The sequence below is a fragment of the Neopsephotus bourkii genome, unplaced genomic scaffold (assembly GCF_033783945.1).
Source record: "Neopsephotus bourkii isolate Nb327-2 ecotype Australia unplaced genomic scaffold, CSIRO-AGI_Nbou_v1 NB_977, whole genome shotgun sequence".
Classification (NCBI taxonomy): Eukaryota; Metazoa; Chordata; class Aves; order Psittaciformes; family Psittacidae; genus Neopsephotus; species Neopsephotus bourkii.
Window position 1 is genome coordinate 522,686 of NW_026901471.1, and position 277,163 is coordinate 799,848.

A 277,163-nucleotide genomic window follows, 5' to 3' on the forward strand; every position below is an offset into this window, starting at 1 on the left:
GTCAGAACTTCCATGCACATTAGAAGAGTCAGTTTCGCCCTTCTTCAGTGTCTTTCCCAAGAAGAAAACACCCACACTTCTGTAACCAAAACAGACATCTTGTGAAGTGACCTGACTGGATACAGTCAGCATGCAAGTTCATTTAGTTGGTTGGTTGGTAGGTAAACTGTCAGTAAGTTATCTAAACAGGTTAAGATCATCTAGTTCCTCCACCCGCTCCATGCCAGCCTTGCTCTCATGGGTCCTGTCCCCATTGAGAGGTGCACCCATTTCACCAGTGTGAATGAGCGCTGCCAAACTTCTGCCCAGCCCAGCCGGGAGCTCTGCCTTGTTTGAACAGCTACACTCCTAACACAGCCTGCTCCGTATCAGCAGAAGGGAGAGGTTTCACCCTGCAAAGTAACTGCTTGCAAGCTCCACAGGAACAAAGCATAAGCCATGATTTCTTGCTGTAATGCTCAAAAAGCATTAGAAGCATAAGTAAGCAGAGAGGCAGGTCAGTAACAGGCAGTTAATAAACCAGTTCACAATTCTTAGCTGGAATTCAGTCTCTTAAAAAAGAGTAAAACTCCAGCTGAAGCCTTTCCAGAGGCAGGCAGTGTCTCCTTCGCTTACTAGCTCAAATTTACCTTTGGTAACCCGGGATTAAACAGTATCATTCCCCTTGATACGGGGTCCTACCCATTTTCTTGGGCCTCAAGACACTAACCTAGCTTAGATACAAACTCTTGCGCTCAGCTGCGTATTTACTTCCCAAATCTCTTAACTATTGCACTAACAAAATGGCCCTATCAGTGCTGTAGTCAAAAAACCAGACAATCATTAGCTGTAAGAGCATTTAATCACAGCCTGAAAACAGTTCAACGCAGGAGCAGACTCCTCCATACTTCACCAAACTCCTTTTCTGTTTCCACCAATAACACATGAGCCTTTTCCTTTCTCACGGGATAGTGAAGAGCCTTAATCACAGCCTCACATTCATTTCCCTGCCACCTCAAACCATAACACATGACACACCCCACATCACAGCTCATCTTGGGTTTTGCCTATGGAACACCTCCAGGCAAGGAGCCAGGGACATGGGCTTACAGACACCCTACTCTCTCCCAGGTCATTTTATCATACGTGGAGGAGCACAGGAATAACGTGGATAGTTATACCACAGGACACAGCAACAGAACCCAGAGCTCTCTGCTATTGATAACTGGATTATTTTTCCATTTAATGGGGTTTGTTGGTTTGTTGTTTTTAGAAGTCCCCTAATGAAAACAAGCAACCAACAACAAAGAAACCCAACTATCCCATCAGTTACCAGGTACCCTGTCACACAAAGTATTTTCACGCATTTCAGTGATTCCTTCCCTGGCAGGGCTGGTGGCAAGGAATTCAGCCCAAAGGGGGACACAAGCAGCCCCACAGGTGGCACTGCAAGATTTAACTGCTAACCAGGCCTGGAATTGGAACCTGGGACTGTGTTAACGCAACCACTGAGTTTACCCAAAGCCCAGGGGCAATCAGGGACCTCAAGAGGAGATGGACGGGCAGACAAGTGGCACAGCCCAGGATCCCTGGCAAAAGTTCCTACAGCCTGCCTGAGGCCTTTAGGGGTTTATGACAAAGCTGCATCACCGGTTCATGACGTGCATCCTCTGATTAGAAGTAAGCACCTCTAGTTGTACTCTCAGAGCAGGAGCTATTTCCTTCAGACCGCAACTACTTTGGCATTCAGCTGAGACGTGGCAGGTTAGGACTTAAACCCCCTCTGTTCTGGAGTGGATCCATATTTATAATTCTCAGTTCCCAAGAAAGCATCTTATCAGTTAAGCTAACAGTATGCCCGGCCTTTCTCTCTTCCAGGGGCTGTTCATGCATTTATCATTACACTGAGAAGAGCATGAGACACTAGAGCCTCCCTCTCGCTTCAGACACAGCTACTCGGACTAAAACTCTCTTGGGTTGCAAAATTAATTCAAAAGGATGGATGAAGGCTACTCCCACTGAAAAACAACCCGTTCCCACCTGACCACAGAGCTCCATTGCAAGGCACAAGTTGAGTAACCCCAAGCCCTGAGGCCCAAGGAAGAAGTTACAATTGCTGCACTCTCACAATTACCTACAGCTGTAGTCTCCTTTCTCTTTCTGTTGAACTTTGCATTTGTGCCCTGCTAGGAAGTACACAGGTACAGCTGCCATTTTATGATGGAAATTACACTTCCATTGTACAAGAGCAATGATATCTGAGACGGCTGCAAAGAGTAACAGTCCTGTTAAATCTTGTCCATCCAGTTGCACAAGGAAAAGCAACACGTACTCTGAGGTACAAACATATTGGGAATGATAAGAATCAACAAAAAGATGGCTGTTAATACCCTTCAATGTGCATTTGAACTCCTTTAAGGTTTAAGCTTAAAGGATTTCTTGCCAGTTAAGCTCCTCAACACTTCCCAGTTACACCAATAGTTCAGTCATGCTCTTTTTAAAGCAAGCCTTAACTTCAACCAGGCTGATTGGAGATCTCAGGAACAGAGCACTGTACTCAGAAAACACCAAAGCTTTGTGAAAACCAAATGTACTAAACTGAACTCACCTTAACTTGTTTCCCCCTACAGGCTGATGATCTATCCTGGAGAGTCCTCCCCTGCTTTGCTTTGCAACCTCACTGCCAGAGTCAGATAACCATGGCACCCTGGGAAGGGCAAACCCTACCTCCACCTGTGGAGAAGAGCTCCCACCCCAGTGCTGGATGAGCTCCACTCCCACCCATTCCACACAGCCGTGAGCACTCTCCATGAGCCCAGACCAACAGAAAGCAGGTGAACACAGCACTAAAAAAGCTGTACTATGGTGCCAAGGGCAGAGTGGTTTCACCTGGGCGATTTCTACACCTTAATTGAAACACTGCGCCCTTAAATGAGTCTGTCTGCCAGGCGTGCCAGTTGAGCTTAAAAAAAGTGGAAAAGACAGAACCTGCTTTTGCATTCCTCCCAGTTAATTGGATTTCACTGGGTGGGGAGGAAGGGAACTCTCTCTCTCTCTCTCTCTCTCTCTCTCTTATTGCTGGTTTGGTTACTTTCTGTGTAATGCTGTAATTCAGCTTCTCCCTGACATGACAGAACCCAGCCATCCCTTGCTCAAGAGCAAACTCCCATTCCTGCAGTGCAGACGGTTTCTGTGGCTCCACAGCAGACTGTCTGAGATTTCTGTCTAGGGCACAGAAACATAATTATACTAATTATGAGAGAGAAAAGACAATAGTTACAGAAGTTCTTTTCCCTAATCAGCTTTAGGTCAAAGCTTTACCTACAGCTAACAAGGAAATAATCTATTAATGAGCCCACATCAGGAACCAGCATAGTCACAACAGTGCAAACACAGAAAGCCATCATTTGCAACAAATGGGTTAGAACTACATTTTAAAAAATGGCCGAGTCCTGGGTTTATTTAACTAAAGACATTATTATCTTGAAACTACAGTTGCCTTGGTGCCTGGTCTTATCTTAGAAAGCAAGCTAAGACCATTGCAATGAATGCAGTATTGTGAAATTTCTGAGTTCAGGGCTACCTGAGTAAATGCTGACAGTCCGGAACAACCTTTGAAAATGCCTATACATTATACCAGCCATTTGGAAAGGTGCTCTCTTGTTATTTCTCCTGATAGCCATACTGCTCATTCAAGAGAAAGATGCCATCTATTCTTCAGTTATAGTAATGGGCAGATCACCAGGACTGTGGGTGTTAGACCACTGCCAGCAGCTTAGAGCTTTCTAGGCAAACTGGACTGTTTTCCTCTTGTACAACTACTATCTATTTTATACATAAGCGAGACATTGAGAACTTGTTCTCAGAGCACAGAAATATCAGTGCAGTTTTTGTATATGCTACAGTGGAATTTGTTGTAACTGCTGGTAGCTGGCCCCACCAGCAGCAGAGGTGCAATGAGATGCAAGGAACTGATTTTCAGTACTGTACCATCTACACTTCTAAGAGCAAAGCGGTGCAGGCGCTATAAGCTGTTCTCACTCTGCCTTGGCTGTTGCTCTGGCTGATAAGCTTTATCAGGGTGGAAGACTGGAAGGAAGCCTGCTTTTTGTTTTGCCTTTTTTTCAGGAAAGGAACCATCACAGATGCAGATGATGACTGACAGGTGCTCTGACAGCAGCTGGCAGGGCAGGGGGCACAGGGTCTGGCTTTATGTCAGCTCCTCTAGCTCTGTTTCAACTGTCATAATTGCATGGTTATTGGAGGGGGTTAATGTACATTTAATATGCAGACTGCTGGGAGGAGGGTTTAGGAAGAAGGTAGCACCAAATGCTACTTTTCTCTGTACAAGCACTTACTTCAAGAGTATTGTGGTGTTAATGCCCCCTAAGGAACAAATTACTAATCTGTTTGTGGACCTAGGCATTTGGCACAGCAGTGCTGCACAAAAAGCACTTAACTACTTCAGATTACATAGCAGAAGCAGTAGTTGTGACTTCTACAAGTAGGTTCTCCATCTGCAGGAAAGGGCTTGGTGCTTCAGAACATGATCCTCTCAGAACAGCTTACTGCATGATCAGCTGGTTCAACCAGCACCAGGGAGCAATAGGGAGAGAGAAGCATCTTAAACCCACTTCTTCCAGAGACTCAGGCTCTTCAAGCAGGGCAGTGGGAAGTCTTTCTGTTCATCTGCAGTTCAGCACACTGAGCTCTGCCCTCCCTACCCCTTTGCACTGGTGAGGAATGGCAACATCTTTACTACATGGCGTGGCCAGAGGAAGCAGCAGTTTCCGTGCCCTTCCTTAGCAGTTAGAGCACTCATTCAGGATGTGGGAATTGAATGTACTTCCCTGTCTACTTGCTGGAACTCAGATCCATCTGTTAAGTTTCGCAAGGGCTGAATTTCCTCAGAAATTGGAGAACTAAACACTAACCTCTGAGCTATCATGTAAAAAAGACTGCTCTGAAAGCTGCCTGCATTTATGGCTCAGGCAAGACAGACATGCCATGCCACTTAGCCCTGAAGAAAAGGGAGGTGTTTCAGGAAACAGCAATAGCAGGACTGTCCATGTCTGAATATTTACATGTGAAAAGCTGGGATCAAACAGTTTCCAAGTTTAGATGACCATGAGCTGGCTGTTATGGGACATACACTAGATCTTCCTGCAGAGCAGTGCCTGTGGCACCAATGCCACACATCAGAGGCATCAAAGAAGATGGCATCTCTTGTCCACAATAATGAGACCCACTGGAACAGAATCCAAGAACAATGCATCCTGACAACTGAGAAATAAATAAATCAAAGGACTATCTGCCCCTTCAGGAAATTAACCAATAATATCCAAGGCCATGCTTGTTGCTCTGTTACTTATTAAAATTTTCCAACAAAACCTGAGGCTGTAACTCTGCCTATTTTTATTTACCGATTTCCTCCCACTTTGTTACTTGCTGACATGTGTGACAGCACACACACACAGACCTGCAATCAGGACCGTAGCCTGAGAAATACGGATGTAATGAAGGCTTTTCAGACACCACCACCCTTTCTTTAAAAGATTTCATTTCCAAAGATAATGGGGAACAGATACCCAAAGCAAGGCAAGGCAAGGCAGTATTGTATTAACCCTTGTATTAAGAAAAGTCTGACAACCCTAAGTCAGAGGTCATAGGTGTTTTGGTCATGACCACCGTTGAGTTCAGAGACAAATAAGGAAAGCATTCACTGTAATGAAATTGTTGGATGCAGTTGTGGGAAGGATAGAACTAGCTTACACTCTAAACAGGATAAACCAGCTTACACTGGTTTACATAAAACGCCCTAAATAACAATGCCAACACACTGTGTCAAATCACTGAACCAACAGAGCACGAGATCAAATTGCTGTTGGATAATCAACAAGTCCTCTGAGACAGACTGTGCTTATCTTCAAAGAACTGGCATTCACCCACTGATTCTTTAACGTGTCTCATGATCTTACACCCTAATTTTCTTTATAAAACCTTAAAATGTCAAAATGAAGGTAAAAGGCAGGGACAAGCATGATGTGGAAAACACCTAATCTTCTCTGATAAAATGCACCCTTTTTGCCATGGCTATCACGGTACTCTCAATGTATACAGGATGGTGCAAAGCACTGTTGTCCCTCCAAGTCACTCCTCATGACTCTGCTATCTTCACTTCTCCTCACATTATCTTCTAGAGTCCCATCCCATGCAGTCAGCCAGCTGAAATGGCCTTGTCTGGCGTACACGTGAGAGAGTACAAACATCATCGAGAAACTACTGTTATTGCTACATAACCACCCAATTTAAGCATAGCTGCAGTGCATTCAGTTTCTGGTGTGGCTGGGTCTGGCAACTCTGCCTCAGTGTGACCTTGGGTTTTCATTTTTGTAATGCAGCAACAATTCAGTCACAGTACCAATCTCAAATATGATTCTAGAAATGACACAGCAAAGGTCCATTTCTATTTGTCCCAGCAATTACAAATCACTGCTGCCTTCTTCTCAGCTTTTTGGGTAGTTTGCATGTTCCTGAGCTTTTGGGGCTTTTCAGGGAAAGGGTTCTGTTTTGAAAGAAGGAGAAAGAGAAGGGAAATTAACTGCTAACCTTTAAAATCTGTTGAACATGAAAGTTGTGTGTTCTTTTTCAAGTAATGCATGTTATTTCCTGCCTTTTTATTTGTGATTGCAATTATTCTTGTGTTGATAATGGAGGAGTCAGAAGGCGCTCTGCTTGCTTTCAACTATGTTGACCATGCAAAGCAGATTTTAATCTAAACAATAAGCAGATTCAAGCCAGAAATAAACATGTTGATCTCCAAGTAAAGGAAGCCTACAGGACATTATCAGAGTAAGGTTTTCAGGGCTGGTTCCACTGATATTTGTCAAGTTAAATAAATTGGCAACACCTCCCTTCTTGACAATGGCAACACAAAACACACCGATTCCAATCACAATTTCCACATCTTAACATTTATACAGGCCACCAGTTTTGGGGGCTTTTTGGTGGTTTTGGGTTTTAAGTGATTACAGAGCATGCATGTAGTTAAACAGAGGATACAGAATATAAGGTACCCACCCTTGATATTGCTGCATTTCCCCTGACCCTGTAAAGAACAAATTACACTGCAGTTTCATGGGGTCTGAAAAAAGCTATTAGTGAGAATTTGATCTGCATAACTCAAGTATCACCACTGAAATGTAAACGTTATTTATTACCACAAAAAAAACCAACAGAATTGGTGTTATTAGGTGGTCACTTGCATTGCAATGGGGAAAAAGGTCAAAAACATTTAGCATTTTGTAAAAAGGAAGAATATCCTCAATATAGGTCACTTCCAAACACCTTACTCATTCCTAACAGCACTTTGCTACAGCTCCCATGATTTATGAATCCCAAGGATGCACTTAAACATCTGCAATTTCATCACTTTATTTTTTTATACTGTTAGCTTAAAATTTTGTTGAGCCATTGTGCAGTAACGAGTCGAGGAGCTGAGGATTACTACTGCAGGAGAAGCAATGAACCCAGCTGTTCACCATGATCAAGAAAGGATTATTTCCTGTGACAGGTTATAGCAGAGGATTTTCTTGCTGTTGTTTAATACCTGCAACAGCTGAAAAAACAGCTGCTTAGTTTGGACATTTCAAAATTCCCCAAAGAAAAAAATAACCTTTGTCTTCGGGGAGGGGGGTTTCAAGACAGAAGAATAAAACTACAGAGCTCACCTACTTGTTCAAGATCACTGAAATTCATATAATCTCATTCGTCTTTTACCAAAACGTAGCAGACTTTCATGAAAAATAGCAGAGAAGGCATGTCGTAACAGCCACATTAAATAACCAAGGCTCCTTTCATTCAGCATAAGGTACTGAATTCTTGGAGCATTTCTAGAATGGCAGAGAAACATTATGCAGCCACAAGTGAAGAGCCTCTCACTTATCCTGCCCTTCCACAAAAGCAGCCATGGCCATCCCTGACACAATAGGGCAGCATCATCCCTTTAGGATACTCTCTGCCTTGTAGAAGATGGACTCGCCTTTTGCCACCATCTGATCCCATATTCCAGTTTCCTCTTTCCTTGTAATTATGGAAAGTGAAGCTGATGGCTCAACAACTCCACAGCTTTCAGATTTATACTTTCTCCAGGAGTTGCTCCATCACCAAATCCAGCCACACATGCCTCCACCATCCTTTTCTGATGTGTTCTGTGAAGCCAAAGGATTACAGCAACAGAAATAAATTAGTCACCTCCCTGTCTGCTTTTCCCTCCTCCATCTGATTTTTATACTTACTGTTGGACTAAGTTTAGAGAATGCAAACAGTGGGTCTGGTCAGGTCAGTAGTTTCGCTAATAATCAGTAAGTAACCCCACTACTGGCTTGCTGCACCTTATTGGTAACACCTCCTTTTAGAAGCAGCATTTTCTTACTGCATTGTAGTTTCAAACAGGCTGATAGCAGTAATTCGTTGCCTTCCCTTCATCTAGATCAGGGCTTCCCAAACTGTGGTATGCATGATGTGCAAAGCTAGTCCAAAGAGATATGCGCTAAAACCAGACCCAGCCACAGTTGTTTCTCTGGAGGAAATGGGGACAGTAAATACTGGCCATGCAGCTGAATGCTTCTTCCTGTGCCTGCCAGCAGTCCCAGACCTGCCACAATGTCTCTTTGTATGAAAGAAGTCCATGCTGAAGATGGAAGTTGGCAACCTTGGAGCATTTACGCTTCTGCACAAGAATTCTTTGCACTGCTTTGCCCTCTAAGCCTGGGTTTTGACAGAATCAGGCTCCATGCACTGTTCACTATTTTCACATCCCAGCACAAAGCACGGCACCAGAAGCTCTCCAGTGCTGCATGACAGTGGGTCCCAGTAGTCTCCTCCCCTTCATTCCCTGCCTTGTACTTCCAAAATAAGCAACAAACTACATGGTGAGGATGTAAATAATGCGTAGCTGTGCTCAGCCATCTGACTGCCATGTCGCATGAACGTAAATCCAAAGCTAATCTGGATGAAGCTGTCATTTTTCCTCATCTTACCTTCTCCCTTCCCTCACCTCCCGTAAGTCTCCTAGAGATTCAGATGACATTTTTCCACTCAGGGTATTAAAAAATTTGTTACAAACTCATCAAGAAAGCAAACTTCAGGATATTCAGCCAGGAGTCTTGCGTTGGGGTGGGGGAAGAAAAAGCAAGGACAGTAACTCCCATCTCCATGCATACCTCCATAGGAAGCAGCACACTTCCAGGAAAGCAGCTCTCCAAGCTGACACACTGCACCACTTCCCCTTTCCTGTCCCCGTTTTGGAGCAGACAGCAGGGGGAAGAAGCTCTGTGGTTACTCTCTTGGCCCCTTCTGCCAGGCAAGCAAGAGAGAGGAAAGGGAAGGAAGAGAACTGCCAGAGAAGGCAGCAGCTTAGCTACCCCTGCTGCTGGTGGGCAGAAGCACAGGGTACCGGGTTTGCCACCCCTGCCCCTCTGAGTGGGTCCTGGCCAAACTCAAGGGCTGCTCAGGGAAGCCATTTCTCACTGCCCAAGATCAAACTCCGTATGTAGGTGTTTAACCAAGAGTCACCCAAAGGTCACCAAATGACTCAGTCTGCAATAAAACTTGGAAGTCCCTATGCCATATATCTGCCACTTGCCATAACCACTAAATCACATAAAGGAATCAACATCTGTAACAGGTCTTCAGTTCCAGAAAGCACGACTGCACTTTTAAATTTGGAATCTGGAATGCAAGAGGATTTTCCAACTACTTCAAGAGGAAAACTTAACTCAGACTTAAGCCCACTTTTTTGTTCTGGATAACATTTTTGTTTTGAATTAATCTTTACGCACCTCCCACACACAGACATATTTTCTTACGGTTTGGGCTTCTTTTGATTTCCCTGCACCATGACCTCTGCTTTCCAACCAAATTCCACATGTGATCACCTTAATGAAAAAAACACTGTCTGTTCTAACATGTTATGAGGAATTGGACAAAGTCACAAAGAATGGACAAAGAATAAAGGGTGGGGGAAAATATTAAAAAATGTTTTTGAAAACCATGGTAAATGCATGCCCAAATGTTTTTGCAAACACAGAAGTACTTCTTCCATTCCTCCTGACATTACCAACTACTCTTTTCCTTCTTGGGCCAGTGCCTGCATCATACAGGATCTTTTCTCAAGACGACACTATAACTAGGGAAATAACACAAGAGAGCTTGAGAAGTTAATGCCTTTAAGAAGCGAATGAATCAGCTGTTCACCCTAAGCTCATCCTCCTTTCAGAAGTGGCTGGGGCCTAAAATAACTGGGGAAGTTGAGGCTACCACCTGTACAGCCCCTTTCTAAGCACCACCAGAGTCTGACCATGTTCTCAGAATGAGAAAAAAGCTGCTGTAGTCAAAGTGTGCATCACAGGGGTTTGTGAGCGATACAGAAAAACAGATGAGCACTGAGAAACAAATAAAGGGAAGAGGGGTCTACTCTCATTTGCTCACAAGTATAAAATTAGAGCAGTAACACAACAGGTAGGAAAAAGATCCCTCAAAAAAATCCACTTCTTTCATCTCCAGTCATCTTGGAACCCTGATCTCTCATTTTCATCTATCCCACCACCACAGTGCTATCACCCTCTCTCACCTCAAGCACCCGGACAACTCCAGTTTCAAACCTCTCTTACAAATCTGTGCTCTCCAAAAACAAGTGCACAAGCCCCCACCTCACCTGACCACTCACCATCCTCAGCCTCAGAGACATCAGCTCAGCAAGGAGAAAACTGCCTACAGCTCTACTGCTGCCTAATCCCTTGTGGCAAATCAATTTTTTCTCTATGTGAGTCCCTCAGCTCTTCATTCTCCACTGTGTGCCCCTTCTGCTGCCTTCTTGTCTCAACAAAAAGGCAGAACTTCTCTGAGGGCAGCCATATTGCATACAAAATACACAGAGTGCCAAAGGTCCATCTTCTGCAGATATCACTTATGGCTGGATCATGCTATGATGCCAAGTCCCTGTCAGCTGTCTCCAAGATCATCTGGAATGAGCCTACCTAGAATTAACAACTTCGGAATGCAAAAGGGGAGGCAGGGGGGAAAAAAGAAGGGGAAGAAAATGGCCTAGTGTTTGCCAACAAACAAGCCATAGAAGTGTTGTTGCACTTCTCCTTTCTGTGCTCCTCAGATGGTTCTCTTTTTCAGATGGAAAAGGGAACTGCAAAAAGAAAGACTTCTCATCCTCTTTCCAAACTGGCATGATGAACATCCAGAGTTTGAGGTTGTTCTTAGGGGTTTGATTGGGGGATTTTTTGAAGGCTGAATGTTTATTCAAATTCTGAGCTTCATGGTCACATCATTCTACCACTAGCTGTAACTCCGCTAGGCAACAACTTGCTCTTTACTGTTTAAAACAAAGCGTAAGATTTTATTCCTGCATGGCAGTCCCAGTGCTGACACCGTCTACGAACATATCATTTCCCCTGGCTGCAGCAGAGCAGAAGAGATGTCCATCTCTTCACACACCATGCCTTGCTCAGAGTTACCACTTCCTCAAATCTGCTGACTTCTTTAGTCTGGTTATCCTTTGTCTCTAACAAAATGCCCTTGGTTCAGTAATACAGTCAAAACTGTAAATCTTTGCAAGCCTGATCTGAGAGATGGAAAACTCATGGGGCATTTGCTACAGTTAGGTATCGTGCATGCACAGTATTTTTGGCACAATCTACTCAACTGCCCCAGTCCTACCTGTAAAATCTTTCTTCCAGAGCTGCTGCTTAATTTAACATAGCTAAATTGTGCACTGTTAAAGCATATAACGTTTTCTTGTCCCCTGACACCATGGAGGAATTATGGAACAAAACCCTGGTTACGCTTACCTTCCTATCCCTCCCTCTCCAGGGTTTCAGATCCAAGCAGAATGCCCCTTGAACCCCTCTACTGTGCTGCACTAGGACTTAAGACAATAATTAGAGCACAACTTCCAAAAAGGGCAGATCTGCCTCAGCCTGTTCAGAAAATTAGAGGAAAAAAAGCAAGAGATCACTCAATTGATTATCACAGCTGGGTTTTGCTGATAATACTGCAATCCAATTAATAAATCTGCAATTGAGTTTAACTTGGCTCCATGTCCTTTAATGTAAATATTCTGCTGCTGGCATTAAACACATTAACATTTGAGCATATGGTAGAAACACTACACTTTTACTGAAACAAACATCATCAGCTTGAATAAAAAGTCAAATACACAGACTCCTACACCAGAATGTCTTACTAATGGAAAACTACTGGCAAATATAGTTAATTACTGGGACTCTATGAATAGTTCAACTGCAGTCCCATCACACAAATATTTTCAGTCACTCTGCTAAAGGACTTGCCCTTAGTTTACACTTTCAATAGCATGACAAGATTGAAAATAAAGATGAGATCTCAGTAGGTCTGCACTAAATGCAGAAGCTTTTTCATGCAATATAAGATTTTGATCTCCTCCACCTGGTGTGAAGTGACAGTTCTCTGCCAATGCTGTAGAAGTGTTTTACTGTAACACAGCATAGGTCAATAATCTCTAAATGCCAGCTCAAAGCATTTGTGAAAACCCTTTCAAGTGATTATTAGCTTAATAACTCTTTACAGTTTGGTTGCACATTAGAGAAACACCTGTTGGTTGGTGTCCAAGGAAGCTCTAGGATTCATCTGGCAAAAGGACACAATAGACAGGTTTCAGTCCAAGGAAAAGTACTTCTTCAAGGCAAGTCGCACTTCATTTACTTTTATCTCCTTTGTGAATACAAGGCTTTCTTTTCTGGGCCTCAGCAACATGTGGTACATAGGCCAGCAAGACACTGAGATACAACAGTGTGAATCTAAGGTCCCAACATCTTTACTATTTAGGGTATGCTAAATTTATCACCTAAACTTTAGTCCTGCTTACATGACTGTTTTTTGTTACAAGCAGCCACTATCACTCAATACCATATATAAATGTTAAATAACACCGTACTACAGAATAGAGGTTGAGGGGTCAGGATAAGTCTCTGCAGAGTTCACTCCCTTCACGTATACACTGCCCCTGACTATCCCCTAACATTCACAGCTCCACAAGTTCTCTCAAAAGCAGAACAGGAATAGCATTAAATCATTCTACCAGTTCTTTTACATATATATACACACACACAGACTCTTAAGAACATTAGCTCTTTGAAGTGCTACGTATATTTCAACATACCTGCTAAAATGCTCTTTGATTATGATTACAAATTCTAATAGATGCAGAAATAGTTATGGCTGAAAAATGATGGTTTTTTTCATTCACATTCTGTTAAATAGCATCTTTAAAATCAGAAAAAAATAGCTTCCTAGTTGTTATGCAGAATAAGCATTCCATTTTTGTGGATACTCTTTCATTTGATGGGTCAGAAGATTTCAATACAACATTGTTTCAAGATGAAGAATTTTAAAATAGGCATTTTTTAAATAAGAAAATTTACAATTTGAACATTCAGAAAACAAAACCCAATTATTACAGAAGAGAACTGGAAATGAGTCAGCTACCTCTATTCACTATGCAACTAATTAACATAAAGAAACCATTTCGCTAAACTTATTTTAATAATCCTATATTTAGAAAGGGATTAGGCTTTTAAGTTAAAAGGAATAAAATCTGCAAGTTTTAGGAGCTGGTACGCATATGGTCATTAACAGCTGTAGTTTGCCTTCTCCCTTCCTGGTAAAGGACACTTCCCCATACCCCTTTTTTTCCTCCTTTATCTTAAAAAATCCCAACTTTTGTTTTTACATGAAATCACCAGATCACACAATGAAAAATGATCACATGCTGTGCAACTGGCATACACTGCACTTTCAGGCAGCCCATAAGCACACTGGTATGATTCAGATTAGCTATACTGCCTATCTAACAAAGAGCTTGCATGTCACAGAAACATGACATTTTCAAGAATGGTGTCACTTCTTCCGAGAAGCGCGAGCTGAAGACACATGTTGGGCTTATCTGCATTTCAGCTGGAGGTCCCACAAACCATTCCAGCTCAAGATAGAGAGCTAAGTGAATCAGAGAGCTACTTTTACAAAGCAGATTACCATAATTGGGAGCAACACCATTACATGATCGGTAGGTAACAAAGATGTTCTGATGAAACTTAGGTTCACAGAAACATGCATCTCAAATCTCCTCTCATATTATGATAAGGCAATGCCATTTCCTTTCCCACACTTGTGTCCTCTTGTTCTCCCAGTTAATTTCACAACAAGCTACAATTTTCTTTCTTACATATGTGCTTCACAATGACCCTTGCTCAGCTGCCCTGCTCTTACCCGGACTCCTTTTCTCTTGCAGGATTTCCCTTCCACACACACACATAGCTATAGAACTTTGACAGGATTCCAAAACTCCTCATCTGAACACGCAGAAACTTTGTGCTGTCTCGAGAGATGTGTGTTAGTAATGATGTATAAAGTTTTTGATCAACTAATGCCCACAACATTACTGTGGGCATTACATTACATCATGACCCTATTTACAGACACAAAAGAGGCAAGAGAGAGGTTTACATGGTTTGTCCAAATCAGAAAACTGCCTAAGTAAAGGCCTATGAATACCTGATTCCCAAATCATCACATACAAGGAATAAATAATCTAGTTAAAGCAAAGCAATAACGAGACAAAAGTTTATTTCAGTGAACAGCTGTCAGGGGAATTCTGTCCTCACCTGACTGTGCCTTCCCTCTCATCCTAGCTCTCCAGGGGCAGCAGGCTGCCAAACACTGCTCAGCTAGACATGATTTTTTAGCACATAGTAGGCTTTCTAAATAGCAAGAACTAGCAGGGTATTTTCACTTTGACTCTTAAACCAGCTTTGTTCCCAAGCCTTCTATGATTTAGAGTTAGGATGCTCAGAACTCCCAGGTCATCATAAGTTATGCTTTGAAATTGGCTTTTCTGCACTCCAGAAACACCACACAAAGGCCATTAGGGGACCTAAAGACCTGCTTAAGAATTAAGTCTAGTCTCCTGCAGAACCCACAAGGATGAAGATGTCAGTTTACACCCTAAACTTTCACCGCTGATGCTCTTTTCACTCATAAGACAATTACACCACCAGACAACCCTCAGTCTGACTAGCAAGCCTGCATCTTCAGTCAAATCCTTCAGAAAGCCTGTCAGTATAGCTAACTTTCTTACTGTAAACAAAGCTGAATGTATCCTGCATTTTCCTAGACACTGAAAGGAGCTCCCTTCTCAGTGCTGGGAAAGTGTCAGGTCTCTGGAAGAAATCAGACCACTCACAGAAGAAACTTTTCTACCCATGTTACAGGCAGAATAAAGAGTACTTGGCCTAAGCCTGCAAGGTACACTATGGGAAAGCAGAATTTAAAGTTAATTCTTTGTATTCCAACCTAGGGCTTTTGCCACCAGGTAGATGTTTACTCTTCAGTATATTTGCAATGTTAAATACAAAATGTTTAAGGAACACTCCGAACATGTAAGAGCAGCAGTCAGATATACAGAGTAGACAAACCAGTTTCATAACATTCCAATATTGCTGTCCTGATATATCTAGCAATAAATGAGCATAAAGCTAATAACAGCTATAAAGTGCAGCCCTTTCAGTGACTACACTTCAGCCTCTTCAGCCCAAGAAAGATGCTTACAATTCCAACTGCTGTGTGGTAGGTAAGCGTTCTTCCTTGGCAAATGCACCCCATTGATCTCTCTGGACACGTGAAATCAGCACTGTTACATATTGCTGAAATATTTAGGCAACTTTGTTTTGATGTATTTAAGACACTCCTATTTCCTATTCTATTCATTACTTTTATTGGACTGGATCACCTAGATGTCTTCCATTCTTTCTTTTCTCTTCCAGCTAACTTTCCACTTTTTTGTTCTCTAAATCCCAGATCCCTTATCCTCAGGGGGTAGAAAGTACCCAGGTTACTAAACCTGGCTAAAAAATCACTTTCACAGCAAGGGCAGAAAAAATTGTGCACCCTACTGACTCAACATTAGTTTTGCCTTTTAATTTGTCTAAAATTGAACTACAACACATTAAAAAGATTCAATCCCAGTAAAAGCAAAGAGAAGCATGATGAAATAATACTTTGGTCAGTTTACAACTGCTTCATGCCATAGTTCTCAAGTGTTAATAGAAGTGTCAACCACAGGCAAGTTACCATAAGACACTCTCCTTTCATGACATCTATGAACAATTCTCTCAAATACACTTCACAATTACTTTATATTCTTTTGGGGGTTTTCAGAGGATGTCTGTTGTTACTAACAGCATGAAAATAACATCCTAACAGTGACAACAGCATACTATTTTCACAGTCCTTTTATTTCCACCCTTGAAAGAATAATGAACATTATTTCCACATAAGTAAAACTCAAACCCCAACTGGGGGACCGAAGTGAGGACTCCTTGTCAATAAAAGGTACTATTTTGAGCAGCAGCTAATGATTTATGCATGGAAAAATAGCCTTTACCATCACAATAGAGGGAGAAGGAAGAGGGAAGTAACCTCTCCTTTTACTCCAAAGCAGACAAAGAGGAAACAGAGATGCAAAGTTACCCCTGAAAGAAATTTGTATTACATATTCAACACAGCAAATACAATTAAGATGGAATTCTTTCCTTGGCAGGGAAATAAAAATATTTCTCTTCAAAATATCTTCCCAGGAAATATTGGTATCAGATATAAAAAATTTCTTTTCAGAAAACTATTGAGAAGTGGACACTGCTACACTAACCTTCCCACTAAAATGAAACCAATTTTAAAACCAATATAGGCATATAATACAAACAGAAGAGCTAGCCTGCAAAAAAAAAAAAAAGCCAGAATAAAATAAAAAGTGTTTATTGCACAGACTTGTTTTTCCTGAGGAGATCTGAAAAATATATTCTACTCTCTCTGTCCCATCCCCCTAATCCTCTTATTTGCAGACATTCTCTCCACAGATACTCTATTACGCTTCATTTCTGAAATCCACATCAGTCGCATTCAGTATATTTTAGCAGCACGGCTACACACAGCACTACATCTTTTTATTCCACGTGGGAGAAGTCTTTAGAAAATGTACATAAACAAATGTTGAAAGTAGCTCTTGCCTGTTAAAGACAAGAGTCATCTGCTTAAATACTCCATGAGGTGAGAAATATTTTCACAGTTTTCAACTTATGATAGTAGTAGGCATTTCCAATCACTTCAGTTTTCAGCTTTCCCAAGTACTATTTGTTATTTTCTTGCACAAAGTCTCATCTGATCCGACCTGCTCATCATAGTTCAGCATGGGTACATTTGTAGTCAATACTTTTTCAAATGCATACGGCTTTTCATTCTATGCCCCCCCCAAAAGAAAAAACAGGACAGCAGTGACCACTGTATAGGGAAGATAGTTTGATTTTACATAGTGCCCTTCATTGTGCAGCTGTCCCTAAGCACAGTACAAAAGAGTAAGCCTCCTAGATGTACCACCACAGGGGTAAATACAGCAGCTGTTCTGCACTCCACAAGAGCTCAGCCCTAACCAAAGTAATCTCTTAGAGAGGCTGCACATGAACCCAAGATGCCAGGGAAACATTTAGCCATTGTATCCGTACGCATAATGCTGCACGTACTCAGATTTCTAAAGCATGGGAAATCAGTACTGTAAATGTACGTTGGATGTAATGTATCTCTTGAGAAAAAAAATAAATAAGTAGCCCTAGACATCTGAGATTTATGTTGCATTTTTCATACCACGCCTAAACTCTGTGTATAAAAGAATGCAAAACTCTATGCAGAGAGGAGTACTCCATCTACTCCCAAGTGCTGAGACCTCTGAAGTGACCGGTGCTTCTACACTAGACAGTACACTAGAGGAAAGTCTCTAAAGCAGGAAAATCATTGCCTAAAAAATCAAAGAAACATTCCCAAAGACAAAAGCTTTCTTACTAATAACTTACTATTTGTAAGGAAAAGTTAGTCCTCTATTGTAAGCCACAGCCTAACTTTTTCAGTTCTTTATCCTCCATTTCCATCATGTGCCAGCAATATTAACCTTTTGTTTCAGTCACATACAAAGCAGATGATGCTCACCTCTGGTCTCAGTAACAAGCTGAGATAAAGCTGTCTATATTACCATTTCCTCTCTTTCTACTTAACAGCTGGCTTTTTTTGGTTTTGTTTTTCATGAGCACCCTGAGTATAGCCAGGCCAGATACAATCCTGCAGCAGAAAAACATGGCAGATTGTTTTTACTATGAAAGCACAAAGTTCAGTTCTATACACTTTATTAATCTTGTCTCACTGAATGAGGACCTCTCAAAAATCTTCATGCATACACAATTCTAAAAATGGAAGCTTTCCATAAGGAGAGTCTTTCCTGTGTGATGAAATACACAAGTTAACAAAACAGGATGTAGTACAGAAAGCACACGTGCATCCTTAGTTCAATTGTTATGGCATCAGCCCTTCCTAGTTGAACTAGTCTTTGGGGTGAGGTTGTACTTGTTTTTCTAAAGCGCATATGCTCTGCTTCTAACTCTATGAAGCATGCAGAGACAACTGGGTACAAAAGTGAATACAACTCAGGAAATGGCACACAGTTGTATATTAAAGAACATGGTAAACTGCTAAGCCTATTACATAAAGGTTATTGTCTACTTGAAATGGATTACAGTCAGGGTGGCCAAACAAGTTCTAAAATATAAATTAACAGGCTTCTATGCACCTCATACACAGATTAATCAAAAATCTAAAGAAGAAGGCTGAAGACCATTTCATTTGATACTACACGTGCTGAGTGGATAAGAGTCGTTCTGGAATTCTGAGATTCAGAAACAAGCAAGTAAGCCCTCCTCTTCCCTCTGCTCCACCCTGCACAAAGACAGACACAGAAAGGAAACATTAATTTATAATGTCAATGTTTATTTACATGAGAGAAAGTTTACACACGTCAGAAAGTTGTTTCAACAGGAACCCAGCAGTTAGTGCTTTTGCCAGTCTTCAAAAAAGGGACAACTTCAAGATTTGATGATGCAGCTTCAGAACACTTTGACAATCACTTGGGGAAAAAGTACCAGGAATCAACTAGGGAAAAAAAACCCAAAACACATCAAGAATGACATTAGTTCTATACAACTATCCATACCCAAGCACTTGAAAAAAGCAATATTCTGCCCTTTCAGCTATCTCCCCTCCCAGAACAACACTTCTGGGTAAGCTCCATCCCCAGCCCATGCAAAGCATGGCCTCAAAATAGTATCTGTTCAACAGTTTGGCTGAACAATCCTGCAACAAGTTAGAACACTGATGTGACCATCCCTGGAAAACATCAAAGATCAGGCAGATCAGTTCCCTGTCAGAGGTCTGAGATGTAATACTTCAGTAAATAAATGCTATTTATTGGCATGCCATATAAGGGCAAATGGAATGCAACTTGCTTTCCCATGACATGGATTACACAGATGTTACTTTGCAAACAATCTGGAACTTGACTCATGACTAAGTTTCTCTTAGTGTTTCTGTCACTCCCTCCGCCTCAAAAAGCACATATATCTTCTCTAGTGTTCCTGCCAGTAGAAAAATACCTTCTTTTAGAAGCAGTTAAAAAATGAAAATGTAGGATACATTCTTCTTGAAGAAAAACACATGTTCTATTCACATGAAAAACAGTCATAACAGTGAAAAGAGAATTCTGTCTTTAGAACTTACACTTGAAAAGTATAGTTATGTCAATTTTAGGAAAAGGAGCTGTTTATTTGATTAGTTACCTACTATGAGGAATGACAAAAACTTACGGCAAAGCAACATTTCTCCTTGAAAAAAGGATAAATGTCATGCATTTGCCTTCCATGATCAGTGACAGAAAAATTTAGTCTTCTCATCTTTTTATATGGTCTATGCTTTTGCTCCTACTCAAAAATAATCTTCTTCCACTAACCGTCTATGAATTTCTATTCATGTTCTATTTAACAGAGGACAGGCACTACAGTCTGACAGGATGTAACTTACCATTCTCACGTGCACAAAATACCTTTTTACAATGACAGGTTTTATGTCAACTTTTAAAGCAAATGATTAGAAAAACTGTATTGCATTTGGGGAAAAATACCTTCTGGGGAAACAGAATCTCCATTCACAGGCACTGGTGCCTAAAGAAGGAAAAAAAAAAGAAAACCAATAGAAATAACGTATTAGCATTCAGTTTCACAGAGAGCACCCAAACTCAAAGCTGTTTTACTGCTGAAGTCAAGAGATACTAAGAAAAACAAAACTTTCTGTTGCCCCTCAGGACAATATCCTACCTTACAGTTCCCCCTGACAGCTACTGTGCAAATTTCTTTGTTGCTCATAAATGACATAACACACTAATTATGAGTGACAGATTAACACCTTACCTAACATAAAGGGGATTTTCCTACTGTATTGTCTTTGAGGAAACAGGATCTGCTGTTTGCATATTAAAGAGTAAAAATGCCTTTACATTACTATACATGTTTCAGTATAAGGCATGCATGTGAATATATATGCCACAAACACACAATTTACATTACATATATGCATTTTTAAATCAATTACATTTTGACAGAGTAGGATTCAGTTCTGTAGAAAGTAACAAATTGTTTTAAAATGTAGGTCTGACACTTCAAAGCTGCATACACCATTATTCAATTCCAGTATTACACAGTATACCTTAAAGGACACGCTGTAACTTAAAGGACAAAAATTAAAGCCAGTTTTAACACTGGCAGGAAGCAACCTGCCTCACAATGAGGATGCTGGTTACTGCATAGCAACAATCCTCCACTGCCCTTCCAACAACACTTCCAACTGACATAACCAATGAAAAAGAAACAAAGATCATCTTGGCACAAGGAATCCTGCAACGCTCACCCCCCATGCGCAAATCAAGTGCAAAAAACAGGTGGATGTTGGCCTTTGTTACAAGACAAGCCCACACCAACTACGCTTACCCAGCAGATAAGCCCAGGAATAAATCACTTGGGTAACCCATGCAGACAAGAAACTGCCCCAACGGCAGGGTTTACAGCTGTTTGAAGCTTCAGGAGAACAGAACTGCACAGGGATCACATGAATGAAAACTCTGCAGTCCCCTGCAGGCAGGCAGGCTGAGCCAGAAGGTGCACAGCCAGGCTTAGCACAGCGCAGCACTCAGACTGAGCTGCATTGGTGTGAAATTCCCTTGCCAGTCTCCCTGTGTCCAAGCAGGCATGGAGCTCAATCCACTCAAGAGCCAGTTGAAGCCTAGAAGGAAGGAAGGGGAAAACAGTATCCTTTTTCCCCAGTTTACTCAGGATAACTACCTGTACAGGGGGGTTATGTGACTGGTCTGAAAGGACATGCCAGCATGACACATGTAACACAAGTCTTCCATGCTTTATCACCAGAGCATCCCCTCTCTTTTCAGCAAAACCAAAGCTTTACCACATAAGGCAGCGAGAACCAGTGGTCACTGCATACAAGCAGATACCTGCCACTTCTGGGATAATTGCTCCAAAAATTTGAGATAAGGACTCAGCACATTCCCACCAGGACCAGATCAAAACCTCATCCCACTGAACCAGGGGTATTTTCACTACTTCCTACTTCACTACTTCCACCTTGAACACTAGTTAAAAAAACAAACAAATAAATAAAATGTATAAAAACAACCCCCCAAAAACCAACCAAACAAAACCAACCAAAACAAACTCCAGGTTAAAACCCCATCAATCTTTTGTTTCACAACTAGCCATTGAAGAGAAAATTTTGTCTCTGCTAGTCCCAAATGGAAATGTCCTCACAGAAAACATGTGGGGAGAAAGGCAGTTAACTGACTTCTCTGCTTAGATCTAAATTATTTGATACACATTTGTAAATACACAGATTCAAATTTTGTTGGGGTTTTCTTTGAAATAGCAGGAAATGCCAAGTATTTTCCCTTGTAAGAAATTGTTCTGCATTTTATCAAAATGAATGTCATCGAGAAAAGCTTTCCTAGTTCACTTTCCAGTCTTTCCAGTATTATAAGGGAAGAATTATGTGGTAAGTCTGAGAAACGCTGCTCTACTAACTATATATAGATTGTCCTGGAGATTTTCCAACTTGCAAAGTCCTCAGCAGCTTCTTCACAGAGCAAGTGAGCAAGCAGTTCTTAGGATTAATGTTAAACAAAGGTCTGGCTGTCCTGGACAGTTTTACAGATGGCAACACTTAAAAGCCTGAAATACACAGTACATCTTAGCACTAACACATTGAGCTACAAAGCTCTATTCCTCCTGGGTTTAGTTTTCAACATACACTAACATTGAAGCCAAGAAAGAGATGAAACAGTGTTCAGATGCTATAGAGAACACTAGAAATTTTTCCCACCTAGTGTTAAAACTCGACCAGGTTTGTAGTTGCAGGGGGCTGATGTAATGCTGGCTGGTTCAGATAGTCAGTACACAGATTATGTTCTATCTCTTTGGGACTGACTGGACATGGCAACTTGACCAGCAAATGATTCCTAGTTTGCCACCAATACAGATGACAGTACACATGCCCACCATCTAGAAATTAACTCAGGGGAGTGGAAATTCCTCAACACAGCCAAGCCACTCTAATCCCACACCTTTAAAATAATGAAAGGTCAAATAATAGAACAATAAATCCTACTGAAATCAACAGGACTATCTTGGGAACCACCCAATCAAAATCTGTATGAAATTCTGATTAGTGCATTATTTGGTAAGCACTTGGTAAAGTATTTGTTTGGTTTCCATTTGGCTCTTACTTAAGTTCCCTTGCTCACCATAAAAATTGTTTCATAACAACACTGAGTGTTGCCTTTTGGATTTTTGTGGGGTTTTTGCTGCTTTGGTTTGTTGGGTATTTTTGAAAACTCAAGATACCTGATCTATGGCAATTATCACCCACTTAAAAATTCTGTAACTGGAGTCTGACCCAGCACACCAAATTGTGGGGAACCACCTCTCACTGCACAAGTAGCTCAGAAATTTTGCTGTAGCTGAAATATGTTTCTCACTGTACTTGCACACAAAATCTCTACCTCAGCCTTCACTATTCTGGTTTTAGCCAGAAGTTAATAAATGGACATAAATTAGAAGAAAATGTATCTGCATTTAGTTTAGAAACACAAAACACACAAACAAAACAAACTCCAAACAGACACAGGCAGCTTTCATTTAAAATTACCACAGCCATTAAAATTCTGTGGCCAACACTCACGTACTTTCACTTCAGTCTGAAAGACATGAATGCCTGACAACCAAAGTGAGCAGTGTAGTGTACTAGACAAAAAGATACCTGCCTTAACTATAAGCAGGGAGGTTGACTTGCACATTTAGAGCCTGACTGTCCACCATTCATATTTAAAGGACGTTATACTTTTTTTAGTTATTGTAGATCGGAAATTGCATGGAGTAGGAACAGTATTTAGAAGAGTAATGCATCTTTTCCCTGTCTGAAAGGTACCAAGAGACAGTACCCTACAAAGACAGTGTTAAAATACTTAGAATGAACTGGAACAGAATGAGAGAAATGAATACATGATGACAACTTCACAAAAAGAGTTATCATTTAAAAGAAAACCATGTGAGGCACAAAAAAAGACAGGAAGCAGCAATATTGTTATTAAAGTGCTCACGATAAAAATCGACATTAAAGTCTGATATAAGGTACCTATTTTATTAACTGTTTTTACTAACCTTTCTCTCAAATTGCAGGAAAAATATGTTTTGTTATTAAGAGACAAAACAACAGATACTGCTGATTTAAACAGATAACTACTCACCCTACATGCTTCAAAGTTCAAACAGCACATAACACAAAAGGAAATATTTCTTTGCAGTTTTGTCACCATCCAAATGCGTTTGACTTTAAATTTTAGTTGCATTCAAACACTCACTAAAAGTTCTTGTAAATTTCGAAGTAAGGAGGAAGTATTTGCTGACATACCTAAAACCATATCTGAATTTCAAAATGAGTTTTTCCTTCATTTAAATCTTACAGTCCCATTAATCAACATTCACAAGCGCAGTCATATAGGTACTTTTAAAGAAGCGCTGAAAGGGAGAGACCTGAGTAAGAAAACCAGTTAGGTTTGATACTTCTTTATGACTTAAACCAACTTTCCTTTGAAACTGACAGTCTTACTTGTTTGTGACAAAACACCACTCAGGACAACACATTCTTACTAGAAATGCTGTTGGAATGTTAACTTCACAGACAGTGGATGGTGTCTCCTTCGATATCTGAACTTGCATAATTACTGTGACTAGTGAAGCAAAACACTCACTGCCCAGGCAGCCATGCACCCATGCAAAGTACCTGCCATGCTCATGTGGACATGAGCCCAGGCTCAGTCATGGCATATGTTTAAAAAGAAAGAAAAGTAATACTTGCGGGTACTTCTCTCCATGTAATTTCTGGTAGCCTTGCTTAATTTCTGGCATCCAAACTAACATATTTTAAAATGAAAGAAATTCTCCTCCAGTAGTATTTGCACATGAAAGCATCAGACCTGCAGGACATTTTTCTTGCCTGAACAGGAAACCTACATGTTTTAATTTTATGTTAATTCTCACAATATGACAAGCATTCTCTAAGAAACATTCACAAAAATATCCCTCTCTCTTATAAGCAATGTATTTAATTATGCAAGTAGACAAACAAAGGATCCCTTTAGTGATTAGCGACTACAGTCAGCTAGTCAATGAGTTCTAACACTGGGTGGTAACTCATGGCAACAGGGGAGACAGAGAAGACAGCCGGCGAGATACAAATAGCAGTCCATCTTGCTATTCAGGATCAGAAGAAACAGCACTACAGAAGGGGAAAAAAGAAGAAAAAAGAAAACCCAAAAGAAAAAAAAAACAACAACAAAACAAAAAACCCCACCAGAACAGTAATGAACCTGCCAGAAAGCAACAATCGGACCACTGTAATGAAAGGTTTATATTGTAAGACTTACATCTCCCTCACAGGCTTTGTGCTCTTTATGCCTTAGATTTTTGTTTAAGGACCATTTCAGTTGAGCTACATGATTTCAGTTTTGGAGCTCTGAATCTTCTTTTCCTATTCATTATTTTTTTAAAAAGGGCGGGACAAAAATGTAAGTATCCTTACCGACTGCACAATTGATCGGGCATCCTCCTCGCTGCAACAAAATGGGCTGTCCCTCACCAAAACATTTGTGCTGAAAAACAGAGTTGGAAACATGTTCTATCAATCACTGGAACAGATAACACACACAGTTAAGCACCTATGGGGAAAAACACCTTCACATACAGCTCACGAATGTGTACTTGCAAGAAATGTGTATCTGCAAAAACACAAAGTAACCAATGATGCTCGAAGGGAAGGGGGTGTAGAGGAGCTTTTTCTTTATTTCTATGGGTTTGAGGCACTTCCTTAATATACATTCTGTATTAATGCAAGCAGTGATCACAGTGCTTCTGGCAGCTAACTCAGGTAAATTTCAGAGGACTACAGTTAAGAAACTAACCTCCCAAAAAAAAAGTTACCAAACTAGCACTTCCTGAGGTAGTTGAAGACCTATATGGATAGCTAGCACAGATGGTGTGAATATCCCTGTCTCTTGTGCCCTGCAGGATGGCCAGACTCTGTGGCAGATGCTGTGGTTTGTAGTAGCCTGCCTGCGGTGTCTAACAAGAAGGAAAAAACAGGTCAAAATTCTGCTCCTATATACGGCAGCAGATACCTGTGCTGCTTCCAGAGAGCAGACAAACTCTGGGACCAAGTATTTTGCAGAAATGTTTCCCCATTAATACATATTCTTTCATACCAAAAGTGAGCTTGGTCACGAGTTTTTAAGGTCCTAAAGAGTAAACAGCAAGAAGGTCAACTCCTCAAAGGAGTGGTGCAATTTTAATTATTTTTTAATTTCATCAACGTGAAGCTCAAAGTGCCTCTGAAATGATCAAGACTGACATTTGATGGCCTACATGCTAAAGTAGAATGACCAACCTGTCCAACTGGTAAGGTGTTGAATCAGCTCCAAGAAAGAGAAAGTCACATCTTCCCAATAAAGTAGAAAATGACAAGTGACTCTGAGCACAGCTTCCCCCACAGCCTTTTCTCTCTGGTTTAGCTAATGGCAACTTACAGCCCTTGGAAAGAACCAGGCAAAAAGATACCTGCCTGCTCTTCAGGGCCACTGGTGCCAGAACTGCCAAAGCAAACCAGTCCATAGAGCACAGTGAAGTCCATTTTAATTTGGATCAGGCAAAAAGAATAGTGAAGAACACCAATTCAGTTCTCTCATTTCAGAGAACAACTGAAAAATACGGAATGATAAGCTGCAAGAGAATTCTGCAACACAGCAATGCAGTACTGAAGCATGGAATAAACAGTAACAAGAAGATCTGCATCAGATACCAAGATTTTCCCAAAATGGTCCTGAGTGAACACTGTGGATCCATTTCTCAGAAGCAGAAGTAATCTGTATCACTTTATCAGCCTATTTTTGTAATCATTTACCAGTAAATCATTGCCATACAAAGTGCAATTAGCCAATTGGAGTCTATTATCAATTATCAATTAAAACCATGAATATTCCTGTCACCTCAAAGTGAAAAAAAAAAAAAACAACTAAGCAGTTAATGCACATCTGCCATATACTGACCACCACCAGTACTAGCACAACAGAAAAAGACTGGACACTTACCATTTAATATTACCTCCATCAGCTTTTTTATGAAGCAAAGCTTTCCAGTATTCATGGGTGGATTTGATAATTTCAATAGCAAAATCCTAGTTTGCATCAAGGAAAAGTTTCATGAATTAAAAAGTTAGTAAACAGAAAAAAAAAAAGCCATAGAACTAGTTTATTAAAACAGAACATTTCATGTGTCATTTTAAGGAGCCTCCTTTGAGGCCTCATTAAATTTCTGGAAACTATAACACCCTTTCTATGAGAAGAAACGAACTTCACTATCTGTCAAAGACACTGGTAACACATTCAGGACTTTCCCTCAAACTGCAGCCAGAAAACACAAAGGCTGCATATAAAAATAACCCCAAGAAATCAGTAGTAGATGCCACACAGACACCTACAGTTGGAGAAAACTGTCCTAAATGGGACAAAGTGTGTGAACTATGACTCCTTGTTACACATGCACATCAGGGTCAGAGTTTAGGTTTCCTCTCTAGTGGCAAAATCTGCATTTACTTCATTAATTGCCCAATCATAGACTTAAGCATTTAGACCAACGTAACATGTCAGCTGCCTGGCAGTTTGTGTTCGTTTAAAACAAAAATAATATTGGGAAGGGAGTGGTGATGAAAAAGCTTCAAAAAATACAGTAAAACAAGCCCTTGCTGTCCAGATGATATCTAGACTGGCTTGCAAAAAGCTGCCAAGAGAACATTCACATTTCCTAACAAGGAGTGAATTGGCAAAATGCCACTGGAACATTATGAACTTCACCAGAGCTGCTGGAGCACAGCCACAGCCGCCTCACCACATCCTGGGTCTCTAGAAATCCTTGAGAATCATTCAAGTGCTCCAAACTAGCTATCTCAGAGGGCATTTAGTGCCTCAAGCCTGAACTACAATGGCCTGACAGGGATATACCCATTAAACTGTCAGTACAGAGCAACACGCTGCTTTACAGAGCAGGAAAATCTCTTAAGAGCAGTTCCTGGGAGAACAGGGGAGTGATCAAGTTATCAAGCCTTACAACTCTACATTTGATTGATTTAAAAGCCAGGTTTAGTGCAGAGGGGAGTTCAGGACATCTCTTTAACCAGACAAAACATGTAAAGTTGCCTGTGCTGGTTAGAAGGCATTTTATAACTGATAGCATACTGCAAGGCCAAACTAGCTGACAAATGGACATCATTCATTGGGAACCTGTGATTCTTTGCCAAAAATAGTCTACAGAGAGTGTGCAATATACAGTTTTCAAAGCACTTCTACTCAAATCACGCCCAATTTGCACTGGAAAAATCCAGGTGCTTTCTTCAGCAAGGTCTATTCCCAGGTCCTGCCTGGGTCTCTCCTGAAGGTCAGCCTTCAAGACAAAACCAGTTCAAATGTTTTCACACAGAACTACCAGGGAAAAGTATACCTTGAGCAAATACCAAATATGAAAAAATCTGCAGCCTACTGTCTGTCTTAAACTGCACAGCCTTAAAAAAAGTCAGGATAAATTATCATTCAGGACTGAAAAAAATACCTGAAAAGACAATCTGTTCATTCCTCTGACAGGGAGAATGAAAATGCTGTGGGGAAAAAAAAACAACCTACGAACACACAGATGTGTGTGTAAGTCTTGTCAGGATTAGAACTCCCTTTAATAACCTATGCATTTTCTCCCAATAAAATGGAAGACAGAAAACATTATTTATTCCTAGCCTAATAAATTGTATTCAAAGATCCCTCATAAAAATTCTTTTCGCTAAACCTCTTTTTACAATTCCAAAAACTCTAGGATGCATTAAAGAGACCACAGGACAGAATGATGCATCTTTAATTTTAGATTATCTTCACCTTGTTTTTAAATTCTCCATTAAAAGCGAAGTGATTTTGTGGTTTACCATCAGGGACTTTATACGCTTGGAACCAGTCAACTGTAGCCTCGAGGTAACCTGGTTTGTGCTTCCTGACATCATCAATATCTGTAGGTTAAAAAGAAGGGGAAAACAAAAAAAAATAGGACTACTCATTTTTAGTCAGTTTTTTGTAACATTCATTGTAACATTCATTTTTTAAGGTCTCGTAAAGTATCTGAAAGCAATCTGATTTCATTGAGCACTTTCAAAGTCATTGGGGAACTTAATTTTATTACATTAGCAGCCCATAGTTGATACATTATGATTTCACAACCACACAAACAGGTAAACCAGTTACCTCCTGCCCTTCATTAATTAAGACCCAAAGGGACAATGAATAAAAGGACCATACTTGATGACAGGAGAGGAAGAAAATTCCGTATTTATAGGCTTTCATCTCAGTAGGTACCTCTTGCAATAACACTTAGATTATTCAGTGAGGTGGTTTTTTTCCCCAGCAACTGCAGGGACTACAAGCATTTGTTTGATAACGAAAGACTACCTAGTAAAAACAATTTCAACACATGGATTTTTAAACCAGCACCTCAAAACAAAATACAGGCTTGACTTCTCCAAGTTGCATTAAAGGCATCCCTTCCTCACATTACTTTCAAATTCAGTCCCTTAGATAGAAAACAGGTATGTGCCAGGAGCACTAAACACTAACTCTACTGATAACCTCATGATACCTGCACACTCACAATGATAAGCCAATTGTACCTTTACCTATATTATCTTACTATGCAAAGATGGAACAGGATACAAAAAGGAATGCAAGCCATCTGCAGGACACCCCTGGGAGGCAGAGATGAACGCTGCCACAGATCACTGCCACAGCAGGTACAGAGAGATTAAACAGCCACGCAGTAATTCTGCTTGAAGGCTATACTGCTTTAGCAAAGATGCAGTTCGGGATCTTAAACACTTACTTCTGTTATGCATATCCAATGTCACCTGCTTGCCCTGTGCCACTACCATCACTCCTTTTACCTGCAATGAGTTGGTCCCATCAGCCCCTTGCTAAATTAATTCCCCACAGCAGCATGTTGACAATTTCAGTTGATTTTGATACAACAAAAGGATTTTGTCCTTTCCAGAAACCAAGTACTTTTTGTAGTTGGTGTGATCCTTCTCTTTTGATCTCTGTCCCTCCTACAGTCACTTCTGATGAAAACAACATTGGACTTCCTATTGCTGTATTGCACATGCAGTCTTCCAGCTGTTTAACCTCACTCTGTCCAGGCCACCTTCCATGGTGCTACTCTCTTCCAGTGTTTTGCAAGCCATTTGCTCATTCTCCCTTCCCAATTCCCTCTTGCTCTCTCTCAATACTGCTTGGCTACTTCATTCTCTTCTCCCATAGATATGCTTGACATCTCCTTGTTAGCAGTGATTCCTGCTGAAACTCTTCTGTCTATCCAGTCCATAAAACAGATTTTCAGAACTGCTTAGTCCACAGAATGGACACATAGTCATGTGGTTTCTATCTTTAGGTGCCTAAATGTCTTTCAAAAATCTAGTCTGTGAACCTGAACAAAGACATTTGAATATCTTTAAAGAGAAATGTTAAGGGAAAGGAAAAAGTCTTGTGCTATAGACCATTCAAGTCTCTGTAGACCACCAAAACAGATGACAAGTGGACTGAACTGTGAAATCAAACCTATGTGAGAACACACGCTGAGCGTTCACAGACATCTGATAGATGCCACTCCCAAATTCCACTGGATCACACTCTACTCAAAGAATAAAACATAAAAGCTTTGAAGAAACCTATGTAAATTTTTGCTTCAGCACACATGTAATAGGGCTACGTGTTTATGGACTCGGAGTAACACACATTTTGAACTTGGCTGCTGGCCATCTGCCTGTAGAAGATTAGGGAGTTTCATTGGCAGGATCCCAGAAAAAAAGCAAGGGCACATAAGGCTGTGCTAGAGGCAGGTTTTCTAGCTGGAAAGGATGTTTAAGAGTATAAACCTTTCACTAGGGTAGGTAGGTGAGACCAAACAAGAAGGAATGATTTAGAAGAGGAAACAGTCCTGTTTGGAGGCAGGATGCTTCAACTGGGCACTAATAAAACTGCAGCTCCAATTCACATCAGTTTCAGGGTTCCAAGTGTATCATCCTGTTCTTTCAAGCAAGGGAACACCCCTCCTCCATCTTGAGCCCTTATCACCTCCTCCTCTTGTAAGGTTTGAACTCACAATTTCTACTACATGATGAAGACACAGTACCTCGCCAAGTCTGTAAAGCAAACTGGGCTGTGACAGCAATTTCCTTGGCTCCTAGTAGTGAATGAACTTCAAATCTCCATCTCCAGACACTCCTTAAATTCAAGCACACTTTCTCAGACTGCTGCTCCTTTCTTCTGGGTCCTGTTCCAGCAAACTTCTCCCCTAACTCTGCTTCTTCACTCTGCCTACTTGGCTATTTGCCTCCTTTCCCACAAAAACTGCTCATCAGAAGTTCTTTGCTGTTTGCTAACTGACACTTGGGCCCTTCCCCATCTGTTGTTTATAGACTTTCTTTGTATTTCTCTAAAGAACTCAAATATTAGAACAGGCTTTGGGGCAGGCTTTCATTACCTGGATGGGATGACCATCTTTATGGGCTTCATCTCCCTGAATTAATTCATCTCTCTGAATTTCACACTCTCTCTAGTGGAAAATACCTTGTCTAGCTAAAATGACTACACATAATCAGGCTACAGCTTTTTTACATGGCCCCTAAAGTCCTGGATGTTACATATTCTGGTTTTGAGGACTTAAGGGGGACAGTAGCTGCTTTATTTCCTTGGTTCCTTGCAAGTTATTCTTCTTCATCCCCATGCTTCACTTCATTATTCTTTATTATGAAGGACAGCTACTGAGCAGCAAATGAAGCTTAAATGGTTGAAGAAAAAAAGAACAAACCAACCAGAACACCTGCATTATGATGGGAGTTGGCAGCAAGCAGATAGAAAAAATACAACAGTGTAACAAAAAGGAAAAAAAAAAAAAAGAAAGAATAAAAATCAATCCTGTTGCTGTGGAGTCAGCACATAGCACAAAATATAAGCTCTCGCATCACTCAACAGCCACCTCTTCAGTTCATTAAAGGGCACCATGGAAAAGCTTCAAATACAGCTACCTTCTCCTCCTTTTTGAAACCCAAACAGCATCTTTGGGACATCAGGGAAAGAAAGAGAAATATACACTCAGAAAACAGAAGAATAAGCCAAGAAAGGTAAAAGAAAAGATCACAATAAGCAGCACAGTGATTTACTGCACTAGTATCTATACAGATTGGCTGCATATTATGATTTAAAAAAAACTATTTAGATGTCTTTTCTGAAGCAGACACTGTTAGGCACTTTTGTCTGACCCTTACCGCTTACCTTCCCTTATAGTTATGTACTCACACTGACACCAAAAGAGGCTAAGCAAGTATGGGAGTTGCAAGCATGTACCTGGCTTAATGTATTTTCTCATCTGCAAGTCCTGCTCAGAGTGACAGAGCAGAAAGGTCAGGCTCCTGCAGGTACATTATCAGCATGCACTCACTGGGCTCTAGGCAGCAATTTCTTTATACTGCCTACACATCACCACAGGTCCCATTTTTCTTGGGACAAAATTAAGCACCAAGGGTTAAAAAGAGATGGGTAATCACATTAAGGGATGCAGTTTAGTCTCAATGAGGAAAATCTCTTGAGGATGGTACAAACAACCGCTTCTAGGTCTCTGTGAAGGGCGTGCCCAATGCAAACGTGGATCCCAATTCTATCTGGCTTTCCAAAAGAGAGCAACAAAAGCATTTGTACAAAACTACCATTTTTAGTACAACAGATGCTTCTTGCAAGCAAAGCTAAAACAACATGCTTGCAGCAAGCTTTCTAAACAAGGTCTGTGGGAAGAGAGGACATATGTTTTTAATAACATCTTATAAACATTTACAGGAAGCAGCAGCTATATTCCATATAAAGGCATTTGGTATGTTTTGTGCAGCATGGTGTGAGGGAGTAGGAGAGGAGTCTCAGTACAGATAATTTCTCTATATTGAATGCTTACACTAATCCACAACAAAGGTTTTTCAGGGCCTCTGCTGCTTCTCTGCATGTAAATATACTCACATGCAAGGGTCTATAACAATATATGGTACAAAGTATGCAATATGCTTTGGTTTTGCCATTTAGGGTTTGATCACTTAACAAATAAAGGCCAATCTTGAGCTGCACATCAGAAAAGAAGCATGGCAACAGCACAGTTAACTACACCAGTACCAGCAAACAGCAGTGCAACAAAGCCAGCAGACACCACCAACTGCTGTTGAATATATCCAGGCATCTTTTCAGTCAGCAACAGCAAAAAATTAACGCTAAGTTTCCAGGCCAGTAAATCACCTCCATCCAGCATACATGAGTTGTCCAAGGTGCTCAAAGACAGTAAAGATGACCCTTCGAGAGTCAGAATTTTCTCTAGCTGCTTCAAACACTTCCTGCTTCAACTGCCAGTGATTTTCAAAACCTCTTGTCCAACATGAAGATGACCAAATTACAGCATGAAAATACCGCTCACCTTTTCTGAGTCCAACCTTGTAAAGCACGTCAGATATGTACAGGAATTACAACATATTAAATTCAAACCCAATTATGAGATAAGCAGACAAGCAGCCTTTCTACTCCAAGAATTTGCTGCTTCTTCTGGACGGGATTTTACGAAAAACAAACAGAAAGCAACAACAACAAAAGCAGCCAGGTCTATTATACCATCAAGATTTAATGTTTCTTGGTGCAGAGAGATTTTAGGCCCTTTCCGAGACTTGCTTGATCTGGAGTTGCTTTGCTGGTCTGCTAACGGCGATCTGCCTAACTGGCTGAGCAGAAAGACAACACAGTGGTTTTCAGGTAGCCACCAAGGTAGATTTTACTGAAATAGATAAATCTCAAGGTGTCCAGTTTTAGTCTAAAAGAAACTTGCGCATACAGATACACACATCTGAGGTACAGCTTGTGTTTGGAGTGAGACTGTCCCCATATCTACCAGCATAAGTGCTGTAATTTCAAACAAATTACCTTCCAAAGTCAGTCCAAAAAGACACTAAGTCCTTGCTATTCCCACTGATGAGTTCCTGCTTGAATGGGTGCAAAGGATTGCTTATCATTCCTGGGACTGTCGCTATAAATTAGTTTCTCATTTCTCTGTGTGAAAGAAAAGAGTTCTAGGCAGGGTTCCCAATTTAAACCAGTATTTATCAATAAATGCCTGCAGGACATAGTACAGTGGAGTGCTATGAATAAACAATGAGAACTGCTCAGAAGTTGGAACTGTTCACTTTTAAGTTCTGTGAAGTCTCAGAAAAATCAATTGCACTTATGAGAACAATCACAATCCCAGAAGGAGAATATACGGAGTACCTGGGGTATGCTTAAAGCAGCAAGAGGAGTTAACACACTGCGCGGGCTCAGGATGGGGTTTGCAAGTAATCACCACTCTGGTATCTTGGAATTATCTTTTCCAAATGCTCACTGGGGGCTGTGCACATACTGAGCTGAAAGCAAATGTGATGATTCTTAGTCCAACTCGAAATGTTCAACAAATGATATAAAAATGACTGGACAGACTTAGAAAGCAACACTTAGCCTCATCTCTTACTAGGAGGCCACCACTGTAACACAGCAGCATGTCAATTATTGAGGGAGATACTGGTTTTATCTGTAGCTGCAATCCCTTTATGCTGAAATAATTAGCATCCTTGGGAAGGGGGAAAAACAAGTATAAAAGGACATATTGTACTGCCTACTCCAACAGATTTGTTTGTTTTCAGACTGAAGAAGGATTGCTGCTAAGCACTGAAAGCTAGTCATGTTTTGTGAAAACAGATGGGGGCTTTCTTTTTCCCCCTTTTTCTTTCCTTTTGTAAATCCTGGACTGCACCCCTAATCCCCAAAGGGAAAGCATATTAAACTGGGTAAATATTTCTGCACTTCTCTGAACTTCAGGACAGTTTTCTTCTCGAAGGTTTGCACCTACTCACTGCTAAGAAAGGATACACACAGGAGCTACAAAGCAATAGTCTGCCCATTCCCCACCCAACCTTTTGGTTTTTGTTTAAACAAGACTAAAACTCTTACTTCCGTCCCAAACAAACTGAAGCTGTAACAGAGCTGACAGAAATCAGTCATTACCTGAAAAAATAAAACAGAAATTTCTAAATAGAGCTACTTAACCCAGTGGCATAAACTGTCCCAGTCTTGCCTTACTTAGTAGACTCCATTTAAATTCTCTCACCTGCTTTTCTGATTAAACTCTCATAGAAATTGTTAAGGACGAAAGGCAAAGAGTTAAACAGAACAGTGTATAGAAATAAAGCGCTAAATTACTTGTCTTTTAACTACTGGCACATACCATTTCACTGCACATTACAGAGATTACCAAGACCAACATTAACAGCAAACTATTACTTACTGTTTCCTTAAACTGAACTTCTTAATCTCTGTCAAAGTAGTTAGTCATAAATACTATTTAGTAATTCATCTGCCCAATGATTTTAATCAGCATCAACCCCAGTTTCCTTTTCCTCATTTCCTCTTCTCCCTTTCTTTCCTCACAAGCCAAGTATTCTTCATGTGAAAGCAACTTGCAAGAAAACTTAGAATGAAGGGCCAGACCAATGATATACTTACTTTACATTCAGAAACCAGGAAAAAGCCTCAATGGCTGAGAAACACAATTCCTCAAAAAGCTACTGGATAGCCCTATTCCTACAGAAAGACCACTCTGCCTTGGTGATCCTTGCTAACAAAGAACAGGCTCTGATGGCACATAACCTGATGGTATATATGTTTTCTTGTATCATAACCACCACTAACTTTCAGGCAAACCTGCTCACTTAATTCTCATGTAACACTGCATTTCAGGAAGTGAACCTCTATTTATCCAGGGAAAAGCTGTATTTCACCTGTGCTGCAAAAACCTAACTCCCTGCAGCTTTAACATATCTGTATCATCGAACTCTGTGCAAGCAGAATTACACCTCATGTGCTAGTCACATATCCAAATGGAATTCAGTTACTAAAATGTGTCTACCAGAAGCATGGTGACAAGGAGGACAAGTCCAGTCAAGCTATTTCCTCCTGCACAGCTGGTCATCATCAAAGCTGATATTAGGTAAGCTGCATTAGCAGTTTACTTTGCATATTTTCAAGTTAAAAGGTGAAACCTAATGAGGTTCATACTGGGCAACAAACCCTGGAAGCAAGCCCGTTACAAGTGACAAAGCATTAGAAATGTACAGCCCTTTTCAGAATGCAACACCACACCTGCAAATAAAAAAGGAACAAGCACTTTCAACAAGGAAAATAACAGTGTGCTACGTAATCTGAGTGGGTAAATATGCACTATTACACAGGAGATAAGCCTGTAATTTTAAAAGTTCACTTTCTAAGGCAGTTGTGTTTCAGAAGTCAGAAGATTTTCTGCATGAGGTCCTCTTGAAAATCTAAGTGAACCTTTTAAAAAGCTTAGTGTGAAAGCACATATGCCCTCCTTGAAAGCAGTATCTGTTTTAAACACAAAAACACCCAGAAAAGTCTTGGTCTTTCTGCTATCTGCCTCTTCCTGTCCTGGGTGGCCTAAACTCAGGTACCATTCTACTGTGCAAGTTGCTAACATAACTTATATTAAGAAAGACAAAAAATACTTGCCATGGATTTTGTGAGCATCTGGGTCATCCACACTGATAGCAATTATCTTCCAATCTGTCTCTCCTTCATCAACAAGAGCTAAAACACCCAAGACCTTCACCTGAACAATCTCACCAGAAGAACGAATCTGAAACAGAACAGTTCACAAAGATTTGGAAAATATGATATAGAATTTCTCTTTTACCTTACAGACAAAACAGTTTTACTTTATTTTTGACCAGGTGCTAACAGATTTGCAAGACAGATCTACAAAGCCAGTACACACCTAGTTAACATTACTAGCTTTTCTTCCACCACTGCTATTCTTCAACCCTCAATTCTTAGCATTTATTTAAGTAGACAAGCTAGAATTTTTTTCCTTCTCTTCTACCCTACTTCCTCCAAACCTTCATGATCTTCACCCAAAACTGCAAGTCAAAAGTATCTCATACTCATTTATTAACTCCTTCCTGCCTCTTGACTCTCTCCTTTCTTAACTCTTGGTCTTAATCCACCTGTCACTGTTTCTTCCTCTATACTCCAATATACACATATAAACACACACTCTGTCCCCAGGAATATCAGCACAACTTTCTTTTGCATTTTCTTGGGAACCTTCTCCCTGCCAGCTAATATTCCCTTTGTAATTGTTTCTGGAACCCCTGAAATTCAGCTTTATGTGCCTTTCTACAAATAGAGCCACCTTCACCAAGGTCACCAATTAAATTTCCCCTTACTTAAAATATCCCAAGAGATCCCCCTCTTCCAAACTCATCCATTTCATAGCCCCATCTTTGATACCACAGAGAACTGCTTCCTCCCTTGCTGCCTCCAGATATGTATAATTTTCTTTCAGTGAGCTAAACCTTTCCCCTTGCCCTGGGTTCAGCAGTAGCAGTCATTTTTAATCCTTAGTAAGGGGGGGAAGAAAAAAGGGGGAAGAGAAGGGGGGAGTGAGCGAGAGGGCTGCTGGCTGACTTATGGCCTGGGCTTAAACCACATCACCCCTATACCTACTAATGGTATTAGCTGCACCTCTTTATCATCCATCCTCTCCATGTATCATAACTTTGCAACAGTACAATAGGCTCCTGTCTTCTCCTCTAGAGAAATGGGATCTACTTCTGTTTGCACCCATGAGAAAACTCATCTACGCCCTTCATGGGCCTGACCTTGTAATTTTATGTGCATGATGCTGACACCTCCTCATCTTTCAGAAACTTACTTCTAGCTCCAGTACTGCTAAGAGGAAAAAAAAAAAAAAAGGAGGAATCTTTTTCTTCTCCAAAACTGTAACCCCTTTCTCCTTCACATAAAATTCACTGTCCAGCCATAGAACTTCAGGCCTCTTTACCAAAGAGACTTTACAGACTTTACTAAATCCTGTTTTCTCCTTTTTAAAAATTCACCATTTTCTTACCTATACCCTCTTCAGACTCTCTAATCCTACTTTTGTCATCCCTGAGTCTCTTACCATCTGTCCATCTCTTCCAAAAGTCGTTACCAGATTATTAACTTAACTTCGTAAGTTAAACTCATGGGGATAAAGACAAACCTTTGAACCTATTTCACAAACATCAATAGGATCATTATCCCCACAGCATCCTGTATTGTTGTCTGTATGGTTTGGATCTTCCCAGGTCTGTTAAGGGAAACAGAATTATCAGTTACCAGCTGATCTGCAAGTACAATTCATCTAACCACAAACTATTAAGACTAAAACAACAATAAGAACATCAGTTTTCTGAGAACAGGCTTGCTCAATGGGAAAAGCAAAAACAAACAGGCAATGGACTGATGTTGAGTAATTCATCTTCATACTCATGACAACGGGAACTACTGAGGACATGGTAACAAACATATTAACTGCATTCCTACTCAAGAGATGCACTTTTCCAAACTGCAGTGATTAAGGCATCAGAGAACCCTGAATATGTATTTTTCTGGTTACAAGTGGTTATGGGATTAAACTAAGACACCCTAGAATTACATTCTTCTTACGCTCTTTAAATATCATGGCACTAACATAAGTTGCTTTCAAAAAGCATCTAGACTTTGAGCTAAACAAGCTCCTGGGTATGGATTTGTCAGCACTTAATTAGCTTTTCCAAGTTTTTAGATTAGGTACAAAATATTTCTGATTATTTTGAGATGTACACATTCCCAAGAACAGCCAACGTCTTCAAACCAAAGCAGTTTCTCTAGGAGGCAAGTTCAAATCCCTGCTCCGAGCTCTGTACAACCAAGGAATCATAGCCAAGTTATACTAACTCAATTACTAGACTAGTACTTGCTTTGTCTCCTACTGGCTAGTAATGAGTAACTCATTCTCAAGTTGGGAATTTCTCCTGGAGTCCAATGAAATTTTGTTGAAAAGGTGTTAGAAAACTTTTTCCAAGGAGCTGTACTGTTGCTCCTGCTGTCCATGGTCACACCCCCACCTCAGACTTGCTCTTGAGAACATGACTGATACTAAAAGGCAAATCAGTGAAACCTAAACTCTCAGGTGTTTAAGTAACAGAATCATTACTAAAAAAAAAAAAATGTTGAAATGGAGTCAAGAGAGAATTTCAACTTAAAACCTATTTTTCCAATACTCTTCCAAAGTGTTTTTTATCTAAGGCTGCATTATACCAATAGTACTCTCCTGCCAACTGCATCCCTCTACCTGCAGGTTAGCAGGAAAGCTCGCTAGGAATGGTATGTTCTCTGGACAGTACAGCAACTCCTGCAATGAGAGTCCAACTGTCATTTTTTTTATTCTCTGTTCCACAGCATAAAAAAAGCAGCCACAAACACATGTCTTTAAGCCATATACCGGGGTTGAACTTCTACCAATTGCTGATCCTCGTGAAGAATCCTTTTGTGATAATGGAGACCCTAAATTGGATTTTGTTTGCTACAGTTGCTGGTCAGAATCTGGAGTATCATCTAGACTTCAGCAACTGGAGATGTAATGATCCAACTGGTATTTTTAAGTAATTACAGAAAATGAAAGTGACAACTATCTCCATCCCTCTCTGACTCAGAAGGTAACAAGTGAAGCTGAACATTTCTCCTGAGGAAATGGTCACCAGTTCAAAATGATGCACTTTGTGCAGGAAAATACTCAATGTTTAATTTTGGCTTTATACTAGGGCACACATGAATTTCAAAAATAGTAAATGGAATTTCAGGTTCCTGACTACACCTACTTGGAAACCTTGCCTACTGAGACTGCTGACTGGATAAGAACTTCATTGCTATACTCCAGCATCTGCCTGGTATCTCCTCTTCAGGGATCACACACATCAAAAGCACATTTTCAGGAGTAAACTCTCATTGCTTATGTAGTTAAGTGTGAAGAAAATAAATTAGTCTTTTCTAACTCCATCACATTCTTCAGTACTAATCTAAGTCCAATGTGTTATTCACAGAAATGAAAAAAAATTCAGAACTTTTCATTATGCTCAAAATTTCAGCCATTACTTGGGCTTTTTCATGGCTCAAAGTTTTAAATTTGTCATGATCAGTAAAGTCTCACAGTTCAGAGAAAAGTCAACTAAGGCAGTTAATGCTTAATCTAAAAAAGAACAGCCCTTGCATTCCTCTTTGTTAAAGATTTTGGGAAATCACAATTAAAATTTATGCTGCAGTTCCCAAAACTCCTAAATTTGGTTGTTGTTTTTTTTTAAATGCCCTGTGTGAGCAGAAAAGGGCTACCTGACAATGTATTCTTGAATGGCAGACCAAGACAGCTCAGTTCTGTCACTACAGTATAGGGATGCTAATTAATGATTTGAGATTTCTTGATCATTTAACTCCTTCCTGAAACACAGCACATATATGAACCCTCACCTAAATACTAATCCAAATTTATGGAAACAATAAAGCTCAACCTAAAAAATCCTAATTTGCAAATTTATCAAAGAGAAACATCCCTCTTGCAACTGATTTGCATTCAGGCAGTACTCAAGATTTACAAGGCAATTTACACAGAAGACAGAAAACTTTCACCATTATAACAAAAATGTTACCTGTGGGAGGGCACCATAATTCCATATATAACCCTTGTGAGGAAAGATATTTGCCACATATCGAAGCTTGCCTTTCTTTATATCTTGTTTAATGGGATTCAACGGCTCCTCTGTGGCAATCTAAGCAGATCGTGAAAAAGAGAGAGAGAGAAGGAGAATGGTAAAATGGAAAGCAATTCATTCTGTACACAACCAGTTGGAAAGATCCATCTGGGAGCATGTGCTTGTGGTTTAAAAAGTGTGATGGCTTCACCAAAATCTCAAGGGTCATGTTCAAAAAGCAGCTTATTAAAGTTTTAAATAACGTTGTGAAGTATGCAAGAAAAAAATGAATCTCAAAGAGAAAGTCCTAAATCTGTAAAGAGACTGTCATGGTCAAACATAAACATGGAAAGGAACTTAAGTTAGAAGCTCTTGCATTTTATAGTACAAATTCAACAGATGTGCAAATGATGGCACAAGTTCTTCTGACAATAGGGGCTTTGACAGCAACCTTTACCATAGTCTGTACTGCAGAACTGCCAGGACACAACAACAAGGCAACCTCCTTAATAAGTAGGACATTTCAAGAATATCAAAACTTACACATTAGAGAGCTACATCTGGTCTCTTCTATCATAGAATCATAGAATAGTTAGGGTTGGAAAGGACCTTAAGATCATCAAGTTCCGACCCCCCTGCCATGGGCAGGGACACCTCACACTATACCATATCACCCAAGGCCTCGTCCCACCTGGCCTTGAACACTGCCAGGGATGGAGCATTCACAACCTCCTTGGGCAACCTATTCCAGTGCCTCACCACCCTAACAGGAAGAATTTCCTCCTTATATCCAATCTAAACTTCCCCTGTTTAAGTTTTAACCTGTTACCCCTTGTCCTATCACTACAGTCCCTAATGAAGAGTCCCTCCCCAGCATCCCTATAGGCCCCCTTCAGATACTGGAAGGCTGCTATGAGGTCTCCACGCAGCCTTCTCTTCTCCAGGCTGAACAGCCCCAACTTTCTCAGCCTATCTTCGTATGTGAGGTGCTCCAGTCCCCTGATCATTCTCATGGCCCTCCTCTGGACGTGTTCCAACAGTTCCATGTCCTTTCGATGTTGAGGACACCAGAACTGCACACAATACTCCAAGTGAGGTCTCACAAGAGCAGAGTAAAGGGGCAGGATCACCTCCTTCGACCTGCTGGTCACACTCCTTTTGATGCAGCCCACAATACGTTTGGCTTTCTGGGCTGTGAACGCACACTGCTGGCTCATGTTCATTTTCTCATCGACCAGCACCCCCAAGTCCTTCTCTGCAGGGCTGCTCTGAATCTCTTCTCTGCCCAGCCTGTAGCTGTGCCTGGGATTGTTCCAAGCCACTGAAGTCTAAACCCTCCAATTTTTGAACCTAACAGGACAGCAAAGGTTCCTACCCTTGACGTAATGTGCTGAGAGAAGGGGCAGGAGAGCCATCTGAGCTTTACGCAGCATTAAAATAGTGTTGTCAAAGGGAAACGCTGCAAAAGAGAACTAAGCTTCCACAATTACAGTATCATCTTAAAATACATGGTAAATATCCAAGGTAACCCTGTTTCCAGTGTGGTAAACACAGTTCCAATTATTTTCCAGCATCTGGGAAAGGAGAAAACAAAATTCTGAAAGAAAAGGCTGGGGAGGTTCTTTGGTGTTATTTTTAATACTCAAAATAGTTAACGGCTCCAATACAAACTTCCTTGAAAGCATCCAGGAAGCATTCCTAAAATTAATACAAATGTTCAGGAAGACAGGACATATCTGGTGAGATCCCTTGTTTCACAAACACAACAGCTGAAGCATTATTACTCAGCTTCTGTACTGTAACTGCAGAGGAACAACTTGCTAGGTTCTTTTAAAATATGCCCCTGCGGGAGCAGATACTTTCAATCAGTGGGGTCCCCAAGTTGTTTGGGTTTTTTCAACACAAGGAAATGCTTTCTCATTTGCAGCCCCATTTGTCAGGACTTGGCCTAGCACACTATACTACAGCACACTGTACAGCAAAAATGAGAGAAGTTAAATTCTCTGAGTGGAACATTCTATGAGCAAGCAAAAGTAAGACTAAATGCTGGACAATGTTCTGCAAGGCACTACTTTAGACTCTGTTGCAGGTATGCTGCACTCTGCAGTCAGAAGACTCAAAATACAGTGCTCGCCTGTGGAATGGAAACTAAATTAGAACCTCTACATTTCTTATAATAGCAAGGAAATTGTCTGTATGCACAACTTCAAATTCATTTTTTAACAGAGAAAAATTTATGTGCAAAAAGTAATTCACACTCTGATCAAACTCTGATGACTGGAAGCCATTGCACTGCCATAGCTTTCATAAATACCTATCTAATCAAGGTGTTTTCTCAATTACCTCCATTTTTGCATTCGTCCAACGAGGCACTTCTACAATCATGTTAAACACGACCTGAAACAAAAAACGGTGTCAGACTGAAAATAAAATCCATTTTGCAATTAGTACTTTATAATTAGACAAATTCTCTTCTCTGTATTCAGCAGCAACATACATCACATCTCTCTGCTCCACCTGTTTTTATGTTAAGTACAATTTGCTTAGTTACACACAATGATGTTCAACCTCCTTGGTTCATTCTTTCCTCGCCCCTTTGAGAATATGAACAACTCTAAGCAGTGGAAATCTACATGACGTTATTTATTCCTCTATCAATATTACTCCTCACAAAACACTCAAAGTCCATGGAATGGTTTGCCACAAAGCAGCGGTTCAGTCTACCAGTCAAAGAGGATTGGACATTTCTACAGGATAGCATTAGCTTCCCTCAAGTACTGGAAAGGACAATATTTTGGGGCTTTTTTTTCCCCTGAGGATTTATTTCTTCAAGCCCTCCTCTTTTGCCTCATTCATTTTTTAAAACCCCATGCAAATATAACAACTGACACTTCTGATTCTCAGTCAAATCTGGTTGAAGTTAGACAAACTGAATCCAAAAGTGATGGCAGAGGAAGGACATGGACACAGACACCTCATGTTTGCATTAGCCTTCTTCCTAATAGAAATGAAGCAAAAGTTGTTTCAAGAAAGAGGGTGTGAGAGGAATAAACTTCCACGTATTTTTAGAAAAAGAAACTAAGTAATCTATGCCCTTCTTAATGGGAGGTTAAAGTGACATTTTCCAAAGAAAAAAAAAAAAACTGTGTAACTGCCATAAGGTTTCTTCTGAAGCTGCCAAGAGTTAAGCACTACCAAGGAGCATGTATTGAAATGAGTAACCAGACCAGACCATGCAGCAATGTCTACAACCTATCTTCTCCCAGATTACTAAAATAACCCCAAAATATCATGTTGTTTGGGACATCTCTTCACAGCCAAAGAAAACTTGCACTGGTATTAAAAATCACAACAGTTCAGGAAGGACAAAATATGATACATGTTTGCAGAGATTTGTAGGAGGGAAAAAGTTAAACCAACCGAAAACTCTTTAACTACAGTGCAATTAATGTTCCAGAGGACTCTTAAAATATTTGTATTTTTGCTCCTTGTATCCTGCAGCTGCAACAAACAAATAACATTTCCAGGTTCAACACCACGGTCTGATTAAAGTGATTCCAAAGGTTCTATGATCTTCTCCTCCCAAACAAACCTGGAATGTGAAAAGCAAGAAAGCGAAGGAAAAATCCCAACTGCCACTTAGCATTTCTCCCATGAGATCACAAACTGTGCAAAAATTCCCAGTAAATTTAAATTATATTCACCATTCACAAGTACTGTGCCCATACTGCAATCAGTGGCATGTCAGGTGGAATCACTTTTCCCAATCAGGTCATAACCAAATAAAATGGGGGATAGACGGAAGGGGAAGTAAAAAGACAAAACTGCTTCAGATCAGTTTCATAAAGTATACCTTACATACAGAAGAACAGCTGAAACAGACAAGTAACGAGAAAGAGAACTCAAAGCTGTCAGCAATAAGGAAGCAGTCAGAACAAAGCAACATACGTGCAGCAGCAGGTAACGGAAGGGTTGGAAGACAGCCAAATAAAGTCTGCACATCCATCTGGGAAACACTTAGGAAAAAAAAGTGCACAGCATGAAAGCCAGTGCTGACAAGAAACTCTTCAGGAACTGCCAACCAGGTTGAAAAGTTGTTCTGACTGGTAGCTACAGGCAGAAAACTTAGAAACTACTCTGGAGTTAGATACCCTCCACCACCATCCTGTAATTTTTTGTTTAGATGTCACTGTACCTTTTCCTGACCAAGTCTATTACAATGGCTTCCACAGCCTATAAATCTTGGGTTTGAGCTTTACCTGGTCAAGGGTTACTGCAGGTCTTCACCAAAACAACTCTCAGGGCTGGCCAACAACTGAACTGAAATAAATACAATGCTGCTCTCAAAACAAAAAACCCACCTGGATTTAACAGGGCTCTAAGCCCAGGCCTTCATAATTTGTGGTATCAATCAAACGTGAATTGTCAAGAGTCTTAAATGTGACAGCCTGACAGATTAATCCGTATGCAAAAAAATCCCCGAAAGTACTCTCTCTAATACTGAGCTGCCACAGGCACTTACAAGAGATTAATAACTTCATGCAGTGCTTACATTTTAAAATAAGAAGTTTTATTTATAGGGCAATCACATTTTCACAGCTGAGACCAGATTCACTGGTGTGGAAAGCAGAGCAAACACTAGATAGTTTGACAGAAAGAGAGAAGAAGTATACTTCTCTGGCTCTTATTTTTTTTTTCCTCCTCTTATCTCATTTCCTTCCTTACCTAAATGTCACCCTGGAATTTTTCCATCATTCTTATTTTCCCAGACTAAGCACCTACTCCTTCTGACCACCTGACTGTTCTCCCCCATCGCTTGCTGCAAAACCGTCCCTGCCTCAGCTGCAAACAGAAAAGCAAGTGTCAAGCACCACCTGTCTTCACAGATTACCATCTGCATAAGCTATTCAGTGGTTAGTTCTGGATGGTGAATGCATCTGGTAATTGATATTTTTATCTTTATATTAGATCAGTAAAACAAAAAATTCCACGTCACCAAACCCTTCAAGGAATGGCAAGACTTTCAACAGTCCATTTGACACACATTCCAGTGTTAGAAAAAAAAAAACATCTCTCATGAAACAAAAAGTATTGCTTTGGAGAGTTTGCCATTTAACTGCCTTAGTATGACAACAGTCAACTGGTCTGCCTGTGAGACTGCCGCTTGCTGCAGCCCAGATTTAATCCAGTTCTACAAGTGCCTAATGTAGAAGGAACTCCATGACAACAGACTGTACAAGAGGCCAGATGGAGCAGTTCCTACAGGCTAGCCTCATGCCAACACTGCTGGCTGACAGCTTCTTCAGAAGGACAGCCTCCAGGAGCATGCAAGAAAATAAAAGGAAAGAGTTTCATAGATTCAGGAAAAGGGACAGAACCCATCTGCTAGGGGAAATAACCTGACAGAGCACAAGGGACTTTCAGGGTATTACGTAGCTTGTTTGACTTTGGGTTAATGCGAACGCAAGTCAGACATTTGTACTTGTGATCTATTATACCTTCAGGAGGCAAAAGGGGAGAAAAAAATAATCCATTTGCTCAACACAGAGAAGTCAAAACTGCATTTCCTAACCCCTAAAACTGAATATGAAAATCAGCAGAAAATTACGTCAGAAAGACCAACCAGTACATCTTAGGAAATAAAGGTTGTAATTTAGAGCTACACACTAAGTACATTACATGGGAACTGACGGAGAATGTGTTTGCTTTATCAGGTGTTTTCTTTAACACTGCTTGGCAACTTATTACATGCCATTTCAGTTCAACGTCATTTGCAATGCATCATGACATTGGTTTTGATGAGACAAGCAAAACTCTCTTTCACACAGAGGACAGAAACAGTTTTTGGCTTTTTTAAATAGGAAAGCCATGGAACGATAAAAAGATACACAAATATACTTCAGCATATTCCTACAGTATGTATAGAGCAAAGCAAGGAAAACAGACTGCTATACCCAGCTAAACCGTGAGTCAGTGTTCTTTCCACTAAGACTGATGGCCAAAAACAACTGCTAGCTCTGCCTGTACAGATTCTTACAGAAGCTAACTCATTTTGATCAGAGTTTGCTATTACAAACCTGAGTATTACCAGAAGGAAAACAAAATTAAGCACATTTCTGACACTATTTCTGCAACCTGCCCTTCTGGACTCCCATACACCTTTCTCACAAGCAATCCTTCCTTACCTAACTTTCCCTTTCTTGTTCAACTATTTCTTTACCCAGTCTTCCCAAGTTCCTTAGCTGGTGCATTTGAGGGATGGGTTTTGAATAGTATGATTTTGCCCAGGGGCTGCAATACTTAACACTCAACCCTGGAGGTTCAGCTAATTTGAAGCAGAAGTGGAGCAACCTATGCAGTGAGGAAAGTGACAAAACAAGAGAGATAAAGAGAGGAACAGAAACTCAGTATAATTTCATAAAATGACAAACACCACCACTATTTATGGCTTGATTACCATTCACCATGACAGGAAGAAGAAAAATGCTAGCACTTACAATTACTTTAGTGGCTTTTATAGTAGACTGCTTAAAAATACAAATAAAAATCCAAAGGCATATGGGAGCTGCTGACCCTTCCTCACTGAGGAGCCCTGAGCTCACAAGACAGAGAGAAGAAAAAGCAGCTATAATTTCCATTTATTTTCTGTCTGTTCTTTTGCAGTCTTGCAGGGATTCTCATTAGCCATCAACCGAACAAGGCAGCATGCACCTGACAACTAACAAGAAAAGATGAGCTGCAATCCAGCAGCAGGGTGAACAAAGGGTGATGGCTAAAAGCTAAAAAGGAAGAAAAAAAAAAAAGGAAAATAAGGACTGCCATAAAATGTACCCAGAAATACTTGGAGAGTGGCTTACTTATAAAATGAATACCTATATTATAAGCATTCTGAATGTAGCACTTGCTATAAGGTATTTGCTAATGCAAACAAGAAACCAGATGCCAACATCTGGAGACCAAATATACTGTATCTAAATGAGAAGTCAATGGAACTCTTCCAATATAAATTAACATGCCACACAGCAGAAAAGGAATATGCTGTGCCCAGCATAAATACAATGTGCCTGCAGCCTCTTCATAGTGTACTTCCCTGATGTTACAGTGAAAAGGGAACCACAAACACTGTTTTTACCCACAGGTATCTCAAAAGTGGTGTCAGGGATGCTCTGATAAACCAGGCACCTGCAAAACTACTTAGTGCACAACCATGACGTGAATGAAAACAAAACACTGACCTTCTCAAGTTTAATGACTCATTTATTTGAAGTTAAGCTTGGCCAAATCACTGATGCAACTTTCTCAGTAAATTAACCCTACTCCCACAGATTTTAACTGGACCACCGAGTGAAAATTACCTCTATTCTCAGTATTTGTTTAACTACAGGAACACCAAGCAAGGCTTACAGCTATTGGACCCATTCACAGAAAAAGGCTGGGCAAATTCAAGTATCAGAACGAAAGCTTCACTGGTAATTGAAAATTCTGAACACACAAATCCCTGAACAGACATAACGAACACACTACAGCCCAGGTTAGATATATCGAAAAAAATACCTGACATGACCAAAGAAGGTTACAGAGGCTGTTGTTAAGACAGAATACAAAGCCAGTGCAAAGTCTGTACCTATATTGCATGGGAAATGATGACAGCTCTTCCTTTCTTATGAAACATACCGACTTTACCACAAGACAACTGACATCAGTTTTGAATACTGTTCTGAGCATGAGGCTCCCTACCAAATCATCCATTCATGACCCCTTTGATGACCCCTTGTATCTCACCTAACTGGTTAATTTACCAGAAGTCTCTGCCTGACAGCAATTCAGCTGAAATCTGCAGGGGTATTATAGCACTGTGCAACCCACAGGATGCAACAAAAGCGCTTCTTTGTTCAGGTTTTGAGATGGAGGGTTTTTTTTGTTTTGCTCTGGTTGAGGTTTACTAGTTTGGGGTTGTTTGGTTTTGGTTGGTGTTGTTTTTTTTTGTTTTTTTTTTTGGTTGGTTGGTTGTTTTTTTCCCCCAAAATGCTCTTGCGGACGTCTGCAAATCAGAGGACTACAACAAGGGAGATTCCTTACCAAGACCAACATCTGGAATAAAACTTTGTATTCAAGAACATCTGAGTCCTCTGAATGAGGCAATGTGAATACTCTACAAAAGCCACACAATGACAAGTAGATTAGAAACCCTTTCACTACAGCAGGAAAGCAACATGTCACATTTTTCTTGAAAAGAAAAAAAATGACTTCTTCAAACCTCCCTCCTGCTAGACATGGAAGACCATATTCAACAATCAGGCTTTGACAGTTTTGACTCTAATCACAGTGGGAACATCCACACTTCCAGACAGAGATGTGAAACTTTCGATACCTTTAAAGAGATTTACTTGGTCAGGAGTGGACTTCGAGTGCTTGCAATGCTTAAGACAAAGCAGAAGCTCAGATTGCAAGCTGGTAATAGTTTTGAGACTGAAGCTGAATATGATTCCTTTCAGCAGTTTCTCCTCCAAAATAACTTCTCACTAGCCTCCAAACAGCCAAAACATCTGTGAAAGCAAACGGTCAGCTGTCAACAGTGGCTGCAGGTTTAAACTTGACTGAGATTTGGGAAGGTCTAACATGTTGCAAGAAACGGCAGTACTTAGAACAGTTCATACACAAAAACCACAGCATTTCCCTTAGAACTACAAGCCAAGACTGCAAACAACACACAGAGACTTGTACAGTGAGCATTCCCCTATCCCATGAATGCTGAAAGCTGAAGCTCCTCTATTTTCAGACCTTCTTTTCTGGCATCAGGAATGCCAAGAACAATTTGAAGTAGATTAGACAGACTGAAGACACTCATGCAGAATTATCTTAATTTTCCATAGCTAAACTGCCATCTGATGAACACCAGCTCAGCATAATTTAATGCACACTCTTAAGAGGGCTTGCCCTTGTCAGGAGTAACATATAACTGCCACCCTAAAAGCACAAGTTTTAAATATTTCACTGTGCTTCCACAGCAAGAGGAAACTTTGAATTCTGGCCAAATTCAGAGCAAGGATCAACTGAACACCAGATATAAAAAGTAGCCTTTTCATCCCTACACAAGAGTATGGAGTGCAGTGCTTCAAAGGTCTTCAGAAATCAGTACATAGCATTAAATTCCTCATTTTCCTTATATCTTCTAATTAACCTATGATTTCCCTCCATACAAGCACACAGGGATGTATTTTTCACGAAGCCAGCGTGAGGAGAGCTGCTAAAGAGCCCAGGGTAAGAAGAAACTACTTTCCTGAACACAAAGATCTATTTTCTCGCTTCTTCCCAGCTCTCACAGATCACGTTGAAAAAGGGTTTTCTAAATGATTTGCACCCTTACATTTCACCATCTAAGTAAAGACCAAGCTTATTTGGGAAGCCTAGAGCTTACACATTTGTTTGCTTACATCAGAAGTCCATGAAGACTGGAATGTACATTTGCCTTTGCTCATTTTCTCTAGTTCTATTAAACCACAATCCAGAGCTCTCTCACAGCAGGAGTTATGTGAAGCAGTTCTGAAGTCTACAGTGCAAGAGCTGCTCAGCCTCACTGGCATTTCCCACACACACACTCAATAGGCTGATCCAGAGATCAGAAGAAAGGTACTAGAAACATGGTTTTCAACAAGCTATCATGCTTCCCACTACACAGAAAATGCAGTTTTGAACAGTTTTAGTCTGCATAAAACAATCTTTGCATTTTCACGACTTGCAGGCATTTTCACAGTATTCATAAGCAGGTAAGAAACAGAACATTTAGCTTCCAGAAAGAGCAGTAATTAAGAATTCATGTTTCACAACAATGATTTTTGAGAAAGTCTACTGGCACGTAGTCTTTCTCCTCAACAATTCATCTTTCAGGCACGATTCCACATCTACTAAATAGTACTTCAATGAGCACCAAGCAATAGAAAAATCTGAAAAGCGGCACCCAGGCATTGTAGCTTGAATGAATCACAGGGCAGAGCAAGAGGAAATATATAGAGCAGGATTGCTTGGGGACTGTTATAAAGTAGAACCACCAGTGTATCACAAACTAATTGCAAAACTATGAGAACCCAGACAGTTAGGGCAGTTCTTTCACATGGATATGTAGTTAAGAGTTTTGCACTATGACTGATCAGATACAAGATAAAGGGTGGGGGACACACACACCCACACATCATAGACTTAAAGCAGTTTGTTTCACTTTGACTTTCTTCTACTAAGTTTTAATTTTTAAAGTTTTCTTTTCCTATGCCAAGGAAAGTACTGCAAAAAATGCTAAGTTTTGGAAAAGATACTTGCATAAACAAATGCTGTTTCACAGAAAAAGCTTCAGCACATCTTCCATATTTTTCTGGGCTTCTGTTAGGCTTAACTTCAGTGTTGGTTAATGCTGAACCATTAGCATATGTGATTTTTCTCCTTGGGTTTTCCAAATGAGTATAGAAAAAAAATGTATCTTTAGATCTAAAAAGCAGATACTAAGCCTAATTCCTGCCCTAACATTCTTCAGATTTTTGAAGATTTGTAGATATACGAGTACTCAGAGCATAATGCAAATTTCATTAATAAAGGTTTTATTGCAAATGTTTCTGAATGCAACAGCAAAAAAGATAACCTGTCTATGCTGCAATAGTCGTAATGAACTTTCCAAAGACTGTTTCCCTTTGAGAATGTACTGATGAATAAAAGAATGCTGACGTTTCTGGTCCATGCAAAGACAATAATATTAAATCATGACCAAGCAGTGTGCACTTGCAGCCCAGAAAGCCAATCACATCCTGGGCTGCATCAAAAGAAACGTGACCAAGAGGCTGAGGGAGGTCATTCTCCTCCTCTACTCTGCTCTGGTGAAGCCCCACTTGGAGTGTTGTGTTCTGCCCTGTGGCCACCAACATAATAAGGATGTGAACCTGCTCAAGCAAGTCTAGAGGTGGGCATGAAGATGATCAGAGGGCTGCAGCACCTTTCCTGTGAAGACAGACTGAGAGAGTTGGGCTTATTTAGCCAGAAGAGAAACTTCAGGGAGACCTTGGAACATTCTTCCAGTACCTAAAGACAGCCTACAAAAATGCTGGAGAGGGACTTTTTACAAGGGCACGAGGTGATAGGACATGGGGTAACGGCTTTAAGCTGAAAGGGGGTAGATTTAGATTAGAAATTAGGAAGAAATTCTTCACTGTGAAGGTAGTGGGGCACTGGCATGGGTTGCCCAGAGGAACTGTGGCTGCTCATAGAATCATAGAATAGTTAGGGTTAGAAAGGACCTTAAGATCATCAAGTTCCGACCCCCCTGCCATGGGCAGGGACACCTCGCTCTAAACCATATCACCCAAGGCCTTGTCCAACCTGGCCTTGAACACTGACAGGGATGGAGCATTCACAACCTCCCTGGGCAACCTATTCCAGTGCCTCCCCACCCTAACAGGAAAGAATTTCCTCCTTATATCCAATCTAAACTTCCCCTGTTTAAGTTTTAACCCATTACCCCTTGTCCTATCACTACAGTCCCTAATGAAGAGTCCCCAGCATCCCTATAGGCCCCCTTCAGGTACTGGAAGGCTACTATGAGGTCATCCCTGGCAGTGTCCAAAGTCAGGTTGGATGGGGCCTGGAGGAACCTGGTCTAGTGGAAGATGTCCGTGTCCATGGAAGGGGGTTTAGAACTAGACAACTTTTAAGGTCCCTTCCAACTCAAACCATTCCGTATGGCTTCTTGTATGATTTTGTAATCATGGAAATAGAAGAATTTCTTAATAATGTACAATTTCTTAATAGTGGAAATAGAAGAATAGGGTTGGTTTGGGGGTTGTTTGGTTTTTTGTTGTTGTTTTTTAAACAGTAAAAATAAACAATTAGCAGTACCTCAGATCCAGTAGTTCTTGACCTCTTTGCAGGAATCTCTTTATCCTATACAGAAAGAATGAAGTAAAGAAGCATATAAAGAACATTAGAGCACAATTCTGTATTCCCATAAATACAGACAATGGTAGTTTTCAATGCAACTGAAACATCCCTTTGTGAGCGTAAAGACACAAACTGTAAATTTTAAAAGTACTCAGCTCTGTTTTATTGTGAAATTATAACCTTCCAGATGTTAACAGAGGAAGACGGAAGCGTACAAGGACACATCCATTTCTCCCAACTACTAAAAAAATTAAACGGCAATTTAGGCCTGTCCTCAACTGAACAAAAACACAGTCATACAGCTGGTTGAAAGGGATAAAGAAACTAAAGAAGCAAACAAGAAGTCCACAAACTCATAAAAGTCCACAAAGCTTAGACCAGGGTAGGGAGAAAACATAACAAACAACTCCGTAAGTGATCCTTTTGTGAAGAAGGCAAAATTAACACAGATCTTCATAATGACTCCCTTTCTTGCTCTCTGCTTGCTCACACACCTAAATGAAAGCCTCTCCACATTGACCAGACATTGCTGTACTGTAATTTAGTCTACAGAAAAATCACATATTATAATCCAAGCCTCCAAAGCTTAAACTCTAGATGAAGGGACAGTAAGGCACCCAGGGAACATGTGATGACAATGCAGATTACTTTTATAGCAACAGCGCCCACTTAACAGAGTATCTTAGTGATGACTCTGACTGAAATTTACCTCTTTGTTGACTAGCATGCTCAGGGGCTGCCAATGAAAAAGTTTAATGGCTATTTTTAATCTCTCGGTTTAAATAATTCAAGAGATTGGTTCACTAGTTCAGAAGTCTCAATCTGAACATGTTACAACTGCTGACCTTCCTCACCATTTGTATCATCCACAGAAATCCAGCAACAAATCAAGAAAACGGCCAAAACTCTCCCAACCTGTTTGTGTAACAAGCATACCATAATAAGCAAACCTAAGTCTAAACCAAAGACAGGCAGTTCCCACTGGTGACACACAAACCAGGCATTTCATTATTGGTATAATGAAACTCTAGGGAGTGTGGCTAACAAGACGTGAAAGTGCTCAGCTACACCTCAAGCCTTGTAATTCTCCAAAGGTGCGATTACCACCGTTCTCTTGGGCGTTACTGTTAGCTTCCAATTATAATGCTTCTTTTGGGAACTACAGAAATACACTGTAAGTTACGTAAGCACATGCTGTACATCTCCTCCTGGAAGGAAATGTACTTTCAATTGCAGATGTAGGAATATGCCACCCTGACATCTGTTGGAATGACTGTACAGCCCGACACAAGCAATCCAGGAGGTTCCTCGATTGTGTGGAAGACAACTTCCTTCTGCAAGTAATAGAGGAGCCGACAAGGAGAGGCGCCATGCTTGACCTCGTGCTCACCAACAGGGAAGGGCTCATCGGAAATGTGACGCTCCAAGGAGAGCCTTGGATGCAGCGACCACGAGATGGTTGAATTTGAGATCCTTAGGCCAGTGAGAAGAGAGTGCAGCAAGCTCACTGCCCTGGACTCCAAAAGAGCAGACTATGGCCACTTCAGGAACCTGCTTAGTAAGGTGCCATGGGATATAGCCCTAGAGGTCAGGGGGGCCCAAGACTCTTGGTTGATATTCAAGGCTCACCTGCTACAAGCTCAGGAGTGTTGCCTCCCAATTAGATGGAAGCGCAGCAGGAGGGCCAGGAGACCTCCTTGGATGGATAAGGAGCTGCTGAGGAAACTTTGAAGGAAAAAAAGAGGCTTATAAAAGGTGGAAGCAAGGACAGGCAACCTGGGAAGAGTACAGGGATGTTGTCTGGGAAGCTAGGGACCAGGTTAGAAAAGCTAAGGCCCAATTAGAATTAAACTTGGTTAGGGATGTGAAACATAACAGGAAGGGATTCTACAGATACATAGCAAAGAAATGACAGACTAGGCCCTCTCTGGAAGCTATCATGAAAACTGGCTACCCTGGATTTGGAGAACACTGAGGTTCTTAATGACTTCATTGGCAAATGCTCTGACCACACCACCCAAGTCTTGGAAGGCAGACGCAGGGACTGCGAGAACGAAGACCTTGGGCCCACTGTAAGAGAGGATCTGGTTCGAGACCATCTTAAGAACCTGAACATACACAAGTCCATGGGACCTGATGAAATCCATCTGCAGGTCCTGAAGGAGCTGGCGAATGAAGTTGCTAAGCCACTGGCCATCATATTTGAAAAATCATGGCAGTCAGCTGAAGTTCCCGACACCTGGAAAATGGGAAAATATAACCCCCATTTTCAAGAAGTGGAAAATGGATGACCCAGGGAATTACAGACCAGTCAGTCTCACCTCTGTGCCTGGCAAAATCTTGGAGCAGATTCTCCTGGAAGGCATGCTAAGGCACATGAAAAACAACAAGGTGCTTGGTGACAGCCAGCATGGCTTCACTAAAGGCAAATCCTGCCTCACCAATTTGGTGACCTTCTATGATGGGACTACAGAACTGATGGACAGGGGTAGAGCAGCTGATGTCATCTAACTGGACTTGTGTAAAACGTTCGACACTGTGCCACACAACATCCTTGTCTCTAGATTGGAGAGACATCAATTTGATGAATGGACCACTCGGTGGATAAAGAACTGGCTGGATGGCCATACACAAAGAGTTGCAGTCAGTGGCTCAATGTCCAGCTGGAGACCAGTAACGAGTGGTGTCCCTCAGGGATCAGTGTTGGGACCAGTCTTGTTTAACATCTTCGTCACTGACATGGACAGTGGGATTGAGCGCGCCCTCAGCAAGTTTGCCGATGACACCAAGCTGTGTGGTTCGGTTGATACACTGGAGGGAAGGAATGGGATCCAGAGGGGCCTTGACATGCTTGTGAGGTGGGCTTGATGCCAACCTCATAAAGTTTAACCATGCCAAGTGCAAGGTCCTACACCTGGGTCAGAGCAATCCCAGGCACAGTTACAGGTTGGGCAGAGAAGAGATTCAGAGCAGCCCAAGGAGAAGGACTTGGGGGTGCTGGTTAATGAGAAAATGAACATGAGCTGGCTTCAGTGTGCGCTTGCAGCCCAGAAAGCCAACCGTATCCTGGGCTGCATCAAAGGAGAGTGACCAGCAGTTCGAAGGAGGTGATCCTGCCCCTTTACTTTGCTTTTGTGTGACCTCACTTGGAGTATTGTGTGCAGTTCTGGTGTTCTCAACATAAAAAGGACATGGAACAAGTCCAGAGGAGGGCCACGAGAATGATCAGGGGACTGGAGCACCTTGCATACGAAGATCGCCTGAGAAAGTTGGGGCTGTTCAGCCTGGAGAAGAGAAGGCTGCGTGGAGACCTCATAGCAGCCTTCCAGTATCTGAAGGGGGCCTATAGGGATGCTGGAGAAGGACTCTTCATTAGGGACTGTAGTGATAGGACAAGGGGTAACAGGTTAAAACTTAACCAGGGGAAGTTTAGATTGGATATAAGAAGAAAATTCTTTCCTGTTAGGGTGGTAAGGCAATGGAATAGGTTGCCCAAGGAGGTTGTTAATGCTCCATCCCTGGCAATATTTAAGACCAGGTTGGACGAAGCCTTTAGGTGATATGGTATAGTGTGAGGTGTCCCTGCCCATGGCAGGGGGGTTGGAACTTGATGATCTTAAGGTCCTTTCCAACCCTAACTATTGTATGATTCCATAATAGTAGGAAATGAATTCAAGAGCACATAAACGTAAACCTTAAAACACAGAGGAGAATTAACACAAGAACAGTGAGGTTTTCCCCCAACCTGCAGTCACTAGGAGACTTCATCAGACACCCAGGCTTTTCTACACCTTTCTGTTTCACTGCAAGTTACTGAACTCAGCAGGAAAATTTGGTGTAGTTACTCTGCCTATATTACATAAGGAATCAGCCTCGGTTAAAGTTGTCATTTCTGGTGTTATACATTTGTCTGCTAACCGCTTAAAAAAAAGCTTCTACAAAACTGCATTTTTCCCTAAAGCACGCCAACAAAACCATTGTTATTTTTAAACTAATCGTGTTTCAAGGCATAAATACATACCTCTTTAGATTCAGCAAACAGTGGAATGTCATGAAATGGGGAAATGTATTTACCATCTGCATTCTCTGAAAAAAAAAAAAAAAAACAAAAACGAAAAAGTAGCATTACAAATCTAAAGATATGACATGTTAGTATTGCTAACTGTTCTGCATTACAGAAATATATGATATGCCACAATTATGCACCAGATGAACTTTTCCTGAAGTTTAATTCCAAGGACTAAAAAAAAACAACCTACATTCAGGACTAGGATTTTGACTGGTTAGAATTCATCAGAATCAAAATTATTGCTTTACTATACAACACTTCTCTTCTGACTACTTGGCAATACAAGCTATGTGAAGATGAGATGCTTTCATTCTCTTTCCTCCTTTCCCCCACAAATAAAAAAACATTAAAAGAAAAACAACAAAAAACCAACCAACCAAAACAAAACAAAACAAGTAAACAACACAACAACAACAAAAAAAAACACCACAGCAAGGGAACTTTATTTCCATAAGCAATTGGATAATTTATCTGGGTTTCTAGCAATGCTGCCCTTGTGACTTCTCATTTCTAATAAACTGAGTTTCACAACCACAAAGAGAATCATAGAATCGTAGAATAGTTTGGGTTGGAAAGAACCTTAAGATCATCTAATTCCAATCCCCCTGACATGGGCAGGAATGCCTCATACTAGACCATGTCGCCCAAGGCTCGGTGCAACCTGGGTTTGAACACTGACAGGGATGGAGCATTCACAGCCTCCCTGGGCAACCTGTTCCAGTGCCTCACCACCCTAACAGGAAAGAATTTCCTCCTTATATCCAATCTAAACTTTCCCTGTTTAAGTTTTAATCCGTTACCCCTTGTTCTATCACTACAGTCCCTAATGAAGAGTCCTTCTCCAGCATCCCTATAGGCCCCCTTCAGATACTGGAAGGCTGCTATGAGGTCTGTCTCCAAGCAGCCTTTTATTCTCCAGGCTGCACAGCTCTATCTTTCCCAACCTGTCTTCATACAGAAGGTGCTCCAGCCCCCAAAGACTGACCAAAAGAATTAAGTGAGGGATGGGATAATTGCTCAGGCCCTAGACATGAAACACCACACCTGAAAACCAGTTGTCATTAAACTCAATGGTGACCAAATCTGCACCTCAGCCTTGCTTACACTGTAGAAAAAAAGAAAATTCACTCGAGTGGATGCTCGAGCTTTTCCATCTACTCAGAATTTTTTCAACACACTAAAAACCTAAGCAGTGCATCAGAATAGAAATATCAACAACAATCCAAGGTGGTAACACAACTCCCAGGGAAGTTATCTGGTAGCACCCTTATTCACAGTAAAGGGAAAAGCAGAGGAAGGACTTCACTTAGCTTTGGACTGTACTTGGACCATTTCAGAAAAGGGGAGTAAATGGTAGTTGGTTTTGCAACTCCTGGAAGCCTCCCAGATGCTCCTCCCAAATAAAACAAAGTTTAGCGGTAGGCTACTTATTCCCACTAACTAAAGGAAGTTTCTCTAGAGGAGCTCCTGCACTGGCAGCCCCTGGGGACTGAGCACAAGGGAGCTCTGGCAGGGTACTGCTGACAGGGCACGCTACGCCTCCGCTTCTCTCACACCAGCAGACATTAGAATTAACTGCTTGTAACTCAATGGACCAAAACCATACAACACCACTGCTGGAGAAGCGGCAGACAAATATACAATACTGTTATGAAAACATGTAACACCAAGACTGCATACTGCCAGCTCTCACTGGGTTTTGCTGGAGCACTCTTGGGAGCACTGCCCACACCCTCCCACTGCCACTTAGTGTGCTGGCCCCACAGGCACCATGTCTGGATGACAGCCACCCCTCACTGTGAGGTTTGTGGCCGGAGGGCTGGCCTCGTCACTGGGGACAGCCAATGCTACCACCGGGCTGTCACACTGAAAAGGTGAGATAAGGCAAGGCCAGGCGACGCTCCGGTGGCCAAAGCCATCCTTAGGATACCAAAGCACGCCATGGCCTTCCTGCGCAGATTACTGCAACACTGCACCACGGCTGTGCTTCACCCCAGCCTTCTCAGCACCTCTACAGGGGCCTTCGCAGGGCTGGGAAGGGTACGGCTGTGCCATGCACACCAGCCCCACCACTGAGCAGGCCCCGCATCCACTCCAAATGCGGATCTGCCAGGAAACCCTCACCCCACTCTCCACGCGAACCTGCCTCCCGGGACTGGGAGAAGGGGGAGGCTCAGGGGCGGACGGCTCGAAAGGCCTCGGCAGTAGCGGGGAGCCGTCGTTCTCCTCGCCGTGCACCCTGGCAGGCGGGGAAGGAAGGGATTCATACAGCCCAGGGGCTGCTACTTACTAAAGTAGAGGCGGTAATCGGCAGAGTTGGACCGGCCCCGCTGCTCCGTAACGTACCGGGACATGGCGCCGAGGCAGCGGCGCGGCGCTCGCCCCCAACCCCGCGCCGCCAGCAGCCGCACCAGCCCCGGCGGCGCACGCATGATGGCGACGGCGGCCGCCTTCCCTCCCCTTCCTGCGGCTGCCGGGCCTGCGCTGCGCTGCTCCGCTCCACTCCGCGCCAGCCCCGCCTGGCCCCGCCGGGAAACCTCGCATGGCGGCGAGAGGTGCTGCCGGCTTCGGGGAGTGCTGCCCGTCGCGTCCTGCCTCACCGGTGCGGACAGCGAGCCGCGGCTGCCCCCTGAGCAAGGGCACGACCGCTATGCTCCAGAAGCCTAAAATGGCGGTATCGGCCTTGTTTATCCCTAGGGGTCCAGAGGTCACTGCTTCCACTCCTGAGGCCACGGTCAGCATCGTGGAGGAAGAGTTGCTGTAGGTTTCCCAGGCAGCCCCTGCCTTAAGAGAGGGGTCCACGGAGTTTAAAATAATAAAACAAGCATTTTTGAAGTGGTGTTCCCAAGCAGGAGCCAGGTGAGCCTGGGCAGCCAGTACCTCAGCTGTACCCACGCTGAGGTGCTTCCAGGCCACCAGCACTGCTAAAAGAGTGGTTGCAAGGTTCGGGGTGATGGTGGCAGGGTTGTTATGCACACCCAAGACACGTGTTGGTATGGAGACACCACCCTGCTGCATGGCTCCAGCCACCCTGTGGCTGCACAGCTTACAGGTGCACTATTTGAATGGGTTCCCAATGGTGGATGCATTTTTGTATTGAGCCCTGCTGATATTTCAGTTCAATTCTCACCTGTATTCAGGTGGTGCTGCTTTAAAGTTTACTACCCCTGTGTATGATCTGATTCCTTTGAATTTTCTTCATTGATTCTTGAGGAGTACTTCAGATTAATTTCATCTGTTGATACAGGTGGTAGTTTGGAGGAGTACTTCTTATTCATGGATCTTTCAAAACTACTGAAAAGGGGCACATACCACTATTTGCATTTTACTGACAGAAAAACTGAGGCAGAACAACTTTCGTTGCTGTCGTCACTCTTAAATCCCAACCCAATCATCCTGTGTATTCACCTCTAAGGTGGTAATATTAGCTTTGAATTTTAGCTCTGATTTGAATTACCCTGACCGACTTCTGCAGGGTAACTCCATGTTACCCTGATTATTTTATACAGTATTTTAAATGTTATTGGGAATGATTGTTTACAACAGAAAGGATAAGTCAATCTCTTCTGACAGATCAGAAAGAGTAGAGAAATTATTTATGTTATAAAAAAAAAATCTATTGTGTTCCACCCTTTCCTAGAGTAGGCCTGCTGCTGAAAGAGGCAAGGTTAAGAAAGATATAAGGAAGAAATTTTGGGTATAAGGAAAAAGTTCTTTACTGTAAGGGTGGGGAGGCACTGGAATGGGTTGCCCAAGGAGGTTGTGAATGCTCCATCCCTGGCAGTGTTCAAGGCCAGGTTGGACAGAGTCTTGGGTGACATGGTTTAGTGTGAGGTGTCCCTGCCCATGGCAGGGAGGGTTGGAACTTGATGATCTTAAGGTCCTTTCCAACCCTAACTCTTCTATGATTCTGTAAGAGCAAACATGTGCCATAAGCCTAGCCTTCCACCTGTGCTTAGTTTTGAGGAATCTGGATTTTATTTATGGAAGGTCAGAGCCTTTGGAAATCACTTACTGAGCACACACACAATGTTTTTACACTTTGCAAAGTTGGCAGTTAGGTTTAAGTTTATTCTAGAAGGAGTCCAATCTATATCTATTTCCCTGTGCAAGCTGGGAAGTGAAATACACTGCTGTGGCCAGGAGGACATGTAAGATGCACAAAGTGAGCACAGAGTTCTCCAATGCCTTGTGTTGTGAACATGGTCTGATCTAAAGCTTTCTCACCTGTAGTGAGAAATCAGCTGTGATACACTTGGAATTTATGAAATATAAACAAGTTTCTGTGCAGATTCCTTTTAGATGTGTAAATAGATGCCACTCTGTTACCTAGCAAGGGCAGATGATGTAGCAGAGAAAATGGGTTAATGCTACCATAGCAGAGAGCATGATGTTTTAGTACTCTAAGGTATCCAAAATCCTGTTAGTACTACAGAAATAATAATAAAGTTTTAAATAGATTTTACAATAATATGCATTATATTACACAGAATATGCAGAAGTATGCACAACAATCCTCAAGTGAGATTTGGGTAAAACGAGCTTCCTGGTTAGGATAAATTTACCTAGCATTCTTGAATCTTTGAAACAAATGGATGTTTTGGTCCCAGTATCTACTTTAGCAAATTCTCCAGAATTACCAAGGCTTTTACTACCAGGGTATTATTTCACCTCTTTTTATTCCCAAGCATTTACATCCAGCTCCTTGAGGCATCACTTTAATAGGGCCAACAAAAGGCATGTATAGGTCTGATCCCATTTATTGACCTTGAAACAGCTCCCACTGAAAGGCAATGAAAATATTGCTATTTATTTCAATGGAATTAGAACCAGGTCCTTAAGACTTAAGTAGGACTTACATGGTACTTAGGTTTTATGCTTGCCCTTTGCACAGAGGTCAATCTCATTCCAGCAGAATGCCACTGGAGTATAGCAAAAACTCAGCAGCAGTATAATCACCTAAGCCTGAAGGACATCTCTACTTTAAAAGTTTGTACTCTGCAGTGTACATTTACTTTTATTTTATATATATTTATACACACATATATATATTATTTTCCTATGAAAATGCTGTGAAAATTAAATGCAGAAAACATACTATAATTAAAAACAAATGAAAAAAAAGTATCCCTTCCTCCTGGATGAAAATCATTTTTATCTTTTCAGCTAATAAGGCTTTGAAGAATTTCATTAGTACCACTATGTGCTATTTTAGTGCATTTGCTCTTGACTGGTGATCACATCAGTATCATTAAATTTTGCTGTAATATAACTTTTATTTCCATGGTTTATAAGGCCATTAATCTGAAGGAATCAATTCTTGCCACCCTTCTGTTTTGCTGCTACCTGTGTGCAAAGTTCTAGTAGTCACAGGATGGCTGTCCTCCCTGTCCAGCCACCTCAGTGGAAAAGGTCACTGCCTGTGCTTGCTTAACCGTGCTCACTCGCTCAGCCATCACCATCTCATCAGCATGCCGATGGATCAGCTCCTGTCAGTGCTTCCTACTTCAGACCTAGCCAAGCAAGGCTAGCTGAGGCAGTTCAGGGGTGTTAGGCTGTTAGTCAGGCTGCTTATCAGCTGAAACAAGTTAAGGAGCATGGGCAAGTCCTTCTGCAGATCCTTGCACTGACAGTCTGCAGAGGAGGATGATGAGTCATTAGAGTCAATAACCTCTTTCATTGGCACAGCTGGGTTTGGGAGAGGATGTCTACACACAACATACTCACATGTATTTGCATTTTACGCACTGATGAATGCCTAATGGCAGTAAAAGGCTACATCATCTAACTAAAAGGAACAAATTATGTATTCCAGTAACTAGAACTAGGTTTATCAGGTTATGTTACTGTGAATAAAGACAGAGGCTCCTGTCCCAAAGTACGTTAGGTCAGACTGTAAAGCTTTTTTTGCATTGCTGAGCTCACTTCAGTAACTTTATTGCTTTAAAAAGACTGATCCTCTGTAGTTATGCAAAATTCAGTTTTAGTTGCAATATTCACTCTCACATATAGGACGATGTCAAGTTTACAGCCTGGTTGTTGGTTTTTTGTTTTCTGAATAAATTATTTATCTGAGCTGTTAGTTTCAGTTTTAACCATGCTTTTCATTAGGCTCCCTGTAATGTATGTTAGGATTCACTTGTCTGATGAACTTCTCTAGACCCTTGCCTAGAAAGTGATTTGCCTAGTAAGAAACACTGTGACTGAGTCAAGCTTTATAGGTTGTGCCCATTTCTTCCCTCCTATCTCTACGGAGTTCATTTTAAGCCCTGTGAACCAACCATAAGTCCCACCAAAACTTGGTTGTATGAGCTAAAACTTATTTTTTCTAGATTCTTATCTTTGTTACTCCAAAGCAACTTCCCATTACAAACCAGAACTTACCCAACAGTCGTCTTTCCTGTTCATTCATTCTTTTATTTATTCTTGCACATACATGACGTACACAAAAAGAGAGAAAAAAGGGTTCCAGTTCAGCTACAAAAAACACTGTCTGAAAGCATGAACTTTTAGTGCAAAGTTGCAAATATGTAATTGTTCTGAATAGGGATCTAGAAGGAAAATATTGCCTATTCCTCATGATGGTCTTTTTTAGGCTTCATTCCCCTCTTGATTTGTGAATTGCCAGACAAAAGGTTCCAAAGAATCCCACAGAAAACATTTCCTCTGGTAATTTCTACACCCCCCTATTTTACATTGAAACATAATAATAACGAAGATTCATCTCTCCCTCTTTTTTATCTGTGCCTCACTCGCTTGCTTGTCTTTTCTCATTAGCTTTGATATCACAGTGCCATCTACTTGATCAACAGAGTCAGGTTATTTTCCTTAGAAAATAACTGCTCTGCTGTAACCCTGAAGAAATCAAAGGGCTGCTCGCTTTCTTAGTGAGCTCCCCTCTCCTCTGCACCTCCAAGCTCTTTCAAGGCAGCACTGCACTTAGATGTGTGCCTTTGGCAGCTGGATGGGTTCTGAGGCTGTTTTCACAGTCCGACACAAAGCCATGGCTGGACAGTGGCAGATCCACTGGCACTGCAAGGCCAGTTCAGGCGCTGCTGACTCTCTCTCAGCATCCCCTCTCCTCTCCAGCGGGTGTTTCATTTGAGAGCCAGTCCCTCTCTGTAGGCAGAAAATATGTCAGCCTTTTGTATGTGTAAACTAGGGCAGGGGTTTTGTTCAGAGTAAGAAAGCAATACAGCAGCCAGACAAGATGTATTGCATAGCCTGACAGGTTGAACCATCCCTTCTTACAAAAATCCACAGCCTTGCCTGGGCCCCAGCAGTCATATGCTTTATTAATTTTGCCTACAAATATTTAGACAAGGAACACTATAGACACAGCTAAAAGAAATTATCACTCTACACTTACTTCTAAAGACCTGCTTCTCTACAGGAATCACCAGTCTGGCAAGATCAAGAGTAGGAGTGAAGGTGACACTGCCACACTAAGTAACTTTTCACCTGTAAGACAGGCTTTTTTCTTTTTTGCTATGGAAAGGTGTTTGAAGTTTTTTTTTCTATGTATATTTCAAAGTAGTTTTCATTCATTCATTGTAAAAAATCAACTTGTAGGCTCCAGTTTTACCTGTCCTTAAGTCTTCCCTTTTTATTGCTTTTATCCTCACCCATCACTTTGTTCTTATCTTACCAGTATAGCTGCAAACAGGTAGGGTGTACATACTAGCAGCTTTCCAGTGCTCAAAGTCCTTGGTGGGCCTTATGTATGATTGTTCTTATGAAAGCTTCAACTGTTTGTCCCTCAGAAGACATCTTTGCTGTGACTCATGCATACGGGCAGAGTGACAAGAGATACTGGCTTACTATTACACGTACCTGGTCTTCCTTGTATGGAGGTGGGGGGCTGTAGAGACATCTACATTTGCTGTCATGCTTCACCTGTGAATAGGGTAGGACAGCTTTCTGTAGGAGTACCATGGCACCTTTCTGCCTCTCCACTGCCTGTCAAGTGTAATTGCTTTACGTGGCCAAAATCAGCGCTGTCACTCTGCAGTGTGTTTTGAGACTCTCTTTTAGACGAGACAGAAGACCCCTGGCAGTGTTCAAGGCCAGGCCGGACAGGGCTTTGAGCAATCTGGTCTCATGGAAGGTGTCCCTGCCCATAGCAGAAGGGTTGGAATTGGGTGATACTCAAGGTTTCTTACAACCCAAACCATTCTGTGATTCTATGATTGTTTTCCCTCTGTGGTAGTGTTGACCATTGCAGTGAACAAACTCGAAAATGGCAGTGTGGTGTCATTGCCACAGGACTCCAGCCTTCACTCAAAAGGAGCACGCAGAGAAGTCAACCCACATCAGTATTTTTCATATATGCTCTGGGATACTAAGTTACAAAGAAATCTTCTGTAACAGCTGTGAGGTATTATAAGGAAGCAAATAACTGTTTGCTTACTTAATGGCCACCAGTCTTGATGGCGCTCCTGGTTCGTTTATGGCTGGGGACCGAGATAAAGGTTAGCATCGACTGTAAAACAATAAGCTCTTATATATGTCTAATACAGTTGCTTGGGAACACAATGCCAGTATTTTCCATGTTGACACCAGCACCTGTTCTGTCTCTTAAGCAGGGTGGCTTCCATGCAAATAACTCTTATGTCAGTGCTCACATCAACTGGATTCCAGTTAGCTTTGTAGAATTAAATGAGAACAACATAGAGTGGTTAAAGAGATTTTCACATTAATTGTAAAAAGAGCATTTTGTACACATAGATGCCAAATATTCCCTCTTGTCTTATGGATTAGTGACCTTGATACCACTTGACTGTCAGTTGTTACCGGGGTAGAAGGCAGCAGGAATAATTTGGAAATTGAAAGAAGGCTGCTGGTACAACAGCAAGGGGCAGCTGAACTCAAGTACTTTGCGTGCCGTTTTGACTGTGCTCTCTGTGACATTTGCTAGAGTCAAGGAGCCCATTAATAAGAGTTCATAGGGGTATGTCACTCAGATACTCATCTGATTGTTTTTACCTGCTTCTCCTACTGACTGCAGTGGCACAGCCCGCTAGTGTAAAATAATCACTGGATTTAACTTGATGGTGGATAAACCAGGATGTGGCTCAAACCTCCCTACCTCCAGAGGGGATAGGGAGGCTGCTGGTCCTACATGTGTCCCCCTCACTTGGAGTATTACAGAAGACGTGCTATTTTTAGCCTCTTCCATGCTGGGTGGCACAAAGGAGAAACTTTAAGGTTTCAGAAAGTACCCGTGTACATTTCCAAACTGCAGTGTCTCTGGGCTTCTGGCTGCCTCAGGAATAGTGCTGCCAGCTGAAGCCAGGTAAACCATAGCAAGTACAAAGGCAGCAGCAAACCGCAGTCAGCTTTGCCTGCAACTGTTCCCTTGCTGAACTAACACATACCTTTTCACACCCTGTGACCGAGCTGAGGAGGAAAAGGAAGACAAATTTTGCATGTGGGTAGATTGCTGTCGTAATAAACACCTGAGCAAACTCTACAACATCCTATCATGGCTGTAACTCTGCATATGTGGCTGAGTGCCTACAAAGCCAAGAGTTTCATGAAGTTTGTTCGTCCACCTCCAAAATATATTCTCCAGTTCTCCCCCAAACCAAAATATAATGAAATCTCGTACAAATGATGGGACCTGTGTCTTCTGAAAAGCACAACACAGTAAAATCCTAGTTGGTGTACACTTTCCCTGTGTTACACTTTTCCTGGCTTAAGCAACCACCAGCTTTACCCTCAGCTGCTTACATCTGCCCCTGCATCATAGAATCAGAATTAACTAGGTTGGAAAAGACCTTTAAGATCATCAAGTCCAAAAAGTCTATCATCCCCTGCCTCATGCTGCCACAACTGCTTGCGTAGCTGGAGGATGAACTAAATAGGAGCACAGATCCAGATGGAAAATAGCCCAGGGGGAAAGGGGGGAGGGAGGGATTTTCCAGCCAGATCAGTTCCTCCATCTCTTCTCAAATGCGGGTGTTTACACCCTGCAGCAATAGTGGGAACAAACTTATCTGGGGAAGGGGGGCAGTCAGGGCGGTGACTGTTTAAACCAGTTTTACCACGCTCACTGAATGCCAAGCCACTGCTTCGGAAAAATAAAAAAACAACGCCAAACCCCTCAGGAAGTCCCCAGTGTAAGGAAATGGTGTGGCTCATTTCCCTCAACTCCCACCTTCATCTGTGTCGTTGTTGCTGGGGCTTTGATGCTTGTCATAAGGCCATCACTGCGTCTGTCCCTGCCTCCGCCTCTCCCTGCTGTCACCACTGCTCTGTCTTTCAAAGAACTTCTGTGGTCTGACTTGCAAAAGAAAGGGTTTCTTAGGGAATATCAAAGAGGAGGCAAGACACAACACATGAATTGCCTACGTAATATGTGACTTCTCTGTGCGAGCACAAAGTCTTCCCAGTGTTCCCTTCTCCACTTTATTCCTCTGCCAGGCTGTGTTTGGGCTGGACACTTTGTGCAGCACTGGCATGGTGCTGCAGTTTGACCTCGTAAATTGCTAAACAGTTTCGTAACCTTTTCCTTTCACTGCTGGGTAGAAATGATGGGCTTTGATCAGGAGCTTGCATCACAGGGAAAATGAAAGTTGGAAACAAGTTTGTGCTACTACGTTGCATCCCCGTTTGTTGTTTTTTACTACACGTCCTTCAGGGACAGCGCGTGGGGACGCTGAAGCAATACGCTCCGCCAGCGTATGTCAGAGGAACATTAGCTGTGTCCCCTGGCAGATGCTGTGGCAATGAGCGTGCATGAGGCTGACACCGATTAGGCTGCGCCATGGGGCTCCCGCCAGGCGTTTCCTAAGGCAGGGAGGGCCACAGCGGGTGCGTATCACAGCCGTGGCAGTGATTGCTACTGATGGCTGCTGGGGCTCTTCCCAGGATAAGTCCTGTCCAAGCTTAGATGCCAGCAGCTCCTGCTGTTTTAACATGAGTTTGATTACACCGGCGCTACGGAGGATCACTAGACAGTGCCTGCGTGCCAGAGGCCCTTGCTAGCAGACAGGATAATGAGATCTCTTCCAGGGGCTGATCCAGAGGTATTATGAACAGGTGTTTTGGTGTCCACTTCCTCAGCCATCAGAGTGTGGTAATTTGTTCCAACAGCCTCCACAGGTTCTTGGCAGGCTTTCATGTTGCTTCTGTGTGTGTAGTGTAAAGCAGGACAGAGCCTGGCTTGAGACAAGCTGCAGCTCCACACTGCTTCCTGTCTCCTGGAGGGGCTTTCATCTCCTTCTCAGCCCTTTTCTTCATTGTCCTGGGGTTTCCCTTCAAACCTGTAGATCAGGAGTTAATCTACAAGTTGTAACCTAGAGGTGGGGTGGGAGTCTGGCAGGTGCAATTCCATATGTGAGGAGTTGGAGTCCTGACCAGGCTGCTGGTTAGGCACTAGCCTTTGGGAAGGACAGAGTGTCAGTCAAGGGGGTGGCTGGCCTCCCCTTCCCATTTGTTTTGCCGTCTGCTTCTCCACTGCCCCGACAGTGCAGAGAGAGGTGGTGTCCAAAAGGGAAGGCATCAGGTGATAGCAAGCATGGCATTGCCCTGCCGCACTCGGGCATCTCCCTCCCAGAGCACGGCCCAGGCAAAGCCGGGAGGATGCCTCTCCGCTTCAGGGTGCCGGTACGCACGGCCCCAGCGGCGGGGTGAGAAGCGTACCCTGGAGCAGGGAAAGGGGCCGTGAATGGCTGCGGTCTGGGGCTGGCTCTGAAACCGGCCCCGCCAGGCGTCCTTGCACACAAGGCAGGTGAATGCAAACACCGCCCGGGGCGTCAGCTTCCCGGAGGTGGAGCTGCTCTGCACAGGTGGCAGGGTTGAGCCCGGAGCCCTGCGGAGCCTGGGCAGCCCTGCTCTAAAACCAAGCCCAGAGCAGCCAGCCTTCAGCTGGGCAGCGCGTTCACCAGGTCAAGCTGTTGACCCCCTGCCACCACCACCACCCCCATCACCCCCAAGCAAGGCTGGCCATAGCGAGCATGAACTGTCCAGACAAGGAAGGTGCAGGGAGCCGGAAGAGGAATTTGGCCCTGCTGAGGAATAAGCTGTACATGTGGGAGAGGAGAAGGACGGAACCTGTGGTGGAGAGCACAGCCGGCACTGGGGACCATGGCACCTTGAGGAGGAGTCAGTCTGACAGGACAGAGTACAGCCAGAAATTACAAGGTACCAGGGAAGCATGCTTGGTGCCTGGTTACAAGGGATGCTCTGGGCTGGGGTGGTACCTCAGGGATGCTCTGGGCTGGGGTATCTTGATGATCTCCGGGCTACAGCCTCCAGTTAAAGAAGGGAACGGCAGTCTCTGCTCCCATACACTCACAGTGACAAATCGTCCCCTCTCACCCTTGCCCCCTATTTCCAGGGTGGAAATGTCTCCCCTATTTTTTCTAAATAATGTTGAGTAAACAGGATGTAAAATGCAATGGAAGGGTTCGGGGTCTTACTGCAAAATGTGCATGCAACCGGGGTCTTTCTCGTTCGTCATCAGAACGCATTTGCAACGCTAACAGTAACATGGAAATACGGTGGCTCTATCCTATCTGTCTTTTTTTGGCTGTCGTATCAAGTGGGGTATATGCAAAGTAATTAGAAGCACTGAGGGAAGTTTTTCTTTCAGTTAAAAATACCACGATCTATAATACGTTTATCATTGCTCAGATTGTGCAAGCCTAAACTGAACTGTGTCCAAATACATGTTTTGATGGATATGCTGATTGAAATTATACCACTATGGAGAGGGTTTCTTTCCAAATAATCAAATTGCATCTGGACCCCAAATTGGTAAAGTATGTCAGTACTGGGCCTGCCAGTCAAAATTTAAATGCAATGCCACAAATTGAGGAAAAACATGAGAAGTGTGTATGGCTATTTCTGGGAGTGCTCTGGAACACAAACTGACAAGTTTCTGTGGGCTCCCAAGGTCTGGAACAACAGGGCCCCATCACAAATGGGGGGTTTGAGTACTGCTGTATTATAAGTATTTACTAATAGTGATGTAACTGCCTCGTGACAATCACTCTTGTGGCAATAATCATTTATGGGGAGATAAAACAGGAAGATACTTTGGGTTTCTGTATTATGGTTTTGACACACTTAATTAGGAAGTAGCATTCCCTCAGAGAGACAATAAAAGCAGAAAATGAAATAATAAACCTGAAAGTAATGGGATTTCTGTGGGGGCTGAGAACAACAGAGTGGCCCATTGATTATGCTGTTCCCTCCTGTGATAGCTAATCAATGAGAAGGGAAAAAATTTTAGTTAAGTCAGGCACTCGCTGCAGGGATCGGCGGGGTGCTTCAGGGTACAAACACAGATTGCTATGGCTGGTCAGGCAAGCTCCTGGCACATGCCCCACCAAAACAGCAGTTCTTTACTTGTGAAGGTGGTTGCCCAGGTGAGGTCAAGGTTATCAGAGCTGTATCCAACAAAAAAGACAGGTTTTCTGTCCTGTGTCAGCTGTATTCATGCCATTAACATCTCCTGTTTAAAATCTGGAGCAAAGGAGGTGGGGAAGCCTAGGCAGTCATGGCAGAGCATGAGGTTATGTTTATGGCAGCAATCCAAGGAGACAGTAAATCCGGCTTTACAACTCCTGCCACCAGCTGAGGCTGCCGTGGCCACCTATTGCAAAACACGGGTCTGGTATCAGCTTGCTCTGCTTGCTCACGTTTGCTTAACACAAATGGTGATGGGTTAACAAGGTACCTGCAGGCTTTATATTGGATTAGAAGTTGCCTGTCCTCAGAGCGAAAAACAAAGTCAGTAGAAATTCCTGTGAAGTGTATTTACAGTCACAATGGAAAGAAATGTGGTTGTGTGCCAAGGCCTGATCTGAATCAAGTTTTGGATGATGGATCCCAGACCTAATGTAAGCAGTTTATGATGTACTATGGTTCTATGCCTTTATGTTCTTCGTTTTTTCAGTAGCACTTGGATGTGAAGCAGCTGACTCCAAGGTGAGGGAAGTGGTTTTGTTGGCACAAAGCTTTTGAGTTCTCCATTCTTGGTAAGAAAATCCCAACTGCTCTGTTGGTGACATAAACAGTCCTGCCAGGTTAGGACTCCCTGATTACCCTGGAATGGTAAATGCTTTGCAAAAAGATACACATGGTAATAATCTACACTTGCTTCCCATATGAATTGAAGGGAAAGCTCTGTGTTTAGTTTCCCCTCCATTCTTTAGGCCCCTGTTCATATGTTTTCTAACACACAGGCCACAGAGCTGTGGTAAGCATTAGCACAGGCATGGATATGTAAGCCAAGGAGGTGCAACAAGAGCAAACTCCACCAAGGGGAATCTCCCGTGTGTGGGGCAGGTTTCCACACCAAGAGTCAGAGGCTGCAGGACCTCTATCCCTGGTAATGGCAAGCAATCCAGGCTGAGCATGGGAAAGAAGGTGTCTTTATGCCCCAGTGCCTGTGTCAGCATTGCAGCATGTTTGTGCAAGGTGAAGCACGGTCCAAACATCTCTTGAGGGCCTTCCAGCCCTTTGTGTGCTTTAAAAGTTCCCTAAGTAGCAACCAGGCTATTTCTGCCCTGCCCCCCCAGCCTACAAACATGACCACAATAGCATTGTCAAAGGTGCAAACTTCTGTGACTGCTTTTCACTTTAAAATTAAGGATTCATTAAAAACACAAGAAAGCATTTTCATGGTTACTTACTATACCAGACACATCTATTCAATACCTTATCTGGTGTGAATGGTCATGCAACACCTCCTGGCTTTACTCTTTTGGAAAAGGAAATAAGATGTAAAGTAACCATTATATTCTCAGAGAGCTTGGCAAGCATTAGTTCATCTATTTCAACTCATCCTGTGAGATAACCAATTGCCTGCAGCCCCGTTTTAGGTAGGGGAAAAATAAGGTGATTGCTATCAACTGACAGGTTTGTGATACAACCACGCAGTCATCTACAGCTCAGGTTGTAATTGCAATCCTGGATGAGTCCAGGAATACCTTGATCAAACCATACATATATATTTTTCTTTCATAGTTCTCCCATCAACTGGACAGAAGCATCACTTTTCTAAAGAGGGAAGAATGGGGTTAAGGGAGATACATTGATTAGCATTTGTGGTGGGTGCAGAAAGAACATTAAGGGTCATTATAAGAGCTAAGACAGAGTTTCTGTGATATTTCTATGCAGTGCTCTGCTCTACATTTACTAGGAAATCCTGCACATACATCCTTTCAAGAAGAATGAATAACTTGCTACTATCCTTAAGCAATGGCATAAAATGGTATTTAGCAGGTCTGCTTTCTGAAGCTGTTTAGCTGGTAGGAATCGCTCTCTTTTCTACAGTGAAAATCCATCAGTAGCAGCTGTAAAAGTAACTATAGTAATATCTACATATTACATTAATGTTGGGATCAGTCTTTGAATTAACCTAAAGCTGCCATGCTGTGAATACCTATAAATTTTATTAAGAGTTGCTTGATGTCATTATTTGCACACAGATGTTTGCAAGATCAGGGCATATTAAGATACAATGTTTCATGGGGATAGGTGTTGTCAACCAAAAAGGGCAGATCATAGTTCACAGGGACAGGTTGTTGCTATTTTCCGATATAAGAAGGATGTGGACCTTTTGGAGCAAGTCCAGAGGATGCTGTGATGGCTGGAGCTCCTCTCCTATGAGGACAGGGTGAGAAGACAGCTTGGAGAAGAGAAAGCTCTGAGGAGACCTTAGAGCATCCTTGCAGGATGTAAAGAGGGCTCACAAGAATGTTGGAGAGGGACATTTTAGAAGGGCATGAAGTGATAGGACAAGGGGTAATGGCTTTAAATAGAAAGAGGGTAGATTTAGATTAGATATAAGGAAGAAGTTCTTCCCTGTGAGGGTGGTGAGGCACTGTCACAGGTTGATCAGAGAAGCTCTGGCTGCCCACTCCTGACAGTGTTCAAGGCCAGGTTGGATGGGGCTTTGAGCAACCCGGTCTAGGGGAAGGTGTTCCTGCCCATGGCAGGGGGATTGGAACTTGATGAGTTTTAAGGTCCTTTTGAAGCCAAACCATTCTGTAATGCTATAATTCTATGAGTTTTTAATAATCATATACCAAACTCGTGCTTGCTGTAAAAAATGAGCTACAGAAAATGGTGGGTTTCCAGAGGCATCAGAGATCCCATTTGCAGTGTTGAGACCATGCATACTTTGAAAATACTCCTTGTTTTACAAATCATATTGACTCCCTTATAACTTTAACTCTGAATGGGCCAACTGTGCTGTTAAATGACTTGCATATGCTTCAATTTAAAATACATCAGTGACATACCTGTAATAGACAGTGATTCATATCACACAGCTACCACAATATGTTGACTCAGAGCTTGTATCTGAACCTCAGATTTCACATTCTGCTTGTGTCTAATGTAGTTACAAGAAATAACCAACACCAAAAATGACACAAAACCCTGCAAGCTTATACAAATTCCTGGAAAGCTGCTATCCATTGGTATACTAAAGCCCAGTCAGAAGCAGCTCATCCCCCTTCAGTCCATCACAAGCAGGGCACCTTCCTTTATCCTCTCCTCCTCCCTGCCCGCAGAGTACACCGCTTTTCTTGCATGGACTGCCAATGCACACAGCTCCTTGGCATCTCCCATCAGAAGTAGAGATCCTCCACACCTCTTCCCAGTTCCTTATTTGCTTTGTGCTGTACTTACTGATTAACTTTCTATGGACCACAATGCAGAGAGTATCCTATTTCACTGCAAAATGTATTGATCTTTGGAGCAGTTGATTTGCTGAAGTACAGTGGAGAGCAAAAGTCCAGATTATTTCCTGAAGTGCAGGAGATGGCTTGATGAAAATAGCTGCGTGTCCTGTGATGAGAAATCACAACCTAACCAATACCTTTTTCTCCTGTGCAAATCTAATTCTGTTAACTTGCACAACACTAAAGCTGCAGTTACTCATTGAACTTACTGCAGTGGCAGCCAGTCTGGGAAGCAAGCTCATCTTTTCAGAGCAGAATCCATTTTGTGCTGCTGTATTTGCACAATGCTTAGCACAACCAAGTCCTTAGGTTTAGGGCTCTCAGGAGCTACTACAGCATAACTAATAATAGCAACTGAGTAAAAGAGTGAAGACTAGGACCCATGGAGCTTTACAGAGCCTTCTCTGATCGTATTAGCAAACATGTTATTAATTTGGATGCTTTGCGTTGTGCCAAATTCTGAGGTGCATGTGTCCCAGGGGAAGTGGTTCAGATGCAGCCGTTCCTCAGTTCTTCATTAACATAAGCTCAATGCCACAGGAGTGGTATAGTTATACCAGTATATAACACACTGGAAAGGTTTATTTGTAAGTACTGGCACTAACAATAAGGGCATTCTTCTGTCACCAGATGATAAGCTTTCTTCCTTTCCAGTGCGGTCACATGGGATCTCTCTGTAGTCCTGTCAGCACACATATAATTAAAGTGGTCTGCTGTCAAGGAATTGAAAACAGAACTTGTGCGTTGAATGTAAATATTTTCTGTACCTTATGGAACAGAGAAATGATCAAAGATTGAATGACCTAATTGCAAAGAAGTCTCTGATGCAGGTTTTACAAGCGAACCTGTGGCCTAGGAAGACTGGTGCAAGGTCAGTCTGGTCCTGCAGTGTTCTCCTCCTGTGATCAAAAAAGAGGTTTCTTGCATGTGGAACTCGCAGCCCCTGTGCAACAAACTCACTCCTGAACAATGCTGCTGTTACGTGCAGCTCTGAGTAAAAGGGAAAACTGTATTTTCCACAACCCTCTCACAATCCTTTTGTATTTCAGTGCCCAACTTGGAATACAGTAGATCTGATTTGCACCATGTTTGCACCATATTGTTGTACTCTAACAACTCTGGTGTAAAACCATAACAACACTCCTGTGAAGTGGTCCCTCACAAGGGGAGTGGGATCTGGAGTAAAATTCCTTGTGTATTAACTCATGTGATAAACTTCTCCCACACAGAGCGGGACACTCCATCCTTTCCCACTGCTTGTCCCATTTCCATGTCTCTTACTTCCAAGGATCGCAGTGTCCCTGTGCCCCGCTGCCTTCCTGAAAGCCACAGTGGAAGCAGGAGTGTTAAGGGGCAGAGCTGGGGACATGGTACAAGCAGACGTGCGGAAGGAGAGGGAAGCTGCCACAGCAGCAGCCTCTTAACTTGGCTGCCTGTGTTTCCCAAATGCAGCTGATAAAAGCCAGTGTATATTCCCATGTGTAATAGCTAGGTTATCTGAGGGTACAGGCTATCTGAGGACTTGCTTTCACAGAGGAGTAATTTTATCCAGGGCGGTATGAGGCTCAGGTTTCACACATGAAAACAGTAATGCTGTGATTTGTTTGTTATACCTTGATAACTTGTGCCTTCACGGCTCTCTCTTGTGTCAGGCAAAATCCCTGTGTCCACACAGCGCAAGTGTAGAACTTGGTGTTTCTTTGGTGTCCTCCAAATGCTGCCTCAGTCGCGAAAAGGCCTGTTATTCACTCCATGCACTGACATCACTGTACTTGTTGCTATATTCTGCACCAGTATCTTCACTTCCAGAGGGAAACCATTGGATGGGGAGAGACCTGGGTCCCATCCCCAGGGGTAAACGTAATGTCTAACCTGAACGTTTTACCTGGGAGGATGGATAGAGCAGACCTCTGAGAGCTGCTCACTCTCTAGGTGGGAAAGTCAGGTAAATATGCACACATTGATCTTGCACATCTGCTATGGCTGCTCATCTGGCCACTTGCAGTGGATCCCCCAAGAGCCTAGAAGAGAGCTGCTGCACTTGCACTGGGCAAGCTCTTTCTTATTTTGCATTGCTGGATGTCTCCATCTGGGGGATGTTTTTAGACTTCACACTTGCAAGAAACTGTTTTGTTAAGACATGTGGCTGCTTTGTCCATGTCATCACATAGTGAACCTCTTGTTGAATGCAACTAGAGCTGTGCACTTCAATACACAGCTAGAAAGCCAGTCATCACCTTCCTCTCCAAAGCAAAGTCCTCCAGAGAGGCAACTCCTGCAGGTAACTGACATTACGAAGCAACAATTGCAAACATTACCTTCTAAATGACATTTTTATACCCACTAAAAGTACCAATTAGTTTTCTGTAAACTGGCCTTAAGAAACAGCTATCTAATAAACCATTCAGCAGTTTTTCTTTTTCCTAGACCTGGTATCTCTGAGGATGAATGAGTCAAATTCTAACCATAACAGTTAATCCTCAGCAATGTCTCTTCCTGCTAATCCTCTCTCTGAAACCGTTCTGGAGCTGGTACATATTACCAGGTAGAAACGAATCTGCTTATATTCCAGATAAGCACTTGCTGTTTGTACATTCATTAAACTTTCACTTATTCCACAAGGATTTCTGCAGCTACTAATGTTCTCAAACTGGTCAAAAGCAATCAGCTGAACATGAAATCACAGATTTTGGCTGTAATCATCACTCCATGTTCTTGGTGTTGCATTCTATAGAGACAGACATGCCTGAAATGAAAAAGTGAACATATTGAGTGAAAATGGAAAATTATATTACTTTTAACAAAAGGATACATTTATTAAAAAACATGATTTCTAGAAGGAAACAGCATCTACCTGGTATTTCTCACAGTTATTTTTTCCTGTTGAGAATAGTTTTTCTTTCCTGGCATTATTATCTATCATACAATAAGGATAATAGATGAACCCTGACATAATTCAGGAATCAGATTTGATCAGGGTGATCTAATGACATAAACTGAAAGAACAGCCTCTCGAGGGATTGTGACTTCAAGCCTGAAGTGGGATAGAGTAGCTTTATTTTGCTCATATAATGCCCCCCCCCCCCTGCCAGCAGTATAAAACATTACAAAGTTCTTTTGCACATCATCTTGTGTTTACCTTAGAATTCCATCTGATATTGTAACAGTGCTGCATCTGAGATGAAATGACAGTTCTGAGGTCTTCCAGGATGTCTGGTCCTCTGCACTTTCTCAGGAGTCACCATGAACTCTCACAGTCACACACACACAAACATTTTCACACCCGATCTTGAGAAAAATGCTGATTTTGGCACAGAACTGGAATGGAAATGCATTGTTCATGTTGTTCTTTGTGAATTTATAAGTGTGGTTACATACTGTAAGTTTCTAGAGGAATAAGTACTTGCCATTTTAGCATGTAAGCAGCAGGCAAGTTGGTCTCATTCCTCAGCCCTAGCAAAAATTGCTCAGAAGGAGCTGTGGAATGATACTGGTACCAGTTTTGCTCCGCTTCTGACTAAAGGACAGAGTCTGATTTGTCTGGCACACTGCACCTTTGGTGCATGAGTTCTGCAGGAGTGAGCTCCTGTGCATTATGTGCACTCACACCAGCACAGACTCGCTAGGACAAGATTCAGTTTAAAATTCATTTGATAGCTCAAGCTTTGCAGAGGGGAGATGTTTTCATTTTATTGTCTGTGTACAAACTTGAGGACAAAATGTTCCCAGTGTTATACACAGACTTCAAGGCTAAAATGGTAAAAAGTACATCTAAATACAAAAAAGGCTGCAAAAACAGCCCCTCTCCCCCCCCTTTGTTTGGGCTTCTTGTCCTCGCTGTTTAAAACTATCAGTAAAGAGGCAGAGGTGCGGCTCCAAAAGCTGCTATTTAAAACAATAACTGCGGTCACATCAGTCTCACCAGAAAAACTGAAGGAGAAGCATTAATAACAAAACTGTCCTTTCTGAATATCAGCAGTCAGCACAGCTGTAGAAGGAATTGGGATGACAATACGCTGGATTTATAACATTTTACACCTCTTAGCTAAAGACGTCCCAGAGCTGTCTATCTCCTGAAAGGTGCTTGGTTTTCCCACAGGTCCAGCTCCAGGTTATCGTTTACAGCCTTGGCCGGTGTTTCTGGGTGAGCTGCACACTGTTCTATGCTCACTTGAGTGCTCCTGACTTCACCCTTGACAATCAGTTCAAACAACTACAGTATATTCAGTATTGGCTATCAGTGAGCAAAGCATCAGATACAACTTGCTATTGCCCCATTATACAGTGTGCTCCCTGCAAGAAGTTCACATGAAGGCATAGCTGTCTGATCCTCAGCAGAGATTCCCATCCTTTGCCGCTAAGTGCAATAAAACCCATGCTGTCAAAGCTCAACCTGGGTAATGCAGAGATGAGTACGGTAATGGTATGTCCATCTTTGTTGGTGCTCTGCACCATCTTGTGGCTAGCAGAAAAACACCAGAATAACCTCTGAATTCCTTCATTTGATGTTATTTGTGTGTGTGTGTGGGGGTGTTTCCTAATGAAAAATACAGATTGTCAGTGTACACATTAAAAATTCAGTGCCCTTTTAACAGCTGATGTGAATGTCTGCAGGCTGGCTTATGAACCAGCAAAAGGGAAGAGCATCATTACAGATAAGTAGGTTATGTGCAGGTCCTGTGTCATACATAAATTAGCTGTCTGTAGAAGTCTTGCTTGCATTTCCATGTATTTGGAATAAATCAGATGTTCTAGGTCTTAGGTATGGAAGTAATTTCTGTTATCCCAAGAGATGTTTTTATTGATTGTTGAAGGTTTTCCATATTCTCCTGTAATTCCTTTGCCTCTTTCAATTAAATCTTTTTAAACAAAATTACAGGTTTCATCATCGTTGTTATTAACATTGTCTTCGTTTGAAAAGTTGTCTTCCCATATCTGCAGCCCTCAGCTTCCCATGAACAGACTCAACATTACATTGTACAGAGCAAAGGTTGTTCCAGTGAAGCTTATTTACAGTAAACACAGCCTTTTTCTTCCACAGGAACATACTTTCTTCCGTCCTCCAAATCATAATAGATGTCTGACCCAGACTGTGTTTTTCCAAGGAGTAAAAGGGCATCAGCTATCTTTGAATTTCAGTATGACAAGAATCAGACTCTCCTGTGCTGGCAATGGAAATGGAAAATTTCTGCTAACATACATTTATGCTAACATCAAAGCCAAGAGAGCCAGTGGTGGGTTATCCCCTTATTGTCAAACCTGTGTTTGGCATGAGGAGGGAGATGGGACAACAATTGCTGTGATCCAGGATTGCAATTTCTTATGCTTCTTTTCCTGCTCCCCATGGTGATCGGGGACTTTCCAACAGGCACGACTTCCATTCCCCCACAGGTGTGCAGGTCAAACTGGGGGAGCACATGAGATTACAATGCTCCTCACAAACCTCCCTCTTTTAAACAGAAAAAATGGCCCCGCAGGTGGGGTCCGCAAACCCTGCTGCTTCGCTGCAGGAGGATGAAGAACAAGTCAGCAGACGCATGATGGCCAAGAGGGTGAAAATCATTGCAGAACTCATGCAGACAGAGAAGGACTATATCAGCGACCTGGATCTCTGCATCAAGGAAGTGATTCAGCCCCTGAGAAACAAGCAGGTGAGCTGGAGGCGGTGGATGAGTTGGTGATGTCAAGGTCTGAACTCACCCACATTCTGCTGGCAGGTAATGTTAATGCAAGCACAAGTGTCAGCGTGAGAGTGACGTGGTACTGGGAGTTGTCCGCTGGTAGCTTTCCAGAAAGGGACATGCCAGGGCTCTAGCTGGGAATTCATAGAACCTTTTCCTCAGCAGTATTTACATCTGTAGATAAACTGTGCAGCTGAAAGCTGGGAATAGAATGGGAAGTCCAGAGAAAGATTTGTGGGGCCTGCCACATAGCATTCACTGAGGCTGCACAAATTATATCTGCTGCTGATATGGAATAAAAATTATTTTAAACATACCTTAAATGAATTATTCTGTATGTAGGCTTTCTTACGAGATTGGTGACAAAATAGAGGTGCAGAGGCCAAAGTGTCTTTAGACGACATTGGGCACTGTCTCTTCAGGGAACACTGTGGCCAGCTGAAGCCTGTGATGTTTAAGCTCCTGCAAGACCTTTTTTCTTTCTTGAAACTCTGTCAGAGTTTGTTCCAACCCATTTTCAGAAGAGCTGACATCTGCTGATGGAACTTTAAGGAGTTGTTGACTTTTTTCTGCTTACTTGTTCATCCACTTAGAAGTAGTCACATCTTGACTCCCTCTCCACCCTGGCCAGCACCAAACCAGAGTATTCCCTGTTGAACTGGTTGTATTCCTTTGCACTTTTCCATCCAACTGAAAACGTACATTTCAAATCTGTCCTTTGTCACTGTATTAACATGTGGAAGTGTCCATGCACAGCATAGTTCCAAATACTATGTAGGCATTGTGCGGGAGTGGAGGTCAGAAGTCCTGTGTTAGATGTATACAGGAAAAGTAATTTAGAGATTATAACAGTCTTAATTTAATAACCTCTGCATTTTTTAAAGGCTTTCAAGAATGTTGTATGGTTTTAAGGCTAGTTCTCAGATAAACTACCATATTGAAAGTTTGCAATGTATTTAGAGAAGGATTGCATTTAGAAAATTGACCTAGCAATGAATCTGTTTCATATTTCCAAGTGGATAAAACCTATTTTTGCCCCTATAATACTATAAAGAAATTAACTGCATTAGTAGTGAAAGTACATTTCTGATTCTGTTACAATGGCATGCAATTTGATCCTCCTGGCATCTGGTAAGCTGCTATGTAAGTCAGCAATTCAGTTTCTAATGGTGAGATACATGCAAAGGCTATCAGTATAGATGGAAATCAGTCTTGCCTTTGTTCTCAGTATTAGCACATTACCACTGGCTATCTCCAGTTGTCCCTGAATATTAATTATTGCCCGGCCCTGCAAGATAATAACTGCTGCATGAAAAGTATGTGGCCTGGAAATTTTTTACTTGCTCTAAAATGAGTAGGGACATGGAACCCAGTTTTCTACTGGAGTAAATTGACGCAGTTCACTGAAGTCAGTGTTGTGTGCCCAGGCTCTGTAGGAAGCTCTTTAGGTTATACTAATAGTCAGAATTGTAAACGTGTTTTTTTAGGGGAAGTTATATGATCTTGATTGCATTTTTGGGTTTGTAGAACAACTAACTTAAAATGGTACCACCATCTGGAAGTCTTTGTACCTGGTAGCTGGCACCAAAGGGCCACGGTCTGAGTTTCTGTAGTGGCCTCTATTAGCAACTGGGAATCAAACCCATTGTCAACTATTCTGTTCCTCAGTGAGAAAGTAAACAAATGTTTGAAAGCCAGCTAAGGATCTTTTCTGTATTCAGATGATAATATTTATTTCCTTCCTAGGTAAACACTTTCAGATTAGGAATAGTTCAAAATAAGGTTAAAAGCACTTGATAACATGCCCTTTGTTAACTGCATCAACCATATTATACTAATCTGAAAACTGTGTATGTGTCCTTGAAGTCACAGGGAGGATGTTTATACGAGGTTTTGCAGAAGTGGTGCTTCCTGGAGTATTAAGCATTGAGGGCATAGCAAGAGTAAGTCTGTAATACACAACATCCTTCTTTATCCTTCATCAGTAGCTGCTTAATATTTGTATTCCACTAGATTGCTCGCTTTGACGTGGATGGCTTGTTTAGCAACATTGAATTGGTCCATCAATTATCAGCCAAACTGCTGTCATTGTTGGAAGAAGCCACGACAGATGTGGAACCACCCATGCAAATAATCGGTATGTTTACTGTCCTCCTGAGTTCTACAAAGCTACATGAAAGAATAAACATAACACTCTCCTGTCCTCTGTCCTCATCAAACTTAACTAGTACCACTCCCAGAGGTTAACATGCTATAAGATATCCAGAGTGACATAGGAAAAATGACATGGGAAACCTGTCCAGTTGTTCTATGATACTCCTATGACCATGATGCTCTTTTTCCATTCATCTGGATGTTGAGGAGGAATGAGTTTACCATGAGTAAAAACCTGCATCAGTGAGTTATGCCACCTACTGATAATGTAATAGAACCACAGAATCATAGAGTGCTTTTCATTGAAAGGGACCTTAAAGCTTATGTAATTCCACCCCCCCCTGCAATGGGCAGGGACACCTTACACTAGACCACGTTGCTCAAAGCCCCATCTAATCTGGCCTTGAACGCTTCCAGGGATGGGGCAGCCACAGCTTCTCTGGGGAACCTGTTCCAGTGCCTCACCACCCTCACTGTAAGGCATTTTGTCCTAATGCCTGATCTAAATCTCCCCTCTTTCAGTTTAAAGGCATTCTCCCTTGTATTACTACATGTCCTTGTAAAAAGTCCCTCTCCAGCTTTCTTGTAGGCCCCGTTTAGATTCTGGAAGGCTGCTCTAGGGTTTTCCCAGAGCCTTCTCTTCTTCAAGCTGAACAAGCATCCAACTCTCTCAGCCTGCCTCCATAGGAGAGGTGCCTCAGCTCTCTGATTATCATTGTGGCCACCTCTAAGCTTTCTCTTTCATCCAGGAAGGTCCACATCCTTCTTATGTTGGGGCCCCAGAGCTGAACACAGTATCCTTCTCATCTAGTTTGATACTGTCTAGTTAACTCTACTCACACTTAACACTGAATCTTAAATTGCATACTTGTAATTGTACTAGTCAAGAAAAGCATTAAAAATTATTTTGAATAATAAATATGGCACAACCCCACCCCAAATGTTGTAAACATTGTAAACATGCATCTACTGGCAATACAATTTGTGTAAGATGTGGTTAAATGTGCTTAACAGGACATGGTCAGTAAAGGCAAGAAAGCTATATGGTACGGTGTTTGTGGGAATCTGTGCAGGAATGTCTGCAGGAACTGTGGGTATTTTCAGCAAATGAATGCCTCATGACAGCCATACATTCTGCAGGCCAGGCCATGAATGTTAAGGCGGTGATCTGTTCACGTGACATTCTGGCACAGCTGGAGAGATTTAAGAAGTTACCACTCACGAGCTCCCCCATAACTACTTCTTCAGTGCAGAGGCAGTAGGTAACCCACCTTAAGGGATCAAGTGTGAATTCTTAGCTTGCTTCAGTGCAAAGTCATCCAGTCTAGTTTAAAAAACTTCCAGCCATGATTAAGAGGTCAGAGAGGTTCTTTCTTCCCTAAACTGATCACATACAACAGGCAACATATTATAGAAAGGACCCCTATTCTTGCAAATAATGGGGTAAAAAATTATTAGTTGCCATTTGACTAAGAAACATGGTATTAAAGCATATGAGTCTTGGGAAAAATATTAATCCTAGCACGTCTCAATCTGGTTTGCCAAGGCAACAGTTTAACGTAGTCTGATGCCACTGTGTTGTTTGGCGGTATTTCAGTAAAAATGCATCATGATGAGTCATACCCTTAATAAGCAATGTTCTATTCTAGCAGGAAGTGCCTTTCTCTCAGCCAAGAGAATCATCCTTTTAGCTCCCTGCCACGTCCAGAAGTAAAGACGACAATTTCATCCATCTATTGGGCTGTATTTCTCCAGAATCAGACAAAGAACTGTGAAAATGTATGGGATAATGGATCACAGAGTTGTCTAACTTATGGTAGGGAAAAAGGTGGCAAGTAAGGTGTGAGACGTTCTTCCAAAAGCTGAGACAAAAATGGGAAGAATAATTGCATCACTATAAGCAATAAGTTACTAAGTTTCTCATCCTCTAAAAGTACATCAAGGTGATAATTTTGTTCTCAGGATTTTCATAATCAGTGTAGAAGTTGTTAAAGCCAGTCTATAGCAAAAGTAGGCTGAGAATTAACACATCCATCATATTCTATCAAGTATATGTCATTTAAACAACTTGCATTGAAATATCTTAACTTTGGAAGGCAATCCAGTCATGGTGTGGTTGAAGAGATCTGCTAATTCACTGGTTTGAAATTAAAACAACGGGGTTGCTCATATTCCCATCTTATTTTAGTCTGTGTTCTCCATACCTTATACTATGTCCACATTGATGAGTAGTAATCTCCAATAGGAGCAGACTTGTAGAGTGAAACAGTTGCTGCTAAGGACCTGATATCCATAACTACCTGTTTCAAGATGTTGTACTTTACATTGCCTGTAGCCTGTTTCTGTGGCTCGAGAAATGCCCTTTATAATTGGACTGCATAAGATGTGCCCTTGGAGTGCATCTTATGGTAATTACCATCCTCAGAGGGATCCAGTTTGTGTGTCTGTGACTGCTCTGCCACTTGGCCAAGGATGGGAGATCAGGGGTCCTGAGAGACTGGCTTGAAAAGCCCTCTCCTACTCCGAGCTAAAATGCTAATGTAGATGGACCTTGTGAGGTGCTTGGTCTTCAGATGCTAAACACCGCTGAGTTAAAAGCCCTTTTTGGTTCTCTCCTATATTTTTTCTCCTCTCTGGTCTGGATACTGTATATGGAGGAGTATGAAGTCTTAGTAACCTTACCCTGACTTTAGCTAGTAGACCCCTTCTTCATCCACCTCCCAATGCTGTCCTCATAGCACCACTGAAAGCCACAGGGAGAAACTGTTTCTGTCACTCAAACCTTGCTTCTAGGATTTTCTTTTTGAGACCGATGATCATCACACTTAAGATGAGGCATCAGGCAGATCTGCATCTGTCATAGTCTGCAAAAAACTGGTTTTAAAGCTGTGCCCAAATACAATGTGGTTTTAGTCCATAAAGCAAGTTTCCACAGTGATATGCCCAAAGCTCATCTGATTTGGTCCATATGGCTCAGAACCAGGAAGAGCTTTAGGCTTAAAAAATCTGTCTGCTCTTAAAAATCCCTATCCGTGAAATCAGCACATTATTTTTCTCGTCATTGAGCATCAATGAAAATATCTGTCATTGTGGCAGAATACATCACTGAAAGATCTTGTTCATTCCTTTCATTGTGGAGAACAGAATGAATTTCTAGCCTCTAGTATATACTGAAATGAGCTCTAAGTCTACGGTTTGCATTTTTGCTACTGAAAACATAACCTCACTTCATGGCCAGGCATAGTACCGGCTGCACTAAGCACTTGGAGCTCTGCATAAAGTTAGTAAAAAATGTTGAGAGCTCAGCATCTCTGAGAATCAGGCACCAAGGGAGCAGGATCAAGAGAAAGCTTGTTAAGGTTTCCCCTTTTGCTATAACATTGCCTGTATAGAGAGTTCATGGGAAAGTCAGGATGCAATGTACGTTGGTATCCATGAGCATTAGCATTAAGCACAAGACAGAGAAGCCAGACAGCTAAAGAGCAATTAACTATAGGAGGCTGGTGCTTTTCTGACTGTGGCCTTACAGTAACTAAAATGAACTCGTATGGTCTTAGCTCCAACATTGTTCCCTTATTCGCACCTTGAAACCAACATGTATTAGACAGCCCAGTTAACCTTTGCTGGTAGGGGAAAAACCCAGAGCTGTGTTACTGTGGTAACTGAATCATTTTTCACTTTAAGAAGGAGCAGTTCAATGCAATGTATTATGAAACAGCCCACTCTGGTCAGGATGAAACATGCAGGATGCCTGAAAGCTTGGTGCTTACTCTGTGAATGAATAGAGAGCTCCCAATTAATGTGATGTTTGGCTTTTAACTTTAATAATCATTGCTGTAACTCAACATAAATGTTCATAAAACATTGGACAGGTTGCCACATAGATGTAATTTTCAGTAAATGCCCAAGACAGGAGTTTTCACTATTGCTGTTGTTTCTTATATGCATTTGTGAGGATGCTGATCAGGGCACTGCTACATAAGGGTATAAGAACTGAATGAATATCTCGGCAGAAGAGATGAAGCATAATATCTCTTACGTACACAGGAACTGACACAGGGGTTTTAGGCTGAAGAGAATGAGACACCAGAATTAAATGGGAAATGGGTGCAGGACTACTTTAGTGCCTCTAAAATTCCCAACTGTTCTTTGGGGGAAATGGTGGTGTGGAGGACTGGAAATGGAAATGTTTTCCCCCTTCAATTGTATATAAAATTAGATACTATATAAAAATGGCTGTAATCCACGGCTGTTTTATTCAATTAGGGGAGGGGTGAAGGTTGTTCCTCTGCCATGTGAAGAAAAAAAATCTCTATTCTGGGCAATAACAATTGTCATTTCAGGATTTTGCAAAACAGATAAAAGTGGAATGGCTAATGGGAGATAGAGTCATTATTCCTGTTATAACCCATTTAAGTTCATATTCAGTTGAAGAAAAAAAGTCAAAAGGAAAATTAACAGGCGTACATTCATCTCCTCTGCCAGCCCATGACACAAAAATGATCTCTCCTTTGCAGTCAAGCGCTCCTGTGTGGTTTCCACTGAAGGGGCAATAAGCTGGGGCAGTGACTTAAGGGGCTGTGTACAAAGGGTTCAAGGTATAGAGATTTCATGTCTTTTCCTGAGGGAATTTTTCTGCATTAACACTGATATAATGGTGCCTGGCTATGACAAAGATGAGCAGCTGAGAAATACATGTAATAAATAATGCACATAAACACACGAGATCGTTTCTAAGGGAAGTAAAGTGGAAGCCAGCCTTTTTAGCTCACGGCTAATGTGGTGGAATAATAAAACTCTCTCTAAGATGCTGTTGTCTGGCTTGACATGCTTTGTTTTTCTCCTTAACAGGGGAAGTGTTCTTGCAGATTAAAGGCCCACTAGAAGACACATATAAAATCTACTGCTATCGCCATGATGATGCACACACCATGCTGGAATCCTATGAAAAGGATGAAGAACTGAAGCAGTATTTGAGAGACTGTGTACAGTCCTTAAAGTAAGATCTTTTCAAATGATGATTTCCGTCCACAGTCAGTTGCCTGGCAGGGAACATTTTAAATGGATGTAGATGAAAGGTCCCCTGGAAATCCGGAGTTTTATGAGGCTTGCTGGGAGCTCTGGCTTACGCCGCTTTCATGAAAAGATGACAAGCCAGGGGCCATGATTAGATTTCTTTTTCTCTAACATGGCCAAAAATAGCTCAAGAAAGGCTGCTCTTCCTTTAGCTTCGGTGCCCCATACTGGCAAAAGAAATGCTGCATCATATCATGAGCTGTTTGTGACACCTTGCCCAGCTGCCAGGAAACTTGCTGCCTCTGTCTTCAGCAATTCTATTCCTTGAATTTAAGTACCCTGTAATGGAGCTATTCACATGCACTGGTATATCTGGGCCCCTGTGGCAAGGCCTAAGGGATCTGGAGCAGCTGTGTGGTGCTGGACCCTTCATGATAGGGGTATTTGAGAGCAATCAGTGTTTGACCAAGCTGCGAGGTCCCGCCAGTCGAAAGCACTTTGTGCCACCATCTTCAGTGCCAGCCCCTTGGGGAAATGTGTCAAGAACTGGGGATATTGCAGAATAACAGATCCATCCTCCTCCTGCAGCCAACCACAGGAACCAGCTCATCCCCTCCATGGAGGTTGCTTCTCTTCCCACCCATAAATCCCCTTGCCCCCTCACTTTCTCAAGCTGTCAGGAGGGAATGTGCCATGGTCTTTCAGATCAGAGGTCTAATTCTAGCCCCAGGAAAGTGTGCTTATAGGAGAGATGTAACACTACCACAGATAGAGTGTTCATTAGCAATAGATATTTCAATCACACCCCGGTCTGCAGAGATGTGTAAGGACCTAGGAGATGGGAAGTATGGCAAAGTGAAATCTAGGAAGACTGGTAAAGTATTAACAACATTAAAAAAGAAATGTACACTTTGAAGACAGGTTATATTGAAAACAAGGCTTATTCTGTGCAATATGTCCAGTTATTAATTACATAATAAAATGTATGTGCAGAGTACTTAGGTCTTAGCTACCCTGGAAGTTGAAGGAAACAGATTTTCATACAAACTCAGGCTTTCACCCTAATGGATGGTCAGATATCTCCCCTAAAGGGGTGTTTTACTTGCTAATGCCTACAGTATTCTTTTCTGGCTAATCAAGAGAAACTGCTACTGTCATTCATTCATCCCTGCTGCTGAGGCAAGGGGACATGGAAGGAAATAAAGATAAAAAATAGCATCCCCTATATCCTAGGGTAGATGGTGCTACCTGAATTCCAGAGCCAGTAAGAAGAGCTCCTGTTCCAATATCACAGCTGGGATTTGTGAAGAGAAAGGATATTTTGTGCTGAGCCATTATAGCCTTTGCTAGCAGGAAGTGCAAAGCCTTCTTTTCACAATGAAGCCTTGTTTTGTTTTGTTCTTTTGTGATTAACCTTTAAACAGCAACTAATGAAAAAAGCACTGGTGTGTGCATACTACGCTGTGTTCTTTTCCTAGTGCCTAGAGACTGCATATGAAGACTTGAAAGTGCATACTCAAATGCAGAGCTGTGGTCATCTAAACTTTTACTACAGATTGGAGAATTCTTGCCCTGGGAAGAAAGCTATGCAACATTTTTACCAAAGAAGTTGTAGGCTGTTTTCCACTGTGAGACGTAATATACGCAGAGGCTGGCAACAACTATTCTTGAACAATGTTTACTTAAACATTTCTTTTGTTCCTTGGAAAGAATATTGTTCCATTAAAAAAAAAAAATTCAAATGGGCTAACGTCAGCAGGGGCTTCTGTTTCTCAGATGAGTAATATCTGCCGTGTGAAAAACAACTTCTATATTGGGAGCAATTTGAGAGTGGCTCTCTGCACATCTGTACAGACAAATCAGATTCAATTAGCCATGCTGCGATGCCTATTCTTCCTGTTGACTGAAGAGGAGAAATTCCATCCCAAACTGTAGGTGTCTGCCTTGGAGTCATGTGCAAATCCCAGTTCTGTGGAGTCCTGTGTTTCAGCAGCGATTATGCAAACTGGGGATGTTGTTTGCTAGCTTAGCCAAAGAAATGCAGCTGGTAAAAATGAAAGGATGCTGGCAACTACCTGCTCTGCTTTCAGCCTGAAGTAGCTTGGTCAACTATTACAGGGGCAGAGGGATGTCATAAGCATGCAAAGTGCTGGCAGTGCAGAATCAATGAAAGCACCAGCTTCCCAGATGCTCAGTTAGGCACCGGTGGGCAAGGAGATAAGAGTGCAGGCAGTCAGAAGGCAGTGACTGACGATGTGATACCAAGTAAGCCTAAGGCACAGATGGAGTGACATTTTGGTTCCCCCACATTTGAGCATATTCATACAATAAGCAAAATATTCTATATGCGTGCTTGCATGTTTCCAAACTTCAATTAGAAACATTGCTTCTTCCAGTATACGTATCAGTATCATCCTACTCTGAAGAGGTTTCGGCCTACAAAATACTTAACAGATTGATTGAGTCCGTATCCTAAAAGTCTGAAATGTATTCTTTGACATTTAAAAATACATTTCTATTTAAAGAGAGTAGATGGGAATGTATGTAAAGTGTAAGAATTACTGTTTAATTTTACTTTTTATATTAAGGACTTGATGTTACTTACCTTTGCTGGCACAGTGACCCAAACTTCCTAACAGTGTTAGGACAAGGCTGGGTCTTATAGCCAAAGCCAGGTTTCTGACAATCCTTTCTTATTTGGGGCTGTCCTTTCAAAAAGATATAGGGCCAGATTCACCAGTACCCTCTGGCTGTTTTGTGCAGCTCTGCTGACACACAGCAGCCATAAATCTGAGTTAATGGGGCCAGTTACAGCTGCTCTGTGTCACTGAAGTGTATCTGAGAATCTGGCCCCTGATCAGTACAAATCCTTTTGGGAGGAATCTAATATATGTTTTGTCTTCTTCTTTTTTTTCAGAAAGATATATGAAGAAGAGTAAGTACCATGCCTTTTTTACATGTAAAATAATCTTTAAAATATCATTAATTTATCTTCAATATGCTTAAAACTGCACATGTAGAAATTTTAAGAAGACAAGCCTTTTGTATCAGTATAAACCATAGATTTTTCCAGGACAGATGTGATAAAGAATCTCAGTTTTAATTTCCCTAAGCCTGTCTAGTTTTCTAATTACTACTACACTAACTTACAGTATCTTTGAAAACTTATGGTTTATGAAGCTACTTAATTTGGTTGCCCTTTCTTATCACCCTGCTGTCTTATCCATGTGCTCAGAGAGCTCTGAGGTCCACAAGAGCTCTTGTCAAAACATACTATTTCTCTTTGAAATCCAAACACTCAAATCATTTTGCATAGGCCTCTGTAGACCTGCTACAATACACATTAGGTTCACAGGTAAAGCTATTTCTAAGGTGAAAATCTCTTCGGTAGCCCTGTATGAGATGTCCACCATAAGGTCTTCCCACTGACAGTGGCTGGAAGAGCATCGGAAAAGGAACAAGCTTATTGCAGCACTTTGCCAGAATACTCACCCAGCCACCGGTAACTTGTGGTTAAGAGACTTCTGTGCCAAATGCAACATCTTTGAAAAGCTTTGAAAAGGTTTATCACAGCTGCAGTTTCTGGATATCCAGCAGGTTGGGATCATTGAAATGCAGCATCTCCTGAAATTACCTGCAGGGATAGGTCAGAGGAGGGGTTAGCTGAACTGAAGAAGATGATTGCAATTCCAGATAGAAATGTTAAAAGAGAAAAGAGGAGCAAGTGTGCTCTGTATTGGTAGAGGAGGAACATCTGTCAAGTCAGTAAATTAGTTAGTCAATCACACATAATAAATAACATCAGTGTAAAATACACTTTGAAGGATTTGCATGTTGAAATTCTATATCAGGGGTTTTCAAAGTTTAGTCTGTGACAGAAAATAGCTTTTCTTCCTTTTGTTTTGAGAAGGGACACTCTTATATACTCCTGTGTTCCAAGGAGCAGGGCTCCAAGAGGAACACAGTATCCACAGTCACAATAAGGCCATGTGAGACAGCAATGCATATAGAACTGGCTGCTCTGCTTTGCATAATGAATGCCTAGTTTTCTCCTTCAAAAAGTTTCCAGTGGTGTGTAGGATACAACTCACTCTCTGAGTTTAAACTGGCCTTTATGAAGCAGTGCAGAATGCAATAAGACAGGTTTAAATGTGGTACCCACCTTTGGCTTGGCTGCCTCCAATGGTGTGGTGATGTTTGCCTTCCCTCCTGATGGCGGGGTGCTCAGAAACACTATCTGCAACTCAGCCTAGAAGTTGCAGAGCCTCAGAAGCCCCTGGGCAGGACTGAACCCAAAAATCTGGTTAATGTCGAACTGTAAAATACAGCGTTAACTCACCCCAAATGGTCTGTGATGTTGCTGTTCCCACATTGCTTTTCACTCAAGCATGATCAAGAAAACAATTACATAAATATCAGACAGTGCAGCAAGATAGGTTAAATTCTGCTTGGCTTAACAACTGTGCAGCCTCAGTGAATTCCCTGGGTTTGCATGGGAGTCTTACAGCACCGTGAATTATTTGCCCTACATGTCTTGGTACTAAAACGAACTCAAGCACAGTAAACCATGAAGCTTGAGACTTAAGTTGTGCTGCAGCCTATGATGCCTGCACACTGTTTCAAAAATGCCAAGCTGAATATGACACCAACCTCAGCTTTGCTGTACCATGCTGGCTATTGTGTTTGCACTGGACCTAGTTGGTGTTTAATGACAGCAAATGAAACTAAATCCTGAATCACCTGTCTTTGCAGAGCTCACCACCATGTGTGTTTTAAACAGGCAGGAATCTTTCTGCATTTGTGATTTTGTTTTGTTGGGAGGAGGGAGGAAGGGTATATGCTGTGAAGCTCACTGCAGCTAAGCCAGCTGCATGTACTGCAGAGCTACAGTAATAATTTACAATGAGATTAGTACAGCAATGTATGACCTAGAATACTTGCTAAATTCACAGTAACATGGGGGGACATCTGAAGGAGCATCACAAATGAATTATCAACTTAATTTTCTGCACAATAGAAGTCACAAGCCGTTACTCACCTGTTTCGCTCACCTGTTTCTGCTGCATGGCAAGGCCATGTCCTGCCTGCATCCGGGCGCGTCCTAATGAGGGGTATTGCAAATGGGGCCTGTCCAGGGACAGTGGCTATCATCAGCTAATCTTGCTAGGGAGAATTAGATGAGCTGAACTTTCTGGCACTGAGTGCCCTAGGGAGTCATTATCTTATAACAAACCTACTATCTCTCCAACCATATTGCAAGACTGTGTCATGCAGATATGCGAACAGAGGGCTGTTTATCACTTGGGCAGCTGTCCAAAGTGCAACTATAAAAAGAGAAGACACTTGAAGATTTTTCCATTCATGAGGCAGCTTTTATAGATTTGCATTCATGGGCCTTTTCAGAGAAAACAATAACAATTTAAGATTTTTTTTTTCATTATTGCTGCCAGAAGCTGAAAGAAGGGAAAATAGCTCTCTATTTAATATAGGATACAGGGGAAATGAGGGGGATTGAAATGATGAGAAGGTTTGAGGACATCAAGAAGCCTTAAAAGGCATCTACTGTTAATTTTTTTCATGCAGAACTTTTTTACAGATAATGCCTGTGCGAGAGAGATGGTTTAAATATGCAGATGTCTCTTCTCAAAGGCATTCAAATTGTTATTTAATTCGTCAGCAGTAAGGATTGGCTCTTGTAGTTTTTATACATATAAAAGTGGAAATGGAAGCTTTTTTTTTTCTGCTTTCTCTTACTCTTTCTACTGCACAAAACAATAGATGTCAGTCCACAAAACCAAGTGGCTGTTCCATGGGTTTTGTACTCTCCTACTACATTGTGTTATTCCGTCTTTCCACATGCAGAAATCCTTCTTTCCTAGCATTAACTCTTGCATAGTTAACACCAAACAACCTTTTCCCCTCCTAAGCAGCCCTTTTGGGCTTGCAAATGGAAAGCTTGCTCTGCTTTATTGCCCTTCACGCTGTTACCAACAGCTGACGCTCCATGCCAAGGGAGGTCTGTGAGTCACAGGTAGTCCATGCCAGCACTGGCGCTAAAGCATTGCCTGGTTATGAGGATAGACAATGAACATGTCAAGCAGGGTTTGAGCCTGGAGCTGCAGAGCTGAGCCTGTGCTGGAAGCTGTAACTTTCCTACCCTTATCCTCCTGACACCTATGGCAGCTGCCTGCTTTGCCTTTGTGTAAGTGGCTTCCAGCAGGTTGGATCAAGCCTGGGTGAACATCCTGTATGTTCAGTGTTTCCTGAGGCTAGATCTGGTACCTTTTGTAAGCCCAGGCATTATTAGACATAACCTACCAGCAGCCAAAGCACAGGTAAAAGACACTAAAGCTTAAGAGTCACTGTGGTGAGTCAAGAGATAATATAATCATAGAATAGTTTGGGTTGGAAGGGACCCTCAGAGGACATCTTGTCCAACCTCCCTGTGATAAGCAGGAACATCTTCAGCTAGATCAGGTTGCCCACAACCACATCCAGTCTGAATGTGTCCAGGGATGGCGCATCCACCACCTCTGTGGGCAACCTGCACCAATGTTTCACCACACTCATAAAAAATGTTCTCACCTCTAGCCTGAATCTCCCCTCTTTTAGTTTAAAACTACTACAGCTCATCCTATCACAACAGGACCTGCTAAAAAATCTTTCCCTGTATTTCTTATAGGCTCCTTTCAAGTAATGAAAGGCTGCAATAAAGATGTGAATGGGCATCCCAGTTACTCACAGCAGGGAGATGTTGCAATTTCAACCCTGAGGGACCAGGATGCAACAACCCCACTCAGATATGTTTCTCAAACTTCCTGCTATTTGTTCTTCCACCTACATCTCCCTTCCTGGGTGTTGTTCAGTGTAAGTTGTGCCACACACACCCTCATACTGAGTGGGACAGTTTCAGAGGTAATGTCTAAGCAATAGTCTGGTAGGTTGCTGAAAATACAGCAAACTCAGACCCAGTGTGTATTTCTTATTGAGGGGATAAGAGGAGGGTTTTGTTTACAACAGCCCCTGTTCCCGATAAATGTATCTTATTTTCAATTTAGGTGGTAATGAATATGACTTGGTGCAGAGCACTGCTCTGGTTTTGATAATTTCTGTGGTTGAAAGATCAGCTGAAGGATATAAAAAGCAGTGGCTTCAATGACTAGACAGAAATAATGGAACGTTTTTGTGTTCAAGGAGTTTCCATTATGTGTCAGTTTGGTTTTTTTTTAATAAATTGTAGAGGAAAGCCAAATCTAATGGACATGGGATCCCTGATGATCAAACCAGTGCAACGGGTGATGAAATACCCCTTGTTACTCCATGAACTCTTGAATTCTACTCCTGCTTCTCACCCTGACCACAAGGCGCTACAAGATGCCCTTTCTGCTATGAGAAACATAAATGTGAACATTAATGAACTTAAAAGGAGGAAAGACTTAGGTAAGAAAAAGGAACATCAAGTTTTTTTGTCTTTGTAAGTTTGGGCTGGCAATTATGAGAGAGGTTTTAGCTCCAGTCATATCACTACAAGAGTTTTGGCTGGTGCTACCCAACTTGTGTAGTACACTGCATTTCAAGAATGTAACAGATGCCTTAATGTTACTTGTCCTTAGCCAGCTATGTTATCCGACTGGTAACTTCAGAAGCATGAAAATGATTAAACAATTCATGTTAGATCCATGTTCATTGTCCAGAATACAATTGCAAACACTGGTAATAATTAAGATGCAGTAATAGCAGTATCTTACAGATTTGCCATGTCGAAGCCCTAACTTCACTCTTCCCAAGGCTAGCATTGATAACAGGGTTTTCATCATCTCAAGCGTTTTCACACAAGATTACAGCAAGTGACATCAAAGTGTCTGCTCTCAAATGGTTTCATATTTGTGTGCCTATCTCTGTGAGAAGACCTGCAAATACAGATTATTAGTGTCATGAAATTCTCTATCTGCAGTGCTGAAGTATAAGAGGAACGATGATGATGAAACCCTTAAAGAAAAGTTTTCCCGACTGAATATCCACTCTATTAGCAAGAAATCCAAGAGGGTCACCAGCCACCTGAAAATACTGACGGGGGGAGAACCTCAGGTACTCATCCAACTGCAAATTTGCATTGACAGCTTCAGTTCTGCTTTTGCACTGTTTTTTTTAAGAAACGTGTTGGAAATCGCGTTTGTGGTGTTACTTTTTTTTCTGCATCATTTATAAACTCATTTTCTGATTGTCACAGAAGACAGGAAAGATCTTTGTGATTGAAATAGAAAATAACGTAATGTGTTCTCCACCTTTTCCTTTTTTAACTCAGAGTTTCTCAGACTTCTGATCTTCAGCAGAGAGGAAGTGACTGGTAGTTTTGTGAAGCTCAGCCTGAGATCAGTGCTTTACAGGATAGACTAGCAATAGTTATTGTTGGTGCTGAGACTTCATTCAGTCCACCTTGCTCTACATTGTAACGTTCAGGTTCTGAACCCACCAAAGAAGATGAGCAATGCTTCTGATTAGGAAAGGCCCTGGGGTTTGCCTCTTTGTGTGTAAGGACATGGAACCACCAAAAAACACCGGAGGCAATGAACTCTGTGATAAGCCTGATGGGTCCTGGTTGCCAAAAGTAAAATGCTCGTTCATAATTTCGAGGTTGTAATTCAAAACCTAGCAGGATAAACATTTTCAGGAAAGCTTAAATCTAAGTCGCAAAGAAAATCAATTACAACTGACCTTGAAAATAATATCCAGTGCACTTCACTGCATGAGATGGATGATTATACAAGGTCACTTGCCTTTCTAGATGTGACTTTACAAGACGTGCTGGTTTTTCCTGTTTTGTTATCAGTTTTCCCCCTTTCTCTGATGCAAACTGCCCACATATATATTTTCTGTTCATTTATTTGTACGGAGGGAATTTTTGTATTCAGAATGGGACACCAGCAAGGCTACAAAATCAGAGAAAACCAGGGAATTAAATTTGGTTAAGAGGAGCTGTGACTTTTCTTTCTTTCTTTTTCATGAGAAGCTTCTGTTTTATGTTTTGGGTTTTGTTTTGTTTTTAATTAAGCTTAAAACATTTGAGAATAATTTGTGAATCAGGATACATCTGTTAAATGTTCAGCCCTCTGTCCTGCTTAATTAGACTGAGAAAGTTCCCAATTCACATCTCTGAAACATACTGTGACCCTTACAGCAAGACCACTGAAAACAAGACTTGAGATTTCTCAAATTCCCCAAATAAATGGTAGGCAGAAATAAACGTATTTTCAGGGTTTTTTCAGCTAGCATAAAAGAAGTAGTACAAGCCCATTTTCAGCTGCTGAGGTTTTGTTGCTCTAGAGGTAACAGCTCCATCTACAGTGTGCCGGGGGGAAATCTCCCCATCACCCACACATAAGCACCCAGAGAAGAAATGCCATGACAAAAACATCTGAAACAATTTTCACCGTTCTTTCCTCAAATTGAGTAATAACATACAGAAAATGAGGACTTTTATTAGTAAATGTAAGTGTGCTTTTAATAAAGCAACTCCCTGCTTCCACAGGGTTTAAAAATAAAACTCTCAATCATGTTGCCCTGTGCCTTTGGCTTTTCTTGGATTACAACTGGAGCTTGGAAGAATTAGGGGCTGATCATTCTGTTTTCAAAGGGAGGAGTTCACGAAGAGTTTGGGGTTTTTCCAGCAGTGCTCTGGATGTTTCTTTCAATAGCCAGACTCTTTTGGGCTGCCAAAATAACAGTGCAAATATCTATTTTAGGTGAAAGATCGAACTTTTAATAAGGAAGAAAAGTTGTTTCGAAGTTTAGAGAAGACCGTGAAACTGTGTGTGAAGAACATTGCACTCTTCTCACAACATTTACAGGTAGGTACAGGCCTTTTTGAAATCTGTGGCCACAAGCCATGTCCATGACCAGTTTAACACTGGTTAGGCACCACCAAATTACAGGCAGGGATACCTACATCACAATGTTAAATTAAATGTATTGTGCTGCTGCTGCATTACTGAGCCTGTGGCAAAGAAGTTTTGAAGCCCAAACTTCTCCATTCTTCCTCTTAGAAAAACAGGCTCTATAGAGACCCCTGGGTACAGTGCAGAAAAAAGGGCTCTGTCTGATGGCACAGTTACGGCTTTCAATCACTGTGAAGCTCTCATATCGGTCATGCACATCTGCTGCAGCGGTGCACCAACTGCTTCTCATTAAAAATGGAAGAACTGAGATGCAGCCACATGAATTAAAATGTCCTAAAATGCCAGTTTCACCTGTGAGAACTCCTTTTATCCTGTTGCTAAGTTGTGTTGAGGACTAGCATTAGATCTACAGAATGCTCAAGCCCAGTAAAAGTCTTTGCTTTTATCCTCTCCAAGAATGTGGGTTGGCTTGTAATTTAGCAACACTTCCCCTCTCATGGACAACTTACCAACTCTGTAGATAGCAGGAAGTCCTTCAAAGTGTAAGTGTGCCCAAACTGGACATGCAGGTTGCTTGAGAGGTAGGTAAGATCAATAGCCAGATACCAGAGCTTATAGCAAATGCATGTTGTTTTGGTTCAGCAAACAGGGAAAGGCCAGTGAGGTTAGCCAACAAAGGCTGTTGCCTTGAACAGTGTTAACAGTTCCTTATTCAAACAGATGCATACTCCATTAAGATTAAAATTCAGAGTAAGTGAAATAAATACACCACTGTAGTCCTACTTAGTCCCGCAAAAGAGGCCTTTGAAGGTGCATGGTCTTGACCTGGCTTCTTTCTGAGGAGTAGCTAAATTCCAGCAGGACATTTATGAGGTTGGGGCATATTTTTTTCTAATGAACATTAACTACTTGATTCTTAAATAGTTTACATGAAAACAGACAAAACACAGGAAAATGTTATCACAGTAAACAATTCCACAATGGCTGGGCACTGCACAGCAGCTGCATGGGTGCCAGAGGTGGAAAATATTTCTGATTCCATCAGTATTATTGCAGCATCAATATTACAGATCACAATAGTTTCATCTTCCTGCCACCTTCTTGATTAGGATTCTGTACATCTGGCTGCACAGAATATAACTGGTCTTCAGGAAATCTTGCAAGACAAAGATGATGAAGTCAATAGCTGTTTGAAAACAAGGAACAACAGTACAAATCTCTGCAAAGACCTGGTAAGTTTATGCAATGTCCAGCATTACCCAGCTATCTGTATGTATGAGAAAACAGGAGGTCTAGGTAAGGAAGCCTAGGACAGAAAAAAGCAAAAAAACCTTAGGAATCCTTTGGAAAAGATGAGTGATTTTTTTGGCTGAGTTTCTATAAGAAACAAGATAAAATTCAGTGCACTGGGTTTTCCCTTGAAGAAAACTTACCAAGCTAAATTCCTGAGTTTAAATGAAAATCTTTATGCTAAATTTGCATGTTTCACTTGAACTTCAGACAAGAGCAGCAGATCTTTAATTTGCTACTTTTGTTATCAACATTTGTAGTTTTAGATTGACTTTTGTGATCTTTGTTGTGCTCATGAACATGCTCCTGAAATCAGAGATCTGTGCAAATCTCAGCTTTATTACATTTTTAAGTAGGTTACTATCTTTCATGTAGGAAAACCATGGAAATTCTGAATATAGCCCATAAGAATTACATAAAAATTAAAAAAAAAAAGTAATAGTTTTTCCACTAGTCATTGCTTTCAAGGTCCAAATGAACTCTAATGCCTGGCTATACTAACATAGAGTCATAGAATAGTTAGGGCTGGAAAGGACCTTAAGATCATGAAGTTCGAACCCCCCCGCCATGGGCAGGGACACCTCACACTAAACCATGTCACCCAAGGCCTCGTCCAACCTGGCCTTGAACACTGCCAGGGATGGAGCATTCACAGCTTCCCTGGGCAACCCATTCCAGTGCCTCACCACCCTCACAGTAAAAAACTTCTTCCTTATATCCAGTTTAAACTTCCCCTGTTTAAGTTTTAACCTGTTACCCCTTGTGCTATCACTACAGTCCTTAATGAAGAGTCCCTCTTCAGCATCCTTATAAGCCCCCTTCAGATACTGAAAGGCTGCTGTGAGGTCTCCACGCAGCCTTCTCTTCTCCAGTCTGAACAGCCCCAATTTTCTCAGCCTGTCTTCATACCGGAGGTGCTGCAGTCCCCTGATCATCCTCGTAGGCCTCCTCTGGACTTGTTCCAACAGTTCCATGGCCTTCTGATGTTGAGGACACCAGAACTGCACACAATACTCCAAGTGAGGTCTCACAAGAGCAGAGTAAAGGGGCAGGATCACCTCCTTCGACCTGCTGGTCACACTCCTTTTGATGCAGCCCAGGATACGGTTGGCTTTCTGGGCTGCAAGCGCACACTGCTGGCTCATGTTCATTTTCTCATCGACCAGCACCCCCAAGTCCTTCTCTGCAGGGCTGCTCTGAATCTCTTCTCTGCCCAGCCTGTAGCTGTGCCTGGGATTGCTCCGACCCAGGTGTAGGACCTTGCACTTGGCATGGTTAAACTTCATGAGGTTGGCATCAGCCCACCTCACAAGCGTGTCAAGGTCCCTCTGGATGGCATTCCTTCCCTCCAGCGTATCAACCAAACCACACAGCTTGGTGTCATTAGCAAACTTGCTGAGGGCGCACTCAATCCCACTGTCCATGTCAGCGACGAAGACGTTAAACAAGACCGGTCCCAACACCGATCCCTGAGGGACACCACTCGTTACTGGTCTCCAGCTGGACATTGAGCCATTGACCACAACTCTTTGCGTGTGGCCATCCAGCCAGTTCTTTATCCACCGAGTGGTCCATCCATCAAATTGACGTCTCTCCAATTTAGAGACAAGGATGTCATGAAGGACAGTGTCGAACGCTTTTGCACAAGTCCAGGTAGATGACATCAACTGCTCTACCCTTGTCCATAAGTTCTGTAGCCCCATCATAGAAGGCCACCAAATTGGTCAGGCAGGATTTGCCCTTAGGGAAGCCATGCTGGCTGTCACCAAGCACCTTGTTGTTTTTCATGTGCCTTAGCATGCCTTCCAGGAGAATCTGCTCCAAGATTTTGCCAGGCACAGAGGTGAGACTGACTGGTCTGTAATTTCCCGGGTCATCCATTTTCCCATTCTTGAAAATGGGGGTTATATTTCCCTTTTTCCAGTCATTGGGAACTTCACCTGACTGCCGTGAGTTTTCAAATATGATGGACAGTGGCTTAGCAACTTTATTTGCCAGCTCCTTCAGTACTCATGGATGGATTTCATCAGGTCCCATGGACTTGTGTACGTTGAGGTTCTTAAGATTATCTCAAACCTGATCCTCTCCTACAGTAGGCCTAAGGTCTTCATTCTCACAGTCCCCACGTCTGCCTTCCAAGAGCTGGGTGGTGTGGTCAGTGAAGACTTTTTGTGTTTCCCAGTGAAGACTGAGGCAAAGAAATCATTACGAAATCCAGGGTAGCCAGTTCTCCTGATAGCTTCCAGAGAGGGCCCATGTTGTCCGTACTGTCCTTTATTTGCAATGTAACTATAGAATCCCTTCCTGTTATCTTTCACATCCCCAGCCAAGGTCAATTCTAACTGGGCCTTAGCTTTCCTAACCTGGTCCCTAGCTTCATGGACAGCATCCCTGTATTCTTCCCAGGCTGCCTGTCCTTGCTTCCACCATTTATAAGCCTCTTTTTTCTTTCAAAGTTTCCTCAGCAGCTCCTTCTCCATCCAAGGGGGTCTCCTGGCCCTCCTGCTGCACTTCCTTCTAGTTGGGACACAACACTCCTGAGCTTGTAGCAAGTGATCCTTGAATATCAACCAAGAGTCTTGGGCCCCCATCTTCTAGGGCTGTATCCCATGGAACCTTACTAAGCAGATTCCTGAAGAGGTCAAAGGCTGCTCTTCTGAAGTCCAGGGCAGTGAGCTTGCTGCACGCTCTTCTCACTGTCCTGAGGATCTTGCACTTGACCATCTCATGATCACTGCAACCAAGGCTTCCCTGGAGCATCACATTCCCAACCAGCCCTTCCCTGTTGGTGAGCACAAGGTCAAGCATGGCACCTCTCCTTGTCGGCTCCTCTATTACTTGCAGAAGGAAGTTGTCTTCCACACAATTGAGGAACCTCCTGGATTGCTTGTGCTGGGCCGTATCGTCATTCCAACAGATGTCAGGGCGGTTGAAGTCCCCTAAAATGTCTCTTCAATATGGGACAGCTGCTCAAGCTGGAAAAATTCAGAGATGAAGGTTTCCTTACCCTTTCCTAGTTCTTTTCAGAGTAAAAAGTAGCCATCCAGACCTTTCCAAAATACCGGAAACAGAGCCTTCCAAGAATTCCAAGGATCTTTGACAGGCCACATTCTCCCAGATAATGACAGGGAAATAAGATGTATTTCCTTTCCTTTGAAGTTTTCACATTTGAAAAGAATCTGAAAAAGTAATCACAATGATCAGAAAGATATTTTCAATGTCTTTACAATGAATGAGTGCATAAAGTGCAGAATAGTAGCCCTCTATCATTGCAGTGGTGAGTGTGTCCAGTATGGATGATGCCCCCATATTTAGAAACATCAAAGAAAAGCAGAGGCAATTCCATATGCTATTAACCATGTTAATTTCTACTTGTTATCTATTTATTTCTGTGTTTTAAGTTTACAAGATCACAAAGATTCTCTATCCTATGTATAAGGGTTTTTTAAAAGAAGTTTTGTCCTGGCATTGCGAATGAGTAGATGTTCTCACTGAATAACACACCCAGTGTTCTTCACATGTTTTCCTGAAAGGCTATTATCAATGGAGATCTCAGCAGTGAGCTTAGGTTATTATTCCTTTTTTCCCTTTGTGCATTTGTCAATAATGAATACCTTCCTCTCTCATTATATTTTAGTGAAAAGTTTAGGACAGAAATCCACAATAGCTTCTTCTCTTCCAGAAATCATCGGTGTGGAAAAACAGATTTCTTAATGCATCAATCAAAGATGTGCTAAACACAGTCCAGTTTTTCAGGTGGAAATAAAGGGACTCTCTATCCAGTATACATCATCTTGGCCTTGGGAGAGCATTTGTGGTGCCAAAATGTATCTGTCCTCAACAGTGCTGTGTTATGGAGGGTAGAGGGACAGATGCTCTTTTATTCTCACATTCAACCCAACAGCTTAATTCACATAGAATGTGGAAGAGCTTTAATATGATGATGAGTTTTACTCACTACAAGTCTGTGCCGTATTTGAACAAGTGACTTACAAAAATAAATTTTATTTCATGCAATATTAATCCCTTGAGACAATTAGAGACTAATGGAAAAGTCTGAGACTTCATTTTTTTTTTTTACCAGGTGTCTAATTTTGTTGATTACCAGAGATAAAACCAACAAGCATAACATAATTTAATCAAATCAACTGATTGTTTGTGTTTGCTTAAACAGGAATTGAGTTACAGCTGTCTCCAGGAAAAAAAAAAAGGGAAAAAAAAAAAAAAGCTGCTACATGACTGCCATTTAACAAGACTCCATTGCCTCTAGACTGCATACTGGCATGGGCCTTCCAGTTACGGAAATCCCACTTTTATTGCACCATTTCACTTATACTTGCCCAGTTTTTCCCCAATGGGAACACAATGAGGGCCACACCACAGGGTGCATACTCCAAGGGACCACTACTATTACTAGACATTTTAAGCTATGAAACTGTTAGCTCTCCTTTGCAGTGTTACGAAGAAGATTCCAAGTCATGATAGATGATGCTTGAAGCTGCTTCTAACAGCAATGCTTTGTGAAGAGTAATTAACGGGTTGCTTGATAGGCTACCATCAGGCTTAACCTTTAATGGGCCTGAAGGAGTGTATGAATAAAGTAATAAGTAGGTGTGTTTTTTTACCTTTCCAGATGGCTCACCTGGACAAGCTTGTTTTGACTCCTCTCTCAACACTGCGAGCCTTGTTTTCAGGCCCACAGAAGCTCATCCAAAAGCGCTATGACAAGTTGTTGGACTATAACAGCTACCTTCAGAGGTCAACAGGAGAAGAGCTGGACCTGGCAAAGAAAGACTATGAGGCTCTAAATGCACAGCTAGTGGAAGAACTTCAGGTATTCAACAGAGCAGCCAAAAAAATTCTGCTGAACTGCCTGCATTGCTTCATCACCCTCCTCAGGAATATTATGTCTGCAGCATTTCAATCAAATTCTGCTGTGGCGGTGCCTGTTCCAGTAAGTACCTTAGAAACAGGTGTAGCTCTCACTTTGTCTCTTTTCTTTCTGTATGATTTGGCTAGAGTTATTTAGGACACATGCCTGCAAACTACACTGATTTTGTTTGTTCTGCTGAGTATAGGTTTGGGGTTTTTTTTCCCTTGCAAGCTCAGTAGAGGTTAAGTTCTGAGCTTAAGTTTTGTCAGGCCTGGACTTCTGAATGAGAGTGATCCAAATGCAGCTGTTGCAGCTGTTACAGTGATAGTAATGACAAGAACATTACAGTAAGGCAAAAAAGGAGGCAAAGGCTAGCAGTTTAGTCTTTGATTCTTAGCATCTACCCTAAGTAGCCCAGAAAACACAGGAAGAGAAATTCTAAGGAAGTACCTACACATTCCTGATGCTGATAGACCTTCAAAGTCACAGATGACTGCAAAAGCCAAACAAGTTAGCAGATCTGATTAAATAATTTCTATGAAAAGCAAGTTGCTTTTAAAGCCAATATACTGCAGAAATCTCTAGGCAGTAAGGAATAGCTTTGTCTATGCTGACAGTTTTAAAAAGTTCAAATCATTTCACTTATGTAGCCAAAGGTATTAAAGATGCCTGTGTGAGCTACACAGAAGGGCAGTAGTTGTTCTTCCAGCCCACACTACTCTTTCTGGGCACTCTCAGAGAATCATAGAATCAACTAAGTTGGAAAAGACCTTTAAGATCATCACGATAATTTGCTGAAGAATGACATTGAGAAATTATTGTTCATTTCTGTGAAAGCCATACAGTGTTTCAGTTTTGTTGTACTTTTGCCTAAAAGACTTGAACCCCCCGAGAAATGCAACTGCAACAATGCCTTCGGCACATCCAGATCCACTCACCTGAACCAGAGCAAGACTCTATACAGGAAACACATTGTAGTGAGACAATTCTGGAGTATTCCTTTCCATCAGCCTTGAACAGCACATTACAGCCAGGAGCAGCTGAAAAATTAAGCAAGCAAGGTCATGATCAAAACATAGAGCTGCACTGTTTAATGGGAAAATGAAGGTTTTTCCTGCATGAAGAAATTGCATCCCTGTAATTTGACTGTTTAAGGTTTTGAAAGCTGTTGTCTTGAGCATTGTTTTCTGTGAGGCTCTGCCTACAAAATTACCTTATTTTTCTTTTTTTTTTCTGTTTACATCAGCAAATACATTTATGGTTAGCACAGACCAAAAGCACTTACACAGTGCCACAGACAGAGCTTCAGCTTTCCACACAATTTTTAACCTGGTGACAGCTTCCAGTTGCACAAACACACAGCTGTGATGTAAGCTACTCCAAGCCTTACAACATATTGGCCACTCCTGAGAGCTGCTGAGATGCACATTTGCATCTGAAAGCAGGTGGCTCAGTAGCATAAGAGCAAGGCTGTTCATTTTCATCGCTGTTTAGAATATTTTTTAATGATTTAACTTAAATTAGGATGTCTTTTAAATCCGATAATGACCTTTTTTTATTTTCCATCTTGTACCTAGCATGCCATGGTCTCTGCAGAAAATAGAAGTAACTTGTCAGATATCCTGGCTCCTAGGGTTCAGCCCATTAAACCAAACCTGCTCTCTCAAATCTCCTTACCATTTTGTTTGTGAGATCTAACCCACCTTTGTGTTTGCAGCTGTCTTCCACAAGCATCTGTGAAGTGCAGAATCAATTGATGGAAGAGGTTCACAAGCTGAATTTTGTAAAAGAAAACAGTAGTGCCACTTTTATTGAGAGAAAATTGAGCTTGGAAAAAAAGAAAGTTGTCCCTTCTCCAGTAAGTACCATACTGTGCATGATGCATCCTCTTTTGGTCACTTTTGAAACAAATCCATCTTTATGCCACCTAGAGGTCTGGGCTTGGTGATTTTACTGGGACTCTGAATCAGCTTGTTGGAATGAAGCTGTTCTATTGACCAGTAACTTCTGAAGATCTTTCACTCTGTTTTCATGTTACTACCTTGAAAACCCACTTGAAATTATCTCTGATTGCCCTTAGGTCTTCAAGTACATGTTAAATCTAACATTCTATGTGTAAACTTTGATTATTTCTTTTATTAAATACTCTTACAGTGCTTCTTAGTCTTCTAATTCAGAACACTTTTTCCTCATTCTCAGCTGTGGTTATGTATAGAGGTGTTTACACACATATGCACACACATACACCCCCATAGCAGAAGGTTCAGAAATTCACTAGGAAATCTGTGTCCCCCTGGTTCCCAGTCTCACCAGACACTTCCAGAGCTTTTAGGAGTCTAGTTTGCAGTAAAATAAAAACTCAGGTGCAGTTTGAGTTTTTGGGAGAAGCTGAGGAAGCTGTAGGATTCCTTTTATCATCAGTAAGGCACAGGTGCTTTTGCTCCCATGGTGCATTAAGATCACACTGATGTGCAGCACTTCTCTCCCTACCCTGTGACCAAAACCTGAGTGAATATGGTACCAGCAGTTAATAGCACCTTGCCCTTATTTAGCGAGGTAATTTCACACAAAAATCAGACTGTTTGAATACTACTATTTTTATTGTCTCATGCCTTACCATGCAAGTTGTTATGTGACCTTAACACATCTCAGCTGATTTTTGTATTATGCTTTTTTTGGTGTTATTACACAGATATTTGATAGGTATATTTTATATATATTACAAGATCATTGCCACAGGAAAACAATGAAGCAAGTGACAGTTCACATACAGAACACCAGCTCTTTGAGAGCACAGGGCAGACTAAGAGGTCTTTAATTAGTGCAATTCCTATGTTTCTTTAAAATCTGCCCCTTATTGCTCACCTATTAATATAGCAGTTCCACAGGTCATTGCTACATATGCAAAGGAGACTTGGTTACATATAGGTGTGTAAGTAACTCCTTGATTTGTATTTAAAAATGTAGAGTCAGTTGCTGCATGCAACATACGCTGGTTTTTATGCACCTGTATTGCTCTAGAAATGGCCTCAGCATTGTTTCCAGTGAATAACTTTATTTGATTTTAAGCTCGAATCCCTGCGTCAAACAGAAGGCCACAGGTCCAAGCTGCTGTCTACATACAGCACAGAAGTGCTATACCAAGCTAAGCGCAAGTGCAATGCCACACAGGAATTTGATATTGATTTACATGAAGGAGAACTGGTGGCTGTTGTGGAGCAAAAGGACCCCTTCGGAAGTATGAGCAGATGGCTTGTTGACACAGGAAGTAAGTTCTTTGCACAAATATCCCAATAACAGCTTCCCTTTGGGATATCGATTTTTTTCATTCTGGCCCCATCTGTTTGCCTCTGTCACACTGACAGCTGCATAAAATGGTTGGTTTTGAAATGCTTTTAGCAGTGTCTTGCTGTTTGCTTATTTTCTCTCTTTTCATTCTGGTGTCTAGTTCTTAAAGGGTATGTGTATTCCTCCTTCCTGAGGCCTTACAATCCAGCCAAAATGCAGAAGGACATGGCAGAAACCAGCCTTGGTGATGATGATTTTGATAATATCAGCCTCTTTGTCTCTTCACGGCCCTCTACTGACAGCAGTACAAGAAGTCTGGGGCACGAGAAGAGTGACAGCACTTCATCTCTTCAATTCTGGAACAATCCCACAATTAATGGCACAGGGACCGATGCTTTTCAGGATACGGATGATCAGCATGTATGTGTGGTACACACTGTGCCTGTCTTCTTGTTCCTATTTCAAATCTAGACTTATAATTTAAATGTTTTCCTTTACACCAGAAAAACTGGCACTAATCTGTTAGTATGACATGGGAATTAATTATCCTCTGTTCTTTGCCTTTCTTAAATAGCTACAGGGTAGGAAAAGATAATCAGTTAAACTATGAATTGCAGTCCTTGCTTACAGAATACACACCCCACCTCATGTCCAACACCTCAAGGTTCTCCTATGGAGCAAGTACCTGCAAGATAGCTCAGCTGGGTTTTTTTTTTTTTTCACTTACTATTGATAGGAAAGCTGTGGAAATGCTGATCAGCGAGGCACAGAAGTTATAGACGGGTGCCACATTTGAGTACAGGAGCTTTAGGAAAGGTGGTTCGCCCTGACAAAACCTTGCTGGAAATTTCTCCATCCAGTTCCAAGGCTGCTTGGTGTGACAGAAACAGGCACCTGGTGTGAGCTGACAAGCTTACTAGTGTAGTAATGTGACGAGGTCTCAGAACTTGATTTGTTCCTCCCCATGCAGAATTCCCCAGATCCTTCAATTTTACTTTTGATTTTGGCCCTGTTCATTGTAGCATGTCTAGCAACTGCAGACCACATAGTTCTGTACTGGTTTGTATACATTATTACACATTTTCTGCATACAGAATTCATACTAATACACAGCGACAAAGTAAGATGTGGCTACATTTGTGAATTCAGATTTTGGTTTTTGTGGCTTTCCTTTTTCAGACCTTCTATGCTGTTTATGCATTTCAAGCAAGAAATGATCAGGAACTCAGTCTTCAAGAGTACCAGAAGGTTAGGATACTTCAGTTTTCTGACCTGAGTGGCAACAAAGAATGGTGGCTAGCAGAAGCAAAAGGTCAGAAAGGGTATGTACCATCTAATTATCTTGGAAAGATGACATATGCTTAGGAACAGAAAGGCCCAGTGAGCCAGTTTCCCTGAAGTAGACAGAATAATCATCTATCATGGTTTGCAGCAAGCAAGACAAACCCACAAATGATTGACAGAAGCCATAGTAGCTGGTACAGCACACAGGTGATATTGAGAACCTCCATCCTCTAAAAGCCATCACCTTGTCAAGACCTGAAGGAGGAAACACTTCACAGGAAGACTGATTCTGATTAACATCTCGAAGAAGTTGCTTTTCTATTACCCCATAATTTTCTCTTTTGTCAAAGCATCCTACGTCAAGAGTAAACCTGCAAGTACAAATCACAGCTAAAATTATGTTTTTCTTCCATGATATTTAGCAAATAATATTCAAGATGAGGAGAATTAACCTTGAAAAAGGACAAATTCAGACTTCAGGGATGCTGTAGTTCTGCCTTAATTGTTCCTGAACCACTAGATCAATGAACACAGACACTTCTTAAATTTCATGCTTTTTGATTGTCTGTTTTTATCCTCAGCCACTTTTGTAATGAACTTTTTTCTCAGTGGAAATTATTGGAGTTGGAAAAGAAAATGGGTTTTATTTTTGTATGAAACATTTCAACTTAAAACATATGAAATGTAGTGTACCAGTGGCTGGTCCCGGGGCAGAAAGTATATTTAGTTAAATATGGGAAAGGGGGCAGGGAAAGAGAGGGCACAAGAAAAAGGTACTGTGAGACAAAATTTATATATATTTTTTTAAACTACACTACTACTTCATATGGTAGGAAGCAGTTTCAACAATAAGGAAGTGCCTCAGGTTTGAAATTCCATGTATGTCTCCACACTAAGTGCTTGCTTTATAGCAAGTAGTGAATTGACACATGTGTTATCAGACTTGGGAAATTTATTAAGATTAAAAAAAAAGTCAAGCAGTGCCTTTCAGTGAATATATACTGCCTATCTGATTCCTTAGGTCAGATACAGGGATCATAATGTCTAGTGAATAAGCTAGGACTTAAGATTCATCGAAAGTTCTCTGCCAGAAAAATAAGAAAATCATTATCCCGAAAGTGTCTGACATTAGATTGAACAGCAAAGAATGTATCCATGAGCTGATTCACTGTTTACAGAATTCAGAATCAAAAGCCCTGTATTTTGCTAAAGTATCTTCAAAATGGTCAAGGCTGTTTTAACAAATTAATATAGTTCACATCGCATCCTCAATGACCATAGAAAACAAAAAATCCCAAGGAAGGATCCGAATGTCAAGTTCATTAGGGTCACCAACTGCAGCAATCCTTGGGTCAGGCCGGTGCCCTACACTTGAATTAGATTGAATAGTGATATAACAACAACTAATCATAGAACAACATCTCAGTGCTGTTACCATCGATAACTGAGTGCTCATCACAGTTTATTTCAGTACAGCAGCGCCTAGGTCCTCTTGTGATGAGGACCTTCTTGTGCTAAGCATTGCAAAAAGGATACGAAAAAAGTGACTATGCCTGCAGCAGATAGTGTGATTGAAGGTAAACTCCTGTCAGGTATTTTCTGTACTGCTGCATAATTGCTTATTACTGACTTCTAAAATTAAGGAGGAAGAGGGGTGTGTGTTTGCTGATCAAGGGTGTTGTTCTAAATTGTTCTAAGACCTTTGTGTAAATTTCTACTTCCTGCAGTTGAAGCGTGGGGCATGAGGAAGAAATGATTCAAAAACTTTACTTAGATGTGATGGGAAATAACGTGTCAGCAGAGAAAGGATGACAAAAGCTAGGGCAGTCGATGCAAACAATAGCTTTTGTTACATTAATGAACCCAGTTTCATTTTCTTTAGTGTCCCAAATCTTCATATTATTTTCCAAAGGATGTAAAGAAAGTTCTCAGCCTTGCTCAGAAGGTGAGTGCAGTGGATCACAGAGATGAAAACCTGAAATTTGTGCTGGATTAAATCATATGATAGAGAAACCTTTTGCTTTCTCTGAGATGGACATCCAGAAACTGGTTTGTGAAACTCTGAACTATTACAATCCAATGAGCAGTGACAATAGATAACGCATGATTTTGCTTAATTGTACATCTCTTAATGCACTTAAATCTTGCTATTTCCATAGCAAACAAAAAGATTGTAATTAATTTTATTAATGGTGTATCTTTTTTTTAAGGAGAACTTTTCCTTTATTTAGATGAAGAAAATAAAACTTTGAAAGGGAGCATCCGCTTGGAAGAGTGAACTGAAAGACTCTTCCCTCCCAAGCTTGCACTATTTTGGCTTTTGTATTTTAAGATTACAGGGAGGATGCACACAAGAAACTTCAGTATGTCTTACAATTTAGAATATTTTATTTGGAGGTGATCTATGCTTTGCAATAGTTGAAACAGTTTTAGAAATTACTGAATTGTACTTAATAGGCTTAATGCCATCATGTAAGCACAATGATGATGTTTCGTATTTCATACTGTGAAATTAATTAAGGGTAGGAGTTGAAAAAAAAGATTCATGAAGCCCTAAGCTCTGAGAACTCCGTCTGAGTCATATGGAGAGCTCTGATTTTGAGTATTAAGTACATTCCCTGTGAAAAATCAGGCTCTGTGAAGGTGTCTCAAAGCATACTCAAATGCTGCTCTCTAAAAGGTATCCTGAAGTATCAAGGGATGAAGGATTAAATAAACTGGAGCTGGCCACCTAAATTTCATTGAACTTTCTTGGGACTTGGGAACTCCCAGTAGGCCATATGAAACCCCAGTGTATGGTTAGGACCCATAATGATTTTTATATTGTGGTATAATTAATAGGACTTTATTATAGCCTCAAAAGTTGGGTTCCAGAAAAAGTACTTTATTGCATTCCCAGGTGGATTGATTTACTTCATTTCAGAAATTCAAAGCTTTAGCTGTTGTTTGATATTACAGATATGCTGCAAACTTTTATTTTTGTTTAAAACAGATGAATGCAAACATCAGTTGCAAAAAATTAAGAGATGCTCTTTGAATCTAAAGACTCCCTGTATTCAAGAGATATGCAACAATTCATGTTAGACTTGCTCAGACACATTTTTGTTAAGTTACTGCTTCAAATATAAGAAATGAAGCTATGTTATGGGTTCCAGAAATTCCTAAGAATATGCAGTGGTTTTGCAGCTCTTTCTTTAATGTAGTGAATGTTACAGTATTCTACAAGTTTTCTGATTGTGATTAATGACAAAACTAATTTATTTTGATTGAAGCAGGGACAGTCTGCAGTTAAATGGACTGATCTTGCATTTATTCAAATGGGTGTTTTACTTACTGGAATTGTTGTGACAAGAAGAATGTACAAGTACTTCCAAGATTGGGTCCACTCAAACTGAAGTGTTTCTCCATTCAGGGAATATTTTTAAGTGTTGTCATTGATAACTTAGAATCCAGAAAATGTCCAAGCTGATGAACAGCAGTGTCTCTGGCTCTGACCTCTGCCACCTGCATGATTCACTATCTTCCCTCTGCTTGGATGGTGCTTGTGAACTTTAAGTAAGGATTCACTTTTTCAAAGCAAAAATAGATTGAAGAATTATTCCTCAACATTTCATCTTAGGAAGCTCCACTGAGAAATTATGTCTTTCAGACACTAAAGCACACTTTTGCTGTCATTTTAAGATAGCTTGTAAAAATGTGGATAAATGAAGCAGACCTAACACCAGCAATAGGAAACACAGCCATGATAATTCTTGTGTCTCTAGATCTACTACTGATAATTCCTCTGGCAATATTGTTTGTCCAAAAATAGTGGGGAAAAAAAATCTTCTTTTAAATTATTATAATAATAAAAATCTATTTTTATAAAGTTGTCTTCCTTTTTTTTTTTTTTTTTTCTAAACAAGACCTTTTCCAGAAGCAAGTTGCTTTATGTGCTATTCAAGATCTGCCTTCTCTTGTGAACTATAAAAAGCATCACTGCAAAATTAGCAGAGGAAATAGACAGTTTCCTCAGGTAAAAGGTTGCATTCTAGTACACATCCCAGTTCATCTATCAATTTATTAGAACTTGTCAAAAACTATCAAAATCCTGAGCAAGTTTCAAAATATGCTTCAAGTTTCCAAATGTCAGTTTAGATCTGTTCTGTTCTTTTCTAGCTGCTCCTGAGGTCGTGACCATTATTTACTATGTGTCCAGCCAGAGGTATTGATGAGTTGTGATGGATAAAAGCTGGTGTTACTAAAATAGCACAAAATTAGATCTTTCCTCTTAGACTCAGGCATCATCAGCATCCCGTAGTCCAACCAGAAGGAGGACTCATGGAACCAGAGTGAACTATCATTTCACACTACTAAGTGTGTCGGAATTTAAGCATCAATGAAAAAACATACATAAGTGGAAGTTTAAGTATTACCATACCAATTTATAAAATGGGTAAGGAAACTCACATAGCTATTTTTTATAGTAAGCCACAGAGAAGTTTGATTTGGGGATAGGAAAATCACAGGACTATTTTCCAGGTTTTTTTTTTCTAAATACAAGGTATGCTCCTCAAAATGCAGAAGGGCTTTCCTTGTTTCTGCCCTACACTAAATTCCTCAATCTGATGTGCAAATTCAAACAATCCTGTACAACAGACTTCTTTCCTGAAAATGTAGTTGTTAATTCCATCCTAACTATAACTTCAAAGCAAAAAAGCAACTGTTCCCTTCAATCTAGTCTGGTTTTCAGCAGTGCCCATCTTACATATTCAAGCTAAACACTTGATTTAAAAGACCAGGTCTGTGATACAAATCCTTCATGATACAGTACTTCAAAGAACCACAATCCTAACTGACATTTTTATACCAACAGAAGGAGACTTCATATTTCATTTACAAAGCTGTGAAAGTTAACAGTGGAAGAGTTTTTTGCTGAGAAAATTGCAGCTCTATTGCAGATTTTGCTAATACAGTCATATCAGCAACACCAGCTAGATTTGGCCTTATTAAAGGGACAAGACAGACACACATAAAAGTTATAGCATAAAGTTATTTTATTCTAAGTGAATAAGAGATAACTTGCAGTGTTATAGATGTAGAAATGTCAGAATACACTTGAATGAGGTCTCAGCACTAGCTGCCACAACTTGCAAAACAAAGATCAATTTTTTCTGCCCTTGTTCACTTCATACATATACCTAAAGTAACCTGACCGTTCATATCAAGCCGCTGCACTCCTACAAGCAAAACTGTATGTGTATGCGGAGGCAAGAAAGACACCGATAGTACCCTCACCCATTCTGTGAGAGCACGTTTTACTGGTGGAGTGTACACTTTACATAGGAGCACTCTAGCCATTAAAAAATCTGCTCTCAAACTCTTGATTCATAGTGCAGGCAACATTCTTCTGATTAACATTTAGGAAGAAAATATGTGTTCTGTTTGCTAATGGAAACTGCTTCAGTGTCTTTTCCTACTATACCACCATTAAAAACCTTTTCTGCTAGAGAGGAAGAAGGATGGGCTGATCGAAAAGCAATAGACGTTCTGGATTCCTCCTCCTTTTGCTGTTATTTTTAAATCACCCTGGAAGCCGCAGGCACTACAAAGACAAAGCCTTTCTTTTTTTCCTCCACAGGAAATAATAGTTGAAAAAGCATACAAAGTCCCCAGGTAGATAAAGCAATCCTGAATAAATGAAAATATTCCTTTGGATGTTTAAAGAACCTTAGCCTAAATCTTAATTGTGGAGAAGGGAAAAGAGGTATGGGAAATAGCTGCATGTATCAGCTTTATACGTACTTAAAATACAGGATGGCTAAGATGCAGCTTTTACCTACCTACAAATATCTGTATGGGTTGACCTTGGCTAGAAGCCCGGTACTTACCAAAGCCACCCTACCACTCCCCTTCCTCAGCTGGACAGGGAGGGGAGAAAATAAGAAGGAAAGCTCGTGCGTCCAGATAAGGACAGGGAGAGATCACTCACCAGTTACCATCACGAGCAAAACAGACTTGACTTGGGGAAATTAATTTCTTACAAAACAAATCAGAACAGGATAATGAGAAATAAATCCAAATCTTAAAAATACCTTCCCCCCATTCCTCCCTTCTTCCTAGGCTCTACTTCACACCTGAACAGGGAATTTGTGTTGTGGTCAGTTAATCACATGTTGTCCCTGCCACTCCTTCCTCCTCAGGGGAGGATTCTTCACACTCTCCCTGCTCCAGCATGGGGTCCCTCCCATAGGAGACAGTCCTCCACCAACTTCTCCGACATGGGTCCTTCCCATGGGCTGCAGTTCTTCATGAACTGTCCCATTGTGGGTCCCTTCCGTGGGGTGCAGTCCTTCAGGAAGAAACTGCTCCAGTGCAGGTCACAGATCTGCAGCAAACCTGCTCCATCTGGGCTCCTCTCCATAGGACCACAGGTCCTGCCAGAAGCCTGCTCCAGCACAGGCGTCCCACAGTGTCACAGCCTCCTTTGGGCATCCCTCTGCTCTGGTGTGGGTCCTCCCCAGGCTGCACATGGATATCTGCTCCACCATGGACCTCCATGAGCTGCAGGGGCAGAGCCTGCCTCACCATCATTGCACCACAAGCTGCAGGGGAGTCTCTGCTCCAGTACCTGGAGCACCTCCTCCCATCCTTCTGCACTGACCTTGGTGTGTGCAGAGCTGTGCCTCTCAGATGTTCTCACTCCTCTCTCCAGCTGTAGTTGTGCCGGAGCGCAGTTTTCCTTCCCACTCCCCAGTTCTGAAACTCTTTATCCCAGAGATGGGCTCAGCTTTGGAAAGTGGCAAGTCCATCTTGGAGCCAGCTGACATTGGCTCTATCAGACAAATTTCTCTTCCACCACCCTTTCAGGTTTGTAGTATTATTAGCAGTTAAGCAGAGGACTCAAGATGCTGGTAGAATACAAGTCAGCTTGGACACCACCAATGTCTGGATGCAAGTCTGCCTTGGCACAGCTTCTCTCCTGCAGTAATCCCACAGCACCTGCTTCATTCGCCCCTGAAACTGAGACATGTCTCTAACACATCCTGGTCCTTCTGTCCAAATTGCATCTGTAAATCCAATCCTTCTTAGGCTTAAACCCATCTATATACAAACCTTGACAGGCACAATGCCAACGTGCAGTTCAAAGCAGTTCCACCACAAACACTTGCTAGTAAATTCAAATACAGGGTTTTCCAGAAGATTTGGGAAAGTGTACAGGAGCAGAGTGTTCCCTCTAAAACAGAAAACACTGAGGGGAAGGGGAAAGTAACTGAAATTTTAGATTACACAGAATCCATTTGCTACTTAAGTATCATGCATGAAGATACGCACTCGTATATATCTGCTGTCTCCTACAGATATTGCTGGAAAAGGTTTTCCATCTGATTTCAAAACTCTGTAATAAACGTTTTTTAAAAGGCAACAAACAACTACCTCCCCTTAGAAACTAACTGACAGGAATACAAAAGGGTTTTTACCTATCTGAACTGTTGAACAGTGACCAACACTGTCACTAACTACTAAAGAGATGTCTGCCTTTGCTCCTTCCTGGTATGTAATTTCAGTGCAGTAATTTCAGACAATAACCATACAGGCTGTGTTAGAAAAGTTAAGAGACTAGAGTCTTCATTTTTCCAAAATAGGCTGGCAGACAATACTACTCTGACACTGTGAAGGCTGTGAATATGATAACAATACTTAACAGCAGGGAATACTTAGGTATTCAAAAGGTCTTCTGTGTTCCAGGTGTGCCAGGAAGGAAGCTAACTTACTGAAACATAAGGCAATTCCCTTAATTTTCCTCTATTCCCCCCTAACCCCCGCATCATCAAAACAGTGTGGTTCAACTGGACTGGGTTTTAACTAAAATATATACTGCCTACCACTTATTTTCCATCCATATTCAACAAGACAGTATGAAGACTCTTTACAGACTAAGAAAGCTGGAAAACACTTTTAGCTTTCTTCTGCTACTTTAGAGGCCATTTATCTTCTGCCAGTGCTCTTTCTTCCTCCCTCAGGGAATTACAGTAAGATGACACATCAAGTTTCTCACACCCAAAGGCACAGCGTTTGTCTCTGGGCAGTTTTCCCAACTAGCCCTTCTCCCTGCAGTCAGGAAAAGCTGGGACATTTCACATTAAGACACCTCTGGGTTGTTGTCTCCAGCAATCAGCAGGCAGAGCAAGCCCCTGGTAACAGAGAGTTGTGTCTCTGCTGATGGATGCAGCTCCCATCACCCAGGCCTAGCTAGAAGTGAAAATTTGACCCAAAGTGATGCAAAGAGCCCAAGAGAATTCCTGCTCTGGCATTCAAAGGGCACATCCTGAGTTTGCAGAGCCAGAGTAAGTCTTCAAGAGTCCTACACTAAGGTTGCAAACACAACCTTATCTCTAATTCTGCTTTGCAGGTAGCTTAAGGCCAGAGGCAGGGCTGACATGGTCAAGCATATTGACAGATTACAAAGGTATGTAGGCCTTTTAAAATAATAGGAAATTGGACACAAATACCTTTGAGTATCCAGCCCTAGGTGGTTTAGCAGCCTGTTTTCCCTAGACTTGCAATGAGATTGGGTTTACTTGTCCACATCTGGTTTGAAAATTAGTTACCTGGGGACCTTGGAAACCTCACTGCATCTATCTGTGTAAGTCCAGCTTGTCTCTGCTTTGAAAATGATGACACTGACCTTGTGCAAAGACTGAGCAGGACAGAGCATTGCTCACACTGCACAACCTAATGAGGGAATAACAGTGTTTTGTGTTCCCTAATGCCCTTCCAAGGAGATCAGGGTTACTGCCCTCTCTCCTCTGTATGGGGAGCAGGGTGGCAGAGAGAGCCGGCAATTTTCAGAGCCTGTATATTCCAGAACCCCTCTGACACATGGTGTGTTACAGGAGTGTTTTTTCAGAGCCTGCTGAGGAAGCTGGGCAGATTTGGTGTCTACATCAACACCATCAGGGGAGCTGTTGGTGCACCGGCTGTTGCAGTCGAAACTGATGGTCCTGCACACGGTTTTGGTGGTGTGCTTACCCCGGCAGAGGCAGCAGGCCGTTATCACTGGGCAGCTTGCTAAAGAGAAAAGGTTACTGGAGAAAAAAACAGCATCTCAATGCATGTCTCCAAGTCCAACTTGGGTAACACACAGATAACAAATGCCAGCATGGTTTTGCTTCAATTTCTTCTACAGCTCTGGAAAACTTCCAGTGGATGATTATGTTCTCCTAATTTCTCAGAGAGGTTTCAAGTAGAAGTAGGATTCGCCATTGGCATCAAAATGTTGATTTTACCTTTGAAAATGGAACTAGTCACAAAATGCAATTTGAAACAGAAACACACCCCACGTTGATTTAAAACTTACCTTTGGAAAACCTGGAACATGTCATCCAAAAGGTTGAATTCTGTTTATCAGCAGGGGATTTTGGGAGGTTCTTAGAAATAACCAGCAAACCCTAAGCTTACTGGAGCTATTCTGATTTAGTGGCAGGCAGGTTTGTTCCCAAGCAGACCCCTTGTTTCAGCAGCTAGAGCTGCTGGCAACTGGGACCCTGCCCCTGCACTCTAACAGCATTTCCAATCTGCCTGTTGTCAGGAGGAGCATGAGCAACTCTGCCAAGACACAAGTCAAAGTGAATTTCCACTAGATCATTGTATTTCTGTGATCGGTGAGCTTTTCCTGTTTGCCAGGTGTCAGAGAACCTAGCAATTGTTCAATTCTGTTTTATTGCCCAGGGTTTGTCCCTTATTGATGCTCAGTATCATCAGGTACTGCAACAGCTCTTGCCAGCCACCAAGCCCCTAAGAATTTAACGTCTTGTCTGGAACCTTGGCATTTGGAAGGTGGAACATTTAGCCCATTTTTATTCACTAGAGTCCAGATGGCTCCAGCCTGTTGCCCCACTTGTTCTGTATTGTCTGCACCAATTAGGATATAATCTATATATTGGTATATGTGGACCCCTGCTGGCACCTCTACAGTATGGAGGGACTTGGCTAAAACATTGTGGGTAATTGTGGGGGAATGTTTATACCCTTGCAGGAGTCAGTTAAAAGTGTATTGCATCCCCTCCCAAGTGAAAGCAAACTCAGGTTTATCTTCCTCCCCTTAGAGAAGCCATAAAAACATAATATCTAGGGTGCCCATGTACTGCTGTCACTACAGAGGTTATGCTGGGGACAGCAGCAGTCAGTGGTGGAGTATTACTATTCAGTTTCTTGTAATTAAATTTTAAACACCATTGGCCTTACACAGTCACCAGACTGGATAGTTATAAGGGGAGTGCATAGTCCGATTAGTGACTGATTACTTCAGAGATGCCCTGGTTGGCAGCAGTTTGCAGTGGATATTGAGAGACACAGGTTGTTATAGATTGTGGTAGTGCAGGGGCAGTCTGCAAAAGCCCCACATTAGTGGCTTCTGCCTGTCTGCATCCAAAACTCCACACCCTTCCATTGGGTAACACCATTGCTTGCCTGCTAGCATGTCAAATCCTAATATATTCACTTTGTGAGGACTAACAGCCACTCCCACAGCTGTCATCCTCTTCTCTCCGGTAGCTAGAGTTGATTTTGAGCTATGGGGAATTTTCCCACTACATCAGTTATCACCACTATATTTATAGCTTTCCTTGTTGATTTCATTCCTAACCTCTTGCCTTGCTGTTTATTTAAAACACTAATCTGGGCCCCACATAAATAAGAATTTCCAAACTTACTCGCTTTGCCCCACAGGGATATGTCCATAGGGGTCCTCATCAGCAGGCCATAATTCACCAAGCCAAGTGGGTGGCCTGAGCCCCAGACTGCGGTTTCCAGGTTTTTAACCCCTTCCAGTCCTCTCTCCAAGGTGTGAATGGTTAAAGGCACTGTCCTTGGGGGTGAGGTGTTGCCTTTGTGTCTTTGCTGCAAACCGCTCCTCCTAACAATGCCACTGGTTTCCAGATGTGATCAGTGGGTTGACTGTGAAGAACTCCGTTCTGCTCTGCCTGTGGAAGGTTTGAGATCCTGGTGGATGGTGGCGGCCGAGCCAAGCAGGGTCTGGGTTTGTGTCCGGCCTGTTGGATTCCTCTGCATTGGCCCACGCCACGCTCCGGCTTAGCCCAGCCTGTCTCGCACCTGTGGGTGACCATTTTGTGTGACATCTCTGCCCAAGTCAAAACCTGCATGGGGGGTGAGAAGGGCCGGGCGTGCTCAGTGTCTGAATTCTCCCCAACTAGAACCTGAATGAATATTACCAGGGCGTCTGGTAATCCTTTAAGGAGGCATCTGAGACGGCTGGCCACCAGTACTCCGTGTTGCTCTCATAATCACTCTCAGACCCCCAAACCTGCTTTTTTCTCCACAACACCCACTGTCCCCCCATCAGGGTGACTCTCCACAAAGATGCTATTGCCCTGTTGCCCAACTTGTGCCATTTGCAGTTCCCTGAGCACAGGTCCCAACCAGCAGCTGCATGGACCGTTGTTCTGGGGTTCCTGCCTGTGGACCCGTGCCCTTTCGATTGCAATAGGAGCTCTCACGTTCCTTTCCTTGAGCTCCTCCACCTCTTCAGAACTGCTCTCATCAGAATCTCCCCATATCTCCTGCTCCCAATCCTCCAGGTCTGTGCCTGCTGTTCTGAATTTGGACAACACTGGGGTCTTTTTTTGCTGTTGCCAGCATAATTTCAATTCTTTGCTTCAATAAATGTGTCAGCTTGCTTTCTCTTTTCAATACCTCTTTAAACAGTCCATCTCCAACTGCTTCTCCAGGTCATTCCTTACAAAATAGGCCTGTGCTGGTACCAAGCACGAGCCTGAGATGGCGCACATGCTCTCTTTACCATACCCACCGTAGCACAGCTCTGTTTCAGTTCCTCCAGGAGCACCTGTGGGCCAAACCACTCCTACACCCACTGTACACCTAACAGAGAAGGGGCCCACCAGTACTCCATAACAATTCCTCTATGGCCATCCTGCCGACTGCACTAAGTGTCATAGAAGAGAAGGCTGTGTGGTGGCCTTCCAGTATCTGAAGGGGGCCTACAAAGATGCTGGAGAGGGGCTCTTCCTCAGGGGCTGTAGTGATAGGCCAAAAGGTAATGGATTTAAACTAAAACAGGGGAAGTTCAGGTGAGATATAAGGAAGAAGTTCTTTACTGTAAGGGTGGTGAGGCACTGGAATGGGTTGCCCAGGGAGGTTGTGAATGCTCCATCCCTGGCGGTGTTCAAGGCCAGGTTGGACAGAGCCTTGGGCAACATGGTCTAGTGTGAGGTGTCCCTGCCCATGGCAGGGGGGTTGGAACTGGGTGACCTGAAGGTCCTTTCCAACCCTAACTCTTCTGTGATTCTATGGAACAAATAAACTGAGACTAAATGAAATTGATTGTTCAAACTCAATTAAAGCTCCACCAACATCAGCTACAGATTCAGGATGTCGCATGAGTTCGTCATTACACTGCTGGTTCTTAAAGTTTATGGCCAGTGATCCAAAATGTGCAACCACTCACCTGAAAAGGGAGAGCTTTCAAACTCGAGTATTTTCTTGGCCAGTGTCACAACCCAAGGGAAGAGTCTCTGACTGCAGGCCCACTGCTCCAAGAAGTACCGACTGCCAGTGGCTCTCTGACAGGGCTCCTTTTATATCCTGGTTGAATCTGAGTTGTGGTCACATATGGTCATGTAGCCCCTCATGGGCTCAGGACTGAAATTCCTTGTCCCTGTCCCTGCTGAACACCACCTTGTTCTCCTGGGTAGGACAAAAGCCATGCATGAGGAGAGTTGTCTGAAGGTTCTCGTCTGTGGCTGGAAGCTTTTGTGGGCTTTTGTTAGCGCTTTGTCAGGACCTTGTCAAAAATGCCACACGTGCATTTCTACCCTTTGAATATCAGGGAGGCCCAAGGGGAGTTGTACCTGTTGGATCTGATTACAGTGGAATTACACTGAAATCCCCTTTCCAAGCTCTCACTACAGGGTGAGTGGTGTCAGGAGGTTTATGGTGAATAAGGATCCAGCTGACTTTTGTGGATGGCAGATGTGAATTTGGCTGAACAATTTATACTAAACCTCCCCAAACAATTTCCTTCCATGTGGAGAGCAAACACAGGAAATTTTAGCCTGAAGATAAACAGTTGGCTCAGTGCTACACATGTGAGCAAGGACCTGGGATGAAGGCTAGAGCCAGGACCAGATGCTGAAGGGCTGATTCACAAAATATATCAGGTCCAAATTAATCTCCTGCTAAAGAAGCAAAAGTCCAGAAGTGCTTCTTCTGGAAAACACAATGTCTCTTCCTTCTGTCCTCAGTTCATGCCTTCTCTTTGCTTCCCTGCACTAGGACTTCAGTGTTATTTTGGAGTCCTACTTTCCATATTTTCTTACCTTTCCACTGTCCATAAACTTTTAAGCTTTTCCTGCATCCAGCCAGGCAAAGCTCTTGCCTAGTCCTATGAGAATTGTCATTCATAATTCATTCTGCCACCTGTTTGGTGTATGATGTGAGAAGCATTGCACTCTTCAGGAGAGCAGGGAGACTGTAGCCTTTTCTTTATGGATATGAACCCTTGGTGGGGAAGACTGGCTGCCCACTCACTTCAGGTCCAGATGGAAACAGTGATACTGTGCCTGGAAGGGCTTCTTGACAGAACCAACTATGGATTAAGTCACATTTTCTCAAGACACTGAAAGAAGAAAGTTTCCTTCCTGTGGATGTTTTTGAGACCCTTTACTTTTAAATGCAATTATTTCTGGATAGAAAACTAGGTCACACCCCATTGTCCTCCTCACCCTGCCTCTTCTTCCCACAGCATTTCTTTCTTGTCCTCTCAGCTCCCATTGCTGATGTTGGAACCTGCTGCTGGTGCAAGGAAGTAATGGAGAAGATAAAGAGGCCAGGAAAAAGCTGCTTTCAAGCTGCAGACTGCTGGGAGACACCAGATGACATCTGTAGTAGGATTCAGTACTTTCCAGACAGCAAATCTGTTCTTCCCCTACTGTCACTGTGGAGTCTACCTTTAGACCTTGTTATACTTGTAGCATCTGTAAAAACTGCATTGCATGCCATGCCCATAAAGTGTCATTCTGGATCTCTGTGATGGGATTTCCATCAAGGTTTCCGAGGAAAGAGATCACAGAAATTGATTAGGTCTCTCCTACGAGAAGCTGGAATGAAGCAGTATTGCTTTGTAGGCAATATGCAAATCCAAGGTAGAACTGTTTTATCTGTTCCAGGGTACAGCAGGCCTTCAAGAACAGGCTTCTATTATGGCTGTGTTTGGATAACCATGCTATGTCTCTCATCCTGTTGTGGGTCATGCAGCCATGCACTGATCTCTTTAGCTCAGTAGGTCTTTTAGCAGGAGAAACAGTCATTGTTTCAAAACCAGGAAGATTTTCTAGCACAAAAAGGGTTCTAGATGCAAACAGACTTCACTAAATACACTAGAAAGAAACTTTTGTAACTCATACAAGCTTCAGAAAAGGAAATGTCTCAAAAGCATGTTCCTCAATCAACTAGATTCTATTGAAAGATAAATCCCCGTTAAAATGAGAGCACAAAATGTTAATGACATTTGTACTGTCATGTTTATTTTTCATTTGCTTTTACACTGGCAGCACATACGTTACATGGCTTTGATCTCACATGGCGTTTCTGTCTGATACTGGCTTGCAGTGGTGTGTAACCTGTGATAGCACTCCTGACTGGAGGTGGCCTTCATCTGGGTCATTTTTTTGCTAGCCCTTATCCCACCAGTTATTTAAGGGTTTGATTTTCCTCCCTGATAACAGAAACGGTTCTTTATGCAAGCACAGTTCATCAGGTGAGGATGAAATTGTATGGACCACACTGATATGTAAGCCTCTGGATGTGCCAGAGATGCAACTTGCCTTCCCCTTGTGCCATTAGTAATTGGCTTGCTGAAGTCAGCCAGAAAAGCCTGAATAGCACCTCTTGTTTGAGTGCTCAGGGAGAGGTTGGTAACCATGCGTGTGACCCAAATGGTTATTTTCTTCTTAATCCCTCTATCCTACAGCACTTTTGATGTCCCAGGAGTGGCTACCAGGAATGAAAAGCCAAGTCAGAGATGGAGGGGGTCTGCTCACTCGGACTGTATGTGGTACTCACAAGATGGAAAAGGCGCAGTGTTGGGTGGCCGGAGGCATGCAGGCCAGGGCAGCATAGATGTAGTCGAGTCAATGCCATTGGCAGCATCAGGGGCCTGAGCAGGGTACCGTGGGCTGCCCCAGACAGGCAGCCATCGCCAACAGCAGCACCAGTAGGAGTGGGCCCATGGTGGAACAGGCCTGGGCAGGGGTTGTCAGGCAGTGGGAGAGCAGCAGGGCTGGGGCCTGGCACAGGCCTTGCTACCATGATCCCTCACCTCATGCCTGGGAGTGGGAATGGGGCCTCTGGTGACCCCATCACTGACAGAACATGTAGTATAACACATCATAATAGAATCTCCTTCAGAGAGCCTGTCAGAGAACTCTAGATTCTGGAGCAGCCTAAACCCAGAGCAGCCTGAATCTGAAGCATCTTACCCATGTACTGCACCAGCCAGTCCTGTTGTAGCACCAGGTTAAGAACTCTTTGGAGACAAAGCCCCGATTGATCCTCAGTGTTTCCAGAGTTCACAGACAATTGCATAGAAAAGGAAACTTTTCAGCACTTGTCCTATGATTTCCTCTCTTTGAGTTGCAACACAGAAATGGGGGAGCACAGTGATTATGGGAACATTAACCTCTGACTCAGGGCACTGCTGGAGTTTTGAGGGGGAGCGAGGACACATCTCAGTGACAGCAACGGTTGATGTGGACCAAAGAGTCGTCCCCATCTCTGCCTCCTGCATGGGAGGTTCAGTCTCCTTGGGGAGCCTTTCCCCCCCATCTCCTGCATACATAACCCTGCAAAGATGTGACACATCCCACCCAAGACAAACTGAGGGTGCATGAGCTGGGCGTGGGATACTTAAGAGTTGGAGAAGCAAGATGTGGGCACAGGGTGGCATTTTTCAGAGAGGAAGCGTGGCTGTTTCAGCTGCGGGACTGCACCCACCGTTTCTTGACATTGGTCACCCCAGTGTCCCCAGCCAGTCACAAGGAAGAGTGGGACAACAGTGTCCTTATAAAGACTCATCCACATGCACCATCCCTGGAAGTGTTCAAGGACAGATTGGATTTGGGTTCACCAGAATTGTGGAAAAATGGAATAGAAAGGATTAACAATCCCTTGTTAATCCTCCTCCCTCAAAGAATTGCAACTAAGTGACACATGAAGTTTCTCACTGTAAAAACCAAACCAGGCCACTTAAAATACTCAATTTAAACAGCTAATTGTTGAAATTGTTTAAAATAAAATACATTGTTCCCTAGGGAACTGTGTGATTTGCGGTAACTCTGCACAATATAGACAACTCTAAACAGCTGAAGCATTTTAAGTATTGGAAAACCAGATGAAAGAGAAGCAGCAATGATTTCTGAGGTTAACAGTACTTTTATTAGTAACATTTAAGAATGACAGTTTCAGTAAGCTTGATTTGGTAAGAGTCCACAGAGATCTTTCTTTCTTTTACACTCCAAAATACCCAACTTTTACAATTTCACGTTTCAGTGCTTTGGGCTAAAAAACCAGGAGTGAATTCCTCCAATATATTCAATTCACAGATTTGCAAAGTCAGAAGGAATACTAGGATTATCAAAGTTTGACCTCCGGTATAACACAGATTTTGGGTTTCCCTGATTTGACTACCATTTCAGTCCAGTAACCAGAGGATTTTCTTTAAGAAAAACACCAATGATGCTGTTTCACAGAACACAACCAACAGAATTAGCAAGCAGCCACACTACTTCTTCAGCTTCTTTTGAGCAGCCTTCTTCTTGACCATCTGTAACCTTTTCATAGCATTGAGTTGAGATTCCTGAGAAGTTGGGCCTTTTAGGGAGGTTGACTGATTACCAGTGTCTGCTGAGGTTTTACTTGCACTGCCCCCACTGCTACCTGCAGTCCCACTGTTGCCATTCCCACTGCTCAGCTGGCTGCTGGAGCTCGGCACAGTACTGCTGGGACTAGGAAGACCTGCTTTGCTGACGTTGTCGCTGCTTACCGAACGGCTGAGAGTGGTCTTCCCCAGTGTCAGAGGTGGAGGAGGTTTCAGCTGACCAGGGTTTGTGCTGTTATTGGCAGAAGCTATTTTTGACCCTAGTCCAGTTTTGGAAGCTGCCAACCCTGATAAACCCACAGGTTTCTGGTTGTTTGAAGAAGCTGCGGGTTTCCCACTGGTGCTCTGTGCTGTTGATCCTAGTTTGGCAGTTGATGGATTGGCAGAGGAGGTTTTGGCTGCAAAAGCAGCCCATCCCGTAAGGCCATTGGTTGCTGAAGAGGAAACACTTGTACTGGCTGAGTTCCCTGAAATTGCTGCCGAGGTCTAGAATAAATAAAGCATTCTTATTATAGTAGCATCTATTTGTGTAACACACCACAGCAGGAATAGATCAAGCCTCTATCGCTGTTCTTTTCCAAGGAACACCCAGTGAGTATTTTATTACTGATCATTACAGTTAAAAGTATTAACAAGAAAAGGAAGGGATGCCAGGCACAGCCAACTTTTAATTTCCCAGCCACATAAACCCGGTATTACATTTTCTTCCCTTTCTTGTATACAGTTTGCAGGATACCATAGGGGTGATCCACCCAGAAGCACTAAAAGATGGTTTAACTGAAGTAACTACAAAAAGCTCAAATTTGTAAAGTGTAAAAAAGGGAGGCAAGCCATCACCTTTGATTTAATTTCCACTGTCATTACCTGCTGTCACTTTTTAATAAGATGGCAAATGCTCAGGCAAAATTCAGACAGTGAGCAATTAAGAACTGCATTTATTAGTCTTTTGGTCAAAGTAGCTGTGTTTAAACTTTTTAATTTCCTTCCCTCCCCTCCTCTTGGTTCTTAGCAGCCTGTACCACAGATGGAATTTAAAAGGCACTAGACTTTTTTCGTGTAGTCTATCCATTCAGATACTGCAGATGGCAAACTTATTGCAAACACTTTTTTCCTTCTGTGCAAAGATCTATACACATTAACTGCAGTTTCCACACCTCAAACCCTATAATCCTCAGTTTTCAGGTGGGGATAATACACAGTTGAAATACTACACCAGAGTTACGCCAAACAAGAGTCAAAGCGGAAATTAAATTCCTCTATTCAAGTAATACCCCTTCCATAATACATCCAGACAGCTTCTAAACAGTAAAGATGACAAATGAAACCAAGCCTCTTACAACCCATTTAGGCACAGAAATAACTATGGAAGTGAAAAAAGTTATTCATAAGAGTGTTTAAGCAACAGCCATCATACTATTATGATGGTTTGCATCCAGGCAGAGCAATGGCAAGCATAACATTGAGCACATGAATAATTTTAATTCTGAGTTAAAGATGTGTTTTCCTACGTAAGAGTCATGCTTTGGTACACCACTGTGTTATTTATTACACTGCTTCTGGTTTACCAGCTTTGGCCAACTTGTGACTATTTATTAAATAACTTGGAGAAACAGAAACATGAGGCAACACATGTAAGAAGCAGACACCTCTTAAATTAAATCTTGCAGAATCAGCTGTTTCGCTATTATAGAATAACCCATCTAGGCCGGAAAAGACCTTATAGATCATTAAGTCCAACCACTAACCCAGCACTGCCAAGTTCACTATTATCATAGAATCATAGAATAGTTAGGATTGGAAAGGACCTTAAGATCATCAAGTTCCAACCCCCCTGCCATGGGCAGGGACACCTCGCTCCAAACCATATCACCCAAGGCCTCGTCCAACCTGGCCTTGAACGCTGCCACTGATGGAGCATTCACAACCTCCTTGGGCAACCTATTCCAGTGCCTCACCACCCTAACAGGAAAGAATTTCCTCCTTATATCCAATCTAAACTTCCCCTGTTTAAGTTTTAACCCATTACCCCTTGTCCTATCACTACAGTCCCTAATGAAGAGTCCCATGATGAGAAACCTTCAAACTATCAAAATAGGGGTATGTTACTTGACCACACAGAAAAATTCATAGAATCATGGAATTGCTTGGGTTGAAATGGACCTTAATGATCATCTAGTTCTGACCTCTCTGACACCCCTAAGAAACTAGACCAGGTTGCTCAAAGCCCTGTCCAACCTCACCTTCCAGTATCCACAGGGGCATCCACAACTTGTCTGGGCAGCCTGTTCCAGTGCCTCACCACCATCACAGTAAAAAATTTCTTCCTAATATCTAATTTGAATCTACCCTCTTTCACTTTAAAACCTTGTCCTATCTCTAGACTCCCTGAGAAAGAGCCCCTCCCCATCTTTCCAGCAGGCTCCCTTTAGGTACTGGAAGGCTGCCACAAGGTCTCTGTGAAGCCTTCTCTTCTCCAGGCTCAACAAGCCCAACTCTCTTAGCCTGTCTTCACAGTAGAGGTGCTCCAGCCGCCTGATCATCTTTGTGGCCCTCCCATAGACCCACTTGAGCAGGTTCCTGTCCGTCATATGCTGGGGGCCCCAGAGCTGAATGCAGTACTGCAGGTGAGGTCTTATGAGAACCAAGCACAGGGGGGGAATCACCTCCCTTAACCTTTTGATGCAGTCCAAGACTGCATCCAAGACTGGCTTTCTGGGCTATAAATAACATAATTGAAAAAATATAATATATGCAGTAAAATGTAAGCTCTTCTTCTGGAAAATTTAAACTACATTACCTTGACTTCTGTTCTCTTAAATGCTAGAAAAGTTGTTGGGGTCTCAGGTTTTAACTTGATTTCTGGCTTCTTGACCAGTGGATCCTTCACAGCTGGTGCAACTGAAACCACTGCAGGAGCTGGTTTTTGAGGTGGCTTTTGTGTCTTCTGAGCCTGTATAAGTGGTAGGAAAAAAACAAAACAAACCCAAACCAAATTAGTTACAGGCCCAGTAACACTGACTGTTTGGTCAATGGTTAACATTGACACAAACAGCGGTCTGACTGTTAGCAAAAAGCATGAACATTATCAAATTGTAATCTAGCCTGTAAAATTTCAAGCTGAATGGTGCCTCAGAAATAATGGAACAGGGTATGTGAAGGTAGTCCTGATTATGGCACTGGGGATGGGGTCCATCCAAAAAAGGATATTGAATAGGACTTGCTATTCCAGCATGGAAAGAGAGGCAGCGTTGGCACTTAGGGAACAGGAAAGCACTGAGCCTTCACAGAAATAAGGTAACGACAAATGATCTTGAAGAAGATGGGCATAATCGAGCAGTACTGAGATACAGGCTGCAAGAGTCTGCTAAGAAGTAGCAGGTAAAATGGTAGAATTTATACCGAAAGAAAAAACAGTAAAAGGCACGTTGAAGGCAAATGCTGAATAGCTGTAATGGCTATCCTGTGCAGTAACTGACCTCAGGCAAACACTCCTCTGAGTTCAAAGGCCAGACAATCATCAGAATAATCATGTATTTCAGTCAGTGACGGTAACTCCCAGGCTAGGATCTTACATGGATGCCTTCTCTTGTTTCTTAGTAGAGCCATTTCAACAGGTTACAATTTGCTAAGTTGTCACAGAAAAGTTCCAAAATAGAACACACTTTCTGCTGTAGAGAGGGCTTGATTTTCAAGTGTCAAAACTAAAGTCATGTGAAGTAATGGTTAATGTTTCCTGCAGCCAAAGAAGCTTTCTTACTCTGTTTTTTTTTCTTTTAATGAGATGAGTGGGATTCCTGTGGGATCAGGAATAATTAGTCTGTTTAGTCAAGAAATTAACACATAGATCAATCAAAATAAAGGAATTTATTTCCTGGAATGTGCTACCCTCAGCTTGTTGCTGAGCCTGACAACACTTGTGTTGAGTGTTAGTAGCTGGACTGAAATTTGCAGTCTTGCCTTACAGGAAAACAACCATTCCTGGCCAAAGCTGAGAAGAAAACTCAACCTGTAGGGCTATTTGGTAGACAGGTACTAAAACCTGAAATTAAGAAAAAGTTTTAAACTGCTGCATAGCAGGTAGGAAATAATCCTATTTCACTCTTCTTAAGTTCTGCTTTTTAAAAAGCTTTGCTTAAGAAGCACATTACAAAATACTCTTTGAGATGCTACATTAAAAACCACAGCTGCAGCAAGGGAAGCACTGCTGAGAAAAACTGCTCTCCAACACGACTCCAAAGGTTTCTGCAACCCATAGAATACTGTCATGGATCAGAAATAGCCTGCTGTATTCAAATAGAGTCATGCAAGACAAAAAACTGACTCCTACCATTCTTTTCATCTGCCTGGTACAGCGGGCACAATACCACACGAGTCGAGGATCATTCGCTTCCTTGTCTGTCACCTGAGGCTTATGGCAATCCTGGTGGTAGAGATTATGGCACTCCTGACACTCCACTAGCTGATTCCCAGAAATAACTGTCATTTGCCTGCAGAGCAAATAGTTGAGAACAGATTATAGAAGAAAGCACTTAAAGGATTATCCAATTGTTGCAAATTTTGCAAGGCTTAAGACAAAAACTAAAAAAAATATTTGCTTTCACTTATATTTTCTACCTGTGAAAAATGAAACATTCCTTTTCTTCCTGTGTGAGTTCTTCCCAACAAATATTTTAGAAATTTTGTATTTTTAAGGTAATTTCTTTCAAGAAAATTTTAAACCTCTATACTATTAAACATGTGTAGATGACACTTTTGATTTCCCTGCTTGACTTTTGTATTAGAAATGTCTCACATGCTTTACTTCACCTGGGCATTTTATGGGTACCTCACTGTATACCAATTCTGACTTCTTCATTAAGTTAGCATATGAAGGCCTAGTCTACATTTGGATAATTCTGCTACAGGCTGTCCAGCAGTACAGTTCGAGAACAAATAATTTCTCAATTACAAGCCTTTAAGAGTGCTTTCTGCTACAGGATTTAAAACGATCATCATCTGAGCTGTATAGTACTTTAAAGATATTTTAGTAGCTATCCTTTTGGTCCCTACTACATAGACAGATACTTGGAATTTGAGATAATACCAGAATCATGGAAAGATGGAATAGAAAGGATTAACTGCGCAGTCCTGCCTTGAAGCAAACATATAATCTGGTGATGAGGACTTCATTTTGCGTGGGCTTCTAGTGAAAGCAATCGTGTTGTATAAATGACAAATTAGTGATATACGCATGACTGTGAATATGTCTGTGAATTAGCCAAATACCATTTTCCTTATGATTTCTTCTTTCAGATGACAAATCAAGCTCTTTAATTGCTAAGCTGCTTTTGCTCATATCCCCGAGGAGCAGGTATCCAAGTAACCATGGAAACTCTATTTGTACATGGGTGGGGAAAGGTAATCCCTTATTTCTTTATATAATAGGAAAATGAAGTCTGAAGGCATTGTCCATATGGATACTAGAGCATTTTCTAAGAAATATTTCTCTTTTAAATGGGTTATGTAGAAAGAGAGGGAGAAACGTTTCTGAAATTCCAGGGCCCATTATTTTAGACACAGGATATTTCAAAAAGCCATGTTTGTTTCTTATTCCTAAGTAAACTGGGTCAGAACAAAACAGTGATGTTTCAACCCCAAGTCTCAAGGGGAGATACTCATCCTATTTAAAAATTACAAAGAACAATCCCAGACTGATTAAAAAAACCATGAACTCTTCATTCCCAGAAACAACTTAAACTGGAGATATCTTAAAATTACATGATAACAGAGAAACAAACCTGATGATTTTTTACCTTCAGAAAACAAATAGACAGAAAGTATTCATAAAAAATAAGGTTGTCCTTTCAAAACCAAGCTTTCTAAAAAACATTTTGTTTTTTTTTTTTTTGTGAGAGACAGAATTCACTGTCACCAGCAAATTGCATGTAGTATTTATAACTGAGCAGACATGTAACTGGCGAGTCTTGTTTTTCTAAGATCTGCAGGTATTAGAGTTATTTTAATACTCACTCTCTCCTTATTCCTAACTTGGTATAAACGAAGAAGAAAAACACCACAGGCATCAACATTTGATACTCCTAATCACTATGAAAATACATTTCACACTTGGCAAATCTTGAAGAAACATCTAATTTCTCTAGTTTTTCCATCTGTAAAAAAGGAATAGTTAATATCCAGATGCACTCTTTTTGCATTTGTGAACCTAGAGCTGGATTTCTGTTAATTTGCCATCTTAAGCAACTTAAAATATAAACTCTTTGGCTGTGAACCTCACCTACTCTGCAATGAGACACAATGTTTTTATTCACAATTGATTGAATAATGTACTGAGTTATTAAAACATGCCATTTTCTAAATACTACTCTTACTTGAGTTATTTTACAAAGTGCTTTTGTATTTCCTATTTACTGGGATGTTATAATTTCGGCTTAAGACTGCCAACCCCCAAAACAGCCCACATGTTGACTGCCGAGCAGTAAATAGTGGAATACTGTCTAACTAGTGTGCTGGATTTGGAACGTCTGAAGTGTAAGTACTTCAAAAACATCCTGTCCGGCATGAGCTGGAGACTGAAAACCACATGACATCAGTTCCAGCAGGTTTCATGTAAAATGAAAACAAATACCGAGTGGTGGGTGGCTATTGCCGGCCCTCTATAATGGGTTGTTTCTTTCCCTGCTGTGCTTCTCCCTTTTGCACCAGCTTAATGAGGGATATTTTAGTTAGCCAGGATAGATGTATCTTTTGCAAGAGCACTATGAATTTGTGACCACAACTAGCCAGAAGCAACACCTTCGGCTGCCTGGTTAAACGCTGAGTATGTAACAGCTAATGGAACCATACACCTTGATGGTGCTTTTTAAAGCAAAGTCTTGGCTATGCTAGGCATAGTAGTTGCATTTTCTTTTTGTACTTCGCCGGCATTTCTCCTTATGCCTGTATGTTTTCCTTTGCCAGGGAAGATGCAGAATTAATAATCCACAGCAGCTCAAGACTATCTAAACAAAACTTTCCTTTGTCCCCTCCTGCCAAATAAGTTAATAGCATGCTGTTTTAGTAGCATTTTAACATACTGCTGAACATGGCTTTGTCCCTTTAGGAGAGAGCAAAAATTTTGGATACGTGCTTAAGTGATTTCCAGAATAAAAACTACACAAAGTATTAATACACAACATGAACAAAAAAGTGACAATTTCAATGAAGCAATGTTGACTGACCTGCAAACAACGCAGGCTAATCCCATTTCCATAGCAAAGTCATCAGCACTGGTTTCCTCAAAGCTAGACAAATCAGGCATGGACAAATCCTTGCTTGTCTGAACCGTAATAGGAGAGGAACGAGCCTCTGGCTTCTCTACTCTGGGCTTCTTTGGTGTATCAGCTCCTTCAGTGGAATCCCCTTTCATCTATAACACACACACAGAGAATGTGAAAATGCAACAAGCTAATGGATATTATCAAAATTAAAAAACTACTGGAAAAATTAGGTTAGCAGTATAAGAAGATGTACTTTACACAACATACACAAAACATTTTCCTTAGATATGTATTTTCCTCAAAATATTTATGAACTAGAAGCTCAAGTCCACTTTTTGTACTTCACCTCAACATCTTAAAAATGTTTTGGGAATCCCACATTTCATCTTGCTACATACAAGTAACCCTCTTATTACCAGGACATTTAAAACATAGGATCTCAGATTGGAAAGGACGTTTTAAAGCTCATCTAGTCCAAACCACCTGCAATGATCAGGGAAAACATTCACAGAATCTGTTGGATTGCCTAAATGGCAATGTGACTGAACACAGCTCCCAGACTAGTCGACTTACACAGGTTGAAAAGGAGAACTTTTGTCTAGAAAACCTTCAAGTTTATTAACGAAGTTATTTTGAACAAAAATTACTTACTTTATCAGCAGACCTTTTTTCTGCTTCTTTTTTCACCTTTTCTGATGCAGTGGGCTTGCCATTGTTGTTGCCAGAAGGCAAACTAGAAGCTTTAGGCTCTTGCTTACTGGAAATAGGTTTGGTAACAGATACTTTTGGTTGCTCTACTTCCTAAAAACAGAAACAAAAACTGAAGGTAAACCCTACATTTCAATTAGTTCCTAGTTTGCAATTACTTAGAAAACAGGATATACAAATAACATGTCATACAACATTGATCATTGATTGAACATTTCTTAAATGTCTTCATATCACACTGAAAATTTAGTGTTTAAGCTGCAGCCAATTATTAAAAGCTCCCCTTATCAGTCACCTTCCAAAGGCAAAGGACTCCTTTTCCAAAAACAGATGCTCTTTGGAACGCTATTAAAAAGGAAAACTTTTCTGCTTTGAAAATTCAAAGAAATTATGAACACAAATCTTCAAATTAATTTGCAGGTCGAAATTCCATATAAGCTGAAAACTTAAGTTGACATCTGACGTCACTAGACATCAATACTTCATTCCCTCATGGAGAAAAACATTGACTTCTGCTTAATCTCAGTCCACATTCACCTATCAGATTAATAAATTTAGCTCTCAACAGAAACCAATAGTTATTTGTGATGCATTAGTGGCAGCAGCGGATAAGCACCAAGCGAGCCTGTAAATGAGTGATTAATCACACCGATATACATAAACCCCCCAGCTTGGTAAGAAGGGAGTAACTGCCTGATGTTTACTGGGACAGGTCCTAAGCCCTGAGCTTCAGCCCCATTGCCGCCAAATTTGCTGACTTCCTGTTGCATCCAAAATCAAAAATGGATTTCCTCAACAGTGGTTATCCTGTGCTCCTTACTCTGTCCTTGCATTTCATGGTCAACCATAAATTAATCCTGCAAACTGAGAATGCAAGGAATTCTTATACTTTTTTTCCATTTCTGAGCTTTGCAGCCCAGCTGATACTGAAGACACACTGAAAAGACAAAAATAAAAGATTTCTTCCTCTGGCATGAGCTTCAGTCTCACCTAAAAACAGGCAATTACCAGCCAAGCTGTTATCAGAATTGGCTTCCAAGCCTCTCTGCACTATGATTTGTCTCCCTGCTTCTTCTTTAAACCACGAACTAATGCTTCTTTGAGTTCTGACATAGAGGGCACCTGAGAGTTTTGAGACCTGTGTTAGAAGGAACTGCAGTTAGGTTTCAGGGAGTTAACAATTTGAATAGAAAGGAGTTAGACCAAACAGTACAAGCATGATGTATGCTGTAACAGTAATAATGCCTTTTAGTTATTTGAAACCATGTACATGTAGAAATGAAATATTACTAATATATCAGCATATAGACCATCATTTGCACATACCCATCTAACTTCTAGGCATCCTAAGGGAGAACACTATCTCATTATCCATATGGCAATATGCAGCAATATGAGGATCTCCCTGCTTGGTTATTTCCATACACTAATCTCAGATTCAAATATTCTCTCTAGCAGGTGTTTAGTGATTTCCAGGAGATGAAAAATAATGTTTATCCACTGGATGGCAATAGTTTCAGCCTGCAAATCATTTCTGCTTTGAACCATTTGGTGTTCTTCATTCTCATATGACTTCATCAGCAGAATTTCAAGAAAACAGATCCAGCTTTATCAGTAAATAGCTTGGTTTTTTGCATATTTATCTGTGGCATAAATAATCTGAATTTTAAAGACCTTTTAGATCTGATTGTAACTGAAGAAATACATATTTCTGGGTTCAATTTAGTGTGTATGATGGCTTACATACAAAAATGACAAAACTGATATAAAAGTGAACACAAAAAATAACTATTACAAAATCATGACAACCACAATATAGTACTGAATATCTTTTACAGATCTTGGTACACTAAAGAGGGGTTGGGGTTTTTTTCTATTAACTTTAACTGATTACGTTGCATAAAAGGGTAATGATGAATATGAACATTCCATAATTATTTTCATATTTTCCTTCATTTCTGATTCTCTTTCAAGCTTTTAGCTATAGAAGACAGACCAGGAATAGCAGGAGCTTTAAAAAGGCATACAAAAAAATACATGCTCTCTTATACCAATACCTTCTGAGGTGGACGATAGCTTGAGTCAGTTCCTCTGGCCAAAGACTCATCAAGAAGTGCCTTCAGCTTTTCAGCAGAGTCCTTACTCTTCGAATGCAAGAAGCCCAAGGCTTTCAGAAAAATGGGATCAAGCTCCAAATTCACTGTAGCAGCCATAGTGTTATCTTTGGAGAAGAAAAATAATGACAACTTACATGGAGCATAACTCAAACAGCATGTGGCTAACTATCTCACAGATTTTTGTTTTAATTGAAATTATATTAAATCACAGCAAGGATGATAGGTGAATTAATTATCATCATTAGAAAATAACTGACTGTGAAACTCAGAGCTGCAGAACTTGAATTTGGCTTTATATCCAAAAATGATGTCAAACTCATTCTTTCGCATATCTGATGTTCAGAAACTAAACTCATCATACTTTCATAAATTGTACTCCATATTCTTAATATTCTGTAAGTACAGAATATTGAAAAGTATGCAAAGTAAGTGTAAACTTCAAAAAAAAAAAAAAAAGCAGTTACTACCCTTCTCCTTAACATTATTTGCATATACAATGATTTTTTAGCTAGTTGCTTATTTAAGCATTACAAAGGAAAATCTTACTTGAAGAAAAAATAACTTTTGATACTTCTGAAAAGAACAGCTCATTGTAACATACAATGTAAGATATATAAACCAGCTAGTGTATGATTTTTACATTACAATTAAAAATCTGGGAAAAAAAATGTTGTCCATTTTTAAATTTAGCTGAAACGGTGAGAAAGTTTGCAAGTCGGACTGTGATTTACCCAAGTCGCCTTGTAAACAGCCCAGGTTTTCATATTAAGTAATGGTTATCCAGAGCTCTAAGACGCCTGCACTCTGGAGCCTTCTCTGTGGAAGCTCTAAGTAGTCCATTTACATCAGAAATTGACCCTACAAAGATAGATAGCTCTCTAACTCAATCAGGAATTAACAACTAATAATTTAAGAAATAACCTGGGAAGAAAAGTTTCCTGCTGTCTTCCAAAATGGTTGAGAAATGGTATTAACAATCCCTTCAAATCCCATGTGAAACACATCAGGACATTTCAGTGGTTTGCTGTTGCTGTTGGTGGTGTTCGTTTTTTTTTTTTGTTTGTTTGTTTTTGTTTTAATACAGTAATTTAGAAGACATTCTTGAAAAGGCTTTTATCAGTTCTGCTCAAAAGCACTGCCAGGACAGCTTGTTCAGCTGGAGCTTCCAAGGTTTTGCCTGATGAATTCCTTTTCACATTCAAGGCAGTGAACTTTTACCTCTCTGACCAAAACACCAGCAGTGGCAGCCTGCTCTCTCAGCATTTGCCTAGAAGTCTTCAGGAACCTTTATCTCATGCTGAGCTTTTAGAAGACACCAGAGAACTGCTTGACTGAAAACATCAAGGAGTTTGAGATACAGTAGATTTCATAGGGATTTTATCAATGGACCCAGAAGAGAGCTACAAATCTTCTTCAAGAGTCTCTTCTCTCTTCCTTCATCTTTGCTACTTGTCAAATCAAATTCTGATGGCCACAGAACTTCTAGTAAGTACCACACACCAGCTATCCTGCTTTTTCAGTGACCAAGCAGAGACTGTGATGTGAGCCCCATGCAGACAATTCAGTCTCTTTCTGATGTTTATAAGAAGTAAATTCAATGTGCATGGAAAGCATATACCCTCTTATTTAATGCATCTATGTCTGATAAATGTTCAGGCTGCTCCCGAGTTCTGTGGGTAGGTTCTCTCTTTCATTTCTTAAATTAGGACTCTGCTAAACCCTCTGCTGAATGAAAACAGTAGAATTACAAAAACCTTCAGAAATGTGGAATAATTCCCTGTTAAAAAACAAAAAACAAACAACCTTTCAGGTTCCTTTCTGAGGCTTCTTCTAGGAATATGTATTTGTGTATGTAAGGAACAGGCAACCTCAAGTCATTAGCAGCCAATTCAGGATGCCTGTAGTATTTAGAGAGCAAGTGTAGGCAAATTAATTCATTTTCATCTTTCTGAAGGTAGCACTTCCCAGATTTATTTCTAGATCTATCTTTTTAAAGACATATATTGTAAAAAAACTCTCAAAGACCAAATTTCAAGAAGGTTCTCAGTATTTCTTGTTTTATTTGCATACCAAATTGCAGCAATCCTTTCTCTGTTCCTAGGGGTGAATTATAACATCGTAAGCTATTGCAGTTATAACTGGCATATCACAAGAAATTTATCATGAGAAGGGAAGGAATTGGGCTTATTAAACAGCTGTTATTAAACAGCTCAAGTATGCTCAGTTTAGGCATATATTTTAAAATTAAAATCTACCGTAAGTTAAAGAAGGCAAGTATATTTAATGGAAAGATGAACACATCAATTAAAATTGATGTGTTTTAAAACTGCCATAATCTGAAAAAAAGTAAACTGACACAAGGCTAATACCAATACCTGGCAGGCTACAAAAGTCAACTTACTGCTTTTGCTCGTGGAATTTTCCAGGTTTACAGATCCGAACACTGGTTTGACACTTATAAACCTAAGATTGAATTGTATTCATTCATGTTTTCATTCAAAAACTGCTCTTCTGCTACTGAAGTCAGCATATAGCAACTTGATAGCCTTGGAGCTGTAGTACAGTGTTTTAACAATGCTGCCACTATGTTATTCTGTGCAAGAGGACTCCTTGACTTTCCTGTTGAAGTGATATCTTTATACAGAAGATAATTCAAATGTTGCCTAGGAAAAAAAAGTGAGTAGGATGATGTTTTTTGTGGATCAGTTGGATAATGCAGCTCTAAGATCAGAGAGCTGTGTTGTAATCCTTCAACCCAGAAGAGAACTGGTTTTGCACAAAGCAGTAACTGAAGTGAACACGAAGGCAACTCATGGAGCAGGGACAGGAACTCAAGCACACCCTCTTGCAACTAAGCATTAACCCATTAAGAGAAGGCTGCATGGTAGCAGCCTTCCAATATGTGAAGGGGACCTACAAGGATGCTGAAGAGGGACTCTTCCTCACGCGCTGTAGTGATAGGACAAGGGGTAACAGGTTTAAACTTCAACAGAAGTTCAGGTTACATATAAGGAAGAAGTTCTTTACTGTGGGGGTGGTGAGCCAGTGGAACGGGTTGCCCAAAGAAGTTGTAAATGCTCCATCCCTGGCAATGTTCAGGGCCAGCTTGGACAGCCTTAACAACATGGTCTAGTGTGAGGCATCCCTGCCCACGCAGGGGGGGTTGGAACTAGATGATCTTAAGATCCTTTCCAACCCTAACTATTCTGTGATTCTATGATCTTTCTTAACTTAGGTGTCTGTCTGATACTTCTTCACTACTATATGAGAACTTTTTGATGATGGATACACAAGACCAAAAGGTAACAAGCTCCTCTGAAGTATCTGAGATAATATGAAAAATACTACAATGGACAATCATGAAGCAACCTCAGTGAGCAAACTAAGTGGTTTAAATCACTGTGGGTGAAAAATGTTAGTTAGTGGGTTGTTATTCTTAAAACATCTATGAATTTTTTTGAGTCTCTCATTTCTTGAACATATTATTGTCTTCTGCCAAATACACATAAGCTTAATTGAACACTATGCGGAATATGTGGCCTTCCAATTTAATAGACTTCTTAGATTTCCAGGGTGTGAGAGTCCCTTTTTTTTTTTTTAATTTATTTGACAGCTATTATTTTGCATGCCTACACACGTATTATCTTATTCATCATAACTTTCAGTTAAATGGACCTATTCGCATTACATTTTCAGAGATGACCATGTTTTCATCCGTCTATTTCTGGGCTCCTATTTCTGAGACAGGTATACAGTTTAAGATATTTTTTCAAGGAAGTACGCACCTTAAATTTATTGCTATGCTATTCTCAAACTACACTGCAATGCTATTATCAAACCTATTCTTTATAAACTCAGCAATACTTTTTCTCTGACACTGAAGATTAAACGGACTTTCACATATCCTCTTTAGCTACCTTCAACATCTGTAGCAGTTAACTTAAAACATAAATCAGTAGCACCAAATTTCCTCCAGTGCACTGAACAGTGTTCATCAATAATTAATTTCACTTATCACCATAGTATCAATTCATCTTTTCTTTTTCTTTCTCCTTTGTTATCTTCTATTCCTCAGGATTTTCTGTCTTCCTCACCAGTCTAATGTCTGTGACAGTTGCAGATTTTGCTTATTTACCAATAACACCTTTTCCAGATTACTTTCAGAGTTAAGTCTTAATAAAGTAGATCAAGAAAAATCTTAAAAGAAGGAAAAAAACAACTTCTATCTTCAGTTTTTGTTTTAGTACCTTTATCATGACAACATAATTAATGATAACATAATTTCTCAGTTATCTCCCATGAGGGTTATTTCAAAATCCACACACTTAAGTAGTCTGGACAATTGTATTAATCAGAAAAATTATATTAAGCAACTCTTATTTATTTGACATCTTCTGAAAGACTTTTAGAAGACTGGATTAAATCTTCTGCTACAGAGTTACTAGTACTGCTGTCCTTCATTTTACATTCTAATTTACTATATATTTTATACTGTACTTTTTAATAGTTCAATCAGTATCAGAGTAACTTTGTAAGACTGCACTAGTGCCCTCTATTTGCTATTTTCAACTCAAACAGCACATATAAGAATCACAGAATCATTAAAATTGGAAGGAAGCCGAAGTGGTCACCCTGTGCAACCTTCTGCTCAAAGCAAACTCAACACTGCATTCAGACCAGCTTGCCCAGGACTTTGTCCAGTTGGATCTTAAAAATCTCTAAAGGCAGGAATGTGACAAACCTTCTGGGACACCTGTCCTAATTTCCTTACTCTGAACTGGAAGCTGCAACTTCTGCTGTCTCTTGTTTTCCTGCAGTCCACATGGGTGGGAAGACTAGCTTTGTCTTCTCTTACGTATTTAAAGGATTCCATTAGGTCCCCCTTAGGCCATGGTAGATGATATCCAACACTCACCCTTCACCTTCAGATCTAGTTATTTTGTCACAGAGAACAAGCCAGTTAGTCTGGCATGATTTACCCTTGGTAGACCCCAAGCTGGCTATTTCCAGTCACCAACTTCTTATGCCTATAAATTGCTTTCCTCATGCAGGTGTAAGGAGTGAAGCTGACCAGCCTGTAATTCTGTATTGTCCTTCTTGCAGCTGAATGTAAGACTTGCCTTCCTGCAGTTTTGGGGTACCTCCTCCAATCTCATGGCCTTTCAAAGATGACAGTAGCTTTTGTTGTGTTGCCATAAATATCAGTTATAAGAAAAGCCTTTATTCAATTAAATGAGATAATCATCCCAACACAATTGAGATTTGCAAATTCCTGCTACCACCAAGCTTCATTATTCTGCAAAAAAAGGACTAGAAGATACTGTTCAAACAGATGTCACTGCCCACTGGTTTAAGTTACTGGCAAATTGATGACATCCCCACTTTTGTTTTCACCCTTCCCTAAGTCAACGCCTACCAAAATTTATCAGGCTTATACATTCCCTAGATACCATTCTCCTGGCGATTTCTCAGTGGAAGCACCAAGCTTTAGTTAAAGCTGAACTGCCGAATTAGTGACACCAAAGCCAGCACCCGGTCCTTTGCAACATTCCTGCTGCAAATTTCTCCCCGACTTTCCCCTTAAGAATGACAGAAAGTAACTCCTTGAAGACAAAACGCTTAGGAGAGCAAAACGCCACCACCTTTAATACCAAAACAGCCGCACAGTGACGGACACACCGCCCCGAGACGTCGGCAGATCCCCGAGCGCGGCTCTGGGGACCCTCCCCCGCTCCCGTTACTGCCCGACCCGCTCTTCCTTTCAAGATCCGCGGCACCGGGAGCGACCGTCCCTTCAGACACCAACAGGAGGAGCGTAACACCCGCCGAGAAGAACGGACTCCAAGTGTAAACATAAACCACACTCGTCCCAAACCCCTTCCTCCCGACGCCCCCTCTTACCGAGCAGCAGGATAAAGACACCTCCCGGACCCGAGTCCCACACCTCACCACTTCCCCACGCAACCAGAGCCCCCCACACAGAGGTTCCGGACGAGGCGGAGCATTGGCGACGACAGCGCGCAGGAAGGGGCGGAGAAAGGACGGAAGCAGCGGAGCCGGCCCGGTGTGCTCACGGCCGTGTGAGGGGGCTGGGAGCGGGCTGCGTGCGGGGCGGGGTAAGCGTGGGTCGTTCCCGCCTCACCCGTGGGGGCCGGGGCGGGTCTTGTCTTGCTGCGGGAAGAGGTCGGCGCTGCTGGGAGCTCCGGGGGGGCGGCTGGTGAGGCTGCGGCGGTTCAGCGGACAGCACCCCCGAGGGGAGCCTGGGCTCCCTCACAGAGAGCGGCCGTGGCTGCTATCTCTGCTCAGTAAAGAAACGTTGGCTGGGAGCTCCCTGCTGAGGTGCTTATGGGGGAAGACCAGTAATAGTAGCTGAGGGGAAAGAGATTTGCTGTCGTTCAGTGCTTGCTACCAGGTCCGATTTTCCTGGGCTGACAAACTGCTGAGAGAAGTTTGGAGTGGAGGTTTGATGGAGTAGGTCTGCAAAGGAATTTTACCTCAGTAGTATTCTGCGATAACTGTGTTTTTTAGTGTGTTGTTATTCTGAAGTTTGGCTTCTTTTTATTAATAGCCTGTATCTTACGTTCTTGAATTGTCAACGACTCTTACCTTATTGATATACCTGTGTGAAATGCTGGTTTGAAGCGCCCCGTGAAAGCTTCTATGCTTTGCTTTGGTTTCACTTGAGGACAGAGTTGTAGAATCATAGAATCCCAGGTTGGAAGAGACCTCGAGGATCATCTGTCAATGGTGGTCCTAAACTCATATAGCAAATTTGATGGTCTGGTTAGAAATATAGCTCCAAAATCCAGGGATTTGGCCTTAAAGCACATTGCTTTGTATTAAGTTAAATGCTTCCTGGAGGAAAACTATGTTTTCAGCTTACTTATTATGTTGAGGGTTTTTAAATGTTCATTCAGCAGAAGTTCTGGTTTCCCATCTAGTAATTAACTTGTTGGTTGCATGTAGTGATCAGTAAGTAAATGAAATCTTTTTCAACAACTAAAAGGAAGAAGATGTTTATGTATTTATTTATTTTTTTTAAGTTTAATTTCCCTGGGAAACATTTTTAAACCAACAATCTTTTCAATTATATTGATAACACAGCAGCTCAGTGAAATTCATTCAACTGTTGTACGGTTCATCTTGAAAAGGAAAATGGTAGCAAGCAGTACAGTTAGTGAAAATTAAGTAACGTTTATTAGTTTTAAATAGCCGTAACGGTCTTTATACCAAAGGCAGACAACATTGTTCATCTTTTCTTTAAGTTACATTGCAATCTTGTGATGTTTGTTACTTCTACCTTTCCCGCTTCCAACAGTGGCTACTGTAAATAAAGCCAGTATAAAAGGCATCTCTTCCCTCAGAATTTAGTCTAATTAGAGAAAAAAAATCAGGAAAATTATTGTGAGTGAATAATGTAATAAGGTCTTGCAGGTTTTGTTAGTTCTGTGTTCCATGCTTTGTTTTATTGCATGTGTCTGGCTGCTTTTGTAAGACTGAAAGCATACTCTTTAGTGAGCTCCAAGGGATTCATAAATCTATCACATTTAATGCAAGGGTGATAGTTATGTGAAAATACTTCCGTGAGAATGGGCATCCAGGAAGGCTGCTAAATCTTTCAAGCTGTGCATAAATCCACAAGGCAGATGTACTCCTCAAAGCCAAAATAGTGCAGTCAGTAGTTAAGAGTCTTAAAAATACTTAGTTTGATAATTGGTCTTGAATTATTATGTATTTAAAGATACGTAATCTAACATGTTTGTTTGGGCTCCCTTGGAATTCAGGTGCAAGTTCTTTGGCAGCTGTAAAGGAGATGTGTCCTTGAGCCACCATGGTGGGCGTCGCAAAGGCAGAGAGAAACATCTGGAGGACGCAGACGGGAAATCCAAGTGCAACATTTCTTTTGTTTTGCTGCTGAGTGAAGCTTATCTTTTCATCCCTTGAAGGTTAGCTGCAGAAACAGAGAAATGTTATTGTCCCAAATGGACCCTGATTAAGAATGGACTTTGTTCCACTCCACACAGTAACTTTAGTAACTCAGATCTATATTGACCATATCAATAGCAGAATAGGGAGTATAGTTCTGGGAAAGCAATTTCAGTGTTGTAGCACTGCGAATTTGAGAAGAGAAAGGGATTTTGGTAGGAGAAATAGCAGTGATATATAAGAATTTAGGGCTATATTTGAAAATAACAGGACAGTATATTGCAATGACACCTTCAGATCAGGTACCATGAGTACTTGCAGGATCAGGGCTCTTACTTGGGAGATCTGGTTGCCTGTATGAACCAGAATGAATCACTGTCATATAAATGATGAAGTGACAGATGGGTTTGTCAGGGTCTAGAAATCATTTGTGTGTTTAAGTACCTGTTCTCAGATTGAAGACCCGGTCTTGTGAAATGGGCAATGTTCCACGGTGAAGTAATTTGTAAGGTGAATGTCTGAGTGGCTAGGGAGGCCAGGAAAAGATGGGCTTGTGTGCTTTACAGATTGCTGTGGAAAATAAAGACCACCCAAATGCATATGAGGGTACCATTTTATAATGAAAGAAGTTCCGTAGTTGAGGATATGAGTTTAAATGCTAGTAACTGGGTCTAGCAGGTAAAATAACTCTTCTTGACTAATATCCTCAGCAGTACCTTCACTGTATAATTTCTTCCACAGAGCTGTACTTGGGGTATTGAATCTGCCTTAATTTATATGCTGTCAAGATTTATCCAAATAAAATAGCTTTTAGGGAAGTAGGTATTTCATTATGTATTGTACTGTTCTTTGTGTGGCACATGTATTAATTAAAAAAAGCAATAGTAGTACTATTATGTTGAGCCACTGTTGTTCTGAGACAAAGCCATGTAATGGTTTAAAAATACTCCACTATAAGAGTCGTTATTAAGATCTTTACTTAATGTTAGGTGGACTTGATTTTATTCTCTCACTGCCTCTCTTCGGACAATTAATTTTGCCCATTGATGGATAATATAAAGTAGTAAATTTGATATACACATCTACATGGAAAATAAATCTGATAATCTGGATCTAGCAGATAAAAACTTTTTTTTGTTTTTAAATAATTCCATCATATTCATGTAACTGTATGAAGATCTTATTAATCTAGACAGTTATTTGGAAGACTGGTGCTGTTCCAGTATTACTTGTGAGTTTCTATATATATGTGTGTGTGTGTGTGTATGCATCTAAAAAACCATACATTTCTTTCTCTTATTAAAATAAAGCTTTCTTCTATAATTCTTGTTGTAAGAGTGCCATCTAGTGTCTAAAGCTCTTCAATACCAGTTGTGATTTATCAGTTAATGGGCAATTGGTATTGGTGGAAAAGAAAAATTATTGAATCACTGTTTAAAAATGGTATGGAATCGTTTAATAGGAAAATTGTAATTTTCAACCAAGTATAAGGAAAATGAATTTAAGTTTTTAATATAATGAGAAAACATTAATTTCAGCTATGTTACTGTTGCATTTAACTGCTTAAAAGCAGTTGTGTGTTTGAGGTATTTGTGTAACATTCTTGAAATGAATGGGCTTTTTCTTGGTATGTGTCCTCTTGACCTTAAATGAGTATGTCACCAGGCTCTAGATTAATATTTAATATAGAAACTGATTACTGTTTCCCATGGCTTAAATACCCTGTATATGTGAATTATAACAATTGCAAGAACAGAAAGGGAAACGTGTGTATTAGGAAACTGACCATTGTAGGTATGTGCTCAGGAACATTTTTTCCCATAATGGATGGTTAATATTGTGGGAGATTGTTGATTAAAAAAAAAAATAAAATATCCTGGTTCTAAAATGTTTATATGCTAAAAAAAAATAAAATAATGGAAATGTTTTCTTTTGGTTTTGAATGTTTTGCTTAATGCCAGAAATGCTCTAAGATATAAAAAGAAGTCTTACAAAGATCATTTCCCTATCAGTGACTTGTATCTGAAGAGGCAGTAAATATGTGAAGCCATTCTTTTCTCTCAGGAAGGGCCTGCAGTCCACTTACTCAGGCAGGATGTCTTTAATAGTGTCTTATGTTAAAATTGGCTTTAGCAGATAGTGATAGGACTACTGTTTCAAACCTCTTTTTTTTTTTTTGTTCTACATTCTTTATTCTTTTGTGAATATTGTGTTCTGATTTCTATTCCAGGAACTTCAGCTCAGGAGGAAGATGAAAGATAGTGTCACTGAAGAACACCTATATTTGGGTTTTTCTCATCAGTATAGAGATAGTATCTTTCCCCTTCATACATCTATTTCATTGTTTTTGCTATCTTACTGTGACTGCAAATTATTCAAAATTTTCTTAGTGCCGACTAGTGAAGATGTGGATGATCAGTTTGTGACAGAAAACCTCCTTGGTGATCTTGAGGTCCATGTAATCTCCAGAAGTGAGCTTCCAGTGGTTGTGCAGAGCTGCTGTTTACCTGCTGTTGTTGTGAAAGATGGGAAGTTCTGCCGAGCTGGGCTTTCTGTTGTCTTAAGGCATGTAATACAGAAAACGTATGAGGCAGATCCATCTAAAAAGGATCTTTTGGAGCTCTTAGGCTTTAAGCAGACCTGCTTAAAAGCCTGTGCGGAAGTAAGTGCATCTCTCTTTTACATACATGAATAAGATTTTTAATCAGCATTAATTATACTCTGAAGTGAACTTTTAATGTTGATGTAAACTAAGTTCTTTTATTATGAAATTTAATTTACTTAGAAACGGGAATTTCCTTAACAGAGAAGTATCTGTATTTTGGTGCAAAGAGGAAGGAGAATTATTTTTAAAGTTACTGTTTTTTTGCCGTGCAAAAAGAACACTGAAATTAAAAAAAAGAAAAGAAAAAAGTTAGATCTTTGCTTCATCTGCAGTGTAGTTTCACTAAGTTATAAAGTACAGCTTTTGCAGTTTGAAGGAAACTAGGAAGCACCTGATTTATTGTTAATTTTGATTTCCAGAGCGCCGTATACTGTTAGCTTTCATTATTGCCAAGGTGCTGGCTTATGTTTGGCTTATGCTCACCAAGATTCGGGGTCTTTTCAGCAGATCTGCTGCATGGCCAGGTAGTCGGTCCCTAGCCTGTGCCATTATGGGACTGTCCATCCTAGGTGCAGGATGTTATTGAGTTTCATGTTGGTTCCTGTCAGCCTGTGGAAGTCCCTGTGGGTGGCAGCTTGCTGTTGGAGTTTGGTGACTGCTCTGCTTAACGCACTGTTATCTTTGTGAGTGTATTCTATCTGCACCTCAGGTCATTCGTAAAGAAAATTAAATAAGATGGGCCTCAGCACAGGTCCCTAAAGAGCTCTACTTCTAAGTGACCTTCAGGTAGAGTGCAAGACATTAACCACTACTACCCTATGAGTTGATATTTGATCCCATTTATCTGTAGCATTTACTCATCTGGCGGTTCATCCATCTAGACTTGCCCTACTAACTCCTCTCAGGAGGTTGAACACCATTTGCTAAATCTATGGTTGCCACTGATAAGTGTGTTGCCAACTCAGTTCATCCTTGTTGGTGTGTAGCAGGTGTGGGGAAGCATATCCCTGTGTTAGTCCATCCAGTACTTGAAACTGCTGGAAAAATTGATTCCGTATTTCAGATGGCTGCAAAGTGAGTAAACTAAATAAGAAAAGACAAGAATTTAAAGGTTTTAAAAACCTTAAGTACAGATAAGAAGAAAAATAGGACAAGAAACAATAACATGAAAAAAAAATTAAGGTGCTATTTGGTTAGAATAAATTTTTTTTGATGCTGCATGCCAAAAAAACCCTGTAATAATGCATTTCTGTAAAGTAAATGTGCTCAAAATTTGTTTGGTGCAATCTGGTTTTATTACCAGCACTTGGGAGAGATGACATATATAAGCTTTCCTTCTCATGAGTTGCATCCACTCTAATCTTACACCAATAATAAGGCATAAAAATATGCAATTCTGGATAAGTGTTCATTCTGTTATATGTAAAATTTAGCTTCCTAGTTCTGCTGTTGCAAAAATAATACAGAATACCTGAGTTTCTAAGATTATCAAAGTATGTATTTAAATATGGAATTTCTTTGCTTAAAGTGGGTAGAAAGGTACCTTGGATTTTGCCTCTCTTTCTGTAGAGGCATTAATTACATATATTTATCCGACAGGTTAGCCAGTGGACCAGACTCTGTGAGATCAGCATACCACTGTCTGTTGAAGAATTTTTGACGGCATCTCCTGATCATTCTCATGCCATTCCTCGTGCCATTTTACAGCTTGAAAGGAAGCTTGGAGAACCTGTCCGAGTACATAATGATGACAAAATTCGAAGGCAGAAACTTCAACAACAAAAGGCTGCAGTGCCTCTACTTACTAAAGCAGTAACAGAGGAAGGAAGGTCACTGGAAATGCATGAACATCCAATCCCAAGTTTGGAACTGAGCATAGCTTTCTCCAAGCTAGTTGTCCAGGAAGCGTCAGATGCAGTCAACAGGGAGGCTGCTCACATCAGGAGAGCAAAAACCTCAGACCTTCCACTTTTGGACCACATTTTTGCAGAAGGGCTTTATTTTACCATTGCAGACATCGTGCTTTTGCCATGCATTCATCAGTTCTTGGTAAGATACAAGTTCTGCAAATATTAAGTTGTATATATGTAATTTTTTTAAGATTTCTAAAGTTGTAAAATATGTTAATTTAAAATATTTTGTGCTATTTGCAATGTGAACTTAACCCAAAAGAGAAGATTTGTCTTTGTTTCTGTATAAACAAAGAACAGGGATTGGTGAGATTACAAAAATTGCTTTTAAATACATAGCATATCAATACTGGGGAAACACTGATACCTGTGAAAATACTATGCTGAAATATTTTAGTACCAAGTTGCCCAGTAAATTTCTCCAAGAAAATACTTAAAACAGACGCTTAAGTACATTCTAATATTCATAAAGCAATGATAGATAGACATGAACCTATTTTTTTTGCTCAAATTTGGTGTACCAGATTTATGACCATGGCTCCATGGCTGTTTACTAAAATGAGACCATTTTATGCATGATGATTTTTTTGAGATTTGGAATTTTGATTCCATCATAAATTGCAACTTTTAAAAGGGGGGAGAGTTGAGAGTGGTATAATAATTTTAAAATACTAGAAGGGATGTCCCTCATGAGAAATTTAAAATGAACATTTAAAGTATGTTGTAATACGCATAGAAAAAAAAATAGGAAAGCATGAACCTATTTTTGATTTTCGGTTTCAGTAGATTCCTATCCAGTTTGTTGTACTTTTACTGCATGATTTTATCTGAATTGGAATTCTTTTCAGCAAAGATTTGAAACTTTACGTGACTTCATTTGACTTCTGTTTTGATATTTAACCAGATATGCCCAAAAGAAAAGAAGTATCTTCTAAGAAAGTAAGAATCCCTTTTAGGGAGGCGTGGAATGGAAAGAGATTCAGGGACTATGATGGCTTTTTGTAGATGTAAATCCTTGACTTACCCGTACTAGAGCCAAAGAGGTACTTGGGTAGTGACTAGGCAGAGACTTCCAAAAGCTCATTTGTTTATGCTACTAGTATATAATCTCTTGAGATTCTCTTGAGAATCTTTAGTCTACAGCTGTTTTCTTTTAAAATACACTGGGTTACAACTTCCAATTTGCTCATTTCTCTTCATAATAGGTTAATTATTCTTTATCCCTGCTGTTCTTTTTTTTTTGCTCCTACGAATGACTTTTCTGTTCGGGAGGAGACATTCCTGTGTAGCCAACCCAGCTTTTTATCAAGCCCACCTACAAAATAAGGCAGTTTTGTAGCACGTCTGTAGGTAAATTGGGTGCCTAGGGCAGCATAGCACCAATGTATCAGCAAACCTTTTATTCTTTGCAGTTTTGTTTTTACAAAACTTAATCTGTATTCTTTTTCAAGCAAGCACTGATTACTGTGAGCCTGCTTGGAAATGAGGTGTTGTGTCTAGGGAGCCAGCTTTATTGGGATGTGCTTCAGCTCCTGAAACTTCAGTAGTCTGTAGTTTTGTCATTCATAGTATTGTTGCCACTAAACTCTTTTTCACAGATGATGGGAGGTCCTTTGTTTACTGCAGTGAAAGGAGAAGTCCCTTGGGAAAGGTTACATTGCTGGAAGCTCTTGGGGTGAAGTTTCTAAGTGGGAAGTTACAATTCTCCTTGCAGTCCTATGAGGTTCACTACATTTTAATTTCTAATAGAATCCTATGTTACCTCTATACTAATAGAAAGTCCACACTTTCTGTTGAACATCTGTGTATGGAGGAATTGGAAACCTTCCAAGAGTTTCATGAAGATAGGACTGAAAAAGCACTGACACAGGTGGCGGTCAGGGCACTACACTGACTGTAGAAAACTCGAGAAGAAATCTTTGCTCCCAACAGAACAGCATTACAGAAACGTTGTTGGAAGTGGCAGTTCATGCAGTCCATTATGCAGTCTGTCAGATACTGGTCTTATTGACTGTTAAGTTGAATTAGTAAGGTCCTCATGTCTCTGTACCTTTAGATTAATAATCTGTTAAAAGTTTATTTCACCCCTTTTGTAGGGGAAAGCCGTAGTCACTTGTTGTTGAATCTTTTGTGGTGGATCTTTGTACAAAGTTCATCTGTGCCTTAGAAGGAGATTCGGTGTGTGTGATGGTTGTGTTTGGTTGTTTTTTTTTTTTAAGTACTTACATAGTAAGTGCCAGTGTCTTGCAGATCCTGTTATACAAATATCTTAACATGGTAACATGGGGAATAGGAAAATATATCAAAATATGTATTAAGCCTAATAAAGCCATGCAGTTTGATTTTTTTATTATTATTATTATTGATTTTTTTTTTATTTACTTAAAACCAAAACAAAATACCCCAACAGCCCCTGCATCCCTTCTCTCCCTCTACCCTTTTCTCACCTCTGGAAAGATGTAGTATTTAGTAGTCCAACTGATTTGAGCTCAGCTTCAAAATGAGTTTTACAGTGGGAAAGAATTCTGTGACAAGACTGTGAAAATCTTGCTCAGCACAATCTGCATACTTAGTTTTATGAGGATGTATACACAGAAAACAGTTAAGGAAATGACAACTGTGTCTTTATTTCCCATGACAATAAATGATTCAATCTTGCCTACTACCACTATTCCTGCAGTTACTCTATGAGATTGATAGGTAAGCTAGTGTCTGTTGCCAGGAAGAGTTCTGAGTGAAGCTGGCATTTGCATTTTGATTTTGCAAGTTGTTTGCCAAATTTGCCTTATGGTGTTTGAAAACAAATAGAATTCCTGGAGAAGATGCTGTCAGTCAGATTTAGAGAAACATTTTCTTAAATCAAGATAATTCCTAGCTAACTCTGATACGTGACAAATGTCTGATTTATCACTTCTTTAACCAAGATAATGTCCTCAGTGGATTTCTGTATGATAGCAATACAGGAGTCCAGAGGTAGGTTAATATGGCTACCTTTGAACTGGGGTGCTTAATCTCTGCTTTGTTTGCAGCAAATCACAAACAGCAACTTCTGTATGGATAATATTAAACAAAACCAGTAAGACAAAATACTTTCCTAGTGTTTGAGAACTGTAATGTCTTTTAGTTGTCTTTATTTTTCCAAGGCCTTTTTAGTAAGAAGAGCATATTCTGTGTGTGGAAGTGTTCAAACACCATGTAGATGAGGCCCTTAGTGACATGGTTTTGTGGTGGGCTTGGCAGTCCTGCGGTAAAGGTTGGACTTGATGATCTTAAAGGTCTTTTCCAACCTAGTTGATTCTGTGATTCTATGTACCATGAGCAGCTAAGAGTACCGTATTTATTTGCTTTTCATGTGTGACCCTTGAACCCTGGTGGTCTGCAGCTTATGAACTATATATTGTATAATATATTTGTGTTACCTTGCACCAAGGATAGTACTAAAAAATTTGGCCTTCAGTTGCATTTTAACCTAAATTATAAGAGCTCTGGGATGTTACTTGATTTCTGTTCTCTGGTCAATGATTGTCTTCTGAGCAATTATACCCTGATTCCTCCAGTTATCAAAATTAGATAACTTGCATCTGAAAGCTTCTTGCAGGCAGTGGGTTAAAAATGCAACTGCTCTTGTTGATGGAAGTACTGGAGTTCTGTATTAAAATGTTATTTGTCACTTACATAACAGAACTTTCTGGACTGTCAAAATAAAATCATGGTAGTTGCACTTTCACTTTGCTTTAAGGGTGTGAATAATAATGAATTCCTCAATGGGTATGTGTCTGGAAAGTATCATACAATAAATACGAGGGGACCTGTCTAGGAGATTGTAGTTGTAATAACCGAAAGTAAGATAACGAAGCTGAAGAGTTGTTTTTTATTACCTTATTCCATTTCAGTTATCTGTCTCAGGTTAGCTTCGTTACGCTTTCTATTAGTTGGAACTGTTTAAAATTAATAGAAGAATAACAAAAGCTCCATTCTCCATCTAGGAGAAATCACCATTCACTTTTTGAAATGCAATTTAGAACACTTGTTATCAAGTGTAGTGGTGTCTCTTAGAATTGCTTTGCAAAAGACTTCTTTCTTAACTGAATGAATGTATTTCTGCCTGTGTTACTATTAGGATATTGGATACTAAAATTACCAAGTTCATCCTCCTTTGACTCCTGTAGCTATTACTAATTACTTGTGATTACCCTAAGAACATTATAGATGTAGTATGTAAGAAAGCAGCTTGAAATTTTACATAATTTCAAATGTTCTTTACCAGTTTCACTTTCACACTGAGGACAGATATGTAGAGGAGCACTGCTTCCTTACAGCCTCTTCTGACTTTTCCTGTAATGGTGATTTTTAATTTTCTGCTTAAAACAGGCACAGCATCACAGAATAGTTGAAGTTGGCGGGCGCCTCTGGAGGTCATTTTATATAACCTTCCTGTTCAGAGCAGGATCAGCTAGAGCCACTTGCCCAGGGCTATGTCCAATCAGGTTTGGGGTGACTTTAAGGATGGAAACTTCACAACCTTTCCTGTACAAGGATGTTCTTCACCATTCCAAAACATTTGGGAACCTGAACAAAAATTGCTTAAGTTCATCACATGCATCCTTTTTAAAATTAGCTGATCTTCATCTAAAAATATGATTTGGGTATCTTTTTGAAATATGTGCATTATACTCTTAATTAAACAGGTGTTTATTGGTTTTTTTTTTTTTACACTTAAAATTCTATTTCTACTGAAGGCTGTTTCATCTCACCATCGAATATACTTAATTCAGCAAAGAAGTCTATTAGTTACCATTTTTGTATATGAAGTTAAGATGGTAAAAAGCTTGAGTAAATATATGACTTAAATAAAAGGTTTTGGGTTCCATGCTACTAAAAAAAAAAAGTCACAGATGACATCCAATAAAGATCAGGGACAATGTGTGCCAGTGCCTGTTGTGCTTTTACCACATAGTCAAAGGTGCTTAAGGTTGGGTTGCCAGCGAAACAGCTGTCAGTGGTGAGCTTTTAAGGGCTGTAGGGTGCCTGTGTCAAGCATCAGCATTCAGGTACCATAGTGTCTTGCATAGAGTTCAGTATTTGTTTCAGATTACTGCTTGGGGTTTTGTTTGGTTTGGTTTTGTGTTTTTTTTGTGTGTGTTTGTTGTTTTCTTATTGCTTTTTTAGGTTTTTTGGTTGGTTGGTTGTTTTTATGATTACCAGCAAAAATGAATTTTCCCTTGCTAAGAAATAGCAGATAATTAAGAATATTATTTAAGTAGTGTTTTCCTGTTACTGATAGAAATTATGATTAAAATTGGTCATGTAAACCTTTGTGTCCTATTAAGCAAATGGCAATTGCAGATGAAGTCTAAATAGCCAACTGGCAGTTCCACCTGCAGGACCGAGCTTTTAACTAGCTAGCTTTTTGCATTACCATCTTGCTATGAGTAAGCATGCTTGGCATGGAGCTGAGCTCACTTCTGTAGTTCACGCCTTCCTGTGCCTTGTAAGAAGTTTACAGTAGCAAGTAACTTTTCCATTTTATTTTTCTAGGTTTCCTGCAAAACCCAAGGCAAAAATCTTTTAAATTTGCCTCTGATATCCAGCTGGTATCAAAGAGTTCAAGAAGTACCTGGAGTAAAGGCAGCAGCTGCCAAATGCAATATGGAGTTTCTCCAGCTTCCAGAGTTGATGTCTGCTTCAGAAGAACAGTTACAAGACTTCTCTTCAGTTCCTGATGAATTAGAAGAGAATGAAGACAGTCATTTTATAGGTGGTCCAAGGCCAACTATGACTAAGTTAATGGTAATCTTTGCTTTTTAATTAGTTATTTTTAATTGTAACAGTCTGCTTGATTTGGAACAGGTAAAATTTATTGGAACAGCAAAAGCAAAGTCTGACAGCCTTGAGCAGTTTAATACCTTTTGCCTGCCTTCTGTCTGATATGCATTGATTAGAAATGATTTTACATTTTTGTTTTGACAGTCGATTCAGGAATTGAGCAACGATAGGACCGCTGGAAGCCTTATCAATAATTCTGAATAATTAAAGTAAATTGTTTGAATTGCAAAATTATATTCCTCTTTTAAAGTTATTTATACAACAGATGGCAAAAAGCATTGCTTCTATGTTTGGCCTCATTATTCTATTATTTCTGTTGTTTTTTTGCTGTTTGATTAGAGCTTTGAACATCTGGAAACCATAGTAAGATTTGTTAAAGAAAATTCTCTGTCAAGTTCCATAACTCTCAATTATTATTATTATTTTTTTAATAGAGGCTGACAGCATTTCCTAAAAAAATTAACAGAGCTTTCTTGGGAAAATGAAAGAAATACATAATTTGAATCCAATAAACTGTAGACGTGGATGTGTGTTCAGTTTCAGTTAGGCTGAGAGTTAGTTGCACAGTTTGATTCAATGCCATTAAGTTCTGTAGGAGTTTTGCTACCAGCTTCGGTGGGTAAAGGATCAGGGTATTAAGCCCTGTCCCCTCTCTGTTCTTACAGGAGAATGGTGTTGAAGCAAAGTTTGCTCCTCATCCATGCCCCACTTGGACCCTAGACTGGACCCATCTACCATCTGCAGTCAGTCCTGGAGAAGGTAAGAGGTTTTATGTATGTGTGTACATATTTAACAGTGCTGTCTTCTGGAAAAGCTACTTAACTGTTTCATAGGAAGATACATCACTTTTCAATGTATTGCAGAGCTAGGTAACACACGTAAGCAGTTTTAAATCTGTTCTAAAATTCAGTCTCTTTGAGACACATGGTGAGATGACTTCCCTCAGGTCATCAACAGCTGGTGGCCAAACTGGGAGTAAAAGCTTGACCTTGTTTCTGAACCAGATTTTTTCCCACTGTTTCCTACTTTCCTGAACTTATCTTCATATATAGAACAGTAAATTCTGACTAAATTACATTATTATGATTGTCAGGAATATTGTACATGGACTGTGTATTCCAAAGCAGCAGCAGCTGATTTATTCTGATGAAAATAATATTCATTAGCAGAGTTTGGTAGCTACATATGAGTGAGTCTTTCCTTTTGTCCTGTCCTGTAGTGTTTGTTTATTTTGCTGGATTGCAGGGCAGTTTGTTGCCTAGTGGCTGTTGTTCTACAGAGAAAAAAAATGGTTTATGATAATGTTAGTTGTTTTCATTAGTGTTGTGAATGTTGAGTACCTCTTCTACTGCACAGAGTTTCCTCTAAAAGTTCTTCTAGCTACTGTCAGACAGTAAGAAGTTAGTGGACAGTAACTCCTTCATACAGGGAAGAAAAAAGATGTGTTTTTTTTGTGTAAATAGCATAAATTACATACTGCAGTCAGTCTCGCCTCGGTGGCATAGTACTTCTGATTTAAAGAATACAGAAATATACATGCAACATACAGGTGCTCTTTGGTGACTAATACATTGTTTAGTGTCCGTCTGAATACAAGCACCTATTCCTACCTACAATACACAGGCTATACAAATAAGATTACATTTGAAGTTGGTTTCCTCTAGTTTGGATCTATGTAGTGCACAAACCCCATTATGTGTATCATGAGCAGACGTATGGTTTTATATAGTGTCCTTCCTACTGACATTAACTGTTTACCTCTGGTTTTGTCCTGAGAGAACCCTTACTGGGAAGTGGCACACCCTGCTTCAGTGATTGATCCTTTCTTTCCTTCTGCATGAGAGGATAATAAAAACCCAAAACTTGGGTTTGCATATGTCAGCATTATGTCATGCTTCTTTAGACCTTATGTGAATGTTTTGGACGTGCTTCTTACATTAAAATAGCTCTGTAGTCTGACTGCTGAAGTGCTTAGGCAGGATTACATGTGTTTAACTTTTGAGACAGGTTCCAGTATTTTTTTTGAAGTGAATAAACATTTTTGCTCGTTTCCAGTGTCAGGGTTTTGGCTGTAAATTTTAGTTCATACTTTTGGCAAGAAACCTCTTCTATTTGAAAGAAAATTTTGAAAAAGATGCATAACATACAAGAACACATTTTGAATATATATTTGGAAATTTTGTGCTGGAAGGACTAGATTTGACTGGGGAACAATCACGTCCTACTGTTTCCTGCCTGTGTCAGTGCGTTTTCATTCTCTTTTCACATTTGCTGAAATAGTTACTAATGACGTTGATATCTGAAATTGGGTTTCAGTTAAATTTTGAGGAAGAATTTGCTAGCTCTGCAAGTGCTGAGAGGGAGATTTTGTCTTTCTCCACCCAAGTTCAGCACCCAAGATCAGAGTGATGCTGATGCCATTCCCTAATTTAGGGAACCTCAAAATCATTATGGTTTTAGTCCAGGAGCAACAGAGTCACATAGGACAAAAAGAATTTCCTGATACGAGAATTGATTTTACTTTTCAGTTGGATACATCTGCATGCTTACCTCTGCTGTTCTAAGTGGTACTGTTCTCAGTTTCTTGATTCTTTTGCTAGTACAGCCTAATGGTTGTCATATGAATTGAATTTCCAATATTTTACTACTAAGTCCTACCTGGTATAAGAAAATAGTCACTGAATCTGACAGGGTTTTAAACTAGATTTAAGTAATGGAATTCAAGCTTTCAAGCACGTTACTCCTATAACTGGTAAATAAATTTCCTCTTTTTAATGTTCATAGCAGCTGAGACAAAGTGGAGATGTTTCAGTTAAAACTTGTTTTGGTTCTTTATCGCCAGGGAATTTCATTTGCTGGGAAATCCTAATTTAATAGCATACTTTCTTTGCTCTGTGTCAGCTTAAGTAACTCAGAATTTGTGTCATATGTATGTGGAAGTTCTGGGATTGATACTACTGAAGTCATGTTTACATTTAGAAGTAAAGGTAGATAAGGTTGTGAATGTGTACAGACAGTAAAAGAAGAGCGTGGCAGGTCAAAACATAAAAGTGTAGGTGGTCACAATGTGAGACTGAAGGGAAATCAGGTACTTGCGTTAGTACTACAGGGAAATAATCATATGGTGTAAGTCAGTATAGAAAATGTTTTCGTTTTTTCCCTGTCAAGATAGTGACTGAAGTTTTGGAAAGAGGGGCTTGTTGAAATAAGACTGCTGAGTGGAAATTGTATGCTACTGCTGATTAAACCTGAGGCCTTGGAAAAGGGAGGTTATATTTAATTAGATTTGTGGCCAACAAAAAAATGGGGCTGTGGTTTCATAGTTCATGTTAGGCAGCAGGAGAAAAGGATTATTTTTATTTTTTTTTTATTTTCTTTTTAATCCTTTTTGAACTTCAGTCAACCCTGGAGTTTTTACTTGTGTTCCTCATCTCATGTATATATGGAACTGTTCCTTGTCTTCAGGTTAATTTCCTATTCTCTGCAAAGGCTTTGTGGACATCAAAATCAGTTTGACTTGTTATAATCAGAGGTGCTTCCTTTGCCCATACCCAAGGCACATCAAGGGGAGAGGGAAAGTGAATGTATGTGGGGATGGAGAGTGATAACTCTTGTTGCTGCTTTATTATTATGCCAGAATACGGGGATGTAAGCCTTTGGTACTGGCCTTTTTTCGTCAAGCATTGTGTTCACTGTGACGCAAAGGGAAAAATGCTGTATTTTTTTAACAAGAATCTATTTTTTTTTCTTTAGAACAGCAACTGTGAAGTTTGAGAATGGGAAATAACTGACCCACAGTCTCACAAACCCTTACTTCTGTTCTCATCAGTTGAAATACTTATTAAGCAGGAAGTACTTAAAAGTGCTTTACTTGTGGTATCTTATTCTGAAATTACTAGCTAGCATGACAAAGTGTGCATGGGATGGTATTTACGTAAAAAAGTCGTGTTTAACTTACACTCTTCTTTCCAAAGTGGGAAACTGCTCACAGAATGAATGTAGTAAGTAGTAAACTACATTCTGTAAGCCTGTGAGTAATACCCTTTTTCTCATAATTTTCCTTCTTTCTTAAATGAAGGAATTGTAGTAGACCAGAAAAGAGTGCCTTAGCTGTAATACAGCTACTGACAGGCAAATGTGGAGGGACTGCTATAATAAAAACTAGGAATGTGTGCACAGCAAGAGATACGAGTTTGAGGTAGAAGTCGTCAGTTTAAAACACGTAGGCAGGTAAGTAAGACTACATCAAAATAAATGAATGCATTTTACAAGTGCTTTTACAAGCTTTGCAGCTTGCTTTTTAACAATTAATTAATTAAGACACATAGCCCTTTAACATTGAAGATGGTCTGTTCATAGGGCTGGTTTCTCCTAAACAAGTGCATTTTAATGGATTATGTATAAATATGACTCCCAGTGGAATATGTCAAGTATTTTATACGCTTTATTATTCCTAGTGAGAAATTCATTCCTTGTATCGAATTGATTGGATCAAATGTTTCATTGAGGAGGTGAAATTTTCCATGTATTAATTTAAAATAGCTGGTAGGGAAAAAGAAAGGGACTTTAACATCTTTTGCTTCTAGCACACAGGTGTAAGAATGGGTGTTAATCTTTTGCAAGGCAATGTATACCTGCCTAGCTGAAGACAGAGTGACTCTGACTTTTATTTATGCTTGCTTTGTGATCAGTGGCAAGTTGATGGTGAAATTAAATGACTATATAAAACTGTCATAGAAACCGCCTGAATAAAAGTAGACCCTGATTGATACTTGCCCCTTGTTCCATTCAAGTCTTCAGACTTACGAGATGAGAATGCTTCGCTTTTGAAATGAGACAAAATTTGGAAAGTTAAACATTCACTGTTGTGACATAAGGCTGTCCTTTAAATGGTTGTTGAGATTTGTTACCTTGATTTATAAGGCACAGAAGAATTTCATAATGTACTGCAAATGATTTCTTGGGAGGTTGTGGTGGTTTTTGTTGTTGTTGTTTGGGCTTTTTGCTTTTTCGGGATGGGGGGGTTTGGGTGGGTATGGGAGAGAAGCAAGAAATAGAAGTATATAATATTTGAAAGGTTGCCTTTATGTCTCCTTTTTCCTAAATAATTTGTCTCGCATGAGAATTTGATCTTCAGTGTTTCTTTTCCTTTTTGAGAGGCTTGTTTTTATTAATAGGAGTATTTTAATATGTGCATGAATATGAATCTTAACTAAAGATGCCATCTTCAGTTATTTTTGTATAGAGTACAAAACGTTGACATTAGAAATAGAGAGCTTGTTTGATTTGCAGAAAGAATGGTGACATGAGCATGAAGCTCTTCTTACTGTGACACCTTTCTTTATGTTTGGTAGTGGTGGTAATTTTTCCCAAACGGAGATGCTACATTTTGGGGATTGGGATATTGTTTTATTTGGCAAAAGCATAGGTGCAACTGTTTGAACATAATTTCTCATGACTGGTTATGTCAAATCACTGGAGTGTGATAAGAAATGATGAGTAAGTCTAGTATGTGGCTTTGAGAACTGACATCACAATATGTATGGTGAGATGAAGTATAGAAAGTTTCCCTTACATTATTTTTAAATAAACTGCTTACGAATTAAAAATATGGAAAAACGGAAATTTTCACCATCTTTGCATTTCACCCTTGATGGAATATGTCTGTAGAAGAGATGTTTGTCACAATATATTCTCTTTCAAAATGTGTCATTGAAACCATAAGGCTCTGAAACTTGCTTCTCTCTAGGAGGAGGATCTTTGTGTTCCACAACTGTCACATAGAGCTAATGCTAATGTTTTCTTTGTAGCAATAATTATTTGCAAACCAAGTTTTGTTTTTAACCTACTGACCAACATGTATTAGGGTTATTGTAACAGAAATCTTTTCTGGCAGAAAGAAAAATGAAGTACAGGTATTTTGCTGACACTGTTACATTGGAATTGTTAAAATGCCTTAGGGTGGCAAGAATGTTTTCCTTCATTGGCAAAGATGAATTTGCTGAATAAAAATTCACCGGCATATAGACCTCAGTTTTGTTTTTTTTTTTTTACAGTTGGACAAGTGTTGATCTTGGAGATTCATTTATGTATATTATTGCAAAGCAATTTGGTTTGTGGTCTAGGGTCAGCTCTCAAGGGCTGAGTTCGTTCATCGTAAGTGCTTCTCAGATACTGAGGACTGTGTCAGTAATTTGCTACTCCATACCTACTGTTCTTCCCCTCTCTTTTCCAACTGAGTTCCCTGTATTCTGGACATAATGTTGATCCCTTGGGTCTTACTCTTACACCGAATGACTATCAATAATTCTCCAAATTCATGGGATTTGAGATTATTGATGGTTTAATGGTGGCTGTTTGTTTTTTTTTGTTTGTTTTTTTTTTTTACAACATTGAAGGAAAACAGCGTTAAACAATGTCATTATCTTCTAACCAGTTGTAGTTTGTGGACTTGGGTCCATGTTAAAATTGTTTGCAATTGCTAACAGAACTAACATAATTGTGGAATAAATGCTTTATTAGATACAGATTGATTTAATTTGAAGTTGTGGTCAAGCTTGATTCAGTATATCCAAGTTGCTTCTAGGGTCATATTGTGAAGACAGGCCACGGTTATTTTAGTTTGTTCTGCTTTTTGTATTGGTGTTACCTTTTGGAGATGCTTTCTGAGATGAGAATACATGATGCTTAAAAATCAAAGCTGTTTTAGGGAATCTGGTATTTTATCAAAATCTTGCAAATTGAGGGACGCATTATGTATTTTCCTTCAGATGTTAAAACCAACAGTGTTTCTAAAATGAGATCCAGGCATTTATTCTATAAAACCAAAAAGAGTTAAAAGAAATGCTTTAAAGTTCTCTATTTCCCTTCCAAGCCTGTCAGAACTTTCCAAAATACTTTGAAGATTTTTTTTTTTTTAATAGTTTGTAGCCTATTTCAGTATCTCTAGCGTCCTGAAGCAGGAACTCATCCTTCTTCTTCAACTGAGTTTTCCGTATCAGACAACTCTTTGCCTGCAAGCCACATGGGTAACAGTCCAAGGCAAACTCAGCTGAAGCTGCTTCTCATTAACCTCTCCTTAAAGTTACAGTTTTTAAGCCACATTTATGATTGCATTGTATTGTATTTTGCAGTTCAAGACCTGGAAAACCTGCAATGGCCATGGAACCAGGTTGTCTCATACGCTACTTGCGATGTAAATAATTTTCAGTAACAAAGGAAAAGGGGAAATGCTCATGGCTTGAATGTAGGCAATATTGATAGCTGAGTGTGGTAACTAATAAAATTGAAGCCTATCATTGCAATTTCACTCTTCTTTTATATGGCTTGTCTTTAAAGGAGGATTCTTGCAAATTGTAGATTTTCCTTACAAATGTGAGTTCTTTGGATCGGTTGACTGTTCTGGGGTATAGCATTGCATAGTTGGACTGAAGACAATTTTGATGGGGGCTTGGGTGCAATATTTTAGACAAAAATTCTTTATGTGTAGCTGGAAATAATAAATTATGCACGCCAACAAACCAGAGAACTCTTCCATGGCGATATACACTTTTCCTATTCCTTATTATTACTGTGCTCTGCCTCAGTTTTTTGTCTGTGATTGGCTTTGTTTACCAAACTAAGCAAGAGAAGGGCATGCAGTATTTTATATTTTTAAGATGCCTGTTTGGAGACAGAAGGCAAAGCTATTATATGAGTAAGTTAAACTAGTATGTAATGATGATTTTTAAGTACAATGTGCTACTGAAACAAACACTTTGGAAACATAGAAGGTTTCTATGCCTCATTGAAACAATGCAATTGCATTATGAGGCATAGAAGTTCAGTTTATTTATGCTAGCTCAAAGGCTGTTGCATTTTTAAAGTGAAGTTTTGATCTAAATAACATGCTTAACCTCTGAAATATTCAAAATCTGCAAAGAAAACCAGCAGTTGCTAGTGTATCTTATTGAAAATCATACTCTAAAGAATAATATCAAATTCCAACAGCTGTGTTTTGGTTCAGTTAGAACACATTCTCATTGGTGTTCGGCCTGTTCTGTAAGAAATTATTATGGTGGGGATGATGGATGGACTTTTTCCATAGGTCTTATAATGATACTGAAAAGTGCCACCTTTATTTTAGGGTCTTGCTTTGTACAGTAGCTGTAAATCCTCAGAGAATTACTGAAGCCTTAGCCTTTCATACTGAATATGCCTATAACAGTTTAGTTTTTGTTGAAGTTTAATCCCTAGAGGTGTGGTTTTAAATTCACAAGCCCTGGTTAATTGTGAGTGTATTAGGCTTCTGAGATTTGTTTTATAGAATGCAGTATATAAAGTTCAGTGGAGGCTTTTTTTAGTCCCATTGTGGTTTGTGTTTGTTTACTGAACATATCTATAGAATTAAAGTTAAATGCTGCAATTTGCCAGTGGAAATGTGTTAGGGATTTATGAACTGGGAACTGGAGGCAGTTCTTCATGATTTGTTTTTGTAAATTTACAAGTAGTCTTAGTTCTGACAGTTAAATTAAAGTATGCTCTTGATAAATCACTGAACTTTTACCCAGTGTCTGCATTTGACAGTCACTGGTTTAAGTTGGCTACATGTAGACAGAATTTGAGTGCGATCTGCCCTAGATAGAAAAGGTGGTTTTATTCATTAGACTGTGGGTTTTTTCCCGTTTATTGCTGAAGTTCTCACACAAACAGAAGGACATAAAAACCAGAACCCCTAAGTCACAGGTGACTAGCAGGTTGGTTTGTTTTTTAACAGGAGTGTTAAATTAATTTTCTGTGTCTTCCTGAGGAATCCTTAATGAATGTTCAATAGCTTGCTAAGTAACTCTGGCCTTTGTTTCATTTAAGCTATTTGTTCTTTCTTCTCCTCCTGATATCATTGTAGTAGAGTTTACTGGTTTCTTTTCCCCTTTTCAAGATTTTTGTGTTCCTTTTTCATGGAATAAGAGAGCCCCGAAGTTGTATTATTTATCTCTTAAGCCAGAGGTTTAGAGAAAAAGTTTCTGCTAAGTACTCCATAGCATGGGTCTACAGGTAATTTTTACACAAGGTTTTAGGAAGGGCATGTCCTGTTTATAATGTTGCCATTTTATACTATATGCTCTCCAATCTGAATTACAGAGATACCAACCATGTGTGCAGTGCTGGCCCTTAAAAAGTCCTTATGGCAGCTGGATAACTAGTCAGGAAAATCTGCCTGTTTTAGACCTTCAGCAAAAGTATATAAACAGATAATTAGATGGAGTAATGCTGCTTTTTTTTGTTAATGTTCCACTTATTTTCCCTTGCTTGCTTCTGAATAGGTCAAAATAGACTTTATGTCTGCAATTGCGAGGAAGAACTGAAGTCCTATTTCAGGAATTTCACTCTTTCACTAGCAGATGTGAACTTTACGACAGACTATATGTAGTGTTTGAACTTACAGCGGATTCATTCTTATACCTTTGTCCAGGTTTAAATGTATATAACTGATTTTCAGCATGCTTTTGTAATGATGTGCTCACTTTTGGAATATGAGGAGGAGGGGGAGTTAATGCCTTTCTTTGTAAATATGATTGATATGCTATTGCATAAAATATTAAATTGTCAATGACACCAGTCTTCTTTTTTTCTTTTTTCCAGAATATGCCAGTATCTTAGTATTCCAGTTGCTGTGCAATTTAAATTGGTTTTTTGTAGCACCAGCACTGTCTTTAAAAGAGATACTCAATCTCCTTCAGTATTGTTTTTTCTTGGTGTAAAATGTCTTTACTGCTTATTTGAAGGTTGTTTTTCAAGTTTTGTCACTAGGCTTGAATCCCAACTACATTGATGATAGAATGTAGCCATTGTACAGCTTGTGTCCTTTAGCTGTTTTTGAGTGTCATTCGTTTGCCGTATCTGAGTGTATGGGGATTCATAATTCATATAGCTGTGTAGCATAATCAGCAGAAAGATCTAAAGTTAAGTTTTCTCCCTTTCTTTGCAGTACTTTTATAGGTCACTTGCATTGATGTTTTCTACACATTATAACTGAAGGACAGCTGAGTTGTAAGTTTGTCAACTGAACTGTGAGCATGACTGATCTCTGCTTCCTCTACAAAGCCTAAGCAGGCCTTTCAAGCAGAGGCATCAGGAGAGTTTCATTACCACCAGCTCTTTGGCTTTTTTACTTTCTTCAGAGTGTGATGTTGAGCTGTGCAATCAGTCTTTCAAGAAAAAAGTCTGAACTGGTAGAGTGGAATCATTTTTTCTTAGCTGTTTGGCCGGTGCGGTGGGGGTGTGTGTGTGACTTTGAGAGCTTAAAATCTTCAGAGGCCACAGGAGGGCAGCAAAATCTCTTTGGATAAGTATCCTGGACAGATGGAACGATTATGAATCTCCCCAGAGAAAGGTGCTTTTTATGAGGCAGTTCTCAGGTCAGTAACCCCTAATCCCAAAATCTGGGACCACCTGTTGGAAAGAAGTGATTTAAAACATTTTTTTTTCCTTTGAATTACAGTTGATGATTTAGCAATTGACATATTCATTGGGTTGGAATAGGACCCAAAAGCATTAATTTCAGAGTCTGTTGTACTAGGTGCTGTATAAGCACACAGCAGAGTAATGCCTTCTGTCTTGAATGTTTCCAAAGACTTGTACCTTAAAAGAGATAACAGTTGAGCAGGGTGTGATGGAGAGGGAAATTTGATCAGCTCATTTCTTCTGCTGGAGTTTTATATTCTTTGGGGTAAAGGAGAATGCTGGGTGTAAATAGGTGAATTTTAAACAACTGACCAGTACTTTTGTTTGTTTGTTTGTTTTTGTAGCAGCACTCTGAACACGTGAGACTATGTGACCCTTTTCACCAGGAGGGGAGGGCATTAGTCAGCATGTGAAAGAGCTGTCTAGCTAAAGCTTCAAAATGTTCCTCAGAAACAAGTCAAAAAAAGATTCTTATTTGGACCCCTCACATCTTATCTTCCTGGTGTAATCTTGCTTTCAAAAAAGGCAATGTCGGCACTGGGAAATCACACAGAAGTTAAGATTGGAAGATTAACTGCATTTGAGAAGGAACGCATAGTTTCAGTGTTTGAGCACAGTAAAGACTGCCACCCAGAGAATAGCTGCAGCTGAGCCTAAGTGTGTCTTTCTCTTCTTCCTTGGTAGCAAAATACTGCACATGTATAGAAAGAATTTACATGTGTCACTCAACTTATTTGATATTCATATTTTGTTCTGGGGATAGGTTCTTTAAAACAATTATTTCTTACTGATTTGGGAGGGATGGAGGTGATGATCTGCTGTTAGTTGAAATAATTAATAGCTGGTTTACATTATCTTTATTGTAGTGGTCTTTGGAGAACCCATTAGATTATTTGTAGATTATTTGTTAACAATAATTCAACCTGTGTTCTTATTTTGCAGCTTCTTATTTTACTGGATTAATGAAACTATTAAACTCTCCTGCTTGGTGTTTAATATCCATAAGAAGTTATTTCTAAGGCTACTGATTGTTTCCAGAATTCATGATTGCTTAGATTTTAAGTCAGTTCATAAATGATCATAATAAATAGAACTTTGTTTTGTGGTTAGTAAGCTATATGGTTTCCTTCAGAAATGTAGGCAAACATGTTTTGAACCTTATTTTGCAGTGTCAGTTTTGTACATTGTGGAGATGGGAATGCCTCCTTGTAACATAAAAAGCGTATCACCATTGAGGTGCTGTGAAGTTTTGTGCAACACTAGTGAATTTCTGTAAGCCATTAATGGACATTTTATAAGGAGTTTACGAATCACAGCATGTCATCGAGGCAACACAGTAGGCTTGTGTTTATAAAGCATACTTTGAAGCTGATGTGTCTGCTTAGAAACACAGGTGATGTGTGTACTTTTAAAAGTGGTAAGCATTGTGAAAGTGGCTGCATATACCTTCTTCTACCCCCCAATCTTTATCTGTTGCAGATTTGAGGTACAGAATTCATTTCCAATCCAAGTGACAAAACATGAGATAAGGAGGAATTTTTCTGTGTTGAAGTTACTTATGGTTTCCATCTGCAATTTCACTGTTTTTAGAATTCCATGTAAAGAGCCATGAACACATTACTTGATTTAGTTACGATTTCACATTGGATGAGATCAGGAGTTTTATTTTTGCTTTTCCTGAAAGTGAATTTTTAGGCCACAGTTGTGCATTTAAAGTTGTAATCAGCAACTTGAAGGAAAACAGCACTACTATGTTTAAGAAAAAATTCCCAAACCTAATAGTGTAAAAAAACAATACAGAATTATTTTGTTATGAGTGATTCATAATCTGGTCTGAGCAATCTGTTACTTTCAAAGCTTTTAATTCCACAAAGGAAAGGCCAGACTACTGTATGCTTAGTGTTTTAGTGAAGGTGGTATTAATTATTTTGTATTTGAAATGCATCTTCTCCAGATGGTCTGGAATAGCTTCTGAAAAGTTAATTTTTGGCGCATGTCTCATGTCAAATTTCTGGCATCTTACCATAGTAATATCAAAAGGAATTCACATCCTTAAAAAACTTAGAAAGTATTGAAGAGCGAAGGCAAGTAGGAAATTCAGCTGTTTGTAGAATTATCTTGCAAGTGTAGAAGAACTGGAGAATCTGTCAAATGAATAAAATTTGTCCCCTGTTGTAGTGGAATATTAACCTAAAATGCCAGAGATAACAGAGGGAGATATGATGCTTTTATTGCACTTTGCTATTCCGCTATTGCCAGGAAGTTACTTTAAAACTTTTGCAGATCTGTCACGGAGTTGTTGGTCTTTGTGTTGATGTTTAAATTTCTTGCCTAAGTATCCTGAGTAGACCAGTTGAGATAGTATTCATTTGGTCAGTCTATCAGCACACTCTACATGGGATTTTCTAATGTGTCTGGTGAAATTCTACTTAAATGCTTTTGAATATTCCATTTGCAAATCTTTTCTGTGTTCCTTCATTCTTAGTGACAAGAAATAAGAAACAAAACAGCATCCCTTTCACCCTGAAAGATTAAGGTATCTCTTAACACTAAACTGTTCTGAATGCTTCCATGAAGAAATGCTAACCAGGACAAAGCTCTCAGTTATATTGCATGTTTTCTGCAGTCTTTCCTTCGTTAGGAAAAGTGTGCTGGAAAAAATAAATGACTCCTTGCTGTTCTAGGCTTTGTACCTGACATTTTGAAGGCTGCACTGAAAGCTAGCTCAGGTTGTAAATGGTACTGGGCTGTATATGTGATGTTCAGGACTGTGGAAATTGGCTTCCTAAAGATGTTGAGAAATACTGGTATGTGTCGTGGACTTTCATGAGTTATCATTTCCTGCTGCGTCCTCAATGGGTTCATGTGTTTATCTAGAAGTTCAGTGGGACTTAACTAGCTAGTATCTTTAGGAAAGAACATGATGCTGTTACAGAGTGACAGGCTTATTTTATGCAAGAAATAAAGCAATTTGTAGGTATAATACCTTGAGTCATGGCTCATATTTCCATTGTATTTTATAGTAATATTTGTTACATTTTGCTTGAAATATTATTTAGGTGTCTATAGCATTTTTATGCTTTGGTATCACCAACAGTCATCAACCACCATCAACGGTCCTACTTGTACATGTGTTGCCTGTTTTCAAAATGCATGTTTCAGTAATGAGAGTAGGGTTTTGCTGTTTGTAGCTCATTTTTCATCATACAGGGAAAAAATGTAATTAAATCTTTTTTTCATAAGTAGTAGCTTGAAAAATGAACCATAGTATCAACTGTATATAGGTAACTTGAGAACCCATTCCTGTGAAGAGTGTCCTCTCTGGACACTCCTGGAAAAAGGTTACTTTTATATTTAGCAAATTGAAAATAAGGATGAAGCAACAAAGCTAACACTGAAAAACTATTCGTTTAGGTCTATATGCTTTGTTCTTATGCTATATGTCTTCTTAAAGTCATGGCTTTAAATTGGCCTCTCTTGAATAAATAGCACTGTAACATATTTCTTCAGTGTATTGCTGCAGAACACTCCAGGCTAATAAGAGAGACTGCCTCAGTCTTTGCTTATTTTGAGCTTTCCAATAGTAGGCATCTGTTGCGTCTGCAGAGTTCTAAGGCCAGGGACTTTTCTGGGTTTTTTTTTATTCCCGTAGTACTTAAGTTTCTCAACAGAAGCAATGGTTTCACTGCCTGATCTCTGTGTGGTAGAAGTCTGATCTGAATTAGACACTGGCATGCTGCTGTATCTGTGAAAAATTAGCACACAGTTTGGAACTTGTGCCTACATACTGCTATGCTGGCTCTGAAAGGACACCTGAAACCTGACCTGCCTTCAAACCAGTGCTGTAGATAATGTTATATACATTAAAGCTTTTCAGTACAAGCTAAATGTCAGAACAGGGCTTGGTGGTGGAATTAGATGTGTTATTTAAGCCCCCAGGGTGGTGTTGAATCAGTGTTTTGAGAAGAGGAAGCTGCATTTTTGGTCTTGTAGGGTGTGATCAGGTGTGATTCAGTAACTTGTTTAGCTTCCACCTGACCTAGAATCTTTTCTTCTTTTTAATACTGCATGTATCCATAATTAGAACCCTTATCCTAGAAGAGCTTGTTGCCTGGAAAATCCTTCCCTTATTCTTCCTAGAAGAGTCTGATTCTGCCATTTCCTCCATATATGGAATTGTTCTTTGATTTTGCTTGGCTTATTTCCAGAGTGATTTCCTAAGGAAGAAAATATAAGGATGTAGAACTCATCAGGAAACTATAGGTATCTCAGCTCTAATATCAAATCCTTCTTCATTTCTCATTCTGAACATCCTAAAGTATGTGTGACTAGTCTGTTCATTTCACAACCTCATTACTATCAAATTTGTTGCCCACCAACTCTATGAAAACATTCTGAGGCCAACTCTGGACTAACACAAAACCAATGTAGTATTTTGGTTTTTTGACAATTCAGCAGAATGGCTGGTTTTGAAATAATTTGGTTGAGATCACTGCATCTCTAATCGCTGTAAATCAGTAAATTAAGAAACCCAAGGTCATACTAAGGGGTTTCATGATTTAGTTTTATGGGGTTTTTTTGAATCGGATGTTTGCATTATGACATCAAGTCTTCATTCTGTCTTTATGCAGGTAGTTGCAATTGTTTGTAAGACAATTAATGTATATCTGCACATGTTAAATTAATATAATCATAGGGATGTACATTTGTAACATTTCTCATTACTGACTTCTGATTTCCCGGGAAATCGTGATTAGGTTTGGCCTAGTACTAGTTAGTAATTTTTAATGGATGAAGGAGGAAGAGGTTGCAGAACAGAAGGAGGTGGATTAATGTGTTTAGTCTTTCAGCATACACTGAGGCTAAAACTAAAATAAAAAATACCACAGGAAAGCATTCGTAACATTCATCTTAATCTCTTTTCCTGTTTGCTTTGTACAATCAAATTGTTGCGTTTCCCCCCCTTGTTTGTGCAGCCTCTGAAATACTTTAATTGTCTGTACCTTAAAATCTTTTCTGATGAGTAGGTTGTTGCAGTGTGGTTGTTCCTTGATTGGGCTTTTCCAACATAGCTCTCTTTCACAAGTTTCTCCTGGAAGTAGTAACAGTTTTATCCTTTTATTGTACATGTCTGCCACTGTTATTGCTGTGCTTTGTAGTTTGCAGCTTCTCAGCTGTGAAAATTCAGACATGGGATAATAGCAATACGCACGTAACAGCTGAGACACTGGGCTTAGCTGATGTGCCTGAGGAGGTTCAGAAAAGAAATATGAAATAGCCAGAATCACGTTTTCACGTTCGCATAATAGCTAATGACTTATCTTTTTCTTCTCAAATGAAATTGAAACTTTATGATTTGTGTTAATGTAATAATGACTATATTTTAATCATACTGGACTCTGAATACTGTGGTTGTGCTGGACTGTGGAATTTAACTGGTTTTAGAATAGTTTTTTCCTCCCCATTTTTTCACCTTTAAAGGTTAAGAGAAGGAGGAATATCCAGGAAAATATGGGCAAGTTCAGTAAATAGCTTAATCTGAAATGCACAGCTCCTTAGTATTGGGACGTATAGATCTATTTCTGTAGTAACACAGCCTAAGAATTTAGATCTTGCTTGTTGAAGACTCTGTGGAATCCTGATAATAATTTAAATGGTTTCCAAAATAATTAGTTGGGGTTTTCAAGCCTAATTTACCTGTAATCCAGAAACTTGTTAGTGACCAGAGTGGTTTTATATTAAGCAAGTAGGAAGAGCTTACTTACAGTATAAAATCAGCAAGTTTGCTGATGACACCAAGCTGCGTGGTTTGGTTGATACACTGGAGGGAAGGAATGCCATCCAGAGGGACCTTGACACGCTTGTGAGGTGGGCTGATGCCAACCTCATGAAGTTTAACCATGACAAGTGCAAGGTCCTGCACCTGGGTCGGAGCAATCCCAGACACAGCTACAGGCTGGGCAGATAAAAGATTCAGAGCAGCCCAAGGAGGAGGACTTGGGGGTGCTGGTCAATGAGAAAATGAACATGAGCCAGCTGCAGTGTGCGCTTGCAGCCCAGAAAGCCACCCGTATCCTGGGCTGCATCAAAAGGAGCGTGACCAGCAGGTCGAAGGAGGTGATCCTGCCCCTCTGCTCTGCTCTCATGAGACCTCACTTGGAGTATTGTGTACAGTTCTGGTGTCCTTAACATAAAAAGGACATGGATCTGTTGGAACAAGTCCAGAGGAGGGCCACGAGGATGATCAGGGGACTGGAGCACCTCCCATATGAAGATCGGCTGAGCAAGTTGGGGCTGTTCAGCCTGGGGAAGAGAAGGCTGCGTGGAGACCTCATAGCAGCCTTCCAGTATCTGAAGGAGGCATATAGGGATGCTGGGGAGGGACTCTTCATTAGGGACTGTAGTGATAGGACAAGGGGTAATGGGTTAAAACTTAAACAGGGGAAGTTTAGATTGGATATAAGGAAGAAGTTCTTTACTGTAAGGTTGGTGAGGCACTGGAATGGGTTGCCCAGGGAGGTTGTGAATGCTTCATCGCTGGTGTTGTTCAAGGCCAGGCTGAACAGAGCCTTGGGTGGCATGGGTTAGTGTGAGGTGTCCCTGCCCATGGTAGGGGGGTTGGAACTAGGTGGTCTTAAGGTCCTTTCCAACCCTAACTATTCTATGATTCTATGATTCTAAAAGTGTATCGTAAGTTATTTATGACATTCTTTACAATAATTATATTTATGGCTCAGTGTATATCTGTATGGATATACATTCTTATTAATAATGGAAGTAAAAAACTGTAAGTACATACTGTGAAAAGTCCTGTAGCCAGGGGTTTTAGAGTTATTTTTTTCACATGTAACATTCAGAATCCAGGCTTAAGAAAGAGTGTTTACTCTTGAACAGTGTCTGAATTTATTCTTGTAGCTCATTTGGCTCTTTAGCCATAAAGTAGCCGTGCAGTTTTATTATGTGTGCTAATCATGAAATTGTTTGCATTCTTTGGTGGTTTCCGTAGCAAAATGAAAGTAAGCAAAAATAAGTATCACTATGCTTTAAGTATAGGAAATGTGGAAGCACATCCCAAGTTTTACATACTGATCCTGTAGCTACAGACTGTTAGTTTCCAAACAAGACATTTCATTTGTTAGTCACTTTAAACTTTTAATTTTATTTGCCCTGTCACACCACTCACCAAAAATCCGGCAAATCTGAAAATTAAGTCTGGCACTTCAGATTGTGACAGTGTTTTATTCCATATTTTTTTCTCCAGGTTTGCAGAATCTCCTTCTTGAAATAGAGCATGGGTGAGATAGTTTTGGACCTCTTTGTAAAACATTTGTTGATAGTGCTTGTTTTTGAGGGAGGCAGTTATACTTTGAACTAATAAGTAAATCAGGTGAATGTTTCATGCTTTCTTAAATTAGCCATTGTGGCTTCTAATGATTTTTTTTCTTTTTAAGTACATAAATGTAAACACTAAAATTCTTTGTCTGAAGACTTCATTGCTTGCCTGTTGCTAGACACTCATTGTTTTAAATTCAGGTTTCTCATCCCAAAGCTGTGTCAGATTTACGTGAAGTAACCATATCCCTGCTAGGAAGTGCCATGTCAGTTTTGGAGAATTTGAAAACTAGAAATTAATTTTGTTCGTGCAGTTCCTCTCAGTTTACCTGATCTAAAATGTGAAAGCCAACATACATGGGTATATAGCCATCATTCAAAATTGTCAGTGTCCCCATATTCTGTAACGTGTTTTTTGGACACGACCTATTGCTCTAAAATTTTTTTGAGGCATTGCCATTATTTGTTTGGTATACTCTTATCTTTCTTGAAAGACTGGAAATGATTTCTTAATTAAAATAATGTGCTTCTCTAAAAACACCCAAGTAACAATTTGAGCTGAGACCAGAACACTTCTTAATCCTGTGTGCTGTGCTATTCAGAAAACATCTGCCAGATGGATTACTTTCCATCTTATCTGTAGCACGTATTCAGCATTCCTCTGCTTGTACTTGTTACCGGATGCTTTGGCCCATTTGTGATCCCAGTTGATGGAATTATAAATTCTCTTACTTTGGATGATGTTAACTAAGATGTGATGCAGAAAATAATCAATACCTTCAATCAACCTTTCTTGACATTTTTGGATCTTAACTGCTTTGTAAGCAAAGGTTAGATCATTCCTTCTTTATTTGTTTCCCCATTTTTTTTCTTGTTTCATGGTGATCACAAACATTTTACATCTCTCTGGTTTTAATTGTGGCATAAAAATTACAACCACTGTTGATTCTCGCTTGTAGGGAGCAAGTAGAACGTATGGAAGAGATTATTAATATTGAACTCCTATTTGAGCCATAATGTCAGAAGGTTTGGTTTAAAGATTGGTTTGTAGCTGTTGCAATGGCAAACAGTAGGACTGAAAATCACTGCAGTAACTTTCTGCAGAACACACTAACTGTTTGTAGGTGCAGCTTCACCTGGCTTTGTGTCACGTTCAAAATGTGCAGGTCTGAATGAACTTACCTGTTCATAATTTTGTTACTGGGGAGATGAGCTATAATTTTTCCTGATGTTCCTGCAAGAATAAATTAATCCCTACCAATTCGATAGTATCTCAGTATCTAGTTTGAGGCATTTTGTGAATGTAGAGCTTTTTTCACACGAGGTATTCATCATTTTAGTAAATACCAAAGTGAAATTGCTTAAAACCAGTAATTTACAAAGTTAGTAAAAAAGGATATAAGGAAACTTACTTTTGAGGTGGGTTTTTTCATTGTTTTTTATTTAATTTTTACAGTGACTTGTAGAGCATATACTTGTCTAACCCAATGAATGGGTTACCCAGGGGCCTGTGGCATTGTTGTGGTTTAAGCTCAGCGCTGATAAGAATGTAGCTCCCACGGGTTGAGATAAGAACAGTCCAGTAACTAAGGTATAACACAAAACCACTACTGCTGCCACCAATAATAATACTGATAAGGGAAATAACAAGGAAAGAGAATACAACCTCTCACCACCCGCCGACCAATACCCAGCCTGACCCGAGCAGTGATCTAGACCTTCTGGGTAAATGCCCCCAGTTTATATACTGGGCATGACGTGCTGTGGTATGGAATACCTCGTTGGCTAGTTTGGGTCAGGTGTCCTGTCTCTACTTTCTCCCGGCTTCCCCTCCTCCCTGGCAGAGCATGAGACTCACGAAGTCCTTGATCAGAGTAAACATGACTGAGCAACAACAAAAAGCATCGGTGTTATCAGCACTGTTCCCAGGCTGAAAGTCAAAAACACAGCACTGCACCATCTACTAAGAAGGAAAAAATGACTGCTACTGCTGAACCCAGGACAGGTATTTGCGTATTTGGCATTTTTAAAGACCCAGCTAGGCCTGACCAAGTCTTGATGGTAGCTGTAACCGGAGTAAGAGGTTGTACTAGGGTTACTCCAGAGGTCCTATACAAAAAAACATTGCTGTGATGATTTGTTGTACTGTTTTCTTTGTGTGTTTTCCAGTTTGGGGGTCATTTGAGATTATACTGGCATATGAACTTTGTGTTGGAGACCATTTTCTACACAACACCCTGCAAATATTTGCCTGTTGTTTAAAAATCTTAGGTTTATGTTCTATAGTACTTCCGAACTACCTCATGTTTTTACTGTTTTCTTGTGTTTAGTTGTGTATTTTTCATTAAGGCAGATGTTTTGATGAACCTGCCTTCTGGCAATTAGTAGGAGATTTAACTTCTTTTTAAGTTTCGGAAGGCAGCTGTTTCTTAAGTCTGAGTCTTTGTTTAGTTGTTTGAGCTGCTTAATTTATATTGGAAAACTGTTCATCATTTTTCATTTCTGTTGGCTTCAGACCAATTTCTGAGATATTTATGGAAATTCAGCAAACTGTTTGAATGAATTCACTCCATGCTAACCAATTTTTCTATCTCTCCATCCCCTCAAAACTGCCTCTCTGATTTTTTTTAAGAATAATAAAATAATTAAAGTATCTTGGACAGAGCAGGGGGAGAAATGAGCTGATGTTTTTCCTTCTGCAAAGGGAGACTATTAAGAACAGGAAGATACTGTTGGATGTTTCCTTGTCTAAGTTAATACAGAGTTTTCATGTTGGATATAAGTTTATGAATGACCTTACTGTTTTCTTAGATGGCCTTAAGTATGCATATGCTTTGTATAGTAAACAGGAGTGACATGTAAAGTTAAGCTGGAAGTGCTATTTGTCCAGCAGCCAGCTGTTCAGAGCTGCTTGCTATGGAAGGGCTAAATAAAATAATGTCTTTGTTTCCTACTGTTCTTTACACGTAAGGCCTAGGGGACTGGAGACAGTTCTGGGCTAGTGCCCACAGTTTTATTAACTTTTTTTTTTTCCCATTTAAATCCTGGTCTCTGTTTCAAAGGTGGTTGAAGGGATTTACGGATTTTCCTGGCTGTTTGCTTTCATAAAGTACGTAAAAAATAATATAAGAGGCCGTCCACCAGAAAGCTGTTTAAGACACAAGTAAAAGGAGCTTTTTGTTATTAGAACCACTGATTAGGCAATAAGTGCCAATTGTATTTATTCATTGTCTTGGAAACTAAAACTTGGAAAATAAATTGTATTTATTCATTGTCTTGGAAACTTGCCCCTGCTTTGGATTTCAGGAAGATAGGTAACCTGTGACAAGTTAATACTTGATAAGCTTGAATACTTATAATACCAGTAAGGAAAGATTCTCTTTTGTCCAAGCCATGTTTGCTTGTAGTAAAGAGCTGTGGGAGCTTTTCAGTAGTGTTTCTGAAGTTACCTTATATTCTATTAGCCAGAATTCAAGTCTTTTCTATTGTTAAGCAGCTTTCTGAACTGATATATCCAGATTGCTTCTAATTGTTATTTAATACTTCCTCTGCAAATCTTCTAGGAATGTATTTAATTGTGAATCAGTGCTGTGTAGCACTGTGTTATGTGAAAGGCATTTTCCCTTACGCATAGTCCTTCAGAAGCACATTAAAATGTTGACGTTTTATTGTATTTCCTTTTTATAAGCTGTATAAAACAATGTTCGCATGCTTCATGTTTTTGACCTGTCATGAAAAATTTCTATTTATGGCAAGATTGTTTAGCTTCACAATCATTCTGTCATTAACATGTGCAGTGAAATAGCATTTGCTTGTAATGGACGACTATTGCTATGAAGTATGATCCAGATGATCACACCATTATTTTTATTTATTAAAAGGAAAAAATTAAGTATTCTTTGTTCATTCCATTGGTTTGTCTTCCACTGAAGTATAATTACCTTGTGCTGATTATAATCAGCTCGTGCTTTACCTAGTTTGGAAGGGTTTGAATGGGTGGTTTGGATTACTGACAACAATAAAAAGGAGCAGTTTGAACAGGAGCATTCTGCAAGTTGCTCTGATTCTATTAGTGTGGATAAACAATGTGTCTGTTGCCTCTGTAAAAGTAGCAGGAGTACCAATGGGCCATTTTTGTGAACACATTTGTTATGAAGCCTGGTTGTTTAGGGTTTTTTTTGTTTTGTTTTGTTTTTTTGTCATAATAGTAAATGCCAAAGTTGCTTAGCAAGTGGTCTGGTTCTATACAGTTACAGTGTTCTTCAAAGCTGAGAAGCTGAGGTTTCGGTTCTGACCCAAATTGGTTATCCAGAGAACCACAGACGTATCAAAAGACTACTTGGGAACTGTACTTGGCTGTGGTATGCTACCTGCAAAATTGCACAGCTTGGATTCAGTAACAGGAAATTATGGCTAAAGAGCTGTCATCTCAGGCACTTGTCCTTACTCATTTTGTGCTTGTAGTATGAGAAAGCACTGGAGGGAAAAGACTAAGGAAACAGAAATGCAACTTGAAAATAACTATAAAAAAAAAACAACAAACAAACCAACCCAAACCTGTCATATCTACTTTTAATTGAAGTTTATTTATTATTGAACGCAATTCTGTAGTTTATACAAACTTTAATGCTGATCATCAGCATTTACAGTGGCAGATTGGTAACCTGGCAGAAACAGATACTGACTCTCAGCATCAGAGATTAAAAGAGTACTTACCCCAAGATGATGACTCACATCAAAACTGTATAGAAGAGCATCCTAATTAGCTAGATATTAGCTAGCTAGGGAATTAATTGTGTTTACTGTCTAAACAGCAGTTCATTTTGATTCCCTCCTACTCTGACTTTGCTAAGAAAGTTAATTAAAAAAAAAAAAAAGGAAGGAAAACAGTTAATTGATGAAGCAGCTACTATGCCTGAATTAAAATCTTACAATGGTGTCATGTAACTTCTGTCTTACCTATGAACTCTTGAAAGGTTTGGGGCTTTTTTCCAGCCCTTTTAACAAGCATAAATAACATGAATACCAAAGATGCTCAATTGATTGAGTAAAATTGATTGAATAGGCTGAAATTTTCATAAATTTCAGGTTTAACAGGCTCAAGCTATAAGTGCTGTGATAACTGCAGTGTAGGTCAGGCAAACCACATATCTGTAGCCTGGGTTTTTCCGTGTGCCTTTGTTTAGAGGTCATATCCAGCCATTGTGAAGTTACGTGGTTATTTGCATATTAAAATGTCAACTAATTATGACTCAGTCATCGAACACTTTTCAGTGTGGGATTTAATTTTTGTAATGACTCAAATGCGAGATGAAATTTCAAGGATAAAATTCCTTTTTATCAGGGTAAGTGTTTTGGAGGGATTCCTGCAGCCATGAATTTTTGTACTGTAAACAGATACGACATGTCACGTTAAGCGGAAAGTACTGCTGTTCATCCAGCAGCCAGCTGTTCAATTGCTTGACACATAAGGGCCAAATGAAGTGTGTCTGTCTTCTAAGCCAGCTTTTCCTGTTTCTGAATTGTTAGTTAAGGCTGTCTCTTACTGATAAGTGAATTAGAGACGGGAATCGTCCAAACTGTTAATATATCTAATATTTAAAATTGGTTTGGTTATTTAGAAGTTGTGGTTGGTATTAATGAGATTTTATATATATATATTTATACACACATCTTTCAGAAGGTGTCTTTTGGTCTTCAACTACTTGTGATTCACTACTTCTTACTACACAGAGGCACTTAGCTCTTACCTTTTGCTTTACAGGCAGTTATAGATACTCAGCATAAGGAGCTCAGAAAGGGAAAGCTGTTCCTGCATGCACTGTGAAAAGGTTGCCTTATAACTGCTGAGAGCTGATCCCCTGGAGGCAAGATCCTGCTGAGCAGCTGTGAGGGTGAATGGCAGGGGCTTCTGGCCCTTGTTCTGACCTCAGCAAGAGGCCTGCCTCTGGTTCCTGCTGGGGAAGGAGCTCTCCTGTTTCTGCTCTTATCAACCTGCTCCTAACTGCTCTTTCTGCTCTTAACAACCACACTTAGCCTCTTGTGGGCACTGAATTCAGCAGGAATTAGCTGTTCCTGTTTCGCAGCAAGGCAGTAGCTGTCAATCAATATATTAAGCTTGTGAGAAGTAAAGAAGCCATTTGATTCTTGTTTCCTTGTCAGGCAGTGACATCTTCATCTGAAGATAGTCCCTCCCACACAAGCCTGAATGTTACTGAGATTATAATATTGTACATAGGTAAACAGGCGCTTCTTTAGGGGTTAGAGGCCTTTTCCACATCTAGTCCAGTAAGGTCAGTTATGAGGTCCTGCAGCTGCTTATGAATTCTGAATACAATCATAGAATCAACCAGGTTGGGAAAGATCTGTAAGATACATTGGCTACTCTTTGTGGCATCATTACCCTAAAGAAGTGAAGGTTAAGGGAGGAAGCTGAAGGAAAAAAAAGGAACGGAAAAAAGAGAAAGCAGTGCGGGAGAGGCAATAAATGAATTAATGTGAGAAGTGAAAGGGTAAATGCAGTTTTTATCTCACAATTCTGTCATGACATATTTGATATATTCCTTGAAATCTCATGATTGTATAATATTGCCTGCTTTCATTTTAAAACAAAACAGTTCCCTAATCTTTGGGATTCTGGAAAAATAGCTTGAAAATGTGAAGCTCAAGGGCTTCTGAATGAAAAAGAGGATGAACGGACATTGTCAGCTGAAATGTATATTAGCTCAGAATTTTGGAACTACACTCGTATTTTAGGAAAGGTGCTGAGATAGGGTTTTTCTAAAAATTGCTGTTGTCAATCTTACAATGTGAAAAACTTGGTAGAGCATGACTCTAACATACATACCAGTGTGGATAACACTCATTAATTTGATTACATGTAGAGGCTTCATAATTTAGTGCAAAAATGGTCAAAAATCAGGTAAATAGTAGGTAAGATGTGTAAAAATAATTCTAGCTGTTTGTGTCTGGATTGCTTTTTGTTGAATATTCAGAAGATGGGATGTGAAGATGAGCAATTGGAAGAAACCCAAAACCATTTGTAAGTAGGACATACTTACATTCAGGAGAGCCTAGCATTAATTTTAATTTCTTTTTACTGACATCTGTTGATTTATTTTTTTCATATATATTTTTTTAAGTGGTTTGTTCTTTTGTTGCTTAAAATCCTCTAATACGAAAAAGGAAGCAGGCCAAATTCCTGCTTTGGTTGTCAAAGGTCAGTTTTCATAGTTGCCTGACCTTTTTAGACTACACCAAGATAGAAAACCCTTCATCCCACATACACTATGCCTGAAGTGATAAAGCTATTTTGCAAAGCTTGCCGTAATAAAGAGCAGATTGGTTAGTAAGACCAGGAGGAACTCCTATCTAAAAATGTAATAAAACACTCATTCAGTTGTCTTTCCTGTCCTTTTTATTATTGTCCTGTATCTATATATTTTAAACCATGTGTCGTAGCTGTCTTTTCTCCTACTCCCTTGACTGTAGCTAAAATTTGACCATAAGCATTTAGATAGTAAAAATGATGTGTACTCTTGAGGTTTTCTTTTCTGGCCTTATCTATTGACTAGAAGCGCATGCTATACATTCTCCAGAAGGATAGTTTATAGGCTTGTGATGTTTGGGTTTTGATATTTCTGTTTGAGTTTTTGTCCCTGTCCCATGTCCTCTCCCAGCCCCCAAATGCTAAGATGTTATTTTACATGTGTGCACATTAGTAATTTCATGAATGCTGTTAGTTCTATTAGGTTTGCAGGAACATTCAAGTATGCAAAGTCTGGTCTTTGAAGAGTGAAGACTGGTGTATTTCGAAGTGCAGAGCAGCTATGTATTCCCAGCTCTACTGAGGCTCTGGGCACCAAATGTTGGCTTTTCTGAATCCATTTGTTAGTCCCATCCTTCTCAGAGGTTAAAAAGTTAAAAACCAGAATACCCCAAACCAGCATAGCTTTCCTGAAAATCTAAATCTTGTTATGGTGAACTGGAAAAGTTAAGACAGAAAGTAACTATGAAAATATCCAGTGATCTTGTAGGAAGAGGTAAATCAACTGTGCCAAGACAACTTACTGGCAGTTTTCTTCATTTAATAGGGATTGTTGCTTCTAGTAATACATGTAGCTAGCCAATGTATTACCTCCTTTAAAAATTAAGCATTTACATGCCATTTTGCCAATAATTAAAGGCATGTGGGGTGTTTCCAGACCTCATAGTTCCTGAATATGTTTTGATAAGTGTCCACTCATGAAAAAAAAAACAAACAAAAGAAGCAAACAAAAAAAAAATCAAGCAGAATAATAAAAAAAACCCATTCCTTCATCTAAACTGTTTGGCTAAATGTGGCTGCTGATTATGTCTGTTCATAAAACTGCACTTTGGCCAGCCGGGGTATCTTTCCGTCTCCTTCAAACGGGCATATTATAAAAGAAGTGATTTTGTAAATGGTTAGTAGCAAAAATAGAAGAAAATGAGTTTTTCTCCATTGCAGCCTGAGCTCTAAAACAGTATTTTCCTTGAATCTTTAGCTCATGCTTTTGTTCTCCAAGAGTGAATTGAGAGAGAGCTTAATAATGGAAGGAGGTGAGATGTAGAGAACAGCAATGAAATTACAGTTCTTCAGTTAAATCCAGTATTGCTGGGTTTTATCACTCGCTCCATTTTGCTTATGTCTGTGTAAAGTAGGATATTTCATGATAGGATTTTAATGCATTAAAATTCTGGTGCAGAAGGAAATATTTACACAATCATACAATTAGAACTAGATTTTTTTAAATTATTATTTTTTATATTTGACCCAAATTTGTTCCTTTTGAAATTAAATCAAATGGAAAACTATTTTAAGAGGAATTCTAATTAAACCAATGCAGGAAGTCCAAGCTGAGAAGAAATGGAACACTGGCATTTTTCTTGTGTACCTATATTATATTAGCTAATGTTGAATATCTACATTGGTTTTTTCTTAAAATAATCTTCTATACAAACATGTACATATATATGTATGTATATATATCTCTCTATATACATATCTTTGTATATCTCTATACATTTTATAGATGTATCTATGCATATATACACATCTATATATGCATATATACACATCTATATATGCATATATATAAATATATATGCATTTTCATATCCAGTGTGTGGTAAGAAAGTTTAGAATAGCAATTTCCAGAAGTAAAGGAAAAGCAAATGGGTAAATAGTGATACCAAGATATGTAATCTTGTAGTCAATTGAAAGAATGTTTTAACCTTTGTAAAGAAACATGACAATTTAAATGGAATAGAATGGACTCCTGTTTCTCTGAGGGTGAAAATGATGGATTGTCTTGAGTTACATGTGTAGGAGAGTTAGGAAGTAAGTGATTGCTCACCACAGGTGCTGTTCTGCTTTACTTACGTTTTCTATTGAGACTTGTTCAGTGAACTCACCTGAAAGCTCTTTTTTGTACCTTAGGATTCTTTTTATATTATATCCAGAATTAGGGAAAAGGATGGTTAATGTTGTTCCTTGGTGATACAAGTAGTAGAGCTTATCTTCTAGTCTGATTTTTGCATAAGAATTTATTCCTGAATAAATAGAGGAAGTGATTTATACTTTGAGGGCTTCAGTCATGGCCATATGCATAAGAAAACCTACAGTAACTGTTATAAGCAATCTTTGTAAGTCCAGAACTTCTGGACAGTTCTGTTCTGTCCTAAAGTGCTGTTTTGTGTTCTGGGACAGTGTCACAGTGTCTAGAGAAAGCTGAGGAAGAAGCTGAAATGTGGGCATACCATGTAAATGTGGAGTACAGCACCAGGGCATACTGGAATCAGCACTGAGACATGCTTCGTGAGCACCTTACAGAGAAACAAGCTGAGGATCCCTAAAATGTAGAAGTAGAGACAAAGAAATAGTAGACAAAGTAGTAGCACAGACAAAGAAATTTAACACTGCACTAACAGGGGTGTGACCACTCAAAGAGCCAGTACAGTTGCCATCATCTTGTGTAACCCCACCATTTTGCCGTCGCTTGTAGATACGTCCCTTGAAAACGCTTGAGCATTTAGTTCTTCCAGTATGGAAATCTCTGGCCCCTCTGTCTTTATATCACATTAGAACTTTCAGATTGTCTGTGGAGCCACCTGCAAGCTGCCTTTTGGGTGTATATATGTATTTTAGGATTAACGTCTTGGAAAGGCAATAATATCAGAAGATAACATGTCAAATAATCTAGCATTGGGCTGGACCAGACTTCATGTTTTTGGGTGGACTCTTAATTTATTTTTCACATTTAAATGCAACTAATATAAATGTTAGCAAAGGAAAGAAAGAGAATTCTCAAGATGAAGAAACAAGATTATTGCTTTGTCCTGTGTGTCAATGTAAAATAGCAAAAACAAATACACCAAATCCATTTTCACACCTAGCTTCTGCTGAGAGCTTTCGAATGCTGCGTTCATGGCAGAGCTCAAAGTGTGACTCTTAGACTTTATGCACTTAGTGAAGGAGTACATTCTTTGTAAATAAGAGACACTTCCAGTGACAGGCACTTTTTAGTCCGGCATCAGTGGTAACAGCTGGACTGAATTATTTCACAAAGCTATGCAACAATAAGGGAGTTAGACATAAAGAAAGCAATTTCTAGTAAGCCTGACAAGTGGAGGTCAAGGTCAGTGTCTTTCTACAGTCTAGACTGCTGTGAGGAGTCAGGGACATTTTGCGGTGTTCATCTTTTTACAGCTACTCTGGAGTAAGAGCCTGTTTTATTACTGAAACCATACTCAAAGCAATACAAGTTTTTGCTTTCAAATGGGCAGATGTTTATGAATTAGGAGATACTAAGGTCTGAATGACAGGATGTGGTCAGTTCACAGTTCCATTCTTGGGAAGGAGAGGAAGGGGAGACGGGTCAGTGCAGTGAAAAGGGGGAGGTGGAAAGTGGCCCCAGACTGGAGAAGGCGAGGGCAGGTCTTCAGTTTTCAGCACTGGATCACACAGATTGAATTAAAGCATCTGAAGATGAAGAAGAATATTGTTCAAGTAACCAAGGTGGTCACTGGACTACAGCAAAGTTATTGTCCTTGTTAATTACATTTATTGCAAGATTTGGCAGAATTCTTTATAAGAAAGTATTATTATTTCTGACCAGTAAGAATATTTCTTTGTGACTAAATGTCAGCTGAGCTGGCATCCTTCATCTCTGTGAATTCTGCTTTTTCTACCAGTTGTATGGGAACCACTGTACAGCTGTATTAATCTGATGAGTACTATACGTAAAAAGAAAAACCCCACCTATAATGCAAACCCACAACAACCACCCCCAAAACAAAGAAGCAAACAAACCCTCTACCCTCCACCAGGTATCAAAAAGTGTGGCAGGAGATAACACCATCAAGGTGAAGGAGGTAGATGAGTGTTAAGAAATAATTAGAGTATGCTGAATTATCATGAGGAGCTACCAGAAAAAAAACCCAAGTAACCAAACTTTGTTTTCAGAAAAACTTGTTCAGTTTAGTATAAAATAATAAACCTGTCACTTTTGCTTTATAGTTAACTTTATCTTTTTGCAGTACTAAGATTAACTCTCCTTAATCAATATTGCTATAAATATACCCTGCCTGAATTTCCATGGAAAGTAAACTCACTTTATCATTTGAATTGGTCAGTTGAGGCTTATGGAAAACCTTGTAGAAAGATACTCATGCTAATGTAGTACAAGCTCCATATAGCAATTCTGCTATATTGAAACAGCTGGATGCATGTATTATGGGTTACATATAACACGTTTTGGTAGTGGAGCATTCAGTCATACTTTGCTATGACTTAAAAGTTCAATAGGGTTAAAGTCTTACAGGTGATATTGGGGTTTGCTTAATTAAGGAAACTTTAATGAATTTTCATGTTTAACTTGAGCTATACAGAAGTAGTATTTGAGAACTAAACAATTGTATGAGCTTGAACACTGGCAAAAGGTAATATAAAAATAAAGGGCTTTTTGCCTTCTGAAAAGTTTCTTTGTGCCGAAATGAAGACCTCGAAGTGCTACAGAGACTTTAAAGCTCTGTTTAACAAGAGCTGAATTAACAGTAATGTTGGATTTGTGAAGACAAATAAAATAGTTTTGTATGGCTGTTAATTCAGAATGAAAATGAATCTTTCTGGACGATATGGCAATCTGTCAGTCAGGTTCCTAAGAAGGGAGCAAACCATTTGATGTGAGCGTTTCAAAGTGTTGTAGGAAGAGGTCACATTCATCAAGGTTTTGCCTTGTAGGGCTAAATTTCAAGCTACTTTCTCCCTTGTTGTCCTTGAAGACCACAGTTGGCATTATTGATCATCACAGGGCTTAGAAATGCAAGATGAGTTGTAGCGTTTTTAAATGCAGAATTAGTTGTACTTACTGCCTGTTGCTCTAATGATGGACTAGGTAGCCCTGCTAACTAGCACTCTACAGGTTGCTGTGTTTCTGTGATTCTAGCTATTAAGCTCAAAATACAGAGGTAAAGCAGACAAAACACATACTGACTCCAGCCTGGTTTTCTCAGTTTTTTCAAGGGAATGTATGCCTGTTATCATTTAACATTTCATTTTTAATCATTGTAGGATCTCTTTGGTAACCTTGCACAGTATGAAAATTTGATGGCATTTTTCAGGGGTTGCACTTGGTATTAATAAATCCCAGATGTCCCAGGAAAACCTTAGGTTTTGAGAATAAGAACAGAGAAGTGGATAAGGAAGTAAGACCATTTGCATGCATGGATTTTTGTGCTGTTTGTGGCATGACAGGTGTGGTCTGTCCTTCACTAGTATGCAGGAGAATGGCTTAGAGCATTTCTGCTAATTCCTGTTGAGGGGCAGGAGCTGGAAACAAAATTGTCTACCTTGTCCCTCTCATAATTAGGAAAATGGAAGTTGAAATTGGATATAAGAGAGCAATACAAAAGCTACCAGGGGAAAAAAAGCTTTTACAACAAATCCCATTAAATTAATTGTGGCTGTTACATGAGTTTGGGAAGCCTTGCAACTTTATACTGTGAATGAGCTTTAAGTATTTTTATTGTTTTCAACAAAGACAAAGAAAATTTATGAAGGCTGAAATTTGTTGCTGGTTAGTTGTTTTTATTATTTATATTTTTAAGATAATGCTTTGAGAACCAACCCCTGTTAAAAATGGGTTACAGTATAAATGAAGCCACCTATGTTTATTTGGCAGATTTTGTTGTCCATTTTGGACAACAGAGCTCACCTTTTAACTTCACAGTGTATTTCTAACTAAGGGATTCTGTGTGCTTTGGCTGACTTGAGATTAAAAGGGCAAGTTCATGCTGAATCTGTTAATATAAAAAACTCTGTTTATGCTTTTATCAGGCTTTCAGAAACCCTGTTCTGGTTTTAGCTGAACCTAAGATTTTATCCAGTGCTGATCAGGAGTTATGTACACACAGAGAACATCCTTGTGTGGGTTTTAGTACAGGATTTTCTAGGTATTAATATCACAGTACCTGTTTACCTAACAAGTTGGAGGTTTGACCCCAGCAGCTGAATTTCTAGCTCAAACACTATGATAGCACACGGCTTTGTACATGCTGCAATGTTGCATCTTCCATTGACTATAGTTAGAACTGTAGGTGTTGAGAATGTTTAGACATTAATCAAATAGAAGCATGAAAATTAGAGGTGAGCTATGGCACACTTCAAATAGATATTTGGCACACAAGGAATCGAGGTTTTTGCAGCGTAGTCTTTCATAAAAGGTTTTTCTAAGGATCCACTCATGTGAAAGAGATAATTCCTTAAAACATATTTAATATTTTATATCATGTGGTGAAGGATTCGTATCCACAATCCGTATATATATTTTTTGTTGTTAGAAAGCTTAATTTTCTGAGACTGTTCTTTATGGTAACTTTCACAAAGTGTAAAAAATGTTTGAAATGGAACACTGATTTTATTTTTATAAAATGTACCATTTTATACTTGCAAAGTTGCTAAGAAGTGAGGAGCTTGTGTTCCATCTCTTAATTCCCATTAGATAGTAGTACACGTTTTAAGATGCCATTGTGCAGTTACCTAGGAATATTTTTTTATGTCATTACTCTTTTTTAATTACTGTGCAGTAACAATGCAGTATGAACTCTGCCCTACTTCCTTTGTCTTCTGTTTTCAGTTTTTCTCTTTTCCCTGAGTATATTCTCTCTTTTCCAGTATAGAATGTAGTATCTTGAAAAGTAACATTTTTTTTCTTCTTCTACCCAGAGCAATGTAGTGATAATGTTATCTGATGAGTTTGTTGAATTTGATTGATTATGTGTAAAGTGAAATGTTATTTACAGTAAAATACAATACGAAAGAATGTATTTGCAGGGTAGGGATTTAAACAATAAACTGTATAATAAATGCAATTTATGATGATGATAATTGAACTGTTTTTGTAGTAACTTGAAAACTTCACTGATTTGTGGTCTTTATTCTAAACTAATCCTCAGTACTGGGAAAAAATCTGTTTTTAATAGGCAAAGTTAATTAATTTAATACAAAACTGGAGAGTGCCCATACTCAACTATAATGTGATGTGCCAAGTAGGAAATATGTTCATATTTCAGAAAATATTAGGATTGTTTGGTACACCTAAACCTCCTCCTCCATGAAAACTCATTCAAGAGAATTGTTTCAGTACTTTTTTTCTGATTGTAAAGATGAGCTCATGAATATTTTTACTGTCAATATCTATATCAAACTCTGCTTTCAGAATGGACAAAGAATATTAAATAGGTCTGTCAGCATTCTGTTAGCCCCACTGAGACAGAATGCATCTTTACAAGTATGTGAGTGCTGACTAAACAGATTTGTTGTATGTGAAGCACATTTGGAAGAAATCAATAGTTTTTCCATTTGTGGTTGTGTTACAGATGTGATGAAAAGCCACACTTTGCTATGTAGGAGTAGTACCTTGTACACACAGTAATTAAAACAAATAAAACTGCTTATTACAAAAAGTGAAAATTGAGAGGGGAAAGAGTAGAACTTTAAAAACCAAGATGCTTAAGGATAGTGTACAGGTAAAGTAAACAGGAATTTATTCTGGCACCCTTACTGTGAATGTGCTCGAGCTCTGTTTCTGAGCATGATTCACAGGTTTGGAACATAATCAGGCTAGAGCTTACACTGATTTGATTACTTTATATGAAATTTATATGCGTATGTTCATAAGGGTACATTAAAGCAACAACTAGAAAATAAATTCTTAAATATGCTAAAGGTATAGAGAAAGATCTACCAAATATTTGTGAATTTAGCTAAAAGGGTATTTGAATGCCCAAGAGTTCCAGGCAGTTTTTAGTCTCAGCTATAATTTTCAATGCCAATCCTTTGCCATTACCCATTGCAATTACCATTTGCAATTATTATTGTTGAGAACTGCTTATCACTACCTAGGCATTTTCTTTGTCATTCCCAGGAAAGATGTCCAAAGACCGGGCTCTAAGGAAGCAGCAGCAGTTGAATAATTTGGCATCAGCGGTGACAAAGCTTGCTAAGCCTGGAGATGTGATTGTGGATTTTTGCAGTGGAGGGGTAATGTATATTTTTGTTTACATGATGCAGTTTCTTTCAGCTTTCATCTTTGCAGTTCTAGCTGGTTGCTGCTGCAAAGCAAAAGAATACATGCTGAAATTTTAGCTGCTTTCAAAGGTTCTGTCACTGGTTAGGAGATGTTCATCACATATGAGTCAGTAAGAGGAGACACTGAAAAGTGACTCAGATGTTTTTCTTTTCACAGGGCCATGTTGGAATTGTTCTTGCTCACATGATGCCATCATGTCAGGTAAATTCTGAATAAAAAAATAAAGAGGGTATGAGCTTTGGGTCTCTGGTAATCATCTTAAAAAGACGTGCATGTAGGGAGAATAAATACAAAGATGTAGTTGTCTCAGCAGAGGACTTAGATTTGAAACATGCATATTTTTAGCATGATTCCAAATGTGAGCTGTGCTTTCCTGAGAAAACAGAAGTTATAGGGAAATACAAAATATTTGCAAGCTGATTAATACTGGCAAGTATTAAAATGCCTTCCATTGTTGTTGCATTTCCTACTAATAATTTTGGAGATCATGAGCTCTGCCACAAGTAATTTTGAGGTTTTCTCATCTGAACTACAAAGTTTTGTGCTAGTTGGTGAAGTTCTTTGATTTCTTAGTGTTATTTTGCCTTACTTTCTCCTGTGTATTTGATCTAGGTGGTGCTCATAGAAAATAAGGAGTTGTCTCTGATCCGTGCTAAAGACAGAAGTGATGAATTAGGTTTAAACAATATTTGGTTCATTCAAGCAAATTTGGACTATTTTAATGGGACTTTTAATATTGGGGTAAGTGATTATAATTTTTCCACTTCAAAAATTCAGTGTCTGATGAATTGTTTTTGGAACAACTAAAATAACTGGGAGAAGAAAATTCTGTATGCCCTTACAGACAGGTGTTTTTGACACTAGGAGATGTACCCTTGTTATATTAATGTGTACTAAGTTAGTTTTATATTTTTTACTTGTTTCAAGTTAGCACTGCTTCTATATTAGTGAAGAAAGATAACATTTGTATCTTGTTACTTTGACACCAACTCTGCATTACTTGGCTGTTTCATTATTTATCTACCAGGAGTTCAAAACTAGGTTTTAAAAGTGCCAACTACTTCCTTTTTGCTCCACATAATGTTTCTGCCCTTATGAATTGTTAGGGTAGTGAAGATCAAGGTTCAGGTTCTGAAGCAACCTGTTGGAGTGCCAAACAAGCTGGTACCTTGCACTGTTACATTTTGTAGTACAGCCATCAACCACAGTAAAGGATTTCGTTCCGTAAGTGTAGGCTGCCAAATATTTTCATGCAGTGCTCATTTACATGCTGACACCCAGACCATTCTGTGAAATCTTACTCTGTTTTAATACTTCCATAGTACTCACAGGATCTCGGCTAATCTGTGAGAACAAGTTGAAAAATTTAAGGTTTGGTGGGAGTTATATATTTTTGAACATGTTGAGTTCTTTCCTTTTTAAGATCACTAAAGTGAACCTGAGGATTCATGAAACATTCTTTTGCCTTCATTTTTCTGTGTGTGCTGGGCTATTCTGTGGAGTTGCAGCTCCAGAGGTGTAAGACAGGGCAATGCTCTCACACTGCATTAGCCATTAGCTCTGTTGCTCTCTTCAGGGTCCACTTTGTTTCCATGTGTCTACAGATGCATGGATTTGTGAACCAAATGCATTATCTGCGTTAGGCCTCACTGTGTTTTGTTTCAGATGGTGAGTTCAATTTATAGGATATCCCAAGAAAGCTTTGTCTTGGATTTTGTAATTTCTCGCCTATCTAAATTGATTTTGAGACATCCAAAGAAGTAGTCAGTTGGTGTACAAGTTCATAGAGGCTCAGCAAAGCTACTGGTTTTATCTGCTGCTGTTTTAAGGTCTCTTTTCCAAATGTGCAAGTAAAGCAAACAAAGCAGAGGTCTGTTTTCTGCTTGGATAGATGACCAAGTACTGTAATTATATTCTACAATAATTTAATAGCTGTGATATTAAGAATCTATTTCTGACATTAAACTAGTTTTATTTTTGTTGTTAAATTCATATGTACAGAAAACTTTTGTTGTGAAATTATTTTCTTATTAATGTTTTAATGTTCTGCTTGAGACAAGAATATTTGTTACCATCTGTATGCAGTTGTAGTTCAGTTGATGATTAATGGTCTGCTCAGCTGAGCTTACATCAAGCAGTCTGCAAACAAAAACGTTTTTGTTTTGATCTATATCTTAGAGCAGAGTTTTTATCTTCCAATTGCTGTACCTGGAAAAACAACTTTGAATCCTGAAATCTGAGCTTTGCAGCTTTAAGCATTTTCCCTAAATTTACAGCAAACAAAGAAAAAATGCAGATTTACAAATCCACACCGGTGCATAAAGATAAAAATGTGCCTCAAAAAGGTCCCTAGTTTCATGAAAACAGAGAGCAATGTGTACATGCCAGGCCTACTCTGTGAGCTACTGAGTGCATTGAAGAAGGCAAAGAAAATAATGCTTCCATTTCACCTGGTCCATTTGGTATCACAGGTACTACAGGAGACTACTGCTTGCCTTTTCTTGCAATACACTGAGTACAGCGAGAACTTGCCTTTTTGTAGGAGGGCAAGAAGCATTTGGGTGCAACCTGTGCATTGCCCAAACATGCATTAGTGTTTACAGGTATTCAGTTGCTGTGACTGAATGGCATTCTAGTTTTAGTTTGAGAGCCCACGGGTAAGGGAAAGAAATAAAAGTATAACAAGGAAAAAGAAAAGGAGGGCAAGTTGTAGTTGATGCTTCATCCTGGCCAGTGTTTAGTTTCTAAAGTTTTTACTCAACACCTTACATTCAGCTGATCAAAATTTATGCAGAAATGTTGTCCTTTAAATGTGACCTTCAGGTGTATCTTTTACTTCTCTTGTTGCTAAGTAGAAATGCAGTTTTGAGAGAGTTCTATATATCTCTTAGTAGTTATTGCTTAACGAAAACTTCTGACTCATTATAACAGTTTTTCTTTTAATACGTTTCTGGAGCTTTGTTTTTTATTTGTTTGATATCACAATGCATTATACCTACCTTTTCAATGCTTTTGGTGAGTGACCCTTGCTCAGTGTTGATGGTTCCCTTGTTAATGGAATAGGCCATAAATATACCTCAGCATAGATACAAAGGAGAGAAATAAAAAACTGAGGAATTGAGGAGCAGGCCTTCGTTGTAACAGCTTTCATTGCAAAAACTTACTCATATGTTTAAGTAACTCAATCAACAAAAAACTACTACTGCAGTAGGATTGTATTTAGAATATTACTGTAAAGAATTTGCTTTTTTCTTTGTTTTTTGTTTTTAACATTGTAGGTGGCTCTGCATGCATGTGGTGTGGCAACAGACATGGTGATCGAGCACTGTATCAAGGCACAGGCAGCCTTTGTCATCTCCCCTTGTTGTTACGGCTTCATTCAAAACACAGTGAAGTTTCAGTACCCACGAAGGTAAGCTAGAGCTAACAAAATAAACTTTAAAATATCAAATTAAACAAAGGAAAAAAATATTAAAAGAGCATAGAATTAATCAACTGAAGATCATTGCAAGTATATAGGCAATGATAAATGATAATGCAGCTGTTCCCTCCTGTTTCTCTTTGCAAACCCATCCTGAAAGGGAGACAGATTTGGTAATTCCTGGGTTGTTTTTTCTGGATTTACCCGTTCATAGTTCAGAAGGCTTTTTACTACCAACATAATGAATGGAGTATGTGCGAATCTACGTAATATTCAGACCTTTTACCTTAAAATAACAAAGTTAATATAAAACTCATGAAAATTACTATAAGAAGCGGAATTGGCATTTTAATGTTGGAGAAAGATGTTAGCAGTCAGCTTAAAGAAATGGATCTGCTTTATACCACAGTTTACTCCTTGTGAAACTCCACTGATTTATTCCCAAGTAGACAAGCTCTTCTGTATTTCAGTTCATAGTTTTAATACTTTTTCAATGGACATATTATCTTGAAATCTGCCGTGTTAAAGATACATAAGTATCTTAAGCTTAAGAATTTAGATGCCTTTGATATAAAGAAAAAAATGATAAGCATAAAGTGGCAGAAGATAAGACACTAGCAGCTGTCTGAGGTGGAACTAGATGGGGGAAGAACTTTGTGGTTTCCTCAGAACAAGAAACTGAGACATGCTATCTTAAAAGGAATCAACAAAGGGAAAAAATAAATATCTTATGCACCCATGTTAAATATTTTGCATATTTTTTCTGAGTGTGCTGTCACAGAAGTGCACACAGAGCAAATACAATGATTTTATAAACTTTGCATTTAACAGTGTTTTCTTAGTTTGGTTCTTTCTTCTCTTTGTGTGCCCCTGTTTATTTTCTCCTGTGACACAGTAAAACAAGTAAGTAGTGTTAAAGAAAAGGCAATATAGTTTTAAGCTTGCTACTGTTTAGGTTTCAACCAGTTGCTTTTAGATCACGAAGACTGGAAATGCTCACTATGTTAGAAAATTTTCATTGCTGTAGATGCTGTGAGAATGTAAATTCTGGGTTTGTTTCCTGAATTTGAAATCTAATATTAGAAGACTATGTAGACAACTATCAGCCTTCACTTGAGCTAGATTTTAGGGTTTGCTTTTTCTTCTTTCCTTATTTGATATGATCATAAAACCTGATAGCCTGCCCATGTCCCCGTATTGCCTGCGATCTATACTCAGTTCTCTTGCAGAGGATACCTTTTGTGATACGAACAAAATATATGCATGTTTAGAGGTTGCATCCATGTAATGTGAAGTATTTATGTGATAATGTGGAAGCACCAGTAAATCTGTATTAGCATTTATAATGATTTAAAGAGAGATTTTTTTCTGAATAATACAATGGGTGGGGAGGGTGAAGTTGAAGACAATAGCAAGTATGCTGCTTCTTTTCTAGTGAACTGGAACTGTAATGGTTTCTGGGGTTTTTTTATGCCTTTCTGTAGGATACAGATATTGCTGTTTGAAATATGTTCAAGTATGTAATGATTGCTTCTGTTTTACACCTCTGCTTTTTTAGATATTAATTAAATTGGTCTTTTTTTTATTTTTTTTAGTCATCAGTTCAAAGAAATTTTGTCCTATAAGGTATGTAAAAGGTGGTGGTGGGGAGAAGGTTATGTACAGTTTCTGCATTTCACTGGATCTCTTATCAAATAAAAGTGGTTATATTGTAATTGCAAGGAGGAGCATGTGTTATATGAAACGTTCATTAGCAGTGCAGATACCATTGTATTGCTTTCTCTCCACCATACATTTTTTTAAAGCTTTTTTCTTCAATAAAATTAAGTAGGTTTTCCACAAAAGATCTTTTTTATCATCGAGGTATTTGCAAGCCATTCCTAAGATATTTCAACATTTATCAGATAATTACAGGATACCAACTTTTACAGGTCTTAAGTACAGCTAATTATACTGTGGAAATGTCTGATCATTTTTTAGGTAAAGTTCCTGCTTCTATAGATCCAGTTTTCTGATAAGCGCTAGATTTCTCCCTCTAATTCATGTCTGGAAGATTGGACAGAGAGAGTAGGAAGAGTTTATACTTATCAGCAAGAATTTAATTACAATATTGTTTTAAGAATATTACTCAAAATTGTTTCAAAAATATTCAAATGTGTTTTGGCCCTGGGGAGCCAGGGTCTGTGTGGAGATGGCTGGAGAGAAAAATGGGAGGAAGAATCAATGAGGCATGCAGATCTGACAGAATGAAGATAACAGGTAACAGGGGAGTTAAAAAAGGACAAGAGCAGAGCGTTGGACAGCAGACCACTGGTACTGATCTGTTAAACTTTGTCTGGTGCATTTAAACTAGTTAGTGAAGAGCAACCAAAAATTTGAAGGTTAAGTGCACTCAATGTGGCATGGAAACAAAACATTGACATTTGGGAATAGTGGGGCTATACAGAAACTTTGCTAGATTTATATGTCAAATCCTAAACAAGGGTCTTGGTGTTTGCAATATAGAAATAAAATTCAGAGATGCAGAATAGTAATTTGTAGCAGAAATATGAGACACATGTTATTTATTTCTAATATTCAAATGTTTTTTTTGGGACAGTGAGCCATAACAAAGATGCTCTTTGTAATAAATTATCTTTTTTAATCCTTAAGTTAAGAGGGCATTTCAAAAATACAGAAAATTTCCAGCCATCTTATATAAGCAAGTTCAGTTATCTGGTGTTATGCTCATCTTATCTTCATGACAGTCTGCTTTGTGTACAGTTCACACATGGAAATAAATGTTCATAGATGGAGATTATAAAAGTGGCACAGTGAATTTGGACCTGCAGTTATTTTTTCCCTTGGTTAACATTCTGTCAGCACATTTATATGTTTCTAACACATAGCCATGAAGAACTCAGGTTTCACTTCAGAAAAAAAAAGTTTATTTACTTCTGTTAAAACACATTAAAAGCAGACCTGTTGACAGGACAGAGGGAAATGGTGGCAATTACAAAGTCAAGATGCCTAGATTAGGGTGGTGTGTATAACCTCATTAAAGCTTGGTGAATTCTTTTCTTAATCTGCTAATTCATGGAGGTTTAAATCACAGGGTTTGTCAACACTATAGGAGTTTCAGCATTTTATTATTTGTGTTGCAGAAGGGCACAGGGGCCAAGGGCAAGGTTAAAAAATATTACTGCTCTTAGTAATGTAAGATTCTGTACAAACGACCTGGGCTGGTTGGTGCCTTAAATAATCCTAGTTATAAATAACTTTTGTTATACAGCTAGCTATATGCATTTTTATGTTTCATATTAATAAATTGTTAAAGGTTATTGGCTAGTAGCCAAAGCTGCCATGTGTTAGCCAGACATTGTCTGTGTCACCTCCCTCCAGTTCCCATTTGAGATTCATTTCTCTTATCTTTCATTTTAGTGAGATCTAAAAAGACGTCCAGAAGTCTGGCAATTCCAAACCTTTTTTGATGAGAACTTTTTACTGTAATTCATTAGTTTATATCTGCAAGGAATAAGGTTATGATAGCTGTAGATTTCTACCATGATACATTTTGAGACTTTATTTGTCAGACACTCTCCCTGTAGGAGAATTGGAAAGTGAAACTGAATTAACTTTGCACATACAGCTTTGGAAACTCAATAGGAATTGAAGGTGCGGGTGTTCTAGTAAGCAAGTTAACTGTTTATGCACACAGAAAGTTTGGGCAAGTTTTCATTGTCTTTGTTATTTTAGAAGTACTTTCTTCTTTCTGCAACAGGGAATATGGCAATTTAATGACTCTGTCATGGGGAAATGATGTAGTCATAACTTAGGCTCTAGTTTAACTAGAACAGGGATAGTTCAAAAATGAATTGTGTTCATTTTGATGTAGGAAAATTTATTGTTCACAGCCAGGTATTTTCTGCCTTCAGGATCAGTTTTTCCTTCAGGATCTTTTCGGTTGATCCTGAATGGATGTATTTGGCAGGGCTGAGGAAGTTTGACCCACAAGGTGATTGATTCTTCTGGGAATTAAAAATCACTACTTGGGTGACATGTGCAGTAGATCAAATCACCTATTGAAATATTTTGTCTTGGCTGTTACTGATGCAGTGATGCTGCCAGATGCTAGAAGAAGACTGTTGCTCATCAGTAATTGAAGGCAAAATTATTCTGCAGAATGCCGTTGAAGAATGCTATCTTTTCTGCATTGCATCTGATTCAACTGCTGCAGAGAATTAGAGAAAATTTAGCAAGAATCAGATACTCATTAGTAGCCATGTGGTCTTGGTTACAAATGCTTAATTTACACATACACTAACAAGCCAAAGCAGTATCAAATCTGGGAGTTGTACACAGATAATTTTCCTATAAAAATAGTCTTCAACATGATTTGAAGCTTTGAACCATTTAATTAGAGTTTTCTTTCTTTATTTGGAAGAGGGAAATGTGACTGGAACAAATTTATTTACTTCTTCATTCTTTTTTCTAGGAGCACATGACCCTTTGCAGGTTTGCAGATCAGACAGCTGTTCAGCTTCCACCTGAACGCAAGCTAATTGGTATGAGTTTCTGCAGTTCTTGTGTAAACTAGCTCTGTAATGACTTTACCTTAATACACAAAGGAAGAAGTAGTACTTTATGAACAGGACATTTAAGTTGCTGTCTTCACACAACACTTGAAAAATATGAGCTTCTTCACATTTCACATCTTGCTGTTCTGTGCTGTGCAATAGAATGGTATAGAAACTCTTCTTTCAGAATGATCAATTCTGGAATGGACGGTTTGCCTTTTACTGGTTTTTAATTGTTTCACTTTCCCTCCTCCCGCCCACTCCCTTCTCCCACCATTCATTATGCAGAATATTCTAGTATTCTTTGACTTACAAAAGGGTATCATGTGCTCCTGTCTGGTATTAATGATCTGACAGAAGCTGTAAACGAGCTTCCAGGTCAGAAAAGACAGGAGGGAATTCTCGGGATATAACTGCGTTCTTTGTTTCATAAAACACTGAAAAAATATATTAAAGCAGGAGTAGGAAGTAACCACAGTGTTTTAAAAAGCTTTCTTTGAAGAATTCAGAGTTTTTCTTACATTCAGTGCATAAAAATAAAATATCACAGATTCTGAGATATAGATAAGAATACAATTTTTTCTTGTTTTTATAATGAATTTGTTGGTGTTTTTGCTATCATCACAGTATGTGAAAAAAAAAATTAGTGTTCAGTTACCAGTGTAGAACCCTACGTTGTCTCCTGCTGAATATTTGAAAAGGACCCAGCATGTTTTTGAAAGATTGTAAATTTTAGCTGTTCTCTGTCTCAAATGTCAGGTTTTTTCCCCACAAATGTATTTTTTATGTGCTTTGCCCTGAACAAAAACCAAACAGAAATCTTAAAATCTTATTTATGTCCATTTCCCTATGTCATTGCTTTTTCTGTTTTAAAGAAATGATATTTTTTTCTTTTAAGTTCCATATAACACAAATGTGTTTCAGTGAAGGTCATTCCCATTCCTGTGTTCTGTTTCATTTTTGAAACTGGTTTTATGGGAATATTGTTGAAATAGTGATACTTGCAAATAGTTGAAGATTTTTTTGTGTTTTGTGCAATGCATGATTAGGTATTGAGAAAACTGTGTAGACTTAATTTAATGAAAATATTCCTGAACAGGCGGAGACTTTTTCTAGTCTATTGCAAATGGCAAATTTTTTTAGTATTTTAGGCTTGTATTGTAAACTGTATTTTAGCAATTACCGCTGAAATATATGCAGCTCCATGTACTTCTCACAGACTTCCTAAGAGCACATGGGGAGCCAGGCCCCAGCTGTGGCAATCCCAGCTGCACCTTAGTGTGTACATTTTGGATAATAGTGTTACTACTGTCAGTGGCGGGAGCATGTACATGCTACTTTGTTCAACCAAATGCTGAAGGTGATTTTCTGTGGAGCCACAAATATAGGAGAACAGTGCCACAAGAAGTAATTTACAGAGATAGAATAAACTGGTATATACGTTATATATACATATATATTACAGAGGTATAATAAACATATAAATCCATACAGATGAAAAGTTCTTTTTCAGGCTTAATCGTATTATTGTATCTCTTGTGTATCTCCTAGCCAGTTGCTACCCCTCTCAAATTCCAAGCCAACAACAGAACCCAAACAGTCCAAATGTCAATGTTGGTGAAGTCAAACTAGGGAACTTCTTTTGTAACTAAGGAATTCAGCTGAGGAGGAGAAGATAACTTTGGGTCATTGGCTCACTGTGTAAAGACTGAAGAGACTGGACTGAGTAGTGTAGAGTGTGATGTGCGCCAGCTGTTCTGAAATACAAGGATGCTGAGGAGCATATTTGTGCCACCTACTCAAAACTTCTGCAGGCACCACAGATGCATGTCAAGGCTTGTCATGGTACAGGCACTCACACTGTATATATTCAGGGAAGAGAGGTAGGCAGTTCCAGAGGATAGTTTGGAAGAACAGATTTGTATCCTGATGGTAAACAGAATAGGTACTCCTGCCTCCCTTCATCTCAGACCCCAAATATATTTAACTGTACAGTTCTGTCAGAAACAAGAGAAGAGGTAGGATCATAGGCTTTTGAGATTGAAGCACGACTGTGCCTTGTTTGTGACTTGAAACTGTATGTGATAAAACATTTCATGGAAGTGCTAAATCTTTCTTGCAAGAGAGTTTCAAACTGATGAAAATACAGTCTGACAAATCAGTTCTGTATTTCAGAACATAATAATTGTAAGGATTAAATATGTAAAGACAAACGCCCTCATCAGCTTGGCATGGCCGTATCATTATACAAACTTTTAAGCTGAAAAAGTCCTGGAATTTATCCTTTCATTTTTTTCTGCAGGTAAATCTGAGACAAGTTTAGTTTTTGTTAGTAATTTAGTATTTTTGTTTATCAGCAGTTACATTCATATGTCTCAATTACACTGGATCACTGTCTGGTATTTTAGCCTTTTGTTTCTCCTCAATAACCAGAGATTTTCAGATTTTAGATGAAAGTGAAAGAGGCAAACAGTTACGGATATAAAGGGAGTAGAAGTTTGGCAATTCAGAAAGCTAAGCTGTAAACCAGGCATATTTTTTCTTCTGTGGGTTTTACATTAGTGCATGGATTTTTCTGTAAGCTTTGGGAACACTTAAAAATAATTGTGCCTGTAACATTTCTCCATATATAGAGTTAATTTTTCTGAAGAAACGCTAAATGAGGGTTACAAGCCACAGATGTGATTTAGAACTATTAATGATTGTCTATTTGAAGTAAACCAGATGAAGATAGTTTTTAAAGTAAATTTGGAACTTATTTTTTAGATGACTTACTGATGTGTTTTCCTAACATTGAATATTGAAGTGCATGTTTCTGATAGTTTCTACATTTTTGTTTTGCATGCTCTCCTTTGCTCTCTTTTTAGGAAAGCAGTGTATGGGGCTTGTGGATTTGGATCGGGCGTTGGCTGCAGAAGAACAGAACTACTCTGTCCAAGTTATATCTATGGAGCCAGAGAGTTGTTCTCCAAAGAACAATATGCTTGTGGGCATCCCTACTTAGAGTACAAAACTTGCATTTGATTTGAAGTTGAACATAAATCTTCAGTGCATAATGACATCCAGCAGATACAAGCATAGCTGGGAACCAGACGTTGGACCCATTGCATTTGAAAAAGGAAGCAGCATAGAAAGTCTTAAAAAGTGAGCTGCATGCAGAGCATCACAAATCACACTTGTAATGTGTCATTAAGCAACTTTTGGTTCTCTTCCTGAGAAGCTTCTGGATCTAATGACTGGTGTGGAATCATATCCATCTGTAAAGGTTTAAAAAACAGTTGGTCTCGTTGAAGAGAAGGTGATTTCCTTTTTAGTAAAGCTGTCTTGGCTGCTTCAAAATTACATCCGTGGTCAAAACTGCATTTGTGTCCATAAGCAGAGAAGTTATCAGCCAATAATGCAGATCGTTAGAGGAACAAAAAAGATAAATTTATGGTGTCAGTGAAGAAGGCTGTGAAACAGGTGGTGGCTTGACTTTGCTAAAGAATTCCATACTTCTATAGGAAGATTATTTTTAATAAAAGTTCATTGGAATACTTTGGGCATTGTTCTGCTTATTGTATTCTAACCAATCTTTTTAAAAAGACTTAAAAATTATCTTTAAGTATTACACATGTATTCTGTAACAAGGCATTGGAAAGTGTGTTTAATTAAAGAAAGCAAACCCATAATTATCTATTGAGCTAGTGAGGATGTCAGTGAATGGATACTTCACTGCTGCCTCTGCCAAACAAAGTGTATAGCTTCCCATTCTTAAGAGCCTTGCTGCCAGAAGAAATTTTTAAGGACAGTTCATGTGTCTGTGTACATCACCTTCATTGATTTTATATTCAGTTTAGAATTTGAACAAAACTGCAGTTGTGCAACAGTTTGAAAAGCTCAAACACAGTCATGGTACTGTACAGTGAAAATAAATGTTCTGTGCTCTGATTAGTAGGCAGTGTTCTACCCTAATTTAAAATCATCTGTTGACGCTAGCACAGTGGAAAATAGCTCCTAATGAGATTTTACTGCATGTTTATGGATTTGATTCATTTATGAATTCTGACTTGTTTTAATTTAAATATATCTGAATTTTGGTCATTGTGAGCATGTGGCAAGCAGAAGAAAAGGTTCCTGAAATAATTTATTCTTCATGAAACTTACATCTGTAAAAGATCTAAATACTTGGGTGTGTTTTAATGCGAAGACTGAAGGAAACTTCAACTTACCTGGAAGCGCAAATGTTAGCAGGTAGGTATGGATTAATACCTTTAGCCTGAGTTCTTTGGTATATAGTGATTACTTTTTCTGCAGCTTTCTATAGTTACAGGAATAACTGGGGTTGGAAAAATACATAGTAAATACAAGGGATACGGCAATACGAGTTGCCTCCGAGATTTTCTGTCATACTTGCCCAAAGATGTCAGTTTTCAGCAGTGTGTCAAGTCTGAACATTATTCATGTTAAATTACTTTCTTTAGAACTCCAGATACTACATCTGGAGTGAGAAAATGTCCCTTCATTACCATTTTGTGCTGAAGAAAGAACCCATCAAGGTGAGACATCTGATGCAAGCTTTGATACTATTTACAGTAAGTATTTTCAAAATGCTGTGCTCCAGACATATTTTGATGGCATCTCATAATATCTATCATCTTGATACCTTACGGGATAGTGAGACTGCATCCCGTTTGTAATACTGCTTTGTGACCTTGTCACATGTGGCATCAGCTTGCTCAGGTTTCTTCTTGGGAGAACAGAATCTTCCTCTTGTCTAAGGACAGAGTTACCTTACAATGAATAGTAAAGCCCAAACTATAAGTGAGATAAACTGATGTTTGTTGAAAATTAAAGAAAAGGAGATGAAAAAAGCATAAAAAGGAGAAAGTATTTCAATAGCTGATAATAGCTAAGTGACCATAGATTAAATTGCCACTCTGTGCCATGTATTTCTCTCTAGAAATGTGACCTCAATTATAGTAATTTTTAGGTATGTTAATTTGTTAAATGTTTCCATATACATAAATGGTGTGGAACTAATAGAGCCTGGAATTCCCTGAACAAGGTGACTAGACATTGTGGTTCTGGTAAGTGAACAACTGTTGTTGTTTTTCTAGTAGTTTGTTATGCAAGGAGCTAGCTTGATGTCCCAGATGCAGACCTAAATACTATTATTGTTTTATGTGTCTGGCCCCACTGCACCAGCTGTATGATGAACAAAATGTCCTAACACAGTCATGATTTTCTGTGGTCTTGCCAGTCTGCCTTTGTATTATCCTTCTAGCCAGTAATACTGGAAAAAAGTAACAGGAAACAAATGACCAAACTGAACTGAGCTCTTCTGTGTGTTAGTCACCAGGGCGTACCATAGATCTTTTATTTTTGCCTTTACTGTGTTAATTATCTGCTTCCTCACGCCTATTTTAAGAGGCTTAAGTACTGCCATATTTAGGAAGGGGTAGTAATCTACAAGAGAGGCTTCTAGTAGGTACATTGTCCCCTGATTTTCCTTTGTCTTGATCTTAGTAGAAAAAGTTAGAGCTGTTAGTATTACTCTGCTAAACCAATCTATTGATTGTTCTCACAAAGACACGTATAAAATTCCTCATTCATAGAGATGCCATAAATCTTAGACTAATCTTATCTGTTTCTGATTATTACTTGACTTTCAGCTACCTGGTGGATCTGTCCTTTGAAAGGGCAAGGATAATAAGTAGAAACGTCTTTTCAAATAGCTGTCTTCCTAGGACAAGTACTACTTCAGGTATTTTTGCCTGGGAGCATTTGCCTGTTGTAACAAACTTCTGATGGACAATCTCAGTCCAAGTTCCTGTGATTTTATTACTATTTTTTTTCCTTTTTTAAGGGAAGATCTAGATATCATACAGGTACCTGCCTATATGTCTGCTATCAAAAACATTGCTTACCTGTCTCTTTAATAGAATGAAGAAAACCTCAGACCTTTCCATGCTCGGACTTGCACTGAAACTACCTGGCTATCAGGGTTTCAGTTCAGTAGCTTGTCCTTAGCATGTTTCAGTTTAGTACAACTGTCATTAAAAGAAATTCAATTTTCTGAGATAATAATATTAAGATTACATACAAACATTAAAACTAGAACCAAACAAAATTTCTCTTTGCTTGTAGCTTTTATTTACTCAGAAATAAAATGATTAATTAAGTGTTCTGGTTTGCATTCTTCTCCTCAAAGTGAATTTAAGAAAATGGCTGTATTCTCAAATTTCCCCCGATAATGCCTTATGGGTAAGGAAGAGTGTTTAGGGTAGCTTTATAATAAATCACTCTGGTATTTTCTCAGTGAAAACAGAACAGTTTTTAAATTTTTTATGTGTCAAGTGGTATATTTCCTAACTTGTAATTTGAAATTATTTTACTTCCATATTTGAATTCTTTGCATAGTTTGAGTTGCTTTGTTTTGGTTTTTTTTTAAGGTGCTAGCAGAATTGTTCATTTTATGGAAAGTGAGAGGTATTATTTTAGTATTCTTGTTAATTAAGTAATCATTGATTCTAGGAGTTAAATTACTGACTAATTCTATGCTTTCTTCCATTCAGACTATATTTTATTTGATTGTTACTGATCTTTCATAAGTTTACACAGCATCAGCTCTGATGGAGTCCTTGAAACAGGTTTGCTAAGTGCTAGTTTTACTAATATTGAATACGATAACTAATTTTAGTGCTAATCTTTTATTAAAGAAAACCAAGCAAAATCCACAAAAACCCCAAAGACATGTTCCAATATGATTGAAAAATATGAACCTGTTATGTGAATTGAAATGTGCCTATATCGCTTCATCAGCTTTAATGTTGCTTTCCTTGTGATAGTCTTCCCTGAGTGAAAGATTTGCCTTGAGCTTTACGAATTAGAAGAGCACTTATTCAGGATACGCTTATTCAGGCTGCCCTTAAGATGGCAAGATCTCCATGACACTGAAGACAACAAGTTTTCATGCACTGACTTTCAAACACATGAAACATCATTTTTAGACTCCATTGCTTGTGGGTATTTGAAAAGTTTTAAGAGGCTTCTTTTTTAAAAACATCTGCATTAGCTTCAAATACAAATTTTTTGGGGGTGTCAAATTGACCTTTTGAGAGGTTGAGTGAGCTTTGGCTAATAGAACCTGTCATACCATATTGGAGTTGTGAGCTGATGAAAAGCTCTTGAACTGTTCTATATTGGACTTGAGCAATGGCAGAAATCTTCTCTAGCTCCCTATGGTAGACATGCCTGCAGCAGAATGGAAAATAGATATGCAATGCAGAGATAGAAAAAGAAATACCTGGGGTGAGCTCTTTGGACTTTCCCAGGGGAGTACAGCTGGTAGTTGCTGAGTGGAGCAAACATGGAAGTGAGATGAGTCATGGGGTATGTAATTACCAAAGTGTAACAATGCAGTGGTAGCCCAGAAGGTGTGCCACCATGTGCCCAGTACAGTACAAAACACACAGATGCTTTCAGTTTTTTGGATCTGCTGTACCTAAACACTTCTCTGCCACTTACGGTTTGGTTAGTTCACAGGAAGTACAGAAATAATTTATTGCTGATCATATTACTGCTAATACCATTTGTTTGGGTTTTTTTAATTACCCCCCTTTATTTTCAATGGATGTCTTTCTGAGTTTGGAAACCGTTCATCAGCACCAGTACCCAGTATGGTATTTATGTATTGGTGAGGATTGAGTTACATTTCTTGAAGCTTAGAAAAGAAAACTCTGTTTTGACTGCCTTCAGAATCAGGGTACAATTAAATGAATGTTGGAGTCAGAAAAAACTTCCATATGTGAGAACTAAAGTAATGTCAGTAATTGTGTTATACAGTTACATAGTCATGACACCTGGATAAGCCATTGCTAGTTGTGAAAGAATTAGATACATCATACAGGAAAAAAAGGCATTTGTGCTTCTTACCTGTGTTCCCTTAATATGACAAAGCCGAAGTGTAATTTCACGAACTGTTTTAATATTTTGTGTACTTTAATTCATCAAAAACATTAGTTCACATTAAAATTCTTATATTTCTGTCAGTCTTAAGTGATTTTATTTAACTTTCTATTAGTGTGTTGTTATAGCTCTCATTTTTCTTGCTTTCCCTTCTCCCAGTGCTAGTTTTCCAACCCAGGTCATTGCTGTTCCAACACACCCGAAGTCTCTCCTTTCTCAGAGGGGAGCATGTTGGGGCTATGGTATGATGGGAAATGCTAAGCATGGAGGAAATAGCTAAGTTTTCTTGCCTATAAAATAAACATGAACAAGTCTAAAATTAACTCTAAATTAACTTGTTTGAAAAAAAAAAAAGCCATACTAACTACTCCACCAAGGAACATCTGACTTTTATCAGATGGTTTAGCCTAATATTTTCAAGACAGCTGGGGTGCTTTCGGTGCAGGCATGTGGATGGACGCAGTGGGGTGTAAATGTGGAGATGGAAGGGTTAGTTGCATGGAGGATGGTTATTTGAGATACTCCAGCTGTGGAACTCACTCCCTCTAGCAGTTTCTTTTTCTTAACCCCCATATGTTTGTAGGGACATTTTTCATCTGCTGTGGACCAATTCTGGGTTGTCTATGGCTATTTGAATTTATAAATGTAAGAGCTGCTTATACGTTTTCTTGAAACAAGCTGACCTACTATTTGGTTGCATTCAGTCTGTATAAAAATACATACCAAACCACAAATGTAAGGTGAAGAAAATTATGATTTTAATAGCTTGTATACAAAATATCCTGTTACTTTGCAGAGAAAATACAAAAGTGGTGGCCTGGAATAACATAATTGACTCTGGGGGTGCCAATAAGTTTGCAAATTTAAAGGTAATTCATCCTGTTTATAATATGCATGTTTCTTTGTGGCATCTGTATTTAGCTGGTGGAATTCTCCATGACAAGCTATTACTCTGCCAGGTTTTAAACTGGGGTTTTAATGAGAAGTTTTTAAAATGACCAGGAAGGATCATGGAGGCTGGAAGCCTCATGTTTTAAAACTTAGTCCAAGAACTTCGAGCCAACTCCTGTTCATTAAAACATTGTCTCTCCTTTCTCAGAGGCCTCCAGTCTGGAGGGCTGTTGGCAACCAGGAGAATCAATATTCTGATCCACTGTTGCAAATCCCAGATGCCTTCCTTTAATTGATGGCTGCAGTGGCTGACTTAATAAAATTGAATAAGAGTTAATTTTGATCTTTAACTACTAAAAGGCTGTTCAGCTTCTAGTTATTACAGTTTTTGTCCAGCTAACATTATTTTCATGTACTTCAGCGTAAACCATAGATTTCTTTAGACACTCATTTTCATGCCCCTGCTGTGCTGAAACTGCTAAGCTATAATACATATATATTGCTGTGGTTCAGTATAAGTTTGGATAATGACATAATGAACTGGTAATAACTACTGGTGTGTTTTATCGACCTTGCTTTCTTAAACAAATGCACATCAACTGTAGACTAGGGATGTTGCCTGAGAGGTCAATAGTTATAGTAGGTGTGTGTAACTTCACACATTGCTTTTGCATGCTTTTAGCTAATTCTGTAAAGCAGCTAATATTTGGCACCCATGAAGGTTGTTTTTATTCATCTGGCGTTTTCCCATGCAAATACCCATTTAATGTGGTCACCAACTATAGAAATAGTTAAACAATGCTGTAAATGGAGATGTTTTCTTTGTTGGGATGATTGCTGACACATTGAATTCTTTTCATTAAGTAATTTGACCACAAGAATCTCTTTACTTTGGAAGAAGTGGAGGAAAAAAGCTCTAGCAAATAGATTTTTCTCTCAGTTGTCATATTTGCAGGGCTTATATATAGGGCAGTAGAATTCAGGATAAATTATACAAGGTATTGGATGAAAATCAAGATTAAAATAAACATTCAGTTCCTTTTTTTTGCTTTTGACCATTACGCACAAACATTTGGTTATAAATAGATACCTTGTCCATGCTGGAGTAACATTTCATGTTCAAAGGAGGATTCTGGAAAATGAAAATTCTTTTTTAAGTGATTTAAAGCAATTATGCAATTCGAAACCCTCAGTTAGTTTGTGAGTCTTTAGTACAATTGGATTGCTTTGATATGCTTTGTAATAAATACCAAAAAGCCCTCTAAAGTAAAACATGTTCCAGCTGAATAATACTGAGAGAATTTGCAACTGCAGTTGGTTTTAGCTCTTGATAATCTTCCATTAGCAGGATATCTGTATGTTATAGGTATATACAAGAGCTACTGTTACAAGAATAAGTACTATTGACAAGTATACGGTCAACCTGACAGACGTAAGTCATCTAATTAATTTGCTGTTAGCACCTACCATGCTTAAAAGCAGTAGGAACATTCATGTTCTGAGGACAACACAACACATTCTGTGTCTACTATCCTTTTCAGGATAGTCTTGTGGGTCTCATCCTGAAGTTAGTGTCTTTCTGAAGGTCATTTTCTAAGCATGAAAATGTAGGCATACATGTACAGAATTGCGGTGACTTAATATCTGCCTTTGTCTTGAGAAGAAAGCTGTAAGAGAGTTTTTAGCTGCTGCTCTCAAGCTGTGTTTGAACAGTAACACCTTATGCCCCAGTGACCAAGTCTACCTTACATAAAGGTTTTCTGCGAGTGCTGTCTCTCCTAATTGTATGCACCTTCTGCACATTGAGAAATAATAGAAAATACTTCTTTATTCCTTAATTTTCTGGTTTGAACCATGAAAGTGAAAGCTGAAGTCAACAGCCATGAAGCCAAACAGGAAGCAATGAGTAAAAGCAGTAAATGCCAGGAGGGACTAGTTTAATTCTAAGTATACTTCAAACCCTGCTGTCACTGTGTGAAGAATAAGAAAATCAATCAGGTTTTGACATACAGGAGGAATCTGTAGGAATTTCTATGACCCATCAGCTTAATGAAATACATCCCTAATGCACACTGATGCAGTGTTCTTTAGGGTTGCACGTAATATGGAGAGTTGCCCTACATGTGTGCACACCTCACTTTTTATTCATTTTACAAATTATATTCATGTTGGGTAAATGATTCATAAACTAAATGAGGTAGCAAGTTCAATGCAGCTAGGTTTGGTTTCAATTGGTTGTTTGGTTTGAATCCCAAAATCTTAAGCTTCTGGGAGCCAGGAATCAGAGATGAGCATCTTCAATGTAATTTACAGTATAAACCTGACACTTCCAGTGGACTTTGATAGCTTCCTGTTTTAACATATTTAAAGTGTATTCCTTTTTCCTTAAATGTTCATTAATTATAGCTTCCATAAAAGTAGAAACTGAGTACTATGCAAGCTTGACAGCGTAATTTTCTGATGGGCAACTGACATTCTTTAACTGCACTCAAAGGAAAAATGACACCTCATTCATCCGGATAGCTTCCCTCTGTCTTTTTGAGACCTGACAGTTTGTCAATTTAAAGGTGCAATTTTTACACTATTCAGATTACTGCAAAATATTTTAGAGTAGTTCAGGCTGTTTTTCTTGAAAGAAGACAGCTTTTTATAGACATTCCCCTGTCTGTCTTTTTCAAATCAAATGCTTCCCCTACTTGACCAAGCATTAGCTATCAGTCATGGTTATTTATGTGTTAGAACTAAAAAGAGAAGAATAAAATGGACTTTCTGAAATGTGACATGAACCAACTTTTGTCTCTTTGCCCTAGTTGCATCTTCTGTAGGTCCATACAACTGTTTGTTAATTCTGCCATTAATTCTTTCACTTGTGGATTCTGCTATTTAAAGCTCTACAGAGCCCTTTAAAATTTGGACTGGTTTTCATTTGTCCTAGAACATTTTCATGGCTGCCAACTATTTTTTTTAATTGTCAGCAGAGTTGCTCTGGTCTCATTCTTAGGTTTCCCCTCTCCTTTCATGCTAGATGTTACAGTTTGTTTTCTATTCCTGAAATTTTGTCACTTTTCCTTCTGCAGAGTATCTTCATTACTAATGGAAGAAGCTTCTAGTCTGGTGCTCCCAGTCTATCTCAGCTAGAGCTATTGTATTTCTCTACATTATGAAAATCAGAGTTCAGGAGAATTCTGATTTATTTCACCAATGCAGGCATGGGTTAAATTGCATTTTAAAGCAGAATCCCAAATTTCTTGTCTTCTCTCAAAAGGTAGCTATGAAAGCCCACAGAAGTGTTTAGAAGTGTTGTTTGGATTTACGTACCATATCTGAACATACAGCTTCAAGAAGAGAATTGTATAAATTAAAATTGAATGTTACTGCATTATTTTAGTAGAACATGGAAGAACAGTAACTGTCTACCAAAACTGGTAGATAATCCCAAAACTGCTTCATTTCCTTTATACTGAGCACTTAAACCCATCTTAAATCTTTTCCTTCCTCTTGTCTCTCAGAATGTATTCTGAAGATGTGATTTTCATGCATGTTTCAGTCTCTCAGATCCTACCTAATGAAAACCACAAACAAAATCTTTAATGCTGAAAGGCACTGCAAGGCTCACAAGCAGCTACCTGTGCAATCATACCACTTGTGTGCTCTATTAAACTGTTACTACACAATACTTCTATGAGATCTTTTTGTGTTTGGTGAAAACTTTATTGATATAAATTATTCCACACAGGTCAGTACTGGGTCCAGTTCTGTTTAACATCTTCATTAGTGATGGTCCTAGTGTACCCTCAGCAAAGTTTACTGATGACACAAACTGGTAGGAGTGACTGATACGCCAGAGGGTCATGCTGCCATCCAGAAGGACTGTGACAGGATGGAGCAATGAGCTGACAAGAACCTCATGCAGTTCAACAAAGACCTGCATCTGGGGAGGAACAGCCCCATGCTGACATGTGGCTGGAAGGCAGCTGTGCATAAAGAGCCAGGGAGTCCTGGTGGACACCAAGTTTGATACGGACCAGCAATGTCCTCTTGCAGCTGCTGGCATCCTGGGCTGCATTAGGATTGTTGCCAGCAGGTAAAAGGAGGTAATCATTCCCCTCAGCACTGTTAAGGCAATACTTGGAGTGCTGTGTCCAGTTCTGAGCTTTCCAGTGCGAGAGAGAAAGCTACTGGAGACAGTCCAGCAAAGAGGTACTAACGTGAATAAGGGGCAAGAGCAACTATTCTGTGAAGAAAAGCTGGAACCATTCAGCCTGAAGAAGAGAAGGCTTGGAGAGAATTTCATCAGTGTGGACAAGTGTCTGATAGGAAGGTGTAGATAAGATGGAGCCAGGTGCTTTCAGTGGTGTCCAGTGACAAGAGGTAATGGACACAAACAGGAGAACCATCTGAACATCAGGAATGCTTTTTCACTGCGAAGGTGGCTGAGCACTGGTGTGGATTGCCAAGAGATTTTGTGGAGTCTCCCTGGATATGCAGAAGCTGCCTGAACATGGTCCTGGGCAACCAGCTGTAGGTGACCCAGCTTGAACAGGGGGTTAGACCACATGACCTACAGAGATCCCTTCCAACCTCAACCATTCTTTGATTCTGTGAAACAGTGATAGAAATAATCAGCTGTCCATACTCCATGTCCATGCTCTACGTTCTGAAAGTTCTGTCAGAGGTTGCAGTTATGCAGAATTGAACAGAGGAGCCGAGTCAGCAATACCAACTATGTAAAAACTCTCCCTTAGACCATCCATAGTAGGTTTTCCTGCCTACTAGTTCCCCTTGGCATCTCAGAACATACTAAGAATTTTCTATATGTCAAAACAAGATGGAAATTAAATAAGGAATTCAGTCAGACATGCCCATTTTCCTCTTGAGAACAGCAATTTAAATTCATTTGTGTAAGTAGTTCTATGTCAATTTATCAACAACCACTACTAGAGGATCCGTCTCATTACACAGATGTAGCTCAGCTCAGGCAAGTAAAGTTACAGCACCTGAAATCAAAGGAAACAGGGAAAATCAGGACCCGGAGTGATTTATATATTTTGAGCTAATTTATTCCATCTTTGCCAGAATTTATGTAGCAATTCAGGTTCAGTATGAAAAAAGAAAAGTCTGCAGGATCAGGTTAAGGTAGTGCTTGATCATTTCTCTCTGGAAAGTCATAATTTATAAATTATAAGTTATGTAGGTAGTATGAGCAGTATACCCACTCTTTTTTCGTCTGGTATTGGCAATGAGCCCAAAGCATGAGGGAAAACAAAGTTACAAAAACTGTGTGATAGTCAAGGCTGATAGCTTAGGCTACTGTAAATCATTTCCTTCTGGTTCTGCATCTCCCAGGCTATTTCTTACTGTAAGGACTGTCTTTCATGAGCAGACACAATTGAATCCATGCTGCACCAGATTATTTGCTGCTTTTGTCCTAAAAACAATTCTGATCACTTTTCAGGCTGACTTATGGCTGTTTCTTGCATGTTAAAATTCTTGCATAGCCCAAGAAGTCCTAGCTTTCAATCTGGGCTCGTGAAAAAGAAAACTCTTGTAAAGCTCAATGATTTTCAGGTAATACACAAAAGAGTTGACCTGCTTGATTCAAATCAGTTTACGTTAGAACTGTGGTCAAGAGCGTGTCTTTGTGGAGATTTCCTCCATTAATGTTGCCTTTTTCTTTTGTTATAAGTTATAGCAGAAAGCATGAGTTTAAGTTCAGTTTCAGCTCACGTATTTGTGGTTTTTTGATTCTTAACAGCTTTTTTTCTACTGTATGACATATGTGGCTTTTTTTTTTTTCCTGGTTTTATTTCTTCATATTTTCTTTTAGTTGTAGATAGTAGTCTGGTGATTTGATTTTTGCTTCATTTTTCTTTAATAAAGAATCTGTCATCAGCCTTTAATACTGTTGAACAGAAGGTTTTTATGCATTTCTTTTCTTTCCATGACAAACATAGTGCATTGTTGGTTTTGAGTGTTGCCAAGTTATGTGTATTTTGTTGCCATGTAAGTAGCATTTCATTGGTAATTTCCACTCAGGCTAAATGTCTTGCTTATGCCTCGGCTCTGGTCTCTTGACTCTGATTGCAAAGTGTGTGTGCATGTATCGTGGAGATGATAATGATTTTGGTGACAATGTATTGATGATGCATAGAATGGTTTTCTTGTGTTCAGGTGCTTGGTTTCCTGAGGAAAGGAGGCAGCCTCGGACATTTGCTGCACGATGTAAAACTGGACATGAAGAGCTGTAATGCTATCTGCAAAACGTGCCATAAAGCTATTGGAGTTGTAGTGGACTCAGTATATTATTCGAACAGCAGGACCTTACAACACTGTTACAGAAGTATGACTAAGCCAGGCTCCTTAGGAAACTTAGCCCTGTTTTTCACCAAACTTAGCTGGTTTGTTGTGAAGCTTTCCCAAAGGCTTTTTGCACACTAGAGCAGTGACTGCTGAGAGCTAACTGGCTGGAACCTGGAGCAGGTAACAAGGATGCTAGTGTGTACTGGAGGCATTCTGTTCAGTGCTGACAATCTGATTGCATAAAACAGTTTGTCAGTCATTAATTCAAGAGGTTCCTAAAACTAACTTTCTCCCTTTTTCAGACAGAGTCAGAGGCCATATGCGTGTTTTTCTGCTCAGTCTGTGAAAGCAGATTTCACTCACATGAGGAACTCTTCCCAGTTCTACCCCGCTGCCTGCCTGCAAATGGGGATCAGTGCAGTGTAGTCTCCAGTCCTGTCTACAAAGAAATTCCTTAAGCCTATGTTTTCCAGCAGTTGGCATCTTTTTTATTGCTGGCATAACGGAGAGGGGCAGGATGTGCAAGGCTGGAATTAGTGCATGGAGTTTAGCACTGTTTTTTGAAGTTGGCTGTGCTGTCATCACCATCTTTTACTGCATTCAGTGATTGTGTTACAAGTGAGGCCAAGTAGACTTACTCCCTAATGTTAAATTTGGGGGTTATCATTCTGATCCCCTTGATGCAAAATACCTTTGGTACAGAAAGTGGTAGCATAGACAGCTAGAAATCTGTTTAAAAGACATGCAGAAGGGAAATTTTACTGAGCTTTGAAGGGTAAATTATTATTTGTTTACAGAGGAAAGTAAATTCTTTACACTGTAATGAAATATAGGAGACTTCAACACAAATGCTAGTCACAGTTTTAAAAGAAGTATTAAGTATGTGTAGAAAAGAAATACTGTAAAGGCAAATTAATTTGGAATGCCTGATGCAGAAAAAAACATATGGAAGCTTTTGAGTTTGTATTTCCACAGAACAGTGTTTATCTGTGCAGAAGGTAATTTGATACTACAGTGTCTGATAGTTTTGATTACTTTCTTTCTCTTTCAGGTAGATTTACTAAGAGGAAAGTTGAGTACCAAGATTGATTTAGCTGATTGAATTGGTGGATTTTCTTGATGCCTCAGAGTTTTCTTATTAGCATGGGAGTGACTGAGATTGGTACTTAGCATATGACAGAGGTAATATTACTCACTAAATGCTACTTTTAAATATGCCAGGTATAAAATTGGTGGAAAAGCAGGATTGAATAGCTGCAGGGGAAAAGTAATGATATTGAAAGTTTTGAGGATAATTTGGACTTGGATTCTTCTATTCCATTTTGCAAGAAGTATATATGTTACAGTAGCATCATTAATGCTAATGCAGAATAGAATCTTGCATGCCATTAAGTACGAGTGTCTTTTACACACATCATAGTGTGATTTAGAGACTTGCAATTGTGTGGTATTTGTGGTTAACTTTCTTAGCCTCAGTGAGGGTGAAATACTTAGAAGAGAGGAAGGATAAATTTGTGGTTTAAGTATGAAATTGGAAAATAGGAGATCTGTTTCTGATTTGATGACAGATAATTTGATCTGTGGGAAAATACTTCTGTTCCTTAATTTCTGCTTATGTGAATGGGAGAGTTACAAAAAGTATTTCCTGATTCTGCTGAATAGGGGACTTAATTCATTAATATTTGTAATGTTTTAAGACCAGGAGGAGGAAGTTAACATCAAAAAAGTGGACTTGGAAGAAGTTACTCATTTAATGCCTCTTTCAATAGTTAAATGGCAGTAGATTGCCCTCACAGAAACGTGTTTTACTGGTGTGATTATGTCCAATTCATAGGTATGTGTAAAGATGAAGACAAATTTATAGTTGTTTCTGTGGGATTTCCGTCATATCTGCCATATTTTATCATGTACCATCTCTACCATTATCTGCCAGCCTGGCGTATCTGCCACTTGTACCTTTTCAGCTCTTTTTTTTTCTTAATATTGCCTGTCCAGTTGATACCAGGGAGTATTCCAGAAACTAGGGTTTTTTTTTTCTGTTGTTTTTTTCCCCACAGGAATGGTTGTAGCCATAAAATGTATATTACAAATCTGTATTTAGCTCTGCAGCTCAAGTTTTAAATACTAAGACCACTGGGTGCAGTCTACTGCAAGTGAAGTAAAAGTATTACTGTTAAAGAGGAACAGATCCCATGCATGCACAAAAGGTTTATTTCACTGGAGAAAACAAGTAAGCTTCATTTCAACAAAACTGGTGTCCTGTTCTTTTCATGTTTTTTTGGTTGATGATACTTGTATGAACAGTTGCATACGTTGCTCATGATATTGATTCTTTAATGGAGTTTAGCACTGCTCTGTATTGTTCTTTTGGAAAAATAAGTGTACTGTGCCGAGTGGTATGTGGAACTGAGCAGTATGTTGAACACATTCCTGTGTAACTGTACTGTGCCAGGCATCGCTCTGTCACACTCCCCATCCCAGAAGCAGCACTTGTCATCACAATCTTTATGTTCCTGAAGCAGAATTGGTAATCCCCACTCTTTAGAGCACTTCTTCACTGCTACCTTATCACCAAAATTCAGTTTTGTGTGTAGTCAGATGTGCCTTTATCACTTACAGGGCAGGATACAGCAATAGAATATATACCTAGGGCTTTTTGCCCTGGGAAATTCTAGATAATTTGGAACCTAATGGACTCTCCTAGTGACACAGGCAACTGCAAGTGTTTTAAACTCTTCCTCTGCTCTCAACACAGAATATCTTGACAAGCTTAAGGTCTTGCTTTTCATTGAAGGGTCTCAACACAAGCTAAATATATCCATGAGACTGAAAGTCAGAGATGGCTAATGGTATGGCTTCTTTGGCACAAGGTATTATTGAAGGGATGGAGAAGAGTAAATAAGCATGGTGGAAAGGATCACTATGCTTGCATAAAATAATCAACTTTTCAGGCAAAATTTACTTTCCTACTTGCAATTGCTGCATGCTTTTTGATTTTCATACACAAGGGTACAGAATTGTTCAAAATACTGTCTTCCTCTGTGTTTCTGCTTCAATGTTGCTAATTTGCAGCTAAAAACCTGACTATCATGTCACACGCAACCAGTTGTCCCATCAGTCTTTGAAAAAGCTTTCTTGGGTGCTTGTTTTTTTGCCCATGCTCCACTCCATCCTCAGCTTGAGAGCTGGGTACGTGGTAGTCATTCATCCAAGCGCTTGATGCGCAGCTGCTAGACTTTTATTACTAATGTCTTGCTGAACATCAGCTCAGCCCATGTCGTGGCTTCAACATGTGCCAGGTTTTCATACTGCTTCACAAAATGTAAGGCACAAAAGTGCTTCTAGTAGTATTTCCAACAACTTCTCCATCTCTGTCTTCTATATGTTACCTTGATACATACCCCCACAACGCCGGGGTATGGAAGACAGCTTTGTGCACCTTTAACTCGTCAAGAGATTTGGTTCTTTGCCAGTTTACTCAGTAATCCTTGTAGTGTCCTGGGTATGAGAAACTACCTCATTAAGAAAACACCACTAGCATTGATAAACATTGTTAAAATAACTGATTTCAGAAACGACTGGATGTTCAATCCCATAGATGAGCATGGAAGTGCAATATGTGATCTTTCAATGGCTGCTTAACTGATTTTGCAGGCTGATGTTCCAAAATAAATTGTAAAGGCAGAAGTTAACCAAGAGCAGACAATCATAATTGGGGTAGGCACCGCATCTAACCAGTGCACAAGTATTAATGTACAAGAGTGCCAAACAGGCTGCTGAGGAAATCTTAAATACTGAGTGCAGCCTGGAGAGATTAAACAATCTTACTATCATTTATAAGTGTGGATGTTTTAAAGGAGCAGTGTATGCTTTAAAGTTGCTGTGTACATAAGGACCACTGCAGCTTTGTGAAAGGGATTGATTTTATGACATGTCCTTTTGGACATCAGAGGGAGAGTGTCAGGTTGCCTTAGACCTTAATTCACAGTAACGTTCAAATGTTGGTTTTGGCACCTGTCCTGAGCTTGGCTGTGGTATAATTTATGGACACTTTTTTTTCCTGCAAGCTGGGGAGATGCAGGCAGGTGCTGTTATCAGAAAGAAACCCCTGTGGTTATCACAGACAGGATTTCTCCCCTTTTGCCCATAAAATCTTGACAGTGATTTCATTCTGCATGGTCTGTTATCCCACATCACACTCACCAGTAGGAAAAAAGTGATTAATCAGTCAGGAGCTGGAAATTGGCTCTGTATTTCAGCAGGAATCTAACCTGAGCCAGCTGCTCTCTTGTCTTTCCCAAATGCCACTTTGTGGTTGTCTTCACTGTTTGGCTATCAGCTTTTCATGTGAATGAAGGGAACCAGGTTTGGTCCTTGATGCAAACCTCTGAGGGGGCTTGCTTGTTATCTAAGCATAGGTAATGAGCACCTTGCAGAATCAGCACCTTGGAGCTCTTAACAGTTGTTTTTCTCTCTGAAAAGTGCTTGGTTGAGGCTGTGGACAGAAAGCTTGGGGAATGCATGGTTCTGAAAAGGTGACAGAGGGGAAGGAGAATTGAAGGGGTCTTTCTGCTGCAGAAAGTGGTAAAACCACTCTGGGAAAGGCTGTGATTTTCAAAAGCTTGCTGGCACTATTTGTATCTTGTGCAAAAAGTAGTTCCCTTTGAGTTGTGTTACTTGAATTATCCGTGAAGCATTTTGAAGGTGGAAAATGCTCTGTACAGAACTACCAGCTCAAATCTAAAGCCTGAAGTTATGTTTGGCATCCAGATGCTCCCTAAAGGTTTTGGCTTTGCGCTACAGCACAACCCAGAAGATCTTTGTTTTCTGCTTCGAAGCTGGAGCTAGACCCTTGTAAGTACAGCTGGTGAGCTTTAGCCTGGATACAGGCACAAATCAAATGCAGTGCTAGTTCAAGTTGTGGCCCCATCTGTCTGTAATCAGAGGGATCTCAAAGCAGTTCTGACACTAAATTGGTGACAGGATGTTGTTAGAAGTGTCCCTCAGTAAGTCCCGAGAGCTGTAGTTCATAGAAATAAAACAAAGGTAACTGCTGTATGTTCGCATGTTGAGTACAGATGTGGTTGTCACTGTTGGCAGCAGTGTGAGGGTGTCGTTACACGCTGCGTATAGGTCATGTTTAAACTTGTTGGTTCTTTCTTTTGGACAGAGGCTTGGGACACCTTTTGTCACACATCTGAGAGCTATTAATAGACGTGTTTGAGCCAGAAAAAACACATACACCTTGTAATTATTTCGAAAAGCTTTTTTCTGGGGGAAGTTTGGTTGGCACAGGAAAGCCAAATCTTAATGCTCTTGGCTTTGGTTGTGGACTGCTCGCAGAGAGCAGTGGGTGGCCGCCCTACTTGACGAGAAGTCCCAGCTCGAACGCTTATAAGAACAAAGCCCACCCATCTTCGTGTCTTCAGACCGCAGGTCTGCTTCGCCCGGCCAGCGTCGGCAGGAGCGGGGGCTCATCCCCACCACCTCCTGCGCCGGCAGCTCTGGGTGACCCTCAGCGGGAAGGCGGGAGGCTCGACCGCGGGCGCCTCTGCTGGGGGCGGCCGGTGCTGCCGCTCCCCGTGCGGCGCCTCCTCCGCCCGGCAGCGCGGCGGGCGGGCAGAGGGACGGGAGCTCGCCGCCGCCGCCGCCGCTTCGGAGCTGTGGCAGCGCAGCCGGACCCCGCGGCCCGCCTTGAGGGCGGCGGTGGGGAGCGTCTCCGCTACCGGCCATGGAGCTCTCTCTGCGGCTGCTCCTGGCATCCTGCCTCTCCCTGGGGGTGGCCGGCGAGTTTGACAGGAGGTAGGCGCCGGCTTCCGCGGGCGCTGGTCGGGGCTGGACGCGCACTTGGTGCTGCTTCGGGCAGGTTGGAGCCCTGCGGGGCGAGCGGAGGGAGCCCGGGATCACCCCCGGCCGGGAGAGGGGCGCCGTCGGTAGTAACGTCCCGCGGGCTCCTGACCGCCTCCACACAGCCGGGGCGCGAAATGGCGGCGGGGGGCTCGCTACACGTCCCGGGACCCCCGTCCCTCCGTCCGGCCCAGGAGCGGTGCCCGCGGCGCGGCCGGTTGTCTGAGGGGGCCCAGCCGCCCGGCCCCATCCCCGTGACCGGCCGCAGGTGGAGGCGCGGGTCCGGCGGCACCCGGAGCCTCTCCCGGGGCTCCCTGGCGGGTTGTTTCGGCCCGCGCCCCCCGGCCGGTCCCCGCGCATTACTCGGCAGCCCAAGTAGGGGCTGAGGTACGGAGCGTTTGTTAACTCCGGTGGGGTCGCGTCCTGCAAGGATTAAAACCGAAGCACTTTGCGTGCTGTGAAAATAAAATCAGTTTATTGACGCCTCGAGGCACTGAAACAGAGTACGGTGAAGATCACAACTCAAGTTTTAACATGAAGAGAGGTGAAAATGGATGCTCGCAGAGCGGGTGCCTCATGGGTCGTGCCGAGCGTGTCAGGTGTAGGGAGCGGCTGCGAGGCGGGCCGGGGAGCTAGCGGGCGAACCCCGCATGGTGCTGCGGGGAACCGGCGCGGCGGTTCTGTCTGTGTGCGGACAGATCGGGCAGCGAGAGCCCCCCTCCAAGGATTCCCTTTGGGCTTTGTTCAAAGGCAGTGGGTTTCAGCTTGTCGTTAAAAAACATTAACGATTTATGTCAATAGTTTGTAATTGCTTGGGACTGTGGTGTCTTTTCCTTGGAACAAGGGAAGACTCGGCTCTTCTGTTGTATTTAGTTTCTGTTCAACAGTTCAGGAAACTTTTGTTTTGATTTTTTTTCCCCTTTACTGTTTCAGTGAGAAAAATTGGCCGTATGTTGCGAAATAAACCAATGCTGAAACTTTATTCCAGTTTACAAATCCTTTCAGACTTCTGGAATTATTCAATACCAGCCTGGGAGCGGCAGCAGTGAGCACACTGCAGAGCATGTCGGTGATTCCAGGCTTTTTCTCTTGCCTACCGTCGTTTACCTTTTCTACACTAAACAAACCATTAACAATAGAAATATCATATGCTCAGCTTAAAGCAGTTTCTATTTTGTTCTGTTTTGTTGGGGTTTTTAAAGTTTTATATGTCTCCATGCGAGAGAGGTTTTTGCTGGTGTTTGTCTTTTGGGGTTTTTTTAGATCTAAAATAATTTTAGCTACTTCGAAAATGTTTCACTAGACTGTTTTGAACTGTCTCGCTCAGGTGGCCCAGACAAATAGTCTCCTCCACAGGACTGTGTCGGTTTGGGAGTAGAATTGACTGCTGCTGGGGCTGGGCCCGGTTGTCCTGGGGACAATGCCAACGTGAGTATCACTGCTGCTGGGGCTTCTAGTCACTTGTAGAGAAGGCTTGTACACATCTCATCACCTCTTTCACGTGTTCACACACATCCTTGCAACACAGGGCTTAGGCTTTTGCACGTGTGAGCCTGACTGACTTAGAAGGATGTTGTCACGTTAAAATTCTGTCTATGATTAACAGCAGTACTGAAAATCATTGTGTTCAAGTAAGGTAAACTTTAGCTGGGGCAATGAGAATTTGGGGATTTCTGTTTGGTTTCCGCTTCATTTCGTGCTCTGGTCTAGTAGCCTGACGTAACACTACACTGTGTTATGTTACAAGCACTTCAGGGCAAGAATATTTGTGTCCAAGAAGGAAACCAAGCTGTTGATATTTCACTGAGAAAGTCGATGGAAATGTTCCAGTTAGTATTAAGTTCAAACATTCTTTCAGTAACCCTAAATTAAGGGAAAAAATCCAACTGACAGCATCCTTTTACTGGGTCACACGTGAAGAGAAACATCTCTTGAGAATCTCACATCTGTCTAGAGCCCTCGGTATGATTGCAGCATAACTAAGGAGATAAGTCTTCATTATTAACTATATCTTCAAAAGGTATTCTGTGGTGGCAGCTAGCACGGTGTAGAACTTAAAAGTTTTTAGGAGTGTCATAGAGACCTCAGCTTGTTAAAATTACAGCCTTTGATACCGGGAACACTTGCTCGTGTGTTTAACAGTGCACATATGAGTGATATCCCCTAAGTTTTTGCAGGAGTGAACCTATAAATAGTGGTCTTTTTTATTTTATTGAGATGCAAATGTCTGAAAAGTAGATAATTTTCTGCCAAGTAGTTTTTAAAAGAAACCAGGTATTAAATACTGTCGTTGCTTAATCTGCAGAGCAGTGACTATAGGTGCCAAATATTAGGCAAAAGATAGAAATAGCATTGGCAATTCAACTGTGGACCCTCAGCAAAGGTTTTGTTCAAATCTGTAAACAGCAAGACTGGCTTTTTTTCTTCCCAGGTGTGTTAAAAGCCTACAATGTTTAATAGGTATATAAGATGACTGCTAAAAAAAAGCTGTTCTGGAACATAATGTACCTGATACTGGTTTTTGATGCAGAGTTCTCAGGTTGGTATCTCTCAGGCTATACCATGAATCATTTTGATTTTTAGGGCTCTGATTGGTACCAAGTAGTCGGTTCCTTGGGCTGAACGATTATAGAGAAAGAAGGAGAATGTGAAGTAGGTTTATTGAGGCTGCTCCACAGCTGATAGCATATATGTCCATCTTTTGTAATGTTTTATTTGAAAATCATTGAGTATTTAAATGTTTGAGGCTACAAAAGCTTAATTGGCAAGTATCAAAAATTCACATTGTGTAAAAACAAGACCAAACCCCCCAAACCCCCAAAACATTAAAAGGGTCTCCCTGTGGCCCTTTTGTTACAAGTTGTTGCCTGTGTTGTGACTATAAATTGCAGCTGTAAGTCAATTTCTTGCTATTACTAAGTCTGATTTGAGGTTGTGTTTTTATGATCTTGGGAGACAGCAATAACAAAAGTGATGCAGCAAAAAATTCATAATTAAAAGTTGAGAACAAGATAAAAGTAATACTACACAAAAAGTATATTTAATTCTTTGAATTTTGTCAATGGGGTCATTTCTAGGACAAACTTTTTCAGGTATCGTAAATGTTCTTTTTGTTTTTCAAGGTTAAAGCTGGGTGAATTCTCACCTCCTTCCACTGCATTTTAGTCCATTATTCCCAGATTTGCTCTCTATGCACATTTCCAATAATTGCAGAGATGGATTCTACATGGTCACCTCCAGTAGCTGAGACCAGACTTTCAAAAGAATACAGTTATCACTTAGGTGTCTGAATGCATTTTTTTTTCCCATCTTTCTTTCACATAATGGATGCTGATCATTTTGAATCACTAGTTCAGAAGAGTCTCAGATATTTGGGCAAAGGCCTTATCAAAAACTTAGAAGCTCCTTCTAGTTTCCAGATGGCAGCCAAACTTGGCAAAATAAAGCAAGAAAATCTGCCCCAGTTGTGGGTGGTGAGAATTCCAGTCATATCACAGAGCGGGAGATTACACTAAATGAAAGTGAATCTCTCTAGTGCTTGAAGTGAATCTTTCTGGTGCTTGCAGCCAAACAGAAAATCTGTAGTCGACTTTCCACCTTGGGAATGTGGCATTCAGTATGAAAGATTAACCTGGCACAGAAGGCAACATTCCCGGCCTCAAAGGAAAACTCAAATGTTTTTACAAAGGGCCAAGTACACAATTATTTCTCCCATTTTTTTCTATGGAGAAAGGCATACCTCCTAGTCCTGTCCCTGCATTGGTGACATAAATACATGTCAGACTTTCTTTAGTAGATGTATCTTTTCTTTGCCATTTCTAGAGTAAACTGTACTTGCACAATGAAAACATGTATAAAGTCAGGTATAAATACTGGTGATGAGACCCAGTTTACAAATGAGTCTAAAAGAGAAGCTGTAAATACTCAGGCAATAATGCTGAGCTCTTCATTAGTAAGCTTGAACTGCTTTTCTCAAGCTAGTTTGAGCCATCCTTGTATGCCTCCAAGTGCTACAGCACCTTTGGACTCTCACCTGCTTACTCAAGCATAATTTACTATGTAGGCACTCATTGCCTCTGAATTTATCTTTCTGACAGCAAATGTAAGGTAAGAGCCATGCTGGAGCCAGAGTGTAGCAAGAATACAGGCTCTGGTACGTAATAGGGTTGTCCCAGTTTAGAACCACAATGAGCCGTGGGGTGGTGATTGTTAATATACCTGGATACAGACTCTGCTGTCCAGCTGAGCTGCTCCACTAAACATGCGTGGGCATGCCTTCTGCCTGCCTTTACTGAGAAAAAGGTGTGTTAGTTTAAACCAACTGTGAGATTTAAGTTAATGGTTTAGTTGTGATAGATGTTTAAGCCTGTATGTCAGCTCTTAACAGGGTAGCAGGCTCTTCACAGGGTAGCAGTGTGGCACAGCTGACATGTGGTGACTCATTAAGTGTTGGTAACTTGTTGCTCCTCATCCTCCATCCATAATCCATCCATACAGTTGCAAATGGAAAATGAACTGTGTTATCTAAACTTGCTTTTGTGAAATGTGGAGCAATTCCTTCTATGTCCCTTTGACTGACAAAGGAGTGTGCATAGGGCATAATCATGCTTAACTGCTGCTTGGTAACGCAAGTCAGCATAACTCTGCTATCTTTCACTCTTATAAACATGTAGGAAGAAGTTGAAATCAGGCTTTTCCTTTAATTTACACTCTTCCTTTAAAACATTCTCTGCCTCCTATTAATAAATTACACCAAGACCTGTACATGTGAGGAAGTGCATATAGGTCTGATCTGTCTGTAAACTGTCAGTGTCAGCTGTAACATCTCAGCTAGTACAAATATTCCCTCTTCCGTGAGATGAAATTGCCTTCCCAAATGCCCAGTTCCAGCAAATGCACTTAGGTGTCCTTCCGGCTGAAATAAGAACTTTGAAGGAGGTTGGATGAGGTGGTTTTTTTTCTTCTTTATTTCTTGCATGTTATGAACACCAAAGCAGGATCCAAGTTTTAGACACCTAGATCCACTTTGATATAAAAAATAAGCATATTTTCAAAGGGGCTGAACAAACCTAACTCAAGTTCATTGGCATTTCTTAGTCCCTGTAAATTGAAAATCCATCCACACTTATTTAATGGCCTGATCTGGATTTAGAACTGTGGATATATGTCATCACTAATGTAGCAAAGTAGCTTTTCTGAGGTTTTGATCTGGTGTGTAAACCAGGTTTATTGGTTAAACCCTGAGTGTAAAAAGTCTGATTTGGAAGCAGCAGAAATGTTAATAGCAACAACTCTTAGTTTATGTAAAGTATCCTGCTCATGGGTAGAGCTGATCCTTTACACTGGTGGACTCACAGTATCAGTCCTTTAAAGTTAAATATTAAATATGCCAGTTGAAATCAGTCCAAAATCCCATGTTGTAGTCCAGCTTCTGGGATTTACTTGCACCTTAATTAGTCGTAGTGGGAATAATACCTGTGGGTGGGAGTAATCACACAAAAGCCTGCTTCTGTGAAAATGTTATGTTGATAAAGTAGATACGTATGTAAAAACAGGGCTGTTGACTTGTGTTTTTTATGTGCTGTTGTTGTGCACACAGCAAGACTATAATCCAGAGCAGAAGTGAGGGTAGAAAGTTTCTTCTGGATTTCTTTTTTCTGAGTGGAGGGTTTTGACTTCTTGTGACAGAACATTTTTGGTAAGAGCAGAATATCAACAGTACAGTTTTAATTCGTAATTCCTTTTGCATTGTAAGGCAACTGCATCTGTGTACTGAGTGTGTTGTCCTAACGCAGTACCTAGTCAATGGGTTTTAAAGCATACAGGGAAAACCAAGTTGGGGCATGCATCATTGCACACATCTTGCACAAATACACATTTCCGTGTGCCAGCAGAAAAAAAAAAAAAACCTTAGGAAGTTAATTCAACCATTTTTATCCTTTTTTTTTAATTTTTTTTTTTAAATATGTTATTCAGCATTAATTGTGATCTGACATACCTGCACTTCCTGCAGTGGTAGGGCTGGATGAGAAATGTCAACTGCAGAATAGAAAACAGTTGTGTCCATTCCTGTGTTCTAGCTACTGTAGTCTAGGAGACTTGCTGAAGCCTGTCATGTCCTCCGCTAATGAGATGTCTGTGACAGCATTCAGCTGTCAGGGATGGCTGTTTTCTGTAGTGTTTCTCAAGGAAAGGATAATTTGGGCCTTGCTGTTCAAGTGTCTCTGCTTGGTCAGAGGTGGGCCAAGCAGTAGGGAAGTCCTTGGGACCACTGCTGACCTACCCTCACTGATAATCCAGTGTACAGAAATGAGCTGTGAATATATACCCACATAGTGAGCTCTGGAACCTTTTTAGTCTATCAGAGCACTAACATATAGGGTAAGAGATACACCCATTTCATGCAGAGACTTATGTGAGAAGTACTGTGATGCTTTTTATTCTTCAGCATGAAAGTGGAAGTTCTTCCTTCAGTTTCCAACAGACCATGCTAGGGGTTATCTGAAAAATGGGGTTTTGTGGACATTTTTGCCACTAATCCGTCTTGGTTTCCTGAAAGGTGTTCTTAGAACTAATTGTCCACCTGTCTTGCTTTTAGCTGGCTTATAAATATCTCTAGTTCTCTCAAAAACTATAAAAATGGTTTCCACATGTGTTTGTCTTTCATATACAAAATACACCTGCTTTGCACTTGGCTGCATGTCTGTTTGTAATTGATTTGTATGCTAGTTATATGTTGTCAAGGTACAAAGATGTAGGGTGCCTTTTGCTTCAGAATTTTATCCTCAGTTTAACAGCCAAGAACTGTAGAAAGAGATAGTAATTTAACATAGATTTAAAAGGTCAAGCAATATTTTTTGCAGAAAAACAGTATAAACCATCTTGAATTTTCATTCTGTGTTACAGTTTGGACAACTCCTTTGCTAGAGGTGATGGCAAAAAGGGTTCCTTTTGCTGTGCTCGCGTATGTACAAAATACAAGGTTGGATCTGCAGCGGTTTTAAATGAATGCAGGTCTACTGTCAGATCCTCAGTCAGCAGAGGGTACTTTGAGGTTTTGTCTGGTGGACAGAAAGTTCAACCAACAGAAGATGCTTAATGGGAATGAAATCCCACTGAACATTGATTTTTGCAAGTAGTGATGTTACTTGATTACTTCACTCGTTTCAATATTGAATTCTCATTAAACAATAGCAAAGTCAATAAAGTCTGTCTTGAGAGGGAATTGTGAAGATGAGTGGGCTCTATCAAAGCATACGTCTGCTGTAACTCCATCTGGTTATCTCCCTGTACTGAAGTTAGACCTAGGGGAGCCAAACCAGAGTAGGTCAGCTAAGTAGTTTCCTGGCAGCTTAAATGATGACAGTTGGCTTAAAAGCCCAAGGATAGAGCATTCAAGAAGGTATATAATAAAACAGCCCATTAGTAAAAGTGGAAGTCAAGCCATCAGTTTACACCTCTTCTTGGCAGTACATCATTAAAAAGTGTAAATTGAAGGGTGTCAGGTTAACGTTTAGATTTAGGTGAACCTAGTGGGAAGCACATGATTTCAGGAAGTTTGTAATAGGACTTACAAGAGGGACAGGGGAGCTTGTACAAGCTGATAAAGCAGATGCAGGCATAACCAAATGCTTTGCTGGGAACTGTGCATGCTGCTGCCTTCTTACAACACTTGTGAAGAAACTTACAGTGTCTATGCTGCTGCTCCTCTCCTAATGAGCTTCAAGACTATGTATCTGTACTGTGCAGAGCTGTTTACAGAGATGCAAGGTGGTGGGAGGGGGAGGAAGAGAGGCTGTGCTCTCACTGATGCCTTAAAGAAGATTTTGGCCAATGTTGATGGGAGTTTACCTATATAAATCATCCCATACATCAATCGGAGGAGAGGCCATGAGCTGCTTAGGACTTCTGTTTCTTGCACATAACAATGCTTTCAGTGGAAATGGCAATTCTGTATAGTCCAAGATGCACAAAGATAAACCCATTATTTTGTCAATAAGGAGCCATGAAAACACTGGCTGTTACAAAAACAGGAGGCTGGCCCAGCAGCAGAAACCTCCTTAAAGTCAGTAAGAGTTTGTTACCGAATAATTTTTTTGTTACTGAATTTGTGGTTTAAGAATGCAGTCTGTATTAATGCATCGTGTTGCCAGTGTTTAGTTAATATTGATATACAGCATGTCTGCTTCTTTATAAAATGACCAATATTTTTGTGCATCACTGGTACTTTTCAAAGAAAAGACATTTTATACAGAATTGCAATACTGCTATGCAAGAAAATGAGGTTTTGCTATTTTTATTCAGTAGTTTTTGTTTTCTCTCTTTTTTTCAGTTTACAGCTTTATGCTTTTAAAGCAGTTATGACTTTACTTCATTAAAGATACAGTATCCTTTTTCACTTCCCTACTGCATCTCTCCTGCACTGCATACATAGAATAATAGTTTTGCAGTCTGTTTTTTTCCAAAGAAATCTCAGCCATAACATGATTTGACTGTTCCCAACTGTAGTGTATTTGTATTTGATGCTTCTCTCAAAGCCTTGCAACAACCTGGGAAGCCTCCCTCAACTATAGCAAGTGCTAATGGACTTCTGGTTAAAACTTATTTAAACCAATATAAGTTGCAAGCATAGCAAACAGCTAAGTGTTGGTTGCATACTACTTAAATTACAAAGAGATGCTGTTGCTTATGTTCCAGTCTTTTATAATAAGGCTGTATAGCCTAATGAGCTGTGCTGCTAACATTAATTTTATTGGCATATAAATTGATTGAAAATCAGCCCAAAACATAAATCCGTGTTTCAGTCTTATTTAACTTTTGTAGCATATCTAGTTTCATATGGTAATAAGAGCTGAAGAGGTCTTTAAGCATTAGTTATAATTTAGGTGACATTCACAATTTAAACATTATAAAAATGGCCAGTAAATTTATATGCCAGCATGTTTACTGGGTGCAGATGTTCAGACACTTATAAATGGGTGTAATTTTGATTACTCTCAAGTTAGCATCCAGATGCTAACCCTTTATGTTTGCTGTGTGGAGATGCAGCATTAATATATACCTGTATTTACATGAAAGGATACTGTCTCTTTAAGAAAAGCATTTATGTTTGGTTGATGGAAACATTGAACCTAAGCCATGAAACATGAGAATTTTTACAACTATGTACCAAATGAAACATGACAAAGTGTAACTCCATAGTTGATTGAATAAGAATAGCATCACATCATTATATTTAATTTCTCTTCTGTATCAGAATGTGTTTGTTAAATCTCATGATGAATTACTGATGTAAGGTATTTCCATTTCTAAATGTGTATCAGAATTTTTTTTATTTCAGAAAAACTCTGAATGTTGAATGTGTGTAAGTCTCCAGGAATGTAACAAGTTGATAAAAACCCCAGCCAAGTCCATCCTCCTTCCAGAATAATAATAAAAAAAAAAGCTGGAATTTCTTTTTTTGGATATTTGTTTTGCAGCGTTCTACGTCTTAAGGCAGAGAATAGCCAGCCTAAGGTGCCAGCCCAAAGGTTAGCTGAACATATTTCTTCAAATAATTTTGGCAAGATTGTGGCTCGGAGTTATGGCCTCTAAGTCATAAGTTTACATGAGAACTGTAATACGTGACAAGAAGATGTAGATGTGCTTTTGTTCTTTCTCTTTTTTTTTTTTTCCTCCCTTTTTAAACATTTGATTTGGGGAAGAGATGGGGGAAGGAAATCAACAGGAATGTTTTATCCCAGTCACCTATCCATATTTCTAATTTGCACTTTTCCCTTTTTGCTCTATTCCTTTTTCTTTGTTTTACTGTCAAGCCCCAGGCAATATTTTTTCCTTCCTGAATACTGTTTATACTCCCATCATCATATTTACAACCTGTCACACTTAGGAGACCAAATATGCTTTCATAGTATTGGATCATATGCAGTAGGAGGCCAGTTTGGGATGGCTGAAGCACTTATTGCCCCCCACTGCCTTTTTGCACCTCCACTACAGGCTGTCATTTCCACTACAGGGAAACTTTACAGCCCCTGCTCTACAGCAGTGTACAACCTGGCATGTTAAAGCAAAATGAAATCAGCACTAGCTTACATTGGTACCCAGGGCTGTAGTTTGCTGCTGCTTAGGAATTGTCCTATGTCTTGTTTACATACCCCTGTGGTGGGAGTACCAGTCCTCAGAAAGGGAGCAATCAGCTCAACTGTCCTTGAAAGTCAGCTTTGTTATTATGATACGGAGGTTACTCTGCTGAAGCCAGTGGGTGTTATATTCTAACAAACAAAAGAGCAGTAGTGCCCAGTTTGTCTTCTGCCACCACAGACACATTCATGCCAGACTGTTTTTACCTGTTGGAGTTCAGTAGACACACAGAAAGACATAGGTAACAAACAAGCATTTGAGATGATAGAGTACCATTCTTTAAGCAAATATCATGAAGCATTTAAAATGCAAACATTAAAAGATTGGCGAAGCATGAAATACTTGCTTTTCTAATTTTGCATTCTGTTAGGTCAAATTTTCACTGAGTTTTTAAAGAGTATTTAAGTGCGTAAGATTAACTTTCACTGGCTTCGTTAAGAACTCTTGATTTTAGTGTTATCCATGCTTAAGTTATGCATGCTTTCAAGTGCTGTTCTGAATAGCAAGGCATTCATGAACCATGATCTGTGCAGTTTAGAAACACATTTGGCAGCAGCCATAGGCAAGCAAAGAATTCATTGCACTGAATAGTCCACACTGGCTGCAGTTTGTCCTGTTAAAGTGCTGTTACCAGAATTGTGTGCAAACTGAGTAACTGATTTACCCAGGCAAAGTTATGCATGAAAAACTGAGAGCTGCTTACTTAACGGAACTGTATCTTTTAGATGGAAGCTCAGGCATGCATTTTGACAACATTTGTTATCATGAATGTTACAAATAAGTAATTTATGAAGAAATATACAGGCATTAGATACTGCCATTTTATCTGATGATATTATCAGTCTCTAGTTACAGAAGTTGGTTAAGGACATTTACTGTCTTTCAGAAAATAAAGAATGTTTTGCATATGAAATTATCTGAAAATTAATACCCTGTTGCCCTATTCAGGCTTATGAAGCTCTACAGAGATGCGTGCTGTGACTGCTGGTACATTTATTTGGGAGGGAAAGTTATTTTTTCAAAAGTAATTCTGTAACATAAGTTATGGGTACGACATGGTTTTACCACCTACTGATAACTGCGGTAGGTTAAGCTTCATGCGTTCTCCTGTGTTTGTATGTAGTTGAACAAAAAGAAATATGTAACTCTGAAAGAGCTGCAATGATTTATTTACAGATTAGCTCATACCTTTGGGATTGTAGATCAAAATCACTGTGAATAAGGCAGATTTACTTTCCTGAGTATGTTTATGCAATTGCATAATTTGCAAAGAATGGCAAAAAGTAAATAGAGGCAGACACGAGCTGAAGGGAGCCGTGGAATAGAAGTATAGAACTGGAGGCTGTGGTCTGTTAGCGCCACAGGAAAAAGGAAGCCAGTTTCAGGTGAAAGAGGAAGCACAGAGGAAAGCTTGTTTCACCAACATGCAAGTCTTGCTATAAAGTTGGCACTTGGGGAATGTAAGCTTAAGATTGGAAGTCTGTTCTGCATTCAGAAGTGTAAGAAGATCCAGGAAATGTTTGTGAAGCTGAATAGTATGTAATCATCTCTGAGCTAAGGCATAAATTACTTTCTATGTTTGGGCAAACTGAATTTTAAAGAGCTGGGATTTAGTGTCAGAACAAGTAAGGGGCTATATGTTACCTGGGAAGAGAGGGCAGAAGCAAAGCCATTCAGGCAGAGGGTCAGCACAGCTTGTTTAAGATACAGGTACTCATGCATATTTTTAGACTTCAGCGGGGTGAAAATGGAAGTTCAGGGGCAGGTTGGACATCTGCACTCTGGAATTTTGAGGCAGTTTTGAGTGGAGAGATGCAGAAAAAGCAATTAGACTTTGAGGACAGCTTCTGTTAATGAAGCACTCTTCAGAGCATCATGCAAGAGAGAAAATGCAAGGAATAAGAAATAAGCAATTGTAATGGAATTCTGTGCAGGGAGCAAATACAGGTGAAATTTAAAAACTCAGCATTATAGACTCAATATGAATTGACTGAATGTGTTTTTCATTTGCTGTATTTGTGCAGCAATTAAAAACTAGTAATTCAGAATGGTTGAGTCATTCTCAGACACCACCAGCAACTAGTAGGGGCTAGGAAGACTGGTGGCTTCTGGCTTTTACACAAGCATAATGTGTGCTAACAGCCAACACGTGTTTCACCAGAAGTTATTTCTTCCTCTCTCCCACACTTGGAAAAAAAACAACCACCCAACCCTAATGCAAACTGCTCATGTTTTAATTCCTTGTGTAATTCTTATAGGAAGTTTAGTCTGTCCTGAAGCTTAAGTGAGACTTAAAATGGGGTATTCGTCTTACTTTGGAGGAAAAAGTCAACCTTAAAAAAAAGGAACTCTGTTAGAGTTACGGTCAAATAAAAGGCTTTAGGATACCTGCTTGACTCCATTGAAGCTGGTGGGAACTGAGAGAGAACAAGTCTTCATATATGGCTAAAAAAAAAAGAATTTAAAATAATGAAACTGAAATGCGTAATTATGAGACCAGAGTTTATTTGCTGATGTTTCTTGAATGAATTGGGCAACAAAACTAAATGGAAAGTTTAGTTGTAGTTTATTCTGTGGCCTAGATGAATAAGCAGTGGTTGACTAAAGATGAAGATAGTTGTGCTCAGGATTTCTTTGTTTATCTCAGTCTGCATTACTATCTGATGGGAGTGCCAGTTTAAATGCTTTCTGAGATAAATCCTTGGAGGAATGGTAGGTCTTTGTTGATACTGCTTCAACAATAAATTAGCAATGCAGATTTTAATGGCACTTGTCTATACAAGTGTCCTTTTAACTTTTGTTTAAAGCAATTACTATTATAAAGAGTAGAATGGTTTTGCTTCTTTTTTGGTAAGCTTTTCAGACTCCTATCTTCTAGACTTCATTGCCCTAAGTGTGTAAGAAGGGTACTTTCTCATCCTGGTGTAACTCTCCACTGTCTACATTTCCTGCTTCCTTAAGTGAGTGTTACATAGCAGACTCAAGTCCTGGACGTGGCTTATTTCAGTCATTGTAAATGTGGGTTGATCAGAGGGAAGTGATGTTCCATTGGTTGTTGTGGTTGGTTCTAGGGAAATATTTCAGTTGTCAAGATGCAGAGGATATTACTTGAGAGACTTTTTTCCCAGCTACTTATGAGTCCAGTTGTGTTAAAGAAATGAATAAACTCCATGTGAGCAGAGCAACTAAAATACTGTATCTGACAAAATATATAAAGTGGAAAATTAAACGAAAAATACCCAGTCACATCAGCACACATAGTGTATGCTGAGACTCATACCAAACAGCTGAAATAACTGCCTGCTATTAAAAGAAATACTGAAAGTTGGCCTCTAGTTTATTTTTGTACCTGGATCTCATTGTTGACCATGTTCAAACTAACCCTTCAAGAGTCAGTGAGTGTATCTCTACTGCTGTGCAAGGGCAGCTTCTGTCAAGACAGGATTACTTGCAGGCGGCAGAGCCTGAGCCAGCCCACTTCTCTGGCCTGGTGTCTCTGGTAGAGGCCAGCGGGAAGGGCATATCAATGTTCCTGGTGGAACCCCAGCCACGTGTGCAGACTTGTCTGAATGCTTCCTAAGTCCCAAGTACCCTGCAAAGCCCTGTACAAGTTGATGGGAAGTTATACAGTTTGGTGAGGGTGGCTTGTTTCCTGATCAGAAAAGCCTGTGGTGTTGGCAGAGCTACAGATGTTGCTAAGCTTACTGCAGAGTGCTTGTCTCTTGTGTATAGAAATCCTTCAGTTGTAACACTGTATTGCATTTCAGCAGCTGTGTGTAAATAAGATGCCTAATGCTTAAGTAGCCAAAGTGTGCAGAATGTACTCTGATAAACAGGATTTCTTCAACTATGGTGTTTGGCAGGAAGCATAGGTTTCTGAATGCCTGTTTAATGTGAAAAAAAAAAGGCATTTTGAGATGACTTTGGCTTTATGGATAGTGGTTGCCAATCATTAGGAAATTCTTCCTCATGGCAGTGGAGATTCTTGAGCTGTAGACTGCTGAAGGGCTGAGATCTTCTTTAATGGAGACTTTTAAACAAAAAAGAGAGATCTGTTATGATTTAAGTGCATTTCTTCATTATCTTTTGAGACTAGGAGGTAAACTGGACGAGGATTTAGCCACCTGATACATGACATTAAATACTGCACAGTTTGGAGCTATGTTGAGATGTATTGGACTAGATGATCTGTTGAAGATCCTATACTTACTGCTTGACTCAATAGCATGGCCTATAGTACAAATCTTATATCTGTAGACAGTTGTATACTGTTTAACAAATGCTAATATGTAGGTTTTGTTCTGATACAGTATCTGACTTACTTGGTTAACCGAAAGAACTGAGCAAAACATCAGATTCCCAATACAAACCTATTTGACCTGAATTAGACGAACATTTTCATTTCTAAATGAAATGAAAGTCTTATTTATTTCATTACTGAATTTTATAGGTTTTTCGTCTTCAAGTATGAGGTCTTTTTCTCTTTGAGCTACTGCTAATTTACAATCTGTGCAATTGAGGGCGGGACCAAGATGATGAAGTCAACTGAACTAAAATTGCCACAGGGTCAGCTACTGAACTGTAACACCTCACACCAAGTTGGTCCCCTGGTGCTATGTGCTTTTGCTAAATAATTGTTACTTAACTGTATCCAGCTCCACAATATGTTCTTTCTCTAAAGTGCAGTTGAAATTTCATGGAAGCTTTCAAAAACATATTGCAGTAATTTCTGCTTCTCTGTACTTTAGATCACATCTTTTTCTCCAGTGACTTCAAAGTCATGAGGTTGTGTCTTCATAGTCAATTTTGCTGCCATCAATTCTAATTAGACTTGAGTCTGTGACCTGAGGAAGACATCAGTGATGATGAGCTCTTACAGAAAGGTCTTTGTTTTCCTGTTTATAACTATAATGATTAAAAAAAGCAGTAATTGTTTCCAAGTACAATGTGTTCTAGAAGTTTTTCTTGATGTATCAGTTGCTCTTCAGTCAAATCTGTGCATTATCCAAGGGGATACTTTTTGAAACATACATTTTACTAGTGTAAGCAGCCCCTTTTCCTAACCCTTTAACTGAGAGGTTTTTCTGAAACTGAATCCTGTTTCTTTGTTTCTGGACAGTGTTTATTGGGGAAAAATAAATTTCTTGCATTAACTAGAAAAATCCTCCTCTACCTTTTAAGGTATTCCCTTAAGACAGTTTTCAGAACGAGACTGCACCATTGTGTTATGAAGATGCGTCAAGAACAGTGCTATAGATTTAAAACAAGGTTTTCTAAACCTGGCCATATATACACACACACACACACACACACACACACACACATATATATATATATGTAATGTTTAAGTAGAGAAATGCCCTGATAATAAAGGGCAAATGCAATCTTAAACCTGGAGCAAACGCCTATGCTAATAGATGCTTCCGTGCATGTGTTTGTGGGAATTGCTGATTCTGGATGCTTTGAATTTTATGGAAAAGATTTTAGACCATCAGAGATGTGTTTGCATAGTTCTTCCACAACCAGAACTAATTTCTTCTTTGTGTTTTAATTTTGTTTAATTCAACCCTGTTGAACAACTTGGCTAGAATGCAAGCTACATTTTTGAGTGCCTTCTGGCAGTTTTCTTTTAAATTACATCCTTAATACATCCAGTTATATGTTACTGCCTGTTGTCAGGTTAATTAATATTACAGCTGGATCTAGTTAGTTACTTTGCAAATTTCAAATGATACTCTTAGTTTAGAAAATGAACTTAAAGCCAGGGTAAATAGGAAGTCCTGCTTACAGGATGTTCAAGTTATGCCACCCTCTAATTTCTGTCTAATCTGTGTCCATCTCTCTTAAATAGTAGGATCACCAGAATTTTGCATCTGTATTTTGTCATCTACTGATAAACAGCATTCTACAGCACAGTAAATACTTTCATTTTCCAATAAGTTGAAGCAGTACATTTAGCAATAGAAAGATATTTCTAAGAAAAACGACTTGGAAATGTTGTTTAAAATTTTCAGCTGTAAAATAGTTTCCGGATTTATGCAGGATTCATTGCACTCTGAAATTATTCCTGTTTGCTAATCCTGCATCTATAAATACATTTGTGCATGAATTGTATTTATTTAGAAGCAACGATTGTTTTATCATAAAAGTTATAAAAGTTTGGTTTGAATTTTTGTGTTCTATTGAAAGAGGTATCAAAAAAATGGCTTCCTAATTATTATTTGTTGGAGTTCTGTATTTATGCTCCATTTGGGGAATTAGAAATTACCTGGCAAATTTGATTCTGGAAGCAGCGTAGACCATAACTTCCCAGTCTGAGACTAGATCTCTACAGCAGGTTGGGTAATAAATGCTTAAAATGTTCTGAGAAGTGACTTGGATGTGTGCCGTGAGAAAGCAGCATATTACAGTCGGTGTTGCTTTCACTTTTACCCAAACCTGTTTGACTCCAAAAGAAAAAAAGTCATTCCTGTGCCAGAATCCAAGCACACAAAAGGAGAAATTCAGGCAAAACTTGCTTAATAAGGGGGTAAAGAGTGTTGCCTTGTAGCCATAGAAAACAGTGAATCCTGGAATCTGTGCTACTGCCCATCAGTGACTGAACTAGGGCTTTGTTTGTATGTTGCCTGACATTGATATACACATTTTCTATATACCTGGGGTATATTCCAGGTTTACCAAATTTAATGGCATGAGTCATAGTATATACATACAAGAGAGTGCAAGTGAAGGCACAGTGCCTGCTTGCTGATATTAAAAGGGTTTAATATCTCAGAAATAGCACGATGTAGTATTGTACAAAATAGACTATTAACAAGTATCTTGCTCTTCCCATGTGTATTGGGGTAGTGATTATTTTTGAAACAGCACCTGATATTTGAGGAGTGGTATTTAAAGATCATATAATGATGCTGAAGGGAGGAACATAAACGGTATGATTTGTTAGGTCGTTGCCATTTGTTTCAAACTAAAGCACTGTCAGCCATGACTGGAGCGGAAGAATAATGAGTCTTCCTCTGTTCACAGCTATATGCCAGCCAGGATGCAAACATGGCGATTGTGTTGGGCCAAACAAGTGTAAGTGTCACCCGGGATACACTGGAAAAACCTGCAACCAAGGTAAGAAAATGATGTCCAAGAAAGAGTTTTGAATATGTACTAATTATTTTAACAATATCAACAGGATGCTGTAAAAATTGCTGAAAGCTATGGTCTTGAACTAAACTCTTTGCTTTCCACTAAATGATAAGGAGGGAAAAGAACATGGTGATAAATGATTAAAGGAAGCCTTTTAGGCACTGTTGATCAAATATGCTTGCATGGTATTGGTGGCAAAGTTGCCCTAGTAGATGTGCATGAAGTTTCTGAGGTGCCTGCTGGCTGTGGTGTCCCAAATATACATCAGTTCAGGTGGCTACAGCCTATGGGTATTCTATTATCTAGTGAGACCTTTGAGCTGTGCCTGGGGTCAGGGTATGTATTCTTGCTGTGCCAGTTCCATGTTAGGATGAGACCTGAAAGTGCAATAATGGATGCAGAATTCGCTTTTTCTGTGAGGAAGTTCAAATTGCACATGGTAAGCGTGACTTATGTTGTTATGTTGTACCCATTCTTTTCAGTTTATGGGCCACCTTTCTCATTTCTGTTCTAGAATAATAATTAGCAATAACAGAAAGTAATGGTGTTGGGCAGAGGAAATGTTGGAGTTTCCCTGCAGAGATGTGAGGCTTTCTAAGCTGTGTGAATGGTGCTGGGCTGTGAAGTATGCTCAAGTTCTTGGTGAAATGCATTCATAGACTGCAAGCACTGGTGAACAAGCTTTACATCTCATCTGTTCATGGGCCTCATGGATCAAGCCGTACTCCAGGGATCGATCCAAGAGAAGAGCCCAGCCTCACAGGAGGACTGTTGAACCCCGATAGTGATGATGCTGCTGTGGCAATCTAGACTTCCCTTTAGGTCACTCAGAAGTTAGCGCTTGTTAGTGCTGTCAAGTTAGCACTTGAGATTTTTATACATACATATTTTATTGAGGAGGGGGTGAGGATTTTTTTTGTTTGGTTGTTTTTTTTTTCTTCTTAATGGTGAAATACTGCATATTACAAAGATCTGGTAATTCCATTTTTATTATGCCTTCTTCCCAACCTGTAAAGATGAGCAGCTGTATACAAGTCCACCTGGTCACAGCAGTGAAGCACGTCTGTTCCGCCCCCTGGATCATCATGCAAGAAATATAGGATCAAGGGGTGAGATGGTGCTGTATTTCAGGTGGCGTGCTCCTTCTACCTGCACGGCTTGAAACACTAAGTACAATTTCTTGCAAAGGGATCAGAGGCTAATGGACCGATGGCTGTGATGCAGAAGCTGAACCTCTGGCGTCACTGGCATGCAGAGCAAATAACTGACTGTATTTCCTTGATGCTGTGTGCCTGTGTTCTGCAAAGGCTTGACTCTCCACCATACTCGTGGTTGTTACTTGCTTTTGTTTCTTTCCTCTGCTCTTCTTTCAGGGGCTGTACTTTTTGTTTGTTTGTTTTTGAGTTCCTCTGTAAAGAGAGGGTGATGGAGATTGTTTGTCAGGTTAGATAAACACAAAGCTGCGATTTACATAAAGCTGGAAGTTGAAGAAACAAGGGTTGTTAACCTCTGCATTTGGCAGATTAATCAGACTAAATGATGTGAACAAAACTCTCTCCGGGTGATACAAGTCTCTCATAAGTTTGACATGGTAGTGTAATGATAGTCGCTGGAAATGAAAGCCATACTGTTTATAGTATGGTGATAACAGTTCAATTTTTTAATTTGGTTTCTCATACCTAGTTTTCTATTTTCAAAGTCTGAGTGAATTTCATATTGAACATTTGACTTCTGTGTTGTTCGATCCAAGTTAGCTAATAGGCAGAAAAGATCTGAGTGCTGGAGTCTTCTGCAGAAGATAATTGAAGAAGACAGCTGAGTGTATTGCATCTTCCTAAGAATAAGCCCCCCATTATTAGGTGTGTACTGAAGTCACTCATTGTCAGAGATCATGTGTGGTGCCACACAGTAGTCAAAGAAGTCGCATCGAAATTGCCAGCACAGCAGTCTTGTCCTTTCTCTGCATTCACATTTTCATTTAATTTCTTTAAAATACTTGCACTCAGCAGCATGCACTTGTGCTGTAGACCTGCTTTCCATAGTGCCCACAACAGTCACGTTACTTTTATGTACTATCTTATGCTGTTTTGAAATTAAGAATGATGGTTTTTGCATTGACTGTAAACCTGTGGGCAACATGGGAATTTAAGTGGCTGAACGATGAAATTCTCAAGTGTGGTACAGTGAGTGGACATTCCTGCAAGGAAATTAAATGGTTTGGTTAAACTTCTAGTAGTGCTGGGCCTTATATTTTAATTTCCAGTGTGAAGATAATAAGTGATTTTAAAAAATATATTTAAATATGTAGAGAGAAAAATGGTGTAAAACTGTTATTACCCTTTGAGTGTATACATTTTAGATTTCAGGGTTTTTTTGAGGCAACTTCTGCTGTTTTCTTATTTCCTCTTTTGGCGCACAGACATTTATACTGAGATGTTTTTATAGACATTGCTTGAAATACCTAATTGATAAGTGAACAGAGTGTTCAAGAGGTATGTTGCTACAGCTCATTTTTTTGACTGCTAACATTAGCCTGAATCTGTTCTTGAAAAAAGCAGACCTTACTTAAGGAATGGGAAACACACAAACTAATAGAGTATATACATAGCAGGAATGTTTCGGCACTCCCCCAGTCTACATGCAGTGCATCCTGATTCTTCTTAGGGAAGCATGCTGTTAAGAGATTATGGGTGCATGGGGGTGGATCAAGAGAGCTGTCAGCATTTTCATACAGGCCTTTACGTAGAACCAGTAGGACCTAATCATACAATGTGCCTCCTAGGAAACTGAGCAATACTTGTCATGCAGTTTCTGAGTATGTGCCTATCTGTGCTGGTGAAAAGAAGAAAAATTGCATTTTGGGGAAAATAAGATGGGCTGAGCAGTATGCTCATAAAACACCTATTTGCAGGCTGGCTTCTCTTTTAAGCAGCCACAGGACTGCTAGTATTTGTTTTCCTAAACAGTAGCATTCATTTCACTCTGTAAGGTTAAAAACAGCATTCTCTCAATAGCTCATTTCAAAGGCAAAATTGACATCCCATGAGCCACGAGGTTTAGGTTTAAGTGGTGTTGTGCTAACAGCCTATTTCTGCTGCCTTGTGACCTCAGCTTTCCGTTACCTCAGCCAAGGTTAAAACTTTGTGACTTTTTCATGGCACAGGCATTTTATTTTCAGCATGTTTTTGAAGATGTGAATCAGAGTCAGAAGCTGAGGTAGCAGCATTTGTTCACAGGCAGAAATAGAATGAAGCAAAGGCAATAGAAATAATTCAGTCAAAATTCCACAGACAGAAAGCATGTGATGAGATATCCTGATACTTTTTAATATCAGGTTATTCTCAGAGTATGTTACTAATGGGTGTCTATTTGTCAATTCCAGAGCTTTCATTTCTGTACTAAGAATATTTCGTACCAGATGGTGGTGTAGTATCCAGAGTTCTATAGAAAGATCCAATTATTTAAGGCTCATAATGCAATCTATACTATATGCAAGACAGCACATAGAGAACAGTCATAAATTCTTATCAGTGTCAACTTTGGATCTGTGATTGTGACTCTGGAAATAAGCACAAGACAGTTCTTAAGGGTAAAGTCTTCAGGAGTATCTAAACTTAGGAGCTTACATGCAGTGGGATGTAAGCACTAGAAATTAGTCCAGGCACTGTTAAATTCCTGCTCTGTCAGCTTAATTTCAGCATTCCCTTTCCTCACTCTGTCCCTGCTTTTAGTTAAGTATTTTATACTTAGCTCTGTTACACATTTAGTTTGTAAAGTATCACTTGGTGAGAAAGTGCTTAATAGTGGAGATGGCTCTCTGGAAAATTCCTGGAAGTAACGAGACTCCCTTACTGCAACAGACTTCCAGATAGCATTGTGCAATATTGGAGATGAGGGTTGGTAATGCAGTTGTTTAAGTACTTGCTGGCTGGATTTATGAGTAGATTTATTATTTTCACCTTTTTCGCCATCTTTATTCATCAGCCCACAAATAACAGCACACAAGTAACAAATTATTCTGGTTTATTCAGAGAAACCCAACATGTATTCTTGGAAGAGAATTCTGAAGGAAATCCTCACTCAATCTTTGCTTCTTATTAGAAGCCTTGTCTACTAATATGAAAATTGTAGGCTGAATGTTTTCAGTTTAAGCTGTGAACTCTGTATTAAATTGTAATAGCCTTCATGGATACTCCTTGACAAATATCACTGATACCAGCTGGGTTTTTTCAGTATTTTCTTGATGGTAAGGAACAAATTTTCACTGTAAGATCGTTTAAAGTAGGTTAGCATCAGCTTTCCTACCTTCCTCTGCGACTAATTCTGAAGCATGATAGAGAATCACTGAATCACTATCGGAGTCACTGATAGTGATTGCAGCAGTGACATTTGCTTTCTCCTCCCTCTTTCTCCACAGTTCTGTCTGGTCCTGAACATGGCATCAATATGAATGGCGGCAAGATGCGGGCAACCTGAGCTTGTGCGTTCCTTAATGACACTTCTGTTGGTGTTTAATGCATATAATGTCATTTTTTAAAGGGTATCTGTGAAACAGAAAATACACCACTTAGCAGGAGGGCTGCAAAGTGCTTCTTGCAGGATGTTCTGGACACTTACTATCAGCTGGACTGCATATAAAAAGCTCATTGCCATGTTTTTAGCTCTTTCCACAGGAACTTGAGCTAGTAGTTTTGTCACACATACTTTGTATATTTTCTTTTCCCACCCCTCCCCTTGTACCCTTCATTTTAGATCTAAATGAGTGTGGACTAAAGCCGCGGCCGTGCAAACACCGGTGTATGAATACCTACGGCAGCTACAAGTGCTACTGTCTGAACGGCTACATGCTTATGCCAGATGGAACGTGCTCGAGTACGGCAAGGCTTGTTGCTTGCTTTTTTCTGAGCTCCTCAGGACCCCTGCTTGAGTTTCCCTGGGAAACTTTTATGAAATGAAGATGAGTAAAAGATTAATCTTGCTGGAAATTAGGTGGTTGCACAAGATGAACCTCTTTTTTTTTTTTTTTCCCTAATGAAATTAGGCTGAACAAAACAAGAGCAAATATTTTGATTTTATTAGTTTTATTATAAGTTTCCCCAGAAGCATTCTTCCGGGTGTAGTATTAGTGCTGTAAATCATGTTAATTGGCCTTCAGGGACAAATGCTCGCAGTTTGCATTGCGGCAAGACATCTGCAGCTCTGCTGTATTATGCTCTTATGAATGTAAAATCATTAAAGCTGCAGATGTTGGTTGTTTGGTACAATATTGTACTATCATCTCGCTGAAGATCAGGTTCCTACTTGCTCCCATGAAAGTGGATATTTTGAGTGTTTGGACAGAGAGAAGGGGAGAGAAATTACTTTTCAGTAGGAATACTCCTATTTTAAAGTGGCAGTACGGTCCAGGAGGCTTCATGTTCCTTGTGGGTGGCTGCATTCCATGAGGAATATGCTACAATTGTGATGATTTTATTAATTTTATTTCTTCCCCCTAGAGATGCAATCTGTGGAAAGTAGAAATTTACTAAGTATGTGTTTGCTCTTTAAAGCCTGACTGGATACCTGTCACATTCAACAAGCATTTTCCCACTTCCGTCATAATTAAACGATGTCTTAATTCTCTGAAGTTTTCAGTCATTTTCTGGTACCGATCAGAGCCCTTATCTGAATACGTTTCCCCCCAGATGCCCTTTCCTGCTTGATGGCAAACTGTCAGTATGGCTGTGATGTGCTGAAAGGGGAAGTGCACTGCCGCTGTCCATCTCCAGGACTACAGCTAGGGCCTGATGGCAGGACTTGCATAGGTAGGTGATCACGTGTAGGTTAATTTTCTTTTTTTCTCCAAAATGTTTTTATCCTTACACTGAATGCAGTTCAAGGGAGTTTATCAGATAGGTATATTTAGCATGCATCATACATGCAGTTTAAAGATACTATTAATGGGATCTGGGACAGGTATGTTGCTCAGGTGCTCTCAGGTGGTCTGTGTCAGAGATCACCAGTGCTTGCCTACAGTCCTGCAAGTTTCACTGTCTGCTTAAAACCCACACAGGCTGCATGGTATCCAAGCTGTCGGCCCTTACCACTCTTGTCACTGGGTCATTTTAAACTGTTTCTAACAGAGACTCCAGAATACCAGCCTACAAAAAACAAAAAGGGGAATGGGGAGGTCATTTCTCCCGCATACCCAACAGGGTAATGCCTAGGCTCAGGGAGTGGAGGGATTTGTGTTAATCATTGAAATTATTCTTGGATAAGGTGAAGGTCCGTGCACACTCCCAGTATTAACGGAATTGAAGCTACTGTCTTTCTTCCATACTGTGAAAGCTCCAGATTAAAATGAACTCAGGAATTCAGACTGTCTGAAAGTGAAATGTTTTGTTCCCACGTTCAAGAACATGGAAAAGGTGCTTATGATTAATCAGAGTGTATTGTGCCACACTCTACTATGGTCTGAAGAACAGTGTGACATGTGATTTCATTAGTCATTAACTATACATCCTGAGTGGATATGATGCTCCAGTGATTTTATTATTTATATCTTATGCAGTTCTACAGTTTCACAGCCATTAACAACGTTTGGACTGAAAGAATATAAGAGAATGTGGATGCCCTAATCATCTATGTTGCTATCATGGCTGTCTATAGGGGAGGTGGTGGTTTGCCAAGTGGCTGACCCATGCTGACCAAGAATCTGTTGGCAGAGCAAGGGACCAATTCTAGATCTTCTGATGTTAGGAGCAGTCTCAGCTCTAAGTCAGAGGCTTTCTGAAGTGCATGTTTAGCATGTCTGTCTATGCAAAAGAAAGGGATGAACAGGAGGAAAAACCCATCATTGCAACACACTGAAGGGACTGAATTGTGATTAATCACTGTAGACATTACGGCAGAGATCTTTGAAGAGGCTTGTGCCATGCCATAGTGAGCTGAATGATTTAACTACAAACTCAAGGAAATTATATCAAGTACAGGAATTTACCAGAAAAATACTTGCAAGATCCTTTTACTCATTTTTATATTCAGGCTAACTTTATACTTTGAAATCAAGTGTGCTTTCAGTGCGGAAGACTGCCACTCAAACCAGTTATGTGAAGCTCTTTCAGTTCTTCATTGTAGTTTTTAAAAGAATACTCCCCCCCCCCCCCCCGAAAGGTGAAGAACCAGTGTATCCACATTTAGTTGGGTGTGCATCATTCAGACTGAGCTCATAAACTAGTTTTTAAAAGTTCCCAAAGAACCTTCAGAGCAGCCTTGTACAAGGCAGAGAAAGTAGTCACAGCAAGAGATGTCTGACTGTTCTTCATGGGTCATAACATGATCTACTCCCATTTTTGGTAAGAAGCCACCGTGACATGCACCCTTTTTGTTCTTTCTCAAGTTTGAGTTGTAGTAAATACCTCCAGGAGTTGAAGCTATCTGGGACTATTAACTGTGCCTTTTCCTCACATGTGTACAAGTCCAACCCTGTTGGGGAGGTTGTCAGCTCCAGCGAGGGTCTGGATATTGCTGCAATGAAACAGAAATATAGATGATGGTAAAAAAACTTTAAGTGTGCATTGGCTGCAGCTCATAAAATCCTTGTTTGAGGAGAGTCTGAAAGACAGCTGGGAATGCAATGCTTATTTTTAGCACAGGTGGAAATTCCTCTAGGCATTATTCTACTCTTAGTTTAACCCGTGCTGATCATTCTCTTGTTGACATGTTCCCTCAAGACAATCAGTAAAAAGCCACAAAACAATATAACTATGAAGGTAAATCATATAAACTAAGTAATGAATTGAAAAATAATCCAGCAAAGTATTGAGTTAAAAAAATGGATTAACTGACTAATTGACTCTTGAGTCAACAAATCAATCAGTGTTGCCAGCTTTTTGGATTGGGATTTTCATTTAATTAAATTAAGCAGTTTACACATTTTCAGAAGGTCTGAGATTATTTGAGGATTGAAAATAATGATTTTTACTGTAAAATAAATTCTTACTAGTTGTTTTGTTTGTGTAAAGACAAAAATATGGCTTTAAATTACTATATTAAAATCAATCTCAAAGTTGTTTAAAATTTGTGTTGGTAATATGGTCATAGTCACAGCCAAAGAGAAGCAAGACTTTGTAATTTGGCTTCTTTGTTGAACACTGACCATCACATTCATTAGGTGCTGCCTGTATTATGTGCCTTTGGAATGGTTCCCTGGCTCAAGTCTGGGTGTGCACCTCTGTGGTAGACCAGGCTGAGATGATGAGAATACAAATCACTCCTTCATGCCCTGGTTTTCTTAGGGAGCAGGTACGAGCCACAGCATGTTGCAGCAGACAAAACAGCCTTACACCATTTGTGTCCAGGTGTGAATTGGCGTGGGTCCATTGACTTGAAAGAAGCTACAGTCACTGTATCTGAGAGTATTTGAGAACTGCAGGAGACCAATTTGTAATCACTTGAATACCATCTTCTAGCTAATGATTGAAAGTGTTTTTTCCACTAGTAACGAGCACCCACACACCTCTCATAATAAATGCAAGTGGTAGACTGTTCTATTTTCCACTATTTTTGTGTCACTTTTCAACAGTGTATTGGTTAGCAGTTCAGTCCTGTATCGTTAGGATGTGTAACTGCTGAGAAAATTAAACAGTACCACTACAGTGCTCTTAGCATCTAACATACCTCTTGCCCTATGGGAATTTACATAAGCATGAGTATGCACAGAGGGAAGACAGACAAGCTACATTTGGTTTGAAAGAACATAATCCCTGCCATGATGAGGTCTATTCAGCAGCTAATCTTGTTACTAGATTGTTTTTTGAAGTTGTGGTTTAAAGAAAACAAAAGCCCCAACAAAGAACCACAACTAAACAGCAATCATGAGTCTGAAATTTGCAGCCTTGAAATAACATTTTAATAAAGGGTAGAAAATCGTGGCTTGTAAATCAAATGGCACTGAGAAACATCATAGGATTTGTACAACTGTTAATAATGTACTCAAAGACTAAAACGTTAATAATAAATTCAAATCATGAGGCAGTTTTATAGGGACATTCAGGCATGTGGAAAGATGCCCAGTACTGGCCTTGTTTTCTTTCTCATTCAGGCCTCTGCCACGGCATTGCAGAAGTACTCTCTATGGGGAGTAAAGGAGAGCTACTATGTCAAAGCACTCTGCTAGGCCAGGAGCATGGGAGCTCAGGGGATGAATCCTTGCTGTACTCAGTAATTCTTCATGCAAAGTGGGACAGTGCCAGCAGGAGCCACTGGGCAAGCCCATTTAGCCAGTGATTCATGGCTTTAGGTCACTTCTCTTGGCTGTGGGAAACACAGCTTTGGAAATTTTGAAGCTACATCTCCCCTGTCTTGAGTAGCTACCCCTAAGCAACTGGCAGGTTTGTGGTAATGTTTTTTCTCTGCAGTGCAAGAAACTCAGGCTTCTCTCTGCCTTGTTCAGGCCTCTTAAACAAGTAGCAGGGAATCAATCACTCAGCTTTGTTTTGCACTCTTGACACCTGCAGCTGAAGTGCTCCTTTTGAGAAAAGAATTGCATTGAGAAAACCTTGCTTCCGCATAGATCAAGAGCCTGATAGAGCTGCAGAGCAAAGGCTTGAACTGTGCCCTGTAGATAACTAACAGACATCAGGAACGGCATGCGTCAGAGGCAGCCGTGCGTGGCAGGTCTCAGCCTCAGTGAAGAATTTGGATTTAAGCACTCAGCAGGCTTCAGCTCAATGTACAAGCGCTACGAAGTGAGTGGTAGCTCAAGCAGCTTTTGTCTATCAGCCTGACCTCATCTGAGAGTTTCCTAGACAGTGAAAGCAGCACTTAGTGAGCATGAGCTGTTCCCTGGGCCTCTGCTTGGCTTGTTAGTCAGCATGAAGAGCAGCGGCTTCTGGGAGGTGAGGAGCACCAAGCTTTTATTGAGCATCACCTGTGTCTTCCCACTCCTCTGTCCTTGTGTCCTGGGTTCAGCAGTAGCAGTCATTTTTCTCTTTCTTGGTAGCTGGTGCAGTGCTGTGTTTTGACTTTCAGCTGGGGACAGAGCTGAAAAACAATGATGTTTTGGTTTGGCCAAGGACTTTGTAGGCTTCATGCTCTGCCAGGGAGGAGGGGAAGCCGGGAGGAAGCAGAGACAGGACACCTGACCCAAACTGACCAAAGAGGTATTCCATACCACAGCACGTCATGCCCAGGATGTAACTGGGGAGTTACCTGGAAGGGCTAGGTGGACTGCGTTGGTGCTTGATCGGGCTGGGGGTGCAAGTTATTGGTCGCCTGGAGATGGGGTGTTGTATTCTCTTCCCTTGTTATTTCCTTTATCATTACTATTATTGGTGGCAGCAGCAGTGATTTGTGTTATACCTTGGTTACTAAACTGTTCTTATCTCAACCCGTGGGAGTTGCATTTCTTTTCGATTCTCCTCTCCGTTCCCCCAGGAGTAGGGGGAGGGCAAGAAGGGTGGGGAGTGGGTAACAAGCTGTCTGGATGGGTTTAAAACACGACACCTTGCCTGGACGTTGCTGAAGCACTGCTTCAGGTCCTGCTGGGACCTACTGACTGGGCAAGGGGGAGCTATGTATCTCAGCACCTCAGAGAGGTATTAAGGTCACTTAGCCAACTTCTCTGTGAGAGAGGGGTCTGCTACAGTGCAGGCACTGTGCAGGGTAAGAGATTGCAAAGAGCACGTACTCAAAAAGCATTTTGCCTGTGGCAGGTAATTGGTAGGAGATTCAGAAATACTGCACCCCCGGCATTAGCTTGAACTCTCTTTGTTTAGAGCAAGTCCTGAGCAGATGAAGATTTCCTGATAGGCAGGTCATGGATTAGGGACACCTGAGATTTTAAAAACATGAACCACTTACTGCTGCAGGGTGATACACTTTGAATATGCCTGTATGATCTGTGCTACAGGAACAATATTCCAGGCATGTTTCAGAAAATGAATTACTGGGGTAGTTTTTATTATTGTTCCTTGCCTGTAAATCCAGGTGCTGCCTTTATAACTGGGCAGGGCTTGGTGGGAGAAAAGAAAGCTATAGAAATAACAAAAAATAGGTTTTCTTCAAACAAATACTGTTAAAGTTTCAAGGAAGGGTTTAGAGGCTTTGAGGAAGCTTTTGTGCATTCTGTGAGGAATTGGAGAATGTCTCCTCTCCAAGGAGAAGGGTACCAAGATGGTAAGAGCATAGAGCAAGCATTCCAAATTCAGTAGCAGTGCTTGTTATGCCAGTGTATCTCTTGTCATTCACGGTATTTGTAAAGGCTAGTGGCACTGGAGGCATAAAAATTTGAGCACGTGACCAAGAGGTGAAGTGAGATGGCACAGCCAGAGGCATTGGTGAGATATCCCTGCTGGCTGGCCACTGTGTAGCCAAAAAGACCTTATAAAAAATACTTTGCCTATTTAGGTTTTCATTATGTGAAACCAGTTTAATTTAGACAGTATGGATTGTATTTTAACTGCTATTAAAAATAATTCAGTTCCTTTCTTTTCACAGATATTGATGAATGTGCTACTGGGAGAGTCATCTGTCCACAATTTAGGCACTGCGTCAATACTTTTGGAAGCTACATTTGCAGGTGTTATAAAGGATTTGATCTAATGTACATCGGAGGCAAATACCAATGCCATGGTACTAACAACTTATTATGTGCATGTAATAGAGCTGCATATTCTAAACTGAAATAGAATGTTTACTTACTCTGGTTGAAATGTTGAAGCAGGTTGTTTTAGTTGCATTGCACCTCATTTTAGGAATGGGTGGATTATAGAAATAGTCCATGAAAAAGAAAGCATGTATTTGGCCTGTGTATTCTTGTAACTGGTTCTCCTGTGGAAGCTAGTGGGAGAACAGAGCTGATGACCTCAGGAATTCCTTTCCAAAGGCTTTGTCCCCACAAGTTTCACTGTGCACAGGCAGTTCTGGGTCTGAAGCAGCGTATGAGCTTAGGCTATGTCTAGGTATGTACACTGTAACATGCCCCAAGATCTAAGATAAGATGAGGTGGCTAGAGCAGACCCCACCTCCTTCCAAACCTGGCTGCCCAACTTTCTTTCCCCTGAAGACAGGTGGGGAAGAGGCAGGGGCTAGGAAACAACCTGTCTTTGGACATGAGACTGGAATGTAGCTGGTGTATGACCTTCAAGAAAGATGTTCCCAGATCCCATTGTCTTAGTTTCCCAGTGCCTCGACTGGTTATGATCCTTTCACTGAAAAAAAGATCATGTGGAGACAATGAGGCATTGCTTTACGTTTGTTTAAATTTATTTTTTCAAGAGAAATCTCAGTGCAGAGGACTGGAATTTGGGGATTTTGCTTTCATCACCAACAGCAAACATGGAAATGCCATATGAGAAATTTCCAGCATTTTCTACTTGATGTAGAAACATTCTGCACAGATGTAGAATAGAGGAAGCATTTAATGAAAAACTGTTTTGATGCCTGTGTGATTAAGAACATACAAATTCCTATACTCAGTTTTTCTCATGTCACCTGTAGAAGTGTTTCTTAAAATCGTGATCTTCGTGATCTCAACTGCAATCTACCCACATAACTGAAACTGATGCTAAGATACAAGCTGAGCAATACCAGAGTTGCACAATAGTCCCTTTTACCCTCGCATTTGTATCACCACATTGATTTGTGACTATCTTCCATTTCCCACTGGCAATTCAGTTTTATTAAACTTTTCAAAAGTAATACTATATTCCTAATGACCATACTGCTATGTTTTTGCAGGGGAAAGTCAAGTTTCTTTGATGTAGATGATTTTGTATGTAACTTTCTGTTGCAGATATAGATGAATGTTCCCTTGGCCTCCATCAGTGTGGTAGTTTTTCACGATGTTACAATATCCCAGGATCCTACAAATGCAAGTGTAAAGAAGGGTACAGAGACAACGGAACAAGCTGCATACGTACGTAATGCTCCTTTGAAAAGAAAGGAATTCTGAGAGTAAATGTGTCCTATGTTGTAATTCTTGAGATACAGCACTATCAGGCTCAGTTTCTCTTAACTATTCTTAATACTTGATAAGGGGCCAGGGAATGTAGTCAGGGTTTTCTGAGTCTTAGCATGCTGTGTTAAAAATACCTTTCCCTGAGATATTTTCATAATTAGAAAGAAATTCACCTCTCCCTGTTAACAGCTGGATTCTAGAGATTGCTTCAGGATGAGAGTAACTGGGTAAGCAGGGTAGGTCTGGTTAAACAGTACATATTACTCATACTTTGGTGTTAGGTGCAGGTGCACTCTGCAACTGGCCCATTTCAGCTGCTTACCCCACCCACACCCCATTGCTCCCCAGATGTGAGCAGAGCTGAGAGGGAGCATTTCTCTGGACAAACTCCCTGTTGGAAATTTCCCTTCCTCACCTTTCTCTTAGGAGAAGCAACCACCCCTTTTGTACAGAATAGGCCGTTGGAGCTCCCCCACATGACTGTCCCCAGACTGTGCAGCTCTATGATATCTGCTTAATCTTTTTAAGAACCCTGGGTTCATACCAGGGTTTTGGTCTTTGGTGACTCACTGATCTCTTTGAAGAGCAGTACCATTGCTGACTTGTTTCTTTCAGCTATAGCTGTGTTATGGTGATGTGTTCTGGCTAAGGTGATTTTTCCCAACCTGAGTGCTTGCAATTGTATATGGAGACACTTCACATGTGTTACTGGACACAGTCTCAAGGTGCATTTTATATTTTAATGTACCATAATGTAAAACCTGCAGGGTATTTATTCAGAAGAATGGTAATAAACAGGTGGCCAGAGAGAAAACCTTTTAACCTACTATCATCAAACAATTAATTATTCACAAACTATTTCTTCATTTTAGCTGTGAGTTATACTTGAAACACTTGTACACAAAGTACGTGACTGGAGTTCTTACTGGGGCTTTTAAGATCTCCGGTGAGGCATAAAGGCTTGTACGCAAATAGAAAATGATAAATAACAAAACAGATCTTGTGTTTCATGTCTGCAGAAACTGCTCTTGTGAAACCAAGTTAAAATTTGTTGTCCTTTCTTTGTGGAACACCGGTGAGATGGTACTTTAGGCACTGTCACTGCTGTGTAGGTTGTGTTCAGTTTACCTTTACTTCATGGAGGTTGAAAAAGTGTCATTTACTTAGTGTCCTGGTGTTTGGCAAAGGGAAGGATCTAAATGAAGGCTATTGGCTTAGGTTTAATCTCTGTAAAATGATTAATGCTTACTGACAAGGAGAAAAGTTTAGAAGAAGTGGGGGGTCTGAAAGATAACTTTCTTAAGCCAAACCTATATGCCCATCCATGACTAAAGTAGTTGTAACACTGGAGTCTTACTAAACTTGCCTCTGCTCCTGAGTACAAACTTGTCCAGTTTAGAGGGCTGCCTAAGACTCATCTTCCTGTCCATGCGTTTTTACTAACAGTGCTTCTGGGTAAGTTTTGCCAGCACTTCCAGAGAGTTGATGCTTGGGAGGAGGTGGGGATGGCTTTCAGCCATTCTAAATCATCCTAAACTGGTGTAATGAGAAGTGCTTTCTAAACAGATGTGATAATTCAGCAGTGCTGATGCCAAAGTATGTTTCTAAGTAGTGGAAACATTCAGAAGAAGAAAAATTGTTTCAGCAAAGACTCTTGTGTCATAATGAACCATGTTTCCAAAGGAGAGACTCAGATGTCCATTTTGGTCCCATTTTGGTTCTTTTTGCAGTTATCCCTAATGTTATGATTGAACCACTTGATCCATATCATATAATCAAAGACAACAGCATGCTCCCGAAGGGAGACAGTGGTATAACCAATAGGATTCCTGATGTTGGAGGCACAGGGCAACCCCTCAGACCACCATATGTACCTGCTCTTGTTACAGAAAGACCGGTGGTCAGACCAACAACTCAACTTACACCCAGGCCAACGACTCGACCTACACCCAGGCCAACGACTCGACCTACAACCAGGCCAACGACTCGACCTACAACCAGGCCAACGACTCGACCTACACCCAGGCCAACGACTCGACCTACACTCAGGCCAACGACTCGACCTACACCCAGGCCAACGACTCGACTGACAGCAAGGCCAACCACTAGGTATGTGCCCGTGACAACAAGGCCAGTGACAAGGCCTCCACCTCCAACACCACCTCAACCTACAACATTAAGACCTACACTACCACCACAAACAACTCCCCTGATAACAACTGAAGAGCCTTCACATATTCCTATTGAAACTACATCTTCCCAAGGAATTACAGATGACAACAGGATCCAGGTAGATCCCCAGAAACCCCGAGGAGATGTGTTCAGTAAGTAATTTTATATATACTTTCATTTATCAGAATTGTAGATGTGGTGAGGTGAAAGAATGCATATACTGTTTGAGGTTTTTGGAACAATTTATCAGTGAGAACAAAGACATGAAACTGAAAATGGTCATAAGGTAAAGCTGCACAAATGATTTCATTACCTACCAAAAATGTGGGGAGAAAGTTCTGAATCAGTTCAACCAAAACTTTCATTTTTCTTTTCTTCCTGTGATTATTTGTGAGTATATTGTCTTGTATAAGCGGTTAACCTGATTATGCCTGCAGACACAAGTTTTGGAGAAATTAAAGACATCTTACTGAAGAGTATTGAAATGCAACATAACTCATAAATGATAAATGGATTAAAATTCAGGGAGTTGGGAGTCACTCTTGGCATATTTCCTTACCTTTAAGAATGGTAAGAAGTGGGAGCATGTTTGATTACCTAAAGACTGTTATATCACCTGTACTGTATAAATTCAGATAGGTTTGGATGTTTATGACTAAGCAATGGGTTTTGCATAAAATTGCATAAAAATAACAAGAGGCTAATTTTATAGACCGCAGCTATGAAAACAGAAACATGAAAAACTGAAGATAGTAAAGCTTTTCATAGCATGAACACATATCATTTTAAGAGCTTCTCTGAAATCAGCAGCACCATTTCTACACCAGCTTCAGTGCATACCACAGAAGACATTACTGGCATATGCAAGAGCTACACATATCTGCCAAGAAATACTCAACACCCGATTTCTGCATCTAATTTTAGAGCCAGGGAGGGTGGTTGGATCAGTCCTTCTCGTTCAGCTTGTTGTACAATAAAGCTGATGAAGTGATGTAGTAGGAGGCAAAGTTTGCTGTCTCAGAGCAGGTGTACAAGCAATGTGGGAGTGTTTTTCCGGTTGTTTTGGCATCTGTGCAGTAACTTCCTGGGCTATGTTCTCGTATGTTATTACACAGGGAGACTTTTTGTTCCTTGTGACAAATGGTTTGTTTTCCCTGTTGACATTTATCTATTGCAGACAGTTTGGTAAATTTAAAATAGAGACAGAAGCTGACATAGAATTTGGGAATCTAAATCCTGGTACTACTCATAGGAGTGTGCTTTTGTTTTTTTCAAGGTTATTTTTTAAACAATCTATATTCAGTTAGAAGTATAAAAACATCTTTATGAAAGATTCCTAAAACTCAATATAATGGGAACCAGTCATTAAAAATACAGAATTCTGTGGCAATTATTCTGGTCTCTACTGTTACACTTCCCAGGTGTCTCATGTTGCAAGTGTTATCTTGAATTCTTAATCAGAGGGATAGTTTTAAGCTATTTTCATGGAGTTATAACAATCCCCTATATAAAGCTTATCATGTACAATTAGTCTTTCTGGATTGTTCTTAGAGGCTAGATTTTGAAGCTAATGCTTTCAGTACATATGCTTCAGATACGGGGGTTTGGGAAGCAGGAAAAGTGGAAGTGTTTTAAGTTTGGTTTCTGACTGTAAGTTTACATTATGGTATATATAACAAACATGGCAAAAAAATAATCTTTGCAAAGTGTTTATCAACTATTTAATTAGGTTAGCTGCCACCCTTTGAGGTTGGTGATATACATAGCTTCAAAGGTCTTCATGCACAATACAGAAGGATTTCATCAGGTCAAGCTCCTGCAATTGTTACTGGCCTCAGTAGGTAATACAGGGGCAGACAGCTCCTCAGATCAAGTCAACAGATACGTGTCATTAATCCCATATTATTTTTGCTATTCTGTGCTAAAGATATATTTGATACACACATGTGACATAACTGTGTGACTAAAGGCGTACCCCACGTGTGTTCTAGATTATAGGAGTTTGCATGATGCTAGTAATGTGATCCTTAATGAAGCTGATGCCTTTCCTTCTCTCTCTTTTATCTCTTATTCTCTCCTTTCCACTCTTTTCCCCCCCTTTTTAACTTCTGGCCACTTTGAAAGTACCATATAGGTAGTCACTTAGTCCCCTCCCACTTTCTTGCTGGCATTTATATAGTGAGTGCATAAAATCCTTTGTTTAGCATGTGAAACCTACAGCTGGGTGCAAACCAGTTCTGTTCCAGAAGAATGTGCTACCATGTCAAGGAAAGCACTGCTTGTAGAGTAAGGTATTAATTCGTCCACTGAATCCTGTTACTGTAGGAGTTTGTGGGGAAGAGAACTAGGACTTCAGTTTTGTACAATATTCAAAAGAATTATGGCTGCTTCCTCATGTGTTGCCAAGGGCTGTTGTGTCCCAGAGATAGAGTTGTTGTATCACAAACAGTAGCATTTTATCACATAAGGATGAGCAAAACCCAGCACAGAGAGTACTGTAGCCAGCAACCACCAGCAATTCTGATCTTCCAGCTCTTAGAATCTGCTGAGGACCTCAGTATTTGAAGTTGTGGTTTTAAACCAGATTATCTTATGATGCATGGATTTATTCCTTCCTTTTTTTTTTCTCCCTCAGGCTCTGAAGTCTTAGCCAGACTTTGATAAAGCAGCAGGATAGTAAATGCTGCATTGTGTAGTGATCTGAATAGGTGGTACTTCTGTTAGGTAATCCATGGCAAAGGGGGTGTTGGTGCACTGTGTATTAGCACAAGTGTACTAGCACAGTAAACCAAATCCTGCAAACATACTTGGTGGTCTAGGACTGATCCACATCAAATCTCTCAAACCTTGAGTTTTCACTGTTTAACCCTTGTTCTGAGCTTACCCTTGGTGACTCCTTATTTTCTCCATTGCTGTTTGACCTGCAGTCCCACACGCTGAGTAAACTTGTCCTAAGCATTCACTTCAGAGCACTCTTGAATGTGCTGCTCAGCTTGAAATCAGTTGAGGACCAGTGAAATTGGTCTGTTCAGTGGCTGCAAAGAGCACAAATTATAATAATGCTGATAATATTATCTAAATGCCTTTGCAGTTTTTGAAAGTTACTGGGTTGTTGCTTTTCTTTAGATGCTTTACCCCTTTCTAATGAATCTGCAGTGACTTTGGGGAGCTCCTTTTTAGAGAACAAAAAAATGAATATTTTTGAAAATTGAATTCCTACACTTGGCCTTTGAACCACTTAGTCAGATGCAGACAGTGGAATCTGGCACCAAGGATAATCTTCTCCTGATATGGATACGGGGGAACGGCAATGAGGGAGGAATGCAGCAATAGCTTAATATTTAACTATTTCAGGGCTGACAGAAACTACAGTGAGGTACAGAAGAATCTTTCCTGGTTACTCCGATGGATAAAGTCTCTAACAGATAGAACAAACTGCTCAATAAGACTATGAATTTCTGCTGCCATCAGGATTTGCATGAGAAGATTGAAAAGCGTAAACTTAAAGAATAATATGAGATATCAGCAGACCAAGAACAAAACCCCTTATCATTCTTTGGAAGCTTTCCTTCTTAGCTACTAAAAGCTAAGAAGGAGCAGAAAAGATTGGAATTAGGAGACTTTTCTCATAACGGCTATTAAAAAATTAAAGATTGGATTAAAACTTGATTCTTTCTGATCCCCTTTCAATTACTGAAAAGTCCTTAGTATAGTAAATACAGTTACGTGAGCTGAGAAAGTTGGGGCTGTTCAGCCTGGAGAAGAGAAGGCTGCGTGAGACCTCATAGCAGCCTTCCAGTATCTGAAGGGGGCCTATAGGGATGCTGGGGAGGGACTCTTCATTAGGGACTGTAGTGACAGGACAAGGGGTAACGGGTTAAAACTGAAACAGGGGAAGTTTAGATTGGATATAAGGAGGAAATTCTTTCCTGTTAGGGTGGTGAGGCACTGGAATGGGTTGCCCAGGGAGGTTGTGAATGCTCCATCCCTGGCAGTGTTCAGGGCCAGGTTGGACGAGGCCTTGGGTGATATGGTTTAGAGCAAGGTGTCCCTGCCCATGGCGGGGGGTTGGAACTTGATGATCTTAAGGCCCTTTCCAACCCTAACTATTCTATGATTCTATGATTCTGTGATTCTTGAACCTGTTGAAAAAAAGGGAAACGCTAAAAGCAAAGAATGCGAGGAGGTTTTATTCAATGACACCATTAGAGTAGCATCATTTTGCAATAGTATTTTGTCTTCTCTTAAAGAAGATATTTACGAAATACATAATACATCTAATAAAATGTATTTGTCTTAATGTTTAAACATTTAAGATGATAGGTGCTTTGCTCCTGTTTGTAATCTGGACCTAAACCATAAGATCTAGGAGTCATACAAATGACACCTTCTGTCAACCTTGCAGCTAGATCTGATACTCAAGCTTCTGTAGACTACTTATTTTAGCTGTGTTACCTTGGAATTCAGTTGGCACTTTTGCACCTCCTGAATAGCTGCTCATAGAAAAGCACAAAGGTTACTTTTGGGAAAATCTTCTGGAAAGAGAAGTCATAAAATGTTTGGTTTAGGTAAAGTTAATGAGCCTTGTAACTGCCCAAGAAATGCTAAATTGGACTGCAGAATGGTTGCACACTAGCACATCTCTCCCCTTACGCGCAGATGGTACTGTAGGGTGAGTCAGTTCACAAAAGCCCTTTCTGAAAGAATTCCTACTGCAGAATTAGAGCCTGTGGAGTTTTAGGCAACGTATCCTGGATACTGCGGGTGTCCAGATAAAACGGGTGAAGTGTAACTCTGTTGCCCTTCTTTTTAGCCCAGCATATCTCCGTGTCTTCCCTGGAGGAACACAGGACGTATTCTTGTTTACCAAGTCTGACTGCCCTCTGGACTACCCTTCCTTTTAGCTATTTTCTGCTAGTTCTGCGTGACATCTCATCCCTTGTGGGGTTTTTTGGGGGGGGAGTAAAATTTAACAACTTTCAATTGTAACTATTCAGAAATCTTTGTCCTTTTTTTGGTTGTTTTTAACAACTGGGAAGCTTGGTCATGATTCTTGCGTGGAATGGAATTGCGTAAGAACACAGTGATTGTTGTAAGGCAGAACACTGCATTCTTAATAGGTAATTAATAATAATTATTGCTAACATGAAGCTGCACTGCACATTTTGTTCTGGGTTTGTAATACCAAACCAGTGCTTATTCTGTATTTACAGATAACGTGAGACATACACACTGTCTCTTATACCCCCAAACTGAGCAGTTAGCAAGGAAATGAAACAAGAAAGTTCTACTGTCTACTGTTTTCCCAAAGGATTAAGAAACTGAAAAGAAAGCAGTCTTATGCAGTTATTAAATGTTCTCCCCCCCGCATTCATGTGTCTGCGAAGAACTTAGCTCATGAACTTTGAGAATATGGTAGTGTTGATGTATTGGCTCACTCAAAGCTTAGAAAATTCTCCAAGAAACAGAGGCCAAGTTTATATTTAACAAGCTTTATCAAACCATTGAAGTTAAGTGAAAAGCACACTGATATGCTATATAAAGTACACAGAAACGGCTTGGAAAGCTTGCAGAAAATAATTGAGCCAAATACTCTCTCCCACAGTCGCCACTCAACATATTAGTTATTGCAGCAAAAAAGAAGTGTACACATGAGTTGTATTTAGAGTCCTGCATCTCTCATGGTAATTCTTGTTTTGTACCAAGTGCACATTCCTTTAATTGGGTCTGAGCACTGAAGTGAGTGTTTTAAAGCTTTGCAACACATTCTTCTACAACAGTGTTTGGGGAGGAATTTAGGGAAAAGTTTTGAAGAAATACTTTTTTGTGGAGCTTTAATTATAGGCAAAGGTGTCAACTTTCATTTGGAGAAGGCTGGTGTGTGTGCACGGATGTATAAAATAGCAGTGCATTAGAAAGGAAGATAGTATTTGTGCATGAAGGTACTGCACACGTGTAAGGTTTCTTCATGTTGATTTCAAAATTCTAATCATTTAAGCAAAAACAATAAAAAAATCACATTAAACAAAGCCACAAAAATACTGTTGCAAACAATGAACATGCCGTTACTGCCCAAGCCAACCTGAAGTCCTCGAGGCTGTGTGAGCATCAATACCCTAGACTGCAAAGAGACATAATCCAAAATCCACAAAGGATTAAAAAAGTAGATGTACTGATTCTTAAAATTACTATAATATTAAGGTGTTAATTGGTTTCCTACAGACTCCAAGCATTTTATTTATTTAATTATACAAAATTTCCATCCAAGCTCTGTAGCCTGTAGTATTACTTTTAAAATACATTAGCATTTAGTCAACCTTTTTATCAGGCTGCTTATTTTGTCCTAATTCCAGAAAGGAAGAAGGTCCTCAATTCTTGTTTTTTGTTTTCCTCTGTCTCCTACCTGTAGAAGAGCTCTTGCAGTGGTGCTATTTCATGTTCTCCTGGTGCAAAAGAAGTTCCTTCTTACCTTTGATTTGATTTCCTGAAAACAAGTCTTTTATTTCAGTTTGGAATTGTAAATCATCGCAATTCTTGTTCTCGCTTGCCTAAGCAGCCTATAAGGACATGAAGAGACTTAGTTTAGCAATGCAAATGGAAAATGTGTCAGGTTTTTAATATATATGTCACTTACAAATACTCTAGGTGCCAGAGGTAACATCTAAGGACATGCCTGAATTACTACAGTTGTTAATTATGCACTAGACCTGCCTCTAAAAGAGGAATTTCCAAGACAGCTCTATCCAGTGCTATCTGTTTATCTCTAGTTGACAGCTGTCCATCAGGCATGACATCAGTTTGTTGTTTCTGGAGACGTAGCCTGATACAGGATCTTCAGCAGTAAGTGGAAGCCTTTGCAACCATCTGTCTTTGGCAGCCATTGTTCCCAGAGAGACCTCTTGAATTTCAGGCTGTCCTGGCTGCTGAATGCTGGGCCTGTTAACCATGGAGAGGTTGCTTCTCCTACAAGCTGAGAACAGCAGCTGAAGAGGCTATGCTGGAAAGCACAAAGTATGATTAAGGTTGTGTCCACCAGCTACCAAGAAGGAGGAAAAAAATGACTGCTGCTGCTAAACCCAGGACAGGTTGAATTCCAGCTTCCATTAGAGCCCCTCCTCCTCAGCTCTAAGTGCAATCCTGACCAGGATTTAGGGAGCTCTAATTCTTTGCAGCTAGATGGGTGTACGTTCACTGGTGCACATATGGGCCCCTCCAAGTACAAGCCTTTTGTTGAGATTCTCCTGTAAACATCTGTGGAAGGTGAGTGGATCAGAAGTTTGGATAAGGCCTTTAGTATGGCTTTATTTTATTGAGAAATCATTATATTTAAAAGAGCATTTGGAGAGGAATAGTGTGCTTCAAGATTGAAAAGCTTTTTCCTTTCTTTTTCTTTTTTCCCCGGTTAAAAAGGAGCTCTCATTTGAAGAGCCTTTAGCCGATTTGGAATCACCTTTAACAGTGCCAAGGTAAATGTTAGCATGTAAATCATAAATCACATAGGCAGAAAGTTTATGAATCTTCATGTCAAATATAATTAAATATATTGAATTCTCCACGAGAAGCACAATGCTCAGAGCTGCTCTGCTGTTTTTTACTGAAGATAAGGCAGTAGGTTACTAACCTCCTTTATCTCATTCATTTCTGAAAACCTACTTTCCTCACAGTTCCACGCCAGCCTGGAGTGAGCAATAATCTGTTTGAAATACTTGAAATTGAAAGAGGGATTACTGCTGATGAATTTGAAGCAAACGATGACCCAGGTAAAGCTCATGTCTCATGTTCAGGGCCTAGGGTTTAGGATTTGTTGAGGTTTCTTGGGGTTTTGTATGTTTTTACAGGACTCCTACGTCTTATGCCACTTTTTTAAACTATGCTTTAATAAAAAGAAAAAACCCACCACATACATGAACCTTTGTAGTTTTATTTCCTAACAGATTTAGCACAAAAATAGTGTGAATTGTTAATAACAACACTAACATCCTTTTTATTGTTTTAGTTTTTCTTCTGCTGCATTTAATTTTCATACTTAGTTGCTGGTGTCAGCCACAAGTGAAATTGCAGTAGTTTCTCAAGCAAAACGATCCAAATAATTGTATTTTGGGGATTTTTACGGTGTTTTTGACTCATTTCTCTGTTGTGTCTAGGTCCGCTGATACACAGCTGTAATTTTGACAGCGGACTGTGTGGATGGATCAGGGATAAAGAGGATGATTTGCACTGGGAGCCAGTGAGAGATGCATCAGGTAAGATACCTTTGTACAGTCACATCCTGTAGCGAAGAACCACCTAGGCTTGGGCTGATGACAATTGTCGCATTATGATGGGTTCACACAGCTTCTTTTCCCTCTAATTCTAGGACATATTTCACACTCCCACCTCTTCTGTGTGTGAAAATCAGAACTGAGGATTCCCAACATGAAAGAGCAATTGAGAATTTATGCTTTTATCATACCTCGTATCTTCACAACAGAAATGCCTCTGAAGGAATAGAAAATGTATTCAGTAAGAGGTTATCTGTCTTAAAAGAATCAAGAAGAACACAAATGTAGACTAGAGAACAACTTATTTACGGAGAAACAAAGCTTATTTTTCAAACCACCATGCAAACATAATTATTTCCGTACTACTAACAAAATCCCAGAATGTGCTGGGAATAGTCTTTGTTCTGCTGCCAAATATAATGTTCTACTTTAACCTCTCAGTTTGATTTTATTGAATTCTACTCCAAGTTAGAGCAACATATATATAGGAAAACTGTTGAGTAACTGGAATGAAGACAAGTTAGGTGCTCACATGCAGAGACTGGGTATGTTTGGGATGGTAAAAAGGGACCTTGCAATGAATATCAGCGGGAGTGCGTACTTGCCACTTGCAGTATAGGTGAAGCCAAAGGAGCAACCACTTGTAATCGCTCACCTCTGCCACTGTAGCTCAGCAGAACTGCACATTTGCACTGTTGGAAGCTGGTTGTACTTTGTCCCCTGCTGATTTTACTGTATGGCACTGAGAGGTTGGTTGTCCCTGCCTGTGAACCCTGCCCCCAGCAGAGCTTGCCCCATAATGCGGGGGATTAGACACACATCTCTGGCTCCCCGTAATGATGGGATTACTTCATACCCAGAAGAGCAGCCTTTGAAGTGCACAATGCTTACATTATGCGAGGGGATGGCGGACTTCGGAAGGAAACATGCTCTCAGGCGGTAAAACGTTACAGGTTAAGTTGAGGGAGGGTGAGGGCACTGAGAGCCATTTCCTTACGCACCACCTCATCACAGATGTGTGCTTTACAGTGCCATTGAGGGCACAGTCATTTGCCACTGCATCAGGTGACCTGGCACCTTTTCCAGGCTGTTTAGCTGGCTAAGTGGAAGTGCTGTCTTCACTGACTGGGCAGGCCCCTCCCCATCACAGGCATGCTCTAGTGTCTCCTGTGCTGCTTACAATGCTTACAAAGTCTCAGGAATGGCTCAGACAGCAGAGCTGCTTCCTCCTGCAGATGAGAGAACAGGCAGCTGTCTCCTGCTTGCAGGCTGGCATTTGTAAAGATCACACGTAATCCAAACATCTCTCAGTAAATGGATTTAAAACCACTTTGAGAAAGCCACTCAAAGCATATTCATTACCTGTGCTCAAAAGTTGCTGTTAATACATATTAAATTCCAGAAGTATGATTTTTAACTGGCTTTTTTTTTTAGCCTTTTTTTTTTTCCCCCTCCTGAGCTGCTTCCCAGCCAGGGACAATCCCAGCTTTTTGTTTCCTGTGTATGTTCTGCTGCTGTTGACATAACCTGTTAAAACTAGTCCCTTGAAGTCAGCCACCCACACCCTCCTGTCTGCAATACCTTGTTGCAAGGATTTATTTTCACAGCTTGTTCCTGAGTGTTTGGTTTCACCTTTCAAAGTTTGCTATTTATTGGTTTATCAGAATGCATTTTGAAAGGTGCCATGCTGAATGAAACCTTACAGGCTTATCTTGCATGCAGAAAATGCTGATGTGAGGGAACCTTTTCTTGCAGGCATATGTTGGCTTTGTGCTTACCTAAATCTGTTTCCCATTGATTGGGTTCGGTCACTGTAACTATCTGAAACAGATGGAGTTAATGAGTTAAGGCAGTAGTTTTGTAGTGATATAATTGTATCTACAACAAACAGGTGCAGTTATTTAAACTCTATTATGCTTATTTTAGCAGTTAGTGACCTTGAGGCAAAACCAATGCATTAAAAATACCCACAAAGAAAACCCCAGCACCAAAAACTGTAACAGCTCCTTGGGCAAATGGATCCCATTTCATGCCCAAATGCAGATCTGGGGGCTCAGACAGCACTATAATACTTTGCTTTATTAAATCTCACAGAGACTGAAGAACTTTAAACCCTGTGTAGTAGTAGGGAATTGGAGACAAGGTTAGCTCTCCTTTTCATTGTGCAACAAACCCTCGGTTCAGTGTCATTAAATCACACCTGAGGAGTGAGGTGGCTTTCAAAAAGGAGTTTTCAAAACCATAAAGCTCTGGTTGAGTAGTAGCAGGGCGACAATTTAAATGAAAAATATTTTTCTATCCTATAATTAAGACTGTGTATGGCAACCCTATTACAACCCCCCAGGATTTCTGTGTCATTAGATTCAACTAAGGAGCCTATCTGCAGACTTTACCTTAAGTTCATTAACCTTAGGTTTGTTGGATGTTGCCATTCCTAGGATCTTCTAATTTTCATGTTTACGTTCTAGGTGTTTTTATGAAGGCACCTTTATTTCATACGTGATCAGAGATAATAATACGGTTTTGAATTAAGTATGGATGTTCAGTGACAACTTACTGTTAGAGAAGACTTCAGGGAGTGTATCAAGTTAACAGCCATTTGGAAAGCAACACTATTTCTAGCTCTCTGTATGTAAACCAGATTAGGAGTTTAAATTATGGTTAAACAAAAAAGCTATCTGTGTTTGCAAATGGATATGCTTTGAGACTTAACTTGCTAATACAATTCCCCACAAAAGGAAAGGGACAGAACCATAGCCCAATTACATGGTATCGTTTATGCTGGCTGCCTCATTCATCTATCCCATAGCAAAAACCTGCAGTTTACAAGGTGTGTAAAAGTACACAGTAGCTTTAATGTCAGTGTGGGTTTGAAACCATGCAGTCACCAAGTTGCTGTCAGAAATGAAGTTTCCATTTTCAAAAGAGCTTTGTAAAACAGAAATTAGATTGGCAAGACCTAACCTGATACTAATGTAAACAGAAGAGTAGCGCTGCAAAAGCCTTACCCTGCAGAAGGCAGGTGCATCAGTTCTGGTTCACGTTCCAGAAACTCTCTGCCTGTTTAAGGCTCACTGGACCTTGTGGAGCCCTTTTTCAATGTTTTGCTTTTTTTAGTGACTCTTGTGCATTTGGTCCTGCAACACAGTAGAATTAAAACCCCCCAGCCACCACAGCTAACTGCTTTTTCTTTTGCAGGGGGGCAGTACCTTACAATCGCTGACCCCAAAGGCAAAGAAGGAAGAGTAGCGCGTCTCATCCTGCCGTTGGGCCACGTGGCTCAGACCGGCGACTTGTGCCTGTCGTTCCGGCATAAAGTGCCTGGGCTGCATTCTGGCACCCTCCAAGTCTTTGTAAGGAAAAACGGTGCTCATGGACCAGCTGTCTGGGGAAGGAATGGAGGCCATGGCTGGAGACAGACACACATAACTTTACGAGGACAAGGCATCAAGAGTGTGAGTACCAATGCAGGAACTGCCTTTTGATTTTTTACGTGAGAAGCTGAAGACAGTTAAGATGGGTGTAGCACCCGACTGTTTGTCTTCCGGATCCAATTTCAGCCTTTAACGCCTGCCAATGTAATCACATGAAGCATAAGAGAGTCGTGCATTTTTTCAAATTAGCTTTATGCAGAAAAAAAATGTCCCACCTGTAGCAATAGACACATGGGAAATGACAAATTATCTGTATTGATCTACCTCATGAAGTTGGTTCTAAGGTAATCGCCATGTAGCGAAGAGCAGTCTAAGGATAATGGCCTGGACCAACATTCCTCATGAACAATGCTTTAAATAATGCAGCACCATGACGTAGGAAGAATCATCCCCTGTGGATTTGTAACTGGCCAAACCAGGGCAAAGATACTGAAAATGTCAATTTTGGTAATGCTGGGAGGTTACATGTGCAATCTCCCACAGTTTTTTGCTCTTCAATATATCTGCAGCAGTCAAATGAAGCTGTCTCTTGTGTGTCGCTTATATCATGGAGAATCTTTTAATACATGGAAAGCTTAGAAACACTGGGCAATAAACCAATATCAAAACCTTAACATTTTTCTTCAAGCTCTGCGCAGTTTTGAAGGTAGTTTCTATTTCAGATCTGAAGAAGGGACTCGGGTGCTTCAGGACCTGGTTTGCTCTGACATATATAAGGTGATCTAAAAAGCTCACACATCATAACGGTCACTGTAGGAGCAGGCTACAACACACACACACTATTTAGCTCCAAAATTTATATTAGAGCTGTAATTACCACAGATAATTTTCTAAAAACTTCACCTTGGCAATAAATATAAAGAAACAGAAAAACAGATGTAACTCTAAGCAAAATGAATGGGCTTTTGTGAGTCAGTTCTGATTGCCTGGGCTTCCTTACTGTTGAGACTTACCTTGACCAAAGCTTCTTTCATGTTAAATTGTTTTTGCACTCAAATTGTTCTGTTTCTCTTCCCAGGTTATCTTCAAAGGAGAGAAAGGGGAAGGAAGAATTGGGGATATTGGACTAGATGATGTGGTCTTAAGGAGAGGACACTGCTCTGAAGAGCATTAGCAAAGACAATGGACCAGCACAGTTGTTCTCCTCTAGCCCTTCTCATGCTATTCCTACCAGGCTTTGAAACAGAATTGCATGAAAGAGAAGAAAAAGTTGAAGAGTTGACAAATTTGCAGTGGTGTGCTAAGTGCAGTCTCACTGAAGAACATGGAGGAGCATCTCCCAGGATTCAGGAACTCCAATCCCATGCTGGTTGTTTCTATTAATCCTTACCACTAAATCATATTTTATATGTAATAACTTTATCACCTGCTAAGCCTGGTGAGCGCTCATGCAAAGAGCACTTGTGAAAAAGGGAGAATTACAAATGGTGGCAAAAGAAAACTCCTGCCCAGCAAGTTTTAGTGTTAACTGGTAGTCTTTATCTTCCCATTGTGCTGCTTTCATTGATTAGATTTGGCACAGTGGGATTGATCTAGCTTCAGAGTCACCTCAGATTAATGGGAGCCTGGACCTGAACTTTGGCTTACTGCCACCGACCTTTGAAGAAGGGTTTGCTTCATATTTAATAGCGTATATTTTGGTGTTGCATCGGTATTAACAAGAAGCAGTTATAGAGACTAGGCTCTGCCTCCTGTAATATTGCTGCTGCTGTGTTTTGTGTATATGTGTATGGTTATAACATATTTATGGTTTTAATATTTACAGACTCTAGTTGCAAGGTAATTGGCAGCTGTGCTTTCTTATTGTACGAGACGGGAGTTCAGCATGTTCTTTGATCCCGCTGGTCATGCCAATAGTTACGTTACCAAAGTCAGTTAATGGTGCTCATTGAAAAACGCTGGTGCAGTTTTTCACATAATATGCTGAAGGTGAAAAGACCAAACCCTTAGATGTAAACCAGCATCTGATTAATGCTGTACAGGTTTGCATTTAGCTCAGGAGCAAGTCCCAAAGGGCTCTCAATCCTGCAAGAAACTCCTGGTTCAGTTGAAAACTGAGCAGCCTGGAGAAGATAATGTGCTGTGGCTTGTAAGTCCTCCCCTGTTGACCCCACCAGAAATGTTCTCTTCCCACAGGTGACACAAGCCAAAAGGGCAGCCACGTTAACAAACACTCCGTGAACAATTCAGACCATGAAATGCCTTCAGTGATCTTTGTTAAGCGTCCATATTCCACCCAACCCTTCTGTACATAATAAACACTTCAGAACTCAAATAGCTGTTAGACCTAGCTGGGACTAAATATTTATCAGAACTTTGGACTAATTTTTTAGTTATGTATCATGCGTGTGGTGTGCAGTTTCCCAGGGAATTCTGCTGTTTGGTTTGGGGTATTTGTAAACGAGGATCATCACCACCAATCATTGCTGCTAACAATTGAAATTTGACAGATTAATTGTAACATTGAAGAAAATGACAAAAGATTGATAGAATGTTGTTTAGTGGTGCAGCCTTAAAGCTTCAGAACTAGATGATCTTGAGGTCCTTCCCAACCCTAACTATTCTGTGAGTCATAATGTATATATAGAAGGAACAAGTCTCAAATCTTTTAAATACTTAAATACAATATAAAGTATATACCACTTTCATATCATGTTTTAAAATCATAATGAATAAATGTTCATGTTAAGCCTTGCACAAAGTCCACAGAGACAAAACTGCAAGACTGTTAGAGGTTGTATTCCCAGCCCCTTAGTACTGTTCTGAAAGGATTTCTGCAGTTTATCCCCTAGGACAAAGCAGGGTATGTACAGCAGAAGTTTCTTTGACCAAACAGCCTGCAAAAGTGTATCAGCAAACATTTTGCATAGGAAAAAAACCAACACATTTGTAAACATTTTTGAACTGTTTTGCTTCAAATATGATTGATTGTGATCTTTTTCTTATGTTACTTTGTAATATGTCAGAAATATTTGTGAATAGTTGAAATACCTTGTTCTTATTATAAAGTAATCAGTAAAGGAGGCTGTTACTTGTTACTAATTGGCAATCTTGTTTTCATTTCTAGATCAAAACTCTCATTCTTACTGCAGTGAAATGAACCAACAGATGACAAGTAGCTCTTGTTACCAGATTTAAAATTAAAAGTGTATTTCACTCTTTTCACTGTAATACAACAAGAGCATTATATGTATTATTTTATATGTATTATCCAAGAGGCAGAACGACAAATTTCAACCTACCTTTTTGTTAGGAACAGTCTCACAGGTAATTTAAGAGCTGCTGCAATACAAATTTTCCATTTTAGAAGAAGCAGCAGCTATCATAGTTCCACACAGTGCTCCACAAACTGTTCCGTTCTTTGGCATCTATCACGCTTCAGATTTTTGCTGCTTTAGAAATAGCCCTTAGAATCCCAAATTTGAACGAATTTGGAAGTTAAACTGAAATAAGTGCTCAGCTGACACAGGGAGGACTTGGGGTCTCTGTTTTACTTCGTCCTTACGATCAAACAAGTAACACCGTAAATCCTTGTGACACTGAAGCCTCTGCTGACAGGGATCAGCCTGAGACTGGCTCTCCAGGAGCTGCTCTGCTGTAAGTCACTCACCTCCGCAGCTGGTTGTGCCGTGGTGCTGTATGTGTCACCTTTCAGTGTTTCTGAAGAGTCAAGGTGAGGTCGGGTCAGTGGTTCTGCTGTGATGATCCTTCTCCAGCTCCTGCTGCTCCTGCCCCTCCAGGCACACAGCTCAGCCAGGACAGAGTAGACAGATTGCTTTCTTCATGTGAGCCCCAGGGAAGAGATGGGAATATGGCCCGGGGTCTTCCTGCGATGTAGGTTCTAACTGCCCTTCCTGCTTTGGGTTTTCTAAATAGGTAACTGTGCCAAAATAAATTCCTGCTTAAATACTTAGGCAAGCAGAAGAAATTACAGTAAATTAGCATGAAAATGCTTATGAAATGTACTGTATAGCCTCTTGCTAGCTTAGAATTTAATGTTTTTAATGACATGTTAAACTTTTATCCCCCCAAAAAACTTACAATAGCATTCCTTCATAAGTTACAAGTACCATGACCAGCAGCAGGGTGTGCATTTACTGCATTTGCTGACATCAGTGTGAGCTCAATGGAAGGGACTGATACAAACTTTTGTTTCCAAGTTCCATTCTATTTGGTCACCTCACCTATCACCAGAGCCATGTCATTAAGTCTCCAGTGAGTACTTGCAATAGAGCCTGTTCATTCTGGAGAAAAGCTGCCCTAGGTTTCCTTCAATAAATTGCATTGCACTTGGAGGTCAAAGCATTCATTTTAACGTAGTTGGAGACTGCAATAACCACCCTAATGAGAATCACATTAATCGTGAGAAGACAAGACTAAGTAAGCAGAAGAGTGCTCATGACAGCAGCCACCACCATCCTACACTAGTCCATGGAGAAAAGATGCAACAGCAGCACCTGCCTCTAAAGCAAGTGCCAGGCCTCTCTATACACACCCCATTACAGGCTAAGCCTCCCTGAAAATGAGGCACAGTAACTGTCACTGCAAGATATGCAACAAGATACACTACGGCTGTCTATCTTCAGGATTTTAATTGTGACTGTGGGAGTCATTCCTTGTCAACTGAGGCCCAGTTAAATCCTATTCCATTTTGATTTATTTTGATCTATACCTCAAACACCAAATTATCAAAGGTGTTCTGGTTGTTTAAATACTTTCTTACTGGCTGTGCATCCTGGTGTCCTGTAGTCATGTAAGGTTTTATGACTTCAGATTTTCCACACCAATAAAATGGAGATAAGTGATACATCAGTGTAAACCTGCAATTTCAGAATGAAACACCAGATATTCCAGTGCCAAGTTCCACTGGTGGTTTGAAAGAACACAGAAACCTCTTCAAGCTTTGAAAGTTAAAGCATTCTCAGAGCACACCTGCATCAAACTGACCCAGTGGTAAGAGGGAATGCATTTGCAATGTCTGGAATGCTTTATTTGGTTGAGAGGAAGAAGCCAATGGACTGAAGATCTTCACGGACCACAAAGACTGCTTTAACAGCACAGCCTAAAGGGTTCAGACACGAGCTCCATGTAGGTTTTCAAGACTGTAAGTCCAAAATTAATCCTATTCTAGTTGCTCTGCTTTTACCAATTCTCCTTATGCACTTGTATGATGTCTTCCAAGCCCAAACCTGTTCCCTTGTTTTGAAACAAACTGCCCTTTGGACAGTGTTTGTGGTTGTTTGGGTGGTGTTTTTGGTGTTTTTTTTTTTTTTTTTTTTTGTGTGGGTGTTTTGTGTTGTTGTTTGGTGTGGTGTTGGTGTTTGTGGGTTTTTTTTTGTGGTTTTTTTGGGTTGGGATATTATGCTTACACATGCTCGATACACATCCAGAGTATAGATCTATCCACAGAAATAATTCCCTGCTCTATAGATCAGGTGCTCCATCATTATTTTTCTTCAGGTTACTTCTCAATAGCTCTTAAGAATCAATCAAGTCTTTCTTCAACTTCATTCTGTAGTACATGGGCAGATTTTTGCCACTTAACCATTCTCCTGTAATTCAGCTGTTAAAGGACTCCACCAGACCAAGGAAAAAGCCTCATTGCAATCAAACCATTCTCTTGCAGATATCTCAGACACCACATTTCTAGAGCAAAAGGGCCATGCCTACAGCATCTCTGTGCTCAGCATACCAGGAAACACGGTGTGTAAATGCATATACTGTCCATTGTGTGCATACACACGTGTATTGTGCCCAATAGGCTGAGGCCAGTCTTATGTCTTTGAGCAAGGAAGCCAAGTATTTATCATCTATCTAGGACATGGAATAAGGATTCTCCTCTCTGTGACACAGCGAAATCCTGCCTTCCTCTGACCACAAGATACTGCAGCACTTCTCCAGTAATATTTGTTAACCTACTTGATGACATTTTACCTTCTGGCCAGGCCAGGAATAATCATCCTCCACACTCTTCTCCCAGGTTTTTCCTTGTACATTTCAACAGCCCACGTTCTCATTCCAGTCTCTCGTCCAGAATCCTTTTGATACTCATTTTGAGCTTGACTAACGCCTGGAAAGGCACAGTACAGTGTGTACTCAGGGAATGATTTCATTGTGTTTTCATGCAACACCAGCGCTGAAGTCTGAGATTGCTACTTAATGTGGGATTTCAGGGAGACACCATCATTGCTCTGGTACCCTGGCAGAAGGGAGAACCCAGCCACAGCTCCATTTCACGCCTTCATGAGAGGTGCGCCCTCCCTGCCACACTGCAGTCCTAAACCACATTTTCCTCAGACCCTGTGTCTCAGGTTGTCACACATCTGCTCCATGGTGGTTCTGCCAAAAAGAAGGACTCACTGCCAATTTGAGGTATGTTTTCACATTATTCTATTCCCAGATGAGCACATTAATACGTGTGTAGCACAAGTGCTCAGAAAGATAAGCAGCCAGACGTATACCCTGATATATGATTGGTAACAGATCAAAGACAACATCCAAGTTTTGAATCGAGGAGAAAAAAGCTGGCTGACTTAAAGGAACAAATCTCTTGCCTATTACTTCACTTGTTGGATCTTATTACCAGTATGTTGGGATGCCAGGTATAAGTAAACTTTCTCCCCTTTTCCAGACCTTTCCATGCAGATACAAATAGTAAGAATCGCACAGTGAAATGTACCCTCACATCCCTGGGTTCAGATCTAGCACAAGGGCAAGAGCTCCTCATCTGGGAGCTCACACAGCATGTGCCACCTCAGCTGGTGATAACAACTCGAGAGTCTTCAGCATCTTGACATCCAGCCCAATGTGAGTAGAAAATCAAACCCAAAAAGTCACTGAGCAGTGCCAGTTATGCTGTTAAATGAGGAAAGCACCTAGAAGACTGTCTGAGGTAAGAGATTTGATTCAGAGGGGTGCCCAAGGGAGACACTTTGAATTCCATCCTTCTGAAGTTCTAAGTTAGCTCAGGAAATGTTGTCATCCTACCTCAGCTTCTTGGACCAGTTGGAGGACAGAAGAAGTTGTGATCTCATGGGGCTCTTCAAAGTTTCCATGCTCAGATAAGGACATTTTGTGTTCTCTCTTAAGTATCAAATACACATGATTCTTATTAATAGTCTAGGGGGATCCCTTTAGTTATTGTGCCTTGGAGCGTATAAACAGGTCTTGAAGACACTGAAACTGCTCACTAATATTAATCACATATGTACATAACCCTATAGTGTACACCAATTTACATAGACACCAGGCACCTTTACTGCATAGTGTTATTAAACTGTGAGCAATTCACTCCCCCTCCTGTCATATGCCACTGGTTCTATCCTGATTATAAAAGGATAATAATTGGCTGAACTCCATTACTGAAGGCTGATTGCTAAAACTGAGTGATGTTTCATTACCCACAAGGTCCGTCAGGCAGTTTTGTGGGGTGTTAGGAGACCTTGGCATCCTGGCAGCTTGTCTGTGTATCAGCAAGCAGCTCTGGCCCGCTCACACGCTCGCGGGAGAACTCCCTGTGGGCTACTCTGCCAGCTTTTGTTGGAGCAATTTGTTTGCCAAATAAAGATGTGTGACTGGGGCTTGAAAAAGAGTATTTCATTAATATGAAAAATAGGCAGAGAAGTATGTGGTAGATCAAGGGGTGCCTTCATCACCATATGGCCTTTGATCACGGTTTTGTCAGAGGCATGAGCTGTGCTGCTAAAGACACTGGGCAAATTCAAACATTCACGTTCCCTGAGGTAGGTAAGGAGGAGATTTTCCTTCCCTGACGGGCAATTCTGCTTCCCTCTTAACAAGGGACCCTCAACAGAGGAGACCCATTCAGTACCACCCTCTGCACCAGCTGCTCCAACTGAAATCCCCTGCTTACTGCAATGAGGTCCTAGCAGGCAGGTAGCAAACTGCACAAAAAACCCAAATAGTGGAATAACAAAAGCATGTGGCAAACAGATCTGAACTATGACAGGTGAAACCACAGGAGGCGCAAATGGGAAACACAAGCAATCCTGCAACTGCACTCACCGGTATGGGACTGCAAAACAACTGGAATCCATTTCTGGCCCCGAAATGCACTGACACACACCTGAAATGGTGAGCTTTCCAATGTCTGATCTGACAGGAACAGCCTGGGAACACAGCATCCTCGAATCACACGAGGCTGCCAACAGTGACAACAAGGTAAGCTTGCAGCATGCAAAATATTGTGCAAGGGCGGTTTTCAAACCTGGCTATGAAAAACATCCTTAGAATGAAGACTGTGTGCCGACACTCAGTACGCACAATGCTGTGTACCCGTGCTTTATGTCTCAGCAATGGGGCACCAGCTCCCTTAAGGGATGTGTACGGACTGCACGAACAAGCTCCATCCTTTGATGGCTGCACTTTTAGGAAGACAAAAGTCTTGCAGCCATAGGGGAACTGTACAGAGCTGCAGCAGGACGGGGCACAGGCCGCACCAGGCTTTCAACTGAGGGGTCAGGCTGCCCCGGAGCTCCCCAGACATACTGAAGGGACTGGTAGGAATTTTCTCAGCACTCCTTTCCATCCCTATTTATAATGCAGTAAATAAGGAGAGTAAACTTACCTGTGTGGCAGGCAGATAAGGGAAGTGGGCAACTGCTTGTATCGTGCACCCAGAGGTAGGTAAATGCCATTTACTTGAACCTACTCACAAATCCTACTGCCACACACTGTCCTCTCTGATACACAACCGGAGAGACTGGTCAAGTAGGCTAACCTGCAAGAGCAGTTAAAAGCAGCAGCACAATTAAAAGCCTCCATTATCCAGCATTATTAAAGGCGGGGGGGGAGCTTACAAACACGTTTGTAACTTCCAGAAGCCTGGACCTCCAACTGGTCATTTTGCCACTGCCAGAGTCACAGTTAGGCAGGGCATACTAAAGACACTTTGGATCCTGCTGCCATTGGCTTGTGTGGCACAAGATCAGGTCCTTCATGTATATCAAACAAAACACCTTGCTTTTGATTAAAATGAACCCTCTTGGCTTCTCAGAGAAACACGTCTGACTTTCTCTCCAGAAGGAATGGCTGAACAGGCATCTAGAATGCCAAGGAAACAAAAAACATGTTACAAAGGAACTTGGGCAGCCATGGGACAAGCAAGCAGATCAGACACTGATGAAACCACCATGCTCTCTGAGCTGTTCGTATGTGATTAATCTCATCTACTAGTTATTTTTTAACAGGCATTTCCGCTATCACTTGCCAAGCAGTTGGCAAACTCACTGCAGAAGAGCCACATGTGCTCCAGTAACAAATATCCAAGCCACATTTCGAAGTGGATGTAGTAAATGGAGTTCTTAGTCCAAGTAAGAAATGTTGTTTAAAATCCCATTTTCCTGTATCTGAAAACAAACAAACTCTTTTTCCTACATCAAATAACTGAAATGCAATATCCCCCCCTTCACCATATTTGGTTTGTGCTACAGCTGTTTTTCTTCCTAACTAGGTCCAACATGTCATTCATCTCACACAGAGCACTCTACAAAGTGGATCCCTGAATTAAGCAACAGCTACTACCATTCAAAGTCTTCTACAAGTGCGTTTGCATAGACAGTAAACCAGGGCAGCATCAGGGCAAGACAAAGGGAGAGAGAGCTCTTGCAGCCTCACGTTTCAGCACACTACAGTTTTGCTGTGGAGCTTCCAGTCTAGCCCGCAGTGACACCAACCTGTCAGAAGCTTTCCAGCAGATCTACCAGCAATTTTATAAGCACTATGCTCGAAATACTGGCACTCTCACCTGAAAAATGCAAACCCTCAGGCTCTTTTCCCTGGTTCCAGTCATCAGAAGCCTCTGGTGAAGAGGTGGTGCTGCTTGTAATTATCCCAGCTGAGGGCTCTAATCCCTGGGCAGAGTGCAAAGGCAATGCCTGCTGCCCACCTGCAGTGCCACAGCCAGCAGTGCTTCTGCCAACACCACCCTGGATGGGCCTTAGATGTCCCATTTCCCCCCAGTGGGATAACCCAACATGGGCACAGCCTGTGTTAACCCAGCTGCACACACACTGGCTCATTCAGGTGTCCCTGCATAGCGTCACAACATGCTTTGCCACAGTGCAGGTTCTAACTCCTGGCAGGACCTGATCCCACTGCCACTGCCCGTAGCTTCAGTAAGGGCTGGAGTCCCCAGTGTGAACAGATTCAAACCAAGCCTCTACAAATCAAACGGGAAGCCCCATTTGCCCTGAGCCTTCATGGTTGGGCAGACCACAAAGAACAACCCTCTGACTATATACAGCCCATCAGGCCTGCACTACCCAGGCCACAGAGCTGAGGCAGCCCTCACAGCAGGATACCCTCAGCCAACTGCAGGAGAGAGGGCACTAGTGTTGCTTCTAACCAAGTCTTCAACTGTACAGCAGGTGGCTAAGGCTGTGAATACAGAACTGGAGTTCTGAATTCACCTTCCCCATGGTAGATACATGTGCTTCAGAGCTGGATGCACCCGCTGCAGCACACACCATGTGGAGGTACAGCTCCCCATCCTCTGCATGGAAGGTGGCACATCTCCCCATCCTCTCTCCTTCCTGTCTTTTTCTCCTCCTCTTGTAGCTCTCAAAGGTTTCCAACTGCACTTTTTCTCTTACCTTCCTGTTTGTTACAGGACTTAAACTCTTTTCCCTTCATCTACCACTCCGTGCTGCTGCTGCAGTCTTGAGCTTTTGATGAGAAACAGGCCATCAAAGCCTTTGTCCTCAGCTGCATACTTCTGAGTTTAGCTCCCACCATCTACCAGGAAGATTCACATTAGGTACAAAGCACTGCACCTGGCAGTGTTTGCCAGAACCTTCCCAAACAATAATAAAGCTTCTTTGCCTCAGGACCTGCTGAACCCAAAGACTGTTTTCCCTGGCGAGAGGCCGATATACTCCTTGAGATGAATATTAAAGCAACAGGATTGCTTTGACTTCAGGAACCAAGAAGCCAGAGCATTTTCCTGCAGCCACAGTCACACCCCTTGTGCCTGCAACGCTGAGCTATTTTTAGAAGACTAATTCCTGTGGTGTTTTCCTAATAGCCATAAAGCAGCAGGGCATACTCATAGACAGGCTTTGCTATTCTTGACTCCGTCTGTGCCTCATGACTGTGGGCTTCCAAATTAAGAAAGATTAACCAGCTGTCACAAGAAAAAAAAGGAAAAGATAAAGAAGAAATCCTTCTCTTTGTAACCTTTCCTCTATTGCTTGTTTTCCCTGGGCAGCAGCTCCGATCTGGCTGGAAACCATCTTTTAGTTCCTGCCTCATGACTCTGTTACATCTTGGAAATGTCCAAGTCCTGAATGTTGCAACATGGACTTTCTGAACACTTTGAAATGAAAAGAAAAACCTGTACCTCCTGCCAATGTTTTAACAAGCAAAACCAGTGATCCAAACCCCAAGTGAAGTACTGTTGCCCGTCCATGTAACAACACCACTTTCTATACCTGAAAAAAATAGCATTGGTAACTTCAAATGACAAAGGGGCCCCAACATTAGCCATTCCAACAACCATTCTGTTCCCTCCATCTCAGCAGATGACAGGTAAATTGAGTTTGTGACTCTGCTAGTAATTCCAGTAAAAGCATGAAGTCCATAGCAAATGATGATACACACCTGTATCAGCTTAGGGACGGGCCTCTTGGTAAAATAGCATTCAGAAGCACAGAGTGGTTTAGCTGTTTTCTCTCCTCTGTACTTGTTCCCTGGTGTACAATACAGAACAGACTGTGTAAAGATAAACAAAGATTAAAAGTAGGGCAAACATCTCTTTCCCCTGATTTCATTGTCTGAACCTTCATTAAACTCCTCAGTTAGCAAGGTCAGACCTCATCTATTTTCTGTTCATACACACAATTTGTTTCTGCTTGCCCATGGTCCACGCCTGGGGAGAGCACTCCCAAGCAATCAACCTTTCACTCCCAACTCCTGACCCCATTTCTTTTCCCCCATCCTTTTACATTTTCAGCCTTCTGGCCACCTCCTAATGGTAAAAACAGCTTTTTTGCTGCATGAGCCAAGATAAGAGGCAGTGGCAACATGCCCTTATGATGAAGAAATTGTCTCTTGCCATGTTTTCTACCTGCCAGAGCAAGTCTGCAGCTGTCTGTCCTCCTCGCCCTAAACCACTTTGTTGCTGCTGCCCTCAGCAACACTTGTATGGCCACAAGATGAGGCACACTCTGGAGCAACCTCTCACGGCTCTAGTTTGCATCTTGTCACACTCATCCTGCTCCTGCACTCTGAGCCAAGAGCCTCTTTCAAGCCAAAAACTAACTGACTGACTGACACACAATGAGCCAAGCAGCTGGTATCAGTGGATTTTGAAACTATAAGAATTTCCCCTGCATGGTAATGCTTTGTCCCCCCCTTCTTGATGAATCTGTCTTCAAACTCTGTCCTAGCAAAGTGGTGACAAGAACAGTCACACAGGTCAAAGCTTCACCCATTAGCACAGCCCAGCTGCACCACCTCCTTCCTGGAGCTCAGCTACTGACTTCAGAGGCTAAGCTTATGTTACTGCTATGCTATGAAAGTACATTTATATGAATTCAGGTGATAGCAAAATTATAATAAAGGTTTTAGTTCAAATGGTGCTATGCTGTTATGCCATCAGCTGATTTTCTGGCCTATGAATTTCAGCATCATTCGTTTAATCAGAAATAATATTTAATTCTCATGCATGTCAGAATCACAAAGTTTACTTTGCTTCTTCCACATCAAACTTAAGGAAAAAGATAGGTGATGGGTTGCAGAGCTCTCTAAAGCTGAACACTAATAAATAATCACTCGATGACAAAACAACATCAAAGTTATCAACAACTTCTGGTGAATTTCAGAGTGCAGAAGGGAAGAACTTCAGCCAACAAAAAGAAGAGCAAAATCCCATGAGAAAAAACTAAGCATTTTTTCCTCCAGTCAATATTGCTTACAATAATTCCAGAGGTTTATCTACATTTCTAGACTCTTTATTTGTTCTTCCAGACATTGGAAGTAAAAGTAAAATCACCTTTCACACCCTCTGAACAAGCTACTCTAACAGGCAGCCATTTCCAGCACTGCACCTTTATTTATATAGGAGAAGCAGCACATATATGCAGACATTTTTAATATGTATACTGCATATAAATATAAAAATATATGCCTATTTATGCATTCAGGCATAATAACAAAGTTTGTTTGAGAAGTGCTGCCAAGGCTGGTCCATGATGAGCAGGCAAGACCTCCCGAAGCCATCCCTGGGGCTTGCTGGAGGAGGGGGCACTACCTAAGAAGGAACAACCTCCCCTAAAGCCAGTTTTTCCCATCTCACAGGTGCAAATCCTCAGCAGTTTGTCAGGCTCTGCTTGTTGTAAAACCCTTCAGCCTCCTGGCATTTCAAAAGGGCTCAAAGGAACATAACAGGAGCTAGTTAAAAATACACACCCACCCTGCTCTAAGCCAAAACTCACAGAAAACAAAGTGTATACAGCCTAACAGCTGCCTACCTACCCACTCCGGCAGGATTCCTCTAAAACAACATCTGCTCTGTGCCCTTGCCTGGTGTGTTTTGACAGCCCCAGGTGAGCCCCTTTTCACAGCAGCCTGCACCCGTGTCGGCCCAGGCTGTGCCTGGCACTCAGAGGCTCTGAGCGGAGCAGGGCACATCCAGGAGGTACCTGATGTAAACAGAGGCTGGAGAGCTCACGCTGCAGTACTTTGCCTGACCTCCAGCCAGTATTTTTGCTACAGCTAATTTGAAACTCCTCCTCTTGGGAGGCCACCCAAAGCATCTCTGTACAGCTCAGGTTGTGCCTTCATCACCTGGACAAGATTGAGTCCTGCAGCGCTTTTGATCTTTCCTGGTTAATAAACTTCTCAGTCGGTTTGCACTTGTTGATGCTGCTCTCAGGATACTTCTCCCATCTCCTACTTCAGACAGAGGCAGGCAGCAGGGTAACTGCAGACAGTAGCACGTTCCCAGAGCTCACAGATAGATAGGCTCAGACAGGCTTACCAGTGGAGCACAGGAGCCCATGCCCTGTTGCTATTGCTAGCCTGCTTTTGAAATTGGAATGAGATAAGGTCTGTCTGTGCTGTGTTGCAGCATGGATGCATTGTTTTCTTACCAAATCCACTCCCTAACATCAGCTCACAGTTGTCTGCCTGCTTCGTTTGTGGCACAAGACAACATCCCCCTGCAACTGCTCCTACAGCAACTTTCAGTGTCAGAGGGTTTAAGCATACCCAAAACCCACTGCCAATCCATTCAGTTACAGCAAATGCTCCTCTTTCAGTCCAGCATCAATCTGTTTCCCACAGCCTGGGGGAATCAGACCCAGGGAATGCTATATAGAGAAGAGAAAATTACTAAGAAAAACATGAAGAATAACAACACCCACGTAACACAGGCAAACCACCACCAGCAGCAGCATTCCGGCTCCTTGCTGGGCAAATTCCACATCCCAGATTTTCCCTAACACTGAACAGTTACACAGTGGCAGCTTATATAAAAAATAATGTAAACTTTCTCACCAATAAAATAAGAGGAGGTTACAGACTGCAACCAGGCAGGGAATGAGGCTTCCTGTCATGCAGGAGCTTTTGACACTGTGCCAGATCCTGACAGCAGCCGTGGATTACTGCCTCGCAGCAATGCCTCTAGGCTGCTCTTCCCACCACGCGATTCCTCACTGTCCTACTGTTAACATCAGCACGCTCTGAACGCCAAAGGCCAAGTTTTGGGTCAGTGCGTGTTTCACGCTACCTCGGTGCTGATGCAGAAGTGAGGCCACAAAGTATCAGGAAGGGAAGCACCAGGCTCTCAGACTAGAAAATATGTAAATAATTGATGGAGAAAATCCTGTGCCACTGTAATAGAAAGATTACTTTTGGAACATCAATAATACCCAAATAGGGGATGCTACAATAATTAATAACCTTTTATACTGTGCCACAGTAATCCATGAGAGATCTTACACTAAATGCTGTGCAAAACCAGAGATATCTATTCAGGGAATCCCACCTACTATGTCATTTGCTTAAACAAACCAAAAAAACCACCCCAAAATGGTGTTTTTCTCTCTTCTCTAGGATATGTTTCACCTGAACAGACTCCTTTCAGGTAAAGTGTTCTATAAGAAATGACTTAACCCTTGCAATACTCTCAAGACAGTGATACAGTGCAGTAATCACCCTCTCAGATGAACTCTGCATATCCTGCTGACAGCACATAAGGCATTCCTATCTTCATTCAGCATTATAAAATTGATTGTCTTCTGAGTGTAATAGTTTCATTTTAGGTCCTGCCAAGGCTAATATGCAGGATAAATACTCCCTGCATCTATGGCCTAGTGGGAGCTCTCTCAAGCACCTCAAGTTTGCTGTGCAGTACCTAGGAAAATACTATAATCAACATCTCATATGATAAATTATGTCAGACTCCAGAATGCAAAGAGAATTTTACTTCAGCTACCCTGTCCTTAACCTCCCAGATACTGAAAATAAGTGAGCCTCTGTAAATCTGAGACACTTTGACTTACAACACGAGAAAAAAGATATCAGTATTTTTTATAAGGATTGCTATGAGCAGAGCTTTAACTGAACAAGAGCTGTCCCACCAACCTCTTAAGTGACAGGAACTGAGGAGAAGGAGAAAAAGGGAGAGAGAACACCACTCCCCTCCCCCCCCCCATCCATTTAAAAATCATTTTCTCTTTCAAAATATCTTCCTTAGGAATCTTTTTTTTTTCCTTAAAAATGTATATATATCTTCAATAACAACATTATCAGTATTTATTTTTGTTTCCACTTTGCCAGTGAAACCCTGGGCCACTTTGTATAGTTAACCTTTTCTCCAAACAAACCCATAAATGCTCATAGCTTTTATGGTGGTTGGCCTGGAATAAATATGTGCCCTGATAAAGTGCAATGACATCTCACTGAAATGTAACTACTGTACATTTATCAATTAAGTTCATAGAGAAAGAGAAGCCATTCATAGAAACAACCTGTTAAGCCCGGAAAACTCAGAGCAGAAAATGCATGCCAGAGGACACACCTCAAGACCTGCATGAAAAGGTGGTGTGAGTTTATCTACTCTATCTGTAGAGTATGTGCCAATCTGCAGAGCTTCACTGTCAGCACGGCTACTGCTGTCTGCGCTACCAAGCTAGAACAGACTAATTAAGTCTGGTTAACTCTGAATCCTGCCCCCAATGTGTCCAACAAACCTCCAGTTAAGGAAAAACTTGCCCATTTTCATTTTCAGCAACAGTATGAGATACTGCGACTTGTCAGAGATGCTGACATCTAAATATGCTTCGCAAACTTCTGAGTTTTGACTGCTTCACTGTATTTCCTGTATTCATTACGCCTGCAATTTTCCCTCTCTGAATCACACAGCTCAGCCATGTCAAAATAAATTTATCCCCTATTAATTTCCATTCTTCTGCTCAGCTATTTCACACCTCCAGCAGACAAGGGCAGCGCAACTGCAGGGATCAGGTTGGTAATACAACATGACAGAGAAGGTTACAGCGTTTCCCACCTCTGCAGTGTACGCACTTGGCCCTCTCTGACTGTAGGTTTCTGGCAAAATAGAAACCAGATACATTGTTCTCAGTTTTGAGAGAGCTCTTCACTGAGCTGAGTTCATGGACTTGGGTGGCCACTTTACCTCTTTCAGTTTAAAGACAGATGCAGTTTTTATCATTCTGCTGCAATTAATGAACGCTTTTTCCCAAAAAAAACATTTCACAGGGAAGTTAATCCCTACATAGAAAACACTTCATAAATGACAGAAAGCTGAAAGCAAAACAACAGAAAACAAGTACATTTTAAAGGAGCAAGAGACAAAGGAAACTAAATCCATGGATCTGACAGCAGTGGTATAGCTGGCTAGAGCTCTGCTTCTTAACCACCCACACCAAAAATAAAAGTCCCCAATAAATCAAGACAATTTCTGGTGTGGAGTAACTCAGCCTCTCATAGGAAAGCTCTCCATTTGATTAAAACCACTGCATCCTCTCTCTCAGCCACATTAAACTCAGTTTTGCTTTAACTCTAATTCTGCTTCATGATGCTGCCTTGTTACAATCAAGAGGGTGTATTTTTCCATGAGAAAGTACTGGCACAACCGCAAAGGAAAGGTACTTATCACCACACTTCCACCCTAATGCCTGATTTAAGCAAAAGCTGAATAATACGAGAAATCAGGTGGCCAGCACCAGCTCTCTCCCATCCAAACATCATTTGACACTGCTGCCGCTTACCAGTGGGAAGCATGGCTGCTCGCTGAATGCTGCTCTGACTGCACAGCACTGCAGTCTCTCATTCAGAAAATGTTAATTTGATTAAGAACATTTTAAAACAGACAAAAGGCAACTAAAAAGCCTGTCAATCATTGTATACAGTTTCCCAGCTCTGGTTCTTTGAACACATGAGCTCATCACAGACCAGCCACTGAGACAACATGCAAGCTATCAGTCCTCTGCCCAGGCAGTACAATGCCTGTACTGCACAATAAGCAACCTCTCCACCTCGTACATTTACTGAGCTCAGAGGCAGCATCTTCTCATCTCCAAACTAATTTAAAAAAGGTGGTTGCTTTTTGGAAGTACCTTATCATGCTCTCGGCTTACCAAAAAACTGTCCAAAAGGCTTCAGACATTCAGACATGGTTATTTTTAAAAACATACCTACAGGATTCCTTCTGTAGCATGAAAATGAAAGAGGGTTGAAATCTTGGATACATTGTGAAGGCAAGTAAAATCACGGAAATCCAAGTTAGCAGGGGTTAACATTATTAGGTGAAGAGCTATACTTTGTCTACACCTTTCATCCCTGAGCCTTGAAGGAAGACATTCCAGGGGAACACGCGCACAGGATCTAATGCTGTGACCATTACAATGGCAGCTACTGGGTTTGTATTCTAAGTATTGTAACAAACATGTAAATGTTTAGTTCTGGATTCCCATACACACCAAAGGGTGATTGAATTAGCAATACTTTATCTCTCTGCATAGAAACCACAATACTGATGCAGTACTAAGGTAGACAGTCCTCCTATCCTTCTGGAGATACTAGGTGTCAACACTAGGGGATCTGCCAACAGGGCTGGCCCAGTCCAATCACAACTTTTATGTACCGTAGAGGGGCACAAAGTTCCTGTGGTGCACATAAAGAATTTCCTGGGGTGACAGTCTGGGTTATTCTTGCTTCAGTGTTTATCCCAGAAAAATAACTCAATGAAGGCTTTTAAAGTATTGGCATTAATTACTTTGAAACTGTAATATATTCAACATTCGAACTATAGTAGCATCCAGAAAAACAGCGGCAGTAGGACCTTACATAAGTGTATAGGAAAACACATCCATCTGCAAATGGTCTATGCTCTAAAGAGTGAGTCAGGTCAGGCACACACTGGAAAAAACACAAAGTTCTAATCACGTTAATTGAGCAGCCTCAACTGAGTGGCAGAAGAAAGAATAAACTTTCAGTCTTCCCAAACCAGTTTTGTATCCATGTGTTCATGTTGTCTCACTGGTGGTTAAAAGAAACAGCAGTGAAGTATGCCATTGCACAGCTCGAGCAATATGATTCTCACAGCTCACACACACATCAGTTAATAGCACATGAGGAAACTTAAACATTGTTCTGCAATGCCCAGTCTGTTAAAAGTTTCATGCTCAGATAACTCTACCAAAGTCCTGGTATCAAATGACATGTTATCGTATCATCCCATTGACTTGCACTGGGATACACTCCCTGAAATGCATAAATGCACACACCCAGAAGCTGCAAAAATAATAACCCTGGGAAACAAAAAAAAGGAGGTAACAATAGCAGAATTCATTGCAGGAGCAGCAGCGTATCAGAACAATGACACAAAATCAAGTCCTGACATGATGTACAGAAGTCATGCAGATCAAATATGACTGCTATCACTCTATTAAAAAGCAGGAAGGACAGGCAAACACTGGAACACATACTCAAGTTTCCTCCTGCAGTTCAGTATGGAAGTTTATGGCCAAAACAATGTAATTTACTACCAGCTTCAGTACTTCA

At 40.3% G+C, this 277,163-nt stretch overlaps 5 protein-coding genes across 10 annotated transcripts; 3 read left to right on the forward strand and 2 right to left on the reverse strand.

Annotated features, from left to right (window-relative positions):
• Positions 1-18,874: 18,874 nt before the first annotated feature.
• PPA2 (inorganic pyrophosphatase 2) lies at positions 18,875-58,810 on the reverse strand. The gene is given in 13 exon segments (XM_061359424.1): positions 18,875-19,053; positions 20,078-20,117; positions 25,096-25,165; positions 26,657-26,742; positions 28,484-28,611; positions 36,227-36,353; positions 37,761-37,847; positions 40,222-40,341; positions 42,607-42,660; positions 52,141-52,185; positions 56,204-56,268; positions 58,542-58,698; positions 58,700-58,810. Coding segments are annotated over 13 exon segments (1,104 nt in total). The 5' UTR covers positions 58,796-58,810; the 3' UTR covers positions 18,875-19,024.
• An 8,962-nt stretch (positions 58,811-67,772) lies between these two features.
• ARHGEF38 (Rho guanine nucleotide exchange factor 38) lies at positions 67,773-107,222 on the forward strand. The gene is made up of 15 exons (XM_061359420.1): positions 67,773-67,884; positions 68,192-68,398; positions 78,415-78,605; positions 80,649-80,772; positions 85,641-85,788; positions 88,723-88,740; positions 93,046-93,245; positions 93,760-93,893; positions 95,549-95,653; positions 96,811-96,933; positions 101,625-101,945; positions 103,582-103,722; positions 104,934-105,132; positions 105,313-105,572; positions 106,332-107,222. The coding sequence occupies exons 1-15, from the start codon at positions 67,773-67,775 to the stop codon at positions 106,515-106,517; spliced, it is 2,469 nt and encodes an 822-aa protein (XP_061215404.1). The 3' UTR covers positions 106,518-107,222.
• Positions 107,223-122,865: 15,643 nt separating this feature from the next.
• INTS12 (integrator complex subunit 12) lies at positions 122,866-139,174 on the reverse strand. Of its 2 annotated transcripts, none has more exons than XM_061359427.1 (8): positions 138,828-139,174; positions 135,030-135,133; positions 133,352-133,515; positions 131,238-131,387; positions 130,548-130,735; positions 127,658-127,817; positions 126,128-126,280; positions 122,866-123,816 (listed from the first exon to the last, which is right to left on the reverse strand). In XM_061359427.1, the coding sequence occupies exons 3-8, from the start codon at positions 133,505-133,507 to the stop codon at positions 123,235-123,237; spliced, it is 1,389 nt and encodes a 462-aa protein (XP_061215411.1). In that variant the 5' UTR covers positions 133,508-133,515; positions 135,030-135,133; positions 138,828-139,174; the 3' UTR covers positions 122,866-123,234. The 2 variants fall into 2 exon arrangements, with proteins under 2 accessions (XP_061215411.1, XP_061215410.1); XM_061359426.1 differs by having other exon boundaries at positions 135,030-135,136.
• A 2,005-nt stretch (positions 139,175-141,179) lies between these two features.
• GSTCD (glutathione S-transferase C-terminal domain containing) lies at positions 141,180-196,579 on the forward strand. Its single transcript, XM_061359428.1, has 12 exons — positions 141,180-141,434; positions 143,568-143,999; positions 145,542-145,991; positions 151,391-151,642; positions 152,344-152,437; positions 184,900-185,015; positions 185,221-185,265; positions 185,677-185,805; positions 188,343-188,476; positions 190,081-190,111; positions 192,960-193,029; positions 195,909-196,579. The coding sequence occupies exons 1-12, from the start codon at positions 141,411-141,413 to the stop codon at positions 196,043-196,045; spliced, it is 1,914 nt and encodes a 637-aa protein (XP_061215412.1). The 5' UTR covers positions 141,180-141,410; the 3' UTR covers positions 196,046-196,579.
• A 17,173-nt stretch (positions 196,580-213,752) lies between these two features.
• On the forward strand, positions 213,753-261,155 carry NPNT (nephronectin). Of its 5 annotated transcripts, XM_061359429.1 has the most exons (14): positions 213,753-213,984; positions 215,357-215,457; positions 223,509-223,559; positions 231,196-231,288; positions 232,323-232,415; positions 236,059-236,178; positions 236,991-237,110; positions 242,785-242,919; positions 244,082-244,204; positions 246,136-246,570; positions 254,083-254,178; positions 254,563-254,661; positions 257,878-258,134; positions 259,132-261,155. In XM_061359429.1, the coding sequence occupies exons 1-14, from the start codon at positions 213,914-213,916 to the stop codon at positions 259,225-259,227; spliced, it is 1,890 nt and encodes a 629-aa protein (XP_061215413.1). In that variant the 5' UTR covers positions 213,753-213,913; the 3' UTR covers positions 259,228-261,155. The 5 variants fall into 5 exon arrangements, with proteins under 5 accessions (XP_061215413.1, XP_061215415.1, XP_061215414.1 ...); XM_061359431.1 differs by lacking the exon at positions 232,323-232,415; XM_061359430.1 differs by lacking the exon at positions 223,509-223,559.
• The last annotated feature ends 16,008 nt before the right edge of the window (positions 261,156-277,163 follow it).

Excerpts from the sequence above, each read along its gene's own strand:
- ARHGEF38 (XM_061359420.1), top strand. The coding sequence starts at position 67,773 with ATGGCATTGCCCTGCCGCACTCGGGCATCTCCCTCCCAGAGCACGGCC. Across the intron at positions 80,773-85,640 it reads ACCACCCATGCAAATAATCG|GGGAAGTGTTCTTGCAGATT; the intron begins GTATGTTTACTG and ends TCTCCTTAACAG. Across the intron at positions 95,654-96,810 it reads TCTTCTCACAACATTTACAG|GATTCTGTACATCTGGCTGC; the intron begins GTAGGTACAGGC and ends CTTCTTGATTAG.
- INTS12 (XM_061359427.1), bottom strand. The coding sequence starts at position 133,507 with ATGGCTGCTACAGTGAATTTGGAGCTTGATCCCATTTTTCTGAAAGCC. Across the intron at positions 126,281-127,657 it reads CCAGGCAGATGAAAAGAATG|GCTCAGAAGACACAAAAGCC; the intron begins GTAGGAGTCAGT and ends CCACTTATACAG. Across the intron at positions 123,817-126,127 it reads TTAAGAGAACAGAAGTCAAG|ACCTCGGCAGCAATTTCAGG; the intron begins GTAATGTAGTTT and ends TATTTATTCTAG.
- GSTCD (XM_061359428.1), top strand. The coding sequence starts at position 141,411 with ATGGACTTTGTTCCACTCCACACA. Across the intron at positions 144,000-145,541 it reads GCTTAAAAGCCTGTGCGGAA|GTTAGCCAGTGGACCAGACT; the intron begins GTAAGTGCATCT and ends TTTATCCGACAG. Across the intron at positions 151,643-152,343 it reads CAACTATGACTAAGTTAATG|GAGAATGGTGTTGAAGCAAA; the intron begins GTAATCTTTGCT and ends CTGTTCTTACAG.
- NPNT (XM_061359429.1), top strand. The coding sequence starts at position 213,914 with ATGGAGCTCTCTCTGCGGCTGCTCCTGGCATCCTGCCTCTCCCTGGGG. Across the intron at positions 246,571-254,082 it reads ACCCCGAGGAGATGTGTTCA|TTCCACGCCAGCCTGGAGTG; the intron begins GTAAGTAATTTT and ends CTTTCCTCACAG. Across the intron at positions 258,135-259,131 it reads GAGGACAAGGCATCAAGAGT|GTTATCTTCAAAGGAGAGAA; the intron begins GTGAGTACCAAT and ends TTCTCTTCCCAG.